Here is a 215415-nt window from a genome sequence, read left to right as displayed (position 1 = left end):
TCCTCCAGCACTTTGTGTGTGTTGACCTTAATGTATTTCAGAGCACAAATTAGTTCCCTAGGAGCTGTGAAATCTTACAAATCATAGTAAAATGGAGTCAGATTAGATCCAGATAATGGTTTCCAATGTTTTTTTAAAGTTTACCAGTGAGTAAAGGACCTTGGGTCCATCACAATCACAATTCTAGTTTAAAAGCTTTGCAGGTAAGGCAACCTCACACAGTGCCAGTTCGAACTCTCCAACAGTTGGTAACTTTTATTGTAAATTGCAAAATTATCAATAAATGCCTTTGTACTTTTCACAATAAAAACAGAGGATGCTGGAAATAGTCCACAGATCAGGCAGCATCTGTGGGGGAAGAAGCGGAGCTAATGTTTCAACTTGATGAACTTGACTGAGAATTGGTAAAAGTTAGAGATACTTTAATGTTTTATATTATTAAGAAAAGGATGTTTTGTGCTGTGGTGGAGACTACAGTGCTGTAAAAAAGTCTTAGGCACACATAGCTGAGGTGGCTAAGACGTTTTGCATAGTACTGTATTTGTTAGTGTAGAGTGGAGAGTGAGTTTGTAAAAAGGAACATTATCCTTGCTTGAGGTGGCAGAAGAAAGTGTGAGTGCAGAAGTGTGGGAAGTGTAGTTGATACCCCTGTCAACCCAGAGAGAGAAGAGAGTACGGTTGAGGAAAAGGATGGTCAGTTGAGAACACAAGTAGAAAATATCTTCAGAAATGAAGACAGAGAAATTGGAAAATGGAATGGATTCATTACAAGAAGCAGTATCAAAGGAAGCATGATCAAGATAACTCCGGGAGATGATGGCCCTGAAGTAGATACTAGTAATTAACTTTTCTCGATTATCCTTCCAGATGGAAATAGTTTGGAGAGGGAATGGACCAAATAACATAAGAGCAAGGTGGAAATTTGCTGCGAAGTTGATGGTGTTGTTTGTTGTCTCACTCTATACACTAGTGAGACCTTATTTTCTTCTGGTAATTTGATGTCTGTATTGCTGCTGTTTCCAGCTCTCACCCAGAAGAGGTCCATGTGTTTTTTACTGTGGCATTTTGAAGAGAATTTAAGTCAGCAGTTTTGACAATTGGGGTAACAGGCAGCAAAAAGTCAGTGTCCATCAAAGAAAAGCTTCTCAAATTACCAGATGGCAGCCTGCACACGATGTAGGACCTCTGCTCTGCTAGGCACAGGTAAAAAACACAACACTGAACTCCAGCTTCACCGAGACTGGTCAATTCCATTCCAGTGGCCGATCTTATGAAAGGATTCAATGAAAGCAGCTATAATTCCTGAAATAATCTAAAATCATTGACAATTCTGAAATATTGTCAGTCTTGGAAAACAAGAAGCCAATTCCGTAAGAGAATTTCCAAAAGAAAGTTAGCATGGTTTGTCAAAGTGGTCCCAGTTCCCAATATGCCACTCTATTAACTGCTTAACATGCTGTAAGGAGAATTTACAGGAGAAATTTTAAAATTTTAGCTTTACAAAGTTTACATTATTGTTATATAATGACCTAGAGTAATGGTGCCAAGACTTTTAGGTTTAGAGGGTCTCTTCCAGACCAGAGCAGTATCCCGTTGGCCAGAATTATGCCTCCTGCTGCTTCACATACACCAGATTGAGGAGGCATTTGAGCGTAAGGTGGCCATATATCAGGAGATGGTAGAGCTGTGCCAAAGATGAGGGTGGAGGGCACAATGAGAGCCTTTAGAGGGAGGATGTAGAGGTCTTGCTGGCTGTTCACTCTGCAGAACCTACTCACTTCTTGGCAATACAGGGGCTGCAAAAAAGAGTTATCAGGACCATCACAGTGGCTGCTGAGTCAGCCTCCAGCTGGGTATGGATCACAATGTGTGACCTATAGACCAATAGACCAATGCTGCTGGGATACAAGCCAGGGCCTAATCAACTCTGGGCAAGGGTGTCTGATGTTGAAAGACCTGAAACACCCGATGACTTCGGGTTACGTCACTGATGATGTGTCCCAGCGTATCTCAGCATCATAGCCCTAACTTGTAGAAGATATCAAATGGTGTCCAATGCTTGTTTTCTGTCAATTGTACAGAATTGCACCATGCATGTCAGATTCATGTGAATATTGAATAAGACTCCAAATGGAAAATTAAGACCTGCTCTAGCATCATTTAAATGTCTCTGCTTTACCTGAGCAACTGCCAGAGAATCAGAGACATTGGCCTTCCCCTGTTTATGTGTCTCCTTTGTATTTTCATCAGACTGATTGCCATCAATAAACTTGGTCTACATTAACTCCATTCCCCATCTTCCTTGCAGTGTCCTCAAATCACCACATCATCTGTCCAACCATCTACTCAAACCACCCAATCCCAACATACCACAAAAATATCCTTGCTCCACTATCTCAACTACCCCTGCAATGCAACCTGTTAATCCTCTCCTCAACTCACTCCTCTTTGATATTAATCCAAAGTTCATATATGTCTCCATTTACAACCCTGTGACTTATTTTCTTGTGGGCATACTCAATAAATCCAATAACCATAATAGAATCAGTGAAAGATTGCACCAACATTGCAGGCAACCAGTGTGTAAAATACACCAAACTGTACAAATACAAAATAAAGAAAATTATAGTAATAATAATTAATAAATAAGTAATAGATACCAAAACTATGAGATGAGGTTCACAAATCAATATGTTGTAAAAGAAGATCACTCCCTACTTAGTACATAGTTTTCTTATTTCGATTGTTCTTTCTCTCCTCTCTGTAAGTGTACACCTCAGATAATTATTATGTGGAGATTTGTGACAAATATGATTATGTGATATATATGTACAGTATCTGAAGTACATCTTATGGAAATGTTTGTTTGATGATAAACTTCAATAAGAAATAAATCATTAAAAAAAGTGAGTTTATAGGTAGTGGGAACCGTTCAGTAATGGAAAGAGTGAAGCTGAGTGAAGTTCCCCACTGGTTCATGAGCAAGTAATGACAAATAGGAAACAGAAAAAGTAGAAGAATTGATTTTGCCATGTATGGTGCCCATGTTTTGGCAGCCTGACATAGAGTGAGTAGGGAAGGCAAATGATCGATTCCAGAGTTCTACTGCTGCCAATTTCCCCCGTTTGTAGGAAATGCCCCAGAGTTATACTTCAGTTTTCAGAAGCTCTTCCCTTCCCTTTTGGCGACCGTTTTCCTGCTTAGAAGCCTGTCAGAGATCAAGAACTGAGTGACTGCAGGCACAGACGTGCCAGTCCCTAGCAGAACGTTTTCATAGGCGCAGCAGGCTGAGTGACCAATCCCTTTTCCTAAGGAAATCGAAACTGCAAGGACACAAAACATTAAATTTCTGCCCACTTTTTGTTCACCTATTCTTCCAGCAATTCTTCTGTAGGACCCATGTTGTTTCACATAGCTCAGCAATCTCGTACGCACAAAGTAGTGGTCTGAGCACCCCTGTATGACAAATTTAAAATTAGCTTGACTTCATGCTGTAAACGATCAGTAAATGGTATTCACAGACCTAATAAGTTATTGAGCCGGATTGTCCCTCCAAACAGTATGAATCACTCACAATAGACAATAGCCAGTAGGTGCAGGAGTGGGCCATTCGGCCCTTCTAGCCAGCACCGCCATTCACTGTGATCGTGGCTTATCATACACAATCAGCACCCCGTACCTGCCCCCTCCCCGTACCCCTTGACCCCGCTATCTATAAGAGCTCTATCTAACTCTCTCTTGAATGCATCCAGAGACTTGGCCTCCACTGCCTTCTGGGGCAGAGCATTCCACATATCCACCACTCTCTAGGTGAAAAAGTTTTTTCCACATCTTTGTTCTAAATGGCCTACCCCTTATTCTTAAACTGTGGCCTCTAGTTCTGGACTCACCCATCAGCGGGAACATGCTTCCTGCTTCCACTGTGTCCAATCCCTTAATAATCTTATATGTTTATATATCTCACAAATCACCTTTCTCATTTTAAAATGATTCACAAATTAAAGGTTGTTTCTTTTATTAATGTTTGTAATTGAAATACACTCAAATTGTAATTTCAATCTTGAGAATATTTTAAATATTCTTAAGAAGTGCAATAAGGAATCAATAAGGAAGTAAAACCAGCAGAACTGAACTGAAATAAAAATTAACTGTGGTTTTCTATCCTTTTAGAATTCCCTTCAGGAATAGCATCAAACATATTAATTCTTTATGATCCTTTATTGATTACAGAGAGTATAGAGTTGCTGATGAAAATAGCCCTATATTTTAAATTTCAGACAAACATGACAGAGATACGAACATAATTGCAAGACACGAAAGGCTCACATCATTTATCAATCTTAAAATCTTTAGTGCGCAGGAATACAAGAAGTAGGAATGGGAGAAAGCCATCTGGCCTAGAGTCTTCCTGTGAAAGAAAACTTTGGAAAGTTGGAGCACGAAGAGGAGAAATTCTGCTGATGCTGGAAATCCAAGCAACACACACAAAATGCTGGAGAAACTCAGCATCTATGGAAAAGAGTTGATGTTTCAAATCCTGATGAAAGATCTCAGCCCAGTACTTTGATGACTACTCTTTTCCACAGATGCTGCCTGGCCTTCTGAGTTCCTTCAGCATTTTGTGTGCGTTGTTCAGGAAGTTGGGTTCTATCTGAGTTTAGAGGACTAGTTCAGGAACAATGTTCCGTCTAATCTTTAATGACCAGTGTGTGCAAAAATTTTGTGCTATGCAATTTTTTTGCCCATAACAATATGTGTGCACTGAATAAATTTTTCAATAAGAACAGTATAAATAAGTCAGTTCTAAAATCTGCTGGCAAATCAACACAAATTCCATTTTGTCTACTCTGCCTGCATCAGAAATCGGAAAAGGAAAGGTGATTGTGTATGATCATGAAATATAGTTAACACACCAACGAAGTAGAGTGTGACAACCTTTTGTGTACAGTTTAAATTCCTTTGTGCACATAAACACACCCACCTTAGAGTGAACATTGTACAGGAGAGTTGGAAAAGTCATATCTGAAACTTATCAATACATTGATGAGAACTTCATGTATTGCTGTAGGTGGGTATTGTCAGATGATATGATGAAAGCAGAAGTAGGCAATATTTGTAACAAAAGTTTCCGAAACTGTTTGGATGGTTATGAATGGTCTGGTATGCAGCCCTCTGTTGGTCAGGGTTGATGATGGGCGTTGCATCCCAGCTGTCTACATGATACACAAGCCAGGGCATGTATGAAAGGGAGAGCAACCTGTTGACCATGCTGCAGGCTCCACCCCGGTCCAAAGAAACAGCATCAGAGGTGGTGCAGGGGTTGCCAGTCATCACCCAACTCAACATAGGGTTGTCTTAGGGACTCCAGCTCCAAATTTTTCCTCAGGATTTACTCCGGAAGCCTTCCCCATGATGGATTGGTTGATAGGTTCTGGTTAGTCAGGGTGTGAAAGGTTAGGGTGAGAAGGCACGAGAATGGGGTTGAGAAGGAGATAGATCAGCCATGATGAAATGTCTTATGGTCTTATTTGCCTCTACCACCAACCATGGAATGCATTTCACACACCCACCATTCTCTGTGTAAAAAATACAAACTCTGACATCCCCCCTGTACCTTCCTCTGATCACCTTAAAATTATGCCTTCTCTTTCTTGTTATTGCCACCTTGGGAAAAGGGTGCTGGTGTCCGCTCTTCGTCTTTTACCATCTTATACTCCTCGATGAGGTCACCTCTCAGCCTTTTTCACTCCAAACAGAAAAGCCCTAGTTTGCTCCACCTATATTCTAAAGATATGCTCTCTAATCTAGGTAGTGTCCTGTTAAATCTCCTCTGCACCCTCTCTAAAGCTTTCACATCTTTCATAAAATGAGGTTACTGGAGCTGAACACAATATTCCAAGTTTGGTTTAAGCAGAGGTTTATAAAACTGCACGTTAGCTCATGGCTTGTGAACTCAGTCTTCCTACTAATGAAGACCCACACACCACATTCCTTCTGAACCACCCTATCAAATTGCACAACAGCTTTGAGGGAATAATGGACATGGACCTCAAGATTCCTGCTAAGAATCCTGCCATTATATTTGTACTCTGCCCACAAGTTCTTGAATATTTCTGGATGTATTTTACGAATTTTGGGCTGCTGATCATGAAAATAATCATGAAATTTCTGTACCTCACACCATTTTCTTAAAAATTGTCTATATTAATTATTTCAATTCATAACTTGTCAGAATAATTAATTCTTTGATTAAGGAAGATATTTTTGTGGGTTCCACACATTAGACAGCTCATCAATGACAGGCAACTTGAAGAACTTCTAGTGGGACCAGAGAAAATTACATGGAAGTTATTCAAGGATGTTGTTGAAAATTTTCTTGGCAATTACAGAGCACCAAACTACACGCATCTGGTTGACAACATGCTTCAAGCATACAAAACCATGAAGTGCAACGTCACTGAAGATTCATTTTCTGCATTCCCATTTAGACTTCTTCCCTGGTGCTGTCAGTGACGAGCATGGTAGAAGGTTTCACCAGGACATTGCAGTCATGGAGAAATGGTATCAGGGAAACTGGAATCCATCAATGCTGGCTGATTATTGTTGGACACTTAAGCGAGAAGCTCAGACACTGAGTACAAAAATCATCAACAAAATATCTTAGCTTAGTTGAACTAAATTCCTAACTGTCTGCACCACTGTGCAATTAAACACATTATATTCAATAAAAATTAATTTCATGTTTCTCCAAATTCCTATGTAATACAAGAAGTCTGAAATTATATTTTTGGTCAGTTTTCAGTGATATATTGCAATCACAAAAGATTTCTGAAGAAGCAACACGAACAAAAATATTTGCTATCCAGTGCAATGTATGTTGTTTACCTGTGCAGAAATGATTTCCCAGCTTGAAATACATATAATAAAAAACATATAAACTGTTTCTTGATAATATTGTGCTGTTTTATTTTTCACATAATTTCAATTTAGTTATGCTGATGCTGCACTTGAAAATTCTAGTGATTATGTATGAATTTTCCTTTGTGTTAACAACAATGTCTAAACTTTCTTTGAACCATAATATGTATGTCTATCATGATAACTTTGAAATGTAACTTAATTTGTAGGTGTAAGCACACTTATATCAGTTATTTTTTGTTATTTAATATTTTTAAATTCTTGAGCAAGCTGTTGAAAATATTAGTCGTCTTGTGGTGTTTATACCCTTCAATCTCTTACATTCAATTTTTTTTCCAAAGTATAAAGTAAGGCAAATATCTGAAAGGAGCACATTACAGATTGCTACTGAAGGAAAACAATGATATTTACAACTTCAGCTCATCTCAAATTCCAAGCATAATGAACTAGCTTGAATATTTCATTCATGTTCTACCAGAAACCTCCACACCCAATTTGAAGATTCTTCACTACCCAGTTGGGAAAGATGATTGGTAGACTAGAAGTAAAGACAAATAGGTTTTTTTCAAATATAAGGTTCCCGGCACCGAGCTGCCTTGAATACATATTGATAAACCCTAACCCAAGATTTACAGTACTTGTATTCAAGAATTGGAATCTTCTGCTCATTCCAAAGCAGGCGTCAAATTTAACCCATGGAATCAGGATTGCCCAGCAATCCTGGCAAAAAGAAATCAAATTAAAGCATCCACTTTAATAGTACATCACCTTTTGCTTGTATTGAAGAGTAAAAACTCTATAAAATATCTCACCGTCTATTCACTGTAGTATCTAGCAAAAAATCTTAATTAAATCATATAGCATATAGAGTTAAGAATGAATATCAAAACATTCACATTTATCAAAGATTTATAAATACAACACCTGCTTCCTTGCAATCACTTTGCACATTATATAATTCTTTTAATTTTATATAAAATGTACCTTCATATTTTTTATTTGTACAAACATCTTAAATCAAGAAAAGAAAAACCTAATTGGTACAAAGCCTGCATTTACTTCAAGTGACGATTGAGATCTTCTTGACTAATAACTGAGAAATGATGGTAGCGGTCTCGAGAGGCAAAATCAGCATTTTCTTCAGTTAATTGGGTTGTTGCCATGCCAACTCCTGTAAATGAGGGTGTCACAATAATCTGTTTTTCATACGACGAACCTTTCCTGAAACCAGCAAAGTTATTAATATTTTCAGTATTAGTATTTATATCATCACACTCATCATCATCATCATGTGCCATGTCATATGACATGGGTGATGATGGCCTTTCCCTGTCCATGATACTTCTGGGCAATTTTTCTGCAGAAGTGGTTTGCCACTGCCTTCTTCCCAGCAGTGTCTTTACAAGACAAGTGACCCCAGCCATTATCAATACTCTTCAGAGATTGTCTGCCTGGCATCAGTGGTCGCATAACCAGCTGCTCATATGACCTGCTCCCATGGTTTCAGGTGACCCATGACTGGGGGGGCAAAGCAGGTGCTAAACCTTGCCCAAGGATGACCTGCAGGCTAGCAGAGGGAAAGAGCACCTTACACCTTCCAACCAGCTTTAGTGTTTATAAAATTTATAAAAAGAAACCTCACTGTTCTCCCTCTTCCAGTTTAGAGTGCCCTCCTGCTTCAAATTATCACCATTGTCCCTGTACCAAAACAGACCAAGGTAACGTGCCCGAATGACTGGCGTCCTGTTACACACATGTCAATAATAAGCAAATGCTTTGAGAGACTGGTCAAGGATTACATCTGCAGCTTGTTACTGCCCAAAATGGGCCCCTACAATTCACCTACCAACACTACCATTCGACAGATTACGCAATAGCCACTGCTCTACATACCATCCTCACACATCTGGAGAAGAAGGATGCTTATGTGAGAATGCTGTTCTTGGACTACAGTTCAGCATTCAACAGCATAGTTCCATCTAGGCTCAACAAGAAGCCCAGAGACGGCCTTGGCTCTGCCTTGTGTAGCTGGATCCTGGACTTTGTCAGATCGCCAGCAGGTGGTAAAAGTGGGCTCCCTCACCTCCACCCCTCTGACTCTCAATACAGGAACCCCTCAGGGCTGTGTACTAAGTCCCATCCTTTACTCTCTGTAAACCCATGATGGTGTTGCTACCTATACATCTAATCTGCTAATTAAATTTGCCGATGACACTACATTGAATGGCCTTATGAGGTGGCCTACAGGAGAAAAAACCTCTCCCTCAATGTCACAAAAGCAAAAGAGTTGGTTGTGCATTACAGGAGGAATGGAGACAGGCTAACTCCTATTGACATCAATGGATCTGGGTTTGAGAGGGTGAACAGCTTTAAGTTCCTTGGCATCCACATCATCGAAGATCTTGCATGGTCGTACATACCAGCTGTGTGGTGAAAAAGGCACCACAGCACCTCTTTCACCTCAGACGATTGAGGAAGTTTGGTATGGGCCCCCAAATCCTAAGAACTTTCTACAGGGGCACAATTGAGAGCATCCTGACTGCCTGCACCTCTGCTTAGTTTGGGAACTGTACCTCCCTTAATCGCAGGATTCTGCAGAGAGCAGCGCGGACAGCCCAGCGCATCCGTAGTTATGAACTTCCCGTGATTCAGGATGCAGGTGTGTAAAAAGGGCCCGAAGGATCATTGGGGACCAGAGTCATCTCAACCCTAATCTATTTCAGCTGCTAACATCCAGAAAACAGTACCACAGCATAAAAGCCAGAACCAAAAGGGTTCTTCCACCAGGCCATTAGACTGATTAATTCACGCTGATTTGAGTGTACTCTATATTACACTGACTGTTCTATTTATTATAAATTACTATGATTGCACATTGCACATTCAGATGGAGACGTAACATAAAGGTTTTTACCCCTCATGTGTGTGAAGGATGTAAGAGATAAAGTCAATTCAATTCAATTCAATTCAATTCAATACACAAGGTGAGTAACAACATTTTTACTGCTTCATATTTTGCAGGATGTTGGTTTAGTTGTCAAGACCAGCATTAATTGCCCTGGAGGTCTGGGTGTACAAGTACTTTCTTGAAGTGTTCTAATCTCCTCGAGAGACTTTTTCTCGCAATGTTGATGGGCAGAGAACTTCAGGATTTATACCCGTAACAATGAAGGAAAAGCAATATATTTCCAAGACAGAATGGTTTGCAACTTGTAAAGAATGATTGTATTCCCATGTGCCCAGCACTCTCCCTTCTGGTGGAAGAGGATGTGGATTTGGGAGTTTTATACAACTCACCTGGGCAAGTAACTGCTATACAATTTACAGAGAGTATATAAACTGCAGCTGCAGCGGTTAGTGAGGTGGGTATAATACTGGTTAACTATCTTACCTAACTTTTAATTTGGTAGAAAAACTTTGAGGTATCAAGGGACAAGTCAATTGCTACAAGATGACCAGCTTCCGACCAGATCACATACAACGCTGTGCAAATATCTTAGGCACATATATATAGCTAGCATGCAGAGTACTGTATTTGTCAACATGGAGTGGAGAGCGAGTTTGTAAATCTGGCAGGAGCAAAGGATATTGGGAATGGCAAAGGTGGAATGCCACGGGAGGGGTGTGGGACAGGTGGCAGAGAAAGAGTTACAGGGGCGGGGTAGTGGCGTGGGTATGGACATACCCAGCCCTGAGACACCAGGCAAGATCATTTGATTCCGAACAATTGGTTTATTGATCATTACATTATTTGCAGCAGTACAGCGCGATGCATAAAAGTACTACAAAGCTGTGCAAAAGTCTTAGACACCTTAGCTATCCAGCACTGTTTTGGAGGCCAATATAGATGATTGATCTATCTACAAGAGAAGTCATGAGTTATGGGGACCTGATATGAAAGTGGAACACAGATCAGGTCAGCTTTGGCATTAATGAATAGCAAAAGGAGCACAGCAGCTGCTTTTGTTCTTATTTCTTATGCTTTGAGAATTTACAGGTGCAGTCCTGTGTGATTTAGGCTTCCTAGTATATATCAGAAGTTGGTAGATGTGCACAATAAGCCTCATCATTGATTTTGGTGCACTTAGATTATATTAAGGGGTGGTGGGGTGGAGATACATCTCAACCAAAGGAGGTGTAAGGCACTTCTTCCAACCACTGGCTTGCAGGTCATCCTTGGGCAAGTGGTAGAACTTGCTTAGCCCCTGATCAGAGTCATGCAAAGCCATGGGGGCAGGTGGTGGATGGTCATAAGAAGCTGGCGCATATCACAAGTCCCGGTCATGCGGCTACTGACGCCAGGCAGACAATCTCCGAAGAGCATTGATAATGTCTGGGATCACCCGTCTTGTAAAGACACTGGCAAAAAGAAAGCAATGGCAAATGACTTCTGTAGAAAAACTTGCCAAGAACAATCACGATCTAAGACCATGAGCGCCCATGTCATACAACGTGGCACATAATGAACAAACATCAACTTTAGCAGAAGTAAGGTGGGACTCGAGCATACATGTAGCTGTGTAGCACAATGGTGGATCTTTTGATCCGGGATTATTCTGAGGGGCACAACAGGAGTCTGACAAAACTTGAGGCCTGAACAGGGCATATGACTCACTGGTAGAATAGTTGGCAGGAAAAAGGTACCATTTACTAGGATTTACTAACTGCCAAGTCTTCTGTTGACCAGGAAAACACATAACTTCAAAACTGACTTCTACCAAATCTGCATTCTTGGGCACATTCTTTTTCCTGAGGCTAGCTAGGGCCTTTCCCATTAAAACTCCATAATTCTGCATCCACAAAAGGCAGCATCCATTATTAAGGATTCCTTTCACCCAGGTCATGCCTCGTTCTCATTGCTGCCATCAGGAGGGAAGTACAGAAGCCTAAAGACACACACTCAATGATTCAGGAACAGCTTCTTCCCCTCTGCCATCTGATTTCTGAATAGACATTGAACCCATGAACACTACCTCACTATTTTTGCACTACTTATTTCATTTAATTTGTTAATCTATACATACTTACTATAATTCACAGTTTTTTCTAATTATTGTACTGCTGCTGCAAAGACAGCAAATTTCACAACACATGCAAAATGCTAGAAGAATTTAGTAGGCCAGGCAGCATCTATGGAAAAGAGCACAGGCGGCATTTTGGGCCGAGACTCTTCAGCAGGACTGGAAAAAAAGGATTACTGTGACTTACAGTAAATAATATTCAGAATCTAATAGGAGAGGACAGAAGGCCATGGAAGATAGAAAAGGGAGGAGCACCAGTGGGAGGCAAAGGGCAGGCAAGAGGTAAAGTGAGAGAGGGAAATGGGGATGGGGAATGGTGGTAGGGGAGAGGCAATACTGGAAGTTTGAGAATTTGATGTTCATGCCACCAGGTTGGAGACTACCCAGACGGATTGTAAAGTGAGTAGCTTCATCATGATAGTAGAGGCAGCTATGGATTGACACATCGGAATGGGAATGGGAAGTGGAATTAAATTGGGTGGTCACTGAGAGATCCCACTTCTTCTGGCAGATGGAGCGTAGGTGCTCGGTGAAGTGGTCTCTCAACCTACGTTGGGTCTCACCGATATTCTGTCTGGTAGCCTCCGACCTGATGACATGAACATCGATATCTCGAACTTCCAGTAATGCCTCCCCCACCCCCACCCGTCACCATTTTCCATCCCCTTTTCCCTCTCTCACCTTACCCCCTTCTCCAGCCCTGTATCTCTTCCAACAATCAATTTCCCAGCTCTTTACTTCACCCTCCCAGTTTCATCTATCACCCTGTCTTTCTCCCTCCCCTTCCCTCACCTTTTAAATCTATTTGTGTTTTTTTCTCTAGTCCTGCCGAAGGGTCTCAGCCTGAAACGTCGACTGAACTCTTTTCTATAAATGCTGTCTGGCCTTCTGAGCTCCTCCAGCATTTTGTGTGTGTTGCTGGGATTTCCCAGCATCTCCAGATTTTCTCTTGTTTGAAATTTCACAACATCTGCCGGTGATATTAAACCTGATTTTGATTCAGTCCCCGACATGCTTTATGAAACACTTAGCTTCCCAGCTGTCAAAAAAAGTTAAGGAAGTCAAACTTTTGTGTACGTGAAGGAAATCTGAAATGGGTTGGCCTGTTGGTTTTGAATCACTGAATGGATTAGACCATATTTGACTTTGGATGGGAGCAGTGTTTAGAGTCAGTGGGTCTAGGACAGGAGCAGTGAACCTTTTTGAGAACATGTGCACATTTTGACAATCTTAAAAAAATTGTCTCACTTGTCATTGTAATTTTGAACAGAGATTATCATTGATTAATGAATTAGTTACAATAATTATGAACAATTTTAAGAAAACAGGACGCTTTGTTGCTAATCTACATGTATTCATTGTTTTACTATTGAAATTAATCAATCATTTTGGAAAACATGTTCAAAAATTATTAATCTTTAAAAAAGACAATTGAAAAATAACATAACTTCTATATCATATTGCTATTGTAACCAATTACTATCCAAATACTGATGTGTACACCAGGTCTCGAGGATTGCAAAACCTATCATATAACGACAAGTGTTCTTGCAACCATTTAGCTGCAGCAAGCCATTATTATTATGGGCGGGCTTTACAGAATTGAGGCAACTAAAGTTTTTGCATGCCATACAAGCATCTGGTTATGTGGAATCGGAATCAGAGTTCAGAATTTGTTAGTGCTAAGGTTTTGTAAGTACCAGAAATCATTCCTTGAGAAAGGTCAGAAAGATTTTTAAGAATATCGATGATATGTTAGAAAGGGAATGTTTAATATTCCTGGGAAGGGGATCACAAAGGAATAGCTGTAGAAGAGAAATTCCTAACCTGGGGTCCTCGGACCCCTCAGTGAATGGTAAGGCTCCTTGGCATAAATAGGTAAGTAACCCCTGGTCTAAATGCACTTGCTTCATTTTGAACTATTTTTTACATTACATTTCCACTCATCAGCAATCATTTTTGGTGCTGTCACTTCCTTAGCTATTGTCTTTAAAGTGCTTCAGCATAAAATATTTCATCCGTGCAGTAAATTCACACAAAAAAAACCCACAGGGGTTTCCACCCTGAAGTCCACCGGCCCCTCGGCTAACAGGGGTCCACAGCATGAAAACGTTTGGGAACCCCTGCTGCACTGCAAATGATGTTTCACCAATTGAAATGAATAGGTTAACTACTTAAATTTTTTTCTACAATACTTACCAATGTTTCCTATTATGAATGTTTATCCAACGGCTTGCATTGATGTTAAAAAAAAAGACTCAAAACCAAAACAAAGGAAGCAGGGAGAGGAAGTCTGTTCCACACTCTGGAGGTTGATATTCCACTAAATATCAAGGACAGATAGTGTAATCATCCATTCTAAAAAATTTAAATCCTTCATCCTGATGATTGAATGCAGTAAGTTTTTTTTCTTTGAAAATCTCACCTGCTATCAAAAAATACTGGGGAAGTAGTTTAACAATTAGCCAAAGTCTGAAAATAGGTACTCAAAGCATAAATTCTCTGACACGTGAATCTTAGCAAATCACACTGTGTGTGAATTCTGTTAAGCCTCAGGGTGACGTGTCAAAAAGACTCAAAGATAATAAATATGCAATGAGACACTCCGTAAGGTTAACCCTACAGTAGAACTCCCTATAGAAAATCAGATTCAAGCCTAAATACTAATCAATTCAGTGCGAGTTTTAATGGACCTGAAGGATAATTTATTTCTCAGCTGATGCTTACTACAGAGCGATCTAGCTCATGGAATCTAGCTTAACTGTTACACCAAAAATATTCAGAGACATAATCACCACATTTTATCATTGTTGGATGAATTGATAATTATGAATACAGTAAAGTTCCAGTCATTGATAATGATTGTTGTTTGCTATATAATTTAGAAGTTGGCAATGAATAAAATGTGGTGCTCAAATCCAAGTGTAAAATATGATACAGCAGTTCACTTTTGTGTCAATTACTACATCCTTAATTTCAAAATTCAAAAAAAAATTCAAACCTTGTACACTCCTGGAAGACTGTCTGAATCCATCGTAAAAAATTGAAGTTACGAGCTAGACCTGTAGAAGCAATATACAAGTAAGAGGGAAAGAATAATTAACACACAAGAAAATTATTTTTTATAAATACAAAATGCTGGGAGGTGATAAAGACCTAATTTAACTCCAGAAATATCGCTCACAATTATTGGCCCAGTCTTACTTGTTGTTCATTGATTTGTTAAGTCAATCATTTAAAATAACTGATGCTATATTAGATGAAAAGTTCAAAGTAAATTTATTATCAAAGAACACATATATCACCATTTACAACCCTGAGGTTCATTTTGCTGCAAGCAAACTCAGCCAATCTACAGAATAGTAATGTAACAGGATCAATGGAAGATCAACTGGACTCAATGAAGTGTGCAAATATAAATATCAATAAATAACAAGGTAAAAGAATCCTGCACTAAATGTTTAGAATACAAACATCTTTTACCAATCTGCATCCACTATATAACACTTGGCCCAACAATCAAAATGTATATTAACATCTTGGAAAACACAGATTATTTTCCATTTCTTCCACCTCACAATGAACCTCGATGAAAGAATTTATCACCAATGTAACAGAACGATCTTTAGCAGAGTGAAGAAATCCTCGTTCCAATACAAAGACTTAAATCTAGCACCAGCTCGAATCAAAGGTGTTAACGAATCAGCAGGTAGGAGGGAGATTCAAAATCTGGCCGAGTGGTGCCACAACAACAACCTCTTACTCAATGTCGGCAAGTCCAAGGAGCTGATTATTAACTTCAGGAGAAGGAAATTAGAGGTCCATGAGCCAGTCCTCATCGGTGGATCAGAGGTGGAGAGGGTCAGCAAATTCAAGTTCCTCAGTGTCATTATTTCAGAGGGCATGTCCTGGACCCAGCATGTAAGTGCAATTACAAAAAAATCACTACAGCACATATGTCTCCTTAGGAGCTTGCAAAGATTTGGCATGATATCTAAAACTTTGACAACTTCTATAAATGTGTAGTGGAAAGTATAATGACTGGCTGCATCACAGCCTGGTATGGAAATATCAATGGTTTTGAATGGAAAAGCTGACAAAAAGTAGTGGATACGGCCCAGTCCATCACGGGTAAAGCCCTCCCCACCATTGGGCACATCTACATGGAACATTGTCACAGGAAAGCAGCATCCATCATCAGGGACCCCAACCACTCGGGACATGTTCTGTTATCGTTGTTCCCATCAGGATAGAGGTACAGATGCCTCAGGACTCACACCACCAGGTTCAGACACAGATATTACCCATCAACCCCCATCAGGCGCTTGAAAAGGGGATAACTTGGAAATGTCAACTGTATTTTTTTTACCATAGATGCTACCTGGCCTGCTGAATTCCTCCAGCATTTTGTGTGTGTTGCTTGGATTTCCAGCATCTGCAGATTTTCTCTTGTTTCTACTTCACTCAACTTCCCTTGCCCCACCTTTGAAATGTTCCCACAACCCATGGAGTCACTCTAAAGGAGATTTCATCTCTGGATAATAATGTGGTTAACTGGAGCAGCAAATTTGCAGATGACACCAAGATTGGGGGTGTATGGAGAGCAATGAAGACTATCAAAGCTTGCAGCAGGATCAGGACCATTTGGAAAAAAATGGGCTGAAAATGGCAGATGGAATTTAATTCAATTCCGACAATTGTGAGCTGTTGCAGGGTAGGTCTTACACAGTGAACAGTAGGGCATTGAGGCGCGTGGTAGAACATAGGGATCTGGGAATAAAAGTCCATAATTCATTGAAAGTGGCATCACAGACAGATTGGGTCATAAAGAGAGCTTTTGACACATTGGCCTTCATAAATCAAAGTATTGAGTACGGGAGAAGGAACGTTATGATGAAGGTTGAACAATGGTTTTGTATTTTGTGTGCAAATTTTGGTAAAAGAACAGCCTTGTCCTCATTCCGACAGATCCAGCAAGACAATATTTTGAAGCCAGATGAAAAATAGAAAATCTTCTCAAAAATTTGAACATCATGCATTTAACCTCTGGTAATAAATAGGAAGATTTTTAAATTGCAATATTTTGCGTTTGTAAATCATAATCTCCTTTTGGAAGGATAATTTAAAATATTTATGTTTCGAAAAGGAACCTCATAAGGGGTGGCACAGTAGCGTAGTGGTTAAGAGGATAGAATATAAAACATAAAAGAGTACAGCACAGGAACAGGCCATTTGGCCCATAGTGTTGTGCTATACCATTGAAAAAGCAAATCAGATCTTCCTACCAATATCATGTCCAGACCTCTCCATCTTCCTTTCATCTCTGTGCATATCCAAACATCTCTTAAAAGCATCTAATGTATTTGCCTCCACACCAGACAGCGCATTCCAGGTATCAACCACTTTCTGAATAAAAATCTTACCCCTCACATCCCCCTTAAACCTATACCCTCTCACATTCAATGCATGCCCCCCGCTAATAGAGATTTCAACCCAGGGAAGCAAATTCAAAAATCAAAAATTCAAAGTACCATTTATTATAAAAGCATGTATACATTATACATTCTTGAGATTTTTCTGGTTACAGGCAGCCACAATGCAAGAAACCTGAAAAAGCCCAATTTAAAAAAACACAAATCATGCAAACAATGAAAGCAAGCGACAGCATTCCAAACCACATTGAGTCCATAGACCTGAATTGCAGAGTGGCCAGAGTAGGCCGAAAGCCTCGGTCTCGAGCAAAGCTTGCAGGCGCAGGGAGTGTAGCAGAGGAAGCAGACTCACAGCCTCAGCGCCATGGAGAGAAGAGTGAACATTGAGGGAGAGTGTGCAAAATCGGCCTGACCCTCACCTCCAGCACCCTGCCTCTCCAGTCTAATCTGGGCCAGCATTTAAATCATTCAAACACAGGGCTGTGCCCCATGGGGTCCCAGCACAGGGCCTAGACCTCATGACCAGTCCGAAGCCATTCTCCACCTCTCCAAATCAGCTTGGCGCTTACAGCAAACAACCTCGCACCCAGTTTCGGTGAACGGACACTAAAACTTCTCCACCTTAACTCCGCTTCGAATAGTTTGTTCCAACTCAGAAACCACTTTTAGAGTGTGAAATGCACCAGCATGTCTCTTCTTTCAAGCCAGCTCCACCTCCCCTCACCTCTTCATTGTTTTTGTAGTGATAGCTTACCACAATTTATCTCATAAGAAATGTTATTGATGATGTTTTTTGTCATATTTCTTGCCTTCTGAACTACTAGAAAGCTCTTGCACAACATCAATGGTGCCATCTTAAATCAGAAGAGATAGTCTTTATCCACTCCGTCTGTGCCTCTCATAATCTTGAAAACCTCTGTCTGATCTCACCTCAGCCTCCGGCTATAGAAAAAACAACCCAAGTTTATCCAGCCTCTCGTGATAGCACACGCCCTCTAAACCAGGCAGAGTCCTGGTAAACATCTTCGCACCCTCCCGAAAAACTCACGTTCTTCCTATGGTGGAGCCGCCAGAACTGTATGCGATGCTTTACAGTACAGGTCATTTCCCACTGCGGCCTATAAGGAGGTTGTATGTTCTCCCCGCGACTGTGTGGGCTTCCTCCAGGTGCCCCAGCTTCCTCCCACAGTCCAAAGATGCAACAGTTGGTAGATTAATTGGTCATTGTAAATTGTCCCGTGATTAGACTAGGATTAAATTGGAGGATTGCTGGGCAGCTGATGCACCATCAATAACTCACACTGAGACGTAAGGCGAGATATCGGCTTTTATTGACTGGAAGAAGGAACCAGGAGTGAGTGTCTATCATACAATGTCTTGGAGACTGAGGCTGAGCGTCAGGCCGCAGATCTCCTTTATACAGGGGCCTGTGGGAGGAGCCACAGGAGCAGTCAGCAGGGGCGTGTCCCGACAGGCACATAGTTCACCACAGCAGCGTGGCTCAAAGGGCCAGAAAGGCCTGTCCTGCAGTGTATCCCAATAAATAAATGGTCAGGAACATACATTGGGAATTCAAGCCTGCTTGAAACACAACTGCATCATTGTTTCCATTACAATTACAGTCTATTTCTAGGTTTAGAAGTTATGCTGAGAACACAACTTTTGTAATGTTTTCATGAGAAATTCAAAAATTTAAAAATAAATCTGTAATGCATTTCAAAATGATGCGTGCAGGTTATTAAATATACTCACCCAGAGGAAGTCCTGGACTCATTTGTCCAATGTAAAAGTAGATAAATATTGCCACCGCAATATTAATTAAGGCATAAATCCAATGAATGACAAACATGACAAGTATAGATAATATTGCCTAAGAAAAAATAATTATATTAAACAGTTAAAAATGTAATAGTTTGACTTCAATATGCACATTGTATGTTTTACACATTCTGCTAATAAATATTTCCGTGGTATCATCAGTGCTTTCCACAAATCACTGAATTGTTACAGCACAAATAGCCTTTGGCCTATTGAGATTAAACTGGCCCCAGTACAGCAATCAAGTCAGTCCCATTCCTTGTTCTTTCCACCAACCCTTCACTTCTTTTTCCCTTCAAGCATCTATCCAATTCCATTTCCAACAAACTGTTTCTGTTTCCACAGCCCATACAGGCCATACATGTATGTTCAAGACTATAAGAACTCATTCAGTCATAACCTTTGGCCTCATATCTCCTTGGTACCTTTTGCCCAGATTTTTAAACCTGGGCTCCCTGATCAGCTGATTACCCTCCCTACAACTGCCCTGATATTTGGTGCCTCTATCAAATCTCCTTTCAGCCTTCTTTGCACTAAACCCTAGCTTCTAAATTCTAACATTCTAGCTGACCCTCATCACTGCAATTCTAGTTAGTCCATTCTGTACTCTATGATCTTAAAAGCAAAGTGAAATTTACTATCAGAGTACACAGGTCATTACATGCAACCTTGAGATTCTTTTTCTTGCAGGCATACTCAGCAAGTCTCTAGGATAGTAACTGTAAAAAGGATCAAAGCAAGGACAAGAGCATAGAAAACAACAAACTGTGAAAATGCAAATATAAATTAAATAGCAACAAAATAATGAACGCATTATATATCAAGATAAAGAATCCTTAAAGTGATATCATTGGTTGTGGGGACATCTCAAGGGCCTCTTAGCTGAGGGTTAGGGACTATTCTTGAACATTTAATAAAGTTTGATGATCAGAATTGGAAGCAACACTCCAGTTATAGCCTAATCAGCAATTTAGACACATTTAGAATTACTTTTCACTTGGATTCTAATTTAGGAACTTAAGGCTTCCCAAAGCTTTACTGACCACTCTTTCAATATATCCAGCTATATTCAAGGATTTATGCACATACCCCAGGATTCTGACCAACACTCCCACTAATCCTTTTATTAAGCTGCGTAGACCAACCCTTGCTCTGAGCAGGAAATTTTTTACACAGCCTGAAAACTGCGTGGTACTTTAAATGTTTTTTTGTAATATGCATACTATGAATTTTTAGACTGTATGAAAAATCACGTACATTTTATTTATTAATTGAAAGGTATAATGAAATACTGTACCACAAAGAAAGTCTTCCACAATTCATAAACTTTTAAACTTAGAGAACATGGCTCTTCAATGAGCCAGTAGTTTATTAACAATAAGCTAACAACTTCCATTCTGTGTTTATTGTTGCAATTTGTAACAGCGTTGTTACTTAAAACACTGACAATGTAAACATGCTGAAGCTCTAAAATGCTTGAAAATAAAGGTTGTGGTATGCTTATTACTTAGAAAATTTATGCATTATCTTCATAATTAATTACAGGGTATTTCACAATTATATTAGTATAATTTCAAACGTATATTAACAGTATATAAAGGAAAATTCTAGCTGTGCCACAACAAAGGCTATGTGCACATGACCATTTCTGTTACTGCATGGCCGCACACCCATGCAGCTTAGAGAGAACAGTGACCCTGATTGACCTTAAGAGCAGTTAAGGCAGAATGTGATTTAAATAGAAACATGAAGGTGCAGGCACTCATGCAAGTAATTTTATAATTTATTTAAGAAAAAATTATCCACTTGATCCCCAAATTAAACAAAATGAAAGTCCGTGATGGAATTTATGCACAATGTAATGTCTTCTTTGTCATAAATATTCTGTAAGCAGCTCCGTGACCATGAAGAATCAGTCCAACATGCAAATTTTAGCACAGCTTTCACTATTTTTTATATATGTTTGGATAATAAGAAACATGTTTCTTTCAGGCTGGGTGTGTTACATCCCTCAATATCCATTCCGAATGCTCAGAAAGAGAACATTCCACTCGGATGAGACAATTTTCCTTGTCTAAGAGTTTAAGCTCTGAAGCCACTGCGCAGACAAATCAAAAATGGATTTGAAGCAATGTTATCACAAGGAAATAGAAGAAAACTATAACATGTTTTCTTTTATGGGAATGGTAACCATATCAGATTTCTTACTATTTCCTTGTCACATTTTTACTCTATTTTGACCAAGCATAAAAAGGCTCATATTTTGAAGCATCTAATGTTACTGAAAGAAGTCAGTAGAAAGCAATGAAGGACTTCTGATGATGCAATTATTTTTAAGAATAATTAAGAATCATATAACTCTGAACCTGAATAGTCGCTACCCAGAGATAACCTTAAGTAATCCCTCAGGATCAAGAATACCTTGCTTCCACTCCTTTTGTTGTGGGTTCTGAGGAGGCAGGAAGGGAGATGATAAGATGGCACATTCTGTCTGCCCCTTGCGTGAGGCGTGCATGTGCATGCAACGCATAGCCATGAGATTTTCAATACCATCCTGAGTACGTCGTCTCTACCTTCAATGCCATGGGCCAAAGTTTCCCAGCAGTCATTTGAATTAGAACAAAGAGGAAGAAGCTGTTCCTGATTTGTCGAGTGTGTATCCTCAGTCTCCTCTACCTCCCACTTGATGGTAGCAGTGAGAACAAGGCAAAACCTGGGTGATGGGAGTCCTTAATGATGGATGCCTCCTTTCTGAGGCATCACTCTTTGAAAATGTTCTAGATACTACAGAGGATTATGCCCTGGCTGGAGCTGACTAAGTTTACAACTCTTTGCAGCTTATTTTGATCTGGTGCAATAGTACCCTCTCCATACCAAAGTTCAAAAGTTCAAAATTCAAGTTTGTAACCCAGCCAATTAGAATATCCTCCATGGTACAGCTGTAGAAATTTGCGAGTATCTTTGGTGACATACCAAATCTCCTCAAACTCCTAATGGAATAGAGGACCTGTCATGCCTTCTGCCCTGAGAATCTGCATTTCTTCAACAGGACTTTTGAACACAGAGATGAATTTTTTCTTCTATCTGCCCAGTAAGCTCCTCCATTAAGAAAGTTCAAAACATAATGGCCATGACAAAACAATTTTAATTCAGATATCCAATATGCAGAACAAAGAACAAGTAACTGTACAACACAGTACAAGCCCATTAACCCAGAGAGTTGTGCTGCCCTTTTAACCTATTCCAAGATCCATCTAACCCACCCCTTCCCACATAGTTGTCCTCCATTTTTCTCCCATCCATGTGTCTGTCTAAGAGACTCAAACACCTCTAATGTGTCTGCATTCCACGCACTTCCTGCTCTCTGTGTAAAAACCTACCTCTGATATTCCCTTATATCTTCTCCAATCACCTTAAAATTATGCCTTGGAAGAAAGTCACTAGCTATCCATTCTGTCTCTGCATATATATTAGTTACACCATTTGTAAGGGAGTATTCTGGAGTTATGTGACTATAGCAGATAGTAATTCAAACAAGAACCAGGATTCAGTCTGTAAATGTAAATAAGATCAGAAAATTTGCAATTAGCCTTCAGTTTTTTTGTAAATTGCAAGCAGAAGTGAAAAGTATAGGCTGCTCACAGGCTAAGAGATTGGATCTGCAAGAACCAAATTTTAAGACAATGGTGTATTGTTAATTGGCTTGCATCAAATCAGGTAAATTAGGCCAAATTATTTGCACCATTGTGACTTGAGTGCAAGCTGGCAAACTAGACATAGGCCATCACTTAGCTTGTCAAATATGGTCACAGGTATAGGCAATCAATAGTTTCTGTGTACTTATCATATTTGTATACTCGGCATCAACCATGACAATATTAATTTTGGCCATCTGGCTTTCTGTTGTCAAAACATTTTAAAATACTTGTGTGAATTAGTTTCTCCCAAAGGCAGTTGAATCTTCAGAGGTGTCCCATCAATTACAAAGAGCTTCCACTATGTATCTCGAAGGAACCTTATGTTAACCTGAAATACTGAAGTAAGCAATGTCATTGTTGAAATTGTATTGAACCACCCACTCAAAATACTAGAGGAACTCAGCAGGCCAGGCAGCATCTATGGAAAAAAGTATAGTCGACGTTTTGTCCTGAAACTTTTTTCCATAGATGCTGCCTGGTCAGCTGAGTTCCTCCAGCGTTTTGTGTGTGTTGCTCAGATTTCCAGCATCTGCAGATTTTCTCTTGTTTGTGAACCACCCACTGTTATCTTTGATCTGAAGGGTATAAAATGTGATGTGCCTTTAGGTTTGTGAGCCTCTGCCATGAGTGTCTCCACAATGATGCTCGCTTGTTGTGCTGAATGAAGATTTCTACAGCACCGGTTGTTCCTGTGACTTTGATCACGATCACAACACCAATCATCCCAGCACGTGGCTGTCACCGGCCTGATAGTGTTGATCAGACTGCTACTGAAAATCATGGCAAAGGCTCGGGAAATATGCTGGAAAAACACCAGAACATGGAAGGGCCAAAGGTCTCAATTTGACGTGATTCTGGATGCTCATTGAATGAGGTGGAGGACAAGCAGAATCCTCTAGAGGCAGAGGCCCTGCAGAGTGTCCAAGTCCATACTGATGAGACAGTGGGAAGTGGTTGTCTTCAAAACTCGTTGCCACAAAGAGATGAATGGAATGCTACACGATATCTAATGACCCTACATGTGTTGTGCACCAGCCCAACATTTCATTCCATGTAATTAAAGGCAAATTACCTTTAAATCATGACTCCTACTGAATGATAACATGCCTCAACACATCCTCACATGGATATAACCTTCCTAACCCTTTGATTCACATCTCACAGCTTGATGACACTTCCCCTTATTCAGCTACAATGTGCACAGCACCAAGACATTTCCAAAACAGCCTTGGCCCTCCTTTTGAATGAGAAGGTGGACTAAACAGAGTAAGCAAAATCAGAGTACTGATGGAAAGGCATGTGTCCATCAGTTCAGCAACTAGGTGGAGAGAAGTGGCTGTCAGAATCAGGTTTAACATCCCTGGCATATTTTGTGAAATTCGTTGTGACAAAAAAGAAATTATATATATATAAAAATGAGGTAGTGTTCATGGGTTCAATGTCCATTTAGAAATCGTAAGGCAGAGGGGAAGAAGCTGTTGCAGAATCGCTTCTGTAACTCCTTCCTGATGGTGACAATGAGAAGAAGGCATGGCCTGGGTGATAGGGGCCCTTAATAATGGATGCTGCCTTTCTGAGGCCCTGCTCCTTAAAGACATCTTGAATACTACAGAGGCTAGTACCCAAGATGGAGCTGACTAAATTTACAACTTTCAGTCTCTTCCTTCGGTCCTATGCAGTAGCCACCGCACCGCCCCCCCCCACCCCCCACATACCAGACAGTGATGCAGCCAGTCAGAATGCTTTCAAAAGTACATTTATAGATGTTTACTGTATACATCTATAGATGACAAACCAAATCTCTTCAAATTCCAAATGAAGTTTAGCTGCTGTCTTACCTTCTTTATAGCTGCATCAATATGCTAGGACTGGGTTAGATCCTCAGAGATCTTAATACCCTGGAACTTGAAATTGTTCACTCTTTCCACTTCTAATAATTCTATGAGGATTGATTCATGTTCCCTCATCTTACCCTTCCTGAACTCCACAATCAGCTCTTTCTTCTTACTGACATTGAGTGCAAGGTTGCTGTTGCAACCATTCAACTAGCTGGTATATCTTGCTCTTGTACGTCCTGTCATCTCTACCTGAGATTCTACCAACAATCGTTGTAGCATCAGGAAACTTATAGATGGCATTCGATCTATACTTAGCCGCACAGTCATGGGTATAGAGGGAGTAGAGCAATGGGCTAAGCACACACCCCTGAGGTGTCGGTGAGAAGGAAATATTATCACCAATCTGCACGGACTGTAGCCTTCCAGCTAGGAAGTTTAATTTTGAATTGCAGAGGCCCAGGTTCTGAGCTTATTGATCAGGACTGTATGAATGATGGCGTTAAACAGTGAGCTATCATCAACAAACAGCATCCTAATATATGTGTTTGTATCGTCCAGGTGATTAAGGCCATGTGAAGAGCCATTGAGATTGCAACTGCTGCTGACCTATTGTGGCGATAGCAAACTGCAATGCGTCCAGGTCCTTGCAGGAATTCATTCTAACCATGACCAACCTCTCAAGGCATTTCATCACTGTAGATGTGAATGTTACTGGACGACAGTCATTAAGGCAGCTCACACTACTCTTCTTAGGCACTGGTATAATTGTTGCCTTTTTGAAGCAGGTGGGAACTTCTGACTGTAGCAATTTGAGGTTGAAAATGTCCTTGAGTATGCCCGCCAGCTGGTTGGCACAAGTGTCTAGAGCCTTGTTAGGGCCTGCTGCTTTGTGAGGGTTCATACTCCTGAAAGACATCAGCCTCTGAGACAAAGTTCACAGGGTCACCGGGTTCACAGCTGTCATTATATTCTCCCTTTCAAAGTGGCATAGAAGGCATTAAGCTCACCTGGTGGTGAAGCATCACTGCCATTCATGCTGTTGGGTATCACTTTGTAGAATATAATATCCTGCAAACCCCGCCAGAGTTGATGTGCATCAACTACCACCTCCAATCTTGCTCAGAATTGTTTATTCACTCTTGAAATAGCCTTCAGCAAGTCATACCTGGTTTTCTTGTACAGATCTGGGTCTCCTGACTTAAGTGCCACAGAATCTTCGAATCTGGATGAGTATGCTGCAGTTGTTACTGACTTCATTAAAATCTGTGTGGATGAGTGCGTGCCTACTAAAACTTGCTGTTCAATCCCAAACCAAAGCCACAAATGAACCAGGAGGTGCGTCATCTGCTAAGGGCTAGATCTGTGTACATTAAGAGGAGTTCACCATGAGGCATACACCTCCACCTCTGTTTTGAGAGACTTGACTGTCCTATCCTGATGGTGTATAGCGAATCTGTCAATCTGAATCACTGTGTCCAGTACAGAAGAGGTTAACCGAGATTCAGCGAAACAAAGGACACAAGTGGTCCTAAAGCCCCTCTGATACAGCACCCTATCTTTGAGATCTTCGATTTTATTTACTGGAGACTGTATGCTTGCAGGCAAGATAGTCAGTATTGGGAGTCAAAAAACCCATTTTCTTCAACGCACCTGTATCCCTGATCAGCAGCCACACTTCGTACGAGGAGCTTGGTGAGAAGTACAGCCACAATCGGCACTGCTTCTGTCCGTTTCAAGCAGCGATCGGTTGTTGATTGAGAGAATGATGGAAACTGCATCACTGACAGCATTTATAAAGGGTTTAAATCAGGGGTTCCCAACTTTTTTTATGAAATGGATTCTGATCCGTGGACCCCAGGTTGTGAACCTCGGTCTAGATTAACACTAGCATTGCTTAAAGATTGAGGATACTGGTCCAAGTGACAGAGTCATAGAAAAGTTCAGTGTAGAAACTGGACCTTCAGCCCATTTTAAACTGCCTACTCCCAATGAGCTGCACAACTCCCAATGAGTTAACATGGAAGTCTTCCTGCTGAGTGGCATGGATATTGGGCTGATCGGCCTGTTTCAATGCTGTTTGATTGTATGACTCTACCTGACCAGGTCCTAGTTGCTGAGCAGGAGAGTGAAGGCAATTGGACACAAGCATTCACAGGTACCAACCACGAGACTGGCAGTTTGTGCATTATACACACATGATGAGTCACCAGGCATGAGCAACGTGCAGCCAGAACAGGCCACATGCCAACACTGCAGCTGGTCAGGTTGAACAGATGTGTTTTACCTGAGGACTTAAATGGAGACTGCAATGCAGTAACCTACAGACAGATGCTTTTCAAATGCACATCGAGGTGCCCAGGGCATCAGCAGATCATTCTGTGAATTGGCCGATGAGAAGACTAGCTCCAACCATGCACACGGTTTTGTGCAGAACACGGTGGTCAGTCTTGCCCACGGGGGAATGGCCATATCAGACACTGCAATGGACAGTCCCTCAGTCTCTACTGTGGTCACAAGAACAAAAGTCAGCAGACATACTATGAATTCAAACTATTGCCATTATTTATAAATTTATGACAAGGCAAGGCCAAATAGCTAATTGTAATAAAGTTAATAAAGTACAAAACTATCGTCTTAATCAGGTCTGCTTCAAATTGAGATTGCCAAGGCACTCTAAGCCACTAATCCCCAAAACTAATTTACACTTCTTTCATAAATGACTTGTATGTAAACAGATCACTTGATCACGTAAACACTTGGGAGGTTGTAAAATACAGGCTCAGGCAACTATTAATCTCTGTAACACATTATAGTTTTTTGTTTTCAAATTTCTTTTCAAAGGAATAGGACTGACAAAATTGCTCCACTGGGAGTCAGAACAGACTTGATGGGACAAATGGCTTCCTTTAGTGCTGTGAAAATCACCAGTTTCCAAGGATTATAATTGCTGACTTTGTAACATGCATCAATGTTCAACAAGTGAGCTTATATTCTAGTCAGACTATTGCATCAAGTCCATCGTAAACAGGAAATCGTGCCTTTCAGAAAAGTGAAGTGTTCATAGGAACTGTTATTAATGTACAATAAACTCTGTTACTTACACCGATAAATGAGACCCAGCCATTGCAGAACTTGGAATAAAATGACCTTGACATTGTGTAAATTTCTGCTTCCTGAGACTTTTGCCTTTCAATGGAACCTGCAGATGGGGATTAATAACACAAAGACAATGCTTCAAAAAAGTTCATTTATGACAAGATTTAACCTTAGTAACCCTAATTCAACTGCAGCATGACTTTCAGTATGAAGAGCACAATGCTTACATTTACCAAACCAGACCATCTTTCGTTAATCACCAGTAAAGAAGAGTCATAAACTACAATTCAAATTTCAGTTGTAAGATTGCCAAACAGTTCACAAAAGTAAGCATTTTACTTTAACTTCAACATGGAATATGTTTTATTATTTGCTAATTTATTTGTGGTAATATTCCCTTATATGTTGTGTGTGAGTTATATGTACTGAGTTGTGCACCTTGGTTCAGAGGTTTCATTTGGTGGTATACATGAATACAGTTGAATGACAATAAATCTGAACTTGAAAATTTCTAAATTATAATTGCATTGATGCCTCCTTTTCCTAACACTGTCACCAAATCAATGGAAATGATTTGAACTGTGTACCTCACATGCTGGGACCCATATATTTCATCTCTTTATCAGAAAGATTGATTCTGTACATGAGCACGCTAAACAGAGACAAATGTGAAATTGTGGCATTAAGAATGGTACTATGACCACTATTGACAGTTATATTGATTATTAATGCTGCAAGTCTGATGTACTGATCTACTGGGAGCTGGATGGCCTCAGTCGTATCGAGTACTAGGCCTCAAGCCACTGTGTTGCCCAGGAGAGAGGTGTCAGAGTCAGTGCCATTCACCGGAGGCAGTGTGGCACGGTGCACCAGCTAAAGATGGTGCTGCCCCTCAGTGCATGCTTGGCAGAAGACAAGCTGTATTGTGCTCAATTGCAATATTCGCGGACTCGGGTCTTGGATGATTTTTTCTGTGTGACTGTGCTGATAACTTACATGTACTTGTGAGCTTATATGTGTCTTGTGCTGTGTGTGGCTTTCGGTTCTGTGGTTTGCACCTCAACTCCAGCATTGTTTTGTTTGGCTGTATTCATGTACGGTTAAATGACAATTAAACTTGGACTTGAACCTGCCAGCACTTTAAACCGGAACTATTGGTGCCACACACTGAATTTTCTCTAAATCTGTGAAACAGAATTAGAGTCATGGAGGTTGACAGCACAGAAACAGGCCATTCGGCCCACTGCTTCTGTAACAATTGTAATTCATAGATATTCTAATCCCACTTGTATGGATTCTTTCCATATCCCTCTTTACCCTGCCATTGCAGAACCTGTTCAGGTGCTCCTTAAATGTTGTTAATGTTCCTCCTACCACTGCCTCTTTTGGCAGCTCATTCTACATACCAGTTACTCTTTATGTGAGAACTGTACCTCTCACATCCCCTTCACATTTCCTCCTGCTCACCTTAAACTGATGCTCATACCATGGCTGCCTAAACTATCCACAACTCTCATAATTTTATATACCTCTATTCTCTCATCTCTCATCCTCCATCGCCCCAGTGAAAACTGACCTAACCTATTTAATCTCTCCTGATAAGCTCAAGCCCTCTTATCCAGGTAACATCCTCATGAACCTTTATTGCACCCTCTCTAGTTTAATGTGGTCCTACCTATGGTGGGATGAACAGAAATGTAAACAGCCCTCCAAGTGCAGCCAGACTAACGGCTTGCACAGTTGTAACGTGACATTTTAACTCTCATACCCAGTGCTTAAGTGGATGAATGCAAGCATGTTGGAGTTTGTGACTTTCTGACAGATTTGGAAGGGTAAATCTATCAGCTTACACACCTGGCAGAACCCTTCAGAGATTTACCAGCATCTGGGACCCCATTACTTTTATAGGCATTTTAGTACAAAGATTTAGGAAGCAAGGAGGAAGGTGCATTAGTTTCCAATAAATCACTTCAATATTTTTATTATTTTTGTAAAAATTTTTCTTGAACGATATAATTTTTGAATTATTTACTTCACGTTTAACAGTTTTCAACTGAATTATTTTTAAATGTATCAAAAACATCTATTAAAGTAAATGAGAGGTGATATAGCCAATAAAGCCACACACCCACTTTACCAGCTGTTAAAAGGTGTAAGGGGTCACCTGGGAGTAGGAGATCGCCACTGGACTGTCCAGACACCACATTGTTGAGTGCATGGGTTGTGGAGGGGATCTGATTCTGGAGCAGGGAGGCATGGGGGAGCAAAGGCCATGATCACCATTTCTGGGGCAGGGTGAGAGTGAATTACAGCAATACAATGTAGCCACCGCTTTGCACTCTGATCTTGCATGTTTTCAGAAATTTATATTAGAACATGCAAGCAATCCAATCCTGGTGTGAATACACAGCACATACGATATTCGATATCCAGACAACACTGGAGTTACTGTACAATAAGTAGAAAATTTACCTCTCTCCCTATCCACAAGGTAAAGTAGGCAATTGTAATGCCGACATCATATATTGGCTGATCTCAGAAGGTGTGAGAGTTACAGGTGCAGAACTAAAACAATAAATTCCATTGATCAGACATTTCATGGACCACGTGGCTTAGTTTGAGCCACTAAATGACTGAGGTCTCATGTGGCTGCTAAGGGTGGAAGTCAATCTACACACGACAAACATGGAACTTCTCTGATGTTTGAACATCTTTCCTCCTCAAAGCAAGAGTCAACGTGAATGAACTTGTCTGGGACCTTACCATCTATCTTTCTATCAATGCCTAAAGGAGATTACGGCATTCAAAATGCATTGTTCATTGTTTTCACAAACTTACTCAATTGCTCATTTATTCTTTTTTTTGCAAATCTAGATTAAAATAAATAAGCAATCCAACCCTGGGGTGTAAACACAACATATGCTACCCTTATCCAATTTCCAAACAACACTGATGTCTGTGGCTTACTAAAATCTTTTTGTAAGTCTTTTCTTTTCATTTTCACTATGTTCGTTCTCTCTTGTTCTCTCTCTCTCTCTATCACAAATATCTTTGTTTGTGTGGTTGTGTTTTTACTAACATTCTATATAGATACTTCATTGATCCCAAAGGAAATTACAGTACAGTACAAGATGCGATTGTATATGAGGGGACTGGGCCTCAAAGCCACAGTGTTACCTGACAGGCATCAAAAGCAGTCAACAGATGCAGATACGTGCATATTCTGTGTCATATTTTACTGATATTCTATATGGGCTTTTCGTCCTGTACATGCAAGAACTTGGCCGCAAGCCACAGTGTCATCGGGGGTGGGGGGTGGGGGGGGGGCGGTGAGGTGGGCATTGGAACTCTTTTATTCTGTGAACGTGATCTCGGATGCTGTACTGTGCATGACTGTTGCTCATGTGTTTTTGCACCTGTAGTAACACTGTCTAGTTTGTCTAAATTCATCAGTAGTCATGCATGGGTAAATGACAATTAAACCTGAATTGAATTGAGGTGTATATTTGACTCATACAAGCAGAGATCTGTAAGAAATTTGAGCAACAACGTCAATTTGGGAAAAACTTGAAAGCTAAAATCAATCATATCTATTGAAGCAGGTGTGAAAGTAGACAGAGAAATAAGAAACATTCAAGGTTATTTTCCACATCGTCCTAAAAAATAGAGATGACACAATTAACTAATGCAAAAACAATTACCATAGCCGTATGATACCATTGATTCATCCGTGTCAGATATGCTTTGTTCCACAGTAGATTCGAGTGTTACTTTGTCTAGGCAGTGACCACCTTCCACAGTCTGAGTTACTGCTGTACTTTTTTCCATTGTAGATTTGAGTGTTGTATTGTCAGGGTGGTGACCACCTTCCACATTTTTAGTTACAGTAGGAATTTCAAGATGCTGATGATCACCTAAATTTAATTCAGCCAAGTCACTTGGAAACTCCATCCCTGAGGTCTGACTGTGGTCTTCTTTAACTGTTGTGAATGAACTGTCAAGATCCAACATAAAGCTGTCCTGCAGTGTCTGCTTTGCAGGCTTTTTTGCATTTTTCAACCAGGTAGATTGATTCAAACTTTTTTCCTTTTCCTTATTATTTTTCATTCCTGCTTCCCAGTTCTGAGACCTTGTTTGGAGGATCTGGTTCATGTCCTTGGCGAATTCAAGCAAGGAGCCATTTGTACTGCCTTTTGCTGGGCCATCAGTATCATATTTAAGAGGATCGTCTAAATTCAATGCTTGAGAAGATTTATAAGTTCTGGCGTTCACTTTGTTCCGGTTCTTTTCATTCTGCTGAATGTCATAGCTCATACAAACTGAGAAGTAAGAGTAATCTATAACACCATAAGTCAACATAAAGTTTATGCTGACTATTGGGGCAAGTACATTCACTTGTCCAATAAAGATAAATGCCATTGTCACAAGTCCTACAAGACATATTGCAGCCACAGGTGTTTTGTTTGGCCCCTTCTGAAATAAAAGCAAAATTTTTAAAATTGGTTTTGTTACATAATGAAGTCCATGGTTTTTTATATTCATCACTCAACTAAGCACACAGGCAGATATTAAATAATTAAGGTTGCATTATAATGAATATTGTATTAAAGTATAATCCGGTGAAAATGATTAAAGTTGGAAGGAAATACGTTTGTAGAAAAGGGAATTGCAAATCCACAATGACAGTTCAGTTGTCATTTAAACCAAAGTTAGTCAGACAGGATTGGGTCCTAGATAATTAATGTAAATACAAAGAAAGCATGGCAGCATCTCTATTTTCTTAGAGTTTGTAGAGATTCGGCATGACATCTAAAACTTCACAAACTTCTATAGATCTGTGGTGGAGAGTATATTGACTGGCTGCATCACAACCTGGTATGGAAACACCAATGTCCTTGAATGGAAAATCTTACAAAAATTAGTGAATACGGACCAGTTCATCGCAAGTAAATCCTTCCCCCACCATTCAGCACATCTACATGGAATGCTGTTGCAGGAAAACAGCATTCATCATCTGGGACCTCACCACCCAGGGAATAGTGTCTTCTTGTTGTAGGCATCAGGAAGAAGATACAGAAGCCTCAGGACTCACATCACCAGGTTCAGAAACAGTTACTATCACTCAATCATCAGGCTCCTGAACCAAAGAGGATAAGTTCATTCAACTTCACTTGCCCCATCATTAAGGTGTTCCCACAACCAATTACTCACTTTTAAGGACTCTTCATCTAACGTTCTAGATACTTACTGCTTATTTATTATTATTATTTATGTCTTTTTGTACTTGCACAATTTGTTGTCTTCTGCTCTCTGGTTGAATATCCAAATTGGGTGGTCTTTCATTGATTCTATCATGGTTATTATTCTGTAGATTTATTGAGTCTGCCCATAAAAAATGAATCTCAGGGCCGTATATTGTGACATATATGTACTTTGATAATAAATTGTCTGAACTTTGAACCTTGAACTTCGTATAAAGGTCTCAAAATTAGACTGATCCCTTGTAGTTCATTGCTTTAGAAAGAACTTTGACCAGAATGTTCACAGAGAAGTTTATATTGGTAGCAAATTACACATTAAGACAAATTGCACAAAAAATGTGCACTTATTCAGCCCATATCTTCTCAAATTAGTAACTTAATTTTGAATGAATTAAGATTGTGGACAGCACCAATAATTTTTTAGATCTAGAGCTAAGTTGTACCTTGAAAGATGAAACAAAAGGACTTCATCACATACAAAGCTTTTCAAACCTGTGCAGGGCGCCGAGGTTTTCGGAGCAGCCGAATTGGTTAATTGTTGTTTATTGAGAGCCATTAATCGTTTAGTTCTTTTCGTGTTTTTCTCGAACAACTCACTGTTTGCGATGCAGTCTCCTGGTGCTCTCTGTTTATTTCGATAGACTCAGGGATTCCATGTTACTTGCATTATTTAAATGGATGCCCAATTAGCACTAATCATGGGGTCCTAACTTTAAGAATGTTATGTCTTGTGGTGTTGCTCAGCCACGGTACTAATATTCTGTTGGAATTCTAATAAATAAATCCTGGTTGCTGTCTCTACCTCAGAGTCTGTCTTTCCTCCATACTTGGGTTCCAATGTTGTTAGCACACACTATGACACATACACTAATAATGAACTCCCATGGAGGGCAATACTCTCCACGAAAAATGGTTGGGCACTGGGATGCCAATTCTTCACTATTTTATTTCAATTCATATAAAAGCAAGTCCCTCATTTTCTGATCAGTACTTCTCAGGAACATTTACTCAGGAAACTATCCTGAAGTCTGTCTTATCTAATAGCTTCCAAGTTTCAAAAGATTTAAATTTATACCAACTCAATAAGACAAAAAGTTCTAGGACTGGCTGATGAACACTCTTCCTTCATAAGTTGGCTCCTTGTGAAATCTTGGAAAAGTTATAGTCAAAGAGTACTACAGCACAGAATCAGACCTTTTGGCCCATCTACTGAATGCTGGCCTGATCTTATTCTTCCTAGTCCCAACAACCTGTACCCAGTCCATTGGCTTTCTTACCCTTTTCATCTGTGTAACTATTCAAACTTCTCTTAAATGGTATGTTGGAACCACATCTAAGACTTCCACTGGCAGCTCACAACAAAGATCAGAAGTTCAAAGGAAATTTTATTATCAGAGTACAGCCTTGAGATTCATTTTCCTACAGACACTCTCAGCAAGTCTATGGAATAATAACGGTAACAGAATCTATGAAAATCAATCAGAGTGCAGAACACAGCACACCGTCCAAATGCAAAAATAAATAAATAGTAATGAATAATGACAGCATGAAATAACAAGATAAAGAATCCTTAAAGTGTGATCACTGTTATGGGAACATCGCAATGGATGAACAAGTGAGTGTAGTTATCCCCTTTTGCTCAAGAGTCTGATGGTTGAGGGGCAATAACTGTTCATGAACCTGGTGGTGCGAGTCATGAGGTTCTTGCCCCTTCTACCTAATGGCAGCAGTGAGAAAAGAACATGGTCTTGGTGGTGAGGTTCTCTAATGCTGTTTTCCCATGATGGTGTTTGATGTATGTGTGCCCAATGGTTGGCAGGGCTGAATCCATTGCCTTTTGTGGGATTTTCCATTCAAAGGCATCAGGATTTCCACACTACCCTCTGAGTGAAGAAAATCTCTTCAGATTTCCCTTAAATATTTCACCTTTCACTCTAAACCATTGACCTCTAGTTGTAGCCATGCCCAACCTAAGGGGAAAACACCTGCATGCATTCACCCTAGCAATACCCCTCACAGTTTTGTGTACCTCTATAATGCTTCTATCCTCTGAGGAATAAGGTCCTAACCTATCAGGAAATAATAATTCTACAGTGGCATGCAAAGGTTTGGGCACCCCGGTCAAAATTTCTGTTACTGTGACTAGTTAAGTGAGCAGAAGATGAACTGATCTCTAAAAGTCATAAAGTTAAAGATGATACATTCTTTCCAACATTTTAAGCAAGATTAGTATATTATTTAAAAATGCAAACACAAGGAAATCTGCAGATGCTGGAAATTCAAACAACACACACAAAACGCTGGTGGAACACAGCAGGCCAGGTAGCATCTATAACAAGAAGTACAGTCAACATTTTGGGTTGAGACCCTTTGTCAGGACTAACGGAAAAAAGAGATAGTAAGAGATTTTAAAGTGGGAGGGGGAGGGGGAGACCCAAAGTGATAGGAGAAGATAGGAGGGGGGAGGGATGAAGCTAAGAGCTTCTCACCAGGGGAAGCAGGATCTCCCAGTGGCCACACATATTAATTCCATGTCCCATTCCCATTCTGATCTGTCAATCCATGGCCTCCTCAAGATGAAGCCACACTTAGGTTGGAGGAACAACACCTTATATTCTATCTGGGTAGCCTCCAACCTGATGAACATCAATTTCTCTAACTTCCGTTAATGCCCCTCCTCCCCTTCTTACCCGAACCCTATTTGTTTATTTATTTATTTATAGGTATATATTTTTTTCTTCCTTCTTGTTCTCTCTCTTTCCCTCTCACAATCACTCCTTGCCTGTTCTCCATCTTCCTCTGGTGCTCCCCCACCTTTCTTCCTTCAAAGGCCTTCCATCCTTTGGACACTCCCCCGTCTCCAGCTCTGTATCCCTTTTGCTAATCAACTTTCCAGCTCTTAGCTTCATCCCTCCTGTCTTCTCCTATCATTTTGGATCTCCCCCTCCCCCTCTCAAATCTCTTACTATCTCTTTTTTCCATTAGTCCTGACAAAGGGCCTCCACCCAAAACGTCGACTGTACTTCTTTCTATAGATACTGCATGGCCTGCTGCATTCCACCAACATTTTATGTGTGTTGTTAGTATATTATTTTTGTTTTGTACTATTTTAGAATGAGAAAAAGGAAAGGAGCACCATGCAAGAGTTTGGGCACCCCAAGAGATTTGAGCTCTCAGATAACTTTTACCAAGGTCTCAGACCTTAATTAGCTTGTTAGGGCTATGGCTTGTTCACAGTCATTGTTAGGAAAGGGCAGGTGATGCAAATTTTAAAGCTTTATAAATACCTTGACTCCTCAAACCTTGTCCCAACAATCAGCAGCCATGGGCTCCTCTAAGCAGCTGCCTAGCACTTTGAAAATTAAAATAATAGATGCCCATAAAGCAGGAGAAGGCTAACAGAAGATTGCAAAGTGTTTTCAGGTAGCCGTTTCCTCAGTTTGTAACGTAATTAAGAAATGGCAGTTAAGAGGAACGATGGAGGTCAAGTTGAGGTCTGGAAGACCAGGAAAACTTTCCAAGAGAACTGCTCGTAGGATTGCTAGAAAGGCAAATCAAAACCCCTGTTTGACTGCAAAAGACCTTCAGGAAGATTTAGCAGACTCTGGAGTGGTGGTGCACTGTTCTGCTGTGCAGAGACACCTGTACAAATATGACCTTCATGGAAGAGTCATCAGAAGAAAACCTTTCCTGTGTCTTCACCACAAAATTCAGCGTCAGAAGTTTGCAAAGGAACATCTAAACAAGCCTGATGCATCTTGGAAACAAGTCCTGTGGACTGATGCAGTTAAAATAGAAAATTTTGGCCCCCAATGAGCAAAGGTATGTTTGGAGAAAAAAGAATGCAGAATTTCATGAAAAGAACACCTCTCCTGCTGTTAAGCATGGTGGTGGATCGATCTCGCTTTGGGCTTGTGTTGCTGCCAGTGGCATGGGGAACATTTCACTGGCAGAGGGAAGAATGAATTCAATTAAATACCAGCAAATTCTGGAAGCAAACATCACACCGTCTGTAAAAAAGCTGAAGCTGAAAAGAGGATGGCTTCTACAACAGGATAATGATCCTAAACACAACTCAAAATCCACAATGGACTACATCAAGAGGCGGAAGGGTTTGCCATGGCCCTCACAGTCCCCCGACCTAAACATCTTTGAAAATCTGTGGATAGACCTCAAAAGAGCAGTGCATGCAAGACAGCCCAAGGATCTCACAAAACTAGAAGCCTTTTGCAAGGAAGAATGGGCAAAGATTCCCCAAACAAGAATTGTAAGACTTTTAGCTGGCTACAGAAAGCATTTATAAGCTGTGATACTTGCCAAAGGGGGTGTTACTAAGTACTGACCATGCAGGGTGCCCAAACTTTTGCTTCAGGCCCTTTTCCTTTTTTGTTATTTTCAAACTGTAAAAGATGGAAATAAACAAGTAATCTTGCTTAAAATATTAAAGAAATGTGTCATCTTTAACTTTATGCCTTTTGGAAATCAGGTCATCTTTTACTCACTTAGATATTCACAGTGATAGAAATTTTGACCGGGGTGCCCAAATTTTTGCATTCCACTGTATATACAAAATCTATTTTTCTCCAAATTGTCCATAAGACCATAAGACATAGGAGCACAATTAGGCCATTCAGCCCATTGAGTCTGTTCCGCCATTCCATCATGGCTGATCCTGGATCTCACTCAACATCATACACCTGTTTCTCGCCACATCCTTTGCTGCCCTGACCAATCAGGAAGCTATCAACTTCCACCTTAAATATACCCATAGACATGGCCTCCAGTGCAGTCAATGGCAGAGCATTACACTGCACACTGGCTAAAAAAAATCCTCCTTACCTCTGTTTAAAAAGGTCACCCCCAATTTTGAGGCTGTGCCCTCTAGTTACGGATACCCCCACCATAGGGAACATCCTCTCCAAATCCACAAGATAGTAAGAGGAATAGATAGAGTGGACAGCTAGCGCCTCTTCCCCAGGGCACCACTGCTCAGTACAAGAGGACATGGCTTTAAGGTAAGGGGAGGGAAGTTCAAGGGGGATATTAGAGGAAGGTTTTTCACTCAGAGAGTGGTTGGTGCGTGGAATGCACTGCCTGAGTCAGTGGTGAAGGCAGATACACTAGTGAAGTTTAAGAGACTACTAGACAGGTATATGGAGGAATTTAAGGTGGGGGGGTTATATGGGCGGCAGGGTTTAAGTGTTGGCACAACATTGTGGGCCGAAGGGCCAGTACTGTGCCGTATTGTTCTATGTTCTATCTAGTCCTTTCAACATTCGGTAGGTTTCAATGAGATCACACCCTCCCCTCCCCCCCCCCACGCCCATCACCTTTTTCTAAGTTCCAGTGAGTACAGGCAAAAAGCTGCCAAATGCTCCTCATATGTTAACCCCTTCATTCTCAGAATTATCCTCGTGAGCCTCCTCTGGATGCTCTCCAATGACAACACATCAGCTCTGAGATACGGGGCCCAAAACTTTTGACAATACTCCAAGTGCAGCTTGACCACTGTCTTATAAAAGCTCAGCATTATCTCCTTGCTATTATATTCCATTTCCCTTGAAATAAATGCTAACAATGCATTTGCCTTCTTTACAACAGACTCAACCTGTAAATTAACCTTCTGAGAGTCCTACATAAGGACTCCTATGTCCTTCTGCACCTCTGATGTTTGAACCTTCTTTCCATTTAGATAATAGTCTGCACTATTGTTCCATTTACTAAAATACATTATCATACATTTCCCAGCACTGTATTCCATCTGCCACTTCTTTGCCCATTCTTCCAGTTTGTCTAAGTCTTGCTGAAATTGCATTGCTTCCTCAGCACTACCTACCCCTCCACCTATCTTCTTATCATCCGCAAACTTTGCCACAAAGCGATCAATTCCATTATCCAAATTATTGATAAACAATGTGAAAAACAGCGTTCCCAATACTGACCCCTGAGGAACATCACTAGTCACCAGCAGCCAACCAGAAAAGGCCCCTTTTATTCTCATTCACTGCCTCTTGCCTGTCAGCCATTCTGCTCTCCATGCCAGTATCTTTCCTGTAATGCTAGATGATTTTATCTTGTTAAGCAGCTTCATGTGTGGCACCTATGAAATGCCTTCTGAAACCAAGTAAATGTCATCCACTGCCTCTCCTTTGTCCACCCTACTTGTTACTTCCTCAAAGAACTTTAACAAATTTGTTAAAAAAGATTTCCCTTTACAGTAACAATGCTGACTTTGACTTGCTTTATCATTAGTCTCCAAGTACCCCAAAATCTCATCCTTAATTATAGACTCCAACGCTTTTCCAACCACTGAGATTTGGCTAACTGGCCTGTAATTTCCTTTCTTTTGCCTTCCTCCCTTCTTAAAGAGTGGAGTGACACTTGCAATCTTCCAGTCCTCCAGGACCATGCCAGAATCAAGTAATCTTGAAAGATCATAATCAATGCATCCATTATCACTTCAGCAACCTCTCGCAGGACTCTGGAATATAGCTCATTTGGTCCAGATTACTTATCCACCTTAAGCTGACTCAGAAGACCTGGGTTATTACACAAGACAGTCTTTCCCCCAGTAGGCTCAAGCACAAGCTGCTCTAAAAAGCTGTCTCAAAGGCATTCAGCAAATACCCTCTCTTGCAATCCGACACTAACCTGATTTTCCCAATCCCCTTGCATATTGAAGTTCCCCATTACATTTGCAACATTACCCTTATTACAGGCCATTTCCAACTCTCTTTGCAACCTCAACCCCACATCTTGGCTACTATTTAAAGGCCTATATATGATTCTCATAGTGGTGTTTTCACTCTTGCAGTTTCTTAACTCCACCCACAAAGATTCAACATTCTCTGACCCTCTGTCACCTCTTTATAAAGAAGTAATTCCATCTCTTACCAACAGAGCCACACCACTGCCTATGCCTTCCTGAATATCCTTTCGATACAAAGTATATCCAATTTTGGCCTTTTTTCAGTCACGACTCAGTGATGACAACATTATACCAACCAATCTCTAATTGCGCCACCTTATTCCAAATGCTTTTCCAAATGACAAATCCAAATACCTTCAGTCCTGCATACTTCAGCCTTTTGAATTTTGCCTGTGTAGTACAATTTAACTGTTTTGTCTGCATTTGTCTTGTCCTTCCTGACATTCATACTACACCTATCATCTACTTGTAAACCTGCTGGCTCACCCTGAGCTCTATCGTACTGGTTCCCACTCCCCTGCTATATTAGTTTAAACCACTCCCCAGCGGCTCTAGTAAATCTGCCTGTAAGAATATTGGTCCCACGCGGACTCAAGTGCAACCCATCCCTCTTGACTTAGGAATATAGCTTCATTCTAACTTAAATATGTTTTTTTTAGTTGTGAAAATTATTTCCATACCATGGACAGAAAGCACAAGAATAATTAGTGCTGAATGACTGCCATATTCGGGGGGGGGGGGGGAGGGAGGAGTGGATTGTGACTGGTAAACACCCTAAACTGAGCTAAAATAGTCCAAACTAATTCCACTTCAGTGCATTGACATGATAAAGTCCAGGTTGCTGCCAAGCAGCTTCAGCTGTGTACTGATGCTACACACAGAATGCAAACAAGCATTGAATTGAGTCCAAACCAGCTCCTCCATGTATTTCCTTGCATATTTGCTCCATTAACAATTCAAAACTGAACTTCCGATCCTGACTGGATTTCTGCTGTAAATGCATGACCGATCTGAAGCAGAACCATATCACATACTCAATGAAAAGAGGAGAATTTCAGGGCAGCAAGTAGCGTAGTGGTTAACACAGCGCTTTACAGGTTTGCGATGCGGGTTCAAATCCCGCTGCTGTCTGTTTGGAGTATGTTCATTCTCCCTGTGACCATGGGGGTGCTCCAGCTTCTGCCCAGAGACATACCAGTTATCAGGTTACAAACATGAGAAAATCTGCAGATGCTGGAAATCCAGAGCAACACTCAGCAGGCCAGGCAACATCTATGGAAAGACTAAACAGTCAACATTTCGGGCTAAGACCCTTCATCAGGACTGCATCAAGTTGGTAGGTTAATTGGTCATTATAGATTGTCCCATGATTCGGCTAGGGTTAAGTCGGGGGTCACTGGACGATGCAGCTCAGAGGACCAGAAGGCCCTGTTCTGCGCTGTTTCTCAATAAATAAATAAAATGTCAAAGTCAAATTTACTGTCATATGCACAAGTACATGCATGCACAAGTGTAATGAAAAACTTACTTGCATCTTACATATAATTAACCTTTACAAGAAAAACATAAATTATACCGAACTTTTTACAAGAAGGAACACAATTAAAACTAATAATAGTCCATTTGAGTGCAAAGTTCTCCAAGTAATCATAGTGTCACTAAACGGTAGTGATGTGAATCTTAATGAGACTAGACTGTTTTTGAATCACAGTTGTTGAGATGAAATAACTTTGCCACTAAAAAGCAGGACAAACATTCAAATATTTTTATATTTAATATTTTATATTTATATAAAATTTAAGTTTTTATATTTAAGAGAAATAAGCAAGTATAGGGAAATAAAGTCAATTAACTTTATGTCAGTGATAGGGAAGTTAATAAAATTCTCACTTGAAAATGTAACAGGTAAACATTTGCAAATTGGATTGATAATAAAGAGTACCGTCACAGGTTTCCAAAGAATATGCCACACTTGATCAAGTTTATTATAGGGTCATAAAGTTGTAAATTACAGATCACAGATTTGTGCAGTGAAAAGCACCCCTTTGATGCACTATTGTTCAGGTAGAGCATCATGCCTATCTATTCATTCATTCATTATGTGCTGTGTTGCATAACGTAGGCAATCATGGTCTTTGATCAGGATTGTTCTGGAAATTTTTTCTACGTAAGTTTATTATTGCCTTTTTCTGGAGAGTGTCTTTACAAGACAAGTGACCCAGCCATTATCAATCCTCTTCAGAGATTGTCTGCCTGTCGTCAGCGGTCACATAATCAGGACTGGTGATATGTATCACTGCTTCCATGGCTTAACATGACCACGATGGGGAGTGGGGTGCACAGCTACACCTTGCCCAAGTGTCACCAACGGAGGTAAGAAGCCCCTTTCCACCTCACCACCTATCTATACGAAGGCCATTAATCCAATATCCAATAGAGGGATAAGATAAATGTTCTTAGCGTTCCTGTCTTCACCACTTCCTCTGGCAGCTCAATCCAGATAACAAATTATTTTCGTGAAAAACTAACTCTTTCTCACCTTAAAGCTGTGCCCTGTAATTTTACCCTGGGAAACAAACACTGGTTGTCTACCCTATCTATTCTTATCATAAGTGTATGCATTAATATTGTGTCATTGTTCATGTGGCAGTTTGGAGATGCATCTCTTCCAAAGGAAGTGTAAGGCACTCCTTCCCTCTGCTGGACTGCAGGTCACCCTTGGGCAAGGTGTAGCACCTTGAAGAGCATTGATAATGGCTGGGGTCACCCATCTTGTAAAGACACTGCCTAGAAGAAGGCAATGGAAAACCACGTGTCAAAAAATTTGTCAAGAACAATCATGGTCATGGAAAGACCATGATCACACACATCATACGACACAGCACACAACGAAGGAACAATTGTTACCTCACTCTGAGGTAAAAAAAGATCCCACCTATCCAATCTCTCCTGATAGCTCAGTCCTTTCAATCCAGGTAAAATATCTGTGAAACCTTACTGTACCCTCTCCAGCTTAATCACATCTTCCTTTACGAGCATTGATTAGATCTGTACACGATACTCCGAGTGCCGCCTACCCAACATTTGTTACACCTGTGACACGACATCCCAACTCTTATGCTTAACATCTCTGTCAGTGAAGCCAAGCAGTTCCTCACCATCCTGTCGACCCACTTTCAAAGAAATATGTACTTCTATCCCAATGATTCTCTGTTCAACACTCCACAAGGACCTGTCATTTCACAGCTTTTTGTCCTGCACTACTTTATGTTCCCAAAATGCATCATTCTGCACTGTCAGTGTTAAGATCCACCTGCCATTCCCTTTGCTCAGTTTAAATTGATTCTGCTACATCTAATGGATAATTTATTCCACTTTTAACATGTAGACTCTCTAAGTTTTTTTTAATTGTTTGCACAATTTGTTCTTTTTTTCCCCGCACATCCGGTGTTTGATGGTCTTTGTTGTATGGAGTCATTTAATGAGTACCATTGTGTTTCTATGTTTTGTGGCTGTCTGCAAGAAGATAAATCTCAAGGTTGTATATTTTATCCATACTTTGACAATGAATGTACTTTGAACTTTGATTTTTACCAGTTCACATGAACTATCATATAACTCAATCATTTCCAGCATGGGCACTAGCCTCACCAGCATCCAGGACATCTTCAAGAAGCGATGCCTCAGAAAGGTGTCATCCATCATTAAGGACCCTCATCACTCAGGACATGAGCCCTTCTCATTGTTACTACCAGGCAGGAGATACAAGAGCCTGACGGCACACACTCAGCAATTCAGGGACAGCTTCTTTCCTTCTGCTATCAGATTTCTGAATGGACATGAACCCATGAACACTACCTACTTTTTTTTTCTCTTTTTCCACTGCTTATTTAATATATATATATAGACACACGCACACTGAACTGTAATTCACAGTTTCTATTATTATGCACTGCAATGTACTGCTGCTGTATTACAACAAATTTCACAACAGATGCCAGTGACATTAAACCTGATTTGGATCCCAAAATGCATAAATACCATATCAGGAAGCTTATTGACCTCTTCCTTGGCTTTTGGGGGGCATCTATTGGCAGAAGGTAGACTGTCATGATGTTGTAATGAAGCAAAAACCAGATTCAACCAAATTAGAGTAAATTTGATAGGGCATTGTAGGAGTATTGCAATTAGCCTCAGATTATCACATAGAAACCTACGGCACATTACAGGTCCTTCGGTCCACAATGTTGTGCTGACCATGTAACCTGCTCTAGAAACTGCCTAGCATTTCACTACTGCATATCCCTCTATTTTTCTAAGCTCCATATACCTATCTAAGAGTCTCTTAAAAGACCTTATTGTATCCGCTTCTACCACCTTCACTGGCAGTGCATTCCACACACTCACCTCTCTGTAAAAAAAACTAACCTCTGACAAACCCCTTGTATCTAGTTCTAAGCACCTTAAAACTATACCCCCTCTTTTTCAGCCCTGTGAAAAAGCCTCTGGCTATCCACACAATCAATGCCTCTCATCATCTTGTACACCTCTATCAAGTCACCTCTCATCCTCCATTGCTCCAAGGAGAAAAGGCCAAGTTCACATAGCCTATTCTCATAAGGCATTCTCTCCAATCCGGGCATCATCCTTGTAAATCTCCTCTGCACTCTCTGTAATATCTACATCCTCCCTGTAGAGAGGTGAGCAGAACTGAACACAATACTCCAAGTGGGGTCTAACTAAATTATATAGCTGTAACATTACCTCATTGCTCTTGCACTCAATCCCATGTTCGATAAAAGCCAATGCACCATATGTCTTCTTAACAACACTGTCAACCTGCGCAGCAGCTTTGAGTGCTCTATGGACACGGACCCCAAGATCTCGCTGATCCTCCATACTGCCAGGAGTATTACCATTAATATTATATTCTGTCTTCCAAAATGAATCACTTCACACTTACCTGTGTGGAACTCCATCTGCCACTTCTCAGCCCAGTTCTGCATCCTATCGATGTCCCGCTGTAACCTCTGACAACCCTCCACACTATCCACAACACCTCCAACCTTCGTGTCATCAACAAACTGACTAACCCACTCTTCTACTTCCTCATCCAGGACATTTATAAAAATCACAAGGGGGAGGGGTTCCAGAACAGATCCCTGCAGACACCACTGGTGACCGACCTCCATGCAGAATACAAACCATCTACAGCCACCCTTTGCTTTCTGTGGGCAAGGCAAGATCTCCTTGGATCCCATGCCTCCTTACTTTCTGAATGAGCCTTGCACGGGGAACCTTATCAAATGTCTTACTGAAATCCATTTACACTACATCTACTACTCTACCTTCATCAATGTGTTTTGTTACATCCTCAAAGAATTCATGACAATGCCATGCTGACTATCCCTAATCAGAATTATGTCTCTCCAAATGCTCAGTAATCCTGCTTCTCAGGATCTTCTCCAACAACTTGCCCATCACTGAAGTAAGACTCACTGGTCTATAATTTCCTGGGTTGTCTCTACTCCCTTTCTTGAACAAGGGAGCAACGTTTGCAACCCTCCAATCCTCTGGTACTTCTCTCCCCCCCTCCATTCACAATGACTCAGCAATCTCCTCCCTCACTTCCCACAGTAGCCTGGTGTATATCTTGTTTGGTCTCGGCGACTTATCCAACTTAATACCTTTCAGAAGCTCCAGCACAGCCTCTTTCTTAATGTCTATATGCTCAAGCATTTCAGTCCACTGTGAGTCATCCCCACAATTGCCAAGGTCCTTTTCACTGGTAAATACCAAAGCAAAGTTTTCACTAAGTACCTTTGCTACCTCTCCCGGCTCCATACACGTTTCCACTCTCGCTTCTGAATGGTCTTACTCTCACAGGGCTTATCCTCTCGCCCTTCACATGCTTGTAGAATGCCTTGGAGTTTTCCTCAATTCTGCTCACCAAGGCCTTCTCACTGCCCCTTCTAGCTCTCCTAATTTCATTCTTGAGCTCCTTCCTGGCACCCTTGTAATTTACTAGAGATCTAACAGTACCTAGTTTCTTGAACCTTTCATAAGCTTTTCTTTTCTTCTTTGCTAGTTTTCCTCTTAACTAGCATTTTGTACATCTTTTGGACACCATGGTTCTTTTACCCTACCATCCTTGCCCTACCTCAATGGAACATACCTACGCAGAATGCCACATGTTCCCTGAACATTTGCCGCATTTCTGCCATGCATTTCCTTGAGAACATCTTCTCCCAAGTTCCTGCCTAATAGCATCATATTTCCCCGTACCCCAATTAAATGTTTTCCCAAATTGCCTGCTTCTACCCCTCTCCAGCAGCACGGTAAAGGAGATAAAGTTGTGATCACTACCTCCAAAATGCTCTCCCACCAGGAGATCTGACGCCTGACCAGGTTCATTTCCCAATACCAGATTAAGCACAGCCTCACCTCTAGTTGGCTTGTCTACATATTACATCAGGAAACCTTCCTGAACACAGGTAACAAACTACATCCTATCGAAATCCATTGGTCTAAGGAGATGCCAGTCAATATTAGGAAAGTTAAAATCACCTATCACAACAACCCTATTATTATTGCATCGTTCCAGAACCTGTCTCCATATCTGCTCCTCGATGTCTCTGTTACTATTGGGGGGAGGGGGGTCCATACAAAACACCCAGTAGAGTTATGGTTCCCTTCCTGTTTCTGACTCCCACCCACAATGACTCAGTAGACAATCCCTTCAAGACGTCCTCCTTTTCTGCAGCCATGATACTACCCTGATTAGCAGTACCACTCCCCCACCTCTTTTGCCTCCCTCCCTGGCCTTTTTGAAACATCTAAAGCCTGGCACACTCAGCAGCCATTCCTGCCCCTGAGACAGCCAAGTCTCTGTAATGGCCACAACGTCATAGTTCTATGTATTGATCCACACTCTAAGTTCATCCGCCATTGCTCATAATAACCCTTGCATTAAAATAGGCGCATCTCAAACCGTCTGGCTGAGTGTTTCTTTGCTCTATCGTCTGCCTGCCCACCAACCACCCCATCTTCTGCCTTCTCACTTCACTTCCCACCCCCCTGCAAATCATGATGAAAGATGAAATGAACTGCTATGATTATTGCTTAGATTGTTATTCTGTAATCTTGCTGGAAGAGTACATGTATACAGATGTCTGCCAAGTGTATTAAGCTCCATTTAATCAAGCAGTCTTCTGAGACTGACTGTCAAGGCTTTCGGATGACTAACAGCCACAGTAAGTATTTTTCTAAGGCACTCACTGTGAAATCGTATCCAGCAACAGCTTCACAGATCTTGGGAAAACAGTGTTTATTTTTAAAAGCTGTTTGTGGTGATTAACTTGTTAGAGTATTGTCTTTCACAGCCTGCATGAAATAAAATCTGTTTTTTAAAATCCAAAACAAACAATTAATGTTTAAAATAAGTGAAGGTGCTCAGTGTGTTTTACATCAGGATTGTCTAGAAAATGTGATTTCTCTGATTGTAGCTCTTCTTTATTACCATCTTTTAGTGGATTAATAGTGGTTCTAGTCCTATTTTTATTGCTTTTGTGGCTGGCAGAAGCATGCTGAGTTATGTCAACAAGCATAAGACTGATAGACAGATCATAAATGCAGGAGATTCCGCAAGTGCTGGAAATCCAGAGTACACACTCAAAATGCTGGAAGAACTCAGCAGGTCAGGCAGCACCTATGGAAATGAATAAACAGTAGATGGTGGAAATCTGGAGCAACACACTCAAAATGCTGGAGGAGCTCAGCAGGTCAGGCAGCATCTATTGCAGGGGTTCCCAACATTTATTAATGCCATGGACCAATGCCATTAAGCAAGTGGTCCATGGACCCCAGGTTGGGAACCCCTGGCCTAGGGAGAGGAATAAACCATTGACATTTTGGGCTGACCCCTTTCATCAAAATTCATTTAATTTTGTTAATAGAAAGAAGAAATTTTGCATTCGCTCTCTCCCTAAACCTGTACATATCCAGACATTCTATTAACAAACACAAGGAAATCTGCAGATCATCAGGACTGGCAAAGGGTCTCAGCCCGAAACGTCGACAGTGCTTCTCCCTATAGATGCTGCCTGGCCTGCTGTGTTCCACCAGCATTTTGAGTGTGTTGCATTCTATTAACTCTTTCTTTGAACAATGGTTCCACACAAGAAACTCCATTCTCTGACTCTGAACTGTTGGATAACTTGTCCAAACTTCCAACACTAGAGGAACAGAACTCTTGTCAAGAGCTAATGTCTCCACTTGCTAACTTTACCTTCTCTAGACATCTAATCTATCCCTCTCTGTGACAACAGTTTGCAATTGAATCAGTGTGTTCAGCATACTGTTGCCATAAGATGAACCTCAAACCATTTCACCAAGTCATGATTAAAGCAGTCTCTACCACGTCAGTAACAGCGCCTTTCCTCACTTCTGACTCAGTTCATCCAATGCTGAAATCTTCATCCATGCCTTTATGAACACTTAGCTTTTGCAATGCATAATAGGCATGAATCTCAAAATACCTCATCTAAATCATGCTCACCTTTTCCGCATATTACTCCTGAGCTCCATCACCTAAAGTGGCTTCCACTTACCCAAAGCCTTTGTTTTAAAATTCCATCCTAGTTCTGGAAATTTTCCTCTCTCCATGATCTTCTCAAATCCTCTAACTCTCCATGGCATCTACTTTCCTCCAGATCCCACCTTTTAATCATCCTTATTTTTCATTGTGTCACAGTTGATGGCCTGTTTTCAGTTGCTCAGATGTTAAGGTCTAGAATTTTTTCTCTAAACTTTTCTTGAACACTTCTTAAAACCTATTTTCTATATATCTGTCCCAAAATCTAATGAGGCTTCATATTAGATTTGATTGGCTATCTCTCCTGTGTAACATCCCAGTCTTGCTATGTGAAAGTTGCTATTTGAATGAAAGTTGCTGTTGTTCTATTTCTGATCTTTGTTGTTTTGTGACAGCAGTTTGTTTGTTCATTATGTGCCGTGTTGTGTGATCATGACCATGATTGTTCTTGGCCAATTTTTCTGCAGAAGTGGTTTGTCATTGCTTTCTTCTGGGCAGTGTCTTTACAAGGCGGGTGACCCCAGCCATTATCAGTACTCTTCAGAGATTGTCTGCCGGCATCAGTGGTCACACCACCAGGACTTGTGATACGTACCACTGCTTCCATGGCTTCACGTGACTCTGATGGGGTGGGGGGCTAAGCAGGTGCTACACCTTGCCCATGTATGACCAGCAGAGGGAAGGAGCCCCTTACACCTCCTTTAATGGAGACATCTCCACTCTGTCATCAAAAAATTGTATATTATACATATAATTCTATATATAAATATAAAATAAATAAGTAGTGCAAAATAGAGAGCAAAATAGTGAAGTAGCTTCTATGGGTTCATGGATCATTCAGAAATCCAATGGCAGAGGGGAAGAAGCCATTCCTAAAATGTTGAGTGTGTCTCTTCAGACTCCTCTACCCCCTCCTTGATGGTAGTAATGACAAGAGGGCGTTCTTCATGATAATGACACCTACACGAGGCACTACCTTTTGAAGATGCCCTCGATGTTGGGGAGGCTGAGTTTACAATCCTTCAATCCTGGCTAGTGACCCCTCCACACTGAACCAGTCAGAACACTTTCTACCTTATATTACAGCTGTGGGTAAGCAAACTGCAGCAGATGCAGGCCCTTGCTCAGGCAGGAGTTAATTCTCACCATGATTTGTGTCATTGCAATATGACTTTTATTCATATTATTGCAAGGAAATCCAATCTACAGTATCATCTCAAGTTATCTCCAGCTAAAAAAATTTTTAGAAATAAACGTTTAGTATTGGGAGGGCAAATCTCAATTGAATTACTTAATTGTTATGCTTTTCCAGCAAAGAATTATGAGTGCATATAATCATATCAGACATTACAGCAGAGGATAATTGGATCTGCTCTATAAACATAGGCATTGATCGATATGGTGTTTCCCTTTTCCTTCTCTTTTATCACCCTTTTCTCTTGTTACTGGAATCATAGGAAAGTACAGCACAGGAACAAGTAACGCACACAAAATGCTGGTGGAACGCAGCAGGCCAGGCCTGGAACAGCTATTTCAGCACATCTAGTCCATGCCAAACCATTTAAACTGCCTTCTCCCATCGACCTGCACTGGGACTACTGTGCTCCATATGCCTACTACACATGTACCTATCCTAATGTCTCTTTAATGTTGAAATTGAGTTTGCATGCACCACTTGCACCAGCAGTTCATTCCATACTCCCATGACCCTCAGAGTGATGAATTTCTCCCTCATGATCCCCTTGAACTTTCACATTTCACCCTTAACCCATGACCTCTAGTTATAGTCCCAGCCAGCCTCAGTGGAAAAAGCCGCATGCATTTACCCTATCTATACCTCTCATAGTTCTGTACCATCCCATTGTAAATGGATTACAAACTGGAAATTCTGACTCTTCTGGAATCAGATTTGTGTTGGAATACCCAAACCTGACAATTTCCAGCACTTTTAAGAACTATTGGACAGCTAATCTGACTACTTAATAGAAAGGCAGACAATACAATAGGAGCTAAGATTCTTTCTTTTGATCTACAGACTTGAAAATGAGAGATCCTCCCTTTGGAACATTAAACCAAGAACCAATCTACCTGTGTGCTGGAAAATACTAATCACAATATCACAAAAGCTTGTTATCTGATCATTATTATACTCTTGCTGTGTGGGGGCAAGGTAGTATTGTGCTTGGCATAACACTGCACATCACCAGCTATTACAATGTGGTTCAATTCCCACTGCAGTCTATAAGGGGTGTGTACACTCTCCCCGTGACCACCTGGGTTACCTCCAGTGCACGGTTTCCTCGCACATTCCAAAGGCAACAGGTTAGGGTTTGTAGGCTGTGGGCATGGTATGTGGGTGGCAGAGGCAAGGTGTTATTTGCAAGCTGCCCCATCATATTCTCAGACTGTGATGGTCAGGTTAATGAAATTTGCCTAACACCGTTTAGAATATGCACTGCATAATAACTGCTCGTGTGTCGAATTGTTGATGTTTTGATGTACATGCAACAAAATAGTCTAATCTGTGGAACTTGCCTTGAACAAATGGCCATGTCCCATTTTCAAATTGACTATAATATTTCATTGGATGTTTGAATATCATAAACCCTTAATTGGCTGCAAACCCCAAGCACAGAGTAGCTTGGCTTTTACTTAAGTTCGCTGTTAAATGGAGTTTGACCATTAACAATATGAAGTATGCACTCCCAGTACTCGCATCAAGTTTGTGTGTAGATTTTTTCTTGCAATTGGTCTTTAATAATATAAAGCTACCTTCCAGTTAGTTATGAAATTATTTCTCAATATCTCACAGCTTTACTCTGTACCATAATAGCTTTCAGACTCGGAAGTGCCTGGGCTGAAAATGCTTCACCAAGATAGCGATGGTAAAAACACTTGCATGAACATAATGCACTTGCATGAACATAATATAATGATTAATGATGATACATCTCTACCAAAGGAAGTGTAAAGCATTCCTTCCCTCGGCTAGCCAGCAGGTCACCTTGGGCAAGGTGTAGCACCTGCTGAGCCCCTCAACCAGGGTCATGAGGAGCCACGGCAGTAGGTGGTGGATGGTTGTATGAGCAGCTGGTGCATATCACAAGTCCTGGTTTTGCATCCACTGATGCCAGGCAGACAATCTCTGAAAGGTTTTGACAATGGCTGGGCTCACCCGTCTTGTGAAGACAAGGCCCAGAAGGAGGCAATGGCAAACCGCTTCTGTAGAAAAATTTGTCAAGAACAATCATGGTCATGAGACCATGATCGCCCACATCATACATCACAGCACATAATGATGCTGATGATAATACCTTGAAAGAAAGAATAAACAGAAGGGATTCTGCAGATGCCGGAAATCCAGAACAACACACAGAAAATGGTAGAGGAGCTCAGCAGGTCAGACAGCATCCATGGAAATGAATAAACAGTCTCTGTTTTAGCTAAGACCCATTTTCAGGACTGGAATAGGGGTGGGAATGCTAGAATAAGAAGGTGCAGAGAGGGAAGGAGTACAAGCTAGAAGGTGAAAGGTGAAACCAGGTGGGTGGGGAGGGGGAATAGAGAAGGGGATAGGTAGAAAAGGCAAAGGGCAGGACTAGAAGGAATCTGATAGTAGAGGAGAGTGGACCTTGGGAGAAAGGGGAGAATAATGGGCAGCAGGAGGAGGTGATAGGCAAAACAGGAGAAGAGGCAAGAAGCTAGAATGGGGAATTAAAGAAGAATGAAGGGCGAGGGGGAAAATACTGGAACTAGGAGTTGTGGATGTTCACACCATCAGGTTGGAGGCTACCTAAACAGAATATGAGATGTTGTTCCTCCAGCCTGAGCGCGGTCTCCTTGTGACAGAGTGTCATGTCAGAACAGGAATGGGGATAGGAATTAAAATGGTTGGTCACTGCGAAATCCCTCTTTCTGTGCATGGAGCAAAGATGTTTGATGAAGCGGTCTCCCAATCTACACTGGATCTCAACGATGTAGAGGAGGTTACATCAGGAGCACTAGATACAACAGTTGACCCCAACAGGTTTGCAGGTGAAGTTCTGCCTCACCTAGAAGGACTGTCTGGGGCCCTGAATGGAAGGGAGGGAGGAGGTGAAAGTGCAGGTGTACCACCAGCCGCTGGCAGGGATTAAGAGCCAGGAAGGAGATTAGTGGGAAAGGATGGACAAGGGAATCATGGATCACTGCAAAAAGCAGAGAGTGGGGGGATGTAAAGATGTCTTTGGAGCTGGATTCTACTAAAGATGGTATAAGTTGCAGAGAATGATGCAGAGCCTGAGAGACCCAGGTCTGGGGAGTAGTGGAGGGGGCAGAGGAGCCCAGGGGATAGCAGCAACGAGAAAGCTCTTAGCCTGGAGGTGGAGGCAGCCGAGGTCGAGGTCGAGGTTGGAAGTGAGAAACATCTCAGCCCAGAGGCAAATTCTTTCTTGAAAGAAACAATTCCTCATTTTATATCAAAGAGACATTAAATTGTAATAAATCTTATGATTTATAAGATGGTAACATGAATGCTTACTTTGCCAACTGGAAAAAAAGCCAAATGAAAATATTGTATCCAGACATTTCATTCAATTAAAAATATTCTGTGTCACTTTTGAAAAATGTTGATTGGTTTTGCCATTTTCCAGTAAATCAACTGGCTGTATTCAAAGCCAACAATTTGGAAGAAACAAAAATATTACTGCAGATGATATGCTGAAATGGATACAAACTAATTTTCCTTCATGATGTTCTGCCAAGATTCATTATGAAATCATTTAGGCAGACACCAAGGATGATAGGTAGAATATTAAAACACAATACTGAATTTTTACAAAAATAAATCCATTAAGCAACAGACACTTAAAACTATGAATAGTTGGGATTAACTACCAAGTAGATGTTGGGTGTAAATATGTGCCTATTTTTAAAATTTTGTCCGCTAATGAGGAGACAGCAGATATATTTAATTAGTAGTTTGAGGAGATTTTGTTTGTCACCACAAACACTCGAAAATTTCTACAGAAGTACCGTGGAGAACATTCTAACTAGTTGCATCACCGTCTAGTGTTGGGGGAGGGGTGGTGGTGGGTGGCTACTGCACAAGATCAAATAAACTACAGAGAGTGGTAAACTTTCTCAACTCCATCATGGGTACTAGCCTCCACAGTATGCAGGACATCTTCAAGGAGAGATGTCTCAAAAAGGTAGCATTCAACATTAAGGACCCCCATCTCCCGGGTCCTTGTCACCTTGTCCTCATTGAGACCATCAGGAAGGAGGTACAGGAGCCACATAAGGTATGTACTCAATGATTCAGGAACAGCTTCTTCCCCTCTGCCATCCCATTTCTAATGGACATTGAAACCATGAACTACCTCACAATTTTGTAATTTATTTTTTTGCACTGTTTAAGTAATTGAACTATAAGACCATAGGAGCAGGATTAGGCTATTTGGCCCATCATGTCTGTGCCACTATTCAATCATGGATCTTTTTTTCCCCTCCTCAACCCCATTCCCCGGCCTTCTCCCCGTAACCTCTGACGCCACGTCCAATCAAGAACCTATCAATCTCTGCCTTAAATATACCCAACGATCTGGCCTCCACAACTACCTGTGTTAATAAATTACACAAATTCACCACCCTCCAGCTGAAGAAATGTCTCCGTATCTATGTTTTAAATGGATGCCCCTCTATCCTGAGGCTTTGCCCTCTTGTCCTAGATTCCCCACCATGGGAAACATCCTTTCCACATCTACTCTGTATTGGCCTTTCAACATTCAAAAAGTTTCAATGAGCTCGCCCCCTCCTCATCCTTCTAAACTCCAGCGAGTACAGACCCAGAGCCGTCAAATGTTCCTCATATGATAACCCTTTCATTCCCAGAATCATCCTTGTGAACCCCCTCTGGATGCTCTGCCGGCACATCTTTTCTTAGATGAGGAGCCCAAAACTGTTCAAAATTCTGATTCGAAGTTAGAATGCTTGAGGAATGAGCTTAAGTTGGTCAAAAATCACATAATGACATAATATTATTCACAGTATCAGAGCTCAGATTTCCAGTGTAAAACTGAAGGTAAGTATGATACAATTTTCAAAAACAACAAATAAAATAGCACAGAAATATCTCATTGAGTAAGTGTAATTCAAGTGTCAGGAAGGGGCAGAAGCAGAGAGTTTCCTCTTGATTCTTGTGGTCAAGTGGTAACAGTGTAGACTGAATTATTCACTTTTTTGGAATGTTTGAAATACTAATGGGAGATAAACTTAGTGATTTCAGCTTGCTAAATGGCAAAAATGCATTTTGTGGATGTTTTTAGCTGCATCTGTATATTTTCTAATAGACTTTGCATTAATGAAATCTATCTAAAATCTACCATGTAAAGGGATGGAAAGAACTAAAGGTACTTTTGGTACTCAGAATGCACCAGACTCCATTTTAAATTAGATTTCATCTTGCACCTGCCACTAAATGATAGGCTTACAAATAGTCTTTGTTCTTAAATAATAGGCCTTAATGTTGTAACAAAAGTAATGTTACGCTAGTACATTGCATCTCGTACTGAAAAAACTGCAGCAATTGTACCTGACAAGGTGTTAGAAAGCTATGCAGGCCATCCATTTATATGCAAGTTTACACACACCGTTCTCTGATAAACTACTGAGATTATTTCCATATGTTCATGCATTGAAAAATCATTTACATGTTGTGTGGTCATTTTGGCTAATTTTTGTACTATTCTTCTCTGGATTAGCTCCAAAATCATACTGACTATGCAAGAACTCAAGTTAAAAAAAAATCTCCAAAGCTATTTCACTAAGTGATACAGATTTATCTTTATGCACAGGAGTACTCATTCTCCCCTCCACATTAGTAGGATGTGACCTGCAGATCTGAAAGACCCCACAAAAATGAACAATTAAATTTCATTGTTGACATATTTAACATAATTCACCAGGGATGCTAGAATGAATCACCTTTTTGTGCTTCGAAAGGCAGCACTGCCGAAAGACCAACAATATTTGTGTATTGGAGTTTTACACTATAAAATTTATTCATAGCATTTTAGTAATCTCCATGTCATGATTTACAAGACAGCAAACATACCTGACAATTGCAGCAAATTCTGGTTAACTTGCTTTGAGAAGAATTTGAATATCTCAGCTACTTGAATAGTGCAGGGGCTGAGAGATTTCATTGATACAAAAAGGTGGTATAAATCATTAAGGACACCCATCACCCAGGACATGCCCTCTTCTCATTGCTATCATCAAAAAGGACATACAGGAGTTTGAGGACACACACTCGAATGATTCCGGAGCAGTTTTTTCCCCTCTGCCATCAGGTTTCTGAATGGACATTGAACCCATGAACACTACCTCACTACATTTTTTTCTCTTTTTGCATTACTTATTTAATTTTTAAATATATAATTAAATTTAACATACATATATTAATACACACATATATCTATATACACACACACACTCTCTCTCTCTCTCTCTCTCTCTCCCCCCCCCCTCCCTCTCTGAAATTCACAGGTTTTATTATATACTGCTGCTAACAACAAATTGCAGGACATGCCAGGAAACCTGATTCTGGTTCTTAAGAAGAGATTTCAAAGAAAGCACAAAGCCTCAAAGATTTCAGATGAATAAACTGAGAGTTGACTGTTCCCATTAGCAGAGAGGGGTCAAGGACCAGAGCATAAAGATTTAGAATGTGTAGTGGAAGATACAGAAATATTATAATGTTATTAAACCAATAATGGCAGAATCGTTTTAGTTATGATTTACTAATTATTATGATTTGGATTGCACAGCCTGAAAGTTCATAAGTACAGACAGTTGCAGCTTACAACAGGAAAATGGAAAAATGTTTGCAGAGATGCAAGGGAAGTGTGGGAGAATGGGATTTCACTTCAAAAAGCTGAGGTTTCAATGAGGTGAATGGTATCCTGGCAAATGGACCAGTACAGCACCGGAACAGGCCCTTCAGCCCACAATGCTGTGCTTAATCAACTAAAAAGTAAATTAAACAAAACCCAAAAACTAATCCCTCCTACCTACACAATGCCCATATCTCTCTACTCTTCCTTACATCCACGTCTCTTAAAAGCTCCTAATGTGTTTGCCTCTGCCACCATACCAGGCAGCACATTCCAGGCATCCACTAGTCTCTAATTTTTAAAAAAACCTTACCCCTCACATCTACCTTCAACCTACCTCTGTCACCTTCAATGCATGCCCTCTGCTATTAGACAATTCTACCCTGTCTACTCTGTCTATGCCTTTCATAATTGTATAATCCTCCATCAGATCTCCCCCTCAGCCTCCACCGTTCCAGAGAAAACAACCCAATTTTGTCCAGCCTCTCATGATCCGCTTGGCTTTAAAGACTCTATAATTTTAACAGCCCCTGCAATATAATAGTTAGCTTTATCATACTGTTTGTTGAGGTGTTTTGGGGGTTAGGACATATAGCAAAATATTAACTTCAGCAACTAACTTCAGTCACCAATCTTTAGACCTGAATATGGATTGAAGATTAAATTTAAAATGCAGCTCAGGACAATAGGTCTCTGGAGCTGTTAATTGAAAAACCAAAAAATGCTGATTTAACATTCATTTTTGGTTTCTGGAGTGTGGGTGTAAACCGCATTTAATTGAGAAACCAGACAGTGCTGATTTAACTAACATTCATTTTGGGTGTCTGGAGTGTGGGTGTGAAGAAGGAGGTATGAAAATTATTTGTAATTCAAGGAAGTGATGTAGATACATTGTAAATATAGAATTGTCCTTTGATCGTTAGCATATAAAATGTCATGTGATATTGGGACGAACAGGCCTCTTCCTCCAAAAGGATCTCAATATGATGCCTGTTGTGTTTCATTTTGTCAAATAAAAGACTACTTCGACCAGTTGCATCTCTCCAGTGACTTTGTTCACACTACAACACTGTGAATCATGACTATTCATAATGTTTGTTGCCATAAAGTGAATAATACTCACCACCTTTCCCAGAAACCCAAGGACAGGTATTACTCTTTCCTGTGCAATACCCTGAAGAATTCTGGGTGCACCATAAAGGCCTCCCATGCAGGAAGCTAAAGAGGAAATATACAGCCCTAATAACCAGAGAAATCCCACCAAGGCAACCTATAACACACAAAAAATCCACATTGTCTGTTAGCAATATGATTATCCAAAATATTTTCTGCTTTTCCAGTTACATTTACGAACATCTACTGGTTCTAGGCTATGGCACACAAATAAATCTGCACAAGTCGCAGATGCTCATACCACAGTGTTTTGCAAGTGTATTTCAAAGTATGCAACAGGAGGAGTTTTCAAGCCTTTTGTAGGTAAATTCTTAGCAACACACACAAAATGCTGGAGGAACTCAGCAGGTCAGGCAGCATCTATGGTTCCCAACCATCCCACCATATAGCCTGTGTTCCCAGTCTACTCCATCCAACTCCTCCCTCATCCCGTTGTAGTGTCCCTTGTTTAGGCATAATACACTGGTTTTAGATCGAACAATTGCACCTTACATTTGTATAAGAAACTCAATCATACTGTGATAAATTTTTCCAAGATCACTAATTTTACCTGTCTCATTGCACAGGACTATAGCTAAGATAGCACGTTCCCTTGTAGGTTCAGTAACATGCTGTTCCAGAAGGCCATTATAGATGCGTTCTATGAAGTCCTCCTCATTCTGCCTCGACTAACTTGATTCAACCAATCTATAGTTCAAGTTAAAGTCCCCCATAATAACTGCTGTCCCATTCTTACATCCCTCAGATATTTCCCTGTTTATTGACTCTGCCACTGTAATGTTATTATTCGGTGGCTGATAGACAACTGACACCTGTGATTTTTTTTCCTTTTACTATTCCTAATCTCTACCCAGATGGATTCAACATTCTGCTTCTTTGATCATATATTGTCTCTCACTACCACCCTGATCTCATCCTTAATTAAGAGTGCTATTCCACCTCCCTTAATTTCCTGCCTATTCTTCCGTATTACCTGATATCCTTGGATATTTAATTCCCAATGCTCTCCACCCTGCAACCACATTTCTGTAATGGCCACTAAATCATATCCCTTTGTACTGATTTGAGTCACAAGTTAACTGATCTTGTTACGAACAGCATGGGCATTCAGATAAAGTGCCTTTAAAATCTATTTACTTTTGCCTCGTGTGTACTTGACTTTTCTGCACACCACCCTTACTTTTCTCCTTTTTAACTTTTGCTTTTACTTCAGCTTTATCCACACTTTTCTCTTTTACTTTATCCATATTTCCCCAATCTGTTGAACCCCCCCCCCAACACCCCCCCCCCAGTGCTATTTAGTTTAAAGACCTATCCACAACTCTAGTTACCCGATTCACCCGAATCCAGGTCCCATCACAGTTCAGGTGGAGCCCATCCCATTAGAACAGCTCCTTCCTCCCCCAGTACTGGTGCCAGTTTCCCATGAATTCAAACCCACTTCTCCCACGTCAATCCTTGAGCAACACATTTAACTCTCTAATCTTTTTAACCCTGTGCCAATTTGCTGAGAAGGGTCTCAGCCTGAAAGGGTGATTATGTGGAGCTTAGGGAGACGATGGTGCCTAACGACCATGCTTACACCTTCGGAAAGCTGGCCGTGCGCCCAGAAACCTGAGTTCTTGGGGCACAGAGCTCAGAAAGAGTAAATCAACAAGCTGTGTGTTATATCTCCCCTCTCGCTGTGAAACGGAGACGGAGAGAGAGAGAGCCTGTGGCATGTCGAATTACTGGGTGAACAAGTAGTCTTTGGGGTACTGCACATCTGTGTGTCTTTATTGATGCTTTGCTGCATGCTCGAGTGCTTAGTGGGGGTCGCCAATGCTTTTTTTGCCGGTGGGGAGGGGGATCATTGCTTTGCTGTTGCTCAAGCATGAGAGGGGAGAGCTGGGGGGGGGGATTTGGGGTTCAAACATTTAACTGTCATTCATTCTTTGGGGCACTCCTCTGTTTTCATGGATGGTTGCGAAGAAAAAGAATTTCAGGATGTATATTGTATACATTTCTCTGACATTAAATCTCACTTCAATTGTTCCAGTCCTAAATGCTGCTTTTCCCTCAGTCTCCTCCTGTGTATCAGTCACATTGGCCAGGTCTTTATTCAAACATTCTTAGCCCAGAGAATGGGTTGTGAACTTTTCATCATGACTAAGGCATTGTATAAATACAACTTCCTCTTGATCTGATGAAATATCTTCCTTTAGAATCACTGAAAAAAAAGCAGAGGAGATTTACAAGGATGTTGCCTGGATTGGGGAGCATGCCTTATGAGCATAGGTTGAGTGAACTCGACCTTTTCTCCTTGGAGCGAAGGAGGATGAGAGGTGACCTGATAGAGGTGTACAAGATGATGAGAGGCATTGATCGTGTCGATAGTCAGAGGCTTTTTCCCAGGGCTGAAATGGTTGTCACAGGAGGACACAGGCTTAAGGTGCTGGGGAGTAGGTACAGAGGAGATGTCAGGGGTAAGTGTTTTACTCAGAGAGTGGTGAGTGCGTGGAATGGGCTGCCAGCAACGGTGGTGGAGGCAGATACAGTAGGATCTTTTAAGAGGCTTTTAGATAGGTACATGGAACTTAGTAAAATAGAGGGCTGTAGGTAAGCCTAGTAATTTCTAAGGTAGGGACGTGTTCAGCACAACTTTGTGGGCCGAAGGGCCTGTATTGTGCTGTAGGTTTTCTATGTTTCTAAATGTACCTTTGAAACCTTTGAAATCTATTCACTACCATAGGTGCTGCTTGACCTGCTGAATCCCTCTAGCATTTTGTATGTGTTGCTTTGGATTTCCAGAATCTGCAGACTTGCTTGTGTTTGTGAGTTGGAAACATCTAACGAAATATTTACTTAAGAAATTTGACTCTTGTGTTAAGAATGTATTCTAATCTAAGCATTAACACAGTAGCAAGCTAAGTGAATGCATTATTAACTTTACAAATCAAAAATATTGGACTGAATAAAACATCATATAAACTTACCTTTTCTGCTATCATGAAATCATATCTGAGAGCCTCCCTCGTACAAACAGCTCCCAACAAGAACACAAATACTAAATACAGGAACCATCTGTAACAAAGAAAATACAGTGTATGTCATTTATCTTTTCGACCATACACCAGGTTTTATTGATCAAAATCACCTGGGTTATAATAAAATGTGACATCTGTTTTATAACAGACATCAATATTAAATTAAACAAACTTTATTGACTGATTACTCTAGAACCAAATGCCAGGATGTGTCACAAAAATTCATCACCCTGCAGCTTTCTGTTAAAGTCACAGGGAAGGCAGCTAGAATACAGAGTCAAATGTCTAAGTACCAGTTCTTTCAGCTGTCTCGGTGTTGTAGAGCAATCACTCAAGTCGAGTAGGATGTTCTCCTAAGGGGTCCTCCATTGGTGGGTCCTCAGGATGCTGTAGTGGCGATCTGGGATCCACGTATTCTGGTGCAGTGTGGACATGAGTAGGTGGTGTCCATGGTTAGTGGTTGTGTCTTTTGGTTATTCAGTCTCACCTTTCACAGCTGTCACTCGTTCTCTGTGGTACAGTGGAAGTCCCTCTTGTAGCCCAGCTCCCTCTGGCACAGATTTCCTCCAGGTGGATCTGTTGAGTTCAATATCTTCCTCGGTTTTAGATGTAACGTTAAATTTCCTCAGGCTGCTTTCGATATTATATCTTTGAAGCATTTCCCTTGCCCACCAGGGCCTCATTGACCTTTCTTCAACTGAGAATAAAGGATCTGTCTGGTGAGGGGGGGGGGGGAGGAGATGTGTTTTAGTCATCCAAGTGACATGACCTGTCAATCAGAGTTGGTATTGCTTTATCATGTTGGAAATGCTATTCATGTCAGCCTCCTCTGGTATGCTGTTGTATCTGTTCTTCCAGCTGATCTTCAAAATATTTCATAAGGTTCTTTGGTGGTTTTGTCAGGTGTCTACTGTAGGTTATCCAGATGGTAATATAGGACGACTGCTCTATAGAACAAAAGTTTTTTGTTTGGTCCGGTAGGTTGAGGTCTTTAAAGAGCATTTTCCTTAATCTTGCATAGGCTCCAATAACACTACTCAGGCAGTGGTTGATCTCTGAGTCAATGTCTGATTTTGAGGAGAGAATGCTGCCAAGTCAGGGAAAACTGTCTACATTTTCAAGGGTGATATCATCAACCTTTCTGGAGGGCTGGATAAATAGCTGGTGGAGTGGTGGCTGATACAGACCCTGTAACTGTGTCTTTTTTATATGCAAAACAAGACCCAGGGCTCTATACGCCTTGGCAAAGGCATTCGGGTAACTTTAGAGGTCTTTTTCAGAGTGTGTTACAGTGGCATGATCATCCATCTGAAGCTCCACGATAGTGATGGTGGTGACCTTGTTCTTGGCCTTGAACCGGTTGAGGTTCATTCTATACACGATTGGGATTCCCTGTGGCAGGTGCTGGCCAGTGAAGTGAAGGATGGCAGTCATAAAGATGGCAAACAAAGTGGGTGCAATGACACAGACCAGTTTGACTCCTGTCTTCATAGTGAAGGGTTTTGATTCAGTGCCACCATTGCTGATTACTGTGGCTGACATGCCATCATGCAGTGGCCTCAGTATTCATACACACTTGTCAGAAGAGCCATGTCTTGATAGTATACGCCAGAGAGTTTGGTGGTCTACTGTATCAAATGCATTTGTCAAATCTATGAACGCCAAGTACAAAGGCTGCCTTTTTTCATGGCATTTTTCCTGTAATTGGTGTGCTGTGAAGATCATGTCTGTGGTACCTCTAGATGCGTGGAAACTACACTGGTTCAGGGAGTACTTCTTCAGGTGACAGAATGAGTTGACAAGGATATGTACAAGCACTTTGTTGCTGACAGGAGGGAGATGATTCTATTATTGTCATTATCTGCCTTGTCCCCTTCTTGAATATGGCCACTGTTAGAACATCCCTCAGCTCTGAGGACAGTTGCTCCTCTTCCCAGACCTTTTGGAGCAGGAGTACTGGTCCACCCTCCTTGAGGATTTCTGCTACTAGTGGCTTTGCTGCTTTTCAGGCTCCTGATGGCATCATAGTCCTCTTTCGTACTGGGCGATCCCCCCACATCTTCTCTCACAGGTCTTTGGAGGATTTGGTTAGTAACTTCTGGTTCAACAGTGCTGCCATGGTTAAGAAGTTTTTTTAAGTGCTCTCTCCATCAATTGTTGATATTCTTCTGATTCTTTAGCAAGTTCGTCCCATCCATTGAGCACAGAGGGTTTAATCTGCAAGAACTTGGACAATAGGATGCTTTGGTGGCACTGAAGAAGCCTCTTCAGTTACCAGAGTCTGGATTTCTGGCTTGCTCAGTCCACCAAGAATTCTTCAGCTCCCTCACTCTGAGCTGGACATTTGCTTTGCCTCTGGAGTAAGCACCTCTTTTGACCTTGCTGCTGATGTCATTCTGCCAGGCATAAAAGGCTTTCCTTTTCTTTGAGATACATTGTTCTACCTCCATATCGTTATCATCAAACCAATCCTGATGTTTTCTAAATGTACCCAAGGATGTTTTTGCAGGTATCGAGGATGGTGGACTTAAGCAGACCCCAGCGTTCTTTGATATCCATTGGATATTCCTTTTGGAGGTTTTGCCCAAACAAGGCCTAAAGGTGCTGTTGGGTGGCAGTGTCAAGCAGGCTCTCAAGTTTTAGTCTTGACCTGGTCTTCTTATGAATCCTCCTCTTCTTCATGAGTCTGATGAACATAGTGGAGCAGATCAGGAGCAGATCAGATGATGATCTGTCCAGCAGTCATCTGTGCCAATTAAGGCCATTGTGATATTCACATCACAGCAGTCCCTAGCTTGGGCAATGACATGATCAATGAGACATCACTGCTTACATTGTGGGTGATGTCAAGATGCCTTGAATTTGTTTTCTCTGGCACAAGAGAATGTTCATGATGTTAAGATTGTACTCATGTCATATATACAAAACATTCCATTTCCCTTTCATAAACCCATATTTTAAATAAACATGCCTTCACATAATAGTCCATAACTATACAGTCCTAAGGGTTCAGTGTTTTGTTTCTTTCAGGATAGCGCCTCTGGGTCTGTGGAGTGGCATCGGATTTGGTTGGTGTCTTGTCTAAGACAACATTCACAGTTTCCGGTGTCACATTGCTGTCTGTGACATGATCATCAAGGAGATGCAAGTCTGGTGACTGTAATGTGTCCACCTTGTTGGATACAGTCGACTCAGGTGTGTTCTTCGGTTGAGCATCCAGTATCTGGTCCACATGACGTCTCCATGTCTGATCTCCAACATCCACTGTGTACATCAGTGGTCCAGTTCTTGTAGCTACCCTGCCAGGTGTCCACTTGTCTTCTCAGTAATCACACATGAGGATTTTCTTTCAAATCTTGAAGCCCCTTGCTGGCTTACTTGGCAAATGGTTGAACTGTTTATTCTGTACTTCCCTTTGTAGATCTGGTTTCAGGAGGACTATGCGAGATTTCAGATTCCTATTCATGAATAGCATTGCAAGTGTTTGATTCGTCATTGCATGAACAGAGTTCTGATACACAAAAAGGAAGTTGTTCACTCTGTGCTGTAGAGAAATGCCCTCCTTGTCCATCACTTAATGGACTTCCTGAAAGTTTGGATAAATCTTTCTGCTAACCCATTCTTTGCTGGGTGGTGAAAAGCTGACTTGAAATGTCTGATGTCATTTTTCTTCAGGAATACCTGGAACTCTTCTGACATGTATTGTGGTCCATTGTCACTCCCAATTTGTTCTGGTAAGCCACTTATGGAGAAGATAGTCCTCAGATTGGAGACAGTCTTTGCTGAGGTGGTTGACTTCATTGGTGTAACCTCTGGCCACTTCGAATGAACATCCACAGTAATCAGAACATGGAGTCCATGAATGGCCCAGCAAGGTCAATGTGTATTCTTTGCCATGATGAAGATGGCCACTCACTGGTGTAACAGTTCCTGTGGGAGGTGCCTTTTGAACTTTTTGGCAACTCAAATGGCTTTTGGCCAAGTTTTCAATCTGTTTATCTATTCCCGGCCACCACATGTAGCTCCAGGAGAGACTCTTCATCTTCATTGCACCCAGATGTCCTTCATGCAGATTTTCTGACACTCCGGTGTGCAGTTTAAAGGGAACCACAACATGAGAGCCACACATCAGCATTTTTCGACAAACCCATGAGCTGGCCATCCTTGCATGGTGATTTCATAGACCTTTGACAAAGTCAAGTCATTCCTTGTTTCCCTTTGTATTTCAGAATTTGTTACTGGCAACTGGTCCGCAGATGTGTTGTAGATCTGCTGGATCACAGTATGAAGACTTTTCCTCTTCAGTTGTCAATAGCGGATGATGTGACAAGCCATCAGCATTGCTGTGTTGTTTGGTACCCTTGAACTTTATGTCATAAGAGTGGGCTCCTAGGAATAGTGCCCAACATTGTAATCGGGTAACAGTCATCACTGGGATTGAAAATGGACACAAGGGGCTGTTGATCTGTCACTACTTTTGTCCGTAGATGTAATGGTGGAACTCCCATCCTCGTCGCCAATTTATTGAGTCTGTGCTCAACTGCATATCAATAAAAGCACATATGCAGGAGATGTCTATGAGAGAGACAGACAGACAGACAGACAGGGAGGGAGACAGAGAGGGAGAGAGTGACAGAGAGGGGGAGAGGGGGAGAGAGAACAATGCACAGACAAAAGATCAATATGTAGTGCTAAGGGGCAGGCAGTCATTGCGCTAAAAGAAATAGATCCATACATAACACTTTTCACAAATAATGCAACATTAAGGCATTTTAAATTTAAGAAAGTTGTAACAACACATGTATTGAATTCCAAAACCTGAACATCAAAGCGCACTAGAAGTCCTTTATGTATTACATCATTGCATCCGACCAGCCTCTTAAAGTAAGCCCTCACTCAATGTCAGTGGTTGTGAAGTATGTACAGTGCCCTACAATTCCACCTCTTTTATCAAATAGCCTGTAAAACAGAGCACTGATCCAGGGAATTCAACCTTTGGGCCTTGATCTCCAGACTAGCCTCCGGACATGCTCACCTCTGGGTACCAACTCCAGGACTCATTAATCATGAGGCTTTGACCTTTGGGCCTTAACCTCTAGACTCCCATGGGCCTCCACCTAGGAACTTGCCAACCTGATGTGTCGGGTGGTCCTTGTGTACCCTATTCGAGACTCTTTTTAGGAAGTATTATGTAAGCGTCCACATATAAGAATGGAGCAGAATATTACTCCTCATCCACATAAATACAGACCCTACTCGGACTGCTGCTTGCTTCAGTTTTGATTACATGGAAAACTAACCATCAGGGCTGAAACCATTGTTCTATTTCTCTATGATCCTGATTGAAAAGCTGGACACTTCTGGCATTTTCAGTTTGAGTATTGGATTCCCTTAGCCCATAATATCACAAAACGCTGATTATTATTTTAAATGAATTCATTACACTGAAGGACACAGCTCAAGATCACACAGCAAGCAATATGTTACTTTTCGAAGATGCTGTAAACAGAACTTACGAGATGCCCACAGCTGCTAGTGACCCAACAGGGATGTTGGATGCAGGTCTCTGAAGATCTCCACTCATATTGAAGCCAGCCATCACACCTGAGTCAAAGTTAATACAACAAAATCACAAATTAACGGTGCAATGACAGGCTAGATTGCAGTGGCTGCACACTGCCAGGAACTGGACCATCAATTTATGGGACATGTCCTGGGCTATATACAAAGAAGAGCAAATCTGCAGATGCTGGGAATCCAAGCAATTCACACAAAATGCTGGAGGAACTCAGCAGGCCAGGCAGCATCTATAGAAAAGGTAAACAGTCAAAGTTTCAGCTGACACACTTCTTCAGTCCCAATGAAGGGTCTCAGACCAAGTCATCGACTATTAACTGTTTTCCATAGCTGCTGCCTGACCTACTGAGTTCCTCCAGCATTTTATGTGTCTGGAGGTATATATGTGTGGTTTTTTGTGTGACTATGTGTTTTTGCTCACTATTTTGAACATGCTGTGTATGTTTTACACCTTGAGGAATGCTGTTTCATTCAGCTGTGTCCATTTATGGTTCAATAATAATTTGGTTCAATATGAATTTGATTGATTTGATTGTATAGACTTGAATGAATCGCACAAGTACTCACATGAACTGCAATCGTTCTTTTCACGCAGGAAAATTCATTAGCCACAGAGAAAATTGTTGAGGAAGGTACAAAAAAAATTTTAAGATCTTTGGACAGGTACAATAACTGGAAAAGTTTAGCAGTCGAATTATGTTAAATGGGATTAGCTTGGATGGAGCGTCTTGGCCGGGTAGAACTAATTGGGCTGAATGCCCTGTTTCCGTAATGTATAATTCTATGACTGTAACAAATGGTACAGCTGCTAATACACAGCAGTCAATACAGAATCTGTCATTCAACCTGAAGTGTGTGCCTCAATCAATAATACAGTGGCTGAAGAATAAATATGCTACAAGATCTTCACAAGAACCTCAACCTAAATGGAGACACAGACACATTTGTTGTGTACTTAATATTTAAGTAATGCTTGAGTACACTTGTGTTTTTATATATATATATAGGTTGATCAAGCATTCTTGTTCATCTAAATAATTCACTACTGTTTATATGCATAAATACATGAACTGCATATGGCATCATGCTACCACGTGATACATGCATGCCTCGCTTAAAGTAAATGAGAAGTTACACCCCTAATCTGGACTTCCATGTCTTCCTTTGAATTCATCTAATGTTGACATTACAAAATATAACACACATTCCTACAAACTGACATACTTCCAAATGAACACAGAACATCAGGTGCACCACGATTTCACCAGCAACTATATCTATAAACATGCTCGCACAGCGCTATAATAGTTGACAGGTTGTACGGCCCTGTCTACATACCACATGAATATTGAAGTAAGTACTTCAACAAATGCAGTATAAATAAACTGAAGAAACAGTGGAGAAAGAATTAAATGAGGGAAATGTTTCTGAAATTAAAATAAACAAGATCCTCTTGAAATGGTCTTGTCACATGCAGACTGTCTGCACACGACTACTTGGAAAAGAATGTTTTGAGAAGCTAAGATGTACTGTTCTTACAAGCAGACAACCCAGAGAAAAATGTCCCATCTGTACTATGTAAAGATAATGGAAAAAGTTGCATTTTTAGACTAAGGAATTACTTTTTTCTTTGATTTTTAACCACTTCCTTACCAAAGACGATGCTGGCAACACACAGTGACACTTGGCAGGCACCTAACAATACTACTAACGATTTTCCTAAATATACTTTTTCGAACTACAATCACTGCAATCTGCAGCCTGTAATTTCCCCATCTATACAAGTAGCATTTTTGTGGTATGCTGAAGGACTTGGTGAGATGGGCTCTCGAGAATGCAGGTACAGCTACAGTGGGTATTGAGGTCCGGACTGAAACTACAAGCCAAACTGAAGCGGCACGGCCCGGTGCTGATGTCAACGGTGATCAACCTGAGGTAACGAAACAAGTACCACAGCTGATTCTTTTCTACCTTTATTAGTAGAAAGCTATGAGAGAGAACATTCCATCTGCACTCAGAGAGTCAGACACGCGAACTCTCTGTATAAGGACAGAGATACAGAGTTTTTTTATACCATCTTTGTCACAAACGCTATCAACAGTGATAGTCCACGTAATCACCTAAAACAGAGGTAGACATACTTGACAAAGAACACTTAATCACATCAGGCCAAACTGTAATCAGAAAACAGAGTATTGATTGTTACATCCTGAAAGTGAGACAAGGAGTCAGCAGGATAATTTGATCCTTTAACATCTCAATACAGTCAGAACCGTAGACATTCCGGCTACTCAAATAGAGCAGAACTTAATAATTTAGATAAGAGACTTCACCAAAATTGAGAAGGGAATGTAAAGAATGTCCTGCCTTATCTCCACCTTTTGTCGAAACCAAAAGGTGTGAAAAGTTAGGAGAACCCACATCTTCTTGTGGGTTTTGTAAGTTTATAACCTTTATTTTCACTCAAAGAAGCAGTTGTGAGACATTATTCAAACATACTGCAGTTACAGACATAGTCGGTACTTAACCCAAAGTTGAAATTTAAACATGAAATCAAAAGGTGTGAAAAGTCAGGAGACAACAGCTGCTCAAACTGTAGCCATTTTCAAACCAGAATACACAGACTCAACCTTAACCATGATTTATTTATGGGAGTCTGAGACTCCCCAATTCCCTTAAAACTTTATCACTGGAGCAAATAACAAATAGATATTTAGCCAATTTAAGCATCGAGCCATCTTAAAAAGATTAAGGTGTCAAGGCAGAGTCCAAAGGATGAATCAGTGTTCACCTCACTAATCCATTTACTCGCCTCAGCACTGAACTGACTCTGCAGCTGTGGCCTGCAGCCATCGGCACTCACCTTAGCACTGAATCTGGCTCCATGGCTACGGCCTGCAGCATCAGGCTTCTGGATTGGTTTTTAGTGCTGAACTGGCTCCGTGGCTATGGCCTGGAGCTGTGGACTCATTTTCTGGGACTCTGCGGTTCATGCTCTGTAGATTGTCAGCTTTTTTTAAAAATTGTTTGCACGATTTGTTCTTCCTTTTTTGCATTTTGTCTGTTGTTATAATGGTGTGGGACTTTTTGTAAATTCTATTGTGTTTCTTTGTCTTGGGGCTGTCTGTAAAATGATGAATCTCAAGGTTGTTTATAGTATACACACTTCAATAATAAATATACTTTGAAAATTGAGCACTGGGGACATCATCAAAGATTTCAACTAGCTTTAACTTAAACTATCTGTATGCATTCGCATTCTCTTCTTATCATGTGCCCAATCAATCTCCAACATTTCCTCATGAAGATTGTGGCCATGTCCTCTTGGTGACACTGAAGGAGTAGGGCGTGGTTGGAAATCTTTCTTGGTCAGAAAATACAGAGGATCTTCTGGAGCCTCATGGTGTGGAATGATTGGCGAGATCATTCTCTGTCATGCACCAGTATTCTGACTCGTATAACAGTGTGGAGAGAACACAACTCTCATCACCACCAGACAATCTGTTGTTGTAAAATTGCTTTTTTCCAGAGTAAAGAGGCTCTTCAGCAGTAACTGTGAATTGGCATCATACTTAAATCGAAATTTCAATAAAAAATCTTTAAACAAAGCTTACTTTTTTTCAAAAAATTTAGAGAGAATTATATATAGGAAGTTGAAATTCACATCAAAATATTGATTCTGAATTCATTGCATTTGAGAAAATTGTAAGCATTCCCCATGCAGGAGCGGAAAACCGCTGAAAGTATTTTTCACGTTTCCACTTTGCACCCTGCACATGCAGATGTAAGGAATTGCTGTAAGGTTTACAGCAAATGATAGATACTACCGACCCTTTCATTGTCATTGTGGCAGCAAAGTTTCAGCCACAAGTTCAAAGTTTCAATATTTCTAACAACTCAGTGTATTCACTAATGAAAACTTAATCCATGATTACAAACTTTACAATCAGTACTCTAGCAGTCGGAAGTAAATCTCAATCTCTGCAAGGATTTAAATTTGTCTAATCCATTTTGTACCTAAGTAGCATTCATTGCAAACTTCTGTAGATACACAAGAAATGAACCTGATGTTTTCCAGAGGCATAGCACTTGGTAGAGTCATAGAAAAGTACAGGAGAGAAATAGGCCCTTTGGTCCATCTAGTGTATGCTAAACCATATATAAACTGCCTACTCACTTTGACCTGTACCATAGCCCTCCATACCCCTACCACCCATGTAAAAAGGGAACAAAATGTAAAAAGAAAACACAAATGCCAATAAACATAGAACACTGAGAATACTCAGCAAATCAGTCAGCATTTATATAGAAACAAACTGAGTGACCATTTCAGGTATCATTGTTCCTGTGCTACTAGATTTTCAGCAAATTCTCTTTTTCCTTCATAGTAACAGCTACATATTCAAAACTGGATAAAATCTATTAAATAATCATACATAGAACAGTGTATAAGATTCAGCCAAAATTAATTCCACTAAAATAGTGATGAATAAATACAAATTTCACATGAGGATGGTGAATCCTCATCTCCAACTCAGAGGACATCTTCATCTTCCTCATCCATCCCCTTTTTCTTCAGCAGTCCCTCAGGTTCAAGGACTCCAGTTTTGTGGGTTCCAAGATGGTTAGTGAGACCAATGTGGGAATTGTAGACTCTTTCATAAATATAAGGAAGTTGTTGACTAATGAGACAAGAGAGGTAGGTTGTTTGGAAGGAAGTCAGTGTGGAAGTTGCATTTCTTAGGAAGGCCTGGTGAATATGCATGAATCCTTTGTCTCAGTCTACCTTGTAACTTCTTCCCATGACAGACCTCAGACTATGTTTGTTTTATGACCTTTGTGCAAATGTCCTTTCTAACATAGATAATAATAGTGACCTCACAATCAGATGTGGGTGGCAGGGTGGAGATACGTCTCTACCAAAGTAAGTTCAGTGCTCTCCTTCCCTCTGCTAGCCCTCGGCAAGATGCAGTATCTGCTTAGACCCCCCCACCTCTGATCAGGGTCACATGCAGCCATGGGAGTAGGTGGAACATATCACAAGTCCTGATTATGTGACCATTGACTCCAGGTAGACATTTTCTGAAGAGTATTGATAATGGTTGGGGTTACTCACTTGTAAAGACACTGCCCAAAAGAAGGCAATGGCAAACTACTTCTGCAGAAAAAGTTGCCAAGAGAATCATGGTCATGTGACCATGATTGCTCATGTCATATGACATGGTACATCATAATGATGATGATGAGAATTAGATGTCAACTTATTATAGGGTTCCGATGTACATAATACATAATTGAACGTATGTGCAGGTATACGACAACTATATCAGTTGGAACTCATTATTAATTTGTTTTTGTTAATAGTTCATAGATCTCCATACAAGTAGAAGCCTGTTTTATACTAGACTCTCCTTCAGCAGGTCCTGACATGCTAGAAGAAGCAGAGAAACAGAAACAAATATTCCAGAGGTTAAATGAGTTAAATGAATGAGTTTCTTAAGCTTGTTCCATGCTTAGACTGAATTACCATGTATTTAAACAAATTGTATTCAAATATGAATAAGCAGCTATATTTTCTTACCTGTAGCAGTGGGGAAGAATACACCAAAAACTGTGAAGAAACTCTCCTCAGGACTGTAGTTTGGGAACGTATTATTTGCAAGCAATTCTTCACTATATCCCACAAATCCAAAATCTACAGAATAAGGAGAGAATTTCATATTGATGTTAGATTTTCTGACTGTGAAATTGATTTCAAAATTTAACTTTAATCATTTACTGATATAATAAGGTTCAAAACTCTTAGGGTTACTAACATGAGAAATTCCGGGGATGATGGAAATCCAGGGCAACACACACAAAATGCTGGAGAAACTCAGCAGGTCAGGCAGGATCTATGGTAATGAATCAACAGTCGACATTTCAGGCCAAGACCCTTCTTCAGGACTAAAAGGGAAGGGGGAATATGCCAGAATAAAAAGGCGGAGGGTGGGAGTAGAAGGGGGATAAATAGAGGGTGATTGCTGAAGTCAGGTGGGTAGGAATGGTAAAGGGGTAGAGGGGAAGGAATCTGACAGGAGAGGAGGTCACCATAGGAGAAAGGGAAGGAGGAGGGGACCCAGGGAGAGGTGAAGTGATTGGCAGGTGAGAAGAGGTAAGGAGTCAGTGGGAAATAGAAGAGGGGAGAGGGAGGGTATTCTTCGATTACCGGGAGCAGAGTTCAATGTTCATGCCATCTTGTTGGAGACTACCTAGATGGAATAGGAAATGTTGTTCCTTCCCCTTGAAGTTGGCCTCATTGTGGCACAAGAGGAGGCCATGTCAGAACTGGAATGGGAATCAGAATTTAAATGCTTAGCCACTGGGAGGTTCTGTTTTTGGAAGAGCTCGGTGAAGCGGTCCTGCAATTTACGTCAGGTCTCACCAATGTAGATAATGCTGCATCAGGCATACCAGACACAATAGACAACCCCAGCATTAAGATTATTGTCAAAGCTAGTGGCTGTCCTAATATCACTTAACTAAGATCAGTGGAAACAAGTAAGTTAGATAGACCTTGGATTCAATGCCTTGTCTTGTGCACCTCAAATGGGCCATCCATTTGATGGATTGGCTGCTGGGTGAAACAAGATTTGGGCTTTACACTGATGCCCCTAAAGCAAAATATGTTTGTTGTCATTGTCAGGGATCACCTAATCTTTCAACAAGATAAGAATCCTCAAAAGAGATAAATAAATCACGGGTAAACATATGGATCAACATTTCTGACTATTTTTTTAAACTTGTACGTGAATTTGCAGTTTTATTTGAATGGATTAATTATCATTGCATATGAAGTTTTAATGATGATGAATCTTACACAAAAAATTAGACGTTGTAAAACTAGCACAATTAGGGATAATTATGCATTGCTTTATTTATGTTGATATTTATTGATATTGAAATAAATAATACATATTATATTTGTCATATTTATTGCTTGTTTGCTTATTGTTACTATTTCTTTCATTTTTAATTTTTTATTTACACAGTTTCCTGCCTTTTGCAAACTGGCTGAATGTCCAATTTGGTGTAGTCTTTCATTGATTCTGTTATGGTTATTATTAATTACTGTGTATGCCCACAAGAAAATGAATCTCAAGATTGTACGTGGTGACATGTTTGTACTTAGACAATAAATTTACTTTGAACTTTGATTAATATTCCATGCCCCGCTACCATTCTGTAGACCAGTATATTTAATTCCATCCTGACAGAGACAGTTAGTGTATCACACAGATGTGTTGGCAACCTTCCCCTTGATCCAGGGTGCCACTAATTGCTACGTGTTTTCTTTGAAGCACTGTGAACACTGCTCATGTATTAGAAGTAAAAGGATTAAACACTTCAAGCATTCTGTTGGCTTGAGATTGTGAGCATGGCGATTTGGCCAAGGACACAGCGCCTTCATTCTACAGTAATCTATCATTCCAAGTGTACCTCAAAGTAGCAAAGTTGACCTCTGGACAATATGGGCCATAGCTGATAACAAGGCTCCTGACTGGGGTTTGCAGCTTGCAATTGTAGGTGTAGGTGTTCATCGTGCCCAACGGTGACAGGAAACCTCAGCCAGAGAGCTTCAGAAGTGGAAAAGCCACTGCAGTGGGGCAGTTCCACTCTCTCGACCTCAAAAGTCCCGGTCCTGTGGTTCGAACAAGCGTCACAGACTGGGGTCATCCCTGGTTGCAGTGGATGAGCATAACATCTTTATGCCCCTCACTCTCCACAGAACATTGCAGAGCTGCCTTCCTAGCCATTGGATGCCACTGGAGACCTCACCCACCCAGTCCGCCAAAGCTGGCTAAGCAGGTGCAACACCGCGCCCAAAGGGGACCGGAAGGTTCGTGGAGAGAAGGAGCACTTTGCACCTCCTTTGGTACAGACGCATCTCCAGCCCTCCACCCATTGTTTTTTTTTAATTGATTTTTTATGCATTTTCTACAACATTACAAAAAAAAACCCCAAGAACGAAATAGGAAATTAATACAGTGCAAGGTAAACATACAATGGTAATATAATACAGAATATAATAATTGAAAAAGCACTCAAATTGGTGTCAAGTTAGTATCCACCCCCACCCCCGCAAGAAAAAAAAACTCCAGACCAACCAGAGCAAAATGTAAGAAATATAAAGATAATAATGCCTACTACCAAAAAAAAAGCTGAAAGCAAGGGACTGAAAAAGAAACTTAGTCAAAAGGAAAGTTATGAAAATACTCAATAAAAGGTCCCCAGACCTTATGGAACTTTCTGTCCAACTTAAGAATTGAGTAATGAATTTTTTCAAGATCTAAACAGGACATAATATCGTTAAGCCATTGAGCGTGCGTGGGTGGGTCAACACCTCACCCATTGTTAATGTACCAGCCTCAAACATTTCCTCTGGCAGCTCTCGAGGTGAAAATGTTGCCACAGAGTTAACTATTAAATTCCCCCCCCCCCCCATTCACCTTAAACCCCTTGGCATTGGAATTGGTTTATTATTGTCACATGTACCAAGATACAGTGAAAAGCTTGTCTTGCATACTGTTCATACAGATCACACCATTACACAGCGCACTAAGCTAGAAAAAGGTACAACAATAACAATGCAGCACAAAGGGTTAAGTCTACCAAAGGAGAACGGTGCAGGTATATGATGAAGTGCAAGATCAAAACAGGGTAAACTGTGATTGGTGAACTGAGGAGGAATGCAAGATGACCGGCAGGTTGTGTCCAGTAGGGTACTTCATTTCTTTGTTGTTCCAGATTCCAGTATCTGCAGTCTCTTGTTTCTCCTGGCGAGTTACTTAACTTACTCAAAAGTATTCTATAGTGGCAGGGTCAAAAGAATCAAAAGTATATCTCTGCTGCCAAAAGAAATAGGAGCAGAATTAGGCCATTCAGCCCATCAATTCTGCTCTGCCATTCCATCAAGGCAGATTGATTGTCCCTCTCAACCCCATTCACCTGCCTTCTCTCCATAACCTTTGATGCACTTATTAATCAAGAACCAATCAACCTCCACTATAAGTATACCCAAAGACTTGGCCTCCACAGCCCGTTCTGATAATGAATTTCAAAGATTCACCTCCCTCCAGCTAAAAGAAAGTCCTCTCCCTCTCTATTCTAAAGCCAGCCTGAGCTTCCCTCTCACACCACCAATTCAGATCCCAGTGCAATGGAGATCTATTCCCAATGACATGGTTAAGTATTGGGGACCTCAATCACTGCAGGTGGCATCTTGCCTGATGACATCCAACAGACACCCCAGCTTGCCATTAATTCCCTATGGTTTCAGGTGGGCCCTTGACTGGGGACACTATTGTTGAAACTTGGCTCTCACATAACCATTTCAAAGTCTGTTTACTTCAACATCACCACTGACCCCTCTCTCAAACTCAATTTAGTTCATGGTTAACCATTCCATAAAATGAAAGATCTCAGAACGTTAACATTAGGGGTATTTCTGTAACGCTTTGATTCATAATGCTCTCTGTTTCTACTTACAAAACCTCATTTAAAAAACTTACAATTCCTTTCTTTTACACCTTCAGTAAAATAAATACTTTCAGCTCCCACACTCATAATGATCTGCTCAAAAATTGACCTCCTGTTTCCTTTAAGTCACCACCAGATTCACTATCTTTAACTCCAGTAGACATAGTTGCAGGGTTGGAGTTACATATAGAAACATAGAAAATAGGCCAGTCAGCCCTTCGAGCCTGCACCGCCATTCAGTATGATCATGGCTGATCATCCAACTCAGAACCCTGTACCTGCTTTCTCTCCATACCCCCTGATCCCTTTAGCCACAAGGGCCATATCTAACTTCCCCTTAAATATAGCCAATGAACTGGCCTCAACTGTTTCCTGTGGCAGAGAATTCCACAGATCCATCACTCTCTGTGTGAAGAAGTTTTTGCTCATCTCGGTCCTAAAAGGCTTCCCCTTTATTCTTAAACTGTGACCCCTCGTTCTGGACTTCCCCAACATCGTAAACAATCTTCCCGCATCTAGCCTGTCCAATCCCTTTAGAATTTTATATGTTTCAATAAGATCCCCCCTCAATCTTCTAAATTCCAGTGAGTAAAAGCCTAGTCGATCCAGTCTTTCTTCATATGAAATTCCTGCCATCCCAGGAATCAATCTGGTGAACCTTCTTTGTACTCCCTCTATGGCAAGAATGTCTTTCCTCAGATTAGGGGACCAAAACTGCACACAATACTTTAGGTGCGGTCTCACCAAGGCCTTGTACAACTGCAGTAGAACCTCCCTGCTCCTGTACTCAAATCCTTTTGCTATGAATGCCAACATACCATTTGCCTTTTTCACCACTGTGGTGAACTATGTGCCTGTCGGGACACGCCCCTGCTGACTGCTCCTGTGGCTCCTCCCACAGGCCCCTGTATAAAGGAGACCTGCGGCCTGAAGATCGGCCTCAGTCTCCAGGACCTTGTATGATAGACACTCACTCCTGGTTCCTTCTTCCAGTCAATAAAAGCCGATATCTCGCCTACGTCTCAGTGTGAGTTATTGATGGTGCATCAATTTTATTGACTGGAAGTTTTAAAACATGGAACCCGTTTTGCGTCCGGACCGGTTGGATTTGGACCCTCAAGACCCTGACGCAGCTCTCGCTTTTGAACACTGGCTTGCATGCTTCCAATCGTACTTGGCGGAGCTTCGTGCGACTGAACCCGCCGTTATGCACAGAATCCTACTCTCGAGGGTCTCCTCCAAAGTTTACTCCTTTATCCGGGACCTGCCGACCTACGAAGGGGCACTGGATGCCCTCAAACAACAGTACCTGCGGCCGGTGAACACCGTCTACGCAAGACATCGCTTAGCTACCCGGCAACAGCGGCCTGGCGAATCGTGCGCTGAGTTTCTCCGAGCACTACAGACACTCGTCCGAGCTTGTGACTGCAAGACGCTCACGGCAGAACAGCATGCGGAGCTGCTGGTGCGAGACGCCTTTGTGACGGGACTGAGGTCAGTGTACATGCGCCAGCGACTGCTGGAGAACTCGGATCTTACCTTAAGCTCGGCGATAGAGAAGGCCAATGCTCTAGAAGCTGCGCGGCATAACGCCGACGCTGTCCAGTCGCGCGATTCCCCGCCGGTTTCGTGGATGCCTCAGACCCCGCCACCGCCGGCTCCCGGGAGCGAATTCGCCAACGCCGCCGCCAGTCGCGATTCCACGAGCTCCCCGACCCAGACCACGGCTGTGGCCCGTAAGAAACTCGTGCTTTGTTATTTCTGTGGCCAAAAGAAACATCCTCGACAACGCTGTCCAGCGCGAGAAGCGACCTGCTCCAGCTGCGGAAAGCGGGGCCACTTCGCCAAGGTCTGTAAGTCTCAACCTCGAGCGGAGTGCAGCGCTGCGGGTGAAACGTGGGGGCCGCCATCTTGCATGCCGGGATGTGGGCGGCCATCTTTGTCGACGTCAGCACGCCCCGCCCCCGATCCTCGGATGCTGACCGGGTACCCCGGATGTGAGCGGCCATCTTTGTCGGCGTCAGCATGCCCCGCCCCCGACCCTCCGATGCTGACCGGGTACCCCGACGGCGATCCAACTCTGGCCACTGTGACTCTCGACCAAAGCGCCCCACACCAGCTTGCAAGATCCATGATGGACATCCAGGTGGAGGGGCATTGGACTGGATGCCTGTTTGACACGGGCAGCACTGGGAGTTTTATTCACCCCCACACAGTGCAACGCTGCGGACTTGCAACGCGGCCGGTCAGTCGGAGGTTCCATTTGGCCTCTGGGTCGCAGTCCGCAGACATCCGGGCGGGTTGTGTAGCGACTTTGGTGGTGCAAGGCACAGTATATCGGGACTTTGAACTGCTGGTCATGCCTAATCTGTGTGCACCTGTGCTATTGGGGCTGGACTTCCAGAGCCATCTCGAAAGTGTGACTATGGTATACGACGGGCCCCTCCCACCACTCACTGTCAAGAATCCTCAGTTTTGTGGGACTTCTTCACATACCCCGCTACTGACCACACACACACACGGACACACACATCCCATCCAGAACCAGGCCAACAGCTGCGCTACCGACACTTGCAGCCTCTCCACTCTCAAGATCCCTCCCCCACCGCTGTTCGCCAACCTGACCCCCGACTGTAAACCTGTGGCAACCAAAAGCAGGAGGTACAGCGCGGGGGACCGGGCCTTCATTCAGTCGGAGGTGCAGCGGCTGCTCAGGGAGGGGATCATTGAGCCGAGCACAAGCCCTTGGAGGGCCCAGGTGGTTGTTGTTCGGACTGGGCAGAAAAATAGGATGGTGGTGGACTATAGTCAAACCATCAATAGGTTTACGCAGCTTGACGCATACCCCCTACCCCGCATCGCGGATATGGTCAACCAGATTGCTCAGTATAAGGTGTACTCGACAATAGATCTGAAATCCGCTTATCACCAGCTCCCCATCTGCCCAGAGGACCGCCCCTACACCGCCTTCGAGGCGGGCGGCCGGCTCTATCACTTCCTGCGCGTCCCTTTCGGTGTCACGAATGGTGTCTCTGTCTTCCAGAGGGAAATGGACCGGATGGTGGACCAGTACCAACTGCAGGCCACATTTCCCTATCTGGATAACATCACCATCTGTGGTCATGACAGGCCAGATCACGACGCCAACCTCCAACGGTTTCTCCAAGTGGCCGCAGCTCTGAACCTTACTTATAACAGGGACAAGTGTGTTTTTGGTACCACCCGCCTTGCTATACTTGGGTATGTCGTGGAAAACGGGGTTATTGGGCCTGATCCCGAACGTATGCGCCCCCTGTTAGAGCTCCCTCTTCCCACCACTCTCAAGGCCCTCAGACGGTGCCTGGGGTTTTTTTCCTATTACGCCCAATGGGTCCCCCATTACGCAGACAAGGCTCGCCCCCTGGTCAAGTCTACCTCGTTTCCCCTCTCTGCTGAGGCCTGCGCGGCCTTCAACTGCATTAAAGCGGACATTGCCAAAGCTACGATGCATGCAGTGGACGAGACCGCTCCCTTCCAAGTGGAGTGTGATGCCTCCGATTTCGCTCTGGCTGCTACCCTTAATCAGGAAGGCAGACCAGTAGCATTCTTTTCTCGCACCCTCCAAGGCTCTGAAATTCGGCACTCCGCGGTGGAGAAAGAAGCCCAGGCCATAGTGGAGGCTGTTAGGCACTGGAGGCACTATCTTGCTGGCAAAAGATTCACTGTGCTGACCGACCAGCGCTCGGTTGCGTTCCTGTTCAGCAACCAACAGCGGGGCAAGATCAAAAATGATAAGATTTTGCGGTGGAGGATAGAACTCTCCACCTACACCTATGATATCCTGTACCGGCCTGGCAGACTCAATGAGCCCCCTGATGCCCTATCCCGGGGAACATGTGCTAGCACACAGCTCGACCAGCTGTACGCCCTTCATGCACAACTTTGCCATCCGGGGGTCACCCGATTTTACCATTTTGTGAAAGCTCGGAACCTGCCGTACTCCCTGGAGGACATCAGGACGATGACCAGGGACTGCCAAATTTGTGCCGAGTGCAAACCGCACTTCTACTGTCCTGACACGGCACAACTTGTCAAGGCCACCCGCCCTTTTGAACGCCTGAGTGTTGACTTTAAGGGCCCCCTTCCCTCCACTGACCGCAATGTCTATTTTCTCAGTGTTATTGACGAGTTCTCACGGTTCCCCTTTGCCATCCCCTGCCCCGACACCACTGCCACGTCCGTCATAAAAGCCCTGCGCCAGCTCTTCACTCTGTTCGGGTATCCCTGCTATATCCACAGTGATAGAGGGTCCTCCTTTATGAGTGAGGAGCTGCGCCAGTACTTGCTAGCTAGGGGCATTGCTACCAGTCGGACCACGAGTTATAATCCCCGGGGTAATGGCCAGGTAGAGCGGGAGAATGCCACAGTGTGGAAGGCCACACTTTTAGCCCTTAAGTCCAAAGGGTTGCCGGTCTCTCGATGGCAGGAGGTCCTCCCTGAGGCACTGCACTCTATCCGCTCTCTGTTATGTACGTCCACCAATGCCACCCCTCACGAACGCCTATTCTCTTTTCCCAGGAAGTCTGTCACTGGGACCACCCTACCAGTTTGGCTGACGTCCCCGGGGCCAGTGCTGCTCCGGAAACATGTGAGGAGCAATAAATACTCCCCGCTGGTGGAGAGGGTTCACCTTCTCCATGCGAACCCCCAGTATGCTTACGTGGTCTTGCCTGATGGGCGGGAGGACACGGTCTCCATCCGCGACCTGGCACCCGCAGGTGCAGCAGACCACTACCCTGAAGGCTCTCCGGTAACTGTGAACCCTGCACCAGAGGTGACACCGTACTCACCAGGCCCTACACAGACTCCTCACGACACTTGTATACCGGGCGTTTCGTACGCATTTATACCAGGCGCCTCGCACATGCATGAGGGATCACCGGCGCCTAGTGGGCAAGAACACGCGCAACCCCCGTCCCCTGTGCAATCGCCAATGTTGCCGGCACCTATGCGGTCACAGCCGGTGCTACGTAGATCGCAGCGACAGATTCGACCGCCTGATCGGCTTGACTTGTAAGAACCTTCGCTACATGAGGACTTTTTCAAACGAAGGGGGGGTGAATGTGGTGAACTATGTGCCTGTCGGGACACGCCCCTGCTGACTGCTCCTGTGGCTACTCCCACAGGCCCCTGTATAAAGGAGACCTGCGGCCTGAAGATCGGCCTCAGTCTCCAGGACCTTGTATGATAGACACTCACTCCTGGTTCCTTCTTCCAGTCAATAAAAGCCGATATCTCGCCTACATCTCAGTGTGAGTTATTGATGGTGCATCAACCACCTGCTGTACCTGCATGCCCACCTTCAATGACTGGTGTACAATGACACCCAGGTCTCATTGCATCTCCTCTTTTCCTAATCGGCCACCGTTTGATCTGTCTGACAAGATATCCATTTATTTCTCAGAATCCCACTCCTACATATATGATCCAGCTTTCAAATTTAACGGAGAAAACGATCATTGTAATTTCACAATTGCTGTTGTGTTTTACTATTTATTGTTATGTTTATTATTTAGTGTTGCATTTGTTATGTTATGATTGCACTGCTCCTGGGAAACGCTGTCTCATTCTGCCCTGCAGAGCTGATGTACGGTTAGAATGACAATAAAGTTTTTGAATCTTTTTTTGAATTTTGAATGCTCAATTGAGGAGATGTAGGTATTGAGCCTTGAATTGCCATTGGTAAATCTTATCTAATCATCAAAATAATTCTATATACCTCCACATTACAATAGTACTGCAGGAATATTTTATCGATTGCAAAGCAAATGGAGTGTCCAGAATTTGTGAAAGACATTATATCGGTCAGGTCTTTCATTTCAAAGTTCAAAGTAAATTTATTATCAAACTACATACATGTCCGCATATACAACACTAAGATTAATTTTCCTTCAGGCATTCTCCATAAATCCAATAACCATAAATAGTATCAATGAGAGACCACAGCAACAGGGTGGACAACCAATGTGCAAAAGACCATAAACTGTGCAAATACAATAAAAAAAGAAAAATTTAATTAATCAATTAATAGATAAGTAAATAAAGTGATAAGCAATAAATATGAAGAACATGAAGTGAAGAGTCCTTGAAAGTGAGTCTATAAGTTGCAGCAACACAAGTGAATCTGCAGATGCTGGAAATAAATTTAAAAAACACGAAATGCTGGCAGAACTCAGCAGGCCAGACAACATCTATGGGAGGAGGTAATGACGACATTTCGGGCCGAAACCCTTCATCAGGAGACCATTCTCCTGAAGCGAGAATTTGGACCATTCGGCCTTTCGAGCCTGCCCTTTGAGTTCTGCCAGCATTTCGTGTTTTTTTTCTATAAGTTGCGGGAACAGTTTATCATCATCATCATTATGTGCTGTGTCGTATGATGTGGGTGACCATGGTCTTCTGACCATGATTGTTGTTGACAAACTGTTCTACAGAAGTGGTTTGCCATTGCCTTCTTCTAGGCCGTGTCTTTACAAGATGGATGGCCCCAGCCATTATCAATACTCTGCAGAGGCTGTCTGCATGTCACATACCCAGGACTTCTGATATGCTCATATGACCACTTTTGTACAATATGCCAAGAACAATCATGATCATGGAAAGACCACAATCGGCCACGTCTTATGATGTGGCACATAATGAACAAATTAACTCAGATATTTGACTGGGTGATCTCAATTTTCAAAGGAATGAGCTCAGGCTTTTTCTTGAAGAGGACTGGGAGGAGATAATGCGGAGTCCAACACTGAATAAACTGAAGTCAGGTAACAAAATGTTTAAAAACTGCAGTTCTGGAAATATGAAATAAATATGATGTTAAAAGAGAAAACATTGAAAACACACGGCAGGTCATGTAGCATCTGTGGTAACAGAAAGCAAGTCAGAGGCTGGTCTGGATCCAGATAAGACTCCTGCTTTATCAGAATTGAAGCTGTGAGGGACAAATTGAGGTCAATAAAACAAAAACAGGAAATGCAAAAAGATCATCTTAGCTTAAGTGGTGGGAAATATGAGAAACAAGTTACTGATCTCAAGATGAAACCAGGTAGGTTGTCACCCATAGACAGAAATCTGTATTGTTAAAATACCTAAATAGATGTGCAGAACAGATGTACAAAATTGACTGGAAATAATCTCCTTTTGAAACTGCATCAACATCACAATGTACTACTGGAATGATTGTATTTCTAACATTTGATGATATCACATCTCCCATACTTCAGTCTATCACTTTCCTCTTTAAATGGCATTTATCCAGTTTTATTAGAATGGACAAATACCACGAAGTTTTAATATTTCTTCTATTGCATGGAATAAATGTGGGCATAACAGCCCAAAAGAATCTACAGAGTGAAAATCCTTGACTTTGAAAAAGTAAAATTAAGCAATTGCTTTGTGATCAGGGAGAAAAGTTGAAATGAAAATGAACAACATTAGTATTTCAAATTACTCAGCAGCTCAATGACAACAATGTTCCCTCTAATTTGTAATGATCTAGTGCTGTGCAATTATTTTGCCCACTGACAACAACATGAATAACTTCTTGAATAAAAACTGTATAAATAAGCCAGTCCCAAAACCTGCAGACAAATCATCGCAAACTTCACATTGTCAACAACGTCTGCATCAGAAACCAGAAAAAGAAATGTGATTGTGTATGGTTGTGAAATATACTTCACATGCCAACAAGGTAGAGGGTGACAATATTTCATGCCGTTTAAATCCCACTGTGCAGTAGTGGTGAAAGATGTGTGTGCACGATACGCCTTTGATGGAACATTAATTGCCCCCTCCCCAAATTAGTTTCTGTTGTTCACTGGCATCCACTATATTATGCAATTGTTTGGATGAATTTCCTTAGCATCAGGATTGAAGGGATTGCTGAACTGGGAGGTAGGGAATTCCAATGCCAGACTATGTTCTTCATAGACACGAGATTCTGCTGATGCTGGAAATCCAGAGCAACACACACAAAATGCTGGAGGAACTCTACAGGCCCGGCAGCATCCATGGAAGAGTCAAAGTTTCAGGCCGAGTTCCTTTTTTGGGACAGGAAAGGAAGAGGGACGATGCCAGAACAAAAAGGTGGGGGAGGGGAAGGAGGATAGCTAGAAGGTGATTGGTGCAGCCAGGTTGATAGGGAAGGTCAAGGGCTGGAGAAGAAGGAATCTGATGGTGAGGAGAGTGGACCATAGGAGAACGGGGCAGGGGTACTAGAGGGATGTAATAGGCAGGTGCGAAGAGGTAAAAGACCAGAGTGGGGAATAGAAGAAGAGAGGAAGGGGAGGGAAAAATTTTTATCAAAAGGAGAAATTGATATTCATGACATCAGATAATCTAAATGGATACTCCTCCTGTGCTCCTTGATGCAGGTTTCCACCATGCTTTCTGTCTGGCCAATTTAGGCTGCTCAGAATGTGTATCCATTTGGGTTACCCCGAGAAACGGGCAGTAGCAGAAGATTGCATTTGCAATGGTCAGAGGATTGACTTTGCCGGCACACAACTACTGTGCCATGCCAATGTTTTTTGGGATCACCTGGTGAAGGAAGTCATTGAAATAAAACTAGAGAAAAAGAGTTTTAACAAGGATGAAGGTCTTGCTCTAAGTAAGAACTGGAATTAAATTGTAAGCAAGGTGGGACAGCAGAAACCTGATTGGATGAGTATTAACCAATCAGGAGGGATAGACTACGAAGGTATAAATACCACTGGACTAGACATGCCCAGGCATCATCCCTGATGTAGATGACGGAGTTTGTCATCGAAACGTCGATTGTAATCGATACCTGCACCCGGCTGGAAGCCCAAGAAGAGTTTATTCGTCACTTACGCTGGGGAAGCACTAGATCTTTTTTGTGAAAGTTGGTTTCAATTATTTTAATATATTTTTATTTTGCAAATTAGTTTTTTTAGTATTACAGAATGATTATTGCTTAAAGAATATTTTTTTATCTTTTTATGTGTCCAAGTGCCAAATACATTCACAAACTTTTGTTGGCCCTAATCTTAGCCAAAAATTTGACAGCCTGTGAGACTAGGTGTGAGGACTTATGGGTTAAAGCTATTCTGCAACTGGAGTCAGCTGGCTAACCCGAGACAGCCCAGAGCTGCTCAACAAAAGCCCTGGGAGGTGGGATTCCAAAGGGGACTACACCAACGGTCAAAGGCAGGCAGTGACTGTAGGGGCAATGTGAACTTATTCCAGTATCTATAATTGTAGTACCACTGAGCTTCAACAGTGAAACTTCACTGTTTCCATTATAAATAATACAATGTGGATTTTTTAAAATATTCAAAGTTCAAAGTAAATTTATCATGAAAGTACATATATGTCACCATATACAAACCTGAGATTCATTTTCTCTTGAACAAACTCAATAAATCTATAATAGAATAATAACCATAACAGAATCAATGAAAGACTGCACCAACTGGCATTCAACCAGTGTGCAAAAGACAACCAACTGTGCAAATACAAAAAGGAAATATTAATAATAAATAAATAAGCAATAAATATTGAGAATATGAGATGAAGGGTCCTTGAAAATGAGTCCATAGGTTGTGTGAAGATTTCAGTGCTGGGGCAAATAAAGTTATCCCCCTTGGTTCAAGAACCTGATGGTTGAGGGGTAATAAATGTTCCTGAATCTGGTGGTATGAGTCCTGAAGCTCCTGTACATTCTTCCTGATGGCAGTAGCAAGAAGAGAGCATGTCCTGGGTGGTGGGGGTTCCTGCTTTCCTATGACAGCGTTTCAAGTAAATGTGCTCTATAGTGGGGAGGGCTTTACCCATGATGGACTGGGCCATATCCACTACAGTTTGCAGGATTTTACATTCAAGGGCAATAGTGTGTCATTACCAGGCTGTGATACAGCCAGTCAGTATACTCAACACCACATATCTATAGGAGTTTATCTAAGTTTTAGATGTCATGCCAAATCTTCACCAACTCCTAAGGAAGTAAAGGCACTGCTGTGCTTTATTAATTGCACTTGTGTTGAACAGATTCAAGGGTAAAGGTCAGACTCAGAGTGGTCTACAGGTCCTCCAGGGCTAACAACCCTGTCTGGTAAAACAATCCTATTACAGAAACAGCAATGAAGAATCCTCTAAATCTGTGTGCGACTAGGGAACCTGAACCACACCTGGGGTATGATAGAAAAGATGACCACGGACAGACAGAGATAGAGGACCTTCATTGCTGTCCTAACCACCAGCAGCATAAGAGGCACTGTTCTAAGACAGGTCCTCTGAAATGATAACACCAGGGAACTTAAAGTTGCTGACCCTGTCCATCTCTGATCTTCTAATGAGGACTGACTCATGGACCTCTGGTTTCCTTCTCCTGAAGTCAATAATCAGCATCTCGGGCACATCAAGTCTATTGTCATTTACCTATATTCATGTATACTGTCAAAAGAGACAGTGTTTCGCCAAACCAGGTGTATAGCACTGTGGTATATGTAATGTACATAACACTTAATAACTTTTGAAAGTAAGCATGAAATCTACAGATGGATTACACATAAATAAACAAAGATGCATAAATTAAATATTGTAGGTACAGAACAGATTAGCCAGTGACACTTTGAATGCAATGCAGACGGGAGTTCAGAAGCCTAATGGCCTGAGGGAAGAAACTGTTTCTCATCCTGACTGTTCTTGTTTTTATGCATCGGAGTCTCCTGCCTGATGGTAGAAAGTCAAAGAGGAGGCTGGATAGACGGCTGGGAACATTGGCTACTCTTTTCTCACGGATGCTGCCTGACGTTTTCACTATCTAAGCTAGCTGCTTCCAATCATGAAATGACACACAGTAGCTACTCTCTACCTTCTCTTGACCTCTGCTGTGTAAGAGATTTTGTGGTCTGTCAGCTTGAGCTTGTTCATGAGGCTCACTGTGCAGACTAGTGCTGTATTTCTTTGCTCTGGGAAAGCATGAGTAACCACTGTCTTGTAGCTCTTCTTCACCTGAACTGGAATTATAGGAAGTTTACAGTCCTGATCACTGGCCTCCGTGAGGCCGTTAGATACCAAGGTGCTGCATGCTGCTGTGTTTGATTCTTTCACAGCTTACTTCGAGTCAGCACCCTTTTCATCAGAGTGAAATGAAGTATGCCACTGTGTACCTTGCATGAAAGACACTTCCTGCAATCTTTGCTGACATGTCCCACACACAAATAACCAAAGCAAATACCAGCTTCTTTTAGGAAAGCAATCTTCTCCTTATGAACCATTTTCTCCAGCTGAGGGCACAAATCCAAAGTAGGTTCACCCTGGCAGAATAGATAAACCCTTCTGGCTGACGAGACCATGGCCCTTTCATCAATTCCAGTTTTAGTTGTACTTTTCACAGTAGTGGCAGAGCTGCTTCCTTTAGCTTTACAATGAATTTGCAACTTGTTTTTAGAAACATGGAAAACCTACAGCACAATACAGGCCGTTTGGCCCACAAAGTTTTGCCGAACATGTCCCTACCTTGGAAATTACTAGGCTTACCTATAGCCATCTATTTTTCTCAGCTCCATGTACCTATCCAAAAGTCTCTCAAAAGACCCTATTGTATCCACCTCCACCATCGTTGCCAGCAGCCCATTCCACACACAAGTTTGCTCCCACCTTTGCTCACTGCCAGTGATGCAGCATCATATTTTTTTCCTCGAGCACTGGGTGCGTAGCAAATTTTTCTTGCCTTTAAATGCAATCAACAATGTCAGTGAAAGTAATCTTTTGGTTGTACCTTTCTTGCACTTTACAGACCACTGATCTCCATTTTCCCTAAGCTTGAGGGGCAATTTCTTTACAACAATCATCATATTAGCAGGCATGTCCAGCTCACCCATGTCCTGTACTTCTTCCAAGGCATTGCACCAGCCACTTTGAAGTTTGCACTTGTGAAAAATTTTGTTGATTCATGCTATGTGTTTAGGGTTGGAACTCAGTTTGGAATGGTCAACACTGACCAGAAGTTCTGTAGTGTGGTGTTTGTCTAAGAGTTCAGCACTTGGTTTTGTTGAAATGCTGAAATATTTTCACTGTCATCATCCGAAGTGAATTTTGTAGCTTTGTCTGGTTTGCACACTTGGAAAACAACTGGAGTCAAGCTGGAAGCAGTGAATTGAAGTCAGAACTAAGCTTAAACTTACTGGGAAAGCTATGGTGAGTAAAATTGGCCATGTTCAAAAATAATAAAATTGTTAAGATTATAGATTAAATAATCAGAAGATCTTTTTGCAAGAAAAACAAAATGTCACACACGTACACTCTCATTTGGATGGTATGAAAAATTTTGGTGAAGATGGTGCTAAGCCACAAAACGTGGTTGTCTTTGATGCCTATCACAGAGCAAGATAAACAAGCTGAGAGCTTTGTGACAGCTGAGGTTGAACAATGGCTGAAATAACATGCAATGTTGAGTGCAAAGTTGTGGGAACATTATTATTGGATTGAACGGAGCGTGCATCATACAACAATAACTCCTCATGTGATCGCCAGTAGCGGTATTGGCTTGTTTGAATTGCCACCACATTTTGTCAACAAAGGATTGACAGTTATACCAAATAAACAGCAGCATTTGGACGTGTCAACAAAATTAGTTGACTGAATAGAGTGGCAACTCAATTAAACCAATGCCACTGCCAGTGACCATATAGGTTGGTATGGTCTACCATCACCTTCTATCACCACTCTTCTCCGCCTTGCGGAATTAGTCCTCACCCTTAACAATTTCTCCTTTGGCTCCTCCCACTTCCTCCAAACTAAAGGTGTAGCCATGGGCACCCGCATGGGTCCTAGCTATGCCTGCCTTTTTGTCGGCCATGTCGAGCAATCTATGCTCCAAGCCTACACCGGCATCTGTCCTCCTCTTTTCTTGCGTTATATCAATGACTGCGTGGGTGCTGCTTCCTGCAGGCATGCTGAGCACGTCGACTTCATTAACTTTGCCTCCAACTTTCACCCCGCCCTCAAATTCACCTGGTCTATTTCCGACACCTCCCTCCCCTTTCTAGATCTCTCTGTTTCTATCTCTGGAGACAGCCTATCCACCGACGTCTACTACAAACCTACTAACTCCCACAGCTGCCTAGACTATTCCTCCTCCCACCCTGTCTCCTGCAAAAATGCTATCCTTTTCTCTCAATTCCTCCGCCTCCGTCGCATCTGCTCTCAGGATGAGGACTTTCATTCTAGGACAAAGCAGATGTCTTCCTTTTTTAAAGAAAGGGGCTTCCCTTCGTCCACTATCAACTCTGCCCTCCATCGTGTCTCCCGTATTTCACGCACCTCAGCCCTCACCCCATCCCCCCACCAGCCCACCAGGGATAGAGCCCCCCTGGTCCTCACCTATCACCCTACCAGCCTACAGATCCAACGCATAATCCTCCGTAACTTCCGCCACCTCCTACGTGATCCCACCACCAACCACATCTTCCCCTCCCCCCCACTCTCGGCTTTCCGCAGGGATCGCTCCCTACGTGACTCCCTTGTCCATTCATCCCCCCCATCCCTCCCCACCGACCTCCCTCCGGGCACTCATCCCTGCAAACGGAAGAAGTCTACACCTGCCCCCACACTTCTTCCCTCACCACCATCCCAGGCCCCAGACAGTCCTTTCAGGTGAGGCACCACTTCACCTGCGAGTCAACTGGGGTGATATACTGTATCCAGTGCTCCTGGCCATTTATACATTGGGGAGACCCGCCGCAGACTGGGAGACCGTTTCGCCGAACACCGGCGCTCAGTCCTCCAGCAGTGGCGGGATCTCCCTGAGGCCACACACTTCAATTCCACAGACCACTCCCACTCCGATATGTCTGTCCATGGCCTCCTCTACCGTCAAGATGAGACCACACGCAGGTCGATGGAGCAATACCTTATCTCCCGCCTAGGTAGCCTCCTACCTGCCGGCATGAACATCCAACTCACTGACCTCCGTTGATACCCCTGCCCCCCCTTACCCCATTCCTATCTACAATTTTAGTCTGGCTCTCTTTCTCTCTCTTTTTCCCCCCTCACTATAATCTCCCCCCAGCCCTACTTTTCTTTCTCTTTTATTTCCCATAGTTCTCCACCTTCCCCCTAGCCCATTTCCCTCCAGCCTATCACTTCCCAGCTCTACTTTATCCCTCCCCCCACTTCTTATCCCCCCCTTGACCATCCCATGTTACTTCACTCCTGATGAAGGGTTTCGGCCTGAAATGTTGTTATTACCTCCTCCCATAGATGCTGTCTGGCCTGCTGAGTTCTGCCAGCATTTCGTGTTTTTTTATTTATTTCCAGCATCTACAGATTCACCCGTGTTGCCTTTAGGTTGGTATGTTGTTCCCACCAGTCAATCAAATAATCAAATGTTACAAAAAATTATTTGGAATTTTTATTAACAACTAGCAAAACATACAAGTTTGAATCAATAAAACTTATGAAACTACAACCAACAATATGAAATGTACTTATGTGGACTTAAGTGGTTAAGCAGTCAACAATGATATGACACCCAACGGTCCCCAGCTCTAAACCGCCCAGAACAAAGCATGAATACTTAATGCTAATCGTTCTTCATTGTAGCAGTTACTTTAAAAACAATCGGAAACTGCTGAGAGACTGAGTACAGATGTCGACACAGTATGACGCACTTCCAAATTACAGAGATTCAAGTCGAAAAATTTAGTTCAATTCTTCATTACAAAACCAGCAAAGACGAGGAATCTCAAAGCATTAATAGAAATAAATGAACCTAAATTAGCAATGTAGCAAAATAAGAGTGATTAGCATTCAAATTAGCATAATTAAGTGGCAATTGTAAATAAGTATAACTAAATGGCCAACAAAAAAATCACACCCAACTCACTCAAAGGTTCAAAGCTTCATTTGCTATCAAACTTATGTATGTAGACAGCTCCGAGATTTATCTTCACCAGACAGCTAAGAAACAAATAACACCTGGAAGTCATTCAAAGGAAAACATCAAATCCATCCCTCCCCACGCACACGTAAAAAGAACTGCAATACAATCATCAACTCCCAAACACCTTCCCCACACAAAAAAACTAACAAAACAGAACAAGCCCATTGAGTCCGCTCCACCATTCCATCATGGCTGATCCTGGATCCCACTCAGCTTCATAAACCTACCTTCTTGCCATATCCTTTGATGCCCTGACCAATCAGGAAACTATCAACTTGTGCCTTAAATATACCCACGAACTTGGCCTCCACTATGGTCGGTGGCAGAGCATTCCACAGATTTTCTACTCTCTGGCTAAAAATTATTCTCCTTACCTCTGTCCTAAAAGGTCACCCCTCAGCTTTGAGGCTGTGCCCGCTGGTTCTGGATACCCCACCATAGGAAACATCCTCTCCACATCCGCCCTATCTAATCCTTTCAACATTTGATGGGATTCAATGAGATCCCCTCCCCCTGGCATTCTTCTAAATTCCAGTGGGTACAAGCCCAAAGCTGTCAAATATTCCTGAGTTAACCCCTAATTGTCCATGATAAGGTACATTTTTTTTAGAAAGGAATTATAGGTGGCTGAGTACTTTCATAACAATTGCTTCTTTGTTTTGCATTTGCATAGTTTGCTGTCTGGTGTATGCTCCAATCTCCTGCCTTCTCCCTGTATCCCTTCATACCCAGACCTGTCAAGAATCGATCAACCTCTGTCTTAAATATATATAAAGACCTGGCCTCCACAGCTGCCTGTGGTAATAATTCCACTAGTTCACCACTCTGGCTAAAGAAATTACTCCTCATCTCCATTCTAAAAGGACTCCCCTCTATTCCGAGGCTGTGTCCTCTGGCCTTAGAATCTCCCACCACAGGAAACATTCTCTCCACATCCATTCTATCAAGCTCTTTCACCATTCAATAGGTTTCAATAAGGTCACCTCTCACTCTTCTGAATTCCAGTGAATGCAGGCCGAGAGCCATAGTGCTCTTCATATGACAAGCTGTTCAATCCTGGAAGCATTTTCATGAACCTCCTTTGAACCTTCTCTTGTTTCAGCACATCCATTCTAAGAGAAGGGGCCCAAAACTGCTCGCAATACTGCAAGTGAGGCCTCACCAGTGCTTTATAAAACCTCAACAATACATCGCTGCTTTTATATTCTAGTCCTCTTGAAATGAATGCTAAGAGAGCATGTCCTTAGTGGTGGGGTCCCTAATGATTAATGCTACTTTCCTGTGACAGTATCTAGCCCATTATGAAAACTGTCATTATCCTGGTCATTTTTGGTGTTATCTCAAAGTCCTCAGATAAGAAAAAGTAATCAGAATTGATTCATGGGTTAAAACTAAAAGAAGCAGGCAAATGGTGTGTTAGTGTACAGAGTGGATTCCCATAACTACAAGAACATAATAATTACAGGGTTTGCTGTTAAGAGGAATACAATGGGATGGGTGAAATTCGTGGTGTACAGCCACCAATTAGCTTACAATGCTATTTGTGTGCTCTGTCTGTCCAACGGCGCCAGGGGATATTTTAAGTACATATATTATAAACCAGGCATAAAGGTCCTCAGGGTGAAAGGGACGTTCTGTCTCACATTGTTGTCTCCAGAACACCACTGCCAAAATAACGCAGGACACCTGAACTAGAATAAGTGCTAATTAGCTTAATCATTGTCCAAAGTTATGAGGCAGCACCACTGAACATGCATCAAAAGAAATCTATGGCTACAGTCCTGACAAAGGGTCTTGGCCGAAACGTTGACTGCTCTTTTCAACGGATGCTGTCCAACCTGCTGAGTTCCTCCAGCTTGTTTGTACATGTTGATATGGCTACAGATAGTTCTGACCCAAAAATGCCAAAGTCTCCTTTCCTTTCACAGATGCCACTTGGCTGACTGAATTGTTTGTGGTTACTGAAACAACAGGCATTCTGCTGAAGGAACTCAGAAGGTTGAGTGGCATCTTTGGCAGAAAGAAAAGGAATCTGGTGGGGGGATATCTGCATCAGAACCATTGACAACCCCTTTCCCACCTTCTTCTCCCCAACACAGATGCTGCTGAACAACTAAGTTGCTTGTTGCTTCAGATTCCAGCATCTACTGTCTTGGGTCTCTCCTATTTACAGTGGCCCAGGAGAGAGGCATCCAAGCTGGGGTTGGCACTGCCCCCCAAGTGTTCACACAGCAGGAGAAGCTGTATTGTGTCGACTGCAGACTGTTGCAACATTCATGGACTCAGTGTCTTGGACTGTCTTATTTCATGTGACTGTAGTTTATTGATATCTTATATGTGTCTTATGTGCTTTGTGCTGTGTGTGACTGTTGCACCTTAGCCCCGGAGTAACGCTGTTTTGTTTTCATTGGTATTCGTGTATAGCTGAATGATAAACTTGAACTTAGAAAAATGTTTTAACTGTTCTAGAAGCATATTATTGATGGCAGATTAAATGCAGAAAACACTGGAAGTATCAGCCAGCATCTATGGACAGAGGGAGAGGTAGAGTCAATAGTGAGATGACTTTTCACCATAGTTGCACACTTCTTCTCTGACATTTCCCATCCTGTTGAGTATTTTCAACACCTTGGCTTCTACCTGGTCTCTGGAGGTGATTGTTTCCACTGTCAGAACTACTAATGGGTATTTGAAAAAACACCACATCGATTAATTTAAGTGTGAACACTTTTGGATGTTTTCTCCCAATTGTGGTCATAGAAACATAGAAAACCTACAGCACAATACAGGCCCTTCGGCCCACAAAATTGTGCTGAACATTTCCCTACCTCAGAAATTACCTAGGTAATTAGGTACATAGCCCTCTATTTTTCAAAGCTCCATGTACCTATCCAACATCTCTTAAAAAACTCTATCATATCCATCTCCACCACCATTGCCGGCAGCCCATTCCACGCATTCACCGCTCTGAGTGAAAAATTTAACCTTGACATCTCCTCTGTACCTACTCCCCAGCACCTTAAAACTGTGCCCTCTTGTGTTAGACATTTTAGCCCTTGGGGAAAGCCTCTGTCTATCCACACGATCAATGCCCCTCATCATCTTATACACCTCTATCAGGTCACCTCTCATCCTCTGTCACTCCAAGGAGAAAAGGCCAAGTTCACGCAACCTGTTATCATAAGACATGCTCCCCAATCCAGACAACATCCTTGTAAATCTCCTCTGCACCCTTTTTATGGTTTCCACATCCTTCCTATAGTGAGGTGACCAGAAATATCCAAAAATACATAGAAGAATGTATATCTAAAAATATTAATTGTGATTCCCATTCCTATTCCAACGTGCCAATCCATGGCCTCTTCTTGTGCCAGGATGAGGCCACCCTCAGGGTCAAAGAGCAAAAGCTTATATTCATTCAGTCTTGGTACTCTCCAACCTGATACATGAATATCAATTTTTCCAGGTTAAAAAAACTACCCTCCCCCTCCCCTCTTCTTTAATTCCTCATTCTGGCCTCCTACATCTTCTCATCTGTCTGTCACCTCCCTCTGGACTTCCCCTTTTTCCTATGGTCTACTCTCCTCTCCGATCAGATTCCCTCCACTCCAGCCCTTTACCTTTCCCACTTATGTGGATTCACCAATCATCTTCTAGCTATCCTCCTTCCCCTCCTCCCACCTTTTTATTCTGGCATCTTCCATCTTCCTTTCCAATACTGAAGAAGGGTCAGAGCATGAAATGTCAACTGTTTACTTATTTCCATTGCTGCTGCCTGCCCTGCTGAGTTCTTCCACCATTTTGTGTGTTTTGCGATGGCTAGTAAATGCTTTGAACCAGTTTTCCCATTGAGCATCTGATTTTTCTATGTTCCTGCTGTGCCTTCATGGTAAAAATCAATCAGGGTGAGGCAGTACAATTACTAACCCAAGATATTATTTTCATCTGCAAAATACACAGTTGATCTTAAAACAACATCATTATGTTTAATAAATGAATAAACTCTTCTTAGGCTTCCAACCAGGTACAGACATCAATTATAACCAATGTTTTGACGACGAAACAATAGACAGTAGGAGCAGGAGTAGACCATTCGGCCCTTCTAGCCAGCACCGCCATTCACTGTGATCGTGGCTGATCAGACACAATCAGTACCCCGTTCCTGCCCTCTCCCCATATCCCTTGACCCCACTACCTATAAGAGTTCTATCTAACTCTCTCTTGAATGCATCCAGAGACTTGGCCTCCACTGCCTTCTCAGGCAGAGCATTCCACATATCCACCACTCTCTGGGTGAAAAAGTTTTTCTGCATCTCTGTTCTAAATGGCCCACCCCTTATTCTTAAACTGTGGCCTCTAGTTCTGGACTCACCCATCAGCAGGAACATGCTTCCTGCCTCCAGTGTGTCCAATCCCTTAATAATCTTATATGTTTCAATCAGATCCCCTCTCATCCTTCTAAATTCTAGTGTATACAAGCCCAGCCACTCCAATCTTTCAACATATGACAGTCCCGCCATTCTGGGAATTAATCAGTTCACCTTGTGAACCTACGCTGCACTCCCTCAATAGCAAGAATGTCCTTCCTCAAATTTGGAGACCAAAACTGCATACAATACTCCAGGTGGGGTCTCACCAGGGCCCTGTACAGCTGCAGAAGGACCTCTTTACTCCTATACTTGATTCCTCTTGTTATAAAAGCCAGCATGCCATTAGCTTTCTTCACTGCCTGCTGTACCTGCATGCTTGCTTTCATTGACTGATGTACAAGAACACCTAGATCTCGTTGTACTTCCCCTTTTCCTAACTTGACTCCATTTAGATACTAATCTGCCTTCCTGTTCTTGCCACCAAAGTGGATAACCTCGCACTTATCCACATTAAACTGCATCTGCCATACATTTGCCCACTCACCCAACCTGTCCAAGTCACCCTGCATTCTCATAACATCCTCCTGACTTTTCACACTGCCACCCAGCTTTGTGTCATCAGCAAATTTGCTAATGTTACTTTTAATCCCTTCATCTAAATCATTAATGTATATTGTAAACAGCTGCGGTCCCAGCACCGAACCTTGCGGTACCCCACTGGTCACAGCCTGCCATTCCAAAAGGGACCCATTAATCGCTACTCTTTGTTTCCTGTCAACCAGCCAATTTTCAATCCATGTCAGTACTCTGCACCCAATACCATGTGCCCTAATTTTGCCCACTAATCTCCTATGTGGGACTCTACCAAAAGCTTTCTGGAAATCCAGGTACACTACATCCACTGGCTCTCCCTTGTCCATTTTCATAGTTACATCCTCAAAAAACTCCAGAAGATTAGTCAAGCATGATTTTCCCTTCATAAATCCACGCTGACTCGGACTGATCCTTCTACTGCTATCCAAATGTGTCGTAATTTCCTCTTTTATGATTGACTCCAGCATCTTTCCCACCACTGACGTCAGGCTAACCAGTCTACAATTCCCAGTTTTCTCTCTCCCTCCTTTCTTGAAAAGTGGGACAACATTAGCCACCCTCCAATCAGCAGGAACTGTTCCTGAATCTATAGAACATTGGAAAATAATTACCAATGTGTCCACAATTTCTAGAGCCACCTCTTTAAGTACCCAGGGATGCAGACCATCAGGTCCCAGGGACTTATCAGCCTTCAGACTCAACAGTCTATCCAATACCGTTTCTTACCTAATATAAATTTCCTTCAGTTCATCCTTTACCCTAGTTCCTTTGGCCACTATTACATCTGGGAGATTGTTTGTGTCTTCCCTAGTGAAGACAGATCCAAAGTACCTGTTCAACTCATCTACCATTTCCTTGTTCCCCATAATAAATTCACCCGTTTCTGTCTTCAATGGCCCAATTTTGGTCTTAACTACTTTTTTTGCTATTCACATACCTAAAGAAGCTTTTACTATGCTTCTTTATATTCTTGGCTAGTTTACCTTCGTACCTCATTTTTACTTGGCATATTGCCTTTTTTGTCATCTTCTGTTGCTCCTTAAAAGCTTCCCAGTCCTCCGGTTTCCTGCTCATTTTTGCTATGTTATGCTTCTTCTCTTTTATTTTTATACTGCCCTTTACTTCCCTCATCAGCCACGGCCGCCCCCTACTCCCCTTAGGATCTTTCTTCCTCTTTGGAATGAACCGATCCTGCACCTTCTGCATTATTCCCAGAAATACCTGCTATTTTTGTTCCACTGTCTTCCCTGCTAGGGTATTGTTCCATTTAGCTTTGGCCAGCTCCTTCCTCATAGCTCCATAGTCCCTTTATTCAACTGTAATACTGACACATCCAATTTTCCCTTCTCCTTCTCAAATTGTAGGTTAAAACATATCATATTATGGTCACTCCCTCCTAATGGTTCCTTTACCTCCAGGTCCCTGATCAAATCCGGTTCATTGCACAACACTAAATCTAGAATTGCCTTCTCCCTGGTAGGGTCCAGTACAAGCTGTTCTAAGAATCCATCTCGGAGGCACTCCACAAACTCCCTTTCTTGGGGTCCAGTACCATTCTGATTCTCCCAGTCTACCTGCATGTTGAAATCCCCCATGACAACTGTATCATTACCTTTGCGACATGCCAATTTTAACTCTTCATTCAACTTACACCCTACATCCAGAGTACTGTTTGGGGGCCTGTAGATAAACCTGCCATCTTCTTCAGGGCTGATGCCTGGGTATGTCTATTCCAGTGGTATTACCCCTGTAGTCTGTTCCTCCTGCTTGAGTAGTCAGGTTTCCACTCTCCCACCTTGTTTACAAGCAAATTTTAGTTCTTATTTGAGTGAGACCTCTGGGTTTGGTAGCAGAGCATTGCATTCACAATGGCCATAGGATTGACTTTGACGGCACAAAGCTACTGTGCCACGCCAATGGCTTTTGGAACCAGCTGGTAAAGGAAGTCATTGAAATAAAACTAGAGGAAAAGAATTTTAACAGTTGGCTTGCTCAATATTTTGGGTAATTCAGAAGTTACCTTAGATTGCTTGCTAGCATCACCTTTTGCTGACCTAATAAGTTTGCAAGGAGAAATTTGGATCTAGTAAATAAAACCAAATGGAACTAGACTTCTAGAATGCAGTTCAGTATAGCATCTAGTGTACATATTTAGCACGTAAAAAATATATTTGAATACTATTTGATGTGGTCTTAACTTTTTTTAATATAAGACTACAAGATATAGGAGCAAAATTAAGTCTTTTGCCCCATCAAGTCTGCTCTGCCATTCAATCATGGCTGATCCTCTTTTACACCCCCCCCCCCGCCCCAGCCCCACTCCCCATAACCTTTGAAGCCATGGCTGATCAAGAACTAGCAATCTCCATCTTAAGAACACCCAACCACCTGACCTCCACTGCAAATTCAATACCTCTGGCAAAAGAAATTTCTCTGTTTTAAATGGATGTCCCCTCTATCCTGAGGCTGTACTCTCTTGTCCTAGGCTTCCCCAATATGGGAACCATCCTTTCCACATCTGCTCTATCCGGACCTTTCAACATTGGAAAGGTTTCAATGAGATTTCCCCACATCCTTCTAAATTCCAGCGAATACAGACTCAGAATAATCAAATGTTCCTCATATAATAACCCTTTCATTACCAAAATCATCCTTGTGCACCTCTTGTGTACCTGCCAGCACATCTTTTCTTCAATAAGGAGCCCAAACCTGCTCACAATACTTGATGCACCATCAATAACTCTCAGAGATGGGAGGCGAACGATAGGCTTTATTAGCTGCAAGAAACCACGATTAGTAGCAACAGACCTGGAGACTGAGGGAGGAGCAGTGCCTCCAATCGCCTTTATACCGGGGTCTGTGGGAGGAGCCACAGGAGCAGTCAGTAGAGGGGCGAGTCCAGACAGGTATATGTAGTTCACCACAATACTCAAGGCGAGGCCTCACCGATGCCTTATAAAGCCTCAACATCACATCCCAGCACTTATATTCTAGACCTTTTGAAATAAATGCTAACATTGCAATGCCTTCCTCACCACCGACTCAACCTACAGAATCTGCACAAGGATTCCCAAGTCCCTTTGCATCTCAGATCTTTGAATTTTCTCCACATTTAGAAAATAGTCTGCACATTTCCTTCTTGACAGAATAATGGGATTTTCTTTACGTATGCTTAACATTGTTTTGGTCAAAGTTTGTGTGCAATCCCATGGTCAGGAGAGGACATACTAGAAGCAGGCCAGTCAATTTGATGCTAAATAATGAGACTGTCTATGTGTGTAGACTGCGGCTTACTGCAAGTTATTTAACCAATCTCAATACTCCTGTTCACACGTTTAACAATAAGTTAATATTGGAGCCGTGTCAAAATTAGAGAAGCATTGCTTATAATTTAATGATATAAAATCTCTATCCTACTAAGGAATTCTCATGTTTAAGAGGCTGGTTTTTGAAAGCAGGATTTGTTTTTTTTGAAAAATGCCTGAAAAATAGGGTGGAACAAAGCATTTCCCAAAGACTTTATCACTACTTAGAAAAGAAAATGCACTCCCAGATAAATGCCGTGTTTACCCAAAAGGAAGTCTCCACCCTTCTCAAACAGTATCTGTTTGTTCCATTGCTGTTACCGTTTTCAGATCATGACTAGTCTCAGAGGCCTTCCGTTAATAGCCAGCACCCAGACTGGTTTCCTGCTTTCCCGTCCATTTGTATTCTCCAATGGGGCCAATGGCTGTCTCTATACCATTTCTGTTTTTAACTCTGGTAGCCTGCTCTACAAACTTTGTACCATTCTGTTGTTTTGTATTTTCTTTTGTATTCATTGTTGTATTTATTATTACCACATGTCACACTGCTTTCTACCAAAGGAGGTGTAAGGTGCTCCTTCCCTCTGCTAGCCTGCAGGTCACCCTTGGGCCAAATGCTGGAGGAACTCAACAGGTCAGGCACTATCTATGGAAATGAATAAATAGTCAGTATTTTGGGCCAAGAGCATTCTTCAGGACTGTAGCAATTGCTTAGCCTCTCTCAATCAGGGTCATGTGAAGTCAAGGGAGCAGATGGTGGATGGTTGTATGAGCAGCTGGTACACATCACAAATCCTGGTTATGTGACCACTGATGCCAGGCAGACAATCTCTGAAGAGTATAGATAACACCTGGGTCACCAGCCTTGTAAAGACACTGTCCAGATGAAGACAATGGCAAACCACTTCCGTATAAAAATTTGCCAAGGACAATCATGGCCTTGGATAGAGAAAAGAATGAAAAGGTCAGGTCCAGATCCCAGAGTGTATCGAAGCTACTGAACCCAATGCCTGGACGATGATTTAGGTGCCAGGCAAGATTGAAAAGGTCAGGGTGTTGGGTCCCAGGACAAGGGATAGTCTGGTTCAGCTTGCTGCTCCGTAATGTTTACTTGGCTCTGCGCTGTTCTTTGGATCTCTCTGTGTGGACTTCAGTTCAGACCATTATTGCTTGTGTTTATTGTTTGCATGATTATTTCCTCCTATACATTGGGTGTTTGACAGTTTTTTAAAATGGATTCTTTTGGGTTTCTTTGTTTCATGGCTGCCTGTTAGGAGATGAATCTCAAGGTTGTATAATTTATACATCCTTTGATAATAAATGCACTTTGAACTTTTGAACTTTGAATTTGAAGAGCTTCAGATTAAAGACAGGTGGAAGACGATGACCACCCTCATTATAGGGCACAGCACACAACACTGTTTACAATGTGAGCTTCACACAAGCAAGAAATTTCATTACACCCTGGAGTACATGACAATAATAATGGCCTTTTAAGTAATCATAAATTTAATTCCTTAAAGGTAACCCAGATATTAGTGAGACATGGAATGAGGATCATTATGAATAATTTAAATCAGGGAATGCATTTCCAAAGGAGCTTACACTTTAATTCACATTATTCTAATTGCTTACTTGGCATTTATCTTCTGCTAATTCGATAGGATGAGGGTATTTTTGCAGGCATAACCCTGCTACATCCAATCTTCACTAATCTGATGAATTTATATTTTAATGCTGGTTTGGTAAAATCAAAGATTTCTTTCATGGGAGTTTGGGCAATTGGATCCTCGATTATCTCACTTGCAGACTCCAGTCAGTTCAGATTGGCAACAATATCTCCTCCACAAACTCCATAAGACAGGAGCATCACAAGGCTGCATGCTTAGCCCCCTGCTCTACTTATTTTACACGTATAAGATGTAAGCACTGCTCCCATTGCATATTTAAGCTTACTGACAACACCACTGTTGTAGGCCAAATCAAAGGTGGTGATGAATCACCACATAGGAAGGAGATTGAAAATCTGGCTGAAAAGTGCCACATCAGCAACCTCTTTACTCAATGTCAGCAAGACCAAGGAACTGATTATTGACTTCGGGTGGAGGAAACCAGAAGTCTAGCAGCCAGTCAGAGGATCGGAGGTGGAGAGGGTCAGCAATTATAAATTCCTCAGTGTTATCATTTCAGAGGACAGGTCCTGGGCCCAGCACCTAAATGCAACTAGAAAGAAGCCCAGCAGCACTGCTACTTTCTTAGGAGCTTTTTTTTGAAGACTCAGCATGACATCCAGAACTTTGACAAGCTTCCATAAGTACATGGTGGAGCGTATATTGACTAATTGCATCATAGCCTGGTATGGGAACACCAATGCCCTTGAATGGAAAGTCCTACAAAATTTAGTTGATACAGTCCAGACCATCGCAGGTAAAGCCCTCCCCACCTCTGAGTATACCTACACGCATGTGGTGTCACAGGAAAGCAGCATCCATCATCAGCAGCCCCCACCACCCTGATCGTGCTCTCTTGTCGTCGTTGCCATCAGAAAGGTGGTACAGGAGCCTCAGGACTCACACCACCAAGTTCGGGTTGTGCTGGACAAGGTGTTGGAAGCTTGCGCCTGTTCTATCACTAAAGGGGATATCTTCACCCACCTTCACTTGCCACATACTGGACTGTTCGCACAACCTATGGACACACTTTCAAGGACTCTTCATTATGTGTTCTTGACATTTATTGCTTACTTATTTGTAATAGGTTTTTAGTATTTGCACAGATTGTTGTCCTTTGCACATTGGTAGTCTACCCTCTTGGGTCCGCTCTTTCATTGATTCTATTATTAGATTCATTGAGTATGCCTGCAAGGAAATTAATCTCAGGATTGCATATGGTGACACATATTTACTTTGATAATAAGTTTACTTTGGACAGAACACAAGAATGCACAGAAGTTTTTGGCTTATGATGGAGATACTATTCTAAAATAGCTGGTTACAGAAATCTTGAGGGATCACGGTGCAACAATATTTTGGACTTGCAAAAAGAACTGCGCAGAATTACAGGGAACAAAATCGTATCTATAGTTTCCCAACATTATGATGTCTTAAGTTAGCCAAAGTGTGAGCATAACAATGAATTGAGGCTTTGTCAAAGAGGAAATCAAAACGTGGAATAAAATCACGAAGGAATAACGCCCAGTAGTACTTCCCAGCAATCAGCTACAGCTGTCCATCCTTTTGACTATGTATGTGCCCTCTGCAGGATACAACAAGGAGAAGCTACATTAAACTAACCCAAATCTCCAGGCATCTTCCCACACACAACAGAAAAAAAACAAAATAGTTAAAACAGGATTTCTGTTACAAATTGGATAATGAATCCAGCTCAAAATACATAATCTCCTCCCTACAACAGAGATTCAGGCTAAGAAATTAGCCTTTCAATTACTAAAGAAAATTCTATTAAACATTCTAGACCTTTCAACTTTCCATTCATTCTTCATCACCTGAAAAGCACATTTCATTTTAATCAGAACATGACAGCATTGAGTTTGCTGACTGTGAAGTTCTAAATTCAAACAAAGAACGTAAGCTTTATCCACAATAAATAGCCACAGATACCCTTACTAAAGAGACAATATACAGTATCCACCTAAACTTTAAAGACTAATTCACTTCCTTGTTTATCCTCCATGGCGAGTTCAGCTGCCGAAACTCATTATTGAAGAGGTGGATCCCCTATCTCTTCCAAGGTGAAGATACTTCCAGCTAACAAAGTAGTTTAAACACATTTCATTCATTTTTAGAGATACACATTTAACTTTAAATAAAAATTATTAAAAACACTTTCAAGGCTCACCAAAGATTTCTATCTTATAAAATAGTTCCAAATTACAAACAATTTCTCAAAGTATTTCCAAAACACAGATGCAATTCCTATCAGCTAAAAAAATGAGTTTCTGACGAATGAATTTTCAGTCACAGAAACTGAAGGCAGAGGAGTGGATTCGAGTCTCCTGTCTTTCTGTCATTTTCTTGATGTTCCTGAAGCATTCCTAAAAAAGCCTGACTTTGGAACCACAGGTCCGAACTTTCTGTCGTGGGTGGGATATCGTACAAAGGTAGCAGAATTCCGATTCCTAAAAGTCTCTGAAGAGCAATGCTTGGGAAAATTCATGAAGGCCACCTAGGTATTGGAAAATGTAAGAGAAGAGCGCGGGAAGTGATGTTCTGGTCAGGGTGAATCATGAAAGTGCAAAATTGGTGTCTTCTTGACAAATATGCCTTAAATACCAACCTAGCAACCCTAAGGAGCCACTGTATCCACATCCTAGTCCTCAGAGACCTGATCAGATGGTAGGCATTGATCTGTTTGTAACTGACAACAAAGATTATCTATTGATAACAGATTACTACTCATTGTATCCCGAAGTGTGTGGTCTGAGCAGAACAACTGCAGAGAATGTAATTACATGCATGAAATCAGTTTTTTCCAGACATGGTGTACCTGATGAAGTTTTCACAGACAGTGGTCCACAATTCAATGGTGAATGCATGAGACATTTTGCTCATGAATGGGGCTTTGTTCATACAACATCTAGTCCATTTTCCCCTCAGTCCAATGGATTGGTTGAGGAGTCGGTAAGAATTATCAAGAAACTGATACACAAAGCAAAAGATAGTGGAGGTGATTTATATAAAGTTTTGTTAGCTGATCGCAGTACTCCACTTGAATGTGGATTTTCACCTGCTCAGCTCTTGATGGGACGCTGTTTGAGATCCAATCTGTCAATAGATGAGAGCCTTCTGAGAACAGAGGGAGGGTGAACTAGTGAAAAGATGGAAAGATGAACACAAAGCAAAGCAGAAAGCATACTTTGACAGATGTTCTCGTCCATTATCTGAACTGCACCAAAGAGGTTACAAGACGAAATGAACACATGGACACAGAAAGCTACAGTACTTGAAGAAGTACAACCCAGATCATACATGGTCCAAACAGAAGAAGGAGCAGTGTTAAGAAGAAATTGCAAAGACCTCAAGAAAGAGCCAACTTCAGAGTTTCAGTTAACTGATGCAGACCAGACAAAACATGGAAATAACAACAAAACACAAGAACTGTGTGAACCACTTAGAAGGTCTACTCGTGTTCGTAAACCCCCAGGGAAACTGATAGAGACATGTTAAATTATGCATTTTCTATGGTCAGTGTTTCCAATTGTTTTTCTTTTTAAGGAAAGGCAATGACATCACGTGTAAGAATGTGATTGGAGAGAGTTCTGAGCATGCACAGAAATGATAGAAAGGTCTGAAAGCATGGCGTTGTAAGACACGTGTGGTTGTTACTGTTACTTCTTCCAGAGTATGGTTCTTTATTATAAACCCATGGTACATATTAATATAAAGAACAGAACAAAATGTACATTGAAACTTGGAACTTGATCAGAGTAAAACAATTAAAATTGCAGAATCAGGTATAGCTTATGCCAATGCCTTATTACGTATTCTAACAATCAGTCAAATATATTTAATATGCTCAATCTGCCTTTATGGACCTTCTTCGGGCATACAGAACTAGAGCTTGTGATAACAGGTACATTTGGGTTGAGCATTGTTTCTGAAGTTGCATTTTATCAGAACAGTCTTACAGGAAGTGGTTTGCTCTCACTACAAAGGATTCAAATGAATGCTGTATCAGTCTACTTTTCATCTCAACCTCTTATAGTTGCCGTTCATAAAGCCCATGAGCTGTATCAGCATAATTTAACCACAGGATTTTATTTTTAATTGCAACGCAGTTGTTTTTGCTGAATATTTCATCAACCTCTTGTACTAACTGCAAAGAATGTTTCAAAAGCATAAGTAAGATTTCATTCTATTGGTGTAGGAGATATTCACTCCTCTAATTTATCCAGAAATAGTGCAACATCACCTGTTAATATTTGTAACTGAGGTCTGAACAGCCTGATAGTTTATTTAACCTATGTCACTAACATTTTTGGTAAGTACATACACTTATTCTTCCAAACAAATTTCCAGATATGCCATTGATGATTTGAGTTTCTAACTTACATAAATAAAAAAGACCCTTGAGAAAGGGGCCAGCTATTCAATGCTCTGTGGCATTCAAAGAAATAGTGACTGATCTGCATCTGAATGCCACAAACACAGTCCTGATGAAAGGTCTCGGTCTGAAACTCCGACTGTTTATTCACTTCCATAGGTGGTGCCTGACCAGCTAAACTCCTCCAGCATTTTGTGTGTGCGCTGCTCTTGATTTCCAGCAACTGCAAAATCATAAACACAAGAGATTCTGCAGATGCTGCAAATCCAGGACAACACACACACACACAATGCTGGAGGAACTCAGCAGGCCAGGCAGCATCTATGGAAAAGAGCAAACAGTTGACGTTTTGGGCTGAGACACTTCTTCAGGACAGGGGGAAGATGACAAAATAAAAAGGTGGGGGAGGGGATGAAGGATAGTTCAAAGGTGATAGGTGGAGCCAGGCAGGTGTGGGCTGGAGAAGAAGGAATCTGATAGGAGAGGAATGTGCACCGTAGTAGAAGGTGAAGGTGGGAGCGGTGGGGATCCAGGGGGAGGTGATAGGCAGGTGAGAAGAGGTAAAAGGCCAGAGTGAGGAGTGGAAGAAGAGGGGAAGTTGTGGGGAAATTATTTTACTGGGAGGAGAAATCAATGTTCATGCCACCAGGTTGGAGGCCTCCCAGCTGGAATATAAGGTGTTGCTCCTCCGCCCTCATCACGGCACAAGTGGAAGCCAAGGACAGGCATATCAGAACAGGTATGAGAATTAAAATTAAAATGTTGGGCCACTGGGATATTCCACTTTTGGTGGATGGAATGGAGGTGCTCATCCAAGTGGTCTCCCAGTTTACGGCAGGTCTCACCAGCGTAAAGAAAGCCACACTGGGAGCGTCAGATACAGCGGACAACCCCAGCAGATTCGCAGGTGAAGTGTTCCTCAGCTGGGAGGTCTACTTGGGGCCCTGAATGAAGGTGAGGAAGGTGGTGTGTGGGCAGGTGTAGCAGTTCGGCAGCTTGCAGGGGTAGGTGTCAGGAGGGAGATTAGTAGAGAAGGGAATCAAGGAGGGAGTGATCTGTGTGGAGAGTGTAGAGCGGTGGCGGGGTGAGTGGAGTAATGATGTGTTTGGTGGGGAGAAGGTGGATGCTGCCGAGATGAAAAGGGCCATGTCTCTTAAGAATTCTCCAACCCAGAGTTGTATTCATTGAACACATTCCAACTAACCTATGTCCTTAATCCAGATTGATAGGCATTTGAACTACAAGGGAGTCAATGGGAATAGAAAGAGAACAGGAACGTGAGATGGAATCAACCATGACATTTTTTTATATGTTAGAGCAGGCTTATTTTTTAATTTCAAAATCAAACTTTATATATAATATATACAAGAAATGCAGAAAAACAATGTGTCTTTCATTACATTCATTGTGAGTTTCAGCCTGTACATTAATGATGGTGTCTGTTTTATACATTTGCTAACTGAGCACATTTTACACACAGAGCACCATTCCTGTACTAATGTGTCCATGGTGCATTCCTCTAGTGCCCAATGCTCCATTCAGTCATCTCAAAAGATTCGTCCTTTTTAAAGTGCTAACATTTAGTATCAGAGAAAGTATACAGTATACAAGCTGAAATTCTTACTCTTCACAGACTTCCACGAAACAACAAACTCCAAAGAACGAATGATAGAAACATCAGAACCCAAAGCCCCCTCCCACGCAGAAGCATTGACACTCCCCCCACCCCCGTTGTGCCAGTTGAAGCACTGAACCCCCTCCCCCATCATGCAAGCAGTTGCAAAAGCACCCCCAAAGAGACCTTGATCTAGATTCCAACAAACAGTACAGTCTTTAACCCAGTACTCTCCCTCTCCATCGAGGACCTTGTTTTTATTTTATAGTTAATATCAAATTACTACAAACTATTGATCACAGAACAAAGATTTCCAACTTTCTGTCCCAGGTGTCATCAGTTAAATAATACAAAAACCTATTGATCTTTAATTTACCACATTGGAGGCGACCATTTACCCGTCTCATCCATGACAGCTCCCCAATCCCACTCTTTCAATTTTCCTAGAGCCCTGTTACTTTTTTTCTCTCCCATGTGTTTTATATTTTGTCACTTACCTACACTAGGGGGCAATTTTTAGCAGTGAAGGGGAAAACAGAACATCTGCAGGAAATGCAGAGTCATGGGGAGAATATGGAACTGCATGCAGGCAGTACCCAGTGTCAGAATCAAAGCCAACTCCTCAATCACACTAATCTCTCCATTACCGCATTGTTCTTTTTATTTTTTTTATTCAATTTTTAAGATAATTACATTGAATGAATAGAATGATAGGATAATAGAGTATAATATCAGCCCTCCCCCCTCCCCTTAACCCTTCCCCCATCATTATCGCATTGTTGCATTTCAACTCAACAAGTAAATTGTCCTTATTCAATGCTACCACAATTACAATAACTTTACCAACATACTTATACTTATGTACAAGTGCAATTACAATCACCTTAGTCTGGAATACATGGCAGAGAGGATATACAAGGGCCTGGCTCTCTAAAATCTGGTATACTTATGTACAAGTGCAATTACAATCACCTTAGTCTGGAATACATGGCAGAGAGGATATACAAGGGCCTGGCTCTCTAAAATCTTTATGTCTTGATTGAGTAAGCCACAAATGACAGGAGCTAAAACTAATACCAACCTTCATCAATAAACAAGTTTTCAGGTTAAAAAAAAAGTATTCTTGTACCTGATGCAGAATTTAGTTTCTTTCCCATATTTCTGCCTTTGTTCCAGTCCCCACCTTATTACAATAATGATTATATTTTGAAAGTAATCCATTGACTGCAAAGCACTTCAGAACCAGCAATTGAATAGTATTGAATGCTACTCCATTCACTACCTTGACTGGTCGCAAATTTCCAAACTATCTAAGATCAAATGGTTTTCACCTTCTAAAAATTACTCTGAAAAATATTTGGTTACATATTGCCAATAGGCATTGCCATCATGTGAATACCACGCAGTATACAAACTCACTGCTGAGTTTGAAATCCAGTTGCCCTGAGTCTACATATCCACGTGAATGGGACTAACAATTGTATAAATACATGACAGAGAACTAAACTTATTTGCATTTATACAGAGATTTACAGTGACTTACAGCCAATGAAATACCTCCAGTGTTATTACTACTGCTGTATTCTACCACAGAAATATGCTTGACCCATACAGAATAAAATTGTAATGTTAATTGGTTATCAATTTAATTTGAACAAGTGAGAAAGTATTGTTACCTTTCACAACTCACTATTTAGAAATATGTGCATAATAAGAAATATATTAAACATAATGAAGGATGAATTTCAAATATAATCTCAGTTGTATCACTTCATATGACCTTCAAACAATTCAAATTTATATAAAAATCTAAATTATTTGTCTGCTCTTTTAAGAACTTGGCACAGATGAGCAATGTAATATTATTTTAGGCCATAATATATAAGAGCAGAGTTAGGCCATTTGGCCTATCTAGTCTGCTTCGTTATTTCATCTTGTCTGATCCAATTTTCCTCTCAGCCCCAGTCTCCTGCCTTCTCCCCATATTCCTTCGTGCCCTGACCAGCCAAGAATCTATCAATCTCTGTCTTAAATATACATAAAGACTTGGCCTCCTAACCCACCTGTGGCAAAGAATTCCACAGATTCACTGCTCTCTAGCAAAAGAAATTCCTCATCTCTGTTCTAAAAGAACCTTCCATTCTGAGGCTGTGTCATACTGTCTTATACTCTCTCAGCATAGGGAACATCCTCTCCACACCCAATCTATCAAGGCTTTTCACCATTTGATAGGTTTCAGTTGAAATATAAAGTTCCAACCTCTAATACGACCACAACCTTATCATAGGGTTTGGAGAGGTTTGTGCCTCAATGACCCGGAGAGCTATGTTGGCTAGAATTGGGGCTTTATGCTTTGGCTCTTGGTAGGATCACCCATGCCAAACAGGTCAAAGGGTAGAGGCCAGACTACGAGTGACCCACCAGTCCTCCATGTTTGGCGGTGCAGCTCAGGGCTAACAACCCTGACTGATAAAATCAAAATTGTTATGGAAGCAGCGATGAAGAATCCTTCTATGTATAAGTGAGATGGTATTCCTGAGTTTCTACCCGGGGCTTGCATGACTGACAGTAGAGAAAACCAAGAGGAAGCTACTGACATGATGAAGGAAGCCCTGAACATCGACAGAGATGGAGGACCTGCAGGGCTGCCCTAAATGCCAGCAGCGTAATGGGCAGCAAGTATAACAATCCCAAGAGGTTTGGAATTTTTCTCCTGGAGCAAAGAGATAATCTTACTTTAAAGGAATTTTAATACCATAATTAAATAGAAAATATACATGAGTTACGTACTGAGATTAGATTATTAAAAACTCTGAAACTGTCTAAAGATCATCCTGAGCGAAATGCAGTATCCAAAGTTGTCAATTTATTTTTAGATACGTGGATGATGGGTTGAACAATGGGAAGAAGTGTGGGGCCACAGAGTAGCTTCCTTGTTTTCTGCAGTCTGGGTGGCAAGGTTACACCCACCTATTTCAAAGACAAATCACTGAGTTGAGGTAACAATCTGCTCTCTGATTCATAATTCTGATGAAAAGAAGCAGAAGTACATCCTGAGCAAGATCCCACTGTCTCCAGCAATTTAAAGCTGACACAAGTTTCCTGCAGAGACAATACCCAGTTATATTTTCATACCCAGCATGATTTGTCAACACCTAAAAGATTCATCATGCAAGGAACAGAATATATTACAGCTGTGTTTTAGCAATCAATATCAGAATAATAAAACAATTTATTTTAAGAACTGATATACTATTTACTCTAATAAGGACTACTTTGAATGCAGACTAACTTTGTGCACCAAACAGGAGATTCTACTTGAGGAATCAACAATGGTTGATCAGAGTTTTTAAAGTTCCACATCTGTGCCTGAGTCTGACTAGCAGATGATTAATCTGATTCTCAATATAGTCCCTTCCACAATACAATCATCAGTTCTGATAAAGGTCTTGGCCCAAAACATTGACTGTTTACTCTTTTCCATAGATGCTACCTGGCCTGCTAAGTTCCTCTAGCATTTTGTACTAAATCCATTCTGGTTCTTACACTTCCCATTTTCACCTTTCGGGATTAACCAGTGTGTAGTTCTTCCAGCTGGAGATTCCCAACCTGGGATCCACAGACCCCTCGAGGGTCCATGGCATAAAAAAGGTTGGGAAACATTGTACAGTGAAGCTTCAGTTATTTCTCTTGCTGCTAGTCACCTCCTACTGAACCTGGTGAACCATAAACACACCGGGATATTCTGATTAAATTTGCACTGGGAAAGTAGCTTTGTGGTCAGATAGCAGTGCATCCTGGAATACAGCACGGCAAGTTCAATTCTTTTATAGTATTTCTTTTGTCAGGCATACTTTCTCTGGAGAGACTCAATCTGAGGCCCAGAAACAAGATCTGGGTATGACACAGAAACATTCATCTTTATTCTTCCAAATAGAACAAACAACTTCCCTACTTTCATGCAGAAGCATCCGGATTTCACTTTATTTTTCAATTTCTGTTACATTACCTCAATTCTGCCACAAAACAATCTGGTTTGAGCAGATAAGATCTTGGCCACCCTCCAGAGCAGTTCCAATGGCGTATTCCACCAGGGATCCAATCTTTTAAATGTGGCATTAAACAGAAGTCATGTCATAAAGATGGAGAAACATCCCATGGCAGTATTTGAAAAAGAATGGGAGAGTTCTCCTTGTTTACATTCTAATACTTACCTCTTCATCAGCATTGTGGGAAAAAATTAATAGATCATCTGATCTTTAACACATTGTTGTGGGATCTTGCTGTGCACTGCCTGCCTTGTTTCCTACATTATAATTGTAGCAGCACTTTAAAATAAAACTTCATGGCTCTTAAAGTGTTTGAGATACCAGAAATATCAGATAGAATTAAACAAGAATGGGAAAAAGAACTTCGATATAATATTTCAACAGATAAATGGAAAAAAATTTTACAAATGGTTAATTCCTCTTCTATATGTGCTAAACATGCTTTAATACAATTTAAAATTGTACCTAGAGCTTATATGTCTAAAGATAAGCTTGCTCGATTTTACTCTTATATTAACCCTCAATGTGACAGGTGTCATCTAGATGTGGCTTCATTGACCCACATGTTTTGGTCATGTCCCACTTTACATAACTATTGGAAGGACATATTTGTTACCATTTCCTCAATTTGGAATATTGATTTACAACCTCATTTTATTACTGCAATTTTTGGTATACCAAACGAGGATGATATTCAGTTTTCCCCTTCAATCAAACGAATGATTGCTTTTGTAACATTAATGGCCAGAAGGTCTATATTACAAAACTGGAAAGAAGTAAATCCTCCTACCACGTCTCAGTGGCTTTCTCAAACTATTTCATATCTAAGTTTGGAAAAAATTAGAAGCACTATTTTTGACTCATCAGTCAAATTTGAGGAAACTTGGGGACCGTTTATTCGGCATTTTCATATGAATTAATCTGACCTTTTCTAGACCTTCTTTCTGCTTATTCTTGTTCAGGTATGGAGTTCCGGAGTTTTTTGACACTATCACATACTTATAAACTGTTACTATTGCCCATGTTAGTTTAGTTTAGTGTTTTTTTTATCAACATACATTTTCTTTCACTTATTTTCAATTTTTTTTTCTTTTTTGACGATTATTTTTGTTTTCTTTTCATATATAGTTATATAGACTTGATTGATTAAGGTACTTGTTTCTATTGATGTTTTAATAGGATATTATTATCTTATTATCAATGTAATTTCAAGTCTATTGTATTCATAACCTATTCATTATTATGTTATGTTTTTTTTTATATATATATGAAACTTAATAAAAAGATTGAAAAAGAAAGAAAGTGTTTGAGATATTCTAAGGGTATTACTATCCATGTTTTTTTTCTGTTTACGTTAAACATTAACTGGTTCTTTAGTATAGATTGCTATGGTTCAGACATTTCTGATGAGTGATACATTAGATGAGGAGGCTTTCAACAATGTCCCATAGGGCGCCATAATTGCATTCAGATTATTACCTCAATTTTCCAGCACACAGATTGTTTAAACGTTTGTGTTTTTGGCTAAGCTTTAGGATGAAGTGGAAAGATGACAATCTACTCATGGGTTAAGGGAGGGAAAGCTGGAGACCAATTCGACATACTGAAGTCCATGCCAATTTGCATTCCAACCTACTATTCACCAATCACAGGGCATTCGTTTTTCATCTCAATGTCTCTCCCCTGCAGATGAGTTAAAGAGCTTTTAATCATAACTTCAATTCTTGAACTTGCATTAGGTTTCTTTGAAGAACAATTTAGCTAGTCTCACTCCTTGGCAGTCAGTTCATATCGCTGATTCTATTTGTTGCTTCAAATATTTGTCCAATAATCTCTCATAATGTGCATTCCAAATCCCAACTATTTACATTCTACTCCTCATATTGCTTCTGGTTCATTTCCCTACCACCTTAAACCCAAGTCTGCTGATAATTGAAACTGACTATTGAAATCAGGTCTCTCTTTATTTGCCCTAAAGCTTTCACAATCGGAAAAGCTTCTGCAAGCTTCTCAGAATTTTCTACTATAAAAGCACAATCCCATTTTTTAAAAAAAGATGACATCATCATCGTCATCATCATTATGTGCTGTATTGTATGACATGGGTGATCGCGGTCTTTGACCGTGGTTGTTCTTGACAGCTTCTTTTTCTATGGAAGTGGTTTGCCATTGCCTTCTTCTGGGCAGGGTCTTTACAAAATGGGTGAACCCAGCCATTATCAATACTCTTCAGATATTGTCTGCCTGGTATCAGTGGTCACATAACCAGGACTTGTGATATGCACCAGCTGATCATATGACCATCCACCTCCTGCTCCCTTGGTTTCATGTGACCCTGATTTGGGTGCCACACCTGAAACATCCCACAAGTACAGCGTGACCTGCTGAGAACGTCTAGCACCTTCCATTTTTATGTTAGGTTTCCAGCTTCTGCAGAGTTCTGGATCACCATCCAGGTGGACCCTGCTATCACAGGCCAGTCATGCACACAACATGCTGGAGATCACAGCATCCTGTCAGCTAACTTAGAGCAGATGGACGGGTTGAGGGGTGTGCACCGCAGAAAAGGAAATCGCATTTCAGGTGGAAGTTCATTAATTTGAGAAAGGCCACAGGCAATGATCACATTCCAACCAAATAGACATTTAAATATTCCTCCTATTAAAAGGATAAAACTGCAATGACAGAGACATGAAATAATTGCAAGAATTTAAATTAAGATCGCAAGAGTAGATAGTGATCCTGTTGTAGAATTACCAACCCTCATAATTTTGTGATATATGGAAATTTACTCATCTTAAGACAGCAAGCAAAGTCAAAAGAAGTTCAGAATAAAACTGCTCTACTCATTTTACACCCCGGATTGTGTGGCTAAGTACAGCTCCAACACCATACACAAGTTTGCTGATGACACCACTGTTGTGGTATCAAAGGTGGTGATGAATCAGCATACAGGAGGGAGGCTGAAATCTTGGCTGAGTGGCATCATAATAACAATCTCTCACTCAGTGTCAACAGGACCAAGCTACTGATTGTAGACCTCAGGAGAGGGAAAGCAAGGGTCTATGAGCCAGTAATCATCGGTGGATCAGAGGTGGGGAGGGTCAGTAACTTTAAATTCGTGGGTGTTACTATCCCAGAAGACCTGTCTTAGACTCATCACAAAAATACAATTGCAAAGAAAGCACAACAGTGCCTCTACTTCCCCAGGAGTCTGTGGAGGTATGGCATGTCATCAAAAACCTCGGCAAACTTGTACAGATGTGTGGCGGAAGGCATACTGACTGGGGGCATTAGGGTCTGGTATGGAAAATCCTACAAAGGATAGTGGCTTGTACCCAGTACGTCATAGATAAAGCCATCCTACCTATTGAGCACATCTACGTGAAACATTGCCGTAGAAAAGCAACATCCATCATCAAAGATCCTCACCACCCAAGCTATACTCTCTTCTTGCTGCTCCCATCAGTTAGAAGGTACGGTACACGTGCTTCAGGACTCTCACCACCAGTTTCACCAACAGTTACTGCCTCTCAATCATCAGGCTCTTGAACAAAAGGGGATAACTTCACTCTTTCTGGTGCTCCCACAAGCAATGACCTTACTTTAAGGACTCTTTAGCTTGTTATTTCATACTTGTTATTTGTTGCTATTTAATCATATTTGCATTTGCAGAGTTTGTTGTTCGTTGATCCTGTTTACAGTTACCGTTCTACAGATATGCTAAGTACGAAGTATCTCGGGGTTGTATGTAGTGACATGTACGTACTCTGATAATAAATTTTACTTTGAACTTTGAAACCTACACAGGAGGGGGGCAAGATAACATTCTTAGGGGTCAGGAACTCATCAAGGGCTGACTCTCACATCCTTCCTAACCATGCGTAAACTAATAGATTTACTTCTACCTAATTGCAAGGCAGCTTAAAACACGCAGTGGGAAGCATAGTAATAATTAATAAAACAAAGGGATTATGGTTATATATGTATCACTTTTGTGCACATTTTTTAAACACAGAAGATTTTCAAAACAGACCACTACGCTCCACTCTTTGCTTCTAAAGGGTTCAAATATTTCATAATTCAAACTCAGAGGATGAAACTTCAATTTTTTAAATAGCTGCAGAAAAGCATTTTCAGGAGCAAATTAATTCTCCAACAGCAAATTAAAAGATGTATATATAAAAAGCAAGTGATGCCATCTCCTATTGTCACTTGGCTGCTTTGGATATTGCAGTTCCTGCCTCCGTTTCCTCGAGTCACTTCTAAAGGAAACAGCATCTTGTCAGAAAAGGCCTGTCCAACAGAGACCCCAGCTGGATTCTACATGCATTGCTCTGTGTGTGTGCTTATACAATCATTAAAGTTCCATATTGGTCAACTGTACTTTCTCTCATCCCTCATCTTACAAGTTATTTTCTTTACAGTCCTTCCAGAATATTTCCTGTACACGCAAGCAAATAGCACAGTTCTTTCCAAGTATCTGGTCATTTATTAGTATATATGATTAGTAAATATACAGCCATCACCCAAGCCACACCTTGTTCTCATTGCTGCCAACAGAGAGGAGATACAGGAGCCTGAAGACGCACACTCAATGATTCAGGAACAGCTTCTTCCCCTCAGCCATCCGATTTCTGAATGGACATTAAACCCATGAACACCACTTCACTACTTCTTAAAAAAAATTTGTACTGCTTATTTAACACTTATATACACACATACTTGCTGCAATTCATGGTTTTTTCTGTTATTACATATTGCATTATACTGCCTCCACAAAAACAACAGATTTCATTACATATGCCAGTGATATTAAACCTGATTCTGATACAGTCTGTGTAGTTAGGAGTGTGTACATATCAGACAGTCTCACCTGTTCCCTCAACACCACCTCTTTGGAGAAGAGAGCATAGCAGCATCTCCACTTCCTGAGGAGGTTGAGGTAAGTGAGGCTCCCATCCCAACCGGGTTTTACAAGAGCACCATTGAGAGGCCCTGACCAGCTGTACCACCACCTGGTACGGGAACTGTAAAACACTGACCACAAATCCCCACAGAGGATTGTGAGGACTGCCAAGAGGTTCATCGAGGTCTCTCTTCCACCCATCAGAGATATTGATCAGATATCAATTTGTGTACATGGGACTCTTAGCATTGTCAGTGATCCCTCCCATCCATCCAACAATCTCTTTGACCTCTTAACATCAGCCAGGAGGTGCCATTGCATTAGGACAAGAACTGTTAGGATGGAAAATGGCTTCTTCCCCCAGGCTGTAAGACTACTGAACTCCCTGCCACCACCCAGGTTTCTTTTTTGTTTGAGATACACCACAGTTCCGGCCCTTCGAGGCACACAGCCCAGTAACTCTACGTTAATCATGGGACAATTTACAATGACCAATTAACCTGCCAATTGGTACATCTTTGGACTGTGGGAGGAAACATGAGCACTCGGAGGAAACCTGCGCGGTCACAGGGAGAATGTTCAAACTCCTTACAGACAGCGGCTGGATTTGAACCCGGCTCACTTGCGTTGTGTGAAACCGTGTATAGCATAGTGGTTAGTACACCTCTACATTTTTTTACATGAAACATGGATGGTAGTTTGCAGGTGTATGTGGTTGAGCAGGTTCCAGGATCAGCCATGATGGAATGGTGGAGCAAACTCGATGGGCTGAATGGCCTAAATGTGCTCCCATGTCTTATGGTCTTTTATTTTGACACATTACACACAATATTACTACTTTTTCCACAACACCAATCACACTTTTTTCCTTATTTCATATAACTTTGGTTACTTTTCAATCTCTGTTCTCATGTCTTCTTCCATAGAAAACCTTCAGGCAAAACATCTCTGCTCAACCAGAATCTACCAGCCCCATTTCAGCTGATGCTATGTTATTTGACTCACTTGGTCTCCTCCACTTGATGGACATTTCCTTTCTTTTCTCCGCAGCTGCCTCCTCTAAAAAAAACTTAAAACATTTTGATTTCTAATCTTCCCTGGATCTAACAACAAGTCATCAACCTGAAAGATTAACTCCTCCAAGGGGACTGCAACCTCTTCATAGGGTATGTGATGCACCATCAATAACTCACTCTGAGGCGTAAGGCGAGATATCGGCTTTTATTGACTAGAAGAAAGAACAAGCAGTGAGTGACCACCATACTACATCCTGGAGACTGAGAGGCCGGGCTCAGGCCCCAATCGCCTTTATACAGGGGTCTGTGGGAGGAGCCACAGGAGCAGTCAGCAGGGGGCGTGTCCAGACAGGTATATGTAGTTCACCACAGTATGTGTGCCTCAATGACCTGGAGAGCTATGCTGGCTGGAGTCTGGGCTTTATGCTTTGGCTCTTAGTCAGGTCACCCATGCCAATCAGATCAAAGGCTAGAGGCCAGACTAAGAGTGGTCCACCTGTCCTCAAGGTTTGGGGGTTCAGCTCAGGGCCAACAACCCTGACTGATCAAACAAACTATTTCCAAAACAGCAATTCTACACCTGAGTGCAACGGTATTCCTGAGTCTCCATCTGGGACTCACGTGACTGACAGTAGTGAAAACTGAAAAGAAGCTACTGACATGATGAAGGAAGCCTTGAGCACCACCAGAGACGGTGGACCTTCATTGCTAGCCTAAATGCCAGTGGTGTAACAGGCAGATTATTTATATTACATGAAGGATCTCTCACTATAGAGGTTGTCCTACCTGCTACATATTTTCAGCAATTCATAATCACCATTGATTGGTGCAGAGCAAAATAGAATTTGACATATTTAGAAATCAGAATATCAAAGCACGATTTTGAATTGCATAATTTTATAAAGTACCCAACTCTCTTAGTGTAAGCAACAGTTACAGAATTATTCATAATACAAACATAATGCATTAATTTAAAATAATATTAAAAGGAAAATTCTAATAAACTATGTACCTACATTGCTAATTGAATTTTGCAGTATGAGTGTCACATTTTTGATACCCTCCACTGGCCAGGATTGCCCGTGGATGTTGCATCCCAGGCATCTACATGGTATGCAAGCCTTGGCTAAGGGTATGTGTGGTAAACAGGTAAGCCTTGTGTCTACAAGCCTTGCATCTCCTTGTGTAAGGAGTTTGTATCAGGTAAAAACAGGTAAGCCTTGGGTATGGAAAGCAACCTGTTGCCCATGTAGCAGGCTCCCTCCCCCCCCCCCCCTTTCCACTCAGCTGATGAAACCAAACCAGGGATTCCCAATCTATTGTATGCCAAGGACCCCTACCATTAACTGAGGGATCTGTGGAACACAGGTTGGGAACTCCTGATCCAATACAGAGACTGACACAGTTTGGTACCAGTGGCATTGCAGGACTCACCCGTCAGCATCAATCTCAACGTAGGACTGCCGTAGGGACTCCAGCTCCAGACTTTTCCTTGGGGTTTACTCCCAAAGCCTTCCCCATGAGTGGGTATGGCCACAAGACAGCGGAGATTTGAGACAGTTTTCCTTCTCCTAAAGGAGCTGCCAACCTTGGCTAGCAAAGCCCCATCTACCTGAAGTGAATGATTTTAAGGCGCTAGTAAGCTGCCTTGCTGGATTTTGTAGCTAAGCCACATATGAAGGCCAGGAGCTTGTTTTCAGATATCATTTGAGGCACATGTAATTGGAAGCATTTAATAGATAGTGGGAGCTTATCCCCACTGCCACCTCTGGCTTAAGGAACCTTAAATGTAACTGACTGGGACAGTGGTGCAGCAAAGGTTGGAAACTCCACAAATACCTTCCACATAAGTAAGAGTGATTTGTTGAACTGCAAATATTTGCCCTGCCAACAGCACCGACAAATGAATTTTCTTACCGGGATCCAGATGTGTGAAAGTCCCAACGACAAAATCCATCGTAGAGATAGCCAGCAAGGCTAAAAGTAGCAGTTGAAACCGAATGATCCATTTGACGCCTGCTAGATTAATTCCTAGTAATCCTATTAGCACAGCGATGGAAATTCCTCGAACTGCCCAGATGTTACTAAGGTTCAGCAGGTCAGCAATGGATTCAGCAAAGCCAGTAATATACATAGCACCTGCAACACACTGTAAGAAAACAGTCATTTACTTCCGTTGTCAAGAACGTTTTATAAATCTGTACTAATCCATTATAATTTGGGGCCCTTCTGCTAAGAAAGGATGTACCAGCATCAGAGAGGGTGCAAAGGAGAATCGAAAGAATTATTCCAGATTTCAAAGGCTGAGCATATCAGGAGGGTTTGATGCCTCTGGGCCTGTACTCACCAGGTCATTGAAAGCTATTGAATGTTGAAAGGCCTCAGTAGAGTGGATGTGGAGAGAACATTTCCTATGGTGGGGGAGTCTACGACCAGAGGGCACAGCTTCAGATTAGAGGGATATTCATTTGTAATGGAGATGAGGAGGAATTTCGTTAGCCAGAGAGTGGTGAATCTGTGGAATTCATTGCCACAGATGGCTATACAGATCAAGTCATTGGGTAGAGTCAAGGCAAAGGTTGATAGATTGGTGATTAGCCAGAGTACACAGGGATACAGGGAGAAGGCAGGAGATTGGGGCTCAGAGGGAAAATGGATCAGACATGAAATGTCGGAGTAGATTCGAAGCTAAATGGCCTAATTCATGGTGTATTGATGATTAATAAATGACATAAAATAAGATTGCTTACACCTGTTCCTCAATTTATGTACCAAACTTCCTGCGAACAATAGCACCTTGCACAAGATCTATGGCTTCAAGAAGAGGCAAAAAATTTTCATTAATATCTCTAACAAAATTCTGGTTGAGCATACCCTGGCTTCACAGGTTCTCCAGTTCTAATTGACATGACTGGTGATAAAAGAAAGCATTCTTCTATTCTTCTTCTTGAACAATACCATGCTTACAGAAAGGAAAGGACCATTTTTTTGTTAAGTAGGTCACATTAGTTGTACCTTAAAGCGTTTGGCTATAAATAAATGTGTCAATGTTCTAAGCTTCAGAGCAGTTCAACCACAGTAAAATGCCTACACCTGCAAAAATGTCACAGTGGGTAAAGGAAATACAATGGTCTTAAAATAAAATTTAAAGAAGAAGCACAGCACTTTAAAATGATTGTCTGAGGTAATAGCAATCAAGGCTTTTTATTTCTTCAGAGGATATTATACTGTGGTTTAGTAAAGGAAAATCAGCACATGCTGTGATGGAGCAGGAAATGACTAACACTTCCATTCTGTCTACAAATTATGTTTAATTTAATTCATTTATTGACTGAGATAGTGTGGGAAAGGCCCTTCCGGCCTGTCGATCCACACCGCCCAGCAACCCCCAGTTTAATCCTTGCCTAATTACAATGACCGAGTAACCTGCCAACCGGTAGGTCTTTGAGAGAGGAAACCGACACGGTCAAAAGGTGAATGTATGAACTCCGTACAGGCAGTGGCGGGAAATGCAACCGCACTTTAATGTGGCCTATAGTCACTGGTGTTGCAGAAAATTGAATAACTAATGTGCATATGATTAATTGCTGCCCACAGATCTAAATGGATTAGCCTTCAGCAGAGAGTTAAGCAGTTTTATGGTCTATGTCTTATGGTCTTAATGAAAGGTTGTCTATGGAAAAATATATTTACTCCTCATGCTGTATCAGTCACTTCCTTTTCTAATATTTTCCCCTCACAGCTTTTTATTTTAAACCTATACCCCACTTTGGAGTGGCAGGGTGGAAATCTGACTCTATCAAAGGAGGTGTAAGGTGCTCCTTCCCTCCACTAGCCTGCAAATCACCCTTGGGCAAGGGCAGAACCTGCTTAGCCCCCTGATCACAGTCATGTGAACCCATGGGAGCAGGTGGTGGATGGTCCTATGAGTAGCTGGTGCACATCACTGATACCAGGCAGACAATCTCTGAAGAGTATTGCCAATGGCTGGGGTCACCCGTCTTGTAAAGACACTGCCCAGAAGGAGATGGGAAATCACTTCTGTAGAAATATTTGCCAAGAACAATCATGGTCGTGAAAACCATGATCGCCCACATCATACGACATGGCACGTAATGATGATGTTGATTCCTCACTTCAATTCCTCCAGATCTACAATACAAAATTAGTATTAAAAGTGAGGGTCCTTAAGAGTATTATGAAGGGGACAGAAACAAAATTAAAATGCTGGCAATACACAAACTGCCTAAAGTAGGGACTTCCAACCTTTTTTATGCCATGGACCAATACCATTAAGCAAAGGGTCCGTGGACCCCAGGTTGGGAACCCCTGGCCCAACGGCACAAGAGACTGATGCTGGAATCTGGAGCAACAATATGCTGCAAGAACTCAGCAGATCAAGCAGCATCTGTGAGAGGAAAGGAGCTGTCAATGTTTCAAACCAAAACCCTACATCAGGATAAGTACTGCCTCTCCTGCTTGGTAGCATGAGTGAGAAAAAGACTTTATGTTTCAGATCAATAGACTTTCATTAGATCATTTGTTCTCTTTTAGGTCTGGAATTTCAAATTTCTTTCCCTTTCCACAGAACAATGCAACGCCCAGAACGTGCATGCCCTTAAATCCTTTTGTTCCCTGGATCCGGAGGACCTGGGGCTGCTATGCAGACCTTTCTGGCTGCCTAGGGAGTTCACGGCTGTTGTTATCACAGCGGTGTACATTCCACCGCAGGCTGATATTGACCTGGCTCTCGAGGAACTGTACCAGACCATCAGCACCCTGGAGACTGCACACCTGGAGGCTGCCTTCATCGTCGCCTGTGACTTTAATAACATGTCACTGACTAAAGTCTCTCCAAAGTTTTTCCAACACATCCAGGTACGCACACGGGAGATAGCATATTCGAGCACCGCTACTCTCCCTTCCACAATGCTTACATTGCACTTCTTCACCCTCCATATGGAAAATCAGATCACCCCTCCGTTTTCTGTTGCCAAAGTACAGGCAGAAGCTGAAACAAGAGTCGGCCATACTTAAAACAGTCCACTGTTGGTCCAACCAATCGGCCTCCATGACTGGACTGGAATGTCTTCCATGATGAGATGTGTCCAGGTTCATGGATGGGGTCAGAAGTGCATTGAGGATGTTGTCTCCCAGAAGTCAGTCAGGGTCTATCCCTGGATCAACAGTTCCGTGCGAGCAGCACTCAACACGCGACACAGAGCTTACGTTGCCAGTAACCAACATGAACTCAAGAAATGCAGCTCCGATCTGCACAAAGTCGTTAAGGAAACAATGCAACGATACAGAGACAAGATTCAGACTCAACTTTCCACCAACAGCACATGCAGCTTATGGCAAGGTCTACACACCATCTCAGACTTCAAAGCTAAACTCAGTGGAGTTTCCAACATCGCTGCCTCTCTCCCAGACCAGCAAAATCTTTTTTATGCTCGATTCGATGTTGCCAATACTGAGCCCCTGAGAAGACCTGCAGATGATGCGACTGGCAGCTTGGTCATCTCTGGTGCTTCCAATGGGCGGACAGTCGCAAGGCTGCGGGACCAAACGGCATCCCAGGGCGAGTACTCAGGATGTGTGCAGCACAACGGTCAGGTGTGTTTACAGACATTTTTAATCTCTCCCTCTCCCAGTGTGGAGTGCCCTCCTGCTTCAAAACACCCACCATTGTCCCTTTACTTAAAAAGACACAGGTAACTTGTCTGAACGACTGGCATCCTGTCAATAATAAGCAAATGCTTTGAGAGGCTGGTCAAGGATTACACCTGCAGCATGCTGACATCCACACTGGACCCCCTACAATTTGCCTGTCGACACAACTAATCGACAGATGATATAATAGCCACAGCGTCCTTACAAATCTGGAAAAGAGGGATGCTTATGTGAGAATTCTGTTCTTGGACTACAGTTCAGCATTCAACAGCATAATTCCAGGCTTGACAAGAAGCTCAGAGACCTCGGCCTTCTCCCTGCCTTGTGTAGCTGGATCCTGGATTTCCTGGCAGACTGCTGGCAGGTAGTAGGAGTGGGCTCCCTCACCTCTGCCCCTCAACACAGGTGCCCCTCAGGGTTGTGTGCTAAACCCTGTCCTTTACTCCCTGTATACCCATGACTGCATTGTCACTCACAGCCCCAATCTGCTAATTAAATTTGGCGATGACACTACATTGATGGGCCTAAACTCAAACAACAATGAGGTGGCCTACAGGGAAGAAGTCATCTCTCTGACACAGTGGTGTCAAAAAAACAACCTCTCCCTCAGTGTCGCAAAAACAAAGGAGCTGGTTGTGGGCTTCAGGAGGAATGGAGACGGCAGGCCCCTATTGACACCAGTGGATCTGGGGTTGAGAGGGTAAACAGCTTTAAATTCCTCTTCATAGGCATCACCAAGGATCTCATGTGGTCTGTACACACCAGCTGTGTGGTGAAAAAGGCACAACAGCGCCTCTTTCACCTCAGATGTTTGAGCAAGTTTAGTATGGGCCACCAAATCTTAAGAACTTTCTAAAGGGGCACAGCTAAGAGCATCCTGACTGACTGCATCACCACCTGGTATGGGAACTGTACCTCCCTCAATCGCAGGACTCTGCAGAGAGTGGTGCGGACAGCCCATTGCATCTGTAGATGTGAACTTCCCACTATTCAGGACATTTACAAAGGCAGGTATGTAAAAATGGCCCGAAGGATCATTGGGGACCCGAGTCACCCCAACCACAAACTGTTCCAGCTGCTACCATCCGGGAAAAGATACCGCAGTATAAAAGCCAGGACCAACAGGCTCGTCCTGGTGGACAGCTTCGTCCACCAGGCCATTAGACTGCTTAATTCATGCTGACACAACTGTATTTCTATGTTATATTGACTACCTTGTTGTACATAATTTTTTTATAATTTACTATAATTGCACATTTGAATGGAGACATAACATAAAGATTTTTACTCCTCATGTATATGAAGGATCTAAGTGATAAAGTCAATTCAATCCAATTCTGTCAGACTGAGTATGCCAGTATGTTTTCAATTTCACATTTCCAACATCCACAGATTTCTTCCTTAATTATAATGGAAGAAAACTAACAATATTTAAAACATACATAGTTGCATGCTTGATTCTAGAAGCTTTCTTGAATACCATTAATGTACTTACAAGAAACTGCAATATTTACAACCTCTAAAATATTGTAATGTGGCGACCCATTTCCTGGCACATCCAAACCGACTCACAACTAGATAGCCTACGGGGGTTTGCGAGCACAGAGCTTTGGAGCCTCTGCGCCATGGGGGGTAGGTTGAGGGAGGCTTAAAAGTGAGGCTGAAGATTTCGAATAAAGTTTTCCTTCGACTGCAGTTACCGACTCCGTGTCGTAATTTTAGCGCTGCGTGTAGCACACTGCTACAGTAAGTACCTCAAGATTTTTAGCTGTATGAGATATAATTGAATGCTGTACCTTGAATATTTGTGCTTTTGTGTGTTATCTAAGAGTTATTATCCAGAAAGTTTTTCTTTAGGGCATAGAGGTAGAGTGGGAATGATGGCTTGGTAGAACACTAAAATATTTACTTTTGAAAAGCTATTACTTCAGGTTCTGCCTCACCAAACATTGGTGGTGACAGATAGACAGATATTCCAGATTTCAGGCCTTTCCTGATTACGGAATGAGTTCTATTTTTACATATGTCCTTAAGTTGAATTTGGGAATGGGGCCAAATACTTGGGATTTGTAAAAAACAATGTGATAAATTGTTGCAAAATTGATTACTGTTGATTGCAAAATTGAACCCAATGTTTTGCGGCCAAGCTACATAGCGGAATTCAAATTAATTATGATTTCAGAAATGCCACAGGAAGGATTCCCAATTCTTAGACAGCTTGCTGGTGCCATTTGGAATATTGAGTCTGTTTTCAGAGTTGGAATACTGTGCTGTGATATTGCCACTGTTACTGTGCCAGGATTAAATGTAGAATCAGCTATTTAGCCAACTGCAATAATCATATATTGTAGAAATGTTTTCACAACCAATTCTCACTTTCAAGGAGTCTTCATCTCACCTTTTCAATATTTATTGCTTATATATTTATTACTGCTTCTATTCTTTTGTATTTGCACGGCTTGTTGTCTTCTGCGCTCTGGTTGAATGCCCTAGCTGGGCAGTCTTTCACTGATTTTGTTATGGTTATTATTCTATAGATTTGTTGAGTATGCCCACTGGAAAATGAATCTCAGGGTTGTATATGGTGATGTATATGAACTTTAATAATTAATTAACTTTGAATTGTCATTAAAGATGAAAGAATGCAAGCTAAACAACAATTGCATTTACATAGGCCCTTTTACACAAAAAATATTGCAAAAATCATAACATGGCACCCAGCTACATAATGAGGCAGATTTGATCCAAAAGGTGGGTTTTAAGGAATGCCTCAAGAAAGGAAAAAGGCAAGAGGTGCAAACAATCAAGAAATTCCAAAGCTGAGGACCTTGGCTGAGATGACCACTATAGGTGAAGTAATTAAAATCAGGATCCCAAAATAGCAGAACTCTGTACGGTTCATAAAAAGCACCATTTATTTATCATGATTACCTGTCCAAATACATAGAGAAATCCAAATGTTCCTCCTACTCGACCTCCCAGGACTGCAGAAAGCATGGCGTATATTCCACCATTTCCAAGACTGCACCTCTCCAACACTCCAATTCCTGACAGAACTGTCACCAAAGCAACCAAGATAACCAGGGTCACCATAAACATTCCCAGCAGGATTCCAGTATTTCCCTGAGATTTAAAAATTGCAAAAATCAATTGATTATGAACCCAACTAGTGCCATCATAAGAAACTGAACATTTTAATAGTAGATAGATAAACACAAGAGATTCTGCAGAGCTGGAAATCCAGAGTAACATACAAAAAGTGCTGGAGGAACCCAGCAGGTCAGGTAGCCGAGTTTGGTCAAGATGAATCACACATTCCTCTGGAAGTATTAGCTAGTTCATGAGCAGAATTATTAACCTGCAGATGAATAATTTTTCTCACCACAACATGAAGCCTCATTTACTCAGTCAATTGAGAAACCAAGTAGCCTACTCCTGCTCCCAATTCATAAATCACTTTTTCATGAATTTTAAGAGCAGCAAGTTCTAATCAAATGGTGCAGTCCTGCTCCTGTGTTCATAATGGACTACCATTATGGAAAGACTCTAAACAAAGTGTCCCAGAGCTCACCTGGACACACAGATTTAATGCTATGTTTGATTCACTCTGAGGAAAAAAAAGCAAATTATTTTATTAGATGCAGAAAAAATATTTAACCTTGCCTTTATAATAAGATAAAATAACTAAAATAACTGGGCCCAAAACACACACAGTATGATTCAACTATATTTTTATTTTACTTGTGCACAAGGAGAACGGCATGGCCCCCGTCACCCACACGATTCTCATCTGAACAGAAAACTGCTATTTTATGCAGAATTGGTTTATCAGCTGCAGGAATTGATCATTTCCAATGTACATGTTTGAATAAATTTTCCTGACCTCCAAGATCAAATGCCATTCACAATAGAGGTATGAAAAGTGAACTGCAACTTCAAGTTGAGAACTGATGACAACTTAAAGTTGGAAAAGCAATTGTCCCTTAGTTGCGGGGTGTGTTTCACATCCTTCCATTATTCCTCTCTTGTCTGTCTCTAGCTCCCCCTGTTGGTAAAGGGATGCTATGTTTTAAGAGGACCCTTCTGAAGAAGTCTCACTGTAGAGGCTTCACTTGTCTGGCTCCAGCACATACTGCCTCAGTTAGTCGTAAGCAGAGGAGTCTCTGGTGGTCTCACCTGACTACAACTGCTGCAACATACTCTTGCCTGGACATTATCCTTAATCTTTATCATTAATCCTTGTCTTACCATACTTACCATGAATAGACACTGCAAGATTATTATTTGTTGTCTGGTGTATTTGAACCACTCTCAGTCCACAATAGAGACTCACAGCATAATCCAGTTCATCACCCTTCACACATGTCATGAAATTTGTTTTTTTGCAGCAGCAGTAGAATGTAATACATAAAATTACTACAGTACTGTTGTGTTGAATTGATTTGTTTGAACAGTATGCAAGACAAGTTTTCATTGTACTTCAGCACATGTAACAACAAAAAAACAATTTACCAATTTAATTTATCTAGCATTTTTGCTGAAACTGTTGTCTCAATTTCCTAATGTAAAAGTAACTACACTTCAAAAGTAATCTGCTGGATCTACACAGGTACCAGCTAATGCACTGTTTACAGATCCAACCAATCGGATCTCAAATTCCATCCGATCCTTTGCCCTGTTTCCAACAGATTCTGGCTACCCTGTTATTTTTAAATGATTATAAATTAATTAGAACATTGCGAAAGAAGTAGTGGTGCAAGAATGTGACTACACCTGTAGACATCTTGGTCTTGTGGAACCCTGACAGTGATGGCAATCGGGATTCAATTCCAGCTGCTGTCTATAAGCTTGTACGTTCTCCCCATGATGGTGTGGGCTCCCTCCTGGCCTCCTGTTTCCTCTCTCATTCCAAAGACGTACAAGTTAGGGTTAGTAACTGTAGGCATGTTATGTTGGTGCCAAATGCATGGTAACACCTGCAGGTTGCCCCAGCATATCCTCGGACCCTGCTGATCTTCAACACAAACCCCGCGCATTTCTCTGTGTATTTCGATGTTCCAATGTGCGTGTGACAAATAGAGCTAATGTTTAAAAAAAAACTCAGTTCTTTAATCTTCTGCGCTAATGTAATGCTTACAGATCGAATGCAATCGATTTAGAGCAAAAGATACACAATGTTTAGTCAGCATTAGCTTTATTTGTCGCATGTGTAGCTTGCCACGGTGCCGTTTAGTTTACAGAATGATATTTCAGTCAGATCCCTTGGAATCTCTTGCTTTACAGGTTTGCAAGAAGCAAAACTAAGTTAACTATCTAATCAGACTAATCTGTTACGATTTAAGTCATGGAATAAATCAGAATCAGTTTTATTATCGCCAACATGTAACATGAAATTTGTTAACTTAGCAGTACAATACATAATCTAGCAGAGAGAGGAAAAAAATAATAAAATAAAACATAATACTAAATAAACAAGTAAATCAATTATGTACATTAAATAGATTTTTAAAATGTGCAAAAACAGAAATGCTGTATATTAAAAAACTGAGGTAGTGTCCAAAGGTTCAATGTCAATTTAGGAATCGGATGACAGAGGGGAAGAAGCTGTTCCTGAATCGCTGTCTGAATCAATTACAGTATACATTTAAAGTTGCAAAAACAAATACAGTATATTAAAGTGAAGTAGTGTTTATGGGTTCAGTGTCTATTTGGGAATCGGATGGCAGAGGGGAGGAAGCTGTTCCTGAATCGCTGAGTGTGTGCCTTCAGGCTTCTGTACCTCCTACCTGATGGTAACAATGAGAAAAGGGCATGCCCTGGGTGCTGGAGGTCCTTAACAATGGACGCTGCCTTTCTGAGACACCGCTCCCTGTAGATGTCCTGGGTACTTTGTAGGCTAGTGCCCAAGATGAAGCTGACTAGATTTACAACCTTCTGCAGCTTCTTTTAATCCTGTGCAGTAGCCCCTCCATTCCAGACAGTGATGCAGCCTGTCAGAATGCTCTCCATGGTACAACTATAGAAGTTTTTGAGTATATTTGTTGACATGCCAAATCTCTGCAAATTCCTAATGAAATATAGCCACTGTCTTGCCTTCTTTATAACTGCATCGATATGTTGGGACCAGGTTAGACCCTCAGAGATCTTGACAGTCAGGAACATGAAACTGCTCACTCTCTCCACTTATAATCCCTCTGTGAGGATTGGTATGTGTTTCTTCATCTTACCCTTCCTGAAGTCCACAATCAGCTCTTTCGTCTTACTGACTTTGAGCGCCAGGCTGTTGCTGCGGCACCATTCCACTACTTAGACAATAGGTGCAGGAGTAGGCCATTCAGCCCTTCGAGCCAGCACAGCCATTCACTGTGATCATAATGATCATCCACAATCAGTACCCCGTTCCTGCCTTCTCCCCATATCCCTTGACTCCGCTATCTTTCAGAGCTCTATCTAACTCTTTTGTGAAAGTATCTAGAGACTTGGCCTCCACTGCCTTCTGAGGCAGAGCATTCCATAGATCCACCACTCTCTGGGTGAAAGTTTTTCCTCAACTCCGTTCTAAATGGCCTACCCCTTATTCTTAAACTGTGGCCTCCGGTTCTGGACTCTCCCAACTTCGGGAACAATATTTCCTGCCTCTAGTGTGTCCAATCCCTTAATAATCTTATGCGTTTCAATCAAATCCCCTCTCATCCTTCTAAATTCCAGTGCATACAAGCCCAGTCGCTCCAATCTTTCAACATATGACAGTCCCGCCATCCAGGGAATTAACCTCGTGAACCTACGCTGCACTCCCTCAATAGCAAGAATGTCCTTCCTCAAATTTGGAGAGCAAATCTACTTGGCACAACTCACTCTTGTACGCCCTTTCGTCACCACCTGAGACTCTACCGACAATGGTTGTATCGTCAGCAAATGGTATTTGAGCTCTGCCTAGCCACACAGTCATGTGTACACAGCAGTGGGCTAAGCACACACCCCTAAGGTGCACCAGTAAATGTAACATATTTGCTATTCCTACCATTTAATGTATGATTCTGTCTCACAACATACCATAAAATGAAATAAATGTTTTAAAATTCATGAACTATCAAGCTATTTATTTTTAGTCCATAGAATTAATATTCCGTGAGGGCACCACAGTAGCATTGTGGTTCACACAACATTAACCTGGCTTGGGGCATGTCAGAGTTCAGAGCTAAACTCTGGTGCCGTTCTGTAAGGTGTCTCTGTACGTCCCCCCGTGAAATGCAAGGGTTTTCTCTGTCTTCCAGTTTCCCCCCACAGTCCACGTGCCAGGTAGGATAACTGGCCATTGTAAGCTGTTCCGTGATTTAGTTACGGTTAATCAGGGCTCTGGGCTTGCTGGGGCGGGACAGTGTGGTGCAGATTGAAGGGCCAGAAGGGCAAACTATGTGCTACATTGTTAAATAAATAAAATAAAATGGTTGGAATGAAAGTTCAGTTGTTTTCTACTTTGTAAATTATGCACAACGAATTGGTGTGGAGAAGAATGTCTAAACTTATAAAACAACAAACAGTTCCTTTAATGTTAAGAGTCAGGTGACAAAATTCAAACAAGCAATTAATTACCAACCAATCTATTTTACTGTCAATTCATTTAATTTATTGACATACAGCATGGAGTAAGCCCTTCAGCCCTTTGAGCCATGCTGCCCCAGTAACCGCTGGCTTAACCTACCAACCAGTCACAGGGAGAACGTGCAAGCAGTGGGCTGCTGGTTCTGTAAAGTGTTGTGCTAACTACTACATTGTTTTTTGGAATAAAATGGAACAATGAAACAATTGGCAGCAAAATAAAACCATTCAACAATTCTTTATTCCTGCTGTTCTTGACTAACATCTGCTTACAATTTCTTCTTGTGCATCTTTTTTTTCAAATATGGCTTCATTCTGCATAAGAAAGGGAATGTTACAGAAATTGTGCAAAGCTTTCTTCAGGGAAATTAATGTCCCGTCATTCAAAGTTCAGCATCTTGAAGTCAACACAGTTGTAAAAGTGGTGGAAAATAATTAGACACTTACCACAAGCCACCCTGTCCGCAGGAAAAGAACCACTCCGAAAATATTTATCATGCAAGTTGTGAAGACTCCATCCCATGTTCCAAATAAGACTGGTTCCCAGACAAATACCTTCACTTTCCACCAGGGTTTGATGTGGGGCTGTGATACCTAAATGATAAATCAGCATCATTCTCCAATTAGTCCAGAGAAGCCATTTTTTCCCCCTTTCTTCCTAAGCTTTCATATCAAATCAAGTAACTAGTTGCCTTGTCAAATAAAGAAGATAGCAAGCAGTGATAGGAATTTTACAATTTTGTAAGCTGATTGCAAAGCAGTGTATAGTCTTGCTCCTTGAAATGTGCTTGCATACAAATCACACCTTGAAACAGAAACTAGAAAATTATCTCATTATCTAAACAATTTTGAATCTACTCAGCAACAGAAAGCCACATCAAATATTTAAGGATGTACATTTAATGGCAATTTTATGAATGCAAGCGTTGAAATAGCATATACCTGTGTACAAATAAGACAGTCTACATAAATCAGTTTTTAAGTTAGTTATAGAGTACTGGTATATCCTCTACAATTGTGCACATACAATGTACGAGATAACATTGTAGTTGCTATAAACATCTCTAATTGTTAAACAAATGTCAAAGTGCATTACACATCTGTTGAAGATGGCCGTGATATGACCCCCAATTTCATATAATTTCAATTTTGACAAACACTTTGCATTTCTATGAAAGATGTTCTGCAAAATCTATACAGCCAAAGCACAGTGAAATCCAACAAACCAAACAGACATACTTAAATGCAGAGCTTATGCTGACTTCTAAAATTTGTCTTTTAATTGATTTTAATGAAAAACTTACTCTAAAATGGCCATGGCAACTGCAGTTTAAAACTCTGGTTCAATGTCAGATTTAACCATGTTTTGCCTTACACAATTACGGATGTCAAATCAGGAAATGTTGAAGCTAAACATCTCTTTTATATAAACTTCTGGAAAGTTCAAACTCTATTTTAGACATATTTCCAGGTGCCTCAATCTCATCGCTATTTCTAAGAAATATCTATGCTTTAACTCTTCCGCAGAAAACATCAAATGTTAGTAATGATAGCCAAAATTATTAAGAAGGTCATGGGAGAGTGTGTCCCCCAAAATCAGTCAGAGTCTTCCCCAACCAAAAGTCCTCAATGAACCACCAGATCCACAATCTGCTGAGGGCCAGATCAGAGACATTCAGGTCCGGCAACCAAGTAAGGTACACAAGATCCAGGTACGATCTTCAGGAAGCCATCTTACGTGCTAAGTGACAGTTCCAGATCAAACTTGAGTCACAGCAGGATGCTCTACCTTAATGGCAGGGCTTGAATGCCATGACATCTTACGAAGTAAAACCAAGCGAAATAGGTGGCAACAGGGCTTCGCTTCCAGGTGAGCTCACTTCCACCATCAGAACATGGAGGGATTTCTCATACTTCCGGAGCCCCCAGTGACCCTGTGATTTCAGTCCCTGAGGCTGACGTGAGAGCATCCTTCAGGAGGGTGACATTCGGTCTAAATGGGGTACCTGCCAAGTTCTAAAGACCTGTGTTGATCAACTGGCTGAAGTGTTCACTGATATCTTTAAACACTTGCTTTGACAATCTGATGTTACCCACCTGCTTCAAGCAGGCTTCAATTATACTGATGCCCAAGAAGAATGTGGTAACCTGCCTCAATGACCATCATCCAGTAGCACTGACAACTACTGTAATGAAGTGCTTTGAGAAGTTGGTGATGAAACATATCAACACCTGTCTCTTTGGCAACTTAGATACGTTCCTTTTGCCTCCTGGCACAGCAGGTCTACAGCAGATGCCAATTCATTGGCTCTTCACTCGACCCTGGAACATCTGGACAACAAAAACGCATACATCAAGACACTATTTCTTGACTACAGCTCAGCATTCAATACCATCATCGCTCAAAACTGATCAATAAGCTTCAAAACCTTGGTCTCACTACCTCCCTGTGCAGTTGGATCCATGATTTCCTCACTTTCAGAGCCCATGTGGTTTGGATTGGCAACAGCTCCTCCACAATATCCATCTGCCCATGTGCACCACAAGCCTGTGTGTCTCATCCCACTCTACACACCTTACACTTATGACTGTATGGCCATGTACAGCTCCAATGCCATATTCAAGTTTGCTGATGACACCACTGTCAAAGGTGGAATCAAAGGTGGTGATGAATCAGCATAGAGGATGATTGACAATCTGGTTGAAGAGTGCCATAACAACAACCTCTCACTTGATGTCAGCAAGACCAAGGGGCTGCTTATTGACTTCAGCAGGAGGAAACCAGAAGTCCATGAGCCAGTCCTCATCAGGGGATTGGAGGTGGAGAGGATCAGCAACTTCAGATTCCTTGGTGTTCTAATTTCAGAGACTCTGTCCTGGACCCAGCATGTAAATGCAATTATGAAGAAAGCATGGAGTGCCTCTACTTTTTTAGAAGTTTGTGAAGATTTGGCATGACACCTAAAACTTTGACAATCATCTATAGATGTGTGGTGGAGAGTATATTGACCGGTTGCATCATGGCCTGGTAGGGAAACACCAATTCCCTTGAACAGAAAACCCTCCAAAAATTAGTGGATACAACCCAGTCCATCACCAATAAAGTCCTTCCCGCCATTGAGCACATCTACGCTGTCACAGGAAAGCAGCATCCATCATCAATGACCCCCCACCTCCCAGCCCACATTCTCGACTTACTGCTGCCATCAGGAAGATGACACAGGAGTCCCAAGGCCCACACCACCAGGGTCAGGAACACTTATTACCCCTCAACCATCAGGCTCTAGAGCCAAAGGTAAAAACTTCAGTCGCCCCATCACTGAACTATTCCCACAACCCGTGGACTCACCTTCAAGGGCTCTTCATCTCATGTTTTCAATATTTATTGTTTATTACTTTTTTTTTCATTTTTTGTATTTACACAGTTCACTGTCCTTAACATATTTATTGTTTGTCTACCCTGTCGGGTAGAGTCTTTTCTTGATTCTATCAGGGTTCTTGGATATATAGTGTACACCCACAAGAAAATGAATCTCATGGTTGTATATGGTGACATACGTGTACTTTGATAATAAATTTACTTTGAACTTGAAAATGCAACCTTCCTCTACTGGAAATCCAGAGAGAGTTCAAAGTCCAACAGTAGAGAGGGCAGATGGTTTATATTAAGAGGAGAGGGAGGAGTAGTGAGACAGGAGCCAAAAGTGATAGGTCAACTGAGGCTATCTTTGACCTCTCCTGGTTTCATCCACCACTAACACACTAAATTCACCCACAAGATTTCACCCCTCCTCTCCCCTATCTGGTTCAGGTTCAATTGGACTTCACCTCTCCCTTAATTGCTCCTATAATCCCCTCCTTTCCCTCCACCTGGCTCCATCTGCCTCCCCTTTCTTTATTCTCTATCTCCACCTATCACCCACCTGTCACCATCTCTCAACTCTACTCCAACCTCACCCCTTCCTTATTTAGACTTGCCCATCACCCTTCACCCCTACTCAGCCCACCAATCATATTAAGCTTCCTTTCTCCCCATTTCCCCCCACCTCTATACTTGCCTCCTCCCCTCTCCATTCTCAGTTCTCATGCATGGTTCTGACCTAAAACATTAAAAGTTCACCCCCTCCCCAACCTCCATCTTTATGGATGCTTCTCAACCCCTTGAGTTGCTCCAGATTGTTTATTACCCCACATTCAGGCAACTGCTGTCTCTTTTGTCTACCTTATGGTGAGTACACTTTGTTTTATGATCTGGCAGAAACAGAACGGGCATCCTTACAAAGACTAGAATAAATTTTATCAAAATTATCTGAATTATTCCACATTTTTTTGCTGATAGCTATGACTAAACAATGTTCCTCAGAGAGATCATTTGAAGGAGCCTAGGACTAGAGAACATAGCCTCAGAATAGAGGAATGTCCATTTAGAATGGAGATGAGGAGGATTTCTTTAGCCAGAGAGTGGTGAATCTGTGTAATTCAAAGCCACAAGTGGATATATTTAAGGCAGAGGTTGATAAATTCTTGTATATTCAGAGCATGAAGGGATACGGGGAGACGTTTGGAGATTGGAGCTGACAGGGAAATGGATCAGCCATGATGAAATAGTGGAGCACACTTGATGGGCCAAATGGCCTAATTCTGCTCTTATATCTTATGCCCTGGTGAAATTCAGAATGCAGTGCTCAAATTGGCCATTGTTTTCTTATTAAACCTGATAGTAAACAATTCAAAACTACTTAGCCAACTCCAAGCTGTAAGGTACTCCATAAATTCAAATTCACTTTCCCCTCCAACAACTTCGGTTCAAAACTCAAGTGAATCAAAAAGTTTACAAGAGAGGTTAAGTGCAAAATTTGTTAGTCAAATTGACCTGTGCAGCTTCATGGAAAAGTTCTTGGGCGTGCCCAATACGTGGAAATTCCTGGCTACCACTTTTTAGTAACATTGCTTTATCCGTCACCCTTGAATTACGCCTCAGATCCTGGTCTTCCATACTGAGGAAATAGTGAGGAGCAAACAGATAAACATCAATGCTTCTGTTTGATTCTGGTGTTTTCTTTTGTCTTCATAAAAAGTGGCCACTTCATTCTTCACCCTAAAACAAAAAAACACAAGTCTGCAGGTTATTCAATTGAGTATTGAATATCAATTAGATCTCAAATCCACAGGATTCTAACAGGTGGTAATACAAGTTAAGTGACATGTTATTCCAACAAATATTGATATAGTGAGATGTCTCAGGATTTCCTTGGTGTGCTTTATAAAGCATAGAAGCCACGTATCTATGTTCTGTCTTTTGTATTTTGTGTTGTGTGTTTATTATGGGTAATTTCTCATGTCAGTTGGGGTGTGGTGGAAGCAAAGAGTATAGTTATGCATTAATGGGTGTCTTAGTCAACTTAGTCGAGATGAGAGGGGCAACTGGGGAATGATTTTTTTTTTTGTTGACCACTAACTCGAATACTTATTTTGTTATTTCACTTAGTTTTGTCATATCACCAATTCAGCTTCATGAATTGCAAAAAAGAAAAAAAAAAATCGCTGTAAGATTGTTTGTCTTTGCTGGTTTCGTAATAAAGGATTGAAATACTTTTTTCCAATTTGGAACTCTGTTATTTCAGAAACACGTCAACTCCTGTGCTCAGTCTCAGCAGTTCTGGCTTGCTTTCGAGTAACTACAACATACAAGATATAATTTGCAATTTAATTTAAAAAACAACAATTGTTGCTGTATAGAAAAGTAACTAAAACTCAAAGATCAATGGCTAATCAATCTATTTTAAATGCATTTTTGGAAAATTAATGTTAGTTAACATTAATTAACAGCACAAGAAAATTAGGGTGAACTTCCTTGGCTAACATGTACAACCAAAGGACAAATGGAGCTAGCTGAGTACAGCATCTTGGTCAGCATAGATAAGTTGGGCCAAAGGGCCTACTTCTGTGCTGTATAACTCTATGGCTCTTAAATTAATATAGAAACAATAATACAAGCAAGTGAACCAAGCAATTAATTACTTATTAACAGGTTTTGGTCTCCTAATACTCTAGAGTTTTAATTCTGATTATCATATCAAAGTTTACTTTCCAATGAAACCCAGATATTTATAAATAATTTTAAGTCTTTTCAGTATATGTTGCATTAATGAAACCTTTCTAATAATCTAAAAGCATTTAATTTGCTTACCATAGTTTCAAGATCTCTGAAACTATTAAAACTTCCTTAGAACTGTGACAGTTTGGAGGCAGGGCTCAGCTGACTGTTGAGTCTTTAAGAATCAGGACTTCCCCAGCTCACTGCCACAGTCCAAACCATTTCAAGACAGGAAGTTAAGCCCTTTCTAACTGGACCAGTGAAGAACAGTCCTAAGAAATCTTGATGATGATAAACTATTGCCTTAAAATCACTTTTTTAATTATTTAATTTTCCTTTCCATCTTAAGACCATAAGTTATAGGAGCAGAATTAGGGCTTTTTTCCCCCCATTGAGTCTGCTCCTCCATTTCATCAAGGTTGATCCATTTTCTGTCTCAGCCCCAATCTTCTGCCTTCTCCCCATATTCCTTTATGCCCTAACTATCAACTCTGCCTTAAATATACCCAATGACTCACAGCACTGTGGCAACAAATTCTACAGATTCACCACTCTTGAGCTAAAGAAATTCCTGCTCATCTCCTCAATTCCTGCTCTATCTATAAGTGTCAGAACAGAAGGAATTCACCACTTACAGGCAGACTAAAAGAAACCCTGATCGACAGCACTTACATTTCAAAGAAAATAATAAATGCTGAAAAACCATAATGTAGATTATATAAAATTACTACTTTTCAAATGCCCAATGGTAGAACTATTCAAATAATGCTTTGTAACCTGCAAGCCTTTGCACTGCCCGCCCAAGAAACTGCTGAATCCACCATTCCACCCATAGCTCATAACAAAAATCAATGCTTCAGACAGATTTTCCAAACTCAGACAAGTCCAGCAGCATTCAAATTCAGCAATAGAAATGGAGTAGAAAATCTGCAATCAGTGTACCAATGAGCTGGAAGGGCAAAGGCTCAAATTGCAATTAATACACAAGAAAGTTTTGATTAGCAGAAGTACTACCTTTGTATCAACAGCTTTCAATTTAACAGTGAAATTTTCAATTCTAAAGGTCTTAACATTTTGGCTTTTTATCTCTCTATTGATGTGATTTTTTTCTGTTTTTTTTTTAGATGGAAGATCTGTTCATCGCCGGACCGAAGAAAAGAGGTGGAAAAATTACTTCAGACTCCTAGCAGTCACCAATTCACCAAATTGCCATCAGGGAGACACTACAAGTCCCTCACCACCAGGACATCACCTCCTCTCTGAATCTTTTCTGTAGCTATCCAGGTTCTCAAATAAAGTCACTCAGGTGTAATACCCTGACTGTCCCTGAACAACTTTCGCTAATTGGTCTTTCCCGCTTTCGCTGTTCTGTTGATAATTATTGAGTCTGTTCATATGTTCACATTTAGTGAAGTTTGTTTGTTGACGTTCGTGCATCTGACCATTCTGCTAATTGTTGATTGCTTATGGCTGTTTGAACTGTTGTCTTGTAAAATGTTGACTGTTATTGTGTTGTCTGATATGGTATTTGTGGTGAACTACATATACCTGTCTGGACACGCCCCCTGCTGACTGCTCCTGTGGCTCCTCCCACAGACCCCGGTATAAAGGCGATCGAGGCCTGAGCCCGGCCTCTCAGTCTCCAGGATGTAGTATGGTGGTCACTCACTGCTTGTTCCTTCTTCCAGTCAATAAAAGCCGATATCTCCCCTTTACGTCTCAGAGTGAGTTATTGATGGTGCATCAGTATTGTCCTGTGTTTTATGCTCAACACCAAACTACAATCAATGCTGGTATGTTTCACATAATGGGAACAAAGTGATTCTGGAAGCATTCTAAATTAAAGGTAGAACTCTGGTTAACTGGTTTTTTAAAATCCTAATACTCAGAACTTAAATCCAATGTTGTTGCAAGGGCAGTTATTATTTTAAATCAGTAAAATATTAATGTTATCAACCTCCTAGACCTGCCTAACTTGTTTTCCCTTGCCACTAAATCCTCCCTGAGCTAATCATTACTTTTTATAGTGTTTCTTTTCCTTTTAACAAATTTGGTTATACCGAGTTATGTTATCATTCAAACTTTGCCAGCTGGGAGATACAGGAGCCTCAGGACTCACACCACCAGGTTCATGAACAGTTATTACCCCTCAGTCAACAGGCTCCTGAACCAGTGGGACAACTTCTTCACTGAATTGTTCTCACAACCAATGGACTCACTTTCAAGAACTCTTCATCTCATGTTCTCGATATTTATTGTTTTCTTATTTATTATTTCTTTTTTTCTTTCTTCTTGTATTTGCACTGTTTATTGTCTTTTGCACACTTTGTCTGCCCTGTTGGATGCAGCCCTTCATTGAATCAATTATGGTTATTGGATTTAGAGTATGCCTACAAGAAAATGAATCCCAGGGTTGTATATGGTGACATAAATGTACTTTGAAATTTGTACCAGTTCAAGTTGCAGTTTTGATACAAACTGTTTATAACTACAATGAACAGAATACTGTAAACACCAACTACTCAGTGCATTAAAATGGTTTACCTCGCACTTTAAATCCATTCAACCCTCCATCCAAAAGGAAATCCATCTCCATACTTACTCCAACTAAACACAATTCTAAACACTATTAAATGTCCATCCGGCTTTCTCTACTCTCAATAGAACTGTCACAACCACGGATTCTGCAGCATAGCAATTGCGTTCGTGGATATGCAAGTGTCAGCTAATTATTATTTTATTGTGATAGCATTTAACTCCATTCTTTCTGTAGTAGTGCTTGTTGAGACCTGAACCCAGCACGGCATCATTTCACTGCCTGCTTGCATTCGGCCTTGCCTAAGAAATTGGACAGTCGAGTCAACCTGAAGACAAGCGGTGTTCATTTTATATTTAGCCGCAGTGTAGGCTTCATTTTCCATTTGAGAGTTTTAGTTAACGGACCTGTTTGGCTTAGCATTTATTGTTTTCTTTTCCCTCTAACTCTGTTCGCGTTAAAGTCTGTGAACTATTGACCCGCTTCAGTGTCTCTCGCTCCGCACTTGACCCATATCCGAACCCAGTGAGAAGAACATTGTCTCCAGTCTTTCTTATGATCCATGTGTACTGTGAAACCAAGCTTGTATACTTCTCTTTCTGTAGTTTCCAGATTCAAGGGCATCCTCGAAGATGAAGGTGACTAGCCTCTTACTTTAGTGCCATTTCAAGGGAGCACTGGCTGTCAGAGCACTTGCTTTTGGGTAAGACATTAATACAAATGCAGGCAAAGGATAGCATGCACTAGTTTGGAGACTGGAGGAAACTTGGCCGAGCCCTGTTCAAGCCCAAGCAGTGAGCAGAAGTATGAGAAGTAGCAATTGCACTTATTTGCATGACTGAAGATTTTTTTAAAGAAGCAGCACTTACAAAGAAATCTACAGCACATTACAGGCCCTTTGGCCCACAATGTTGTTCCAACCATGTAACCTAATCTCAAAACTGCCTAGAATTACCCTAATGCATAGCCCTTTATCTTTCTAAGCTCCATGTACCCACCCAAGACTCTTAAAAGAGCCTATTGAATAAGGTAGATGAACTTGTAGCACAGTTACAGATTTGATTGTATGATGTGGGTATCACAGAATCGCAGCTGAAATATGATAACTGGGAGCTTTCATCCAAGGAGACACATTATATAGACAGGACAGGCAGGTTGGCAGAGGGGGATGGGTGGCTCTATTGGTTGAAAAATGAAATCAGATCATTAGAAAGAGATGCCAAGGGATTGGAAGTTGCAGAATCGTTATGGGAAGAGGTAAGAAATGGCAAAGTTGCAGAAAATGCATGCCAAAAGGGCAATGCTATGTTAGCCATGGAGAATTTCAATATGCAGGTAAATTGGGGAAAAGCAGTATGGTGCTGGATCCCTAAAGAGGAATTTCTAGAATGCCTTCAAGATGACTTTATAGAGCAGCCCACTCTAGGGGAGTAGCTATTCTGGATTGGGCATTGTGCAAAGAACAAGAATTGATTAGAGAACTTAAGGTAAAAGAACCCTTAGGGGGCCAGTGATAATAATATGATAAAATTCACATTGCAATTTAAGGAGTATGTAAGTGCTATTACAAAAGTATGGTAGTCCCTCTACTTAAAAGTTTGCAAAAATTCAGCATGTCACATAAAACTTTAACAAACTTCAGGCAGAATGAGCTACCAGAGGAAGTGGAGGCAGGTAGAAGTACACAGAACAGGGATATGGGCTGAACACAGGAAATCTGGGTGAGCTCAGTGATTGGCTGGGCCAATATCTATGTAGTATTGCTCTATGATTTTGTGAATTGTCCTAGCTAAGGTCCATGTAGACAACATCTACTGCCTGGCCATCATTAATCTGCTTGGTCACCTCTTCAAATAAAAGAATCAATCAAATTCTTGAAACAAGATTTCCCAAACACAATAACATGTAGATGATTCATAATCAGTCCCTGTCTTTCCAAATGCAGATAAGCTTGCCTCTTGGAATCAACACTGCTAAATTTCCCACTACTGAGGTTAGTTTTACTGGGCCTGTAGTTCCCTACTTTGTCCTTACAATACTTCTTAAATAAAAATATATTTGTCAATCTCCAGTCTTTCAATACCTCAAAATTAGCTAACAACATTATAAATACCTTTACTAGGGCCACAGCAATTTCTTCATTGACTACTCACAATAAATTGGTAGGCCCTGGGGTTTATCTATTGAATTGAATTGAATTGACTTTATTTCTTATATCTTTCACGTGCATGAGGAGTAAAAATCTTTACGCTACGTTTCCATCTAAATGTGCAATCATAGTAATTAATAATAATTTGTAATAACTAGAACAGTCAATGTAATATAGAGTACACTCAGGTCAGCACGAGTTCATCAGTCTGATGGCCTGGTGGAAGAAGCTGTCCTGGAGACTGTTGGTCTTGGCTTTTATGCTGTGGTACTGTTTCCTGGATGGTAGCAGCTGGAATAGATTGTGGTTGGGATGGTTTGGATCCCCAATGATCCTACAGGCCTTTTTTTTACACACCTGTCCTTGTAAATGTCCTGAATCATGGGAAGTTCACGACTACAGATGCGCTGGGCTGTGTGCACCATTCGTTGCATAGTCCTGCGATTAAGGGAGGTACAGTTCCCATACCAGACAGTGATGCAGCCAGTCAGAATGCTCGCAATTGTGCCCCTGTAGAAAGTTCCTAGGATTTGGGATCCCATACCAAACACTCTCAACCATCTGAGGTAAGAGAGGCACTGTTGTGCCTTTTTAAAAAATCACACAGCTGGTGTGTACAGACCACGTAATGTGGATGCCGAGGAACTTGAAGCCATTTACCCTCTGAACCCCAGATCCATTGATGTCAATAACGCTTAGCCTGCCTGTGTTCTTCCTGTAGTCCACAACCAGCTGCTTTGTTTTTGCGACATTGAGGGAGAGAGTGTTTTCTTGACACCACTGTGTCAGAGAGATGACTTCTTCCCTGTAGGCCACCTCGTAATTGTTTGAGATAAGGCCAATCAATGTAGAGTTGTTGGCAAATTTAATTAGCAGATTTGAGCCGTGGGTGGCTACATCATCATGGGGTAAAGGAAGGGACTCAGTACGCAGCCCTGAAGAAGAAGAATGGCCTTTAAATCGGCAGTGGAGTTATCAGGGCACCATCATGACAGTGTTTCCGTAGCAAGCTATTCTTGTTTTTACGAGGCTGAATTGCTAGCTCAACGCTCAACCCAACTTGGATTCGAACTTGGGAACCTTCGCTCCAGAGTCCGGCGTTGATATTATTGCACCACCAAGCGGGACATGCAGCCCTGAAGGGCTCCTGTATTGAGAGTCAGAGGATTGAAGGTGAGGGAGCCCACTCTTACAACCTGCTGGTGATCTGACAGGGAGTCCAGGATCCAACTGCACAAGTCAAGGTCAAGGCTGAGGTCTCTGAGCTTCTTATCGAACCTGGAAGTAACTATGGTGTTGAATGTTGAACTTTGTGTGCCTTAAGTCTACCTACACTTTTTGTAATGTAGAGACATTTCAAGATATGATCATTCTCTCTGAATTCAGTCTCCAGCCTTTGTGACCTTCTCCACAGTAAGTACAGATGAGACTTACTCATTTAAGACCTCACTCATTTCCCATGACTCCCTATGTAGATAACCATAATAAAACCTTCTCTCTCCTTAGTTACACACATAAAATGCTGGAGGAACTTAGCAGGTCAGGCAACAGCTCTGGAAATGTATAAACATTCTGCATTTCAGGCCAAGTCCTTGCATCAGGACTAGAAGGGAAGGTGGAAGAGCCAGAATAAGAAGGTGGGGGAGGAGGGAAGGTTCCCCTTTTCTCCAGTCCTGATAGACGGTCTCAGACTAAAACATCCTATTCACTTCCACAGATGCTGCCTAACCTGTTGAGTTCCTCCAGTATTTTGAGTGTATGCTCTGGATTTCCAGACTTTCTTGTATTTAATAATTAAATCGCATATTTTTGTGAAATGCCTACCAGATGCAAGAGATATTTTACATCACAACAGCACTGAAGCTTATGCACGAATACAATGAGCTCTGGGCTTTGGGCTTAAACCCTGTCTATGTTTGTTAATAGATAGAATGCTTAGCAAAACGTCGGTCAGAAAGTTAAATAACTTGTAACAGTAAGCAAGTGCTGAGCTGGTGAGCAACTGCAGTTATAAACACCTGTAAAACCTGCACACGTCTGGCACCAGACACACTAATACTTGCTCATTTGAGTACTTCATGTGAAACAAAATTAAAATTGGGCAATTTTATACACGTAATTCTATGTGCAACTGTTGCATTAAATGAAAGATAAACAGAGACAACTTACAAATACCATTGAGACCAGTAGATCAGAGACTTGATATACTCACCCAAATAACCAAGTCTGAATTATATCCTGCCTGTTAATGTTTTTTGATAAATTTTTAAAGAAGGAAATTCAAAGCACATTTATTATCAAAGTATGTATACTATACAAAACCTGGAAATTAATCTCTCAGGCAGCCACAGAACAAAGTAACACAATAGAACCCACTTTAAAAAAAGACCACCGAACACCTAGTGTGCAGAAAATATCATGCAAACAAGAAAAGCAAGCAAATAAGAGTTAATTTAAGAGCAGGGAGGTAATACAGCAACTGTACAGGGTACTGGGGAGGCTGCACCTGGAGTACTCCCTGCAGTTCTGGTCTCCTGACTTGACAAAGGATATACTTACTGGCTTTGGCTACTGGGGGGGGGGGTGGTGGTTGGGGGAAGGAATAAAAGCTGGGAAGTTATAGGTGAGGCCAGGGGAGGGTAGGTGGGTGGGTGAAGAGGTTGAAGTGATATGTGAAGAGCTGAAGGAGAAGAGATCTGATAGGAGAGGAGAGTCGACCATGGGAAAAAGGAAGGAGGAAGGGCACCAGAGGAGATGATAGGTGGGAGAGGAGGAGCCAGAATGGAAAGAGAGCGAAGGGGAGGGAATATAATATCTTCCTCTACCAACACCCCTAGCACTGCATTCCATGCACCCATCACTTTGTGTAAAAAGACTACCGCTGACATTCACCTATATTTCTATTCACTCATCTCAAAATTATACCCTCTCAAATTAGCTATTTCTGTCCTGGGAAAAGCACTGGCATCTTATCACCTAATACACCTCTGTCACTAAAGATCAAGTTGGAGCTGATCTTTACCAGTAAAGCGCAACTAAAACCAAAATAAAAATAGCCCATTATAGAGCAAAGAGGTCAAAGTGGATAAACTGTAGTGATTAGGATTCTGGCTGTTGGTTCAAGAATCAAATGTTTGGAGGGGAGTAGCTGTCCCGGAACCTAGAGCTTTGACTCTCAAGTCTTTTGAACCTCCTGTCAAATGGGAGCTGAAAAAAGATGGCATGACCCAAATAATGGGGGTCTTCAATGATGGATGTTGGTCTTTTTTATGCTTTTACAAAAACTCTGTTACTGTACATTAAGACATCATCCAGCTCAAAATGTGTTTCATTTCATCATATGCTGAACCTTCTATTAACACCTTGCCACATCAGGACTTATCTAATGTACTGCTGGCCAAACTCCATCTTCCACTCACCAAAACAGGCTCATTCAAAACCTCTTGGTGGTCCCTGTCCTAATTTACACAAAGGCCTGTTCACCCCATCAGACTTGTACTCACTAACGTGAGGAGTCCTTACTAAGCAACATCTTGCAAGACAGCACTGCTGAAAAATGGCAATGTTTTGCGGGCATTTTACAAAACTTGTTAATATATTTCTTCTCAACTACTCTCAGTGCAATCTCCAGTCTGCAATTTCCTTTTAATCAACATACTTCTGAACCATCTCAATGAACTAGTGATTTCTTGATCTTCTGAATGGCTCAACAGACTTAACTCCCAAGAATGCATATAAAGCACAGTTATGCAGGTGAAGGTATAACACCATGGCCATAAGAGAGGGACGAAGGGAGGACTTCAAGCAGGCTTCAATTATATCGGTGCCTAAAAAGAGCGTGGTAACCTGCCTCAGTGACTATCATCCAGTCACATATATATATGCACTGTCATGAAGTGCTCTGAGTGGTTTGTGATGAAACATGTCAAGTCCTGCCTGAGAAGTTAATTGGATACACTCCAGTTTGCCTACAGTCACAACATGTCAACAGCAGATGCCATTTCATTCGCTCTAACCTGGAACATCTGGACAGTGAAGATACATACATCAGGAAGCTTTTCATTGACTACAGCACTGCACTCAATACTATCATTCCCTCAAGACTAATCAATAAGCTTCAAGACCTAGGTCTCAATATCTCCTTGGACAATTGGATCCTCGATTTTCTCACTTGCAAACCCTAGTCAGTTCGGATTGGCAACATCTCTTCCACACTTTTCCAACAGTAGAGGTGAACCAAAGGCAGTATGCTTACACTACTCACTTTATACTTAGGACTGTCAGCCCAAGCACAGCTTCAATGCCACATTTAAATCTGCTGATGACACCACAGTCATCGGCGAATCAAAGGTGGAAACGAATCAGCATATAGGAGCGAAATTGAAAATCTGGCCGAGTGGTGCCACAATAGCAAACTCTCTCTTATTGTCAGCAAGACCAGGGAGCTGATCATTAACTACAGGAGGAGGACACCAGGGGTCCATGATCCAGTCTTCATCTGAGGAATCAGAGGTGGAGAGGGTGAGCAACTTTAAATTCCTCGGTGTTATCATTTCAGGGGACCTGTCAAAGACCCAGCATAAAAGTGCCATTATGAAGGAAACAAGGTAGCGCCTCTACTTCCGTAGAAGTTTTCAAAGATTTAGCATGACACCTAAAACCTTGAAAAACTTCTATAGATGTGCATTGGAGAAAATAATGGCTGGCTGCATCACAGCCTGGTATGGAAACACCAATGTTCTTCAACTGAAAAGCATACAAAATGTAGCGGATACAGCTCAGTCCATCACAGGTACAGCCCTCCCCACCACTGGGTATATCTACACAGGGAACTGTTGCTGGAAAGCAGCATCCATCATTAAGAACCTCCACTGTCCGGGCCACGCTGCCATCAGGAAGGAGGGTCATGAGCCCCAGGACTCGCACCACTAGTTCAGGGTCAGTTATTACCCTTCAACCATTAGGTTCTTGAACCAAAAGGGATAACTTCACTCGCCCCATCATTGAATTGTTCCCACAACTTATGTACTCATTTTCAAGGATTCTTCATCTCATATTCTCAATATTCGTCATCTAGTTATTTATTTACTTTTTCAGATCAAGATGGTAAACCCTAAGGTAAGGGCATAGCCAAGCATGCTTATTTGTCAATTGCTAGGAACTTTTGTACTATTCTCATGGTGTTTAATATTGTGGCTTTCTGAAGATTTACATAGTGTAGTGCCTTTGGGATGTTACTATCAGGACAATGTATACCCTGTTCATATTCCAAAGTCTTTCAATTTCCTCTTTTAATTCAGCATCTTTCTGGTGCTTTTCACTTACTGATTTCTGTACGTTGTGTGTGTTTGGAATGGCTATAGCTACTAAATAAGGTGTTCCTGCTTGTTTATCCTGTATTATTATACAGTTATTATGGATTGTCCTATGTGTAATAACTGATTGGTATTCTGACTCTAAAACTGGATCAGGCTTGTATTTATAATAAAGTATGATTTATTTTCTGTTTGTATTATTATTATTTCTTTTGTTTTCTTTCCATATTTGCACAGTTTGTTGTTTTTTGCATATTGATTGTTTGTCTGTCCTGTTGAGTGATTGTATTGTTTCTTGTACTAATATACTGTGAATGCCCACAAGAAGAAGAATCTTGGGGTTGACACATACCCTTGTGACACAATCTTAGCCACTCTTAAAGAATCAGATCACAGGTAGAATTAGATGTGTTTGGCATGGACCATACAAGGAAATGAATCTCAGCATTGTATATGTTGATATACATACTTTGATAATAAATCACCTTTGAATTCAATGCTTTCAGATGTACTTACAGTGCACTACTACTTTGTTCTCTTACAGTCTAGGCATTTCAAAGTTCAACCTATTCCATGGAATTTCTGCACCATTATTTCACTTGAACTTTCAGTTATCTGACCTAGTGTCACATGATTGTATTATGATGTATTTATTTATTGCGAGTTGTGCCACCCAGTAATTTAATCCTAGCCTGATCACAGGACAATTTACAATGACTAATTAACTTACCAATTGGTATTTCTTTGGACTGGGGGAGGACCCAGAGGAAACTCACCCAATCATGGAGAGAACATACAAACTCCTTATAGGTAATGGCAGGAATTGAATCCGGGTTGCCTGTACTGTCAAATGTTGTGCTAACCATTATGCTAACATGCAGCCCATTATCATTGAAGGAGTGTCTACTGGAATTAACCCTATACCCCATCCCTGACGCAGGAAAATATGAAATTGTCCTAGCTCTTATGCAGCCACAGCAAGAATTTTGTAAGCTAAGGGAATGCTAATAGTAATTAGCTGTGGAATTTTATACAGGGCTATGCCTCAGTGATAGTGAGATCATATCCAGAATACCATGTAGCATTTGTCTCCCCATTTAGGGAAGGTTGTTAATGTGCTGGAAGACATGAAAAGGTTGATTAAACTAAAACTTTGAATGAGGATTCATGATGGGGTGAAGGAGGAGAGGATGTTTCTTCTTGTGAACAAGGGATCACTGGCTTTAAGTAAGGGGTTGTCCATTTAAAGCAAAGATGTCTGACCTTTCTTGATGCTATGGACCCCTACCATTAACCGAGGGCTCCTTGGATCCTAGGTTGGGAACTCCAGATTTAAAAGCTGATGGAGCTTTTCCTTTGGTTTTTCTCTTTGAAAGTTGAGAGTATGTGGAACTCTTCTCAGTAGAGAACAGTGAGATTATGAATATTTTAAGGCATTGTTACATAAATATTTCGTCTGAAATGTTGATGGAATTGCAGAATTGAACATGATTAGATCAATCATAAAGTTAACAAACCGGAAAAAGGCTGGGGGCGGTGGGGTGGCAAGTTGCCTACTGTTTCCGTTTCATATTCACAAAGACACAATAGCATTTGGAAGTACGGTAGTAGAAAATGAAAGGATGCCGACAAGAAATCAACATCATCGACTGATGACAAAGACATCGAATTTACCAATTCAGATTACAGGTATAGCAAATGGCCATAATAAATCAATTTATCGCCAACAAAGCCCACGGCTGGGTTAATACCTAAAACACGTCAATGGCTATCAGAGTCCAGAAAGTTTTGTTGTCGGAGGAAGGGTGGGGGGGGGGGGGGGAGTTCCCACTTAAATACAGTGTTTCTCCATAAGAGTTCATAGTACGCATTTGCTTTCTGAAAATGCATTACGGCTGATGTGCTGGTTGGTCTCCCTTCACTCAGAACTGAGGGGGCAATTAAAAATCATCTTAAATCATGCTACCTTAGCATGACACTGGTCTCATTCAATCTATTTTATAACTTACATTTTTCCCATCTCTGCGACAATCCGTTTACCACACCTTTCAAGAATATACAACTGCGTTTTGCATGTCTTCAGGAAATAAACGACACATAAAGATTCAAAAATCACCATGTCTTCGCCAAATATTAGTTTGGTAAAAGAAATTGGTTACATATCTACAATTGCATTATACAATTATCCAGTGTCAAATCATAATTATCCGGTGTCAAATATACAATTATCATGTCCAATATATCACGGGACGAAAGTAAAATGTATACGTCTTCCTTCTCTGCAACAGATGAAACGTTGGTACTTTACCTGGGAAAGCAATGCCCCTTTAAGGGTCGAGCGCCAGAGTTCTGCACAAGATTTTGGAGTTCTACAAGATTTAGTTGACAGGATGAAGGACTGCTCGGGTGCCAACATGTAAACGATATCTGCATCCGGATCCGGGTAACAATTTCTGCCACTCCCTCACCAAACACAAACTTTTCAACTATTCCCACAAAACAAACATAGGAACTTGTGAAAAGTCCGCTCAATAAATTAAACTTCTAACTTACATTTCAAGCCAGGGCTGTCAACTGCACTCGCCCCCAAATTCTGATCATCCTTCAGAACTTTACCTTTTTAACTGCTTGAAGAATTCCTGTTCAGTAAGAGTCAATTTTTTCAGGAGGGGCGGTTCATTTCTAGTAGGAAGACGCAGAGAAACAGGTTCTGAAAGAGTCCACGTGGGGACACTTGTTTTAACTTCCTCATTCCTTATTTTGAGCTGTTTAATGTGTTTTGTTTTAAAAGGTCGCAGCTGGCGGGGCAGGGTAACGGGAGCTGGGTCTGTGGTGCTGTTTTCAGAGAGAACGCGAGGATCAGTCGTTCCAGTAAAAGTCTACAGAAAGCGCAGAGCAGTTCTCTACCTGTTCCTCGGGCAGAGATTGATCGCACTCCCGGCCACACTCAGTCTGCCACGTATAGTCAAAAACAAACTGTTGAAAGCAAACGCCCTACTACGCGGTGCAAGTAATCACCTAAAGTGATGAACAGCATGGGCGGCTATCCCCGCCAACCACCAGCGGACTTTAACTCCAAAGTTGCACGTCACAACCTTGCTCGCAACCATTCCTTTTGGACAAGTTTCCTCAACATCAGACGCATTGACCATTCAAACAAATCGACTGTCGGTGAAGTTTAGCGCTCAAATTGAGTGGAAACCGGGGTCAATTGGGAGGGAAGTAGTTGCAAATCGAAATTGACATTCCAGCCAAACCTCAGCCAGATGCAATCCATGCATGTGGTGAAGGAATTGTGTGGTTGAGTGAAGATACGTCTCTTCCGGGGGAGGTGGAGGGCGCCGTCCCTCCGGAAGCCTTCAGATCACCTCTCAGCAAGGTGTAGCGCCTGCTTAGCAACACCCCCCCCACCCCACCCCCATCTTTGCAATCAAGGTCACGTGAAGCCACGGGAGTAGATAGTGGATGGTTGTCTGAGCAGTGGTTATGCGTCCACTGACACCAGACAATCTCTGAAAAGTATTGATATCGGCATACATATCGCCGATGAGCTCGCCTGGACTGTGGACACTCCCCAACAGCGTCTCTCCCACCTCAGGCAACTGAAAAAGTTCGGCATCTGCCCCCAAATCCTCAAGACCTTCTACACGGGCACCATTGAGAGCATATTGACGGTGTATCACAGCTTGGTAAGGGAACTTCACCAATCTTGATCGCTGGGCAATGCAGAGAGTGGTACAGACTGGGCATCTGTGGATCTGTTCCCTCCACCAGGACATTTACAGCAGCAGATGCAGAAGGAAGGCCCGGAAGATCATCAGAGACACCAGTCACCCCGACCATAAACTGATCCAGTTCCTCCTGTCTGGCAAACGGTACCGCATCATTAAAGCCAGGACCAACAGGCTACGGGACAACTTCTTTCTATAAGCAATTAGACTTTTAAATTCACGTCTGTACATTGCAATGGAGTCATAACGCAAATATTTTTACTCCCTCCCGTTGCGGGATGGATGTAAGATTTAAATAAATTCTAAATAATGGCTGGGGTCGTCCACCTTGTAAAGATACTGCCCAGAAGGCAATGGCAAACCACTTCTGTAGAAAAAAATTGCAAGAACAATCCCGACCATGGATAATGATGACGGGTGAAGTAGTACAGCGTGGGGATACGTCCTTTCAGCCGCCAAATCCAGGTTGGCTAACTATCACTCTTCCGACACTAATCCCATTTTCCCATCCCGTTCTGCTGCACTCTCCTGACCACCGTCCACAATTTATTTCTGCCAATTAACCGATCAACCCTTGGAGCTTTAGGAAGACGAGGAAACAATGCAGGCATTAGGAAAACATGCAAACTCGAAGTGCTGGAGGCCAGGATTGAAAATTGGCATCTGATATCTACTTTGGCCCCGATCCTATTGGGCACAACTCCATATGGGTTAATCCCACAAACAAATATCTTTCTGTGGCAGCCCAACAGCTTGCATTTTTCAATGCTACACAGTAGCTACGTCGGGTTCTTGGAATTGACTTCTATTTGCATTATCAATGCTCTTCAGAAATTGTCTATCTGGCATCGGTGGTGGCACAACTCGGAGTTATGATATCCACCAGTTGTTCGCACGACTATCTCAACCTGCTCCCGTGCTCCGTTGCAGACATGATCCTGACCATGCAGGAGGGTGGTGGGGGGGAAGAGAGGAGGATAAGGGGAAGGGGAAGAGGGGAGGGTGGCGGGAAGGGGAGAAGAGGGAGGGGGAGGGGGGAGTGGGAAAGAGGGGAAGGACGGAGGTAGGGGGAAAGAGGGGAGGGAGAGGGTAGGGGGAAAGAGGGAGGGTGGGGGAAAAGAGGGGGAGGGGGAAAAGAGGGGGAGGGGGAAAAGAGGGGGAGGGGGAAAAGAGGGGGAGGGGGGAAAGAGGGGGAGGGGGGAAAGAGGGGGAGGGGGAAAGAGGGGGAGGGGGAAAGAGGGGGAGGGGGAAAGAGGGGGAGGGGGAAAAGAGGGGGAAAGGGGAGGGGGAAGAGGGGAAGGGGAGGGGTGGGGGAAAGGAGAGGTGAGGAGGTGGTGGAAAAGAGGGGTGGGGAAGAGGGGAAGGAGGGAGGGGGAAGGGGAGGGGAGGAATGGGGACATTAAGCAGGTGCTATATGTTGTTGAAGGTTGACCTGCAGGCTAGTGAAGGGAAGGAACACCTTACACCTCCTTTGGTAGAAACGCATCTCCACCCCAGGACCCAAAAACACAGGTATAATTCATCCAAGCAAAAAAATAACATTTCAACGCGTTGCAAACAAATTTTCCCTGTTGCAGAAATCACAAAGCATCGAAATAGATTCTAGTCACCCCATCTTTCTTATTAGTGTTCCTTGACCATTCTCAACAATCTGACTATTCTCTATATTTGTACTTTTTGTTTGCACTTGGGTGACTTTACACAGATGGTTCTCAAACTTTTTTAGGTTACTGGCTCCTTGCCTCCCAGTCCCCATGTCCAGCCCTCCCCTCTACCTTTCCAGCTATAACATAGAATTATAAGAAATTTTGATTTATGATGCATGGTTAAAATAAGAATTCCCTTATTGGAAAGTCTTGCCTGACAAATTTGTTGGAATTCAAGCAGGATAGACAAAGGAGAATTGGTGGAACATTCAAAAATCTGAAGTGCAAAGGGACTTGGAGAGTCATAGAAAAATTCAGCACAGAAACAGGCCCTTTGGCCCATCTAGTCCATGTCAAACCATTTAAACTGTCTACTCCCATCATCCTGCATGGGACAATAGCCCTCCATATTGCTACCATGTACCTAACTAAACACCTCAAATGTTGAAATCTAAATTGCATCCATCACTTTCACCAGCAGCTTGTTCCACACTCTCACAGCCTTCTGAGTGAAGAATCTTCCCCTCATGTTTGTTTCTCTTAAACTTCTCACCTTTCACCCTTAAGCCACAACCTCTGGTTGTAGTCCCACCCAACCTCAGTGGAAAAAGCCTGCTTGCATTTACCCTACCTACACCCCTCATAAATAGTTAAAATACACAAGGAAACTGAAATTAAAAGCATAACACATTCAGATAACAACCTTTTTTATAGTTAAGTCATGGAACACTATAATCTCCATGTGCTCAAGACTAGTCTAGCCCTGACCCATTGTGCCAATTTCTTGCCAACAAAATTAATGGAACTGCTGTTTAGATACTAATTTTAACTTTGCACCGATATACTATTACAGATTCCCAGTGCAACGCTGGAGAATTTATAATAAAATTGTGTTTCACTGGCACACTCAATGAAGAGTTCAAATTACAACGCAATTGGCAAAAGCTCACATGAAGAGCAACCAGCAAGTTTAGGACAACAAACTTCACAACAGATGTCTGTACTTGGCAATGTTTTGTTTCATTACAGTACAGGATCGGACAATAAAACAGAAATTAGAAGAATTTGCTTGCAATGAATCATATTTAAGAAAACAAAATGGCAAGTAAATATTAAGCCAATTAAAATCATAAATACACATATTTTGACAATATTTTTCAGATATTAGACCATACCTTGAATGATACAAGTATTTTAAATTCGACCTTGAATGATTTAGTGTACAAGACCACCCATAACTGTGAATGAAAACATGTCTTTGTAAATGGTAGTTGGTACAGAAAGCAGCATTACAGTGCTCACAGATATGAGATTTCAGGCATTTCAATCCCAACGATCCATCTTCATCTATTGTTAGAATCTTTGACGGAGAGCCTTGTACAGAATTCCCTAAAGGTTAAGTTGCAGGTTGAGTCTGTGGTGAGGAAGGCAAATGCAATGTTAGCATTCATTTTGAGAGGACTGGAATATGAAAGCATATAATGCTGAAGATTTATAAAGGCATTGGTGAGGCCTCACCTGTAGTATTGTGAGCAGTTTTGCACCCTTAATTGAAGAAAGGATGTGCTGACAGTAGTGGGGTTTCAGAGGTTTACAAGAATGATTCTGGGAATGAAAGGCTTATCATGAGGCGTGATTGATGGCTCTGGGCCTGCAATCACTGGAATTCAGAAGAATGAAGAGGGTCTCATTTAAACCTATCAAATATTGAAGGGCCTTGATTGAGTGGACGGGAAGAAGATGGGGCAATTCTAGGACTAGGGGGGCATAGCCTCGGAAAAGAGGGATGCCCATTTAAAATGGAGATGAGAAGGAATTTCTTTAGCCAGAGGGTGGTAAATCTGTGGAAATCATTGCCTCAGGCAGCTGTGGAGACTAGGTTATTGGATATATTTAAGATAGAGGTTGATCTATTCTTGATTAGTCAGGGCATGAAAAGATACAGGGAGAAGGCAGGAGAATGGAATTGAGAAGGAAATAGTAAGCATTTGGCACGGACTAGGACCGAGATGGCCTGTTTCCGTGCTGTAATTGTTATATGGTTATATGGATCAGCCATGATGAAATGGCAGAGAAAACTTAATGGGATGAAAGGCCCAATTAATTCTGCTCCTATGTCTTCTGGTCTAAAACAGGAACTGCAAATTCAAAGCAGTGACAAATAATTGCAAAAATTATTCAACTCTATTTAAAGCTATAAATAAGATTTCTTTAATTGCAGTAAAAATAATTTTCATCAATGTTACATTAGTTATGCAACAATTCACTACTTCATTGCTTTTTTACTTTTCAATGTGATGGATGGGCTTGATATAGTGATATCAGCTTCTGAACAACGGGCTGAATGTCACTCGGGGAGTCCCAGATCTCTATGTTCAGTAATTTACAGTCTGAAATTTGAAAGCACTGAAACTGTGCTCCACTAAATATGATGTTGGAAAGGCAAAAAAGAGCATCTTGACCTGTTTCCACAATACAGGACAACATTTAGAGATTGCTTTCAGCAACCAAAAGTCTCGAAGCTAAGGTTAAAAAAAATCATCTCAAAATCATTTTGTAGTGCAATCAGTTCTTCTTCCATCATTCCTATTCATTCTTCATTACAAATGTTCAGGAATGGACTTATTACCCAATCTAGAATTTGGATCAGGAAAAGATCCTGAATCTCTGACATGTCTTTATGCAACTCTTCCGGGTGGGCACAGTATACTTGAAGATCATGAACTGGTACTCAGAGGCTTGGAAATAGGAAAAGATTTTGACAGCCAATGTTGAACTTAAATAGAGTGAACTTGGACAGAAACATGGAGACAACTGATTTGACTTTGATAAGATTTACATAATTTTCTTGCAATTGAAGATTAGTTTCATTAAATATTGCAAATAATTCTGACAAGTAAGCAATTGTAATGGGCTGAGTTGATCAGACCCAAATTATTCAAGTGTCCAGGAGATGCACAAATAAACCACTCAAAATACTACGTAGTAGGTCACAAACATTTCGGAGCTCACAATTTTTAGCCTCCACTTGATTGTTGTTGTTGACGGGGGAACCCCAAATTCTGATTCACTCACTCATGAAACCAATCTGCGTCCTAGGCACCAATCACAATTCCCGATCTAGGCAAAGTCCCAAAAACCCAGGGAAATGTACCCCATAAATACAAATTCCACAAGCATACAGAGGCAAACTCTTTTATCTTTTGTTCTCATGCTATTAACTCAGCCTGTTTTTTTTACCCCTATCAAAAAACACGTGTTCAGCATATCCTTATAAATTAATTAGAGATATTAATGTTCACTCCTTGTACATCAATCCACAAATATTTTGGACTTAGCAAAAGAACTTTAATATTACATATAAGTGATACATCTGAATGCAAAAACAGGACTATCGAACTAGTTTGACAGACATTAAGATAGAATCCATCAACCTAGCTCTCAAAGCCCCTCTTAAGCACAATATACTTTCCAGTGCACCCATTGTGTAAAAACATGTCTATGATATGCTAACATGAGAAAAATGATTGTTTTAAATTTTTGTCTTTAAACCTAGCTTACACAGTACCTCTGTGCTATACAACAGCTTCAATATCAATGTGGTCCTCGAGTTTGATGGTATTTTAGCAAGTTCAAGTTGTCTGGTTCAAGTTGTGACAGCAAAAGCCTAAAGTTGCCATACATAACAATGTCTAAGCAGTTTCTGCTTTTTTTTCTATGTACGTCACTGCATTGAAGCCTCTTTCAACAAGGTAGGATGATGGAAATACAATGAGCAATTTGGCTCTTCTCCAAAGACCAGGAAACTTTGTATGGTAGTGGAGCCACAGACCAGAAAAAAATGACATTTTTAAATAGCATTTTTGCTTTTACATCATTCCAAATTTTGATAATTTCTTCTTGCAAGCTCTCATCTGTTGTTCCGCCTTGAATTACCCAGTCGAGAATTACCAGATCGTTTAACTCCTCCTTTGGTGACTGCAGGTGTAAGCACATGCTTCGATCAATAAAGGGGAATGTTGTGATGTCATAATAGCTTGGGTAAAACCCAAATCTCTGACTGAAGGTACACAAAGTAGGGCAGTGATATCTGTTAAACCCGTGGCGAGAGAAATGCAGTTAAGATCATTTGAAAGGACAGATTGTGAACTTTACCCTGTTGAATGCTGTACCCTAATGCACTGGTATTCCCCGTTGTAATCAATTATGAGGCACTGAGGATCAAATACTTATAATTTATTTCCTAAATTAAGCTTGTGATCTCTCAACTGTTCCCCTTGCTACTGAGCACACCCCCAACACTCTTTATCACCCCTTTAGAATCTCCTACAGTCTGGGGGGGGGGGGGCAATATCATCCACTTTGGGAATCACTAGTCTAAAAGCTTCTGCTGACAGAGATCCCAAACACCCACAATTAATGCAGTGAAGGCTAATTTTCAGTAAACAAATCTCCCAACTATTGAGAGATGGGTTATTTGACATGCTAAGTGACAGTACCAATTTGATCTACGAGCTTAGCCAGTGTTGTCTTGTTTTGATGCAGGCCCACTTAAGATAATCTCATTGTTTAACACTGCGTCTCTTGAACAGCCAGCCCCATGCTGTGGGCGAGCAGCCTGTGCTCTGTAGACATTGCTGCTTGTTTGCAAAGCTCTCCTTTTAACTTCAGACTGATTATTGCTTGTAAGTTACATTCAAAACTGATAACTGGCTTCCATTTATGGCAAGAAGCTGAACAAAGAATATTATTGGTTGGAAGTTAAACTTACTCAAAAACAACTCTTCAATCCCTGGAAGCGTCAGCTACTGTTAGAAAGCTGAGCTTGGCAAAAAGGCCATGCCCTGGCCCTGCACAGTAAATATCCATCACAATCTAAATTCACACCAGCATCGATAATGATGCTACAATTACAAACAAAGACATAGTATCACTTTTAATTTTTTTATTTTGAAACTAAAACAAACGTCATTCAGATCTTCACTGTGATAAAAATGTCACAGATGTGAAGATGTATGAAAATAACACCGCATATTTTATACACAAATGTTATACACTAAATTTTTCTTCCACGCAGAATCCTTCAAGATATGACAGCACTTCCCGAATTCAAATGTTGTTATGCAGCATCATTGTTTATAAATTAACAACTGATTTCTGAACATTTATTTATATCTATGTATTAAAGACTCCTTAAAGATGAAAATGTGATACTTCCAATTTCTCTAATACACTGCTTACAAAGTACTGTATATCTTTTAATAACAGTTTAAAGCATTTTGTAGGAACTTACTTTATTACATATCTACACAGTATTTGATGACATGTTGCAAAATATTGTATCTATATCTACTACTGATAAATCTATTCCCCCAAAACCCTTAATGTAAAAGATACTGAAGTGATAAGTTTATGTGGGGTGAACAAAAGAGAGATTTATTGACTTTTAACAAGCACACAGTTCTCCAGCACAACTTGATTGTAAAGTAGTGAACTGAACAAAGGAAGCATAATTGTTTTCATACATAAACTGTGGCCAACAGAATTTGTAACAAATTTAGCTTTTACAATATACTACAAAATTGATCTCTCTAGTTAGTGCCTCTACATTAATAGAAAAGCAAGCTTACGTACAAAATTGACCAGTGTACTAAAAGAAACTAGAATAAAGTATCACTTGGCAAGTCCATCAGTGTATAAAAGGCTAGCAAATAACATAAAATCTATGCAACTCCTTTGTAAATGTGATGCAGTTTTACCTACGTTAGTATATAATCCATTTTGCTGCTCTGTATAGATATGCAGTTTCAATCCCTCACTGCCAACATTGTCTGGAAGTCAGCGTAGATTATTTTGTTGAAGCATTTATTTACATAAAGCTATGAAACTGAATTGTATGTCAAGTTCTCCTTACATCAGAAATCCTCAACATAAACTTTTTCCAAAATGTAAGATGCCATCCCCTTTCTCCCAAAAGAAAAAAAAGCTTCTGCAATTATATAGGGAGAAGAAAACTTTCTCAAGCACATTACATTTCAATTAATTTTTGCTGTTGAATACGAACTTTAGGGCTCCCCCCCCCAACCCTTTCTATGACACATCATCTAAAAGGTTAACATCTCATGCTAAAATATTGGGTGACGAAATGAAAACAAACAATGTGCACATGCAAAAATTCCAGAGCATTAAATACAACTTTACATTCTTGGAATGCATTTGTTTCAATTAAACGAGCCATAAAGGTGAAAACTGAATGAAACCATATTTGTAATCACTAAAGATACAATACATTTAAAAAGAACCCAAGCCATTACAAGTACAGATTGCCACCAACTGTAAAGAATCATCATTTACACATTGGCCATAATCAAATGTTACCTGTGTTTATGTAAGATATTTAAATGAATTTAATAGCACAAAAGAGCCTCTTAGCACTATAAAACACACATTTTGAATTACAGTTTGATAATAGTTTTCATGTACATCTCACACCTTCTAAGGAAAGTATTTTAAAAAGTGCACATTTTAATGTACATTGCACACCTTATCAGGTTTTTTGTTTAAATATCCCCAGAGATGGGAAAGTAAAAATAGCAATGCAGCTTCATTTATGAACTCAACTAAATACCGTTGAGCCCAACAGACATTGCGACTCTAGATCCTTCTTTAAAAGGGGCAAAAACAACATGAAATGTTTTCTCAGTTAATTATTATGGCCGGCATGAATCTAAAGATGTACAGAATTGACTTAAAGCATTACTGCTCATTTCAGTGCAAAGTGGAAGGTCATGAGCAATATGCTGCATATAGGCAGCGCTTCAATGAGCTCTGAATAGTAGCCATGCGAAAACAAATTACAGCTGCCTCATTTCTACTGAGTGGCCCATCTTAAAAAGTTGAAAAAGCAAAGTATTGATCACTTAATTTGTTTCTAAACTTTAAACTGATGGCTGCTGAATGTACTCCCAATTATCAAAGTAGTCACATCTGCAAGACATCTTGTTATTTGGTCCAGTGTTCTACATCCAGTAAAAATAAATACATTTATAACCAACTTTTATACCCAAGGTTTTAAACTGGGGTCCATAAAGACTTAAGTGTGTCTGACAGAAAACAGAAGAATCCCCAAGATGAGCACATCACAGTCTACTTGGGACTAAGGACTTCTGAATTTTATATTTCATTTTTAACTTACGGCCTCACGAGTATGAGTACGTTGCTTCTGTTGCCATTAATAGAAGGAAGCATTGTCTACTCATGGAGGTCATGGTTAAAGATGGGATGTTAATACTTGTATGGCAGCTCCCCAAATAGATTTCAAAATCAGTGTTTGGAATTAAGGTGACGAGAGGGGACAGCTGAAACAAAGATACGTTTTTTTCCTGAAATGTACCACTACATATAACTGGCTCATAATATTACATCTACACAATGGCTTAGCCTCAATTAAACTGCACAAGGGCATAAGGAATTTGCATTTTTTATGTCCATGATGCCACTTTAAAAAGTTAATTTTAAGTGCAGTTAGTTACATAGGTCAAGTTTGGTAAATTACAAAAAAAAGTTAGAAGCATATTTAAGAGTTTCTCTGGTCATCATTCCCAACTTATTTTAACACTGCACTCCTACTTAAACTCTCACCAGTAAATATTAGAATGTTATGAATGCTACAAAGATGACATAAATATAAAAATACAAAGATTAAATCTTCGGCTTAAGCACATTACAGAATGAAGTTTGCACTGATCAGCCAGATAGCCAAAAATCATACAAATCTCAAAAGGGTTTTAACCAGTGTTGTCCATCTCATTTCAAACAACCTTTCCACTAAACTATATATCAATTTATTTCTTTGTAAATTTGAGAGAGTTCAATCCTTTAAGTAACTGCATTTGGAGGTCACTACAATTCTGAACAATGCTAAGCCAAAGCCTTAAAATAATTTTGCTTACAAGGAATGATTACTGCCTGAAAATAAAAAAGGTGACAACTATATCTCCAATTGAGACAACAGTTTAGTAATTATACGGAAGAAAGATTTTTAATCAACTGATTCAAAAGTAGAAGTGTTCTTAAGCTATAGAATCACAGTACACTACATTGTACAAAATCACATTTACAGAAAGGGCAACAAAACTATTTGTGGGATGATGCACTTGTGTGATGTACTTGCTGTATAATATACTTTTGAAAAATATTGTTATGCAGACAAGGTATTATATAATAAATGGGTAGGTATTGTAATATAAATTAACAGGTAAATTTTCGGCAAGGAAACACAAGGTGTTATATACTAAAACATATAAAAATAGGGACATAAACTATATTTTAATAGGCATTCCAATATCTTGGAGAACCAAAAGCTGCATCTCACACCTAGGGAAGTACTAAAGCACCTTCTGTGCTTTATGTGGCTTTAAGAACTAAATTCCCACATTCATTTATAAAATAAATAAAATTTAATATTTTAAACTCATGGTATAAATAGAATGTTCAACAGATAATTGTTGTTTATCATTCTTCTCCCACTCAAATTTATGGGCTTCCTAATGTGAAAAAATGTATGTTAGATAAAATTTATGTCCCAATTCCTTTTAAGCATTCACCTACATATAAACATGAAAAAAATGTTAGCTTTGTTTACAATCTTAGTAAATCTGATTAGAAAAGTGCATAATTTCAAAAAAAATCCAAAGAAACTAAGTTATTAGTTTGGTTTTACCCTAAGTGTAGAAGTGACTAATTAATTTTCTCCTTTTAAAAAGTGCCAAAATATTTTGGGGCATGTTACAAGGTGAGGCATAACAGCAGCATCAGTGTTAAACAACAGTTAAGCCCTGCTACAAAACAATAACCTGTGACATGCTGTGCATGGCTGGAAAATGCAAAGGGAACTTTTCTAACAATGCTGCACCACAGCACAAATGGGTTTTGGTATTCAATGGGCCTTTTTCAAGGCTTCTATATGAACAAAAACTGCATTAGCTACTGTTTATACTGCACGCCATCCTATACAGAGCAGCACATAACACAAGAATTGTCAATCTGAAGTGCTAGCCCATGTTTTTTTTAATACTAAAAACAAAGATCAGATTTTCTTGCTATCCAAAGGCCTGACTAGCTGTGGCATCTGGTGAAGAAGTCATTTGAGCTCTTCCCTCCTGTACACTGACTAATGGAAACTCTGAAAACTCTGCACTAGTCCCACGCACCCTCAGGTTCACTTGTCCATTGGAGGCACTATACGGGGGAGTTATACCAGACCTTGCATTCTGGTACTGAGATCTGAATGTCTGTTCAAATGTGCCTATTTGGTAAGCCTGGTGAACCGGCTGAGCTTCTACCTTCTTCTGAGAAGTCATCTGATCCAAGAACTCTTGTGCAGAGACAGAATTATGGTTTGCCTCTTCATTTGAAAAAGAGAAGGTGTGCTGCGACTCACCGACCATTAAGCCATAATGGGACTTCTCAGAAGAAGGTCGCAGTGGTGAATTCATGCTCGATCTAAAGCCACGCTGCATAGTCATTGAGGCCATGGAGGAAAACAACGGCTGACTGGTGAGGTTTGGAGTTTCAGTTGCAAAAGCAAGGCTCTGACTGGGCAAATATGCATCATTCTGGCTTGTTCTTTCCAAAGCTTGCTGAAGAAATTTTGAATATTCATGAAGCATACTGGCTTTGTCCGAAGAGGCTGACTGAGAACTTGCACCAACTCTCTCGGTTTGTGCAACCTCAGCTACATCTGAAGTGTTAATCGACATACTCGAGGCCACTTCTGTATCAGCAACACTAAAAGGCATTTCATGTTGTCCATTTGCCTTATGAGAATAATGCTCCAGCAGAGTCTGCAGTACCTCATCAGGAATCCCACTTTTATCATGACTGTTCTTTATTTCAACACTCAGTGACTGAGAATCCAACATCGACGCTGCGGCGCCTTCATCGATGACACTGGCTACAGCGGCTTGGGTCACAGATGGCTGAGATGCTATCTGGCCTACATTCATGGCATACTCTCTGCTGTTATTACTTGCTGCTTGCAGATATCGTTTCTTCTTCAGAAACTGCATTGCATCATCATAGTTGTTGCTGCTATGCATAGGTTTGCTGGGAACTTCCTGTAAGGAATCTACCTGGTCCATATCATGGCTTCCTTCGGAATCCAGCAGTCCTTGTTTACCAATCAGTTCGTAAGTATATTTAGTAACTTTATTTTCTTCATAAGTTGATAAAGCCGGCATTGCCTGGCTCGGTTCCAGCTGGACTTTCTGGCTCCTCTTACTGCTCACCTTCTTGATGACCAGCTTAGGTGGATGGATGTCCCTGGATGTACTTTCCAAAGGGTTGCCACTACTGGATGAATGTGGTATTTCAACAGAGTATTCAGTTACCATATATTCATCCTTCACTTTTGAGGCAATACTATAAAGCGATGGATAATCACTGTCATTCTCATCTTTTTTCTGGTCAAGCTTTTCCAAGGGGCACTCTTTTTCAGAGAGGGGGCCAGTGGATCTTGATTTCTCCCCTGCTTTTTGCTTCTTTTTCCGTGGTATTGGATTATCTTTATGTAGCAGAGCAATGCTTTGATCATCCTCATTTCCACCCATATCACTCATCTTCAAAGCACACTTTAGTTTTTTGTCTCTGTTTTCATGGCACATCCGTTTATGCTTTAATACGCGATCAGTTCTAGAGAAATACTGAAAAAATAACGTTAGAACCAATATCATTAAAATTAATTATTCTCACAAGCCCCCAAAGAAATGCAGTCTGTATAGTTTACCTTTCAGCTTTAATTGCCATCAGTTACAAATTTTCTTTTTCAATCTTTTTATTAGTTTTTAAAAAAAACATAACATAATATTATATTAAATAGGTTATGAATACAATAGATTTGAAATTAAATTAGTAACACGATAACAATATCTTATTAAACTATCAGCAAAAAAGGATCATATAATAATCTAATCTATATTGATTATACATGAAAAGATTAAAAATAATCATCAAAAGAAAAAAAAGTATAAAATAAGAAAAAATATATATTTAAGGAAATAATAAAAAAAAATAAACCTAAACTAACATGGGCAGTAATAATAGTTTATATGTATATGATAGTGTCAAAAACTCCGGAACTCCATACCAGAACAAGAATAATAAGAGTAAAGGTCTGGAAGAAGTCAAATTAATTCATATGAAAGTGTCGAATGAACGGTCCCCAAGTTTCTTCAAATTTAATTGATGAATCAAAAATAGTACTTCTAATTTTTTCTAAACTTAAACAAGAAATAGTTTGAGAGAACCACTGAAATGTGGTAGGAGGAGTTACAAATTTTAAATTGCATATTTATTTCTTAATTGAGATAGCATGGAATAGGCCCTTCCAGCCACGCAACCCAGCTTTCTCCCGATTTAATCCTAGTCTGATCATGGAACAATTTACAATGACCAATTAACCTAAACTGGGACACCCAGAGGAAACCCACGTTGGCAAGGGGAGAATGTACAAACTCCTTACAGACAGCAGCGAGAATAACTTTATTTTATTCAGATTACTTAAATCTGGTCTTGTTCTACAGTCAATGAATTATTTTTCAAATTAATTGCAAACAGAACATGTCAGCAGCCAACAATGCACGACTGTTATACTGAGCATTGCTGCATCTTTCCTCTTTTTGATATTTCTGTTCCTATTCTATCAGTGAAAATTATATAGATTTTCCAGTTACTTGTTAAGCATCCTGTTCATAATTTTAAAGCACCAAGTATGAAAAGGAATATGACTGGTGTATATTTATGATGGAGGTTGATAGGTTTTTGATTAGAAACTGTGTCAAATGTTACAGGGAGAAGGCAGGAGAATGGGAGTTGAGAAGGGTAATAAAACAGCCATGTTTTTCCTTTTCTAGTCCTATCTTACATAATCACCTTTTATTACCTACTATGTATGATTCAACACTCAATGATTGGTATAGGAAGGGCATTAGACATTTTGAAGATCTTTTTATTGATAATCGCTTCGCATCTTTTCAACAGCTCTCTGATAAGTTTAATCTGCCTAATGCTCATTTTTTTAGATATCTCCAAATTAGACACTTTATTAATCCTTTAATTCCTAACTTCCCTGAAATGCCTGAGAAAAATGTTATGGATTTCTTTCTTTCTATTAATCCACTGGGTAAAGGTTTAATATCACTTATTCGTGATAAATTAGCATTCTTATGGCATGCCCCTGTGGATAAAATTAGAATGGCTTGGGAACATGATTTAAATATCTCTTTATCTGATGGGACTCGATTCTCAAATCGGTTAATTCAACCTCTCTTTGTGCTCGCCATTGCCTTTTACAGTTTAAGATTGTTCATAGAGCCCATATGTCTAAATCTAAATTATCTCAATTTTACCCTAATATTAGTCCTCTCTGTGATAAACGCAAAAGGGGCGAGGCCTCTCTTATTCATATGTACTGGTTCTGTCCTAGCTTAGAGAAATTTTAGAAAGATGTCTTCATAACTTTATCTTATATTCTGAATCACCACTTAGAACCTAACCCTTTAATTGCTTTGTTTGGTTTTTTGGGTGAGACAGATTTACGTTTGAGTTCGACTAAGTGTCAAATATTATCTTTTGCTTCTCTCCTGGCTAGACATTTAATCCTCCTTAGATGGAGAGATGTTGCCCGCCCATGCATGCTCAATGGCTTAATGATATTATGTCCTGCTTAGACCTTGAAAAAATTTATTATTCAGTTCTTAATTCGGATATAAAATTCCTTAAGGTCTGGGGACCTTTTATTGAGTACTTTCATAACCTTCCTCTTAACTAAGGTTTTCTTTTCGGTCCCTTGCTTTCAGCTCTTTTTTTTTGGTAGTAGGCATTATTATCTTCTGTTTTTAAATGTATTTACAGTTTTGGGGGTTTGAATGTCCTGATTTATATTCTCTATATTGTGTTGTGGTTGGTCTGGAGTTTTTTTTTGTTGCGGGGCTTGGGGACGATACTAATTTTACATGTCTTCAATTTGGGTGCTTTCTCAATTATCTTTTTTGTATTATATTATTATTGTATGTTTATTTTTGCACTGTATTAATTTTCTTCATTTTAATTTGGGGGTTTTTTTTCTATCTGTAGCGATGTAGAAAATGCATAAAAAACTAATTAAAAAAAAAAGCAATGATGGAACGGCAGAACTAACACGATAGGCCAAATGGCCTAATTCTGCCACAGAATGGGTGGCAGGGTGGAGATACATCTCTACCAAAGGAGGTGTAAAGCATCCCTTCCCTCTGCTAATCTGGAGGTCACCCTTGGGTAAGGTGTAGCACCTACTTAGCCCCACCATCAGGGTCACATGATACCATGGGAGCAGGTGAAGGATGGTCCTATGAGCAGCCAGTGCATTTCACAAGTCCTAGTTATGCAACCACAATCTCTGAAGAACATTGATAATGGCTGGGGTCACCTGTCCTGTAAGGACACTGCCCAAAAGGTGGCAATGGCAAACCACTTCTGTAGTGACTCCTGATGAAGGGTTTAACGTCATCACTACCTCCTCCCATAGATGCTGTCTGGCCTGCTCAGTTCTGCCAGCATTTTGTGTTTTTATTCACTTCTGTAGGGAAATCTGCCAAGAACAGTCATGGTCATGGAAAGACCACAATTCTATTTCTTTATTGGGATACAGTGCATAACAGGCCCTTCTGGAACAGCAAGCTGCACTACCCAGCAATCCTGATTTAATCCTAGCCTGATTATAGGACAATTTACAACGACCAATTAACCGACCAACTGGTACGTCTTTGGACTGTGGGAGGAAGCCTATGCAGTCACTGGGAGAAAGTACAAACTCCTTACAGGCAATGGTGGGAATTGAACCTGTAAAGCATTGTGCTAACCGTGCCGCCTCACATCATGATCACACACGTTATATGACATAGCACATAATGGACAAATGAAAGAATGAGTAAACCAGAGTAGTTAATTGAATGGTTAAAGCTGAGTGGGTTAACAACAGTTTTTTTAAAAAATGTAAACACAGAAGTTCCATGGTTTACTTTACTTCTTTTCCCTTCAAATAAACAAACCATTACACACTGCAGCAAAATAAGTAAAATGCAAAGTGATGTCATGATATCTCCAAATTCATTGTTAATGCCCGTCTGCTGTCATTATGTCCTTGTTTGTTACAAGGCAAAAGAATGATGAAAGAAGATGGTTCACCGAAGAGTTAATTCTTTCTGTCTCCAAATACACCTGCCTAACCTGCTGAAGGCCTCCACAAGAAAGAAACACAATCTCCTATTTTATAAGTGAGACAGTATAAAAGTTATGTTGAAGTCACACAGGACACCATTTAAACCGCAATCAAAACACTAGTTTAGGCACACTGCTTTAGTAAAGACACCAAGACAATGCACAGGATGCAGAAGAAAGTCAGGAAGATAGAATGGAAAATATAATTGCTTGTTTAAAGTAAATTTATTATCAAAGGACAAATATGTCACCACATACAACCCTGAGATCCATTTTCTTGAGGGCATACATCCATAATAGAATCAATGAAAGACCACATCAGCTTGAGCGTTCAACCAAAAGACACAAACTGTGCAAATACAAAAAGAGATAATAAACTAACAAAAAAAGTTAGATGGATAGATAGAGAGCAAGAGATGAAGAGTTCTTTAAAGTGAGTCCATGGGCTGTAGGAACATTTCAATAATGAAGTGAAATCAAGTGAATTCACTTCACTTCAAGTGAATCACAATCAAGTGAACCTCTGGTTCAAGAGCCTGATAATTGAGGGGCAATAACTTCTGGTAGTGTGAGTCCTGAGGCTCAGAAATGTTCTATTTGCAATTAATTTATTTGAAAAATAATACATCGACTGTAAAACAGGAACAGATTTATGTAATTAGAACAAAATAAAGATAAGTTATTCTCGCTGCTGTCTGTAAGGAGATTGTACTTTCTCCCCGTGCCAACGTGGGTTTCTTCTGGGTGTCCCAGTTTAGGTTAATTGGTCATTGTAAATTGTTCTGTGATTAGACTAGGATTAAATCAGGGAAATGCAGGGTTGCATGGCTGGAAGGGCCTATCCATGCTATCTCAATTAAGAAATAAATAAAATATGTAATTTAAACGACTACCAACCAGGGAAGCAAATTCTCCAGTTCAAAGTTGTTCACTTTCTTCTCCCCACTGTTTTCTTTTGCATATGTATTTTTTTATTGAATCAATAGTTCTTGATACTCTATTTGGGCATTAGAAACAGCGTATCAAATAATTCCTCTGTTTTCATAATTTTAAACATATTGCTTAGATAATAAAAGCATACATTCTTGTTTTGCCTTCTTTCATATTTGGGTAGGATTTATATTCTTTGAGAACCAGCAGGAGTGACAGGCAAATAGCCTTTTTGGGTTACAAAATTTCCTAATCAGTGCTTCACACAACAGTGATAATTACTTGAAGTTAACTCTCACCTGGTGACAGTATTCACACTGATATGGTTTCTCTCCACTGTGAGTCCGTTTATGCCTCTCCATATGATATTTCTGTATAAATCTCATGTCACATTCATCACATTGAAAGGGTTTTTCACCTGAAAATGGCAGTTTCAAAGGATTACACATGGGGATAAGGCATTCAATTCAGTTTTATATCGAATCCAATAAAACTCTAAAGGCCACATGTTTAGGAAAGTAAATCAGCATTAATTTCAAAAATGCGTGTATTATTAAATACATTAAATGAAACACACTTTGCCTCCAATGTTCCAAATTCCTCCGCAACTATTGCCCAAATACCCAATAAAGTGTGCAACAAGAACTTTGCAACAATAAGCTGGGTGGCTGACAATAAATAAATGGGACCTTCTGTTCCCATTGTACGGCACCAGCATTTAATTATTCACTTATTTAGAAATACAGCATGGAATAGGCCCTTCTGAACCTTTCAGTCCCGTCGTTCAGCCATCCCCAACGACTCCCAATTTTAACTCCAACCTATTCAGAGGACAATTTACAATGATCAATTAACCTATTAATAGGCACATCTTTGGAATGTGAGAGTAAACTGAAGATCCCAGAGAAAATCCACACATTACACAGGAAGGACATATAAACACATTACAGAGGATGCTGGGATTGAACTCCAAAGTAAGACCATAAAATATAGGAGTACAATTAGGCCATTTAGCCCATCTAGTCTGCTCCACCATTTAATCATAGCTTAATTCAATTTTCCTCTCAGCCCCAACCTCCTGCATCTCCCTGCCAACCACCCCCCACCCCTCTATTCCTTCACATCCTGACTAATCAAGAATCAAACAATCTCTGGGAATACAGGCTCAGATTCATCAACAGCTCTTCATATAACAAGCCATTCAATCCTGAAGCTCTTTTGAACTTTCTCTAGTGTCAGCACATCCTACAACATTACATCCTTCTTTTTACATTCTAGTCCTCTTGAAATGAATGCTAACATTGCATTTGCCTTCCTCACCACAGGCTCAACCTGCAAATTAACCTTTAGGGTATTCTGCACAAGGACTCCCAAGTTTCTTTGCATCTCAGTTTTTTGTATTTTATCTCCATTTAGAAAATAGTCTATTCTTTATATTTTTTACCAAAGTGAAAGTACGTAACTATACAATTCCTGACAATGTATTCCACCTATCTTCGCAACATCTGCAAACTTTGCAACAATGCCATCGATTCCATCATCTAAGTCATTAACATATAATGTAAAAAGAAGTGATCTCAACACAGACCCCTTGTGAAACAACACTAGTCACCAGCAGCCAACCAGAAATGGGTCGCTTTATTGTCAATCTTTGCCTCCAGCCAATCAGCTACACACTATCTATGCAGGTATATTTCCTGTAATACCATGGGTTTTTAACTTGTTAACCAACCTAATGGGTGGCACCTCATCAAAGGCCTTCTGAAAAGCCAAGTGCACAATATCAAACAATTCTCCTTTGTCTATCTTGCATGATACTTCTTCAAAGAATTTCAACAGAAATATCAGGTAAGATTTTCCCTTGAGGAAATCATGCTGACTACAGCCTATTTTGTCATGTGTCTCAAATTAACCCAAAACCACATTCTTTACAATTGACTCCAACATCTTCCCAACCACTGAGGTCAGACTAACTGGCCTATAGTTTCCTTTCTTCTGCCTCTTTCCCTTCTTGAAGAGTGGAGTGACAGTTGCAACTTTCTACTCTTCCAGAACCATTCCAGAATCTAGTGATTCTTAAAAGATCATTACTAAAGCCTCCACAATCTTTTCAGCCACCTCTTTCAGAACCCTGGGTTGTTCAACATCTACCTTGATACCTTTCAGTTTCCCAACAACTTTCTTTTTTCCCTATTAATGCCAACTTCACACATTTCTGCCCCCAGCACTCTCAAATTTCCACAATGCTGCAAGTATCTTCCACAGTGAAGATTGATGCAAAATATTTCTTCAGTTTGTCCGCCATTTCCTTATCACCCATTACTACCTCTCCAGCATCATTTTCCAGTGGTCCAATATCCGCTCTTGCCTCTCTTTTACACTTTATGTATCTGAAGAAACTTCTGGTATCCTTTTTGATATTATTAGTTAGCTTATTTACATATTCCAACTTTTATTGACACTGATCAACAGAGAAAGACTCATGTTAAAGTGAAAACAGATCTCTACAAAGTGATCTAAATTAATTACAAATATAAAACACAAAATAATTGATTGCATAAATATTCACCCCTTTAATATGACACACCAAATGATCAACTGGTTTAAGAAGTCATGTAATTAGTTTAAAAGAGATCTGTTTTTGGAAACCTGTGTGCAGTCAAAGTGTTTCGATTGATTGTAGTAAAAATACACCTGAAAATGGAAGGTCCAACTGCTGGTGAGCCAGTATCCTGGCAAAAACAACACCATGAAGATAAAAGAACACGCCAAACAACTCCGCAGAAAGGTCACTGAAAAGCACGAGTCAGGAGATGAATACAAGAAAATTTCCAAGTCACTGAATATAATTTCGAGTACAGTTAAGACAATCAAGAAATAGAAAGAATATGGCACAGCTATAAATCTGCCTAGAGCAGGTGGTTCTCAAAATCTGAGTGACCACAGAGGAGACAAGTGAGGGAGGCCACCAAGAGACCTGTGACAACTCTGGAGGAGTTACAAGTTTCAGTGGCTGAGATGGGAGAGGCTGCACGTACAACTGTTGCCCGGGTGCTTCACCAGTCACAGCTTTATGTGAGAGTGGCAAAGAGAAAGCCACTGTTGAAAAAAGGTCACGAGAAATTTCAGCCAGAGTTTGCCAGAAGGCATTTGGGAGACTCTGAAGTCAGCTGAAGCCAAAATCAAGCTTTCTGACCATCAGACTAAACACTATATTTGGCATAAGCCAAACACTACACATCAACAAAAGCATACCGTCAAAACACCACAGCATGGTGGTGGGTGCATCATGCTGTTGGGATGCTTCACTGCAGCAGGCTCTGGAAGGCTTGTGAAGGTAGAGGGTAAAATGAATGCAGCGAAATACAGGGAAAACCTGATGCAGTCTGCAAGAGAACTGCGACTTGGGAGAAGATACGTTTTCCAGCAGGACAGTGACTACAAGTATAAAGCCAAAGCTACACAGGAATGGCTTAAAAGTTAATATCCTGAGTGGCCAAGCCAGAGTTCAGACCTCATTCCAATTAAATATTTATGACTGGACTTGAAAAGGGCTGCTCACACACGATCCCCATGCAATCTGACAGAGCTTGAGCAGTTTTGTAAAGAAGAATGGGGAAAAATTGCAGTGTCCAGATGTGCAAAGCTGATCAGAGACCGATCCACACAGGCTCGAGGCTGTAATTGCTGCCAAAGGGACATCTACTAAAATACTGACTGGAAGGTGGTGAATACTTATGCAATCAATTATTTAGTGCTTTATATTGTCTTTAACTTAGATCACTCTGTAGTGATCTGTTTTCTCTTTGACATGGAAGAGTCTTTTTCTGTTGATCAGAGTCAAAAAAGCCAAATTAAATCCAGCATGAGTCAGTGTTGTAAAACAATAAAACATGAAAACTTCCAGGGGAGGGGAAATGAATACTTTTTATAGGCAGTGTCAATATCCTGTGCCTTCTGAATTGTTTGGAGAAGTTTCAGCCATTGCTGTTGTCATTATCCCTGCCAGTGTTCTCTTCCAAGCAATTTTCTCATGCCTCTGTACCTCCCTTTACTCCACTGTAAATCTGACAAACTGAGCTGTAATAGCGTCATGCTAACCACTCCACTACTGTGGCAGCCTGCAATTCTAGAGGAAGTGTGTGGGAAATAAACAACCATGCCACTTTGAAATCTGTACCTTACAAATTAGAGCACTGCATATAAAAAAGAAAATAATCTGAAATGATGATATTACTTTTTCAAACATATAAAAAATGTATAACACAGTGCCAGGTAGAGCAATACCTTTGGACTGTATTTTCCCTATTATAACCAGCTCTATCACTACCTAGACTAAAATTACTCTAATTCAGAGGTTTCCAAACGGGTTCAGACTCCTTGCTTAATGGTATTGGTCCATGACATAAAAAGATTTAAGAAATTTTAAAAAATGAGTAGGCCTTTGGCTTCCTCTGCTATTCAAAAGATCAAGGCTGACTCTCTTTTACATCACAGCATAACATTGCTGCACTAACCTCATTTCCTTTACTATTCCTAAAACAAAGCTGATATCAGGATTAAATCTGGATGCTCAGCTGTCTGTGATTTCTAGCTGAAATTATGGATGGATGAAAACTACACTATTTATTCACCAAGCATCAAACCACTTTAGCATTTCGCTTATTTCATTTCTATTTGTTGAATAGGCTGAATGCAAATCGAATGCCATATTTGTCCACGTTAAAGTAGCGTCACTGTCAAAGCAATTAATTAAAGAGAAGCACTCCTCTTACACATGGCCAGAGGGACATGCATATAATGAATGACTAATTAATCTGAAAGATCACATTCAGTAGAATAAGAATGGTATAGTTTTACACACACTTATAATGTGTGCTACTTTCATTCTGCTAGAACTTCCACTGATTGAGTGAGAGGAGTCACAGCAAGCACTCACACTTAATCAATCTATTTATTTGGCCATGACAATGTTCAGACAGCAACAGTAAGCATCTATTTCAGTCATCATATACACACTGAACCCATCCTGAACGGGTACAAACAGAGATTCAAGAAGATGGTATACTGTCACACAGATGAACTGGCAAAACTGGGATCAATTGTTTCAGAGCAGAGAAAGTTAAGAGAAAATTGCTATGGTGATCTTTGAAGGCACAAAGGATTTTGACTCAGAACTGAAACAAAACTTCTTCAGTAAAAAAATAATTGATAACAAAACAGAGACACGGGAGGGGGAGGGGGAGAGATGGCTCGAGAAAACAGAGCACAAGAGACAGCGAGACAGTAAAATATGCCTAAAACAGACAGTAAAACATTATTTTTGCATAAACAACCAAGGATTGTGCTGGTGGAAACTTGCCACACTTTCAGTGCCAATAAAGCACACCCACTACTCACTAACCCTCAATCTTACATCTTTGGAAAGTAGAGCATCCAGAGGACACCCATGTAGTCACGAGAAAATCAAACAAACTCCTTTCACACAAAAGTGGGAATTGAACTCTGATCAGTGATATCTGGGGCAGTAAAGTGATTGTACTAACCACTTTGCTATCATGTTCCACACTGTGCTATTGTGCCTCAGGTATTTGTTCTCTGACCAAAAGCTCCAAAGCTAACAGATAGACAATAGACAATATGTGCAGAAGTAGACCATTCGGCCCCTCGAGTCTGCACCGCCATTCTGAGATCATGGCTGATCATTCACTATCAATACCCAGTCCCTGCGTTGTCCCCATATCCCTTGATTCCCCTATCCATCAGATATCTATCTAGCTCCTTCTTGAAAGCATCCAGAGAATTGGCCTCCACCGTCTTCCGAGGCAGTGCATTCCACACCTCCACAACTCTCTGGGAGAAGGAGTTTTTCCTCAACTCTGTTTTAAATAACTGACCTCTTATTCTCAATCCATGCCTTCTGGTACTGGACTCTCCCAACATCTGGAACATATTTCCTGCCTCAATCCTATCAAATCCTTTAATTATCTTAAACGATTCAATCAGATCCCCTCTCAATCTCCTCAATTCCAGCGTGTACAAGCCCAATCTCTCCAATCTCTCTGCGTAAGACAGCCCTGCCATCCCAGGAATCAACCCAGTGAATTTATGCTGCACTTCCTCAATTGCCAGAATGTCCTTCCTTAAACCTGGAGACCAAAACTGTACACAATATTCCAGGTGTGGTCTCACCAGGGCCCTGTACAAATGCAAAAGGACATCCTTGCTCTTGTACTCAATTCCCCTTGTAATAAAGGCCAACATTCCATTTGCCCTTTCACTGCCTGTTGCACTTGCTCATTCACCTTCATTGACTGATGAACTAGGACTCCTAGGTCTCTTTGCATTTCTCCCTTACCTAACTCTACAGATGTTACTCTAACAGATGTAGAATAACTTTCTGCAACTGTTGAGGCTTGATCTTTATACTGCATTGCCTGATAGGGTGATGGATGTAGAATCCATAATGGCTTTCCAAATTAAATGGAAGAAAATCATTTGCAAGGATATTTGGAAAGATTGGGAACAAAACCAATTGGATTACTCTTTGAAAGTCAAGCACAGATGCAGCATTCTAAGTAGCCTTGATTTACAAACTTTACAAATTCAAAATTGATGAGGACTTTGGGATAAGAAAACCGTTCCCTCGAACATAGCCACACTGTAGCTGAAATGCTCCTGCACACGTAGCTTTTGTTGTCGCACAACTGGAATTTTCTTTTATATAATGTTAATATAATTTTGAAATCTGTGTTAATAATTGTGAAATATCCTATAGTTAATGAATATTTTCTAGATTTTCTAAAATAATAAACATACCACACCCCTTACTTTGACACATTTTAAAGCTTCAACGTATTTATATTGTCAGTTTCAAGTAAAAACACTGTTACAAATTGTAACAATAAACAAAGAATGGAAGTCAGTAGCTCATTGTTAATTGTTCAAAAAAATCATTTGAAGTGCCGCACAATTTTGAGGCCATGTAAAAATTTCCTGCTCAGAGCAATGGTTTGTCTGCACAGCTGCAAAAAAAAATCTGAGGGAATGTTGGATAAGGAAACCATTAAACGCAGTTATGTTATTTTTATTGACTGCTTTCAAGTTTACCAAAAAGATGAATGAAAGTGAAACTCTAGGTTTAATGACACGATTAAACCTGTAATCAGACCTGTTCATATTTTTCCACATACAAAAACCAATAAGTTGAATTAAAACAGAAGAAACTTTACCAGTATGAATCTTTTCATGTCTCTGCAGCAAATACTTCTGAATAAAACGCATGCTACATTGACTGCACTGATACGGTTTTTCACCTTCAAAAGTAAAAGAATACTGTCAGTGAGCATTACAAATGAATACAAGAATACAAGAAAATGGAATCCTTAATTCCATGTAATCTCCAGTCAGCTTAAAATACCTCAACCAACAGCCTTAATAGTACTGATGTCAAGATTCATACAGTTTCATCAACTATAAAACATATTCAACATTTAGCAACATTACAATTCAGAGAAACATAAAATCTGAAGAGACTTTGGACCAAAAATTCCAGCTAAACCAAACAGACTCACAGAAACTATTGATTCCTAGCTTTTGAGGAGCCAATTTGCAAAGTGCTGATACAAACCTCAACAAGATGGTTTAAGGCTGCGGGGCCTTTCAGTCTCAAGTACCATCATAGGGGACAGACAGTGAGATACAGAAAATAAGCCAGCTCATAAAACAAGAACAGCTAGCTTAGGTGGCTGACAAATTTGTCAAAAGCAGCCATACAAAAACAAAAAAGGAGTATTTTAAACAATTTTATAATTAGTCATAGAATCATAGAAAAATACAGCACAGAAATAGGCCCTTTGGCCCATCTAGTCCATGTCAAACCATTTAAACTGTCTACTCCCATCATGCTGCATGGGACAATAGCCCTCCATATCTCTATCATGTACCTAACTAAACACCTCAAATGTTGAAATCTAAATCACATCCATCACTTTCACCAGCAGCTCGTTCCACACTCTCACAGCCTTCTGAGTGAAGAAGCTTCCCCTCAAGTCTGTTTCCCTTAAACTTCTCACCTTTCACCCTTAAGCCACGACCTCTGGTTGTAGTCCCACCCAACCTCAATGGAAAAAGCCTGCTTGCATCTACCCTATCTACACCCCTCATAAATAGTTAAAATACACAAGGAAATCAAAATTAAAAGCATAACACATTCAGATAACAACCTTTTTTATAGTTAAGTCATGGAACACTATAAATTCCATGTGTTCAAGACTAGTCTAGACCTGACCCATTGTGCCAATTTCTTGCCAACAAAATTAATGGACTTGCTGTTTAGATACTAATTTTAACTTTGCACAGGTATACTATTACAGATTCCCAGTGCAACGCTGAAGAATTATAATAAAATTGTGTTTCACTGGTACACTCAACGAAGAGTTCAAATTACAACGCAATTGGCAAAAGCTCACAAGAAGAGCAACCAGCAAGTTTAGGACAACAAACTTCACAACAGATGTCTGTACTTGGCAATGTTTTGTTTCATTATGGTACAGGATCGGACAATAAAACAGAAATTAGAAGAATTTGTTTGCAATGAATCATATTTCAGGAAACAACAAAATGGTAAGTAAATATTAAGCCAATTAAAATCATAAATACACTTAATATTTTGACAATATTTTTCAGATATTAGAACACACCTAATTATACAAGTATTTTAAATTTGACCTTGAATGATTTAGTGTACAAGACCACCCATACCTGTGTGAATGAAAACATGTCTTTGTAAATGGTAGTTGGTACGGAAAGCAGCATTACAGTGCTCACAGATATGAGATTTCAGGCATTTCAATCCCAACGATCCATCTTCATTTATTGTTAGAATCTGAATACAAAATGTTAACAATTTTATTCCAACACAGAATTTATTAGAAACAAGAGAAAATCTGCAGATGCCGTTAATCCAAGCAACACACACAAATTGCTGAAGGAAGTCAGCAGGCCAGGTAGCATCTATGGAAAAGAGAACAGTCGACATTCCGGGCCGAGACCCTTCCAAATTTTTATACAGAATTTATTGAACAAGTTTCCCCAAATACTTTCACATAACACCACCAATAGGGTGCTAAAACTTGCACATGAATTTCAAATACCACAGATTTAACAAAATAGTAGAATCTAGGGCAACCAGCACTAGAATGGAATATGTACCCAAGAAGAATAAAATTGTAGCCATAAATCCTACATTAAATACCCTTGAAAAACCCTACAAAAAACTGCCTTGAACCTCATTTATTTATTCAGAAACTGACAGGAGTCCACAGGCAAATCATATCTTCTGCATTCACAAATGTCATTCATACCCATTTACAGTGTCTTTTATAAGTATTTACCAACCCCACCCCGGGAAGCTTTCATGTTTTATTGTTTTACAACATTCAATCATAGTGGATTTAATTTGGTTTTTTTGGCACTGATCAACAGGAAAAAGTCTCTTTCGTATCAAGTGAAAACAGATGTCTACAAAGTGTTCTAAATTAATTACAAATATAAAACACAAAATAATCAATTACCTAAGTATTCACCCCCTTTAATATGACACACCAAATCATCACCGGTGCAGCCAATTGGTTTTAGATGTCACACAATTAGTTAAATGGAGATCACCTGTTCGCAGTCAAGGTGTTTCAATAGATTGCAGTAAAACTACACCTGTATCTGGAAGGTCTAACTGCTGATTAATGATGTTTTCTCTGAGATAGAGATACCTTCTGTTGATCTGTGGGTAAATTGCTTTTTGTAGATGGAGCATTATGGATTAGAGGTAATAATTTCAACTTAACTGTACATAGTTTTAGACTATATTGTGGTGTAGGGAGGTTGACCTCTGTTTCAATTGAAATGGGACAATTACCCTTACGGTTGCAGAGGTTAAAGTTGATGTTAGCATACTGGTTTAATCTGAGGCAGCACAGTAATGATCACCCTGTTAAAAAATGTATTGGAAGACTGTTGGGAACATCGCAAGAAGAGTGTTTTTAGTTTTGGGTGGCTGGGTTGTTATCACACTAGGAATATGGGTTTGCTGGATTATGTAACATGTCTCACTATATCTTTCTAGGTAATCCACCTTGTTTTTTTCCCCAATGACTTTATTTTAGTTGGCATGATTTAATTAAGTCCAAGAGTCCTGATGTGCCTGAGAGTCTGTTGGTCCATCAATATGTTAAAGAAAATTATTGGGATATGTTGACCATTTTTACTGATAGATCAAGAGATAATTTAACTGGGAATGTTGGTAACGCTGCTTTTGTGCCTGAATTACAGGTGACGATAAAGAAACGTATTACTAACCATTTATCAGTGTACACAGCAGAATTTGTTGCCATCATTTTGGGCTTTCAGTAGGTGGAGGAAATTTGTCCTTGCAAAGCTGTAATTTGTTCTGATTTTTTTTCAGTTTTGATTAGTCTTGAAACAGCTATTTCTAGCAGCAGCTCAGATCAACTGCTGAAAGCTCTTCAAACTTTTTCATATTCAAAGTATTGGTTTACATGTCTTTTTCTTTTGGGTCCCTGCACATAGATGTGTTGAGGAAAATGACTGGGTTGATTGTTTGGCCAAAAAAGCTGTTAAAAGCTCAGCTGTGGATATAGATCTTCCACTTAACGAATCAGAAACTAAGGGGTTGGTGGAGTTAAGAATCAGGGAATCATGGCAAGACTTGTAGGATAATGGATGTCAGCAGAGACACCTTTACAGAATACATAAAACAACTTGACTTAGAATTGGACATACCATGCTTATCTATTCCTTGTATCTGGTTGGAAAACATCAAAATCTGGGGTGTGTTGGTTTTGTCACCATTATTAAATAGCTAAACACATTCTATTACGATGTGAAGCAATTTGTAGAAATTAGTTTTCACTTTGACATGAAAGAGTCTTTTCTGTTGATCAGTGTCAAAAATGCCAAATTAAATCCACCATGATTCAATGTAGTAAAAGAATAAAACATGAAAAATTCCGGGAAGGAGGAGTGAGGAGTTGAGTACTTTTTATAGGCACTGTACCACTCAGTATAATTCACAGATTAGTGATCAGAAGTGGGAGTCCCAGCTCATTTTCTGCTTCCTTAATCAATGATGTCGTGATCAACTATACCCCATTTCCTAGTGAATAACTTCTCCAAACTTGTTCATCTCTACAACATTCTTTAACAACTTGCTCATATAAAAGTTGATAGCTTCCCCATAAACATTCTTTCCAGCTTACCTACTGTAGGGCAGATACATATTTGGATTCAACATTAGCAACATGTAGGTAAATGTTTAGCCATTTATACCTTGCGTTAGAGACACAGAGGTTCCTTAAGGCTGTTACAGCTGGGGTGGTAATGGGGACAAGATCCCACTACCTATTAAATGCTCCCAATAACGTGTGCCTCAAATAGCCTCTGACAACCAAGTCCAGCTGCTGCCCTTTGCATGTGGCTTAGCCACTGAGCCCAGCAAAACAGTTTCTACTGACAGGAGAAGGGGCAAAGATGGGTTACTGGTTCCTTAAAACAAGTCATTTTAGGCAGATGGGGCTTGTTAGTTGTGGTTGGCAACTCATCTAGGAAAAGGAAAACTCTGATCTCAGATCTCCCCTGCCTTACAGCTAAACCCACTCAAGGGGAAAGCTTCAGGAGTAAATCCCGAGGGCAAAAGTACGGAGCCAAGGTCCTACATTAGCTTCAATGTTGACTGGCAACTCCCACAACACTGCTGGTACCAAACTGTATCACTCTCTGCCGTTCCTTCAGGTTTATGTTTCGCATGGAGAGTGGGAGCTTGCTACATGGGTAACAGCTTGCTCTCCATATTGTACTGCCCAGGCTTGTGTATCTATACAGCTCGGACGCAATATCTAGGTCAATGACCAACAGAGGCCCTCACGGAGTCATAATCGAAGTAAAGTACAGCACAGACAAGCCCTTAGGGCATCTAGTCCATGCTGAAAACCATCTACCTGCACTGGGACCATACAGTCCTCTGTATCCCTCCTATCCATGTAAACACTGAAATTGAACTTGCATGCACCACTCAGGCTGGCAGCTCATTCCACACTCTCATGACCCTGTGAGTGACGAGGTGTCTCTTTATGGTCCCCTTAAATTTCTCACCTTTCACCCTTAACCCATGACCTCTGGTTGTAGTCCCACCCAATCTCAGTGGAAAAAGCCTACTTGCATTTACCCAATCTACACCCTTCATAATTTTGTATCCGGGTATCAAATCTCCTCCCATCCTTCTACATTCTAAAGAATAAAGTCCTGACCTATTCAATCTTTCCTTATAACTCAGGTCCTCCAGACCTGACAACAACCTTATAAATTTTCTCTGCACTCTTTCAATCTTGTTTACATCTTTCCTGTAGGCAAGTGGCCAAAACTGCACACAATACTCCAAATTAGGCCTCACCTAAGTAGTTATGGCACCTAACGGCGACTCCTTTGCTTGCATTTTTGAAAACAGTCCTAATTCCAACTTTAATATCTCTATTTTTCCCTTTCAGGGTTCTTTTGAAGACCCTGACCTGGAGTTACATGCTGACTACGGTTCTTTGCAGGAATGGGACCCGCTTTTGGGGTTCCACTATTGGCCACTATTTGGCATGCCAAAGTCTTGGCCTAAAATTTCGGCACAGTTTCAGAAGCCTAGGATCTCGAGTAACTGGAGACGGGTGAATCAAGGGTCGGTGTCGCCACAGGAGATCAGAGTGTCGTTGGGGGATTCGGAACATCTGCTATGTGCCTGGGGACCAGGGATCCTTGTGATCTCCAGGCACAGAGCTCAGAAAAAGCAACATAACGTAATCCAGTCAGTTGTTAGTTGTCTCCCCGCTTGCTGGAAAATGGAATGGAGTCACCTCTTTCTCCCTTATTAGGAGAGAGAGCCTTCAGCATGTCGAATTATTGGGTGAACAATGGAGCCTTTGGGGTAACTGCAAACGTGTATCTTTGGTCTTGCTCTGCTTACGCGTGCGCTTTATTTTTGCTGGTGGGGGAGGGGGGATTGTTGCTCGCTGCCACTCACGCGCGGGGGAAGGGGGACTTTGGGGTTCTAACATTTAGCTGCCGTATATTCTTTAGGGCACTCCTCTGTTTCTGTAGATGGTTGCAAAGAAAAACATTTCAGGATGTATATTGTATGCATTTCTCTGACGTTAAATGAAGCTTTGAACCAACAACTTCAACGTAACATCTCATCTTCTCTACTCAATACATTGATTTATGAAGCCCAATGTGCCAAAAGCTTTCTTTACAACCCTATCTACCTGTGGCACCACTTTCATCAAATTATGTACCTATATTCCCTTTGTTTTACTACACTCAGTGCCCTGCTGTTCACTGTGCAAGACCTACCCTGGCTGATCCTATCAAAGTGCAAAATCTCACACTTGACTGCATTAAATTCCATTTGCCATTTTTCCAGCTGATTCAGATCCCTCTTCAAGCCGTGATAGCCCTCCTCACTGTCCACTACACCCCCTCTACGATCACTCTCTGGTTTGTCCCACAAAACCAATGTATAATCCAATTTACTACCTCAACCCAAAAGCCAAACGGCTGAACCTTCTTGATCAGTCTTCCATGCAGGACCTTGTCAAATGCCTTGCTCATGTCCATATAGACAACATCCACTACCTTTCCTTCACCTACTTTCCTGGAAGCTTCCTCGAAAAACTCTAAGAATAGTTAGACATGACCTACCACGCACAAAGCCATACTTACTATCCTTTATTAGTCCATGTGTATTCAAATACTTGTATTATCGGATCTCTTAGGATTCTTTCCATAACTTTCCCACATCTGATGTCAGAAACACAGGCCTATAATTTCCAGGCTTATGGTTACAGCCTTTTTTAAAAAGCAGAACAATACTGGCTACCCTCCAATCCTTTGGTATCTCTCCTGTCACTAAGGGGGTTTTTAAATATCTCTGCCAAGGCCCCAGCAATTTCTGCATTTGCCTCCCATAGGGTCCAAGGGAACACCTTGTCAGGCCCTGGGGATTTATCCATCCTGATTTACTTCAGGACAGCAGACGCCTCTTCCTCTGTAATCAGTACAGTGTCACCAAGTTGATACCACTTTGCCTCACTTCCACAGACTCTGTATCCATCAGCTGAGTACATACAGATGCAAAGAATGCACTTAAGATCTCTCCCATCTGTTCTGGTCTTCCAGAGGACTAATTTTGTCCCTTGCAATCTTTTTACTCTTAAGAGATCTGTAGATTCCCTTAGGATTCTCCTTCACCTTGTCTTGCTAGACAACTTCATACCTTCTTTTCACATTCCTGATTTCTTAAGTGTTTTCTTACATTTCCTCTATTCCATAATCACCTTATATGATCCTACTTGCCTCTCCCTGTTATGCACCTCCTTTTTACGTTAATCAGGGCCTCAATTATCTTTTGAAAACCAAGGATCCCGACATTTATCTTTTCTTTTTATACTGATAGACACATACAAGCTTTGAACTCTCAAAAATTTCTTTTATTTTTGAAAACCTCTCACTTTCCAAATACATCTTTGCCAGAAAACAGCTTGTCCCAATCCACACTTGTCAGATCATTTCTGATATCATCAATATTGGCCTTTCTCCAATTTACAATCTCAACCCATGGATCAGACCTATCTTCTTCCATATTTACTTTGAAACAAACAGAAATGTGGTCACTGGATGCAAAGTGCTCTCCCACCACCACACACACACTACTGTCACCTGGCCTTTTTATTATTATACTTTGTTAGTGTATTCTATAAATTATCAGTATAGCCTTGGTGAAGTCTGATATTTTTAATACAAGTTCTTCCAGAAGTCAGGAAAGTGGCATAAAACATGTCACTTCATGAACATTTTATTCAGTGTTAATAGAACAAAGAGAGTTGGAAATGGATGGGGTGCCAGGAGTTCACACTGTACAAGAATATAAACATGGAGCTATTAATGTGTTGTTTGGAAAACATTGCCAGTTTTCTTTTCACTATTTTCACTAATTTTTGTAAGTTTGATTTTTGAAGCACCTAATAAACATCCTTGCAATAAAGTACTAAGTGAATTCAGCCATTTTTCTTCTTTGGTCATAACCCATGTATCTAACATGGCACAATACGGTCAACCTTTCTTATAACACATAGCTAAGAAACATTCCATTCAAATAATGCGTTACCAGAGAATGTTCCAGAATGATACAAAAAGGGCTGTCAGAAGTTACAGTGGGATGCAAAACTGGGTTGAGAAGTGGCAGATAGAGTTCAACCCAGATAAGTATGAGGTGGTTCATTTTGGTAGATCAAATATGATGGCAGAATATAGTATTAATGGTAAGACTCGTGGCAGTGTGGAGGATCAGAGGGATATTGGGGTCCAAGTCCATAGGACGCTCAAAGCAGCTGTGCAGGTTGGCTCTGCGGTTAAGAAGGCAAACGGTGTATTGACCTTCATCAATCGTGGAATTGAATTTAGGAGCCGAGAGGTAATGTTGCAGCTATATAGGACCCTGGTCAGACCCCATTTGGAGTACTGTGCTCAGATCAGGTCGCCTCACTACAGGGAGGATGTGGAATCCATAGAAAGGGTGCAGAGGAGATTTACAAGGACGTTGCCTGGATTGGGGAGCATGTCTTATGAAAACAGGTTGAGTGAACTCTGCCTCTTTTCCTTGGAGCAACGGAGGATGAGAGGAGACCTAGTAGAGATGTATAAGATGATGACAGGCATTGATGGTGTGGATAGTCAGAGGCTTTTTCCCAGGGCTGAAATGGCTGCCACAAGAAGGCACAGATTTAAGATGCTGGGGAGTAGGTACAGGGGAGATGTCAGGGGTAATTTTTTTTCCCCCCACAGAGAGGGGTGAGTGCGTGGAATGGGCTGCCGGCAATGGTGGTGGAGGTGGATACGATAGGGGCTTTTAAGAGACTTTTGGATAGATACATGGAGCATAGAAAACTAGAGGGCTATGGGTAACCCTAGTAGTTTCTAAGGCAGGGACATGTTCGGCTCAACTTTGTGGGCCGAAGGGCCTGTATTGTGCTGTAGGTTTTCTATGTTTCTAAGAAAAACTGTAACCATTAAGGATGCACTGACCATATGCATATACATACTGTGATTACTAGGTAATATACTAAACAGTTACATGTATACAGGTAGTTATATAAAATACAAGGCACCAACTAGTTGTTAAAACTGCAGTGAAAATAACAACTGAACAGTTTAATCCAACAGCCTCTCATGACGTGCTGCAAGACCCATAAGTCACACCATAAGCTGTTGTGTTATACTACAGCTTATTGAAAGATATTAGATACTGCCATTTGATCACTTTCAAAAAAAAGCATACAATTAAAAATATAAATGATTAGAATTTAATTTAAAATTTCTACTTACAAAGACAAGGTGACTACCAAGGTACAGGAAAAATTGAGGGTGGAGGAAGAGGACATGAAAGCTTGCTGGCTTAAGTTAGAGAGCAAGTCAATCCAGCCCATAGGACATAAGTAGTGGTATCCTCCTGCCTCCTCCTCTCCACCCCTGGTTACACCTCCAGGTCTTTAATGCCAAGTAGCCCCCACTCATTCCAAACCCTCAATGAATAAAGATGGTTTACAGACATGGAGGAACAGCTGTTAGGATTTTTACCAAACACCACAAGACAACGACATTATTAATTGGATGTATTTAAAAGTTTAGAGAGAGTTTGTGCTGTTTAAACTGCAACCCAAAAATTAATATCTGAACTAATAACTGAATTTTGCAACTTGCCCTCATGTCACCTGTAGAAATTCTCTGATGACTCAGCAATGTTAGGTGTATAAAGGGAGAACCAGAGGATGAACACAGGACCCTGGTGGAGGATTTTGTCAAATGGTGCAAGCTGAATCATCTGCAGCTCAACATTAGAAGGACAAAGGAGATAGTGATAGACTTTAGAAAGACCAAACCTGCACTGCTCCCTGTTAATATTGATGGTGAGGGTCTGGATGTGGTGAGGTGCTACAAGAACCGGGGGGTGCACCAGGATGACAGACTTAAGTGGAGCACCAACACAGAGGCCGTGTATAAGAAGGATCAGAGTTGCCTTTTCTTCCTGAAGAGACTGAGATCTTTTGAAGTGTGCAGACTTCTCCCTCACATGTTCTACCAGTCTGTTGTCGCCAGTAAAAGCTTCCATGCAGTGGTGTGCTGGGACAGTGGTGTCAACATGGGTGATGCCAACAGGCTCAATGAACTGATTAGAAAGGCTGGCTTTGTTATAGGAGTCAAATTGGACAAACTGGAGGCTATGGTACAATGAAAGACCCTCCAGAAAATCATGGCAACTCTGGGCAATGTTTAGCAACCCTTGTCGAAACATAGGAGCACTTACAGTAACAGGCTAAGACAAATGCACTGCTCCAAAGAGTGATATATGAGATTATTCTTACCCCCGGCCATCAAGCTCTGTAATTAGTCAACCTATAGTGGGGAAGTGATTTTGTAATTTTTGACTTTAAATCTTGTACACCTTATTTTTAAGGTAACTTTAAAAATTTTTTTTCTCAATTCCCTTCTTACCACTGTGCACTTGTAATGTCACTGTGACACTAATTTCCTTTGGAATCAATAAAGTATCTTAAGAAAGTCAACATTATTCTCAGTTTTGGCATTTATTCTGTACTTTATGTAGGGCTTATGAGGAATTATTTTAATGCTTCAATTTATAACATGCCATATATATACCATATATATAAGGTATTAAAATTCTGTATTTTTTGCATTAACAAAAAACTACAAGACTGCAGTCTAGCTCAATAATCCTAATGAATTCACATTCACCTTCCATGGGTTAAGGAGCACCTGTAACTGAAAATGCTTGAGAAAAAAAAAACGGTTTCTTTTTAGCAAATGCTCTGCTGAACGGCACCATTGGCAGATTCATTGATCAGGTACAAAAACTAAGTTAAGTTCTCAAGTGATAACAAACAAGCTACATGGGCCACTACATTTCTACAATGCATCCTGAAGATGATCACAAGTTGGATATACACAAGTTGGATGAATTACCTTTGATGGAGATCGTTGTTTCCTTTTCTTTTTCTTTTGCAAATCTATAGGTTCTTTTTGTTGCCCTTTCTCCTTCTTCAGTTGTCCACCTTCGTCAGCATACTGGATTTCCTGCTTTACGTTTACCTTCAGAATGACAAAGTAATAATGAAATAAATTTCAAACCTGGGGAATGCAGCACAATTTTCCAGAAATACTAGGTCTGACAGAGCCAGCTTCTACAACACAGACTTTATTATTGAAAGAAATATACTAGGTTTGCCAATCAATAAGATCTTGATCTTGAACTCAATCTCATATGCACACCCCTCTCTCTTCATCATGTCTCAAGCAACTATACACAATGCTGACTTTTGATTCAAATAACAACACTATGAGGCCCTCCATTGGCCAAGGCTGCCCATGGATATTGCGTCCCAACTGTCTATATGATAAGCTAAACATTACAAAAGCCAAGGCAGTATAATTATGGAGAGCAAGCTAATGCCCACATAGCCGGCTCCCCCTCTCCAAGCAGCTGAGGGATCTAAAAGAACGGCAGAGACCAATACAGTTTGGCACCAGCAGCATCGCAGGAGTTGCCAGTCAGTGTTGAACTCAACACGGGACTGCCTTAGGGACTCCAGCTCCAGATTCTTCTCTCGGGGTTTACTCCCAAAGCCTTCCCTCATAGATGGGTATAACCACAAGGCAGCAGAGGCTTGAGATCAGTGTATTCCTTCTCAGAGATTGGCTGTCAACCACAGCTGATGAGCCCCACCTACCCAAAGATTTAGATTTTACCGCGCCAGTAACCTGCCTTTGCTTGTTTTCTTGTCAGTAGAAATTGTTCCGCTGGAACAACACATAATACTAAAAATATCAGGGCACCACAAAATAGAACCAGCAAAATAATGATGACAAAATATTTGGGTCAATAAAAAGGTGGTACATATTATCAAAGTTCTCAGGAATCATTAAAATGGTTTGTGCAAGAGTTAAAATTCTAACTCCAAGGATATTTGACAGATGTCACCTGATTCACTTCATTTTGCTGCATTTTTAAAATTTTCCTCAATTTAGATCATATAGAGAAGTAATAGTATCATCAATTGGCTCCAACACAAATTCATCCTCTTCCCCATCACCAACCTCAGCATCCACAGAAGAGCCAAGATAAACTGCAACGTATCCATATCACTGACAATCGGCCAAAGCCTGCTCCCAGGGATTTGCTGACAATGGCAAGCTGACCACTGTTGGTTTTCAGCCAAAGCTGCCTTAATGCTGAGTGGCAAATCTTAAGTAATCCACTGCCACATCACAGACCGGCCAGAAGATCCTCCTGACACCATGACAAATGGCTAATTTATGGTCCCAGTTTTAGTCAGTTGACAAAACTGTCAGTTCCTCAATATGTTCCTGACATCTATGCACTCCAAAACGTTCAAGACTTTATTAAAAAAACAATTAAAACAAATCTAAACATAAAACTAATTAAGCAAATTAAACTTCAATTAAGATGACTACATTCACTCATATGTAATCATACCTTGTCACTGATAAAAATGGGTTGCTCCTCTGCCAGCTCTACCTTGGAGCAGAATTCCAAAGGAACTGCAGCAAGTTCACCTTCTCAATACCTTTTGGAATCCAGGGTAATGTCAATGTCAACACCAGACTGCAGTCAGCAAAACTCAGCCAAGAGTGGAGAACAGATTGCAGACTTTTGCCTTTGTGAAGGAACACTCAGCTTGCTGGCACTTAGACATGGAGAAATGCCAATTTCCTTGTTAATTTTCCACGGCGTCAGCAGTTCTTTCCTTTCTCAGTACACTAAGCCAAATCTTACAGGCCAAGGCATGCCACTCCAGTATTCCTGAGCTATCCAGGACTAGAAACAGTGACCTTAACTTGCCATCCAAAAGCATTCCAGACTCAGCAGGATAGAGCTCTGCCACTAGACTCCATGTGGATTTAGCAACAGACCAAAGCACTGGATTTATTGCTCCAATTACTTCCAATTCAATGGAAAACTGGGATTGAAGCTGTTAATATCTACCGAAAGCATTGGCTAGCTGCATTCACAGTCAGTGTTCTTTGAAGCTGATCACTTGGAAGGAACATCGAGAGAATACCCATCATCTAATTACTCAGTGAAACAAACGGGCAGCCAACCAAATATATTTGATGTGTGTTTGTCATCTTTAAAAATTAATCTTCAGAGTGGGCTGTTATAACAAAAGCAAAAGTTAGAAATGTTTTCCTATCAAAATACCCAGTACAAGTCAAAAAAGTCCATAGTGCTTCTTTACTTATGTCAGTAGTAATAATTCTCTCGACAATTTGTAGGTGGTATTAGAAACATGTTGCGGATGCTGACAAGTGCATACATAGCGATCTAGGTTGTGTAAACAATGGGAACCAGTGTAATTACACCACCTACAGACTTATAAACCGCCAGATTCAAAGTTCAAAGTGCATTTATGTCACCATATACAACACTGAAATTCAACTTCTTGTAGACTACTCAGTAAATCCAATAACCAAAATGGAATCAATGAAAGAGCACACCAAAAGGGCGGACAACCAATATGAAAAAGACAACAAACAATGCAAGTACAAAAAGAAAAAAATAATGAATAATTAAGTAATAAATATTGGGAACATGAGATGAAGAGTCCTTGACAGTGAGTCCTTAGGTTGCGGGAACAGTTCAACGATGGGGCAAGTGAAGTTATCCCCTCTGGTTCAAGATCCTGATGATTGAGGCGTAATAACTGTTCCTGAACCTGGTGTTGTGAGTCCTGAGGATCCTGTACCTTCTTCCTGATGGCAGCAGCCAGAAGAGAGCATACCTAGGTGGTGGGGTCCCTGATCATGGATACCACTTTCTTGAGACAGCGCAAGGTCTCCGTGCTCGTGGTGGGGAGGCCTTTACCACTGATAGACTGGGTCACATTCACCACTTTTCTGTAGGATTTTCCATCCAAGTGTTTCTGTATTAGGCTATGATGCAGCCAGTCAATATAGTCTCCACCAGACATCTATAGAAGTTTCTCAATGTTTTAGATGTCACACTGAATCTTTGCAAACCCTCAAGGAAGAAGAGATGCTGGTGTGCTTTCTTCTCATGCTTGAACACCCAATCATTGTTATCCAACATAAACGTAAGCTGAGCCCCCACAACCTAACCTCTCACTCCACAGAGATTCTGGAAGGTGAAGAGTCACTAATTTTGAACATTGTTTAAAAAGGGAAGCAAAACTAGACCAGACAGCTACAGGCTGGTGAGCCTGACAGCAGTAAACGGGTAAATTGCTGGAGGGGATTCTGAGGAATGGGATCTACCAACATTTAGAGAGACAGGGTCTGATTCAAGGCAATCAGCATGACATTGTGCATAAGAAGCTGTGTCTGACAGATCTCTTTTAATTCTTCGAGGAGGCAACCAAGAGGATAAATAAGTATAGAACAGTGTCTATATGGACCAGGTTCCTCAAGGCAAGCTAGCTTGAAAGGTTAGATTGAATAGAATCCAGGGGTAAATGGTGGACTGAATTCTTTGTTTCCTACCTCTGATCAAATAGAGGATGATTGTTAAGTTCTGTTTCTCTGACTGGATGCCTACATCTAATTGGAGTCAATGCTGGAACTTCTGTTGCTTGCAATTTAAATAAACAATTTGAATGTGTCTGTATAATGCAAGTACCATATTTAAAGAAATTATCACACAGTGACACAGCGACACAGCTACGTAACTGCTGCTTCACAGCTCCAGCTTCCTGGATCTGATTCCAAATTCCAGTGAGTGCAATGTTTATGGCATGTGCATCTTGGGTTACTGCCTCACGTCACTCATTTAAAATGGAAGAACAACTGCATTCTGGCCTCAGTTTGGTTGCAGTTCGCAGAGGATAGTTCTATACATCAGATTTGGTGACACTCTAATTTGTTCTTGAACTTAATCCTATAATTTGACATCTGGGAGGACAAAATTAACTTCAGGTACAAGTCATTAATTCACAACCATCCTAATTATTTATAGTGCAGTGCAAAAGGGATGATGGGGTAGAGATGCGTCTCTGTCAAAGGAAGCGTAAGGTACTCGTTCCCTTCGCTGGCCTGCAGGTCACCCTTGGTCAAGGCATAGCACCTGCTTAGCCTCCCGATTAAGGTCACATGAAGGCATGGGAGCTCGTGGTGGACGATTGTATGAGCAGCTGGTGCAGATCACAAGTCCTGGTTATGCAACCACTGACGCCAGCAGACAATCTCTGAAGAGTACTGATATTGCCTGGGGTCACCCATCTTGTAAAGACACTGCCCAGAAAGCAGCAATGGCAAACCATCTCTGTAGAAAAATTTGTCAAGAACAATAATGGTCATGGGATCATGATGGTCTATGTCACACGACACAGCACGTAATTATGATGACTGTGGAAAAGTTTTAGGTATATATCTAGGGTGCCTAAGACGCTTGCACAGAACTGTAGTAATTTTATGTATTGCACCATACTGCTGCTGTAATTTTATGTATTGCACCATACTGCTGCTGCAGCAAAAAAAAAACCAATTCCATGACATATGTGAATGATGATAAACCTGATTCTGATATGGGTCTCCACTGTGGACTGAGAGTGGGAAGGGGTCAGGGAGAGGGGAAAGTGCAGAAAGCTCCAGAGAGACTTTCTGTAATGATCAATAAACCAATTGTTTGGAATCAAATGACCTTACCTGGTGTCTCAGGCCTGGGTGTGTTTGCACCCACCCTGGCACTCCTTATCTCCACCTGTCCCACACCCCTCCTGCAGCGCTCCACCCCCACCATTCCCAACATCCTTTGCTCCTGCAAAGAATACAAACTCACTCTCCACATCACATTGGCAAATATAGTACTGTGTAAAAGTCTCACACATCCTCGCCTAAGACTTTTGCACAATGCTATATTTAATACAGAATTTATAAAGATATATGGCTGAAATTTCAGAGATAACATCTCTGAAAGCAATAACATACTGAAAGTAATAATTTTATAACTTTCCTTGCAGGTTTTACCACTTTCCCTGGAAAGCACCTTGTGGCCATATCCAATTAACTCACTGAGTTGTGATTTTAGTGCATTTTGGTAAGCAGCGAGGCCATGACATTGCAAAAATCCTTAAAAATTCCGTATTCATCATGCAAGATGGTTGCAAAATGTCTAAATTACAGCATTTAGAGCTTTGTACTTACAAATAATTCAATTGTGTCTTACAACAAACAAATGTCAGGACTAAGTTGGCTTATGAAATGCTTAATTAGTTGAGTCATTGAGTTCAAAAGTCAAGAGGTTATTTTGCAATTTTATGAAACTCTAGACGTACAAAAAACTGAATGAACTCAGCAGGTCGGGCAGCATACAGCATCTACAGTGTACTTTGTGTTTAATATAAAACTCTACTTAGGCCACATCTGGAGTATTGCGTACAGTTCTGGTTGCCCCACTCTGGGAACGATGTTGGGGCTTTGGAGAGGGTGCAGAAGAGGTTTACAAGGATGCTGCTTGGTTTAGAGGGCCTATGCTATCATGAGAGGCTGAATAAAATTGGGAATGTTTTTTCCTGGAGCGTTGGAGGCAAAGAGACAATCTGATAGAGGTTTACAAGATTATGAGAGGCACAGAGTGGATAGAGGGTATCTGTTTCCCAGGATTGAAATATCTAATACCAGAAGGCATGCGTGAAAGGTGAGAGGGGTTACGTTTAAAGGGGATGTGAAGGATAATTTCTTTACTCCGAGAGCGGTGGATGCATGGAATGTGCTGCATGGTATGGTGGTAGAAGCAAATGCATTAGAGGTGTTTAAGAAACGTTTAGATGGACACATGAATGTGAGGAAGATGGAGGGATATCGACATTGTGTAGGCAAGAGGGAGTAGTGTATGGATGTTTTTGATTTACTCTTTAGCTGGTTTGGCACAACATTGTGGGCCAAATGGCCTGTTACTGTGCTGTACTTATGCTCGAACAAAACCTGAAAACTTAAACCTCTTCCAAAAGGTTTCACCACATCTACTGGAAGGAAATGCAAGAACTCTTGGTGCTTTGTTAGGACTGGATCAGGCTTAGAAGGCTAGCCAACAATCTGTCCAGCAGAGAACAATAAAAACAATGATATAATCTTGACTCCCACTAAAAGAATGCAGTTTAACTGAGCTATATATTTTGCCATTCTGCTTGGGTAACATAAAAAAGATAAATTAAGTCAGCTGACACTGCCTACTCACATTTAACTCATATGTTAACTCCTGAGGGAGTCGTTCATGGCCATCTTGTTCATCATCATCATTTTTAACGGTCTCTTCGTGGATCATTAGCTCATCATGTGAAATAAGTTCCTCCTGTGGGAGGGCGCTTTCCTGTAAAACAGTTTCTTGGTGGAGAATTTCTTCATGAGAGATCTCCCTCTCTTCTAATACCGTTTCTTGTGCTCCTATATGTACAGAAGGCTGATTGGAAATGCTGCCCACCACAACTTGCGGTCTGGAAGACTGCATTTCATTTATACTGCTGCATTTAAGAAAAATTCGATCGAGTTTATCTTCAATATTCATTCTTCAGTGGGACTGTTTTGCTAAATCTGTAAAGAAAAAATATGCAATAAGAAAAAAAATACTTAATAACTAGACATAATTGATATATAAACAACATGCAGAGAAGATCCAGGAATTTCTGCAAATCTCTTCTGCAATCCTGGAAAACATAAAAATTATCTCCCTTAAATAACAAAAACCATTGACATCAATCTGTCCACGGATGACATACATTTTATTTTGCTATTGTTTCAATAGCCACACAAACCATTGACCCCAGCCATTATCAATTCTCTTCCAAGAATGTCTGGCTGGTGCCAATGGTCGCATAACCAGGACTTTTGATATGCACAAGCTGTTCATATGACTATCCACCACCTCCTCCCATGGCTTCACATAGCCCTGATAGGGGGCTAAGCAGGTGCTACACCTTGCCCAAGGGTGATCTGCAGGTTAGCGGAGGGAAGGAGCACCTTACACCTCCTTTGGTAGAGACGTAGCTGCACTCCGCCACCCAAAACTGAAAGAACACATTTCAGATTTGCCATCACCTGATGTGGGTGATCAGGGTCAAAGACCTTGAACATCCACATTATACGACATGGCACACAATGATGATGATGATGGTTCTTTCAATTGGCTAACAAATAAATCTACTTCTCTTTGTGGTTTAAGTAATGGAGCCAAGCCTACCATTTTGATCCAGTGCAAATTCTCCTCCATTACGTTGCAGAATTTGGATCAGCACACTGAATGATCTGTTGGAGTAATAATTATCAGAAGTTAGTAAAATATTATTTAACATTCCTTAGAAATTTATAGAAATGGTGCATGTTCAAGTAGTTGGTTTTACACTGTATAGTTATGCAAACCAAAAGAATGTTCTGCCTTGGATGGCAATCCTATAACTTGACTACACAAAATTATTTTCATTGAAGTGTGTTACATCACTGATCTCTCACCATTTGCATTCTTCCATCTTGTTTTTTATTTGTTCATCTGGAACTTCTCACTAGATCCATCATTTACGTTACTGATTTTAAAAAATTACTAGCAAACTATTTTTAGACCACAAGAATTTAAACTTTGTAGCTTAACTTCTTGTATTTGTTAATGAACAAGTAAAAAGCATCATTATTAAAATTTCCACTTTTATGAGGATCTGTAAGCATACTGTTCAATTTGATTTGTTTACGAGGGACACAACATAGTCGAGCTTGAGGGGAGGCTGAATGGAAATTAAGTGGCAGGGGCAGTGAGGAATACAAAAATTGGGGAAGATGTATATGCTGGCAGCGAAGAAATGAGGAGAATATGCAGAGGCAACATAGAACAGGATGCAATTGCAATTTAGATTCAGTTGGACAGAAAACCAAAGTGCAGTGACATCATTGAAAATAACTAGATGCCCACATCCGAGATCAAGAGAAGCAAAAACTAATATAATGTAATATTTTAAAAACATAAATGTAACTGTTTCAGCACCAGAACAAATCAGAAAATTATGAATTAGGGCAAGTACTTCTAATTGGAGTGTATGAGGAAGTCCTTTCGAGGGACAAACAAATTTGACTTCAGTACCGTGATGTAAATAATAAAGAGAATGCGGTCTTGCCAACAATCCAAGTGGTGAGGAGGAAAGGCTAAAAACAGAGTGAGTTCAGCACATTCCCAAACATTGAGGGCAAAAGGGATTTGTTATATGTAAAGTTACATTCTCCTTTGTTGGCCTTTTTTCCAACTAAAAGGTGAGGGCATAAACTATAATGGACCCAGAAAGGAGGGTCAGTAATGTTCTTGCAGTTTCCAATATCTAACAGTCAAAAGGCATATAGGCCATCCCCAAGTTTCACATATCCAACTTACGGACATCCATACATGCAACCAAGCTCCTGTAATGCCATTAAGTTACAGGTGCAGGGTACAATGGCAGCATAGCAGTTAACACAATGCTATTACAGCTTGGGACATCGGAGTTCAGAGTTCAATTCTGGCATCATTTATAAGGGGTCCGTACGTCCTCCCCAGGGAAGCTGTGCATTTCCTCTAGGTGTGCCAGTTTCCTCCCACATTCCAAAGTCATCCCCATTAGTAAGTCAATTGATCTTAGTAAATTGGCCCATGATTAGGCTAGGGTTAAATTGGAGGTTTTTTGGGTGGCGTCGTTCGAAGTGCCTATTCCACGCAGTATCTAATAAATTTCAAATGTCCAACACAGTATATATATGCATTCCTGCAAATGGCAGAACTAATTTCCTCTCTTCCCCTTCAGAGATTCATTCTGATCAAACGTATGTGTTTTTCATGCCATTCATCACAATATTGTAAAGTTAGCACAGAGTGACTTTATGTTCTTCCTAACTTATAGAATCATAGTAACAGAAAAGTACAGCGCAGAAACAGGCCCTTTGGCCCATCTAGTCCATGGCAAACCATCTAAACTGCCTACTCCCATCAACCAACTTATGTACAAAGTTAAGCCACAAATTGAACCCATTCATCAACTATAGTCAAATCAAAATAAGTTACTACAATCTATTTCTAAAAGACTGATGTGGTCAGTAGTCAAACGATTCAAGATAAACCTCCCAAGAAATTGAAAAATTTTGCATGAGGACTTGCAATGTAATAGTTGTTCATTCCATTATGTCACTTAAATATCAGTTTGGAATAGGACACTTGAGAAGTGTTGCAGTGTCAGAGTAACAAGTTGACATTAAAAGACAAGCACCAAATTTGCTGGGATGGCATCTCCTTCTCAATAACCAATATCCAGAAACAGATTAAAAATCTTTGATCTTTGTGGGATATTAACATCAGAACTTCTGCCTTTTGCTAAAGTCTATGCTCGAAATAAAAAAAATTTCCATGACCTGACAAGTCATTTTATCATCATAAACATTTAATGTAGAGAAAAATGTCTGCATCAATACAAAATATTATGTCAGTGCAAAGACCCATTTCTCAGACAGTGAAACGTGTTCATTGAACAATAAGCAAAACTGATCGACATCACTGGACAACAAGGATTTGCTTCCTGAATTCTTTTGGGTGTACCTTATGGATTTTGGGCTGCTGATCATGAAAATCACCATGAAATTTCCCTGTCATGCACCATTTTTTTAAAAAAATCGCCTATATTTGTTATTTCAGCTCATAGTTCAAGTCAAAATAACTGATGCCAAGATTAAGGAGGCATTTTTGTTGGTCCACAAATCAATCAGGTCATCAATGACAGGCAATTCGAAGGACTTCTGGGACAGAAGAAAATTGTATGCAAGGCACTTAAGGATGTTGCTGAAATTTTTTTTGGCAACTAAGAGCACCAAACTTAGTGCAGCTGGCTGACACCATGCTTCAAACATACAAAGCCATGAAGTGCAATATGTCACAAAAAACTCATTTTCTGCATTCCCATTTCGACTTCTTCCCTGAAAATCCTGGCAGTCAATGATGAGCACAGAGAGGTTTCACCAGGACAGTGCGGTCATGGAGAAACGGTATCAGGGTAACAGGAATCCATCAACGCTGGCTGATTCTTGTTGGACACTTAAGCGAGAAGACTCAGACACTGAGTACAACAGAAAATCATCAACAAAGCACTTTTAGCTAAGTTGAACTATTTCAAAGCGTCTGCAAGTTATGCAATTACAGCACTACATTCAATAAAAGTTAATTTCTTCTTTCTCTGAATTGCTACGTGATACAAGTAGTTTGAAATTATACTTGTGCTCAGCTTCAAGTGGTCTATCATAAACAAAAAATATTTGAGGAAATAACCCTTGTGAAAAAAAAATTTAATAAGCCAGCAACAGAAGTGATCATAAAGGTCTCTTGTCACTAGTGCGAAGCAGAACAAATACACTAAGAGACACAAAGCTCAAAATTAAAACGGGCAATGAAAATTTTTTTAAATTCGCTCCTGCAATTTTATTAATGAGACAACAGTATTAACACTTGAAATGGTGCTTAATTGAAGCACCAAGAACCTAATAAAACTTGGAAATTAAAGAAATCTGCTTCAGCACTTCAGTTATCGGAATTAAAAAGCCTATTTAAACAGCTCATGAAACGGTCACACAATCTACTTCAATATATCAATACTTAGCAACAATCAGTAACTTAGCTGGAACATTACCAACTGCATCATCATTCTTCCTATCAACACGAAAGTCTTCTTTACCTGCATCTACTTAACAAAAATATTTAGTTCTGCAATATATGAAAAGATTGCTTTCCAGAATAATTCATAAATCAAAAAAAAGGATTTTCTCTTCAGTTTCAATGTAAAAGCATTCCCAAGTTCAAGAATTTTATGCAAAACCCTTAAACATTTGAAAGACATAAAACACACAAAACATACCCACCAGTGAAATCAAAGATCCCAAAATCTCTTGACAGAGGGAGTATGTTTTCTTGCAAGGAAAACCTAGAACCAGCAGGTATTCTTGTATAATTAAAAGGATTCTCCCTTTTAAAACAGATGAGATCAGGTTCACCCAGGAGTCCCAAGGGTTCAAAGGAGGTTCATGAAAATGATTCCAGGATTGAATAGTTTGTCATATGAAGAGCATTTGATGGTTCTGGGCCTGTATTCACTAGAATTCAGAAGAATGAAGGGTAACGTCATTGAAACCTATCGAATGTTGAAAGGCCTTGATAGAATGGATGTGAATGGGATGTTTCCTATGGTGGGAGAGTCTAAGACCAGAGGATACATCCTTACAATAGAGGGGAATCCTTTTTGAACAGAGATGAGGAGGAATTTCTTTAGTCAGAGAGTGGTGAATCTGTGGAATTCTTTGCCACAGGCAGCTGTGGAGGCCAAGTCTTTATGTAGATTTAAGGCAGAGGTTGATTCATTCTTGATTGGTCAGGGCATGAAGCGATACAGAGAGAAGGAATGAGATTGGGGTTGTGAGGAAAATTGGATCAGCCAAGATTAAATGGCAGAGAAGACTTGATGGGCCAAATTCTGCTCCTATGTCTTATGGTTTATGTCTTTGGAACTCTTCCTCAAAGGCCGGTGAAATTGGAATTTTCTTTACAGATCCCCAATGTGGAGGTTAAAAGGGGGATAGTAGTTGGTAGGCAGAAATGGAACTGAGGACACAATAAGATCAACCAAGATCTTATTGAAGAACAAAATAGTCTTGGGGTGGGTGGGGGAGGGGGAGAGAGAGAGGAACTGAGTAATCTAGCCTGCACCCAATCTGTAGTAAAGCAGTAGAGCAGCTTTTGTCTATCAAGGTGGTGTCAGGAAAGATGAGGGTAGAATTAATCAGTGGTTTTCAGATGATGGTGATGGTGGAGAATTTAAGATTGATAGAATTTTTAGCACTGATGGTTCTCTTACCCTCCCCCACACACATCCCCCACCACACTCTTAAAACATTCAAATCAGCCACGGCAAGTCAAGCATTTCAGATTCATTGGCCTCCTTGAATTCTTTTAAGTTTTGTCTATGGAATTCTTGACAGTGTTGTGTTCACTTTTATCTGATAAAACTTTTTATTGCATTAAGTATAGCATTTACTACCACACACTGTACTTCACTGATAGTGTCAAAAATGACTAATGATTTTCTCACACATTCATCCAAAGTCTTTTCATACTGGTTGTGTTCCTGAGCAATGACCTCTTGTTCTAAATTACTTCCATTGCTCAGCTCCAACAGAATTTCATTTGCAAATTCTTCACCATGAGATTCCAATACTACTTCTGTGTCCATGGCTCATAATAAAGAGGGGCCTGAGGAACAGTGAAAAACATCAGCCAATTGTCAGAGGCCGTATCTGAACATACTATCTGATGATAAGCAGGTGCTGAGGAACACTCTTGACAACAAGCAAGAATCTGAACTACAAGTTATCCCTCGCACATCATTGTTCAATGAGATAATCCTAGGAAGCGCAGTGCATCATCTTACTTTTTCTGTTAGTTCATCACACTCTAGTCTCGGGGTTCCCAACCTCGGTTAATGGTAGGGGTCCATGGCATGAAAAAGGTTGAGAACCCCTGCCCCAGACAATTAACCTTTTAGTATTATTTTAATGGGTTCTTCAAGTGATATATTAAGAGGAGCTTAAGATGACGGACAATGTGTCCATGATTACTATGATCCTGTTCTGCCTTTAATGTTCAAGGCAGTTTAATGCACAAGTGGGATGAACATTCTCATCAAAATACTTGTTAACAATAAGGAGCTCTCTTTCTCTATGATTCGGTTCAGCTCCTATGGAAAATCTTTTTATTGCCACAGTCTTCACACACTACCTCCTCCACAAGACAAATATTATGCAGTTTTGCACATTCTTCAAACATTCAAACCAGCCACGGCTGCTCTTGAATTCACTGGTATTTTAGAAGATCTGTCGCCCTCCTTGCATTCTTTCAAGTCTTACTGTAATAACCATGCTTTTTCCCGGGTCAAACTCTGGTGCGCATGTTATTGACTCCATGTATTCATCCTTTTTCCACTCCATTCTCGCTATCATCTCTGCCACACACAGCACACAATACACCTCCAGGGGTAATCTTCCAGCACAAACTTTGACTTTGCTCATATTGTAGGACTGTTCACAGCAGATGACATCCAATGAATGCTTGCCTTTATCACTTCTATTAACATTCAGCTTAATATTATTTTTGCCCAGATTTCTTAAAACGTAATGCTCAAGATTGCTGAAACATCCTGAAGCCATCTTGAAACATAGAAAACCTACAGCACAATACAGGCCCTTCAGCCCACAAAGTTGTGCCAAACATGTCCCTACCTTAGAAATTACTAGGCTTACCCATAGCCCTCTATTTTTCTAAGCTCCATGTACCTATCCAATAGTCTCTTAAGAGCCCCTATCGTATCCACCTCTACTACAGTTGCCAGCAGCCCATTCCACGCACTCTCCACTCTATGCATAAAAAATTTACCCCTCACATCTCCTCTGTACCTACTCCCAAGCACCTTAAACCTGTGTCCTCTTGTGGCAGCCAATTCAGCCCTGGGAAAAAGCCTCTGACTATCCACACGATCAATGCTTCTCATCATCTTATACATCTCTATCAGGTCACCCCACTTCTTCCATCGCTCCAAGGAGAAAAGGCAGAGTTCACTCAACCTGTTTTCATAACGCATGCTTCCCAGTCCAGGCAACATCCTTGTAGATCTCCTCTGCACCCTTTCTATGGTTTCCACATCCTTCCTGTAGTGAGGCGACCAGAACTGAGCACAGTACTCCAAGTGGGGTCTGACCAGGGTCCTATATAGCTGCAACATTACCTCTCGGCTCCTAAACTCAATTTTCCACGATTAATGAAGGCCAATACACCATATGTCTTCTTAACCACCGAGTCAACCTGCACAGCTGTTTTGAGCGTCCTATGGATTCGGACCCCAAGATCCCTCTGATCCTCCACACTGCCAACAGCCTTGCCATTAATACTATATTCTGCCATTATATTTGACCTACAAAAATGAACCACTTCACTCTTATCTAGGTTGAACTCCATCTGCCACTTCTCAGCCCAGTTTTGCATCCTATTAATGTCCCACCTCTGGCAGCCCTCCACGCTATCCACCAAAACCCAACCTTTGTGTCATCAGCAAACTTATTAACCCATCCCTCCACTTCCTTATCCAGGTCACTGATAAAAAACCACGAAGAGTAAGGGTCCCAAAACAGATCACTGAGGCACACTACTGGTCACCGACATCCATGCAGAATACAACCCGTCTACAACCACTCTTTGCCTTCTGTGAGCAAGCCAGTTCTGGATCCACAAAGCAATGTCCCCTTGGATCCCAAGCCTCCTTACTTTCTCAATAAGCCTTCCATGGGGTACCTTATCAAATGCCTTGTTGAAATCCATATACACTACATCTACTTCTCTTCCTTCATCAATGTGCTTAGTCACATCTTCAAAAAATTCAATCAGGCACTTAAGGCATGACCTGCCTTTGACAAAGCTATGCTGACTGTTCCTAATCATATTATACCTCTCCAAATGTTCATAAATCCTGCCTCTTAGGATCTTCTCCATCAACTTATCAACCACTAAAGTAAGACTCACGGGTCTATAATTTCCACAACCCTCCAATCCTCTGTAAGGATGAGCAGAATAAATTGTGATGAATCCCAGAAAAACTACAACCTCAACAATCATAATGAAGACTAAATAGCGCAGGACAAAATTCAAAGTGCATTATGGTCAGAGATTGGTGCACTTTTTGCTGTAGTAAAAGAAACTCTAAATTGAGAAAAATATCCTTAAGAGTGGTGGTAGAAATGTCTAACTTGAAAGCTTGTTATCAATCGATATATGATTTTTTAAACTCTTAAGAGAAACTCAACGTACCCATATTTGACTTCCATTTGATCCATTCGAGGGTCAAAGGAAAGCAGTCAGCCCCAAACTAAGTGTTGTTGTATTCCAGTGACAGCATTTTTTTTTTATCAGTGAAGATGTTAGACAAAGAAATGCCTTACAACACACACAAAATGCTGGTGGAACACAGCAGGCCAGGCAGCATCTATAGGGAGAAGCACTGTCGACATTTCGGGCCAAGAAATGCCTTTACATTTTTAATTATGGCAAGCACAAATTTCTTTGCTCGTTGCTAACTAGAAGCCCAGGCACCAAGTTATGTACTGCCTCTCATATGTATCCCAAGGATGCTCTCAAGTCTGAATAAATTTGCTACTTTCTCTTCATGCATATTTCAAATTCAACATAAAGAAAACACAATTTTATATTAAACATCAATAGGCTCAGATCAATTGTTACTAACATGAAAAAATGTTTTTCTTTGTTTATTCGAAAAAAAGTCTCCCCAGGTCCTATTTTAAACTGAAGCAAACGAAAATATTACAAATTTGTCCAAAGAGCAAAACAGATGGAAAACACTGTTGCAAGTCATATACTTTTAAAACTAAGTTGTTTTCATCTTTTTTTACCTCATACCTTCCCATTCTGCAAAACCAATGACATTGTGTACTACAGCAGAGAGCTCAGCAAAGCTGATAATGGATGGAACCAGGGATGTTGCAAAGCAAGAGCTTTCAACTAATCAGATATAGTAAAGATCCACTTCACGGTGATTACAGTTCAAAGAGGATAGCATAAACCTACAACTTAAGTGAATACCGAGTGACAAACCAACAGGAAATCATTTGAGCTATTCTGCCACTTTAGACAATAGCGACTTGAAAACTCTCACTAATAAGACAACATAAATTTGAATTATCAGTCCAATTTATTCTACTAAGATTTAAATGCATAGCAATGTTGAATTTTTCCCCAATTCTATTCTTTAATCTCTCAGCAAGTGAAATTAAATTTATGATTACCAAATCCACAATAAACTCAATACACATCTTCCTTCCCCCTCCTTCTACAAAGTATTTCAATTTTATTTACACAAATCAACGGCAAAACCAGACCTGGAATACTGTGTGCAGTTTTGGTCTCCGTAACTATGAAAAGACACATCGCCATGGTAGCACAGCTGATAACACACCATTCACACTCGTAACATCAAGAGTTCAATTCCTACATCCTCTGTAAGGAGTCTTTTAAGTCCTCCCCATGGAATGTGTGGGTTTCCCCGGGTGCTCCAGTTTCCTCCACAGTCCAAAGACATACCAATTAGCAGGTTAATTGGTCATTGCAAGTTGTCCTGTGATTACGCTAGGTTTAAATTGGGGGTTGCTGGGCAGTGTATGATTTGCACGCTATATCTCAATAAATATTAATCTCGGGATGGTATAGCAATAGTTTCACTAGACCAACTCATTGAATTAGGAATATAGTTGATGAGAAAACAGGAAGATTTCCTTACATTCACTCAAGACAATAGCAAAATATTTAGTTTTTTGTTGAGGCTCCTGGGTTAGATACCAAGAAATTTGTTTCCTCAGGCTGATGAACTTAGTTTAAAGGATGGCACATACATCACTGAGAGGAGGTGAAATTTCTCTTGTTAAAGTTACCCATATGTCAGTAAAATCCTCAATCATTAATAGATTTATGAGCTATGGAAATCTGACCCAAGGTTTAGCATAGTCTATTAAATACAAGCACAGACAAAATAGACTGTAAAACACACTCCCGCCTCTATTACTACGCCATCCATTTGCTTTTCCTCCACCCAGGAGGCAAATCTAATGCAGCACCAAGAATCTCCTGCCCAAGACAATTACATCTGATTCGACTAAAGACCAACTATTCCACTTGCTTCACCTGAAGAAGCATCCAGGAAGTCATTAGTGAGATGACTAGCAAGTTTGGGCTTTTTGGTGATGGTGCTGAAGCTAATCACAATTCATTCAGCTTAACTAGAGTGTTTAGTTCATGGTTGGTATGTGAACTATTTACATGTCATTGTTTCACATTCCAAACAAATAAGATTTAATTCTTTGAGGTAAGCTGTAATCCATGGTAGTGATAGGGTGGATGGCATTCGAGAAGTAAGTCAGAGCCAGACAACAGAGTGATAGCTATGCAGGCAGAAGTCTAGAACCTGTCATTGGAAAAAAAGATGGCACTTTTTATTGATCTGGACAGAAGTCCCTACAAAAATCAAGCAGCAAGAACTACCACTTTTCCAATATTTGATTCCATTTTACCTCAAAGAGTTAAAACTATTCCTGTCAGTTCAATGAGATTCCTGATACTCAGCTGTGATAGAGTGCTATAGCAGAAACTAATGACATTAAGCGATAACTCGGCAAGAAGCGTTTCCTTTAAAAATAAACACTGAAACGTGTATACCTAACTACAGTGGAAACTGAAATTCCATAAATAAAGCTTTTCAGAAAAAATTATAGGTTGAAACATTCTTGCCTAAAAAAGCCACAAACACAAAACCAAAAATGTGGTATGTGAAGCTAGTTGTCTGCCAAACAGTAAATTTGACTTAGCATCTGTGAAAATCTGACTTGAACTTTATTCTTAAGTTCTTGATGGCAAATTCAGGTAGTTCTTCAATAATTGAACTGAAGTTACCAAAGCATATTTCCATTAGATATACACAGCATTTGCAAGCAAGTACCCTGGTGAACAACTAATTCAGCAGCCTATTAAATTGTTCCAAATATTGAAGAGGCAAAACCTTAATAAGCAAGATAAAGCCACTTTTTCTGCTAAAGGGCAGCACCAAGCTACAGGTAATACAGCTGTTCCAATAAAGCAGGCTCAATCCTGATCACCCATGTTGTTTGTGTGCAGTTTACAACACTCCTCCTGAGACACTTGGGTTTCCTTCAGATGCTCAATTTCTCAAAGACACGCACGTTAATTGTTCCTCGTGTAGTGTCAAATTGTATTGTATTGGTAGAATAAAATGAGGGTAAATGGAGTCCTGTTGGTCAGCAGACTGAAGGCTCTGTCTCCATGCCACAAGTCTATAAACCTGTGCACGGGATTTGGATGTTTCAAGTGAGGCTTGAATTCTCCCTAAAGTTCAAAATAGATTTATTAAAGTATGTATACTTTATACAATCTTGACATTTACCTCCTTCCAGGCAGCCATAAAACAAAGAAACCCAAAAGAGCCCATTAAAAATGACTATCAACCACCCAATGTGCAGAAAAATAAAACAAATCAAGCAAATGATAAATGCAAGGTAATAGCATTCTCAACTGAAGTCCACAAAAAAGTCCACCCTGATCATTTCAATTTGGGCCGGTGCTCAAATCGTCATTCAAACATTGGGTTCAGTCACCTCAATATGTTCTGAGTCCTGGACCCCACCTCGATGTCACCTGTACCCGACCTTACTGATTCAGAGCATGGTGCTTAAATTAATCAATCCTTGGGTCTGCTTTGCTCTCGGTGACAAGCCCGCTGCTTCATCTCGGCTCTGCCACATCAAATTGCCTCCAAGTCCAAAAGGAAGTTACAAACCATTATGATGATCATTTACCAGAAAAAGTGTGCCTAACAAGGTACTTAGTTATTTTCCTTGTTTCATCAGCCACCAGCCAGAAGTCACTGAGATTTACCAGCGCCATCTTAGAACGGATATTAGTAACCTAGTCCCTGAGCTAGGAGATAGTAGAGAGCAAACAACATGGTTGACACTTAAAAGGCTCATTAAAGTGCCCCGATGTTGTTCGTTCTGACAAGACAGACTGGCAAAGATAGCAAATTTCCTTCCCTGAAATATATTAATGAATGAAATTGTTTTTTCTAATGATCAAGCCACCATCACTCAGCTTTTTACTACTAAAATAGTTAAGTTTTTAAATATAACTTCAATGAGGTTCGTGGCAGAACACAAATGTTCCACCAGATCAATAGAGCAAAACTGCTCAATAATTAACCAATACGTTACTATATTCACCAGCAGCACAAGGTCAATGTGTGGTGCATGAACTGTTGGGAGAAACAGTAAAACTTTGCTGTGTTTCATACAGCTGAAGGCACACACAGCAGTGAACGGGGCAACACACACAATGCAGTCGTTTTATCAAACTGCAGTTAGGAATTTGATCAAATGAAATGGTGTATATAACATAAACCTAAATGTACGTAAAATATCGCTGTATTTGAAGAGTGGGCAAGTTATCTCAATGAGTTGGGAAATACCTATCCCTCAAATGAAAGGATTAAAATTGATTAACTGGAAGCATTTTGCTGTTTGCGAGATATGATGGCTTTGTGGCCAAGTTTGCATTGATACAAAGACAGGTGGAGGGGCAGGTGGAGCTGAGGAAGCAGGAGTCTGCAGAAGGACTCAGATGGAAAATCCTACAAAAACTAGTGGTTATGGCCCAGTCCATCATGGATAAAGCCCTCCCCACCATTAAGCACATTACACAGTGCGCTGTAGCAGGAAAGCAGTATCCATCAAGGACTCCCACCACCCAGACTATGCTCTCTTCTCACTGCTGTCATCAGGAAGAAGGTACAAGAGTCTCGGGGCCCACATCACCAAGTTCAGGAACAGTTATTACCCCTCAACCATTAGGCTCCTGAACTAGTGGGAATAACTTCACTCACCCATCATTGAAATGCTTCCACAACCTATGGACTCACACTCAAGGACTCATCATCTCACTGTCTTGATGTTTACTGTTTATTTATTATACTTTTTTCCTTTGTATTTGCAGTTTGTTGCCTTGTGCACACTGGTTGATGTACATCCTGTTGGGTGCGGACTTTCATTGACTCTGTTAATTTTCTTGGAATTACTGAGTATGTCTACAAGAACACGAATCTCAGGATTGTATATAGTGATCTATATGTACTTTGATAAAAAATTAACTTCAAACTTTGTAGACAGATTGGAAGAATGGGTAAAGGAGTGGCAGATGGAATATAGTATAGGGAAGTATGGCAGAAGGAATAAATTTTCTAAACAGGGAGCAAATTCAGAACTCAGAGGTGCAAAGGGATCTGGGAGATCACATGCAGAATTCCCTAATGGTTAACTTGCAGCTGGTGGTAAGGAAGGCAAGTGCAATGTTAGCATTTGTTTCCAGAGGACTAGAATATAAGAGCAAGAGTACAATACTGAAGCTTTACAGGGCATTGGTCAGACCACACTTGAGAGTACTGTGAGCAGTTACCTAAGAAAAGGTGTGCTGGTATTGGAGAGGGTCAGGAGAATGATCTCAGGAATGAAAGGGTTAATATACAAAGAGGGTTTTCATGGCTTTGGGACTGTACTCATTGGAGTTTAGAATAAAGAGGAGGGAATCTCACTGAAACCTACTGAATGTTGAAAGGCTGAGACAGAGTGGACTTAGAGAAAATATTCAATATAGTGGGAGAGTCTAGGACCAGAGGGCACAGTCTTACAATTGGATGTCCCTTTAGAACAGAGGTGAGGAGGAATTTTCTTAGCCAGAGGGTGGTAAATCTTGTCATATTCATTGTCACAGATGGCTGAGGAGGCTATCTCAGCCATCTGTTTAGTTTGTTATTATTTAGTTATATTTAAATATTTAGTTATATTTAAAGAGAAGGTTGATAGATGTGTTTTGGAGAGTATAATGACTGCCTGCATCACAGCCTGGTAAGGAAACACTAATGCACTTGAACAGAAAATTCTACAAAAAGTCATGGATTATGGCCCATTCCACCATGAGCAAAGCTCTCCCTAACACTGAGTACATCTACATGGAGCACTCTTCCAGGAAAGCAGCATCCATCATCAGAGACCTCCACCACCTAGGTTATGCTCCCTTCTCACTGCTGCCATCAGGATCAATTATTACACCTCATCCACCAGGCTCCTGAACCAGCAGGGATAACTTCACTTGCCCCATCACTGAAATGTTCCCACAGACTATGGACTCACTTTCAAGGACTCTTCATCTCATGTTCCCAATATTTAATGCTTATTTATTACTATATTATTTATTTAACTTTATATTTGAACGGTTTATTGTCTTTTACACATTGGATGCATGCACAGTTGGTACGGTCTTTATTCATCCTATTATGTTATTGGATTTATTGAGTATGCCCACGAGAAAATTAATCTCAGGGCTGTATCTGGTAACATGTTTGTGGTAATTTACTTTGAACTTTGATTCTTGATTAGTAAGGGTGTCAAAGGTTATGAGGGAAAGGTAACAGAATGAGGTTCAGGGATAATAAATCCGCCTTGATTGAATGGTAGTACAAAGCTGATTAGCCAAAATGGCCTGATCCTGCTCTTATGCTGCAATGCAATTTGGTTTTGTATTCCCCTATAGTACAAATCTAACATATCACTGGGAGGATTTTTTCAAACTTTAGAATATAATTTCAAGTTATTTTTAAAACTACTTCACTTGGATTCTACAAATAATTTAATATCATGTATCTATGTACCTCTTATAGTTTTGACTGAGAACCTAACATTTAGCAACTAGAATCACTCTAAACTATACACTGTCAGACTTCCAGCCAGTTTACAAACAATTGGTTTCATCTTCTTTTGGAATACAATTTGTTACTTCAGTAACAAGAAACAGTTAACTTGGACAGTACAACATTGCTGTAATCTAATGTAATATTTATTACAATATCAGGAATAATGAATGTTGCTGAATACCGATCAGAATGCTAGTTCCAAATCATGCTCAATTATATCACTGCCTTTCTTCTAGCTGGGGCATCACATTACATCCAATCTTGGCAGCGAAGTGGAAATCAGTCGATGGATCCGAGCATAGGCCATTCAGACTCACAGTTGTTATGGAAATCAATCTATTTGGTCCCAATCACACAACTACACCTCTGCAAAGTTCATCTCTTGAAATTAATTCAAAAGTACAATAAATATCCATCTGTCAGTCAGGTATTTCCACCATGAGGTACCATGCAAGATAAAACTCTTTCCCTCCCTTTTTTTTGCCAATGATTTTAAATCTGTTTCCTAGGGTTACAAGGAATAACAATGTAACCTCTGGTCAGAGCACATACTTCTAGCAGCCTTTTCTAAACAGGTTACCTTTCCTTGTGCCAAATCTAATGCCAAGAACTTAGCAGAGGCCCAGCCAGTAAGGCTTATTTTTATTTTATTTTCTAATGATTCTATAATTAAGCCAATTGCACCATAAACCCATCATGATATCTGGATTTTTTAATGTTCAGCAACATCCTAACAAAAGTTTGAGAACACCCACAAATTCCTGTTTCTGCAACCCATTTAAAATGATACTAACATATTACATCATTCATACTTTCTTCCAAATCCATCAAGACAATCCAAAGCTTTTAATTATACTTGCTATGAATTCATGACTCAATCCTCCCCTTTCCTCCCATGCTATTATTTTATTGCTTTCACCCTCATTATATAAATGTAATTAAAATATATATATTTTTAAAACTGAGCAAATAGGTTCTGAAGGGAATGCCAAATGTTCAGGTCTTTATTGAGGAGCATTAAACTTAGAGTATTCTCATCTTTCCATTCAATAGCCTCTGAAACTATTAAACACTAGACATTGGCCTTATGAACACTGAATGGATGTGAGGACGCAGCCTCAGAATATAGGGGCGGGCGTCCTTTTAGAACAGAGATGAGGAGGAATTTCTTTAGCCAGAGAGTGGTGAATCTGTGGAATTTGCTACCACAGGCAGCTATGGAGGCCAAGTCATATAGTATATTTAAGACAGAGGTTGGTAGGTTCTTGATTAGTCAGGGCATGAAGGGATACATGGAGAAGGCAGGGCAGAATCAATGGGCCAAAAGGCCTACTTCTGTTCCTATATCTTATTGTGAGCAAACTATCTACCATCTGAGTATTTTACACTGTACTTCTTGAACATTCGGATTCTTTTTACATAACCATTTAAGATGTTTCAAAGTTATACAGGAGATGCTGAGAAACCTAGCTAACTGCTTCTCAATAAACAGGAAGTTGTAATCAGGTAGAAAAGATGCCCCAATCCACTTCTTAATACTCAAGAAGCCACTAAGGGGGACTATAGCCCTTCGTGACAATCACACATAAGCAGATGGGATGGAGGCGAGGGAAAGCATTCACTCAGGTCTGCAGCTCTGGGTAAATGGTTGGTCTGCGTCATGAGAACGGTTATTGTGACATCACAAACAAATGTTGCTGTGGTTCCACAACACCTAGGGATGCTTTAGAAAGCACGGTCACATTTTGAAACACATGAATTAAGAATTCCCGCGCACGGATCTGCACAGACCACTGTACTAACTCTGTGCACTTACTGTGTCTCAAACAGCCCGAACAAAGCGCAGTGCTAGCCCTTAGATATATATATATATATTTTAAAAAGTCCCTTTGTGGCAGCTCGGGCCTGTATGCGTATTAGCAGCGCAGTTCCTTGACACAGTTTACCGGTTTCCGCCACTCGACAAATCCTTCGAATTCAGCTGCTGCGAAAGCTTTAACTGTTGCCTGTGACAAGCCTCGCTCCACGAACGTTTACCGACGGAAATCTCCTCTCCGCTTAACTTTCCAAATTCTCTCCCCTATCCTCGCTCTGTTTCCAGACTCTTTCATGATGGCCGCTACCCACAAAGCCCGAAGACCGCACTTGCGCATGCGCTCCTTTCAGACTCCGGCCCAGCCAAATAGAGGCCTCTCATCTGCGCTGTGGGATATGGGAAGCGATGCTTCCATTGCAATAATAACCCATTAAGCTACAACTTGCTTTCCTATGCCCTTTTATTTGTGTTATTTTCTCCGATTTAAATTTAACACATGTGCAATTTGGAATAATTATCACTTCCAATTTGAAAATAAGACCATAAGACCATAAGATATAGGAGCAGAATTGGGCCATTTGGCCCATCGAGTCTGTTCTGCCATTTTATCATGGTGGATCCATTTTCCATCTCAGCTCGTTTCCTGCCTTCTCGCCAAATCTATTTATGTCCTGACTAATCAATATTCTATCAACATCTGCCTTAATTATACCCAATGACTTGGCATCCACAGCCACCTGTGGCAACAAATTTCACAGATTCACCACTTTCTGGCTAAAGAAATTCCTCCTCATCACCTTTCTAAAAAGATGGTGTCCTCCAGTCTTAGACTTCTTCACTGTAGGAAACATCCTTTCCACATCCACTCTGTGGGGACCTTTCAACATTTGATAGGTTTCATTGAGGTCACTCCTCATTCTTCTGAATTCCAGAGAGCGGTCCAGAGTTATCAAAAACTCCCTATATGATAAACCTTTCAATCAATTTTGTCCTTTGCACTCCTGTATCTGTATAAGTCCAAGGTTTCCCCTTCACCTTGAAGTGAGCCTTTCAATCCCAGAATAATTTTCATGATGCAAACACAATGAAATCTGCAGATGCTGGAAATTCAAGCAACACACACAAAATGCTGGTGGAACGCAGCAGGCCAGGCAGCGTCTATAGGAAGAAGCACTGTCAACATTTCGGGCCAAGACCATTCATCAGGACTAACTGAAAGAGAAGATAGTAAGAGATTTGAAAGTAGGAGGGGGAGGGGGAAATCCGAAATGATAGGAGAAGACAGGACAGGAGGGGGCACCAAAATGATAGGAGAAGACAGGAGGGGGTTCCAAAATGATAGGAGAAGACGGGGGGGGGGGGGGGGGGGTCTGAAATGATAAGGTTTTCCCCTCCCCCTCCTACTTTCAAATCTCTTACTATCTTCTCTTTCAGTTAGTCCTGATGAAGGGTTTCGGCCCGAAACATCGACAGCACTTCTTCCTATAAATGCTGCCTGGCCTGCTGCATTCCACCATAATTTTCATGAGCCTCCTTTGAACCCTTTCCAATTTAATTTAATTTAATTCAATTCAAGTTTAATTGTCAGTTAACCATACATGAATTCCCATGAATATAGCCAAATGAGACAGTGTAACAAAGGGGTTAAGGTGCAAAGACACATTACCAATAGTCACACACAGTAAACATATACAAGATTACAATCAAGTAATAGGAGTCCAGAGGCCCACCTACCACACCACCACCGCCCCCCCCCCCCCCGTGTGACACAGCGGCTTGATGCATACAAATCAACAAACGCATTCAAAATATCAGTAAAAATACAACAATGCAGGGTATGCATTAACCTCCTATGAACCCTTTCCAATTTAATTGTACGAAAGCATCATTTAATTTAAAGTTAAATTTTTAAATTTAACTGAAACAAACAGTTCCTATAAAAGTTCATTGAACTGAAGCATAAGCAATGTTTCTCTCTCCATATTTATTGCCTGTCTTACAAATATAGCATTTGTAGGATTCTTTTCCCAATTAAATAGAGATGTTCACTCAAGATATACAGTCATCGAGCAATACCACACAAATATCAGCCCTTCTGCTCATCTGCACCATGTTAACCTGTCTTTCTACCCACCTGTAACTGGAACACAACTTTCCAAATGCCTCTGATCCAAGTACATATCCAGCCTTCTGTTTCCCCCATCATTCCCTTATCTATATCCCTCATCATTCTATTTACCTTTATAATATCTCCCCTAATTCTCCTATGCTTCAGAGAATAAAATCCTAACCTATTCAACTTTTCCCTATGAGTCAGGTCCTCCTAGTTCTGGCTGTAAGTTTTCTCTGCACTGTTTCAAGCCTATTGATATCTTTCCTGTGGGTAGGTAAGTAGAACTGCACAAAATGCTCCAAGTTTTATCTCTCCAATGTCTTACACAACATCAACATAGCATCCCAACTCCTGTACTCAATGCTCTGATTTATGAAGGCCAGTGTGCTAAAAGCTTTCGCTATGACTCTATCTTGTGAACCAATCTCAAGGAATTATGGAGTCATGATTGTGATCAAAATCCCCCGAAAGACATTAGTGATACAGAAGTCTTTATCCATCACAACAAGCAGGAATGGAGACACTCTCAGTAGGAGCTCACAAACCCAAAAGTACATTATATTTTTATACCCTTACGATCAAAGGTAACCAGCAACTGATTTGATAAAATCTCAACAATTAAATTAACATAATTCACTTCAATATTTTGGGATAACAATGCTTCCTTTGAACTACATATCTACAGTGGGAGACACCTTTGAATGTTCAAGCACTTTTGTCACAAAATAATTCATACAAATAGTCTAAAAGCTTCCGAAGACAAAGAGCGAGGCACCCAAGATTAATGTTGTCAGCTGTGTCTCTGAGTTCACACAAAACTGTTGATTGCCTGTGACCACATTTGATATGCTAAATCACAACATCACTCCATTCTTCATGCTTGAATTCAAGTCATAGTGGTGCAAATAACTTAGCCCATGTTGCCTGGTTTGATGCAGGCCAATTAACACATCCCTAATGTCTTCATGTCTGGCTCATGCATATGTTTGATGGTCCCTTTGCTTTTAACTGCAATTTACTGCTTGTTTGCAACTTACGATAAAAATAAAGACTGTTTCTTGCTTGAATTAATATTTGTAATATTTGCATAACTCCAGAATACACCCTAACATATTAAATCTGATTCTGATAAGAAATGCAAGAGAGTACTTAAGAAAAAAATCAGGGGGGCTAAAAGAATGCTCAATGTTGCCCTAGCAGACAAGGTGAAGAAGAATCCAGAGGGACATGTAAAGAGCAAAAGAATTTCGAGGGAAAAAACTGGACCTCTGGAAGATCAGAATGGTAATTTACACATGAAGCCAAAAGTGACGGGGGGAGATCTGAAATGGAATTTTAAATCTGTATTCACTCGGGATACAGACACAGAGTCTATAGAAGTGAGGTATCTCACTTTGGATACTATTGTGGTTGGGAGGGTTTGGCATAACAGCGGGAAGTCACAGTGTTTGGTTGGGTCTTTGGCACAGAGTCTGCCTCTGTGAAACAGGGGGTGGGGCAGTGCAAGAACCACACTGTGATGATAGGGAATTCATTAGTTATGGGAACAGACAGGAAGTTCTGTGGGCAAGAAGATGATTTCCAGATGGAATGTGGCCTCCCCAGTGCCGGGGTCTGGGATATCTTCGACCGAGTCCTCAGCATTCTTAAGTGGTAAGGTATACAGCCAGAACTCATGGTCCATGTAACTACCAATGACACGATTAGGATGAGTGACAAGGTTCTGCAAAGGGAAAACAGGGAGTTAGGTGCTAAGTTAAAGGGCAGGATCTCCAGGATTGTGATCTCAGGATTGCTATCGGTGCCAAGTGCCAGTGAGGCCAGAGCTAGGAAGATGATACAGTTTAACGCATGGCTAAGGAGTTGGTGGAGGAGATCATTGGGTTCTCTTCCAGGAAAGGTGGGACTTGTATGGAAGGGTTGGTTTGCACCTAAACTGAAGGGGGACTAATATCCTAGCAGGAAGGTTTGTTAATGCTGCCCTTCTGCCTGGATACCTGTGACTAGTCTTGCCATCTTCAGAAGTTTTCTGATGACTCTGCCATAGTTGGATGCATCAGCAAGGGAGATGAGGCTGAGTACAGGGCCACGGTGGGAAACTTTGTCACATGGTGCGAGCAGAATCATCTGCAGCTTAATGTGAAAAAGACTAAGGAGCTGGTGGTGGACCTGAGGAGGGCTAAGGCACCAGTGACCCCTGTTTCCATCCAAGGGGTCAGTGTGGACATGGTGGAGGATTACAAATACCTGGGGATACGAATGGACAATAAACTGGACTGGTCAAAGAACACTGAGGCTGTCTACAGAAGGGTCCTCTATTTCCTGAGGAGACTGAGGTCCTTTAACATCTGCCAGACGATGCTGAGGATGTTCTACGAGTCTGTGGTGGCCAGTGCTATCATGTTTGCTGTTGTGTGCTGGGGCAGCAGGCTGAGGGTAGCAGACACCAACAGAAACAACAGACTCATTCGTAAGGCCAGTGATGTTGTGGGGGTGGAAATGGACTCTCTGATGGTGGTACTTGAAAAGAGGATGCTGTCCAAGTTGCATGCTATCTTGGACAATGTCTCCCATCCGCTCCATAATGTACTGGTTAGGCACAGGAGTATATTCAGCCAGAGACTCATTCCACTGAGATGTAACACTGAGCGACATAGGAAGTCATTCCTGCCTGTGGCCATCAAACTTTACATTTCCCTCAGAGTGTCAGACACCCTGAGCCAATAGGTTGGTCCTGGACTTATTTCCACTTGGCATGATTAACTTATTATTATTCAATTATTTATGGTTTTATATTGCTATATTTCTTCACTATTCTAGGTGCGGCTGTAATGGAACCCAATTTCCCTCCGGATCAGGAAAGTGTGTCTGTGTGTCTGTAGTGGTGTGCCGTAGGGACCGGCACTGGATCCATTGTTGTTTGTCATCTATAGCAATGATTTGGATGATAATGCGGTCAACTGCATCAGCAAATTTGCAGATGACACTAAAATTAGGTGTGTAGTGGACAGCAAGGAGGATTAACAAAATTTTCAGTGGGATCTGGACCTGCTGGAAAAATGGACTGAAGAATGACAGATGGAACTTAAAACAGACAAGTGTGTGGTATTTAACCTTGGGAGGACCAACCATGATAGGTTCATTCCACGCACCAACCACTCTCTGAGTGAAAAACCTTCCTCTAATATCCCCCTTGAACTTCCCTCCCCTTACCTTAAAGCCATGTCCTCTTGTACTGAGCAGTGGTGCCCTGGGGAAGAGGCGCTGGCTGTCCACTCTGTCTATTCCTCTTAATATCTTGTACAACTCTATCATGTCTCCTCTCATCCTCCTTCTCTCCAAAGAGTAAAGTCCTAGCTCCCTTAATCTTTGATCACAATCCATACTCTCTAAACCAGGCAGCATCCTGGTAAATCTCCTCTGTACCCTTTCCAATGCTTCCACATCCTTCCTATAGTGAGGCGACCAGAACTGGACACCGTACTCCAAGTGTGACCTAACTAGAGTTTTATACAGCTGCATCATTACATCGCGACTCTTAAACTCTATCCCTCGCCTTATGAAAGCTAACACCCCATAAGCTTTCTTAACTACCCTCTCTACCTGTGAAGCAACTTTCAGGAATCTGTGGACATGTACCCCCAGATCCCTCTCCTCCTCCACACTACCAAGTATCCTGCCATTTACTTTGTCCTCTGCCTTGGAGTTTGTCCTTCCAGAGTGTACCACCTCACACTTCTCCGGGTTGAACTCCATCTGCCACTTCTCAGCCCACTTCTGCATCCTATCAATGTCTCTCTGCAATCTTCGACAATCCTCGACACTATCTACAACACCACCAATCTTTGTGTCGTCTGCAAACTTGCCAACCCACCCTTCTACCCCTACATCCAGGTCATTAATAAAAATCACAAAAAGTAGAGGTCCCAGAACAGATCCTCGTGGGACACCACTAGTCACAACCCTCCAATCTGAATGTACTCCCTCCACCACGACCCTCTGCCTTCTGCAGGCAAGCCAATTCTGAATCCACCTGGCCAAACCTCCCTGGATCCCATGCCTTCTGACTTTCTGAATAAGCCTACCATATGGAACCTTGTCAAATGCCTTACTAAAATCCATGTAGATCACATCCACTGCACTACCCTCATCTATATGCCTGGTCACCTCCTAAGGAACTCTATCAGGCTTGTTAGGCACGATCTGCCCTTCACAAAGCCATGCTGACTGTCCCTGATCAGACCACGATTCTCTAAATGCCCATAGATCCTATCTCTAAGAATCTTTTCCAACAGCTTTCCCACCACAGACATAAGGCTCACTGGTCTATAATTACCTGGACTATCCCTACTACCTTTTGAAATATTGTCTGCAGATTTGGTCACCTACCTACAGGAAAGATGTAAATAAGTTTGAAAGAGTACAGACAAAATTTACAAGGATGTTGCTGAGACTGGATGATCTGAGTTGTAAGGAAAGATTGAATAGGTTCGAACTTTATTCCTTAGAACAAATAAGATTGAGGGGAGATTTGATAGAGGTATACAAAATTATGAGGGGTATAGTTAGGGGAAATGCAAGTAGGCTTTTTCCACTATGGTTATGTGAGACTTCCACAGGTAGTCATGAATTAAGGGTGATAGATAAAAAGCTTAAGGGAAACATGGGAGGAAACTTCTTCACTCAGAAGGTAGAGAAATTGTGGAATGAGTTGCCAGCTCAAGTGGTGCATGCAATTTCGATTTTAACATTTAAGAGAAATTTGGATGGGTACATGGATGGGAGAGGTATGGAGGACAGGTCTGGGTGCAGGTCAATGGGACAAGGCAGCTTAAATGGTTTAGCACAGACTAAATGTGCCAAAGGGCCTGTTTCTGTATTGCAGTTTTCTATGACTCTATGGCTGATAAAAAAAATTGTTACATAATCACTTTGACTGAAACAGATATTTGAGTGATATCTTTCAAAATGAAGTAATTCACCCTAATTTATTAAAAATACCCACTAACAGTTAAGCACAGAATCTACAGGGATACACAATGATAACAAATATTCTGATTTCTGACCAATGCTGTTTAAGGATTTTATAAAAATTTGGTATCTCATCAAGTTTTTGCTTGAACACTGATACATGTAGTGGTGAGGGTATGTGGAACACATGCATGTGGACACAAGATGGGGTGCTGGTGGAGAAAACATCTGAATAAAATAGAGAGTGGTTTTGTTCACTAACCAGCTGCAAAGCTTCTGAGCAAGATGATTAATCGGTGAAGCTGCCCTCCTACTGGGAGTCAGAATTGAGAGAAACATTACAACTGCTGTATTTATACCTGTTTGGATTGAGTGGGTCTCCAATCTTGTCAATTTACTTGCAAATGTTCTGTCACCATATCGTCAGTGTGATGTTGATTGTGGTGTGTTCTCTGAATGCTTGGCCTTATATACTCTTCAACCAGCTGATTGGACATCATTTTGGAAACTCAGTTGTGATGTGGGGAGGGAATATTGCCACCAATTGGTTGTGTGGGGAACTTTGTGAATAGGATTAAGGTCTATATGTTTGTTTACAGAATCATTCTCGGAAAACCACGCTTCTAGGATTTCTCTTGTATGCCATG

The 215415-nt window shown here is 40.9% G+C and overlaps 2 protein-coding genes across 6 annotated transcripts; both read right to left on the bottom strand.

The window, feature by feature from the left end:
• Positions 1–6962: 6962 nt before the first annotated feature.
• On the bottom strand, positions 6963–149141 carry slc12a8 (solute carrier family 12 member 8). Of its 4 annotated transcripts, none has more exons than XM_059966375.1 (14): positions 148344–149141; positions 134567–134791; positions 130141–130287; positions 125026–125217; positions 118339–118570; positions 71616–71729; positions 65974–66061; positions 60407–60494; positions 57382–57528; positions 31523–32294; positions 27827–27924; positions 19124–19241; positions 14941–15001; positions 6963–8139 (listed from the first exon to the last, which is right to left on the bottom strand). In XM_059966375.1, the coding sequence occupies exons 2-14, from the start codon at positions 134687–134689 to the stop codon at positions 7974–7976; spliced, it is 2346 nt and encodes a 781-aa protein (XP_059822358.1). In that variant the 5' UTR covers positions 134690–134791; positions 148344–149141; the 3' UTR covers positions 6963–7973. The 4 variants fall into 4 exon arrangements, with proteins under 4 accessions (XP_059822358.1, XP_059822357.1, XP_059822359.1 ...); XM_059966374.1 differs by having other exon boundaries at positions 148407–149141; XM_059966376.1 differs by having other exon boundaries at positions 148698–149141.
• A 6956-nt stretch (positions 149142–156097) lies between these two features.
• Positions 156098–208000, bottom strand: znf148 (zinc finger protein 148). Of its 2 annotated transcripts, none has more exons than XM_059966365.1 (8): positions 207685–208000; positions 191696–191760; positions 190697–191049; positions 184450–184575; positions 175117–175240; positions 173586–173669; positions 166653–166771; positions 156098–161870 (listed from the first exon to the last, which is right to left on the bottom strand). In XM_059966365.1, the coding sequence occupies exons 3-8, from the start codon at positions 191021–191023 to the stop codon at positions 160269–160271; spliced, it is 2382 nt and encodes a 793-aa protein (XP_059822348.1). In that variant the 5' UTR covers positions 191024–191049; positions 191696–191760; positions 207685–208000; the 3' UTR covers positions 156098–160268. The 2 variants fall into 2 exon arrangements, with proteins under 2 accessions (XP_059822348.1, XP_059822347.1); XM_059966364.1 differs by having other exon boundaries at positions 207815–208000.
• Positions 208001–215415: the final 7415 nt, after the last annotated feature.

Source organism: Hypanus sabinus, chromosome 4, assembly GCF_030144855.1.
Source record: "Hypanus sabinus isolate sHypSab1 chromosome 4, sHypSab1.hap1, whole genome shotgun sequence".
Taxonomy (NCBI): Eukaryota; Metazoa; Chordata; class Chondrichthyes; order Myliobatiformes; family Dasyatidae; genus Hypanus; species Hypanus sabinus.
Note: the sequence above shows the minus strand (reverse complement) of the source record. Positions and strands in the feature narration are given on the sequence as shown.

Excerpts from the sequence above, each read along its gene's own strand:
- znf148 (XM_059966365.1), bottom strand. The coding sequence starts at position 191,023 with ATGAATATTGAAGATAAACTCGATCGAATTTTTCTTAAATGCAGCAGT. Across the intron at positions 166,772-173,585 it reads ACATGAAAAGATTCATACTG|GTGAAAAACCCTTTCAATGT; the intron begins GTAAAGTTTCTT and ends TGCCATTTTCAG. Across the intron at positions 161,871-166,652 it reads AGTGTGAATACTGTCACCAG|TATTTCTCTAGAACTGATCG; the intron begins GTGAGAGTTAAC and ends TTATTTTTTCAG.
- slc12a8 (XM_059966375.1), bottom strand. The coding sequence starts at position 134,689 with ATGGAAGACCAGGATCTGAGGCGTAATTCAAGGGTGACGGATAAAGCA. Across the intron at positions 118,571-125,025 it reads TTCTCTATGTATTTGGACAG|TGTGTTGCAGGTGCTATGTA; the intron begins GTAATCATGATA and ends GTTTTCTTACAG. Across the intron at positions 60,495-65,973 it reads CTAGCAGCTGTGGGCATCTC|ATGGTTCCTGTATTTAGTAT; the intron begins GTAAGTTCTGTT and ends TCTTTGTTACAG.